This window comes from Elgaria multicarinata, chromosome 10 (assembly GCF_023053635.1).
Source record: "Elgaria multicarinata webbii isolate HBS135686 ecotype San Diego chromosome 10, rElgMul1.1.pri, whole genome shotgun sequence".
Lineage (NCBI taxonomy): Eukaryota > Metazoa > Chordata > Lepidosauria > Squamata > Anguidae > Elgaria > Elgaria multicarinata.
This window is the reverse complement of record NC_086180.1, coordinates 60,811,947-61,034,300: the sequence shown is the minus strand read 5'-3', so window position 1 is coordinate 61,034,300 and position 222,354 is coordinate 60,811,947. Positions and strand designations below refer to the sequence as shown.

At 40.6% G+C, this 222,354-nt stretch overlaps 5 protein-coding genes and 1 non-coding gene across 14 annotated transcripts; 2 read left to right on the top strand and 4 right to left on the bottom strand.

Moving 5' to 3' along the window:
* Positions 1 to 5,541: 5,541 nt before the first annotated feature.
* On the top strand, positions 5,542 to 48,814 carry MTMR7 (myotubularin related protein 7). The gene is made up of 14 exons (XM_063135409.1): positions 5,542 to 5,666; positions 21,170 to 21,292; positions 22,632 to 22,794; positions 24,375 to 24,532; positions 27,667 to 27,795; positions 28,826 to 28,960; positions 32,076 to 32,208; positions 35,758 to 35,867; positions 36,524 to 36,649; positions 37,897 to 37,946; positions 39,821 to 40,021; positions 42,434 to 42,565; positions 47,119 to 47,245; positions 48,124 to 48,814. Exons 1-14 carry the CDS (start codon positions 5,643 to 5,645, stop codon positions 48,490 to 48,492), a joined length of 1,980 nt encoding a protein of 659 aa, XP_062991479.1. The 5' UTR covers positions 5,542 to 5,642; the 3' UTR covers positions 48,493 to 48,814.
* Positions 48,815 to 55,584: 6,770 nt separating this feature from the next.
* On the bottom strand, positions 55,585 to 70,167 carry VPS37A (VPS37A subunit of ESCRT-I). Its single transcript, XM_063135324.1, has 12 exons — positions 69,893 to 70,167; positions 68,854 to 68,928; positions 66,761 to 66,875; positions 65,651 to 65,751; positions 64,808 to 65,021; positions 63,926 to 63,996; positions 61,667 to 61,794; positions 61,521 to 61,579; positions 61,368 to 61,436; positions 60,891 to 61,034; positions 58,851 to 58,931; positions 55,585 to 56,728 (listed from the first exon to the last, which is right to left on the bottom strand). Exons 1-11 carry the CDS (start codon positions 70,054 to 70,056, stop codon positions 58,851 to 58,853), a joined length of 1,221 nt encoding a protein of 406 aa, XP_062991394.1. The 5' UTR covers positions 70,057 to 70,167; the 3' UTR covers positions 55,585 to 56,728.
* Positions 70,168 to 70,422: 255 nt separating this feature from the next.
* On the top strand, positions 70,423 to 92,143 carry CNOT7 (CCR4-NOT transcription complex subunit 7). 5 transcript variants are annotated; one of them, XM_063136003.1, is made up of 7 exons: positions 70,423 to 70,443; positions 72,678 to 72,877; positions 76,586 to 76,779; positions 78,317 to 78,478; positions 84,494 to 84,638; positions 89,274 to 89,384; positions 90,726 to 92,143. In XM_063136003.1, exons 2-7 carry the CDS (start codon positions 72,761 to 72,763, stop codon positions 90,852 to 90,854), a joined length of 858 nt encoding a protein of 285 aa, XP_062992073.1. In that variant the 5' UTR covers positions 70,423 to 70,443; positions 72,678 to 72,760; the 3' UTR covers positions 90,855 to 92,143. The 5 variants fall into 5 exon arrangements, with proteins under 5 accessions (XP_062992073.1, XP_062992071.1, XP_062992070.1 ...); XM_063136001.1 differs by lacking the exon at positions 70,423 to 70,443 and adding an exon at positions 70,465 to 70,617; XM_063136000.1 differs by lacking the exon at positions 70,423 to 70,443 and adding an exon at positions 70,465 to 70,640.
* ZDHHC2 (zinc finger DHHC-type palmitoyltransferase 2) lies at positions 91,746 to 134,374 on the bottom strand. 3 transcript variants are annotated; one of them, XM_063135999.1, is made up of 13 exons: positions 134,105 to 134,374; positions 125,836 to 125,862; positions 119,731 to 119,825; positions 114,410 to 114,530; positions 112,209 to 112,278; positions 110,180 to 110,212; positions 109,295 to 109,415; positions 106,882 to 107,014; positions 106,641 to 106,767; positions 106,448 to 106,540; positions 104,199 to 104,311; positions 102,294 to 102,371; positions 91,746 to 91,832 (listed from the first exon to the last, which is right to left on the bottom strand). In XM_063135999.1, the coding sequence occupies exons 1-12, from the start codon at positions 134,301 to 134,303 to the stop codon at positions 102,319 to 102,321; spliced, it is 1,185 nt and encodes a 394-aa protein (XP_062992069.1). In that variant the 5' UTR covers positions 134,304 to 134,374; the 3' UTR covers positions 91,746 to 91,832; positions 102,294 to 102,318. The 3 variants fall into 3 exon arrangements, with proteins under 3 accessions (XP_062992069.1, XP_062992068.1, XP_062992067.1); XM_063135998.1 differs by lacking the exon at positions 91,746 to 91,832 and adding an exon at positions 101,755 to 102,124; XM_063135997.1 differs by lacking the exon at positions 91,746 to 91,832 and having other exon boundaries at positions 102,165 to 102,371.
* Positions 134,375 to 149,090: 14,716 nt separating this feature from the next.
* Positions 149,091 to 207,856, bottom strand: MICU3 (mitochondrial calcium uptake family member 3). 3 transcript variants are annotated; one of them, XM_063135078.1, is made up of 15 exons: positions 207,468 to 207,856; positions 197,356 to 197,509; positions 191,508 to 191,539; positions 190,667 to 190,745; positions 187,638 to 187,685; positions 186,335 to 186,417; positions 182,685 to 182,756; positions 175,588 to 175,626; positions 169,944 to 170,039; positions 162,204 to 162,304; positions 160,156 to 160,327; positions 156,655 to 156,763; positions 153,137 to 153,294; positions 151,319 to 151,393; positions 149,091 to 150,836 (listed from the first exon to the last, which is right to left on the bottom strand). In XM_063135078.1, exons 1-14 carry the CDS (start codon positions 207,837 to 207,839, stop codon positions 151,325 to 151,327), a joined length of 1,584 nt encoding a protein of 527 aa, XP_062991148.1. In that variant the 5' UTR covers positions 207,840 to 207,856; the 3' UTR covers positions 149,091 to 150,836; positions 151,319 to 151,324. The 3 variants fall into 3 exon arrangements, with proteins under 3 accessions (XP_062991148.1, XP_062991150.1, XP_062991149.1); XM_063135080.1 differs by lacking the exon at positions 169,944 to 170,039; XM_063135079.1 differs by lacking the exon at positions 187,638 to 187,685.
* Positions 207,857 to 220,948: 13,092 nt separating this feature from the next.
* On the bottom strand, positions 220,949 to 221,067 carry LOC134405224 (5S ribosomal RNA). Its single transcript, XR_010025950.1, has one exon. It is a non-coding gene; the product is annotated as a 5S ribosomal RNA (ribosomal RNA).
* Positions 221,068 to 222,354: the final 1,287 nt, after the last annotated feature.

The following is a 222,354-nucleotide window of genomic DNA, read 5'->3' as shown; positions in this document are numbered from 1 at the left end:
CTCTATCAGGATCACTGGTGGGGAGGGGGATTTCAACTTGCTCCGCTCTCAACGATCCTGATGAGGCAGAGATTACTATTTTCCCTCAATAAGGGCTCCATCACACCTGGTTTGCCTCCACATTTTTTACCTCTGTTTCATAAGCACACCAAGGTAATGGTCCCTTTCACATGGGTTTGTGGTATTGCGCTGCACCATGAAACTTCCCTTTCACTTATTTGCTTTTCCACTCCAGCCCACCCCTTCTCCTTCGGCCTCCAGTTCATTGGTTGTGGTACTCTGATGGGCATGGGCTCGTCCCTCCCACTTTGGCTTCATTGTCTAGCGATTTACTGATTTAAGGTTTCATCAGCTGGGCTCCGTTTCCATGGGCAATGAGGGTGGGTTGGAGCAGTAAAAAGTCCATTCAACCAACTAAGCACAAGTCCATTTGTTTGACACAGCGTGCTGGAGGAGGAGAACCGCCCCACCCTCTCCTTTCATCAGCAAGACACCATTCAAAGCACACCCACCCAACAAAGGAAAAAGTAAGAGGACAGCAATACATGGAGGCTTAAGGGTGCATTAAATCCACTTGGGGAAAATAATCCAGACTTTCCCTGCACCAAATTAATATGCAAAATGGAGGAAAAGAGGTGAGACGGGTGTAGTACAGGGATGATGTTGCGTGAGTCCCATGCTGCAAAACCAGATCCCAGGCATGGCGAGTGTGCATTAAACCACTGGGTGTGATGGAGCTCTAAGAGCCTTTCCAGAAATACTTGTTTGGCACCTATATAGTGCTCTTTTGAGTGCCAGGAAAAGTCCTTCTTATTTTCTCAGGCATCTTAGTCTTCTAGTTTCTGGTTTTTTTTAAAAAATCTATTACTTAATTTTATTTTATTTTCACTGCTGCTAGGTTTCATTTTGGGTTTTTTTTTAATTTTATACTGAAGTTTTACACTTTCAGACTTTTTACGTCATGTTGTATTATGGTTTTAATTGTTAGGAACCACCCAGATTGCTACAGCTATTGGGCAGTATAGCAATGTAATAAATAAATAAAATAGTAGCCGTGAGGAAGCAGTGACCTAGATTGTGATTGTTGGGGGCCAAAAACGTTGGCCACCTCTGCTCTAGATTAGATACACTAACCTGGAAGCACAAGTAATGTTTCATGTAAATGCAAGTCATCTCATTCCTCCACCTTTATTCCCATTATACAGAATCTGAATCTAGTCACTATAACTCTCTGTAAATAATTACTCTTACTATGCCATGCCAAGTCTGATGTCCAGTTCTACTTATGCATGTTCTGTCCCAACTGATATACCCTTAATTGTATTATCTAATTTTGGACCAACATAGACTGGGCCCTAGTAACTAGAAATAATATGGAGATCATATTCACATTCATAAGTGTCCCATCTGTACTGAACCTGACTCTTGTCTCCTCCACTTTTCTGCAGTGACTTTCTTTTTTCTTCTTCTTTTGCAGTGTGTGTGGGGTGTAGAATTCATCAGGACATGGAATGGGGTATAGGGGCAACAACTTCCCTCAACTCAGCAGCCCTGATACAGTTTAAGGGTGCCCACACTTGCTTTGGAGCAAAGAAACAGACGTCAGGAGAGCCACACATTGTGTTTACTTTGGCTTTAAATGTGCATAGAATATAGCCATAAAATGTCAACACTAGCTTAAGGAGCAGATACTCAAAATGTAAATACCGTAAGTATGGTGAAATTAGTCCAAATGATACCGCTCAAAACAAATGTCAGGGGGAAAGAGAAATACATAAATCTGGCAGGGTATTAGTGTTGTTAGTTTTTTGGATTAACACATTAAAAAAATTCTGTTTAAATGTAAGCTATTTAGTGTTTAGAAAAATCCCCTTTTGCAACATTTAAATGATACAAGTCTGCTCTAAGAATTCTTAAGAACTTGATAAGTAGATTAAATCCAGTAAAAATACCTAATATCTGAAGCCCCATTTCTCAGTAGCTCCGACCCATGGCATATCTGTCATATATGACCTTCTACCAGTCACTACCTTTCAGCCTAACCTACCTCACAGGGTTATTGTGAGGACAAAACAAATGGGGGAGGTCCATGCATGCCCTCAGTATCTTGGAGGAAGGGCAGGATAAAAATGTAATGAAATCTTAACTTTACCTTGTGGTTGACATCTCAAAGACTATATTCCATGGGCATGCTTACACTAAAAACATATCAATTTTGTGTCAGTTTAACTGTGGTAGCTTTTCCAAAGGAATTCTGAAAATGTTTAGTTTGGTAGGAGTGCCTACAGTGCTATTAGAAATCCTTGGAACCCCCTCACTGACAGAACTAATTCCCAGGGTTTCCTGGAAGGAAAGAATGATCTTCCAAAGAGATTATTTATTAAAATATTTTGACCCTGTTCCTCAAGGTCAAACTAAACACTACTTTTTAGAAGTAGCACATAGCTACATCTGTTCTTTTTCCAAACTCGGAGGAAAGTGTGGGGGACCCAAACAACACCACAGGGAGGGGCTTTTACTCTTTGCCCCCCTCATGACTGCAAATGAATGGGGGCTTTTTCCTATGCAAATTGCAGTGCCCCCTAGTGGACAGGAAACCACAGTGTGGGGCAAATGTAGTATGTCTGTGGGATGAGGTCTCCCCCCCCCCCCCGCATCCCACACACATACTACAGTCCCAATCAGATCCAGTCTCTTGTGGATCTATTTGAGTAAAGAACAGGTGTAGCTGAATGGTACATATTAAAAGTATAGTTTGCTCTCACTCAAAGACTATTAAGGCTTTAAAACACAAATGAAGTTTTAAATATTTTAAAACACTTTACAATAGTTTAAAAAATAATAAATCCTATACATGTTAACTCAGAAATAAACTGGTTTGAATTCAATGGGACTTATTCCCAGGTCTTTAGTCAAGAGCACCAGTAAAATTAGATTCTATTACATACTAGAGGGAATTTTTTAGAAAATGTCTTCAGCTGTCACCTAAAAGCTGGGCCAGATCAAGCTCAAGATGGGTTTTGAGTCTAGCTGGCTGTAGTGGGCCCTGTATTCGGCCCCCAATACTGAACTCATACATAACATTTATACATGCATTCACACAGAGTCAAAGTTATTTTATGTATAGGGTGACCATATGGAAAGGAGCGCAGGGCTCCTATAACAATTGTATAGAAAAGGGAATTTCAGCAGGTGTCATTTGCATGGATGAAGCACCTGGTAAAATTCCCCCTTCATCACAACAGTTAAAGCTGCAGGAGCCCTGTCCACTTTTGTAACTAGTCAAGAGGATAGGGCTCCTGCAGCTTTAACTGTTGTGATGAAGAGGGAATTTCATCAGGTGCTGCATGCATACAAATGACACCTGCTGAAATTCCCTTTTCTATACAAGTGTTAAAGATACAGGAGCCCTGTCCTCCTTTCCATATGGTCACCCTAAATAATACAAAAACATATTTTACTATATATTTTAGTGGAAATCATCTTCCATACCTTCCTGGAAGCAAAAGTTTAATATCTCATCAATAATAATAATAATAATAATAATAATACTACATTTATGTATTTATTACCTGCCTCTTCCTCTGGATTGAGGTGGGGAACAACACTACATAAAATATAATAAATAAAATTACTTAAAATTAGTTATAGAGGACTCAAATACAAACACAAGCTCCCCTTTTACAGGATATAGCACACAAGACACATAGAAACTCTCTCTGTGCCTCTGTCTCTCTCTCACATACACACTCAAAGAGACAGTGGCCGAGTTCAGATGACATGATAATCAATGGGTGAGTGGGTAATAGCAGGGACATTGAAATCAACCGTTGCTTATACTGTCGTCCAAACCAGACCACAGACTTATTCACTGCCTCATTCAGACACAACAATTAAACAGGTCAGGATATACCACACACAGAGACTAAGAGCTGGCCCAGAACTAGGGCTGGGTATGGTTGGGCTGTTGTCCACAGCCCACACCCAAGAGAGGTCCACCCTGGACTTGCTCCTCCTCCACCATTGCAACCTGTCTCTTGCTCTGGCCAAGATAACAGTGGTGGTGAGAGGAAGAGCAGTAGATATCACTGCTTGTCTGATGCCTGTCAAGCAAGGAATTTCTAGCAATGATGAGAAAGAGGATCCTGACAATGGCACAGAGAACTACCTGAGGAAGGTGGACTACTGAAGGTGTTATCCAAAAGGCCTCCAAAATGTGGAGCCAGCACTGACTAGGGCATTTCGCTGCCTGAGGAGAACTAGCAAATGCCTCTCATTTCACTACTTCTTAGCCAAACCTTAGGGTGACCATATGAAAAGGAGGACAGGGCTCCTGTATCTTTAACAGTTGTATTGAAAAGGGAATTTCAGAAGGTGTCATTTGTATATATGGGGAACCTGATGAAATTCCCTCTTCATCACCACAGTTAAAGCTGCAGGAGCTATACTAGAGTGACCGGATTTAAAAGAGGGCAGGGCACCTGTATCTTTAACAGTTGTATTGAAAAGGGAATTTCAGCAGGTGTCATTTGTATATATGGGGAACCTAATGAAATTCCCTCTTCATCACAACAGTTAAAGCTGCAGGTGCCCTGCCCTCTTTTAAATCCGGTCACTCTAGTATAGCTCCTGCAGCTTTAACTGTGGTGATGAAGAGGGAATTTTGCCACGTTCTCCATATATACAAATGACACCTGCTGAAATTCCCTTTTCTATGCAACTGTTAAAGATACAGCAGCCCTGTCCTCCTTTTCATATGGCCACCCTACCTAACCTACTCACATAGGATTATTATTATTATTATTATTATTTATTTATTTATTTATTTATATAGCACCATCAATGTACATGGTGCTGTACAGAGTAAAACAGTAAATAGCAAGACCCTGCCGCATAGGCTTACAATCTAATAAAATCATAGTAAAACAACAAGGAGGGGAAGAGAATGCAAACAGGCACAGGGTAGGGTAAGCAGGCACAGGGTAGGGTAAAACTGTGAGGGTAAAAATGGGGAGGCTTTTAGCTCCTGCACTGTTCATAATTGTGTTTTACACTGCTCCCTGTGATTTAGTAATATAAGATTTTAAATAACTGAAGGCATAAAATAAATGTTGATGAACTATTATTCCCACTGTCCCTCATCATTGGCCAGTCCCCCGGCCTTGCTCTTCTTGCGTTTCTGCTGTCAGGCGGCGGTAAAAGCACTGCGGCGGAGTAATGAGCAGCCTTAATGCAGCGCTTACTGGACCGGTCTTAGCAAAGTGAGAGAAAAGGACTGGGCCGCCTCATCGGAGGCCCCTTTCCTTGAGCTAAGGGCAAGGTGGAACACGTCAGTCTCTAGGGCCTTGCGGTTTGCCAAGCCTGGCAGCCTCGGGCTCCCGTCTGCATCCGAAGCTGAAAGGAGCAGCATGGCAGCCGCTGCAGGAGGCGGAGCCAGCCATTGACCTGCGAGCATCAAAACAGAGGCACATTATCTGAAAGCCTGCTCCGGCTTTCCCAGCTTCTAAAAAATCTATTCCACCCCCCTCTCCATTTCTCTCCCTGTATCATCTGATCATCTCAGGTGTTACAGCGTTCTATGCACCTATCTGTTTTGATTGTGCGAGGTGCATGAGAAGCCCAGGCGGAGCCATCTGGTCGCCATGGAGTACATCAGAATGCCCAAGGTTAGTACCGGAAAGAACGGCGAGAGGAAAGGAGATGGATGCTTGCAGTGCCTGATAATTGGAGTTGGCAGGAGAAATAATGGCCTCAGACATTCCTTGAATGTGTTAGCTACGTGTAAGGTCCCCTCGGGATAGGGTGGGGTTGAGACTGGAATGAATTGATCCATATTTAAAAAAATAACGGAAGATGGAAAGATGACTCTTTATGAATCCCTGTCTTTCTTTCGCTGCTTTTAATAATGTGAATGCGACTTGCTATTAACATAGGCTTTGCATCCGAAATAAACTGGGCCATGCTTCAGATGGTCAGGAGTAACTCTACCTCATCCATGACCTGGTAATGATGCAGCATCCATCCTTGAAAGCAGGGGAAAGGCGTGTCGCTTCCCCACTCCACCCACAAGCCTTAATTTCATTTTGGCCTTTTGCTTTTTTTGAAATTGAGATGGACCCTCCCCTCCTTATATTTGCTAGGAACACCCCCTCCCCGCCCCCATAATTCTCCCTCTAGCCAGATGGGAAGAGGATTACAGCATAACAAGATTCAGAATATGTTGTTTCTTTGCAGAAAAAAATATCGCCAGTTGTACATGGAAAGGTAGCAATGAATCATAATGCTAGACTTAATTTAAATTACTTTTGCCTAAATAGTGTTGTGCATAAATGATAGGATCCCCCCCCCCCATACCAGGTTTTGAAGCTCTGATCTGCAAACACTGATGGTATATTATTAGCCATTATGGCTTCTTTTTCTTTGGTTTTTATATCACTAGGTTTCTGGCTCCTGGACAGGACATGTGATATAAGCAATAAGCATCCAAAACACTGTTTCCTTCATTTACACAAATCTTATTCCCTGGTCATATATGTTTACCTCCCATTTTTGTAGATTAAGCAAAAACGTTTCATCTTTGACATTTAATCTGATATATCTAGGTAACAATATTAATTGTGTGCCTGTTCCTTGGAATGACAATTTTAAGATTACTCAAACTGAAGGAACAAGACAGTGCTTTTAAGGGGGTAATTATTAAGGGGGGATTTATATTGTTTTTAGTAAAAGTTATGAGTGCAGGCATATGTGGACAAATACTAACTGCTAATTTGTTTTGATTTTGTCAGCCACAGTCTCATAATTTAAGAAAACAAGTTTCTAACCCTGATGTTTAGGAAAGCCTGGAAATATTCCTGTGCATGTCTTCTCTCACACTATTCCTCCTTTCCTGCCATCCCCCAATCCAGTTAGTTGATAATCTGAATCATAATGGCAGAATGGAAGTATAAATCTATCTGCAGTTCATAATTTATCCCTGTTGCAGATGTTTTTATCCTGCCTGCCAAATTTGAATGCGTATGTGTGTTTACATGTTTGCAAAGAAAAGATGTGCATTTAAATCAACCAGTGATCCAATCTTTGGGGAGTGTTGCAGAAGTTGTTTTCTAGGCTGATACGTGCAAACTATGACTGCAGCAGCAGAAGGAGGAGCCTTTCTCTTTTCAGCACCACCATGTTTCAAATGTGTCTGCTCCTCAGAGGTATAGGAAGGAATATTGTATGTATTTATAAGGTATGTAGCACAAGATGTTCTAGCCACTATGGGTACACTCCAAATAAGCTATATGAGTGCACAGGTGTGATAGAACTAGTTGGCACAGCTAGAGTTCTGTTTTCTGTTTTTGCCACAGTTACTGCTGCCAAAGAGATACGCCACTCTTAAACAGAAGGATGGCGTGTCCCTTTGGCATTAGGAACTGCTGCAACAGAGCTCAACTCTGCTGCTATTCCACCATTTAGGGGAACAGTGAAGAAGGAAACAGAGTTATAACTGCACCAAGCGACACAATTACAAACCCCTCCCTGCCCCCTCACTCTTCATTTTCCTCCAGGGCTTGGATAGTAGAGAGGAGGAGAGACTGAGGCACTCCAGGAAGCATCATACTAGATGAGCTGAGGCCCAGAAGGCCCGGTAGCTGCCCCTAAAAGGGCGTCAGACCTTTCCCCCTTCTTTTAGGTCTGTGTGAATGGCTTCCCTGGCTGATGCGATTTCTGAGCTGCCTTCCCTCTGGTGCTCAGGAAAGCAGTGCTGGGAAGGCATGCAGGGAATGCTCCATCATAGGAGGAAGGCCTGGCTGCTTAAAACACATTTTGCCCAGGTAACTGGGCTGCCGACTGGGGCTTCCCTCTTCATTCAAATCGCAGCTGCGGGGCTCCCGATCTCAAACAGGATTATGGTGGGGCAAAGGATTAAAAATCCCTCTCCCGCCCCATGGTCCCAGTCCAGATCAGGTTCTCCTGCAGCTGCTGTTTACTTAAACACAAATTCACAAATTATTAATTACATGAATACTGTCATTTTTGTTTTGGCTCTGGCTGATCTCACTGGCTGCACTCCCCCCCCCACACCTTCTGCTCCTTCATGGGGTTGAAGATAGCCCTTCCCCTCAGGGCATAAGAACACAGGAAGATTCCTTGTATTGAGTCAGATCTTTGTCAATCCAGCTCACTATTGTCTCATCCGATTGGCAGCAGCTCTCCAGAGTTTCAGACAGGGGTCTTCCCCAGCTCTACCTGGTGATGCCAAGGACCCAACCTGTGACCCTCTGGAAGCAGAGCATCTGCTGTGTCATTGAACTACAGTCCATCCCTTACCTATGGCCTTCCCTGCCTTGGTGCCGATGCCAAAGGCTGCCCGTAGTTTGTTCATGAACTGCAACTTTGCTGGTGAGAAAAAAGTATTGATTGTAAATTATTATTAATCATTAATGTGATTTAGAAAGTAAAGTCCATGAGAAAGCTTCTAAAAACTGAAACATCTATGGAGTAAACCTCTAACAGGTTTTTACAATAAATGACTGAAAAAGTGGAAGGGAAGGTGGAACAGAAGAAAAGCCCTCTATATCCCTGTCTGTTTTGAAAATGCTTTGTGCTAACTTAATGAATGGCTAAAAAGCAGACTGATAGCAAAGACACAGATGAGACATTTCATATAGTTCACAGTTTAAACCATGTGATGGATTATTTTTTCCATTTATATCAGTGAAGCTATATATTGGCAGCAGAGCTATTTAACGTCATTTCCAGTGAGCAGGCCAAATGAGTCCCTAGAGTCTACAGTAATAATAGTATAATAGGAGTTCATTTGATGTTGCATCTGTTTGTTTAATGCAGCATTCTGGGTGGTCAAAGTTTGCTCTAATGTTCCTGTTTTTCCTTGTGATTGAAATTTTGCTTGTGTTATTTGTTTGTTTTACAAGTATTTAGGTGATCTTTGGAAAAATTACTTTTGTGTCTCAAATATTCAGCCATGGTGTTCAAAGATGGTGATGCTAAAAAATGGACATTTTTCATTTGTCACAAAACCAGGCTGAGATGGCTGTCAGGTGTTAGGAAGGTGAACTCCACTCCATTTTTTAGAAATCAAATTTCACCATCTGACCAAACCAACATTTTTTTCAACTAATTTGTTGACTCGTGTCAGGAAACTGGATCAGAATGTTCTTCTGTTGTGCCAATTCCAAACCAGTTTTGTGATGTGTGAAAATATAGTCAGATGATCTGGAACCTTAATCTGATGCTGATGAAATCTGGGCATCGGATGCTTCACATAAAAGCTAGGCATGACACAAATATTTGATTGTTCTCTGCTGTTCTATACCAAGGGATGTCAGTGTCATTTCTTGGCAAATACATTAATATGTATGCTGTTTTCGTGTTTTTAAGCAATCAATTGTCTGTTCGCCTTTTAAGGCTTTGGGAATCTATGAAACCTCATTGCTGTTTGACAAAAGAAAATTATGCTTGAACAGAATGGAAAATCAGGAGAGCTGTTTGAAACATACTCCAGACTTTGGCGGAATAAGGACTAGCTTCTGCTGAGCAGTAAAAATCCCCCTAGTCTACTTGCCTACCCATCCAGTGAGATTTCCAACCAGCGTGCCAGCTCTTGTGCCTCTTAACAGCAACTTGATCTTCAGAAATTGGTTCCAGAAGGTCACAGATTCAGTACCCAGCATCTCCAGATAGGGCTGGGAAAGAGCCCTGTGTGAAACCCAGGAGAGCTGCTGATGGTCAGCGTAGACTCCATCCTGATGCCTGCCAGATGTTTTGGACTTCAGCTCCCATCAGCCCCCCGCCAGCATGTTCAAATAGTCAGGAATGCTGGGAATTGCAGTCAAAAACACCCAGAGGGCACTAGGTTGGGGAAAGCTGGTGTACAGATCTTTAGAACATCTGCTGGAAGTACTAAAGGTCTGACTCAATCTAAAGCAGTTTTCTGTATTCCTTAGCTGTTTGTTAAAAGCACATGAATAGGAGCATGTAAAATGTTGGCAGCCCTATATAACTCAGTGGTATACAATTCTTTTGTAAGTGTAGGTTGTCAGGTTAAATCTTTGGCAGCTCCATTAAAAAGATCCTGGGAAAGGAATCTAGCAAATGTGTCTGCTTGTGAACCTGAAGAGTTGTCACATAGTGCACACACACACATGTAGTCTGATGCTGAGTCAGTTTCTTCTGCCCTAAATATAGCTTCTCTCATCCTCCATTTTGTGCAGCATCTGCCTTTCAGTAACAGACACATCCCTTACTGAGTCAAGGACCATGTATTCAAACTGAAACCCACTAGCCCAGCAAATGGAAAATTTCCCTAATTGTAGCATTACCTGACAAACTGCTGGCCTCATGCTGCCCTAAATTTTGATCATGTAGCATAAGGCATTAGCAAGATGGACAACTATACAGATGTACCAATTTTCTGTGATGTTTTTCATGTTTTACTACCATCCAGGGAAAGCTTATATTCACAGCTGATGTTATTACTTGGTTCCTAGCTTAGTAGATATATCTTCCTTTCATTAGTAGCTTTACTGCCATTCTGCACATTCATTAGAAAAAAATTGGGTTTGATTTAGATATGTGCAACTGGGATGGCTGAAGTGGACTTCTCCAGCCCCTACAGTCCCACTAAGTTATTACAGAGTGTAAGAGTTCTGCTTACAGAAGGTGCCTGAGCCTAATTTTTGCACCCCCCTAACCATCACACCACAGCCCAGTGCGAGCGCCAGGTTTTTGAGGGCCCTTGGGCTCCCTCTCTCATTGAGTCTACTTTCTCAATGCCATTGTCATTGTCTGCTATTGCTCCTGATTGTCGTTTTTGTCCTTGCTACCAGTTGTGTGCTCAACAGGCAGAGAACCCATGAACAAGTAGGCAATAATACCTACTGCTCCTCCTCCTCACTACTGTTCTCTGGGCCAGAGCAAGAGACAGGTAAACAAGCAGGCTGCAATGATAAAGAGGAGGAGCAAGTCTAGGGGGCTCTTGTCAGTAGGCCTCTGCTGGGATGTGACCTGAGATGTTTTACTATTTTTTGCTAGTGTAAGTTCTGTTTGGACTTAGGATGGTAAGTGGTTAATTCTGTTGGAAGGGAGAGTGAGTGAATGGATTGTTGGAGTGAATGCTGATTGGCTGTTGGATTCAAGTGTTTGAATGACTGTTAGCAGTTAGGAGCAGTTAGGAGTTGTGTGTGGAGAGTTGACAGAGTGAGAGAGTCTGGGTTTGTGTGCTGAAGGAGTTTAGATCAGTGAAGGATCAACAATTTATTGTTTTGGGAAAAGAGGGAATAGGAAGAGATAGATTTGACTAGTGGGTAGAGGAGGCAAGGATACATGATATATTGTATTGTAACAAACAAGTATTGTAACAAACAAAGTATTGCAAACCACAAGATTGGTAAACTGCATGAACTTATTCTTAAATACAAATTATTTTGTTTCATAAGTTGGACTGGATTCTTAAAGTACCTGAGGTAAGGTACTGGGATATATGGTGGCAGTGGTGAAGTAAAAGGGTGAATAGAGTGGAGCACAGAGTGCTGGGCTGGTTGCTGTGGGGCCAAGAAGAGTCAGTGAAACACAGAACCAGTGACCAGCAGTATGCTGACTGGGTCCATGGTTGGGATCCTTTTATAGGGAGAAGTAAAAAGGAGACCCAAAGGGAGCGGTCGTGATATGGCCCTCAGCAGGTGCCCAACCATGCCTACCCTTAATGCCAGACCTGCCACAGCTCATCCCATTCTGCAGGTTCCCCCAAACCCTCTGTGTGGCATTTTCAGAGGACTGGAAGGGTACAGTGGGCAGGGACGTCTGCTTCAGTCACTCCATTGTGGTTTTTTTGGAGTTGAAAAATGCAATCTTCCTATAGTTCCAATGCTTTATTATGGAACCAACAGCAGATTTCAGTCGCCTTTTGTCAGATGCTTTAGCATCAGTCCTAGAGACAGTTCTGCATCAGCAGTGGTTTTCACAGCCTCACTCTATGCAGAATGGTGGGGTGTATGGCTCCCTGGACATTCACACATATGTGCACACGGCAACACTGCCCCCATGGGATCTACTTTGCTGGTGACTATGGTTTACCAAGTCAGGGAGGAAGCCCAGTGTTTCTGAGGAGAAAGAACTGGGGGACAGTAACCCTCCCCTCCCCATTCTAAAACCAATGGGGCCTGAGGCTCATTCCACCCCCTTTCCTTAGAAGCTGCCATAAAGCTGGAAATTTGGGCCTTTTCTTTGATATTAATGATATATCACTGTACATATTTAGCTGTACAATGTTCTCCAACCTGGTGCCCTCCAGATGTGGCTGACTGGGAATAATGGGAGTTGCAGTCCAACACAACTGGAGAGCACTCGGTTAAGAGAGGCTGTTCGAGGACCATAGTTTGAATCCTGCCTTTTCTTTGACATTGTTATTCAAGTTATACATGCATTCAGTACAAGTTACAGGAAGCCTGTTACAAGAAGCCAGATTCCAGATGGACATCAAGAAAAACTTCCTGACTGTTAGAGCAGTACAACTGTGGAACCAATTACCTAAGGAGGTCATGGGCTCTCCCACACCAGAGGCCTTCAAGACGCAGCTGGACAACCATCTGTCAGGGATGCTTTAAGGTGGATTCCTGCATTGAGCAGAGGGTTGGACTCAATGGCCTTATTGGCCCCTTCCAACTCTACTATTCTATGATTCTAAGTACTGCAAATGCTTTACAAAAGCGTTCTGTTAAGAAGATGCCAGATAGAGCCAAGTTAAGATTAATCTACAGTTAACACCGTGTTTCTTCTCCTGAAACCCTGTTAAATAGCTTCCAATTGCCTGTGTTTCACTCTGGAAAGGTGGAGAAGGATCATATATAGTGTGTTCTGAACTGATAGTGTTTTATAGAGTGCTCATTATCCTACTACTGGCACTTGGGGCTAGAAAATTCGCATAATTCATCTATTCAGTCTCCTAACTTACTGCTGCCAGTAGGTTTGAGGTCAACTAAGGAAAAAGACAGCATGCATATTTCTCTTGGACTCTGTCTCTTGCTTGTCCTCCCTTTTTTCACTGCTCATTGCATTGGCTCTGTGCAAATGCTTTCTTTCTAGCTGCCTCCTAGAGCGTGATCTACTGAGGAATTTCCACCAGTTTCACTTGGAGAAGACACAAGTCCCAAATATTCCATTTTGTGCTTGTTTAAACTCAGATGTGTAAATACTACTTATTAATTGTATAACCCTATTTTCCAAACAAGGATGGCTGGGTGTAGCTTGTTAGCCACAAGATGTCCATGGTACTGCCTTGTGACCTCCACTTATTTTTAAAGTAGATTTTGTTTTCAGTACCATTCCTTTTCCCAAGACAGACTTTTGATTTGCAAAAATCCATGACTTCATTAAGGACCAAATTCATGCAAACACGTGGTAGTGGTGATGGTGTTTTAAGCCCAGTGACTGCTGATTGCTTATGTTATGCATTTCTATTAAGAATGCCAGCTGCAAGCATATTTTCCTTAGTTGTGTTTCTAATTTTCACCTAATTAAGGGTGCAATTGTGATGCCCTGCCCACTCACCCTGCATCATTTCAACTTCACCTGAGACACCTACAAGCACTTGTCAGGACTGTCCACACCACTAGCACTCAGGACTACTTCAATCCCCCCTGTGCTAATGATGTGTTGGAGGGTTTAGGTCTACTGCTGCTACTCCTGTCTCGCCTCTTTTTCAGGCCCCACAGCTCCACAACCCAGGAACCTAGCCCTCAGTTTCCCATTCCACTGCCACCATTTGTTGTTTTCACCTCACACTCCTCCACAGACTACACCAGTTGTTTGTAAATATAATTGGAAACAAGTAAATGTGTGTATAAGCGTAATGGTTTCCTCAGTTTAAATGTATATGGTTACAAGTTTCAGATCATATTGGTTTCAGTCACTTCTTTATTACAAAGTTCCACTAATAGTCTTAAAATCATCTACTTCTCTCTACCTCACAGAGTTCTAACCCACACTGTATAGGGTGACCATATGAAAAGGAAGAGAGGGCTCCTGTACCTTTAACAGTTGTATTGAAAAGGAAATGTCAGCAGGTGTCATTAGTATATATGGGGAACCTGGTGAAATTCCCTCTTCATCACCACAGTTAAAGCTGCAGGTGCCCTGCCCTCTTTTAAATCTGGTCATTCTAGTATAGCTCCTGCAGCTTTAACTGTGGTGATGAAGAGGGAATTTCACCAGGTTCTCCATATATACAAATGATACCTGCTGAAACTCCCTTTTCTATGCAACTGTTAAAGATACAGCAGCCCTCTCCTCCTTTTCATATGGTCACCCTATCAGTGACACTATCTCTCACAGACTCATCTCCCCCCCCCTGACACTTCTACAGACACATCTCATACCATCTCCTCTCTCCTCCCTCTCACTCACTTAACTATATATAGATACATTTCTCCAGCTCCTCCCACTCTTTCAAAGGCAATCTGCACTCCCCCCTCAACCATCCAATCCACACTCAGGTATTCAACTCCCCTCTACAACTTGTAAGTACCTTGAGGCCTACTTATTCCCTGAACCTTATACATATAAACAATAACTCTCTCTCTCTCTCTCTCTCTCACTCTCTCTCTCTCTCTGTGTGTGTGTAATACATAAGGCAGCAAACATCACAGCAATCCTATGCATGTTTGGACAGAAAAAAAGTCCTACAACTCTCAGCATTCCCTAGCTGGTTGCAGGTCTTTTCTTTCTGTCTAAGCATGCATAGGATTGCATCCTAACTTGGTTTATGCTATAATTTGACATGTGTGTATAATACACCTACACACTCATCATATGTGTGGGATATTTTCAGGCTGCATCATGCATAGGCTGTAGCTTCTACAGCTCCTTCACATCTACCTTGGTTAGGCTCTCTATAATCTCCATTACACCAGATTTGCAAGGAAGCCACACTTCTTTTTGTTTTTGCTTTGATGTTGAATTCTGCTGGTAATACAAGTTCATTGAGAGTAACAAAACTTCTATCCTAGTTTGTTTTTCAGAGCATTTCCTTTTGTAAGTAGTATACCTCGAAAATTCCAGCCGGGGTGGGAGGGGTGGGAGAATAAACACTCACATTTTAACCTGGAAATCCTTCATTGTACAATGTATGAACTGTATGATGGACAGAGCTAAATTACAGATGGAAGTCAATCTCTTGTCACAGTAACAAAACAAGTTATTAATGTTCAACATGTGTTCTATTTTATAAACTTGACCCACAGTCATTGTTCATTAAAATCTACAATAACAAGCAAGAAATACGTTTAGAGACAAATGATGTCTTGGAACACCAAATGCAATACAAATGTAGTCACATACTTACGTAGCACTTATCTACCTATGTAAGGGTTTTTCTGTGCTGAAGTCAGTCTGAATAAGGATTTGCCTATTTTGTTCCCAAATATGACATCCTTCCTCTTGAATGGCCTCCCAGTAACCTTGTTCAGAAGGTCAGTTTTTAAGTTTATTCTCTGGAAGTGCCTAACATATGTTTGCAATTTGGATTCCTGTTAACTTCTATTTTTGCCTCTCCTCCACCCTCGTCTGTAAGGAAGATTATGTTGAAAATAGCATTTATGTCCACTTTATTTATACAATGTAAGGGGTTGCAATAGTCACCATAAATCCCTTGCCTCTCTTCTGTTTCATGCTCCTTCTGCTCTTTTTATCCTACAACAACAAAGGTCACGAGAGAAATAATAAATTGTGTTGGACAGATATGCTTTTAAATAAATACTTCAGTCACTTATAATTTATGTGGGCAGGGGACTTCTCCAGTGGACTTGGCACTCATCACTGTGATCTCTTATATGGCTCATAAAAGTGTTTTAAAAGGTGCTGTGGTCCAGCTTTTGCAGATGGGAACTAGGTCACAGAACACTCTAACGTATTTTCATATCTCTCAGAATCAGTCTAAGGTTCTCATGGTTTTTTTTTTTTTTTACTGATGGCTGAAAGGCACTTACTTGGCTTGGGATGAACATGGACTTGTTCTTCAGACAGCCAGAAGCAATCACATTTCATATTATTTTTCTTTCTTGGATTTTGTGATATTTAAACATATCCTTAATGTTAGGATTGTTGTTTAATCAAGACTGTCTATCAGTGTATCCAGAATAAAGAATCTCTATCCATGGATACTCTGGAGGCTTCTCTACATTAAGGAAAAATACCCCAGCCTTAATGGAGTTTTGTCTTCTGGAGTCTTTGCAGGTTTACAATGGGCACACACTTCTCCCTGCTTTTGGTTCCTTTGCAGGCACATTCCATATGTTTCATTTATACAGCCAGTAGATGGCACTGCAAGATTTCTACAATATCATGCAATTCTTGAATTACACCAACTCTTTGATGGCAATTGTTGGTTTTGGGGTGGGGTTTTTTTTACTGCATTTTTGGCAATTTATAAAATGGTGGAATAAACCTAAAAAAGTTGAAAGAAGCACCAGAGGTTGACAATGTTGGGAAAAGGACCCGTGAACTTCCGTGAGTGAACAATCATGAATGCACAATAATTGCCTCATGTAAAAATGCCCTGGGAGTGCCAGTGGCTGGTCATGGGCAAAACGCTTCCCACACTCTGCTTGGCAGTGCTATTTGGAATTGGGTTGGGCAACCCAAGTGGGGAAAAGGAAAAACTTCTTGGTTAATTTTGAGTCTGTGTTGGACTTTGTTTGGAGCATAACAAGAGCCCTCTTCATGCATTACTCACATGAAGGGGGATTGCTATGTTGAAAGGGGAGCAGGGCCCCATTTTTAGTGCCACTTCAACAGCATGTGTCCATATGTGCACTGAGCGCAGTTGTTTGCAAAGAAGCCTCAATGCAAGCAGCTGCTCATGTATCTGGGCTCTGTGTGATTGAGATGCTCCAATCAGGTTGAAACTCTCCTCCCCGGCCTAATCCTGCTGGGAGTCCCCAAATGCCTTATGTGGCTTTGGCTGCTTGTTTCTCAGGTCTCTCTCTCCCCGTTCCCATCCTCCTCTTTCTCGTGCTGAGGAGAAGGGGAAGAAAACCTTCCTTCCTGCAACTGCAGCTATGTCAGAGAAAATGGGTAAATAGATGATAGAGAAAAACCTCTTTAGCCATTGTCTGGATCCGATTACAGTACAAGCTGCAGAAGAGCCACGGGGGTAGAAATGGTGCAGTTCGGAATACTGGTTTCAGGGCTGGTGTGTCGGGGCTAGGCATGGTCAGGTGTTATGTTCCCCAGGCTTGACTTCTCTGGCTCCAAAGAGAACTCAGAGGCAGAGGAGACTCCCTCCGTTAATCCTTCCCCCCGCTAGGCCAGGGCCTTCTAGAGCAGAGGATGTGCCTCTACCTGTCGACGGCTAACTTGGAGCTGGCCAAGGTCCTGGAAGACCCTGCCTGGTCTAACTTGGCTGGCTATTCTGCCGATTTGTCCTGGCCTGGCCTGACCTCACCTGGCAAGTCCTTGCCTGCACAAGCCTTGCTGGTTTTAGTGCCTCTGGGAGCCTTGAACCAAGTTGGACAGGACAGTCGGGCACCTACCAAGGGCCTAAACCCCAGCAGGAGCCCACTAACAAAAGCCTCCTGGAGTTGTTCTTCCTCTTCGCCATTACAACCTGCTTGTTCACTTACTCTTGCAGACAACAGTGGTGGCGAGAAGGAGGAGCAGGAGATGCCACTGCTTGCTTGCTCACTGGATTTCTGCCTGTCAAGCAAGAAAATGGAACCAATGATGAAAATGAAGATGAGGAGCAATAGCAACTAGTGATACTAGTGCTGACATGGTAGACTCACCAAGAGAGAAGGCACATTGAATGTGTCTTGCCTGAGGGCCCTCAGAATTCTGGAGCCAGCACTGACTGGCATGCTGAATGAGCATTAAATCAATATTCTAAACCAGGTTGATATAAAATTCAGTTGCATCTAGAGATATAATGGAACAGAAATGTGGGTGGTGGTGGTGGTGGTGGTGGTGGTGGTGGTGGTGTATTATGGGTATAATATAATAAGACCTACTTTTATTGTCTAGAAATCCTGGATACATATTTGTTCCATGAATTTTTCCTTTACTTGAAGGAAATCATCTACTTAATGAATAAATTTCACAGTACACAGCAATCAATTGGTTTCAAATCCACCAAATCAAAGCACGTGTCCCCAACCTTTTTGGATCAGTGGGCACATCTGGAATTTTGAGAGAATGTTGTGGGTACTCTCACAGAAGGGCTACCGGGGGGGGGGGCTTGCCCATTCATAAAATGGCTGCCATGGTAGGCATGGATAGTCACAAAATGCTAATTTCCCAGAAGGTGAACTGTTGAAACTAAAAAATAAGTTACTCGCTCAAGAACCTAAGTGAAAGACAGAGGTAGGCGCTGAACAAACACAAAACCACTCCTTTGAACCCAAATAAAGGTGGCTCAGGAGGGCAGAACTTCACTTTGCAGTATGCCAGCCTTATCATCATCATCATCATCATCATCATCATTATCATCATCATCATCTTAAGAAATAAAATGAAATCAGGTGCTGCAGTGAACCTGCTGGGTGCCAAGACAGCTGCCTGTGGGCACTAGTTTGGAGACCTCAGAAATAGGCAGCTCTTTATGGATCAGCTGTACAATGTCCTCAGTCATCTAACTGAGGAAAATTAATACTTCAGGGTTCATATACGTCTAAATGGCTCATATCCATTATCGATAACATCCTGATCATTACACACTTGGCTTACAAATCCCATAGGAGGTGGATCTTCTAGGGCAGACAGTGCAATCCAAACTTTGGCCTCCTGTCTGGTATAATGACCTTCTTAAAATAAGTTCTAGGAAAACCAAAGATAAAACGTTTAAAACTTACTCTTAACTAGTATCTTACCCCCCTTCAGCTCTATGATGTATATTAAAATCCCCCCTCATTACGTTGTTGGTGAGGCTGTGAAACACAAAGTTCATTCTACCACAAGTGGTTGAACATTTGTTCATGGGTACATTACTTGATTAGCAAAACAACAGGACAAATATTTAACCCTGATCTAAGGGTGTCTTTACTCAGCTTGTGCGTCGAAGAGAGAACTGATAATACCTGTCATTACTGCTGCCCAGATGGAATTTGTTTTGCAATGGGAAGTGGCTGGGGCACTTACCCTAGGTTCTTGTTACCAATGTGTTTGGCGAAGTTGCTCTTATGGAAAAATTAATGCACTAGATAACCTTATGTAGAGTGTTTGCCAATCCTGATACTTTTCAAGCAAAATGGTACATATTCATTACTTTTTGTATAAAGAGCTTCTATCATGAGACTTCATTCTTAATATAAATAATTTTGGATTGATCTAATTTATTACATAGACCAGATATAGGTGTGATTTGTTATAAATGCTACACATCTGAACCCTCAAATTTATTTAAGCATTTAAAAAAATTATTTCTTTTCCCCATTTGTTTTTTCTTCTGGTTAATTGTAAACTTTAGCACTGTATGTGTGTATCAGTAATTACAACAGAATTGATTATATAAAATCCAATGTGTTTTAGCTTCCAGTTTGTGACCAGATGGTGATGTGTATCTGCTGCTACATGTAGGTTTTAAAGCTCTGAAGTGCCTTTGCAAATGTTGGGTTAGAGTTAGTAATTCCCACTGAAATCAATGGGACAACTTAGCCACGACTTAATTTCAACCAGCTTGAACTGGATTTACCCCATTCTGAGCATTTGCCAATATATGTTGAAAGCTGAGTTCTGCACATGGCGGCTTGTGCACACAACTGGCTGGTTATGGGGAAGGGACTTGCATGTCTAGGACTTTTCAGCTAGTTTCAAGGCTATAATGCACAGTGGGAATTGGCCTTTATTCTCTGCCAAAGTCTGTCCCGAAGGCTGAGAAAGTAGCAGGAGTATACACACACAGACAGAGAAAGGTACTATTCCATTCATGCATTGGTCCCTAAAGTGCATCAGAATGAGTTCAGCAAATAAATCTCTGTTTCTCTGTTTTTAGCTGACAACTTTAACATGTGTTGCCATTATGGCTGCAATATTTAATCAGTAGATTTACATTGCAATCTTATACCGTCAACTCAGAAATAAGTCCTATTGATTTCAATGGGGCTTTCCCCACCAAGTGGGATTGCAGTCTTAAACAAATAAAGCTTTAGTTAATTAGTAAGATACATTTTAATTACCATGGGTACCTTTTACTTGGTTCAGTTGCAAGAGAGACTTCTGATTATGAGTGGTAGAATTCCTTTGCTAAACTGCAAGTTGTCTTTCACTTCCTTCTTTTTCTCAAAGAGATATCTTTAAACAAAGTTTTGGTAAAATGGAAAATATATTTAAATTTAATCAACTTGAATATAATATTTCAAGCCCGGGCTTTGCAGTTTGTGTCTTCAGCTAGGCCACTTTTGAACGTGTTCTTCAGTGCAAACCTTGTTCCATAAAGCTCCTATTGGCCTAAGTACTTTGACCTGGCAGTAAGCCGTCTTTTAGGGTGATTTTGGAGCTGACATAGCAGAGCTCATTTCTCCACTGGGAATGATATGAGATGCACAAAAATAGTTCCCAGAGGCCAAGCTTGCTAGAAAATCTGTCATGAAAGTGGTTTAGCTTTTTGCTATGTGGCCAGCTCTTGACATAGGTCATGTAAGAACTAGCCAAGAAAACTGGTGAATCAGGATCATGGAAGGGGGCAGATTTTAAGCTACAGGGTCAAGTCCTAGAGTTCCAGTCTTAACTCATTTGTTACCAAAGTAAGCTGCAATTTGGAGATAATGTCAGCTTGGATGAAACTGAATATAGCCAGGCATGAGAATTCTGGCTTAGCAGAAACTGCAGATCTCACACAAATGCTTCACATATCTTTTTTGTTGGGTTGGTGAAAGGTAATTTTAGCTTGTTCAAATCCCCAGCTAATGGGCAGGTTAGAAAAAAATCCTATTTAACCTTGATTATCCTTTGGACGCAGAATACAAGTAAATTGCAACTTCCCAGCTGGGTTGTCTCTTGTGATGTACTGATGGAAAGAAGCGGAGAATGATTGAATTGATATGAGTATTGTATCTTTTAACCCAAGTCTGTTTCAAGATAGTTTCTAGAAAATTATATTAAAAGTCTTGTCTACTTTTTAAAAAAGAAATCTTAAATATCATGGTTATGTCCTCTTCCTCCCTCCCTCTTTCAGGTGGAAAATGTTCGCTTAATTGATGGAATGTCTTCCAAAAGAGCTGCATTAGGAACTCTGTATCTAACAGCTACTCATGTCATCTTTGTAGAAAATGAGTCGGATGCTCGTAAAGAAACATGGGTATGACAATTTACTTGATTTATTTTTTATAACAGTAAAATGCTCTGCAAACATACACTGAACATACTCAAAAGAAGTTGGCATCTTAATGAATGCATCCATTAAATTCTGCTCGTGAATCCTTTTGCTCATGCATACACTCCATTGATCTGACGTGGTGGTGAAAGCTCTCCATATGTTGGACTTTAGCTCCTACCAGCCCTGGTCAGTATGGTCACTGGTCATGGATGATGGGAGTTGGAGTCCAACAATATCAGGCAGGCCACAACCTCCCCATTCCTGATTAATAAGTTTCCAGACTTAAAATTATAGATTTGAAGTGAGTTTCTGTGTCTGTATAAGAGTTCACCACAAATAGCTCCACCCCTAACTATTAGCATCTTACTAGCCATTCAGCTGCTTTTTCACCTTGGAAAAGCCTCCAGGTTCCTCCAAATAGATACACTTAGAATTTGCATATGAATATAAAAGCAACAACCCTGAAATCAGAGTACTGGGCCTTCTAAGTTTTCTGTTCAAGTGTCCTCACATGAAAATTCATAACCCATGTCAAGGTCACTACCTCAAACAACACTTGAACTTCGATGTGCTCTGAATAAATGGAATGCACAGTATAAGTTGTAGAGATATTTCTCTTTTTAATGTATTTTTTCAAACAATATACTTACACCAAACAAAATGAAAGCATAAATCCAAAGAATACCAGAAAATACAATATGCATATGGCCAAAACGGAACGTTGTTGTTAATTAAGGTATATCTTAATTAATTAATTACAGCTCTCTGATAATTATGAGCAATTTGCCACAATTTTGGCTGAGAGCTTACCAGTTCAAGACAGTGGGCCTGCTCAGACAACACACTAAGCCATGGTTAGGCTGCTAACCCTTTTGCAGCAAATGGTTAGCGACCATGTTTAAAACCATGGTTATATAGCCACCATGGTTAGGAACGGTTCACATGACACACCAAGCTGTAAAGTTTAGTTCAAAATGCTTAACTATAATGGCTTAGTGTGTTGTATGAACATTTCTCTTCTTCTTTGTAATTGTAATGCACTAATGAGCCTTCCCTAACTTGCTGTCCTCAAGATGTTTTGAACTACAACTCCCAGGATTCCTGACCATTGGTCATTCTTGCTGGGATTGATGAGAGTTAAAGTCCAAAACATCTGAAGGGCATTAGTTTGAGAAAGACTGGACTAATGCCTTGCTTTATATGTCTTATTGAACATTACACATTAATGAACACACAAGGAACAAGTGGATTGAACTGTATCCTTTTGTTGTGGCATATCCTTTGCTGCTGTTCAGGTTGGCCGTTTGGTTCTCTTTTTCAGATTCTTCACAGTCAGATCTCTTCTATTGAGAAACAGGCTACAGCTGCTACTGGTTGCCCTTTGCTGATTCGCTGCAAGAACTTCCAGAACATTCAGTTCATCATGCCTCAGGAAAGAGATTGCCATGATGTTTACATATCTTTAATACGTCTGGCACGCCCAGGTATGGGATGAAAGCTCAGGAGGTACACATAAATTCAAGCTGGCAATTGACTAAATTGAATGCTTTGTTGTAGACACTGATATTGTTTGGTTGGCTGCTGTCTTGCAGTTTGTAAAACTGAGTAGGGGCTTTTCTTGATGAGGCTTTTAAACACCCCTCCCTGCTTCTTTATGAGATTAAGAGTGGATCTGTACACACACTTTTTTCCTGTCCCCCCCCCCCATTCTTTGCCTTTCTGTATGTTTTGCTACATAACCTCTAGGTGGCACTGTGGTGTAATGGAATTGTGCAACTACACTAGCACTTCATTTTGCCATTTCCCCAAATGCCAGATTGTTCCTATTTAAAAAAATAAACCAAACCCCTCCTGTGAAAATGTTTGGAAAGCATGGGAGAGGCCCTGGAGGGTGACACTGTTGTCTAAAGCACCCACAAATTACCATAAAAGAGGAATGGCGAGCGCACAATAAAGCCTTGTCTAGAAAAGGCCTAGAAGGAAGCTGAGTAATTAGGACACAATTTCACCAGACATAGAAATCATGCAGTTCTCTTTCAAAAGGGCTCTGTCCCATCTGATTGTACACCTGTGGAAAAGGGTGTGGATCCTCAGCAGGTGCCCAACCACCCCTACCTTTGATGCAAGTCCTGCATTAATTTATTAACTTCTACTTGGGTTTCCCCCATTGCCTTATCTTTGAACTGGGACATTCCAGTCAAATACTGGAGTGAGTGATTTACCACAGTTGTGTAGGCCAACTAGGAATCAGTATCCAATAACAGTGTTACCCAGCTTGGTGCCTTCCAGTTATTTTGGACCTAAACACCCATCAGCCCCAGCCAGCATTCCCAATAGTCAGGAATGCCGGGAGCTGTAGCCCCAAACATCTGGAAGATGCCACGTTGGAGAAGCCTGGCCTATAATATATATACAGAGAGACATGGTGACCACATTCTCAGATCAGTAGATGGCTCACCAAGTTCGTGAAATTATGAACAGATTTGATAGGGGATATTTGCTCATTCTTTCTCTGGAGATTGTGAAAGAAGGTTATGATAACTCCCTGCTATGCTTCATGCAGCCTAACTGTCAAGCACTTTTAACAACCTGTGAATATGAACGATCATTACACCTTCCACTTTGTAACTTAAATGTTGGTTAAAAACTTAAGTTTAAACCAGGACATGTTGGCTCTAATCTAATCTAGCTGTGAGAGCTTCCAGCCGGTGATGTTAGCAGGTGTAATGGATGATTATTAGTTCGTGTTTTGGATACTGGTGTGCAAATGCATGCCAGAATCCCAGTCAGGACTTTCTACTTTAGGTTAACAATGTCAGTTGTTCATAAGCAAACAAAACAGTGTATGTACAGTCACGCCATGACAATAAGCAGAGAAAGAGAGTGAAAGATGACTGAGTTCCTGGAATTGTATTCGAGCTGTATTCTAAAAGCTTACGAATTCATTTCCTCTCCACTTTTAGTGACAGCTGGCACAACTCAGCAAATAAACATTGTGTAGTAATAATAGTAATAATTCAAATGAATAAATAGTGTCTGTGCTTGACTTTTTCCTTCTCTACAGTGAAATATGAAGAGTTGTACTGCTTTTCTTTCAACCCAAAACTAAACAAAGAAGAGCGAGAACAAGGCTGGAATCTAACGAATATGAAGGAGGAGTATAACCGAATGGGAGTTCCGAATAATTACTGGCAGATCAGTGATGTCAACAGAGATTATCGAGTGAGTCACTGTGATTGAAGCTGTGGTCTGTGCAGGGCCTCTGGGAGGAATTTTATCAGGGGGTACAAAGTTTCTTTTGGGCCCCTTCCCTTCTCCACCTGTTTTTATCCACTACAGTTTCATGCCATGAGCTGTAGCCTGTAAGGTCAAAAAGGGTATGGAAGACGAGAGGGGGTGAAGTGGAGCACTCTGTTAATTTTCTGCATTTAAGGTCTTATGCTCTTATACTCCCTCCACAATAAATATAAATAAAAATAAAATAAAAGAGGATCAGAGATAAGAAAGCACATTTGATTTGAACATCGTTGTTTATGCTACAATACAGATAAGGAGAAAGAATTCACATTGAAACATCCTTTTATGTTGCAATGCAGATCAGATCATCAGAAGACATATGTATTAGTAAAAAAGGTAGATAAACTTACTATTTACTCTAAAGAGCTGGGGGCAATACATAAGCATTTGTAAAGCGATGCACACTGGAGGAAAGCATCCCAACGTCACATATACACTGATGGGATCTGAGCCTGCAGTGACTTCTCTATGAGGAAAGGTTATCAAATCTGGGACTAGTCACTGCTGCATATCATATTCTCCATCCTATCCTCATAGTTTATCTGCTTTGGGAGAATGAGAATTTCACTTGCAATTTCTGTGTCCTTAGGGAGGATGTGGGGTTAAGGCTTGTGAACTTTAACTCCCAATTTCCCTGCTTTTTGGTGCTTGTTTGGAAACTGTAGAGCCTTAACGTTGTTTTTGTAAACCATAGGTTTTTTTTTGTCTAATGAATAATATGGATCATAATTTCTATGAATTACGATATATAAAACTATGTAGGCTTACACAAAATGTGAATGCTAGTCTTCACACAATATATGCAAACATTTTCTGAGATCCCAGGAAATTTCAGGCTCCCCTCCTTTGGGGGCCCCTTTTTGACCCTGGGCCCAGGTACGATGTACCCCCTGCACCCCCCTCTCATGGGCCCTGGGTCTGTGGCTAGGGATATATGAGAAATCAGCTTCAATTCATTTTGGTAAGTCTATATGTAGTTCACAGCTTTCAGACTGAACACAGACTTGAACACAATCTGCAATCAAAGTTCGTACATTTCTGACCTTGCAATGTGATGAACAGACCCAAAAAGTATGTTCAACAGTGTTCATACTTTTGAAAAAGGCACATGAAAATAAATGTATACTTTTGAAAAATCTGCACAAATTTTTCTTCAATGGAAGAACGCCTACGTTTCACAGATGTGCACAATTAATTCGTACATTCAAAAAAATATGCATGAAAATACACACAGATTTTCATGCATAAAGAAATAAACAAAGCTCGCAATCTGATACAGACATAAGTCGGGATGAGCTTCGAGATGGAATTTGGAGAACTTCAGTGAGCTTGGGTTTTGCTGATTTGCATATCTCTATCTGTGGAATAAACCACATATTGTGCAGAATGTGAAGGACAGCAGCAACCACTTCTCCTTACCCCATCTCCCTGGCAACTTAATGGCCCAGTTTAATTATAACAATCTTGGGTCAATAATGGTTCATTGCAGGCATGGAGAACCTCCAGTCCATGAACAGTTATGGCCTGCACAGAGTTCCCCTCCAGCCTGCCAGATTGTTTCCCAGGCTCTGCTCCTTCCTCCAGCAGGGAAAAGCTCTTATCTCCAATTAGCAACGGATCAGAGATAAGAGTTCTTTCCTGCTGAACACTAAAAATGGCTCTTTTCAGTGCTCAGCAAGGAAAAGTTCTTATTTCTGATCAGCTGCTGCTGGGGATGGGGTATAAGAATGTTTTCTCTGCTAGGGAGAGGAAGTGGGGCCTGGGAAGGAAGCTGCTGAGTGATTCAGTCCTGCTTGCTTCTTAAGCTTGTCCTGCTTACTTGTGAGTAGGCATGCAAAGGCCTGCTCTGCACACTTGTGAGTAGACATGATGCTCATGCTTTCTTATAAGTTGACATGCAGCAGTTTGGTATTTGGGATGCTATTTGAAAACGCTGCTGAGTGATTCAGCCCTCCGTGCTACTGCATACACATGCAGAGATTTAGTACTGCTTACTTCTGAGTATGCTTAAAATCAGTAAAATCAACATTTTAGCTCAACCCACTCTGCCTTTAGCCTCACTCACAGATGGAATGTGGCCCCTGAGACCTTTCCCAGATTGCAAATTGCTTCTTGGACTGAGAAAGGTTTACTGAGTCATCTTCCCTCTTGTTCTTCCCTCAAGTGTTAGTGCTTATTTTCTGGCTTGTTAAACCACACTTTCCCATGACACCCAAAACTGAGAAACTGCAGTTTAAGCACTGCTAGTATCTGATCTTGTTTCAAATTCTGGTTTGTAAACAGTGCTTAAATTAGTTTCCCAGTTTGGATGTCATGAAAAATTGGTTTAACAAGCTGGGATACAAGTATCAAAGCTGGAGAGGATAAGGGCAAGGAAGGTAGTGCATGGGTGCATATTCTTGGGCCAATAAACCATAATTTATTGGACCAACATTGGCCCTGTTCAGACAACACATTAAACCATGATGGTTAAGTGTTTTGAGCTAAACGTTACGGCTTAGTGTGTCGTGTGAACAATTCCTAGTCATGGTGGCTACATTACACAGTTTAAAAACACTCAATAACCATTTGCTGCAAAAAGGTCAGCAGCCTAACCATGGTTTAACATATTGTCTGAACAGGCCCATTGTTACATCTGAACAGAGCCATAGTTTAAAGAAGGTGTGCAATATGATCTTAGCATGCTCTGAGTTTTGTTGGCTGCTGCTTCTGTGTGGCAGGGAAAATCTTGAGTGCAATGATGTTAATCATTTTTACTGCATCTTTAACAGAAAATACTTGGGGTGTGTTGAGAAGCAGTGCAAGGAGATGCATCAGATCAAGGCAAAATGTTCCGTTCTGAAATAAAGCTGAATTGTTGATCTTGGGAAATATGAAGCTTTCAAACTCCACTCAGCTATTTTTTTCTTCAGCCTTGTAAAGTGTAGAGAATGTGAATAATTATTTGTGAAGTGCCTTGAAACAGTACATTGGAAAGGGCTCTATCACTGTCAGTCTATGTTCTGCTTCAATAAACCAATCAAGAAAACTCAGTTTTGTTTCCTTCTACTTTTGGACAGGTGTGCAGCTCGTATCCCACTGAAGTTTATGTTCCCAAATCAGCCACTGCCCATATCATTGTGGGGAGCTCTAAATTCCGTAGTAGGAGGCGATTCCCAGCACTTTCCTACTACTACAAGCAGAATAATGTAAGTGCGGGATTGAAATTTGGGCTGATTTAATTCACTTGCTTTTGTTTTAAATTTTAAAATAATTTTTAAATGATTATGAACAAATGATAATGCAGAATACATCTATAGTGCAAAATTTGGATTTCATTAGCCATGAAATACAGTTATTAAATACCTGCATAGATAGAGCATGCTTTAGTTCCTGCTTGTGTGTGGGAGAGATGGGATGCTCTTCTAAGGAAATCCCTGCCACCAATCATTTTTGTAAGTATTTGCATTTAAAAAAATAGTTTTTAACTTCTGCTGTCCAATTAATGAGGGGGAGGCGCCATCTTTTAAACTGATTAATCTAAGTGATATATTATTGAATTTTAACTCTGCAAACCCTGTGCTAGCAAAAAGGCAGGTGGTAAAGAACATGATTCAGAAAGCTGTTGGGGTGTCTACAATTAATTATGTTGCGGAATCAAAACAAAAGGCATTAAAACTGCCGGAAGGTTACCAGTTCCAGCTGTTCGGATTGTGAGGTATACCAGAGGACTGCCTGAAAATCACATTTGTGGCTGACAGATTTGGTTTGGAAGCCCCCCAAATTTAAAGTTATAAAATTTTAGATTTTTTTAAAAATTTTAAATCTATAAAAAATAATAAACTGGATGCGCTATTTGTGGTAGTTTGTTTTGTTTTTGGAGTGCTGTATCATGTGCATCACATCGCCTGCATATTGGTTGTATGTATTTATTTAATTTCTATCCTGCCTTTCCACCAGATCTTAAAATATGGGCGGGCTCGGATGGGAAAAGGTGATCTGTCATGTAGCCTGTTCCTGAGTAATGGGTGCTTCCTTGAAACTGGAGGATATTTTGAGGGCCAAATAAGAACCTCCTGACAGTCTTACTGAGTTTCTGGGCTGCCCATTTCCCTAATCTAGAGTGCATTCTTAATTCTCAAGTAGAAGTACTTACTTTCTCATCTCCCCATAAACTCCATTTGGCCATGCCAAGTATATTAATCTAAATATTCATGTCTGTGTTTTGTTTTCATACAGGCTTCCATATGCAGGAGTAGCCAGCCTCTGTCTGGCTTCAGCGCTCGATGTCTCGAAGATGAGCAGATGCTACAGTCGATCAGGAAGGCCAATCCGGGAAGTGATTTCATCTATGTTGTTGATACACGGCCTAAAGTAAGAGGTTTCATACTCTGTTGTGTGAATGCTGAGTGTGGACTGACATGTCCCAGAAGATCTACAATTGGGTGTTTGTTTATTAGAGTGAATTGGACAGCATTCAATTGCACTGAAGTGACTACTATAAATTTCAGCAAGTGGAAATATTGTTTTCTTTGGTCTTTTTGTAGCAAGTGCTCTGGCTAGAGGAGGAGTCAACAAATGGGAACTCTGATTACTACCTCAAGATTATGTTTATATTTTATACTAAATGTACTACTGAAGCCTGGGAGGCATTGAAATCAGGAGTTGCAAAATATCTGGTTGGGTAATTCCTGTGATCGTACCTTAACCATTCTTGTTGTGGCATCACCTGAAAGTGTGGAGAGAAGCTGCTTCTCTCTGCATCCTTTGGAAGAGGTTTATAAGGAGGTGCATCTTTTAAGTACAACTGCAGAGCGCTTCTCCATGTTTAGGGTGTAAGCCCTTTGAGACATGAATGATCGGAGAAGTTTACCTATATGGTGTGTTAGGGGAACCATTTCCCAATGCAAACTTGGCTTTATTCTGCTGGAGGACAGGCTGCTGTCTGTCTGATAAGGCTAGTCAGAGCTACCATTTTTTAATCAAAACAGGCGGAGCCAAGTATGCATAAATGGGATGGTTTAGTCCAGGGAGTGGAGTGCTTATATTGCAAAATAAAGTAGTTGTTGTGAAGTAGATTGTTGTATCTCTCATTTCTGGCCATCACCATATTGTTAAGGTGTTTCCCTGAGCAATAGGAAATTTCAGGGACAATGCTACCAAGTTTACTTTCTATTGTAAGAGCATTAGATACTTGGTAATAACTTCTTCTTCTTCTTCTTCTTCTTCTTCTTCTTCTTCACAAATAAGCAACCAGAGTCAAATGGGCACCCCTCTCGCAGGCAGCAGATTCACAGAGAGTAACTTGCACAGCCCTTCCCTCAAGACTGCATCCCTAGTTCCCACTAACCCCAGCTAGAATTAGCACCTAGTGCTTTCTATCACACTCACACATGCTCACACTTGTCTCAAACCCCGGCCCTGGATTCAAGCCAGCCAAAGTTGCAATACCACGAAAGGCTTAAAATTAATTGCCTGTTGCTATGGGCTTTTTAGTGCTAGTGATTGCTTGATTGGTAGTTATTTATTTATTACATTTATAGCCAAAGCTCTCTGGGCAGTGTGCAAAGGTTAAAAACAGTGAACATTAAAAACAAATATACAAAAATTTAAAAGCATAAAAGATGTAAAAACATCACATTACTCTGTGATGTCACAGAACGCTCACAAACATTCCAGTTCAATTATGGAAAATGGACAATTGCTGTAACGGCAACACTATAATCACAATGACAGCTCTTGAATTGCACTTAACAAGTGGCTCCAGAGGCTTCTCCAACTGTAGGCATGTACGGTACAGCCTACAAAGGCTTCCTGATGTGTTGTGCAATAAAGGAGTCAACATTTCCCGTTGGTGTGGGTGGCCATTGTGAAGCACAGCATTGTTGTATGTCATCAGGGAAGCCTTCTAGCCCTCAGTGCAGGTTTCATTCCTGATTATTTGTGCTGTGGGCAGAATTGCCACTGATTTCCCCTTTGCTTGGAATTCAGCAGCATCCATGCCTGTGACTGATAGCAGAGTCCCCAGAAAGAAAGGGTCTCTTCTCTCCAACATATGACAGAGTTGATTACTTTGCTAGAAGATCCATTTAGTGTTCTGATGCTAAATCATCATACAATGTCCTTAGTTCTCCTATTTTTTTTAAAAAAATTAATTACTAATTAACTCAACTGGTACCTCTGGCAAACCAACGCAAGACATCAAAAATTCAACATCTGAAAGCAGGTCAGCATATTTAGATCTACTGCAGTACTGAAGAGAAGAGAGATTGCCATCTTCTGGATGAACTGTGCAGTCAAAAGCAGTACTTCATTTAAGAGTTCCAAGCATTCTTATTTTTATTTTAGCGCTCTCCCAATCCAATGGAGTGCCCATCTCTCCCTGGTTTTGCTTTAAAGTGGCAAACAGGAATTGCAGCTACTTCTGCCCTTCCTTTATGGTGGGAGAGGTCATCCTGACACAAGTGCAGGACGGGCACTAGCCTGATCATAGTGTTAAAAGAAAAATACAGTGGTCTTTTTGGCCAGGAAGGACCTTTTGATATTTCTACTGCAGCAACTCCTGCTAACACAGAAGCAGCTGTTCTTTTAGTTTCAACACATTTGTATAAAAATAATCAGCATCAATATATATTAAATAATATTAATATATTTATTTCTTACCTGCCTCTTCCTTTGGATCGATTAAAGCCAGTTCCTAGTTTTCCATCACTCTCTAGTGTGAAAGAGCCCAGTTTGAAGCTAGGGAAAGAGCAACAGTTTAGTCTGCAGCCCAATTATGTACCTGTGTATGCTCTTTTTACTTTCTCCAATATCATTAAGTGGCTGCCATTGACTCCTATGAAAAGAAGTACAAATTGAGGTACACTGTTTGTGGGGGATGAAGTGGTTTTGTCCCAGTGGTCTGGCTGACAAGGATCCTGTCTCTGTCAGAGGGTCCTAGGAATCCTTGTAATATACGAGCCTTCCAGACACACAGTATCTGTTATAATGACAGCGGAAAGCAGGAATGGCATAGTAGTTAAGTGTTGGATTTAGACCAGGGAGACTTGAGTTTGAATCTCTACTCAGCTACAAAGCTTACTGAGTGGTCTTGATTCAGTCACTATAACTCAGCCTAATCTACCTCACAGGGTTTTTGTGAGGAAAAAATATATTTTGTGAGTTCCTGGATCCAAATCTAATAGATAGTATCTCCCCCGCCCCCTGCACCTCCCCAAAAGGATTTATTACCCAGAGCTGCTGCAGCACCAACTTCAAAGAAAGCTCTAGTTTCAACTTCAAAGGAAGCACTGGTTTTGCTCAATATCCCCCCTGTGTGCAGATATAGGTTTAAATGGTAGATTTCACCGTTTAGATATGCAATGAAGTTAATACTCCGGTGTACATTTTTTTTTGCTTTTTGTAAATATTGTGCTTCATTCATTTATCTTTGGGTAACGGCACAAGTATTGTCGGTTCTGGGTTTTGTTGTTGTTCTACGTTGCAGCTCAACGCAATGGCAAACAGAGCCGCTGGCAAGGGCTATGAGAATGAGGACAATTACTCCAACATCAAGTTTCAGTTCATAGGTATTGAGAACATCCACGTCATGAGGAGCAGTCTCCAAAAAATGCTCGAAGGTAAATCATTCCCTGTGCAGATGGTGAGGGCAGCTTTGCACCACTTGTGTTTCATCAGGGTTTTTTGGGTGGTTAAGCATTTTGAGCTAAACATTATGGCTTAGCGTGTCATGTGAACCATTCCTAACCATGGTGGCTACATAACCATGGCTTAAACACGCTCACAAACCATTTGCTGCAAAAGGGTTAGTGGCCTAACCACGGCTTAGTGTGTTTTCTGAACAGGCCCAACAACAAATATTATAAATGTAGGCTCTTCCACATCAATACTCTACAAAGATATGTTAAGGCTCTGGTGCCAAAGTCTTAAGGCAGCATTCCCCAGCCTGGTCCCCTTCAGATGGGTTAGACTACAACTCCCACAATCCTCAGCCAGAATGACGATTGTAGGAGTTATAACCCAACCCATCCAGAGCATGCTAGGTTAAGGAAGGCTGTATTGAGACTTTGGTTCGAAAGCACTTTGATATGCAACATAAGTTCCATTAAGGATATCAGGAGCTGCCTGTGAACTGTCTGTAAGCTCTCAAGGTCTCACATATAGATCATTTGCTTCCTGAGATTGTTTAATTAGAGAGTTCAGCCTGCACTCTGCCACTGAGTTATGGCAATTAAGTCCCTGACAATTAAGTGGGACTTAATTTCTTTGTATATGTACATATGTACCATGGTCATATTTACAGTTTGGGTGACCTCACGTTATATTTTTAAGACATGGGACTATTCTGACAAGTCACTCCCATATCTGTGGGCATTTATTTGGTCTATTTAATAGTCCACAATATCAAAAAAGGGTTGAAGTGGTCATTGTGGAATTGTCTTGTTGACATGAGTAATACATTTGTCTGGCTCAACAATGGACTCATGAGCCATAGATGCTCTTCTGTCAGGTCACAGCTCTAGCAATTACATGCCAGACATATTTGGGATGGGGGTAGGGAGAGAATTTTGCCTTGTTTAAGCAATGTAATATGTAAAAATGCCTTTGGGCTGATTCATATGCGCATGCACATCACTTGGTTGATGTCTTTCTACTTGGGCTCATTCATGCATGTTACACTTGATGAGTTAGCATGTGAATTGACTCTACTGAAAGCATTGCATTTTGAGATAACTGACAATGTAAATGTATTTTTTGTCTTATATCTGTGTTAAATCAGTGGTTGCCTGTTCACACATACAAGTCTTCACTTGAGGTTACAATCACAAACTGATGAACATGCAAGCCCTTTGATGACTGGCAGGAGAAGCTGTGAATTCGCTCTGCATTATGTCTTAAGGAAAGTGAGGAGACAAAAATGCCGCAGAGAGAATGGTTTCATATCTGTGGTAGCCCATTCACACATGCACTCCATCACCCAATGTGGCAGTCATCAAGTGGTGAGGACGTCTGGGTGAACCCACCCATTGACATTCAGTTTTCTGGGAAGAAGCAGGGACACCAGTGTCACCTTTTTCAGGATCAAGACCCTGGGTGCTGTGGATCTTATCTGCTTTATGGCAAAAGCCTTTGACCTGCATATGCTGTCCCATTTTCAAATGATAACAGACTTTATATGATATCAGAAAAGAACAGGTTGGGGGAAGAGTGCTAGTCTGGTTAGAATGTGGGATTTGGATATAAGAATTTGCAACTCAGCTCTGAAGCGTTAGTGCTTATAGTTAAACAGGGCTGGATCTCCACCACTGCATCTTCCACCCCCCTCTGTTAGAAAAAGGAAATAAGGTTATCTTGTGAGATGCTGAGCTTGCGGGAGATATGAGTTATTCCCTCCACCCCCATGGCAGGCTGTTTCCTGTGCTTAAGGCCAGATCTGTCCCACATTCTCCTCCCTGCAGATCCTTTCCACAGATAAAAGTTTTCTAGTGCTGATGTGCAGATCTGAAGGTGCACCAGTGAGATCTGATGGAGCACTGGCTTAGTGATTTAATTCCTCATCCTGTTGAACTCCAGGTCAGCGGCTAGCATCCCTTGCTGCGCAGGTGACGTAGGCCTGCAATTTAGGACCTGACGGACTTTGTTCAGTAGAGTGGAGAGCAAATATTGATCTTTGATATGGGAGCAAAAGCTCTCCTTTGGCTTCGTCGGCGCTTTGCAAACAAGAGGCAGCCCGTCTCGGATCTAACCCAGCCGCTAATGGCTCGTGCTCCCATCTGCGTGGATACATTAATCACTTGATGAGTCCCTTGCTGTCAGCCATGCACTATCATGAGGACAGTTTTGTGAGATGCTGTTTTGGAGACGGCCTTTTGTAATAAGCGGGGATAAGAATCACTAGGTGAAAAGTTTGATAAACGTGCCTTGGGCTAAGCAAGGGCCTACAAGCCAGAGAATCAAACTTGAAGAAAGCTGCCTTTTACCAGGTCAGGCTATTTGCCCATCCGGTCTGGTACTGCCTGCTCTGACAAATAATGGCTCTCCCAGGTCTCAGGCAGACGTCTTTCCCATCTTCATCTGCCTGATCCCTTTACCTGGATATCATAGAATAGTAGAGTTGGAAGGGGCCTATAAGGCCATTGAGTCCAACCCCCTGCTCAATGCAGGAATCCACCTTAAAGCATCCCTGACAGATGGTTGTTCAGCTGCTTCTTGAAGGCCTCTAGTGTGGGAGAGACCACAACCTCCCTAGGTAACTGGTTCCATTGTCATACTGCTCTAACAGTCAGGAAGTTTTTCCTGATGTCCAGCCGGAATCTGGCTTCCTGTAACTTGAGCCCATTATTCCGTGTCCTGCACTCTGGGAGGATCGAGAAGAGATCCCGGCCCTTGTCTAAGGCCTCTTGCATGCAGCAAGTGGGTAAAGGGGTGAATAGGTCTCCCCACTCACATGCTGATCTGTCACTCAAAATTGTATCCTACTTAGGTTTCTTTTCCTTTCTTTCTTTTCAACGCCTTTTCAATAAAGGTCTGTCTAACTCACACAATTGTTAGAGATGTAATACATCTAATGCTTCCTTAACTCATATGTTTTGGCAATGTCCCATAGTCGCCCCTTTCTGAGAGGAGGTTATATTAAGGATAAACTTTGTATTGAAACAATCTATAATATGGAACAATGTGCAGGTCCTCGTAAATTACCTACCGGTTTCTTGGAAATTAACACATGGTCAATGCAGAGGGATCTTCAGGGCCCTTACGACAGCCAATAGACTTATACTATCACATTAGAAGGACAAATGCTCACCATCCATAATGCAATGGACTGAAGACCTTATAACACTATAAACTTTTGAACAGGTGTTATATAGGCGCAATTTGCAAGTGGATAAATACCTGGCTATCTGGTCTGCTTTTCTTGAAACTTATGTATAACTCTCTCCATTTGAAACCATTGTGCTTTACAATGATGTGAGCAGAAGGGAAGGTTGTTTGATCTGTGATGGCCCATTGATACCTGCAGCAATCAAATGGAGAATATGCCTGAGTGAACCAGCAGCTTTGAAATATTTTTGTTGTTGCTGTCATGTTAAATAGTTTGGAATTGTCATATAGAACTGGCTTAAAAAAAGAAAGAAGCTTGTTTACTGAATCTGGCTTGTATTTTTTAGTTTGTGAGCTGAGATCTCCTTCGATGAGTGACTTCCTCTGGGGGCTAGAGAATTCAGGCTGGCTAAAACACATCAAAGCCATCATGGATGCAGGCATCTTTATTGCAAAGGTACAGCACGCAGTCTTTAGGGGAAAAACTAGGAATGTGCTGATTCAGGAAAAAGAAAGGCTGATTGTGCACTGCCAGCTCACTGCTGCTTTTAGTGATACATTATGTAAGAAATAAATGTGGCCCAAATATGTTGTGCTTTCCTAGGCAGACCCTTTGGAGGGGAAGAGCGCCACTCTTCTCATACTCTGCTGCCTGCTGCGTCTGCTTCCTACCGCTTCATGGTAGGGCCGGCCCTGCTGCCTTATACTGAGCCAGACCATTGGTTTATCTAGTTCAGTACTGCCTACACTGACTTGCACCAGATCCTCAGGGTCTCAGGCTGGGTTCCTTCCTAGCCCTACCTGGAGATGCCAGGGATTGAACTTGGGATGATTTGCATACAAAGCAGTCTTCTCCAACCTGCTGCCCTCCAGATGTGATTAGACTACAACTCCCACTATCTCCATCCATCAGGGTCAATGGCCATACTCATTGAGGATGGTGGGAGTTGTAGTATGCATTTTACATTGAGGTCAGAGCAAGCAATTCTTTGGAGTGGCTGCACTATTTTGGTATACTCCACTCTGCCGCTTTCCTTCTCTGAAAATCAAGGGAACATTACTATTTTGCTCCCCGTCAGGCACATCTCTACCTCCTCCTCCTCTGTGTTTTAGGCTGTTGCTGAAGAAGGACTGAGTGTCCTCGTCCACTGCTCCGATGGATGGGACCGGACAGCTCAGGTTTGCTCTGTAGCAAGCCTTCTCCTCGATCCATATTACAGAACGATGAAAGGGTTTATGGTAAGCGTGCTTGCTTTACAAATAAAAGCCTTGTAGGAAGTGGTGTGCTCTACAGTTCACTGAATGACTGTATTTCCTATGCTTAAAGTGGCATAACTAGTGGGTCATTCCTATGCTTTTCTGTGTCGGCAGATCCGCATGTAGCACTGCGTTATTGTAGCCCCACTCTTGACGGTAACGCTCTAAGCTTCCAAACCTTGGCCTACCACCAGTGCAGCAGCCCTGGTGTCCTGTTGTGCCTCTGATTCTATCACAGTATAAAAGCATTACAGGCCCCGGTGGGGAAAAGCATCGAGGTGGGGCCTTTAACAGCCCCAGAATACATAGGATTTTTACCTCCGTGGGAAACACAGACATCAGCACACCCAGCTTTTAGAATAATGGGGGTGGGAGGGAATTGTATTCCGAGGGGTTGGTCTGTTGTTATTATTTATTACATTTATATACCACCCCACAGCCGAAAGTCTCTGGGTGGTTTACAAAGATTAAAAACACTGAACATTTAAAAACTAATGTGCAAGTTCTGAAGACATTTAAATCACTCTGGGGTATGCAACATGGCATCCTCTGAATTTTTGAACTACAGCCCCAGCCAGCATCGCCAATGGTCAGGGATTATGAGAATTGTAGTCCAGAACATCTGGAGTTCACTGCACTGCCTACCTCTGCAGGCAGCTGCATAGGGTTAGGAGGCATTTTTCTTTTTCTTTACTCTCTCCATCTAAGGTGTAATTATCTTTCTGGCAATTTGAAAATGAGAGGTTATTTTTTTCTCCTTTGAGAGGACACAAGAGAAACCACCACATTGTCTGAGAAGTTATTTTGGAAATATTTGCTTACATTTAAGATTTATTCTGATGTGCAGAAGAACTTGTACACAGTTTGGTAAAGGGTGCAGGCTGGGAAGGGGGGCTAGAGAGTTTCTGTGCCATGTCGAATGTAGAAATTAGTGCAGTTCCAATTAATGAACTGAAGGCCAGGGAATTCCAGCCAAATATTTACCAAGTCAGTCCTGCAATCCTTCCATGATGTCTTCATAGGCTGGAAACAGATAGTGGCTTTTAAGGGAATGTAGCATGAGTTTGCGTCCCACAATGTAAAGACTGTTCCATGGTCACCTCTAAACAAATAGGTGTTGCAGGTTTTTGAAGGCTACTTTATGCCAACCCAAAAGATGATTTTCTTCTTGCTTAAAAATGCATGTGGGTTTTATTCAATGTTACTTATGCACACCTTTCTCATGTTAGGTATTGATTGATAAAGACTGGATTTCATTTGGTCATAAATTTAATCACAGGTAAGCATGGTTCAATATATGTATATCTTATGAGGCTATGTCCAGTTGGTTATGGCCACCTTTGTTGCCACTGGAAATCAGATGAATCATGCTTTCTAAAATAAATGTCCATAGCGCCTATGAACTATATCTTCCATCATGTCTGAGCTGCTGTATGTAGCAGTGTTGCAACTGTACTCTGTGCATAACTGTAGTGGCTGTGGCTTCCACACCAGCAAAAGCACCATCATCCACTATCACATGGTGCCATTGCACAATGTTGTGGAGAAAATGGGATGACATGACTACATAAAATTTTAAAACATTTGGGAGTGAGCTATGTTTGCACTAAGATGTTTCAGACTCTCAGTGGGGTTGCAGCTCTACAAGACAGCCTAATTGGTTTCAAGCGAAGGTCTAATTTGGTTATATTTCATACCTGCTAATTCAATTATTACATGTATTGGCTTGGATCCTGAGTTGCCTTTCTGTGACCAGAAGGAATTCCAGTCAAATAGAGGCTCCTGCTGGCGGAAACAGGGAGTGGGTGTTTGGCCAGTGTTTTGCTTCCTCCTGTAGCCTCTAGCTCTACCTCCCATACTGTTCTGGAGGGTCCCTCAAGGCTCCAAGACAGAGTTTTGGAGGGCAAATGACAGGGGGCTACAGGGGAAAAGGAGAATCATGCTAGGAAGCGTGGATGTTGCTGGATGCTTACAGCAATGTCTAGGCCTCAGCCTGGAAGCCTACAGTTGCCATGAGATCTATTCTACGCAGCACTCTCCTCACCATGGGAGCAGCCTCACATGTTTGAGAAAGATGGACCTGACAAGAAAGGCACAGGTCCCATAGTATAAGGGAGTCTAATTCAGAATTAAGATAGAGTTTCGTTTAAAAGAATTTTACTTTGAGCCAGCTTTGTAGGGTGCAATCCTATGCATGTATAGACAGAAGGGGGGGATATCCTACAACTCCCAGCATTCCCCAGCCATCATGGACTGCACCCCTTAATGACTTTTATTAAGTTTGTGCATTTCGCCTCAGTAATAAACCCACTAGACTTTCTGAAATAGACATGCCAGGCTTTTCCTGATTTTGTGTGAATAAAGTATCGGAGCTCCATCACACCTATTTCCCCCCCTCTGGTTTGTCTCCAAGCTTTTTTTTTTGCCTGCGTTTCATAATTGCTGCAAGGGCTCCCTCACACACGGTCCCTTTCATGTGGGTTTTCGCTTGTTTGCTCTTCCATTCCACCCCGCCCCTTCTCCTTCAGTTCATTGGTTGTGGTACTCTGATGGGCGTGGGCTCTACCCCCCCTTGCTTTGTTATCTAGCAATTAAAGGTTTCATCTGGGCTCCATTTCTGTGGGCAATGAGGGGGTGGTGGTTGGAGCACTAAAAAGTCCACACAGCCAACTAACAAGTCCCTACAAAAACCATTCTGGAGGAGAACCACCCCACCCACCCCTTTGGTCATCAAGACTCCATTAGCACACACCCCAACAAAGGAAAAAACACTTTCCCTGCACCAAAATAAAATGCAACAACGGGAGGAAGGGATGAGAGGAGTGCAGGACAAGGACGACGACATGTGAGTACCGCGCTGCAAATCCACACACCAGGAATGGCGAGTGTGGGATAAATCGTTGGTGTGATGGAGCTCTCAGTGTTACATTGGGGAATTAACTGTTCAGTGTCTGGCTGCCTGTCATGTATAGGGCAAGGCAAACCTTACCTTTGATCTTAACTCTAAGGCACTGGGAATGATGTCAAAGCGATCTTTAAAGAAAACACAAACATCTTAAACTGAAGTTTAGGTCTGGAGTGCTATGACGGAAACTCATTAATTTAAAACAATCCCATGTTACGTATTAACTTTTTCTTCTGGACTTGGTTTAGGTATGGCAACTTAGATGGGGACCCAAAGGAGATATCTCCAGTTATTGATCAGTTCATTGAGTGTGTTTGGCAACTTATGGAACAATTTCCTTGTGCCTTTGAATTCAACGAACGGTTCCTGATCCACATACAGCATCATATATATTCCTGCCAGTTCGGAAACTTCCTGTGCAACAATCAAAAAGAGAGGCGAGAGCTTAAGTAAGGCATGCTTACCTCTTTAAAATTCATACACCATATGCCATTCAGCACATTAGTTTGTATTGATAAGCAAATATACAGTCCAGAAAATACACAGTTTCTCTACAGCCCTATGCCTGTTTAACAGTCAGGTTTACCTATGAGAAATCCTGGGAGCTCTAAGTTTGGTGAAGGCATTCAGAAAGTTTTCGAGCAGGCCTGACCAGACTACAATTCCCAAGTTGCCTATGTGTGTGCGAGCGCCATGACAACTGAAATGACATAAAGCCAATGGAACTATGGATCCTCTACAACAGCCTTTCTCAACCTGGGGCGCTCCAGATGTGTTGGACTGCATCTCCCAGAATGCCCCAGCCAGGCTGGGGCATTCTGGGAGTTGTAGTCCAACACATCTGGAGCGCCTCAGGTTGAGAAAGGCTGCTCTACAAGCCCTTGCCCTTAGAAGTCACCGGGTAGGTCACTCAGCTACAATCCCCCAACTGCCTACTGATTTACAGAGGGCAGTACTACTCTCTTTGGCTGTTTCATTCAAAGTCAGTTTGTGGGGCGAGATATACTAACCTCAGAATTCACCCAGACCAGATCACAAGGGGTTAAAACAGTAGACGTATATTTATTTATGGAACATTTAGAACAAGTAGACATTTAATACGGAGTAATAAATAGTGGTTCTATCTAATTACCAAACATCATCATTGATTCCCCTCTTTAATAGCTTATTACGCTTATTGTTTCTCTCCCTCGCAATCTCTGATCCCATTTGCTTCTCTAACTTCCTGACTAACTCAGTTCTAACTCTGGCCCCTAATCCTGTCAATTCTGCCTGTCATTCCAGTAATTTGCTCTCACTGATGTTTAACGAATCAAGTCAACAAACAACCATCTCTGTCAACTCCCAGATCTAACTTTCTCAACTGATTCTTAACTCCACCCATCATTCCTCCACTCATTCTTCTGTTACAGCTAGTGTTATGCTTAAATATGTGTAAATCTGATGAGATGGTTGTTGTTGTTGTTGTTGTAAAGCCCATGCTGCCATGGGCACTAGTAGCCTTGTTCCGTTCCTGCTTTTTTGCCCTCAGTCCCCTTACCACAGAGGGGTTCACGAATAATGCAATTGTGGCTCATGCATAGTGAATCTCCCCCTCTGAAATTTGCATGCAGTGCGGCCCTGGTCCCTCCCTCACTGCCCCTATTGGTTACCTCTGTCCCCTTTCCCTTCTGAGGTAGCGGTAGCTGTGCCTGGGGCCTGCATTTGTGCTGCACTGATTGGCCGAGCAGGGGTGTCCATCATCCTGCTGGCAGAGGGGCTGTTCTACCTGTTTGGAGCAGAGGAACTTAATTGCAATTGCTGTTAAATCTTGAGCTTTGAACTTTTTCAAACTTTCAAAGTTTTCTGTACATCTACACTGCTCAAGCTTCAATTTAAAAAAAAAAGGAGCAAAATTCCGTCTGATAGATCTTGATTAATAAGCTTTACATTACTGTGTTTTTATATAGATGATGATGATGGTGATGACATTTCTATACCACCCCATAGCCAAAGTTCTCTGAATGGTTTAAGAAGATTATAACCCACTAAAAATGCAGTATACAAAGTTTAAAACATTTACATAAAAACACACAAACAGACAGTACACACAGATACAACATAAATCTAAAAATAACTTTAACCATAGAAAAAATCCAGGACATTTAAAACTCAGCATATGCTGCCAAATGCCTGAATTAAGGGAAAGGTCTTAACCCGGTGACAAAAAGATAACAGTGCTGGCACCAGGCAGGCCTATTCAGGGAGATCATAATGGGGTGGGGTGGGGGACACCAAAGAGAAGGTCCTCTCCCTTTTTGCCACCTCCCTCAAAGAAGGCTCCCAGAGGAGGGCCTTAGGTGCTGAACGTTGTGTACGGATAAGTTCATGTTATCATTGCCATGTAAAGGCAGCAGTTTATGTGGCCATGCCTTAGGGGGGCATGGCAAGTGTCAGTGTGGCCATGTCTTGGCAAGAGTGGGCATGAGTGGATGGAAGAATACAAGGAGAAGGAAAGAGGATTCCGGCCAGTGTAAAGATCTGGTGGTCCGACTTGTCCCTATCTCTCACGCTGCCCCGGTATCCATAAGAACAGAGCAAGTGTGCAACAGCTGATGAAGAGGGAGTGTGCCTACCGTTCTAAACTATATCAGTTCTGTTTATTGACTTTTATTTGAAGTTGAATTTACCACTAGCCCCCTCCGTTCAGAATGGGGGAAGTTCATTCACCTTTTATAGCAAAGAGTATCCAATTCAGAGCATTTGAATTCTAGCCTTCCAAAATATAGATCTGCTCTGTTAAGTTACTTGCACCTAAGGGGTTTGGGGATGAAGGGGCAAGCAGAGCAGTTCACGGAATTGTCTTTTAACTCATCTCTTAGGATTCAAGAACGGACATATTCACTTTGGGCTCACTTGTGGAAGAATCGTGCTGATTACGTGAATCCTCTGTATAGGGAAGACCATAATAGGACCCTGCATCCACAGTCAGCTCCCCGCCATTTTATCTACAAGTAAGTGACAGGCTCAACTTTGGGTGTTCCCTAGTGGAAAACATTGGGACGAAATACCATTGCTCATTTTCTCTGTTTCATTCCAGTATATGAACAAATTAGTTTAGGAGACATACAGCCACGCAGAGTTACTTAATAAAGTGAATCTAACCTTGCGACATGCCACTGGATTATTCCTAAAAGCAACGCTGAGGCCCAATTCTCAAAATAAAAAAAAATATTTAGAAGCTTACAATCAATCAGCAGATAGAACAGTCCCTGCCCGTAGACTTATGACCTAAAAAGTCATGACACTCAAGGAAAAGGGGATGAAGAAGGAAGGGGGGGGGGATTAAGTAGACTGTTAGCAGTGCTGGTAGAATGGCTTTGCTTCTCCTCTTATCTCCCAGGGTTTAGGGGGTTGGGATGGAGTCCAACTAGAGAAGGTCCTGATGTTCCTTTTGGTTCCTTTTGTCTCCCTCACTCCTTTCTCAAAGGGCAGTTGATATCAGTTAGCCCTGTGGTGGTTCTGGGGAAAGCGCGCAGTAGTCCAACTGGAGCAGGCCCTGATGTTCCCTTTGTTTAAGCCCAATTAAATTTGCCATTTTTCTGTCCTTTCTCCTAGCTTGGAAATATTCCAGTATCCTCTAGCTTTTGCAAATATTCACAATCATTTTTTGTTTTTATCACCCTGAAAATTTGTTGTCAGCAAACATGGCCACCTCACTGCTCACCTCTAACTCTAGGTGATTTATTAATGAGTTAAAGGTGCTAGTCCCAATACATATCCTTGTTACATCCCTCCCTTGTGAGAGGTGACCATTTATTCCTACTGTCTGCTACCTGTCCTTTAATCAGTTTAATCTAAAGTGGAGCTCTCTCCTTATCCCATGGCTGGTAAATTTACTCAGGAGCCTTTAGTGAAGGACTTTGTTTCTTGAAAGTCCAAGTATACAATGACTGGGTTTGGATGACATGTCATGACTCACTGTGGGTTATTTAACCCATGATGAGCTGCAATGGCCGCAGGCTCTATGTTACATATCCAACCCCTGCTCAGGGGTTGTCTTGTCTTGCAAACCCGGCAAGCGTGGCTTATGTGAAGGTTGATCAACGCTCACATAACCCTAAAACAAACCATGAGTTGTTTAACCCTCGCGTAACCCACACTCGCCAGGTTCTCATGACACAACAACCCCAGAGTGGGATTGCATATTCAAAATGCCAGCGGCACGTGCCCTGCATGCACCGCAGGTGGGCTGTCATGTTGTATGAAGAGCCCCGATGTCAGTCATGTGACGCCTGTCCACACGCTTGTCGATACTCTCAAAGAACTCTGAAAAGTTAGTGAGTCAGGACTTACCTTTGCAAAAATCATGTTGATTCTTGTCCCGTAAGACTTAGCTCATTACCCTCCTGATGGCCCCAACCGGCATTGCTGCTTCTGTGCTGCCATTAGCAAGATCAGCTGCTTCTGGGGTTTCGGGAGGTGGAGGAGGCTTTAGCTTCCTCCCCCTTCCAGTGACCCTAGTCACGTTTTAATGGAAGCCAAGATTCTAAGGAGCTCAGACCCACATTTTTTGCTTTTTCTGTGGTCTTGTGCAACATCCACAAGCCCTCTTCACTCATTCTCCTGAACGTGTGATGACTTAAACTAGGGATGGGATGCACAGGTTGGCCCTGCCCCCATCATCCCCAGGTGCTCCATCCCTGCTGTCTCAGTTCCCCAACCGTACCGCGTTGAATGGCTGGGGAGTTTGATTCATATTCACTCAAATGCGAGTAGAGCTCTCAGCGCAATCAGGAATCCTGATAAAACAGGCTTCTCTGTCGCGCTGAGTCTTCTGCTCGTGTTCAAGCCAACGCAAGCCGAAATCCCTTGCAGAGTTTTCCATTCAACATGGCGAGGTCAGGGAGCTGCGGGAAAAGGGCCAGCGCACACCTGGATGTCGGGGGCAGGCACGGCCCCAATTGAAGCCATCTCATGTACAGGAGAAGACATGAATAGGACTTACATCTTAACTATAACTGTAATATGCTTTGGGGATTAGATATAGATGCCAGCCTGACAAATACCAGGGACAGGTATTTTTTCATGGTGACCCCATTTGTGCAATTCCCAATAAATACATGTGGCCTCCATCATTTATTTTTTTAAAGAGAACTCTTAAGACATTTAAAAAAAATGTTTCAGTCCACATTTTAAGAATTAGTGTGACTTGGATTAGTTGCTACTGCTCATTTAAAGGGATGGTTTTAGTTTGATGGTTTATATAGTATTATGTTTTTGTAAGGAATTTTGTACATGGCTTTGTGAGGGCAATGTGCCCTGAAGGGTGGTTTAAAAATATTTTAATTGAGGAATACACGAGAATAAGTACATAGAGTCCCCTAAATTTATTAGAAGTATATTAATGGCCATTTACTCCTTCCTACCCCATATTCAAATAACACATATTGTTGCTGAAATTTGAAAATGAAAGTTTGCTAAGAACAAATAGAGGCAATGGTGAAAATTAGAAAATGTCTCTTAGTAGTTCTTCCACAGGGTGTGGAATTTTATTTTATTTCATTTTTGTTACCCGGGTAAGGAAATTTACTTTTAAAAATCGATTTCAGGCTTGCAGTACCTTTTGAAAATGAAGTGTGATAGATTTGGGAACGTGGGGTGTGGAAAAAGCCATCGAGTACTATCATTAGAACTTATAATGTTACAAGAGGCTCTTAAAATAGCTTCTCAAGTCCTTTCAAGAGAACACCAATCAGAATCCACGTCTGACTGTTACTTAACCCAGCCACTGATCGGCTTTTGTGTATGTAGAATTGACCTCTGACCAGATGTAACCAGAGACATTCAGCAACAAGGCAGATCAGTCTCACCCAGGTTGTCTGGAATATGCCTTATTATTTACCCCATTTTGCTGAGATTTATTTGCAGGCTAAATGGGGAACTGCTATGTAGCTATGATCTGTGACAAAAGAGAAAAACAGTGGAGGCAAACCAGTCGCTCAGGATGACATAAGATATATATTTTGGCATCTGTAGCATCAGGTGCTCCTTCCTCTTGGGTTATTGCTTATGGTGGATGGCTCATGCTGTGCTCACATGCCAGCTTGCTGAAACTTGTGAAATGTCTGTCATGAGACTTCCAGGCAAAGGCTGCTTCATACGATGGATTCCTCTCTTGCCTGTGTACTTTTAGTAGAACTGAAACAAAGCATTGAGTAACTACTGCCTTTACATGGGGTCAGTGTTGTGGTTTCAAATTCTGAAGAGCTGAATGAGAACTTTCTTCCTACAGGTATAACAAATGGAATATTATTTAGCAGGCTGGATTACTTTGGAAGTTCCGCTGAACATTCAAAAACAAGACAACAAAAAGGGCTCCAAATATTACAATATTTCTTGACAATGTTTGCACTTCAGATCAGACTCTCAAGTGGGCCCTGATCCTGCATGAAACTCTGCCATGCACTCTCATTAATTTCAATGGGGGACCCATACTGAATCCACTAATGTGCTTGTGGTTTGGCTTCCTCCTTTTAAATAAATGGGGCAACTCTTGCAATCAGAGGGGATTGATGTGAACATCGGATTTCCCATGCTCACAAGACTGGAGCAGAACATTATGTTTAAGAATGTTCTGCAAACAGGATGATCAGATGTCTGGAAACAAAGTCCTATGAAGAGAGACTGAAAGAACTGGGCATGTATAGCCTGGAGAAGAGAAGATTGAGGGGAGACATGATAGCACTCTTCAAATACTTAAAAGGTTGTCACACAGAGGAGGACCAGGATCTCTTCTCGATCCTCCCAGAGTACAGGACACGGAATAAAGGGCTCAAGTTAAAGGAAGCCAGATTCCAGCTGGACATCAGGAAAAACTTCCTGACTGTTAGAGCAGTATGACAATGGATTCAGTTACCTAGGGAGGTTGTGGGCTCTCCCACACTAGAGGCCTTCAAGAGGCAGCTGGACAAGCATCTGTCAGGGATGCTTTAGGGTGGATTCCTGCATTGAGCAGGGAGTTGGACTCTATGGCCTTGTAGGCCCCTTCCGGCTCTGCTATTCTATGATTCTAAGAACAAAATTTGAACACACATGCTCATCATAGGTGAAAATAACTTTCCCCAAAAGATGTTGGGATCTGTGGTTTTTCACATTTCCATGTAAAAATATTCATTCAAAATATTCAAATCTGAGCAAAAATGTTCACATGCCAGTTTAAAATTCAAGATAAATATTTTCTGTTAAATTTGTGCCTAGCTTTCCACAGAGTTCTATGCTAGACTTTATTTAACAGTTTAGGCTGCAATTCTCTTCCCACTTGCCTATTAAACTCAGTGGGACTTACTTCTGAGTTGATGTGTATAGGATGGTACCATGGGTCCCTTGGTCCATCTAGCTCAGTATTGTCCACACTGATTGGCAGTGGCTCTCCAGGGTTTCAGGCAGGATTCCTTCCTAGCCTATCTGGAGATTGAGCCTGGGACCTTCTGCATGCAAAGCAGAAGCCCTACTACAGTGCCCTACCACTGTGCTACAGCCTTTTATACACTATTTTATTTTCCAGGTTCTGGAGTGGAATGTACAACCGCTTTGAGAAAGGGTTGCATCCTCGGCAGTCTGTTATTGAATACCTGATGGCGGTGAAAGAAGAAACGCAACAATTAGAGGAAGAGCTGGTGGTCCTAGAGGAGGTATAGGCACATGGTTTCATGCAGTTATTCTGTTGCCCAGCCTTGATCTAGCTCTAGTGTTGTATGCGTTGCATGTAATAGGTGTCCCTGTGTAGGGATGGCCATTGCCTGTTGCATCAATAGATGCATCCATCAGGTTCAGTGAAGCCCTTATGAGCATCACTCATATCTAGATGCAGATTTGCATCTGTGTCATGCTGATCTCCCTTTCTAGACCGGGGCACTTGTGTTTATTCACCAGTTCAAGTTAATCAGTGTGTTAACTGTTGGTGGAGTGTTATTTCTCTGCTTTGAGAAACACAAGGGCAGTCTTTGCTACTGTTGGCAGTAGTAGAGAATAATGCCTCTACCATGGCATGCTGCTGGTAAGAGTTCCAAATACAAGAGATGCTATGGATTGTATCCATATACTTTGGACCGTTCGGCTATTTATTTCAGCTTAATAGCAATTAAAATAGAATAAAATAAACAAGAGTTTTTCTCAGATTGAATTGTACCACTTGAAGAGGGAGGCCCATTATAGACAGCTCCCAATTACTTACTTGAAGTGTTTCACAAGGTTGCCGTATTTTTCAATGGTTTAGTGAGGCATCTTTATTTGCTCGTTAGTTGCATATGCCGTTTTCAGTGCAATAATCTCTTATTTTGTTATCTTACTGGTGGTCTGGAGCAGAAGGTTGATCATAGTCCACTGTTGGACTACTGGCCATTTTCTGGCAGACCACTTAACACTTGCTGGGATCTTTGCAAAGAATTCTGGGGGCTTGTGCCACTCCGATAACCCCATCAGAGATTCTGAACCACTAAGTGATACTCAGATATGAATATGTTTATGTATATGCGAACAGTGGGGTGAATTTTTGCTTCTTGTCTTCCAGAGATTGGCAAAGCTTACAAAAGTGCAATTAAATTATGGCAAGGAGGCGAAGACAAAACGACAAAATGGAAGCATTGGTTTAGGACATTCTACCTCTAATGACAGCATAGCCAACACTCCCCAGGATTACACTGGCAATCTGGAATCATTCCCTTCCCGGAGCCCTTCTCAGGGAGATGAAGAAGATTCAGCCCTGATTCTGACGCAAGATAACCTGAAAAGCTCAGATCCGGATCTTTCGGCCAACAGTGATCAGGAATCAGGCGTGGAAGATATGAGCTGTCGGTCCCCAAGTGGAGGGGGATGTTTGCCCAGTGAGGATAGCACCAAAGATCGCGATTCAGATGAAGCTGTTTGTCTCACTGTCTGAAATGGCATCTGCCCAGGAGGAGATCAGACTGTATATGGAAAAGTCCAAAGAAAGGGATGGTGCACTTCAAAAGTCCAGCTGGAACAAAGCTGTAAGCTTGAATGGTGAATGGGAGAGAACCTCTCAAATTTAGAACATTTGTGCGTTTATTGAATTGCTTCCTCTATCGTTCGTGTTTCAGAGCCATACAGAATGAGCATTTTATATTTAACTTAGAATTATTTATTAGTGTTTAGTTTGTCAGCCATAGTACACTTCCGAAGAAGCCTCAAGAAAAGATGTTTATATAAACCATGCCAAAAAAGTAAAAACAAAACACAAACTTCACCCCTCCCCAACACCAAAAATATTGGATACAAGCAAATGATTAGAAAAAGGATTTCCCCTTTATTGGGTATTTTTTTTTCCATAATTCTGAAGAAAATTCTCAGGAGATTGAACAGCTTGCCCTTTATGTATTTAAAATATTGTTGGACAGAGGAGAAGATCAAGATTACAGACATTCAGAAAAATCAAAACAAAATTAACTTACAAGTTCATGGATTTATTCTATGAGCTGAGGGGGTAGTAATATTGGGCATTTTTGCACTATAAGCATGTCTCCGTTTTCTACCAGTTTAACTTTCAGTACTTCCCCCAAGGCATCTTTGAAACTGTACTTTCATGAGGATGCCGGGATCCCTGGTGCCTTCACAAAGTTACAGATCCTGGGGAACCTGTGTGCTGCAGGGCCTCCAATAGATAAATTCTGAGAAACTTAGTGGATAAGCAAACCTTAAGTTACTTGTAATGGGCAGGATGTATGAAAAACAACAACAGAGATTAGCCCTGTTTACTCTGTGTTCTAGGGATTGTGCTCCCATTGTTTGAAATCAAGAATCTCAAGAAATAAAGTTGTTTTTTTAAGAACAACTTTCCTTTAAAACAGAGTATCTAAAAATACATATCGTGAAAAGTACCATCACAAAACAGTAATTTCCTAAAGAGCAGTTTCTCCAAAACCAATTTCCCCAAGAGGCAGTGCAAAACACACAGTAAATCAACACCCTGTTTGGGAGTTCTGATCCCCCGTGTGATTAGAATCGCATGAGGGAGGGTGGAGACAACCATGCTAGCACCCCCCCCCCTTTGGCACCATTCCCCCTTCACATGTCAAGGCTGAATGTCTTCATCGGGGAGCCTGCACTGCTCTGTCAACTCCCAATACACTTTAGAACTCTTAGGGTTCTAGAGAGGTAAGAGCACATTCTCTGCTGGAAATGTTTTCCCTTCGATCTCGTGGAGGACAACGGGGATGGAGACAAAGGGAGTGGAGCTAGCACACCTGAGCCCACTCTCCTTCATTCGAATCTAGTTGTATGCAGCACCACCATACCTGAATAGCGCTCCAATAAGCTTACAGTGCAATCACATACATGTCAACTCAGAAGTCCCATTGAGTTCAAAGGGGCATACTCCCAGGGGTAGGTATAGGATTGCAGCCTAAGAAAAGCAGTTGGAGGAGTTTGCTTTGATCTTTTCCAATGCTGTTCCAGAAGAACCAAGAGTCCCCGGTGAAAGGGAATCCAAATTCCTATTTTATGTTCTTTTCCCTATGAGCTTGCAATAAATCAATAACTTGAGCAGTATCTTCCACTCAGCACTTTTATTCCATTTCCTTTGAAACTCCAAATGTCTTACCTTGGTTATATACTTTGGTTAACCTTTTTGAACTTTAGAAGTGCTCCTTTTTCTTGAAATTACCGGTGGCTAACTAGCATCCTCCATGACTTCCTTTTTATCTGAGCCATTGTTACTTTTCCTGAATTCAGATGGGCAAAAAAAATTCTAATCTTGTTTGTTATGCGCTTGCAAAGACTGAGTTGACAAAAACTAGCTAGCTCAAAAGGGCAGGGCGAAAAAGGCAGAGACAAAAGGTCAAGCTGGATGAAAATATGTGCTTGAATGTTGGTGAATCTGACTCACATTTTTTTCTTAATCGGTGGTTTCCAATTGGGGATGGAAGGTGACTTTCAGAGATTTCCCCCACTCTCTTGTGTCTCTCCAAAACCTGCTTCAGAAGTTTGGTGGACTGTTCAGGACAGCAGGAAAGGTTGTGGAGGAGGCTGCTAGGAGATGAACAAAAATTGTTCCCTCCCAATACCGCTGCTGCATACCTTCTGTTAGTGGAGAGACACCAATTGGATACCTCCTATTCTCTATGAGGTATATTCAGTGTTAGTTTCATTGATTTCAATAGGTCTGCTCTAAGTAGGACAAAACTGGGCACAACCCAAAGTCACATGGGATGATGAATGACTTTTTAGACCAATTTAAGTCTATGGCATAGACAGATATTGTGCCTCCATGTGTGGTGTACTGCTCCCTAGGCCTCCAGACAGCAAGATTCTTTACCATCTTTTGTGGTGAGCGATGGGCCTCTTTTTGTCTGTAGGAGTTGTGAAGGCCATCAAAAATAGCAGGACTGGGGCTGAAGAAAGCCCTCTTTCCTCCAGTGATCCTTTACTTTTGTAAATAGACTTGAGCATTAAAGAAACACTCCCTGCCCACCCACCCACACCCCACCAATATCCGTTAAGTATTTTATAGCACTGGTTGATCAGATGTCAAACAGTTTAGCGGGTTTAGTTTTTGCCAGCATTAGTATTTCTAGTTGCATTTCCTTCTCAAATAAAGTAACTGGTGCTTTTAGAAGGATACTTCATAGTGCAGCTAAAGGGTTATCTGTGATGGCTATGCTCATAGTATGGGATTGCCTAAGATATATTGACTAAGGATACTTCCCTTTAACCAAATTAATATGTTCCGTGAATTTTCATAGCTAGAAGTTCATGTTACTATAAACTTTTAATAAATCACAGGTCTATTAGATTACCTTGTTAATAGTTCTTCTTTCATATATCTTGTAGCCCAATCAGAGACTCTTCATTGCAGCAGATGACCATTTAAGATGGGGCATACCAACCATGGGGTCGGTGCTCTATCACAATCTGCAGTGCTGCATTGGTGTCCTAAGCTAACTCAGTATATGAAGCTGGAGGAAAGGTCTTGATCAGCTTTCCTAGGCTAGCAGTCTCCATGACTTAGAAAATGGCAAAGAGGGAGAAAATAGGCCATAAGCTCTACTGTAGCATACTCCTGTATGAAGCAGCCTGGGGCCATTCTACACCAGAAGAGCCATTTTATATTTAAGGAATGACTATACTACATCAAGAAATTAGAATGGAATTAGTACTAATGCATAAGGAAAATATTTATGGATTTAGGGCTTGACAGTAGGAGAGAGATTTGTGATTTAATAAAGATCATGCACTACTTTTTCTTCTTTCTTTTTTACAAAGGAAAGAGTTAAAGCAGCTTATATTCAAATTGGCACAACTCCACCCTCCTGAGGCCTGGAGTCCCTACAGGTGGGGTTGCCAGTTCTTAAAATTAAAAAAAAAATCTACCACTGGGGCAATCGGGCAGAGGCTTGTGGGCCAGGGACTTAAACCAGCTGGAAATGCATTGTTCATCTATTATACCGTTATCACATGTTTTTTGAGTTCCCTGCCATTAAGCAATTCTAACCCCCTATAATTCATTATCAGGCTGCTACATATTAAAAGTACAGAATGCAATCCAGGAAGAACTAAAATTTATTAGCCCAGTCACAGATGACAAGAAGTTTCCTGTATAACACATACACTACGTACAATTAAAGATTTGGGATATTCAGAAACCATTTACCCATCTTTCAGACGTTGAATGCTGAGGCTAGGCCCAAAGACAGTCGGTTTGCCCAAGGCAAATGCGTGAGGACGGGGGGGGGGGGGGCAATGCTAGAGTGCTCCCCCGTCTCCTCACACATTTACTGTATTTGCCCAAGTGAGCCTGTGAATCTGTATCAGAGGACTAAAATACAGCCAACCCAAAATATCTACATGCTGAACTGATTTTCTGTACAAGAGAAAATAGTATGAAATGTTAGAAGCATGAGAGCACAATGTAATGGAAATGAATTCTACAGAAAGTATGAATGGATGATCCGAGGGTAAAATCTGACCATCCCGTTTATGCAAATAGAAGATTGTATACTATATTATTATACTGTGTCTGTACTTCTAGAAATATAGGAATTTGAAATCTAGAAAATACTTAGTAAAATTCATACAGCCTGTTTTAGACTTCCACTGTTACTGATCAACTCCTGTTGGTTTTGCTGGGAGCTCCGAGCTTTTGATTTAGATGTTACAGTTGATATTATATTGTATTAATGCTGCATTACATTAAATATGATTATTTAAATAATAAATATATGGGACGCACAAGTATTTGTTGTTCATATTTGTAATAATTGTGGAAAATTTAAGTACATTAGTAAAATGTTCAGTTTTCTAATCCATTTCTTTCTCAAACCCTTTTAAAAAGTTGTGTTCCAGCATCACAATCCAAATCTGTGTACAAAGAGCTGCAACCTGTGATGCTGAACAGGTGACTTCCTTGCATACCACAGAAATCAGTGTTCTTAACTATACTATCTCAACGAACTAGAAACAGCTTGATATGAACTTCTGCCCCCAATAAAGAGGAGTGGACAGCATCTCTTTGTGCATCAAGAAAATAATGTGCAGAATCTTGTTATACACAAAGCTCCCATGTGTACCAGTTTCCAATCAGTCAGAAAATAATTAATTGACCAGAGTTTAATCAGTTTAACAAATACAGTATAAGGGAAGGTTTAAAAGATTAAGCAGATGTTCAACAGCAGCAGATATTGATTTTAATATAGCAAGTGTCCACCTTCCAGGAGGCAAGGAAGACTTCTTCCAAGATATAAATAGTTGAAGTTTAAAAATAGCATATTACAAGTGGGAACTGCAACAAAATGTTAACAGTGTGCTCTTCCTCCTAACCAGACTGCTCCTGTTCAGCTTCTGCCAGCCGTTCCCTTCCAAGCTATGCTTTCCGCTCTTCCCCCAACCTGGTTAAGCAGTCTTTACGGGGCTGTTTCTTGGGCATTGCCATCCTAGATCTTTTTTAAAAAGCTTTTTTTTTACTTCTGCAAAGCTGAGCTCCCCATGTTGATCCCTTGTCTTTCTCAATCACTTCATTTCTGTTATTTATCACTGCAGTTCACTGTTAAGAGTAATTTCTCAGGAATGAGAATGCAGTTCCTCTGCTAATGGGGAATGGACTCTTTTTGCTCTATGGGGTCTTGAGATCAGATTATGGGAGCACTGGGTCCCCCTCACCCTACAAGAGCCCACATCCACAAAAGGTACCTTCCAGCAATAGCTTAGCAAAACCTGCTATACGTTACTTAAGTGTAGGTACGTTTCAACTTCTGAGCAAGATCCAATTGGCTCAGAAACTCTATTCTGGTGCTCAAATTTAGAATGGGTTCAACACATTGGTCCTGATCCCTCCCAACCTGCACACACTGAAGCTGAAGTTCGAAAAATGGGGTGACCTAGTGTTTGCACATTAAGACTCTCAGCAGAATTTAGGACCCCAATTGTGGAGAGTACTAAATCACACAGAGCCTACACTTGAACAGCAAACTCCCTGCTTCAGCCCTAATGCACAGGAGATGGTGGGGCTGGGCCAGAAAGTGCAACTGTTCCCCCACGCGTACCCCTCAAGCAATGTTAACTATCTGTGGTTTGAACACCCACAAAAAGGGATTTTGTCTAATTCACCCAAGGCATTTAAGGAGAAAAAGAGCAAACATGCATCTGTACACAGCAGCTACTACATGGAAAGGTATGTGAGAAGAACAAAATAGCAGGACTAGGCCAAAGCTGCTTTCATACTTTTCCATGCTACTCATCCCACCCAGCCCCATCCAACTATCAGCAGCCTTCTGTGGCCACTAAGCTTGCTCAGGTATCCATGGGTTGCTTTTGGGTTCCCCCCACCCTCCCAGGGTATTTTTAAATACTTCTGCAACCTTACAGCTCCTCCAAGCCTGCAAGTACCTACTTCATGTACAAAGATGTCATTTTGCTCATGTTAAGGAGCCACATTCACAGAATGATTTTGGCATCTGTATCTAGGATGCAAGTATTTATAATAAAAAGCAATGGAAAGGATGTTTTCGAGAATGAGGGGAAGGAGTCTTAATTTTGATACTCTGCCTTTCTGTAATGCTCAATGTTCAGTAGTAGCTTCTAAGAGCACTTCTGGGCTTGAAAATTATGAACAGAAAATCTGCAAAGCTTTGAATTGGACTATGGTACTTTGTTTATGCATGGAAAACTAGAATCACAGAGTGATGGGGATGTATGGTTAGATATAAGTTAAAAAGTACCACCAAGAAATAAAGTTGATGTATTTCCAGATCCTCTTAGAAACTGTTGCTAGGGAAGAGGCAGGTTGAGGAAAAGACAAAAGATTCCTGAAGACAACCATAAGCAATAGAGTTAGTAACGCAGTCTAAATGACACATGTAGAAACAGTTTTTGTTCCACCAAACTTATTTATTTCCAGTTCAAGACTCATTATGAAGAGGAGTCTCCAAAGTATTGTAAAGCTGAACTCTACAGCTATTTTTTCCACTTGTGGAATCTGAAGTTCTGCTTTGCAAATGCAAATATCAATACAGAAACTTTTTTAAAAAGCCCATACAGCCATCCAGAAAAAGGAAGTTTAGTCCATAACAAAGGGAGTAACAGAAGTTGGGGGTGGGTGGGAGACAAAAGTATGCACTTGCAATTGGTTATCTGCTGAATTGCCATTTACAGATTTCTTTGTCTAGTTATGTAGAGGAAAAAGGGGGTTCAAGAATAATGTCAATGAAATAGTTCTGAGTTCCTTGCAAAAGTAATGACATCATTCCACAGTACCATGAGCCATAAAAGTAACCTAAAATGTTTTATATGACAACGAAATACTTTAGTTTTATTTTTAGTGAACTATATCCTAAATTTCCACTCTGAAAGAGACTGAGTTAGAATTTCTCTGGGGGTTTTTCAAGATTCTACCAATGTATTACAGAACAAATGTCTGGATCGCCTTGCGCGGCATATTGATTTCTGACTCATGTTGAGCCAGAGCTGAAGGAAAAGCTCTATGCTTCCCAACCTTTCCCTGCATGTATTTATGTTACACCTGGAGGATGAAACCCTTCCATTCCTTTGTGATTTCAAAAGGTGCTTATACACAAACCCAAGTGCAAAACTGAGCAGAGGTGACGAAGTGGGACAAGTATAAGACCAGTGGAATCCTTGAAAGATTTGCCTACACTCTCGTATCTCCTAAATCTTTTACCTTCTTGCCCTTCTCGTGTGGAACTGCAAGTTGAGAAGGAATGAAGCAAGAATTGAGTGATAGAAATGACTTTTACTGTTTCAGATATACCTTAACATTCTTCTGTACACGGGCCGTGTATTTCCTAATGTAGTGAATAGAGGGATCGTGAATACAGAAGACAATGTAAGGTATAACATCAGACTCTTCACATAGACCAGGGATAGGCAACTTGTGGCCCTCCAGATGTTTTGGCCTAAAACTCCCATCATCACTTTCCAATGGCTATACTGGCTAGGGATGATGGGAGTTGCAGGCCAAAACATCTGGAGAGCCAAAAATTGCCCAATCCCTGCCCTAGAAGGAAGACCTAATCCCAGATGTAGGCAACGGACTGCCTTCTCCCCAATGGGTTATAAGATAGTGCTGCTTAAGCCTTTTAAGCTTTCCAGCCATCAGTACTGGATTCCAATATGTAGTGTACCATTTCTCAACATAAAATAAGAATGGTTGAAAACCTGATGTCAAGAAATGGAATTCTGATACTTTCTTGTGAAGAGGGCTTAACTGATGCAACTTGCCTCACAACATTTTGCAGCTTACTTGTAAGTAACCAACTTTTCTACACCCCCCCTCCAAACCAAACCAGCGTTTAATACAAAAGTTATGAATTATGTTGTATAAAATTTAAAAATCTAGTGAAAACTACATGTTAATAGATATTTAATCTATAAAGTAGGTGGAGATAGCAGCAGGAACTTAAATATAAGAATTATCAATAAAGAGAAGAAACATTAGTGCAAAAATTGCAGCAGAAGGATGATTTTTTTGGCGGTAGAATGAGAATAGAAAGATTCTAATTTGTACCAAAAATATCATCCTAGCTCTGTATAGTTTTTCTATAAATACAACAATGAAATGCTCAATTGCAAAATCATAGATCTATGAAAATGTGCTTTGCTGGATTCGTTCACTCGCTTTAGAAATTCTAGTCAGCTGGAAAAATCTGTGAACACAAAATGTAATTGCAGTTAATCAAATTTCTCACTTTACACAAATCTAGTTTTACAAACACAACAGTTTCAAACTAACCCAGGGAAGAAAGTGGATGTACTTCATTTTACCTTCTGGTTGCCTTTAGCAGGTGGCTACCAGGAGAAGGGCCTTCTCTGCTGTGGCACCCCGGCTGTGGAATGAGCTCCCTAGAGAGGTTTGCCTGGCACCTACATTATACTCCTTTAGACGCCAGGTAAAGACCTTTTTATTTTCTCTGCATTTTAACCGTGTAGTAACTTAATTTTAACTTTGCTGTTTTAAGTTTGTATTTTAAATCTGTATTGATTTCTGCATTGCTGCTTGATTTTATCCTGGTTGCGTTTTTATATTGTGATTTATATTATGCCGTTTTGAATGGTTTTTGTGGTTTTAACTTTTGTAAACCACCCAGAGAGCTTCGGCTATTGGGGGATATAAAAATGCAATAAATAAATAAATTTATACAAGAAGAAAAGCTGGACTCAAATATCCCTATAAAGAAAAACTCGCTCAGGGTGCTGCTGGAGAAAGAAGGAGCAGGGGAAAGTCCCCTTCCGCTGGTACTTTGCTATTAATAGTTTACATTCTTTTGGCTTCCTATGTTCCCTACCCCAAGAAAGCTTACAAGTAACAGTTTTACCTAAACTGGACTGTGTTGTGATCTGTAGGAACCTGATATCAAGGGTTGATGGGGCCACTCCCAGCTTCCGGCATCGGAGCAGCAGCGTCTCCAAGAACTCAGAGCATTCTAAGTGTTTTTTCAAATATTTTAATCATTTTTAACCAATGACTTTGTCCTTGAGGTGAAAGAGCTCTTCAACCGCAGTCATCTGCCAGTCGGACTTTTGTTATTATTTTATCCCCTCCAACAAACTCCCAAGGTCTTTTGGTGACTGGCTGAATTTTTGGTTTTATCGACCATTAATTGAGCTATTTTGTCATTGGATTCTTATCGTAAACCGACGGTGAAGTCGAAACGAATAGCTGCCTCCAAACGGGAGCCTTCTCTCCGACCTAAGGAGCCGTTTGGATTTTGTTACCTCTACTGCTATTTACTACCCGAGGAGTTTATCAGGGTCTCGGCCTGTTGGTGACTGTTGGTTGTTTTACCTCTGCCAAGCCAAGCTGCCTGACACCATTTATTTTAACTACGGCAGGACGCCGAGTAGAGGGGGTGAATTGACAAGACTCTTGGCTGTTTTCTGCCAACGCCTCCCTCCTTTTGAACCCTCATGCAGTTTACTCCTCGGAGATTAAGTTACAAAGTTATCCATCTGGAAGCTGAGAAAATTCGTTCCTGAATTTGCATCGCTGGTTTCGCATGGGTCAGTTTTGACTCCACACTTGTAAGTTAATAGTAGCCCTTGGGATAGGACAGGCCTGGCGGAATTTCTGAATTTCACTCCTGCTGGACCTTTCCTCAAGAAAAAACTCAACCATTAAAGAGGGAAGTGAGCCAATCTAAGAACCTAAACTGCACACTTATCACAACTGATTCATATGCAGTGGCTCAAACAAAAGCATCTGAGTTTGCCAGAAGAACTGTGCCCAAGTAAGGGCCCCATTTGTTCTTTTAACGTTACATGTAGGCTAAATCAATCTAAGCAGTACGTGTTTCGAATTCAGTGGATGGTACAACCAATGCTTTCAAAGTGGTTTAGGGCATCTTAAGTGTTCCCCAAGATTTTAGCTTGATAAAAGACTAGACACCGCTTTCACATGGAGCAATGTAAACACATTTAAGGACCTGTTCACAAAATCATTACCTTAATATTTTGCATATATGGTTGTGCTTTGGGACCATGTGTTATGTCCCCCTCACTGCAGAATTATGCCATGCATGACCCAGGATGTATGCACGCACATTTGTTTATCAGCTCATGTTGTCCCAGCAAACACAGAGAATTTGTGGACATTGTGATGTGTAAGCCTATGCGGCAGGGTCTTGCTATTTACTGTGTAATCTGTACAGCACCATGTACATTGATGGTGCTATATAAATAATAATAATAATAATAATAATAATAATAATAATAATAATAATAATGGCATTGCAGGGCAGCTCTGGTGTTTGCCCAGTGAACAGAACATACCTATAATGGAGCATGAAATTGGCTGCGCATTGCTATTGCCTGCTGAAGCTTTTCCTCTTTGGCTCTTCTACAATGACAAACCTAAAAGAAAGCAACCAGTTAACATAGCTGTTTATCCACATATTCTATATAGTACATGGATTAGGCCTGCAGGACAGAGATTCCCCATCCCTGCTACGGACTATATGTTTAAGGTTGTAGGCCACATATCACATGAATGAACTTGCATTTCATGTGGTTAACCAAGTCTCACTGCATTTGATCACTTTAATGTGAAAATAAACAGGAAAACAAAACCACACAAGAACTTTAAAATGCACTGATTTCTATGGGAGAGTTTGCACATTTGAAATTCTTATCCAGTGAAATCAATGTCATTAAATCAATAACTGAAAGTGCTGAACTCTGTCTTCATAACAGCTTTACTCTCCCTACGTATTTTAGCACAGGTTTTAACTACAAAAATAATATTACAAGGTCACTCAACTGCAATCCACACTTAGCTGGAGAAACCCTATTAAACGTTGGGAGGACTTAATTCGGAATAAACAAGGTAATTAGTTAAAAACATACACCATAAACCATTTCAATAAACCCTCAGCTATCAGCTTTAGTCTATAAGGTGCACAATGTATCTCGGTAGACAGTGATGTCTCCCCTATTAAAGATTAGGAAAAAGCACACAAATTCAGGAAGTTTGTATTTGTATCTGAGGTTGTATTTGCCTAATTTTTAGACCTGCTAAGGAACAGATGATTGTTATTATGTCCTGATATGTAAAATCATACAATTCCAAGAGGGTGTACTTTCTTTTTCACACGACTGTATACTACAAGTAAAGTGATTCATTGAACCAACTTCTCTTTTTGTTACTTCATTAACATTGTCTTCTGTTCCTGTTAGTTAAGAGCTAGCACCTGTGCATGTATGGATTCAGTACTGTAGTCCAGCACAGTAGGGTATGACTCAACGGAGAGATCAGCAAAATTTGTCCCCTCTTCGCCTTGAAAAGTTTTCAATTCCAGGTGGTCATTATAAGAACTTTGTTACTAAGAACTAGTGCAGGAGTGTGCTTTTATCCCCTTCTCATTCCCAATGCACTGTTCTTTAGTGTGTTGTCTTTTAGACTATAAGTCTGAAGGCAAGGACTGACTTACTATTAATCTTTAGAAGCTGCTCTAGGAGCATTTTTCTGGCTGAAGAGTGGAGCAAACAAACAAAACAACCTTCAAATAAGCAAACTGTGCTTAAACAGGGGCGTTTTTTTTCATATGCTATGAAAAGTTTGTTTTTCCCTTTATGCATGTCACTTTATACATTTAACACTAATGTATAGTGTTTCATTTTCATTTTTTAAATATTTTGACTTATATGCAACTTGGGGCACAATCCTACACATGTTTGGACAAAACATTCTTACAACTCCCAGCATTCCCCAGCCAGCATAGCTGCAGAATGATGGGAGTTGGAGTTCTCTCTGTCTAAGCATTGAAAGATTTACACCCTTAAGAGATTTCCCCGAGCTCACAAAGAGGAGCAGACGCTATAGATTTCTTCTGCCTCCAGCTGTTCCTGCTTCTTCTGGATTCTAGAATGATCCAGATTATTCCCTGTGGTCAAACACATAACAGGAATCTGAAATGATTTATGTATAACCTGCTTTGCTCATAAAACTATCATTACTGGTAATAACGTTCACATTTAAAAGTATAGTTTATTTAGACAATAATTACAAATATACCGAGTTCACTTTTAAAAGTTAATTTTATTGAAAATCTTACGAGCAAGCCATGTTATACATAATACGTTTTATGTTCTTGAAGTAAAGTGACTTTAGAGGCGTAAATAGCGCAGTATTGCATATTTCCCAACTCCCCTATCCCACACTCATGCTACCCTATCCCTTCCAGCTGAAAAAATCTGTTATTTTCCTGGGCTTTAAAATTTCCAGAAATTTTACAGCCCTACATATGTTCATGGTAAAGTTTAAGATGTTTTAAAACAGGTATTTCTTTAAAAGGTGAAGAGAATTTTACATACTGTTCTTTTCTCCATGAAGCTACTAAGGAAGTCGTCTATTTCGGTTTTCCCTTCCAGAAAGTCTTCTGCAATCGTGTCAGACTCTTCTTCAGCTTCGTGAGCAGCTACTTTCAGTCTTGCCTGAAGAGCGCTTGCGCTACAACTCTAAGAAAACAGAGTGTTGTGTAACTGAGAAACGTTTAGTGACAATAATTTTCTAATAGCAAAAACAGAGAGACAGAGCAAGTTATTCTGAATTTATTTTAATTGATTGCATTCTAATATAATATTGTAAAGCCACCCTGGGATTTTTTTTTTATAATGGTGGGTTATAGAACAAATAATAAGTAATTACTGCAGTGTTGCTATATTTAAGCCCCATGTAGATATGCTAAGGAAAAATAGAGCTATTATTTACAGCAGAATGTGGGACTAAAGAAGCAGAGTCCTGAAACGCAGAACCGGTTTCTTTTGCTGGGCAAGAGAGGCAAAGCTTACCTCACTAAGTTCATGCTGCCTTTGCATCTTCTTTTCAAATGTTGCCTTCAACTGGGTAAGCTGTTCATACTAAAGGGATGGAAAAGGTTTTAGGAAGCAAACTCAAGTACCTTCTCCCAAGCCCCAGAAAATAATTCCCCCTCACACACTTACTTTATCCAACACTGCTTGTCTTTTTGTCTCCAAGCTCGGTTCCAATAATAGATTTTTTTCTGCAAAGTAAACCCACTGTTCAATTTTAGAAGGTTATTGTTCACTCTTGCACCATTATTCCAAGGACAAATATTTTAAAGTCTTACTTGCTAGCGCTTCAATACTTTTCACTAAATCATCCTTATCATTAATGACTTGCTTCAACTGGGGTAGATTAACGAACTGTTCCAGCAGTATGTCTTCTTGTTCATTCATGTCTGTCAGCTGTGATATGCTGAATTTCAAAAGGAAAAAAGAAAATATTTTTGTAACAGAGAACCCACTATATAAGATTAGCTCCACAGTTGTAAATATTAATTTTGACTCAATTTGTGGATACTTACTTATCCACTGTATTTACTGCTAGTCCTTGCCTTAAGAAACCTTGCATACATTTTATGATGCAATGTCATTTCAGAAGCTTGAGTCTAATCACTGCCTCATTTTTGGTGAATGCCAATTGGTTTTGGAACAATCCAAGAAATGGTGAAGGATTTTTTCATTTGAAATTTCACTGAATATGGGCAAGAGTAGGGTTATAAGGGTTTGTTGTCATAGCATATAGAAAGAAGCTTCTGGGGGCATAGGATGGGTTTAAATGGGTGTACAAGTGATGAGGTAATGCTTTAATATTAAGGGGGCAAATAGGAGTACAAACACTGTATCAAGGGTTAGATGCTTTGGTTTAGATAAGGCCTGATGAAATATGATTTGATATTGCTCAAAGACATTACTCATAAGAACTTTTGACTTGTACCAGCTGTATGTATTCCTGTTAAAGGAACAAGGTGAAAGGTCCAGGGTGATGGAAAGGTAGAGTTGTGGTTTAGAAGATCCCTGTGTCCTTAAGAACAGAGAAGTAAACCAGACAGTTGACCAAATGAAAAGCAGAAGTAATGTCCAGTTGAGAGACAAACAAGTTCATCAGGAGGGATGGAACATTCTGGGAAGAGGACAATCTAAACTGATGGTGTGGACCAATAGACTCAGATATTTTAGAATAAATTAATATGTATTAGGAGGGATGTTTTTGAGAAGGTTATTTAAAGTCTGAACACAGAGGAGAAAGATGTCTTTCCTCTGTTGCTCTGAGCTTAACGTGTAGGCCTTAGTGACTCCTTGGTTTTGCCTGGGAGAAACAGAGGTCCCTCTGGGAAGAAGAGCTCATTTGCAGTCAATATGAGAGATGTAGAATTTTTGAATATACAGATACTCTTCTTTCTTCTCTCAAACCATCAAGACCTAAGCTGACTTTTCAGCACTGGCTTGACCCTAGCTACTAGGGCTAAGACCATGGTCTGTTTTGAAAAGGGGGAAGGGTGTTGTCATTGGGGATGTGTTTGTCTGTGCTTGTCTTAGCAAAGATCTTGTTCTCCAGAAATCTGCCAGACTTGTGAGGTTTTTTTTAAATTCGCTTTGCTGAATGGAGGCTTGTGTGTCTGTTTAACTTCTTAAATTATTTTAATAAATCTTTTAAAGCTATAACAGTTTCATTGAGTTTATGACTGAGTGAAATCAATCATTCTGGTACTTTTGACTACAGGTTTCATCTACTAGGTGGGGAGCAATGCTGAGGGGTACTGATGATAGGTATTGCAGGAACCTTGCAGGAATTTCTACTTCTAGGCAGCCTATGTTCAGTATCTCTCAAGTAAGGTTATCAATAATTTCCCCCTACAATGGTACACTCAGACAAAAACAGAGTTCACGGCAATTTACAGGACCACAAAAACAACAGTGAAAGAATATGTGCACAAGGACATGTAACCATCAATTGCAATGCCCCCAGTATTGACTTTTTCACCTTAACACCCAGGCCTAGGATAGTGGACTATTTATTTTCCTCTACAATAAGAAAGTTTTCCAGGTCCTTGAGCTAACTGACAATCCTATTCTTTCCAATCTGCATAAATGTCTACAATTTACTTGTAGCCCTGCTACCCTAAAGATGTACACATTTTCCTCCAGAACACAAGACATCTGGGTCATTTTCATCTGCCAACATTTTGCAAATACAAGTACCTATTTAAGAACACGAGGAACCTGCTTCAGTTATCCATTTCTCCAAAATCAGTTCCCTGGATGCATATCTCAGTACCACTCAGTTTTAAAATCTGTGTTTTAACTCTGCGCTTGTTGTGAATTTTGTTTTCTGTTGTATTTATGCTGTTTTCAATGTTATTATCTTATGTTTTATTTTGGATATACATAGTTTTTATACCTATTAATTGTAAGCCACCCAGGGAACTGTGTAATCGACATCATACGAATATCTTAAATAATAAAGTAAAAATCTAGCAATGTGTAGAACAAGTTTACAGTCAAAAATATACCCTTTAATGATACAAATACTTTTAATATTTTACCTAAGTTCTGATAGTTCTGTAAATGCATCAGGAACATCAGGCATTTTGTAACTGAATCCATTTTGACTCCCCTGAAAATTTTAAGAAGGTGTTAAGACAATGAATAGTATTTCTTTTCTAGGACAGATCACGACTATGAGATTTGTACAAGCGACAGAATACTCTTTCCTGTGTGACTATAACATCAAAAGATAAAGCAATCACCCATATAATATCTCTTGGGCAGAAATATTACCAGTGCAATTCTGTATCTGTGTACTCAGAAGTAAGGTTCATTGGCTTCAATAGTGCCTACTCCCAGGTGAATGGATATAGCATTGTACTGTAAAAATTAAACAATTTTTTTTTAATTCCCAAGTATCAGTGTAGAAGAAGGGTGTCATCCCTCCCCTTGAGGGGCACCCCCACCCCATGGCATCAGTTTCTGCATTGCCATTAGCAATGGGAAAGCAGCAGTGCCTATCAGTTGGAGTGGGGACAGGAGGGGCCATGCACCCATTGTAAAATGACACAAGTTCAGTACTTTGGGGAAAGTATACAATATTTAAGTTATATGGAGTAAAAATGCCTTGAGGACATCGCAGAAACCTGCAGCATTAGGACCTAGTGCTTTGCAGTATCTTGTTTGTATTATTATCATGTGACAAATACAATTGGAGTTGGTGGCCATTGCATGCATGGCGCTAATCTAGACATAAGGGAAACTTTTCTGCCCTTGAATTCTCTGAAATCTATACAGAGTGAGTAGCTCAACCACTTTATCATCTCTACAAAATGTTCTAACTTGTATTCATGTCCATACTTCAGGCTTCTCCAGAATATCTGATATTTAGATGGGAAGTGTGAACAGCTTGAACCATAACACTCAGTACAGATGCATACCTGTGGTAACGTTTCTGCTGTTGGAACAGGTAATGGCAGATCTGTTATCATGCCAAAGGAAGGAGCAGCAGGTCGGTCTATACTATAACTTGAAGAAGCAGATTCTGCAAGTGGCACAGATGCTACAGACCTATTTGTTTCTTGTGGCAGATATGGAGAAAGAAATGGAAAGTTCTGAGCGTAGGAAGGAATTCCAGCCGGTTTGCTGTAAAGGCTAAGAAAAGAAGGGGAAATAATTTATCATCAGCAACATTTTGTAGTGTTTTCATCACTTTTCTCAGAAGAAATATTTGCTTATGTATGCAGAAGGTATTACTGAACAGTTTCTTGAAAAACACAGTAACTTATCCTGAAAAGACCTCACAATTATTCACTCTAGTAAACCTAATTGCCAGTACTTAGGTATCTATCAACAATGCCAGTGTAACATCATTTGCCTTTTTTCAAAAAATTTTTTTGTCAAAGAGCAGACTTCCATGTTAATAAGAGACCTAACGTGCTAGCAAGCGGTATTGACATTGTGTAAATGTTGGTTTCTGCTAGTGCAAAGTAAATAGCACTACCCACCCAACATAGTTTGATCCCTCCCATTATGAACCAAGAAGTGAAGGACAGGCTGTAAATATGCAAGACAAGAGAGAGAAAAGGAGGAAGCTGTGACCTGAACCGGGCCAGTATTTGTCAATTCAAGTGTGGGGAATTTTTTTTAATTACATTATTTTGAGGCAGCCTTTAAGGGTAGAACTCTCTCAAGGCATCAAACTTTAAAACATACACGTGTAACTAAATTATTTACCCATTTTCTTTCGAATTGTTGATCCTATTTCCTGTATGGTTACTTACTATGGAAATGATGTTGATCTGGGAGCCAAAACTGGAGGATTCTTCCAAAACTCATCAAGTATACTTTGAACAATTTTCCCAAGGTCTGAGTGCATTGTGAACTATTAGGAGATTAAAAACCTGCATTAAGTTTAGCATTCTATGCTATGCAACAGACCATTTTACATTCAAGATATCTGTGGGGCTGCCTCTAGGTTAGGAGTACGCAAGCATTTTAGGGCAGTGGGCATACTTGGCAATTTGAGAAATTGTCCTGGGCGTTACCCCAAACTGGCTGCCATGGGAGGTGTGGCTAGTCCCTGTGTAGGGCAGAGGTATTCATGGGAAATGACAATGAAAGCAGGAGCCCCTCACTTGGCTTTGAAGTGACCCCAGATGATGATTAGAAAATATGGTTCTTTTGCATGTTTTTAAGTGGGAGGGGTAGGGCCCCATGGCAGGCATCAAGAAATATGTCTGGGGTGCAATGGGGGCCATGGGCATCACACACTGCCTACCCTTGCTCTAGTTGATGGATGGAGGAGTCAATGAGATATACACTTGGGCCCCATGTGCTATTTGTACACAAGAATGCCTCTGTTTTCATGTTCTATGTGCAAAAAATGGGACTAGATTGTGCCCATAAACCAATGTAAACTGGGATTCTCAGGATTATTGCCATGTCCATAAGCTTACATGAGCTCTGAAAAATGTAGTTATAAACTGTCTCAATTAAAAAAAACACCTAAATCAGCATTCCCTAACCCAGTACCCTCCAGATATTTGGACAACAATTCCAATCATCCACCATCATGGCACTGTTGCCAGGGGTTGATAAGAACTGTAGCCTAAAACATCTGGAGGGCACCAGGTTGGAGAAGGCTAAATTAACTCCTGAAAACTCCTCTAAAATGCTATGGCTTCTAATTCAAATAAATTGCGAGAAAGATTTTCTTCTCAGAACACATATTCTAATATTCTAGCAAGCGCTGAAAATTTAAGTAATTTGCAAAACAATGTAAGTGCTACTACCTAAAATAATTGCTGTTATCTATGTATCCTGAAAGACACATGCGCAGTTATACGATGAGTTCACTTCTTAATTATTCTAGAAAATTATATGATACATACACTGCTTATTAATGGGCAGGTCACATACATTCCATGGTTGTCCATTAAATGATGTCTTATTGGAGGGAAAACACTGATGATTGGTTTTTCCTGAGGAAACTGAGGAGGAAGCAAGCTGTAAACACCAAGATACTTGATTATTACCATTGCTTTTATGTAAATAAAGTAGCTTTTTAGCTCTCATAAGTCTCTTCAAAACATAAGGTTTGCCTTCCTAGAAAATGTGGACAGCTGTCAAAGAGGTGTAACTTCCTTTCTGTATGCTCAATCACAAAACATGGTTTAGGGCGCAATCCTATGCATGTTTAGGCAGGAAAAATTCCTACAACTCTCAGCATGCCTCAGCCAGCCAGCCATGTGGGACTATTTTGTCTAAACATGCATAGGATTGAGTCCTTATCCATTTAAATTCTACTGTTTACAACAGGGTAGATAGTTTTCTATTTAAGATACATTATAGTCCAAAGGTTATTCATCATGAAATAAGGATTAGTTTTTAATTATGTAGCATGAGGCTGTTTAAATTTTTGGGTAAATGAATTCCATTAATCCATTCACAATGTCATGTTCTTCCAGAGGTTTCTGTAAGATTATTTTTCTCCTTCTAATAAAGTACAACAGAAAACTTGTCCAAATATGAATGATTAACCTATTAAACTGGAGATAGTTCACCTCACAATAATTTCATAATTATCTATCTATGATGTGTTCCTAATAGTATAACCAAATCAGTATTATTTTGATATATCTGTAAAACTAATCTGAAAAGTTGCTATTCTAAAAAATGAAACCTTCATCTGGTTGTAAATATTAAGATTATACCAGGAAGGCAACTCTGAGTTGTGTAAAATATAGTGAGGAAGAGTGCACTTTGGGGAGGAGGCACATGATTAAATTGAGTCTGAGTAGTGATTTAAATCGTGATTTAAATCAAATCCACCCTGGCAATACAAACTCTGCACAGCCCATGGACAGACTCAAACTATTCTCATCCACAATCGATCCAATCAGCAAACAATTGGAAAGGTACATTTTGGCCCAGATTAGATGATCATGAACAAGTCATAGCAAGCCTTGAGCTCTTGTCCTCTTCTCGTGCACACATGAAAAGAGAACGGTGTATTATTATATAAGATCAGGAAATTGTGATTTGTTCTAACCAAACTTAGCAACCCAGGATCTGAAAGCATGGTTTGATCTTGGTTTGTGTTAGCTAACATTACTCTTGTTGTGGAACTGCAATTAGTTCTAAAATGGACAATCTCACTCTCCTCTTCTTAGTCATTAAGGAGATGAAAGGAAGCATGCAAACTCAAAGCCTGCCATGGCTCATTTATGATCACCTAAACCAGTCTTCCATGGTTTAGGTCATCTGAACCAGGTCTTTGAAAGTAGGTCACCAGGTTGTTGTTGCTGCTAGATTTGAAACAACGACATGTTCTAACATAGTTTTGCTGCTGGCAGATTATCAGTTTAGGAAGCATTTACTCCTATGAATGGATGCTCTTATAAAAGGAAGGTAATCAAGCAAAAGTCCCTCACAAAATTGAGTGATGATCACTTCTATAAATGTCTGTAAACATGAATATTGACAATTTTGCCACTAAGGTGCAATCAATGAACTCCTGGTAAGACACACAATTTACTTGGATGTGTATGAAGAACAGACTAGGTTCGCACTTAACAACAACCTAGAGTTACATGCAAATCTGGAACTATGGGTTAAGTATGGGTTGTTAACTATGAACAACCCAGGAAGAGAACCTATGGTTTGTTGTTGGTTTGTAAATGCCAGTTTTAATTCTGGGTTGTTGTTATATGTCAGTTTAGATACAGTTGTTTCACCAGGCTCCAGGGGTGATGGGCAAGAGTGGTAAAAAAAACCCTTGCCTGCTTGGCATGGCAGTATTGCACTGCTGCAAAAGCATTTGGGATACAGGGATGGAGCAGCTGAAGAAGTGGGGAATCAGCGAAAGAGAAGGCAGGGAAGTCCACTTCCCTCAGCACAATTGATTCTGCTTAAATCTGGGCCCAGCCCATAAAGTACAGAGAGGTATTTGAACTGGCATATAATTAGATTACATGGTACTCACATATTAATATTAATTGTCAGATTGTTTACAGTGAATGGCAATCGATATTCCACGTCTTTTTGTATTTCAGCGATACTGTTAAGAGAAATGTAAATATTTAGCAACAGTTGCTGACACACTGAAATCAACAAGCTTAAACAATGTAGTTAAGCCCTTCAATATCCCAATGATTTCAATGGGAGAGTTAAATTTAAATCTCTGATTGAAATCTATTAAATTGTTTAGCTTCAACTAAATCCAGGTTCCACTTCCTCCTAGTTTTGTCACACTCACTTGTAACGCAACCTATAATTAACTTTCAACCTATGTGAAGTCGCCTCCGAAGACAATATGCTGCTTGCAGCTGATACAGAATGTAGCAGCTTGATTTTTGCCAAAAGAAAGCTGACAGAGACACTTTAAACTCCTGGACAGGAGTTTGTTGGCCTGATGGAGGCACAGTGAGATAAAAATGACTGTTGGTGAGTGAGCATTAATCTCTTCCCATCTTCTAATGTGGCCTGCCAATAAATTCTGTTGCCACAGATGTGCAGCAATGACTAATCCATTTATTTTTAGTTTTGGTACTTCAGCAAGTGTTATCTTGCGTCTTAACCTTCACCACCACGCCCACTTTGGTGTCCCCATATTCTTTCACTTTTAGTTCTGCAGGATTCCGCTTTATCTGGTTCTGCACACAGACACCACCCTCTTAGTTGTTGTTGTTGTTATTATTATTATCATCCAACTAAGACATGCTGTTTTGGTTCATTTAGGGTTCAGTTCCGGGGCTTCAATTGGATGGGCAGATGTGAGCTCCAATACGCTATTCAACTGGCCAAGCACACGTTTGTCAGCAAGAATTCAGAAGAGTCTTCTGAAGCAGCAGTTTCCATTAAACATGAGCAGGCGGAAGGGCGCGTCAGCATCCTGACGGGCCGCCAGACCCAGCGCTGTCGCGGTCGGATCCCGAGAGCAGCGTCTGGCGCGGGGAAAAGAAGCCCCCGGCCGAGCCCCCGCCCCGCATCTCCCCCCGGCCGCCGGCGCGGGCGTCACTCACGCGGCATGGGCGCTGCGCAGGGACTCGATCTGTCGCTGCTTCTGCTGCTGGAGGCTGTTGAGGGCGGCAGGCAGCGCAGCTCCGCCGCCCGAAGACGACGAGGAGGAGGAGGCGGCGGCCCCGCCACCGCTGCCCCCTTTGGAGAGCGGGAAGAGCCAGTTCATCCTCTCGCGTCGCCTCCCCTCCCTTCACGAACGGCAAGAGAAGGACGAAGAGCCTCAGGACTTCCCTGCCGCCGCCAGCGCTGCCCTCGTCCTTCTAGTCTCGCGTCCCCGCTGCTCGACAGCCCCCCTCCGACTGTCCTCCTTCCGCTCACACAGGAAGTTGAGACTGGGGGAACCGGGACACAGAGACGGAAGCCACGTCATGTGCCCTCCCCACCTCATTTACCTCGTCACCGAACGCTTCACCCGAGCAGCTCCCTCTATTGGTGAGAAGCGCCGCTAGAGGCAATCCCGGAATCTGATTGGCTGAAAGCCGGCTCTCCAATCCGGAGAGGAGAAGGCGAGGAAGAGGAGGGGGGCAAGCCGGAGAGCCGAGCGGGTTGAAAGGTTATAGGGGCGCAGCGCGCGGTGATGACGTAATGGCTTTGTGCGCTGGGCGGCCGGGGGGCAGCAGGAGCAGCAGCTGCAGCTTGCCGCGCTTTCTCGCTGCCATTCGCCACGCTGGGGCTGCCTCCGCCGCCTCTGGGTGCCGGCTAGACCCGCCCTCTTCTTCCTTCCCGCGTGAGTAGCGGTCCCCTCTTCCGGTAGGCGATGGCGGTGGGGCGCGAGGCGGCGGCGGCGTTTCCGGGCGGTGGGGGGCAGGTGGGAGGGGAAAGGGCCGGGAGGGAGGCAGGGAGGGAGGCGCGGTTGGGAGCTCGGCGGCGGCTCCTGGCCTGAACGTCACTTACCGATGAATGAAGGGCGCTGGAGGGCAGGAAGCGCGCGAACCCGGGCTGATGCCCAGCATGTAGTTGGAGGAGGGCTTCACCGCCCTCACCTGTTGCCCTGGTACTTGCACCCGAACTCGCGCCGTTTGCTTTTTCCTTTTTACAGTCGCTTCAGGGTAAAACAAAAGAAGCTGCGAAGTGCTGGGTTCGGTTTCTGCATGCCTCTGCAAATACTCCAGAAATGACGCTTGCAGTGGTGTGATAGGTGCTGAATTCGTATGGCAGCAGTTGCACGTGGCCGAATTTTTAGGGGCTGTGAGGGCAACTCTTCCACGATGGGTTTTGGCTTCTGTGTCCTTTTCCGTGTTGCGTTTTATTTAGTTTGCTGTATGGCTTATAACAAGGATGTTGAGCCTCCCTCAGCCCAAGGACTGAATTCCATTTTGGAGAAGCTCTGAGGAGCTGGATTCCACCGGTTGATTGGGCCAAAAGGCAAATGAGGGCAGGGGCAGGAATAAAGGCATATTTTAGCTTAAAGTTCTTAGTGCCTTCGGAGAGGCATTTCAACCTTTTAGAATGGGAGAGAAAAACATGCACAAACAGGAAAGGCACCAAACCATCGGTAGTCAGAGAAAAGGCATGGGGGCAGTAGTACACCCTTCTTATTCTCCTTTGGGTTGGAGAAATTTGTGGAAGGTACTGCCAGTTATACAGCTGTTGCTCCTGTCATTTTACTTCTGCACGTCCAGGAAGTCAGCATGCCCTTTGGCAGCGGAACATTAAGCTTTTATTTTTGTATTAATTGCCTACGTATCTCTGGACCTATTGACACAATTTCATTTTAGTTTGTGTTAGTGTCTCGTATGAGCAGTGGCCTTCATTGTTGTTATCCATGTCAATCCGTTACATGAACTTGTTTGAACTAATACATTTTAAGTGGAGTAAAATAAATGAATATTGTTTTACTAAATTAAATTGCAATTGCTTATGGTTAGCCTCGTAAGCATGCATACTTGGAAGCAAGTCCCATTGAAATAAATAATCAATCAAAGGCTGCAATCCTGTGTATGCGTATCTGGGCATACGTGCTGTTGATCACAGTGGGATTTACTTCAGAATCAGTCAAAATTTATGAGACTAGGCAGTACATATCCTTTGCTTTATACTGGAAGAATGATAAATGACCTTTAAATAAAGGTCCTCTGCTTCACAGGAAAACAGTTTAGTAAAAGCCACCAGTAAAACTTAGATTTTATTTTTATTAAAGTTACAATAATTTCAAATCTATTGGTATCACATGCATTCCCACTGTTGCTGGTTTGTCTGCCATGTATAGACAAACAGAGTTTATAACTTTGAATTGGGTCTAACGTTACCAACATTCACTCCATCATGCAGTTCAATGGCAAATATACTGTAGTCTTGTACTTATCTGTTAGGTCCAGTTGAGTTCAATGAAACTTATTCCCTCTAAGTGTATAGAGTTTTAGCCTTAGGTAGACAATTATCTAAGCTATCTTATTATGTTTATATATTCACACAACTAAAGGAGTCACAACTGAAGAAACTTAAAAGGAAAACAAATAAAAAAACCCTCAGCAAATACAATAACATATTCATTACAATCGGATGAGTTTATAAAAGTATCCATCTAGCAACTAAACAAACAATTGATGGCTTAGCCAGAGACCTTCCTTTGCATTCTGTTGATTCCTTTGCATTCTGAATCAGCACACCTATTTTGGAAGAGTTAATGTGTAAACTAACTTATTTGGGGGTTTTTTTGTCTCTAAACAAGATGAACAAATCCAGCATATTAAAAAACCCTCAGTGATTGTTGGTTTCATTTTTTATAGTATTCAAATAGTTTTATGAATTTGTAGTAACGTCTCCTTTTTTGGTTTGTCTCTTTAGGTATATAACTTAAACCTATTTTATGAAACTGACCCTTTCCCAAGTATACCTCTTTGATGTCTGGTATCTGAAACCTCCTAACTATGCCAGCAGCTACAGTAGATCACAGCCAAAGAATTTGTGAAGTTTGGGCTTGCAACCTGGATGAAGAGATGAAGAAAATTCGTCAAGTTATACGAAAGTTTAACTATGTTGCCATGGTATGATGTAATGATATTTATGATCTTCTTTGTTTAAGCTTGAGATAGTCTTTAAAACCTATATTGAAGGGAAAGATGTAGAGTAGATGTTAAGGAATAACAGAAGATTACAATCTCAGATACAGCATTGGAAACAAGCCCCAAATAATCAATGACCCTTGCTCCTGGGTAAGGACTGATCTTACATTACCTTTACAATAGATGTGCAGCACCTCTTTCAGCCCACTTTGGAGTGCCTCTTAGTGCCATGGGGCAGAGCCAAATACCAGCATATTTAACCTTGGCTCTTGCTGTCAGTAAGTAGGCATTTCCTGAGACATTTCAGCCTTGTAGACTGGGGAGGGGAAGCACAAAAACAGGAAAATACCAAACAGTATTTGGGGGGGAGGGGTAGAGCCATGGAAGGGGCGTGGCCTTCTGAGGAATCCTGCAGGGCTGGATTTGGATTCCGGGACCTGAGGGTCTTCATCCCTGCATTACAGCACAGTTGCTGCTTGTGTTTAGTTGGGTCTTGTGCTGGGAAGACCATGTAGGACAGGGAATGATGTAGTTTACACCCCGTACCAGTATCACATCTGGAGGCTGGTGTAGGAAATAACCCATCCCACATATTCTCCCCAAAATTTTCATCTTCTCATGACACTTGAAATTGGGCTCTCCAAGGGAAATAGATTGGCAGTAGATCCATGACAGATAAAAGATAATACTACTTCACATGGTGCTTAATTAACATGTGCAATTCACTGTTGCAGGGTGTGGTGATGGGCACTGGCTTATATAGTTTTAAAAGTGGATAAGACGGATTTATGGGAGATTGGTCTACCAAAGGCTATTATGCACCTACCTTTCCCCCCAATCTTCAGAGGCACCAGGCCTATGAATACCAGATTCTGGGGGCAAACAGAGGATGATAGGACTGTTGCTTTCGTGCTCTGTTCGTGGACTTCCTACATAATCTGGCTTGACACTGTTGGGAGAGGTTATCCGGAGTTGTGGGGTGCGGTTCCACCAGTATGCTGATGACACCCAACTCTACTACTCCTTTCCACCCAATTCCAAGGAAGTGGTTTCTGTGCTAAACCGGTGTTTGTTGGCAGTAATGGATTGGATGAGGGCGAACAAATTGAAGCTTAATCCAGATAAGACAGAGGTGATCCTGGTCAGTCGAAAGGCAGATCAGGGAATAGGGATTCAGCTTGTGTTGGATGGGGTTACATTCTCCCTGAAGACACAGGTCCACAGCTTGGGTGTACTTCTGGATTCAGCCCTGAGCCGGGAGTGCATTTGCACAGTTAAAGCTAGTGCGCCCGTTCCTAGAGATGTCGGACCTGGGCACAGTGACACATGCCCTTAGTTATATCTTGATTGGATTACTGTAACGCGCTCTACGTGGGGCTGCCTTTGAAGAGTGTTCGGAAACTCCAGCTGGTTCAAAGAGCTGCAGCCAGATTGTTGACCGGGGCTGGTTACAGGGAGCACACAACTCCCCTGTTAAAACCGCTCCACTGGCTTCCAGTCTGTTTCCAGGTACAATTCAAAGTGCTGGTTACGATCTATAAAGCCCTATATGGCTCGGGTCCAGGTTATTTGAAAGAACGTATTCTCCCTTATGAGCCTGCCCGTGCTTTGAGTTATTCTGGAGAAGCCCTTCTTTTAGTCCAACCATCTTCACAGGCGTGCTTGGTGGGAACATGGGAGAGGGTCTTCTCGGTGGCTGCTCCAGTGCTTTGGAACTCTCTTCCCAGGGAAGCTAGGCTGGCTCCCTCCTTGATGGGCTTTCGGAAGCAGGCTAAAACGTTTTTGTTCCAGCAGGCCTTTGGAGAATAATTTGGCCCTCCATCTATGTTAATGTCTTATAATTTTGTTGTGTATTTTAAACATTTATGGGTTTTTTTGGTTTTGTTTTCCCCAGTGTATGTTTTAAACTTTGTAAGGCCGCCTTGAGGCCCAGCATTGGGCAAAAGGCGGGATACAAACGATGTCACGCTTACTCAGGTCAAGGAAGCTCGTAGTCTTGGCTTTATATTTGATTCCTCGCTCTCCTTTACTCCTCATATCGAGGCAGTAGCTAAATCCTGTCGCTTCTTCCTGTATAATATTGCCAGGATTCGACCATTTTTGTCTGTCTCTTCTGCCAAGACTCTTGTTCACGCACTGGTTATCTCTCGGTTGGACTACTGCAACCTTCTTCTCTCTGGCCTTCCTTCGTCTCACATCAGTCCGCTGGTCTCTGTCCACCACTCTGCCGCTAAGATCATCTTCTTGGCCCGCCGCTCTGACCATGTCACTCCACTTCTGAAATCTCTTCATTGGCTTCCAATTCACTCCAGAATCCAATATAAACTTCTCCTGCTGACCTTCAAAGCTCTTCACAGTCTAGCTCCTGCCTCTCTCTCCTCTCTCATCTCACACTATTGCCCCGCTTGTGCTCTCCGCTCCTCTGATGCCATGCTTCTCGCCTGCCCCAGGACCTCCACTTCCCTTACTCGGCTTCGTCCTTTTTCTTCTGCTGCCCCTTACGCCTGGAACGCTCTTCCAGAACACTTGAGAACTACAAACTCAATCACAGCTTTTAAAACTCAGCTAAAAACTTTTCTTTTCCCTATAGCTTTTAAATATTGAGTTTGTTCTAACTCCATACTGTTAGCTTCACCCTACCCGGTGCCTGTTTACACTTCCCTGTGCCTGTTTGCATTCTCCTTTCCTCTTTATTGTTTACTACAACTTTATTAGATTGTAAGCCTATGCGGCAGGGTCTTGCTATTTACTGTGTTATCTGTACAGCACCATGTACATTGATGGTGCTATATAAATAAATAATAATAATAATAATAATAATAATATAATATAATTACCCCATAACAGAAGCTTCCTGTGCAGCTCACAAACAGATGCAACATTAAAATACAATATAAAACAATAAAAACTGGTAAAATTTAAAATGCAGAATTTTAAACAGAGAGATCCAGGCATAATTTATTTAAAAGGCCTGTATGAATACTGGACAAAGTGGACCTTTGGTCTGAACTAGCAGAGTTGTTCTTAGGACGTGTGATTTGAAATCCAGTCATCTCTTTTAAGTTTAGAAACATCCAAATACAGCTCACTGTCCCCTCACAAGACATTGGGATGGATCCAGATTTAGGGACATGCAACTGGGCTGACACAAGCAGACTTCTTCACTCCCTCCAGCCTCCTGAAAATGCTACACAGAGAGGGTTGGGGGTGTCTGTTGAGTGGGGTATGCTGTGGTACAGAGGGAAGACTGTATAGCATTTTCAGGGGGCCAAAGCGTCTCTACTCTTGTACATTAGCACCACATTGTAAAGCCTTGGATGAGTCCGATGTGAGAGGAAAACAGATGTGACGGGGACATGGGAGGGAAGGACAAGGTTCTACCTGTGTTAACAAGATAACCATTTTCCACCCTGTGCCACCGCCAACTTACACATTGTTGCAACCACAAGATGCTAATTACAAATCATGCAAACCAAATACTTCCGTTTATAATCGAAATAGATAGCTTTGCACTGTTTTTGAAGGGCAGCCACAAGGACTGGGGTTGACTATAAAACTGTGTTTGCACTAACACCTGACCCTTAATGTCAGGAAGCCATTCAAGGCTCTGTGAAGCATCTAACCCTAAAAGATTCTTTTCCTTAATAGTAATTTATATTTTGCCTTGGCTATTTGTGCTTCATTTTTCAGGACACAGAGTTTCCAGGTGTAGTTGCACGGCCTATTGGAGAGTTCAGAAGCAACGCAGACTATCAGTACCAATTACTCCGCTGTAATGTAGACTTACTAAAGATAATTCAATTAGGGCTGACATTTATGAACGAGCAAGGCGAATACCCTCCGGGAACTTCAACATGGCAATTTAATTTTAAATTTAATTTAACGTAAGTTCTAGCATTTGACTACATCTATGTTTTTACCTTTTAGAATAATGAAGGTTCATTTTAAAATCCTGGAAGGAATAATATCAATAGTTTAATTGTGTTTTTCTCTACTTTTGCAACAGCTGTAGAAAGAGTATTAAATGTTGCGTTTATAAATTTAATTTGCTTTATTCAGGCTTTCTTAATTGCATTTAACTGTTTAATTACTACTATTTAAAAACCTGCTGAAAGCAGAGATGAAACTGTCATAAGTTAATATATATGCAAGTACCTACTCAGTCTTTTTCATTTTTTAAAGGTACAGTAATTTAAAAACCTATATTTGGTATTTCTTTCTGTATAAAATTATGTGCTACATAGAATTTAAGTGAAATAAAGAATTGTAACAGATGTTGTAATCTGAGCATTGTTATGAAAACGATTATAGTAGAAACTTCAGGGTCAGCATGCTTAGGATGATAGCCTTACATACCCCAGTCTCAAGCATGTTTAAGCATGCAGCTAGATAGCCCAATAGAGATGGAAAAGGTGCAGGAAAAGACAACCAAAATGATAAATGGGCTTCAGCGATTTTCCTATGAGGTAAAGTCAGAGATTCAGGACAGAAAAAAGGAAGTAGTTCGCCACACAACGCAAAGTTAAGCTATGGCAATTCGCTACAACATGACGCAGTGGTGGCTATCAACTTGAAGAGCTTTAAAAGTGGCGTTAGACAACTTCACGAAGGATAAGGCCACTATTTGCCACTAGTCATGATGGCTATATATCATGTCCGTTATTGGGCTGTTTGCCACTTGCTGGGAACATGAGTGAGAGGGTGCTGTTGCACTTGTTCTGCTTATGAGTTTCTTATAGGCATCTGTTTGGCCACTGTGCAAACAGAATACTAGACTAGGCAGGCCTTTAGTCTGATCCAGCATGACTCTTCTTATGATTACTCAGAATTAAGCTCCACTGAGTTCATTGTGTACATAGAATTGCAGCCTTGGTCTTGAAGAAAACATGTAATTAGCTAGCCTTCTTCCAGATTGTGACTGAAGAGTTGGGTGGAATACTCAGGTATGACTTGATCTTGCAAACTGAATAATAATAATAATAATAATAATAATAATAATAATAAGAAGAAGAAGAAGAAGAAGAAGAAGAATGTGTGTGTCAGTGATGCAAGTTATTGAGCCAAGAGAGATAAAGTTTAGTCTAGAGCTGGGTAACACTGAAATGTTGCAGATTTCAGTGGTACATAGCCCCTACAAAGCAAACAGAGTGTTGTGGTCATGTTAATAGGGATTGTGCAAGAGGATTTTCCATAATAGCATGTTTTGAGAAACTTTTCCAGAGATGTGTCTTAATGATGTTTACCAGTTAATTTAAGTGCTATGGAAGTGCCAAACAGCATGCTGTAAATTAAGAATTTGCACAATTGTTTCTGCATTGATGAACTTTTTTAAATGTGCAGTTTGTAGTGATTTTGGTTTGAAACACAACCTCAAAAATTCTGCATTTTAAGTTGGAATGTTTTTCATATTGTTTCTTCTAGAGAGGACATGTATGCCCAGGATTCTATAGAGCTACTAACAACATCTGGAATCCAGTTCAAAAAACATGAGGAAGAAGGAATTGAGACTCAGTACTTTGCTGAACTTCTTATGACGTCGGGCGTAGTGCTATGTGAAGGAGTCAAGTGGCTTTCATTCCATAGGTAAATGCAGCATATAGCATATCACTTAATATTCCCTGAAACTGTAAGACAGAACAATGGCCCCTGCTAATTAAGCTGGAATATCAGGGCTGGATGAGTTCTGGATGTAGCAACGTGATTTTGTTTTAAAAGCTTTCCTGCTTTTAAGTTATCTCAAGTTTACACTTTGGCTGCAGTTAGAAACAAGTAAATTGTATCTTAAAATGAGGCACTAAGTGTCGGCCTTGTAGAGAGGGAGCACTGTATTTTTCTATTTTGCTTTGACAGTTTCCCAGGTCAGAGGAAGGAACAGCCACATATCTCTGCCCTTTGTGTACGCTTAGCAGGTAAATGGAAACTGGAATTAGTTGATTAACATCGTTGGAAAATCCAAATTCATTACAGCTCTGAAGACTCTTTGATAATCCTGGTAGGGAAAACACGAACCTTCTATCTTAATTGTAATGCCAAATATTGGAAAAATTAAACTTTTAATTTGGTTGCTGCATGGATTATTTTCTTTTCTGGTTCCAATATACTAGTCCTTTGGCTTCCCTCACTCCCCACAGGAGAAGGTGGTTGAAAACAACTTTCGAAGAGTGGATTTTGATCTAGATATTTGTGTAGGCACTCTCTAATGATTTGAGTCCGTTGCATCAATTGGAAAACGTTTTTTGCTTAGCATTCTGTGGCACACTGGACATACTGCAACCGTGGATTACTCCATTAAATGTGTTAACTGTTCTGAAAGACCACCTCCCTCTTCTGTCGGGTTGTTGTGTGGAAAGTTTCCTACTGAAGCTTAGTTTTGGCATGTGTACATACCGGAGAATTTTCTGAGGAACCTGCCTTAAATTCAGCCATCTTGTTCAAGATTACCCAGTGCTGATGAGCATGACCTATCAGTGTTTATGCATATGCGTTTCATCAGGCTTGAGTGGTCCAGTCACCCAGTCTTTTGAAATGTCAAAGGCTGCACCAGCTGTTCTAGGTAAGTTGCTCCCTTGGCGTTTAAGAACATGTTCTTAATATTTTCAGCGAGGGAAAATAATATGTTCATTTAGGTAGGGGCCATTAGTAGAGCTTAAATTCTGCTTTGGCTGCATTCGGACAACACAATTTGTCAATGGTGGGTTAATAGTCAACTCCATGGTTGATTATCAAGGGGGTACTCCCCACACAACATGTTTATAATCAACCGTGGTGTGGATTGAAGGCAGCATCGAGTTGACTGTTAGCCAATGGTGTGTTTGACTGACACATCGCCCTCTCTCACTTCTCCACTCAGTCTTCCCGCTTGTATCCCATCAGCCATTGCGAGTTCTGCCTGCTAGACTAGAGCTGCAGACACCGCTTTGGTCGCTCTTGCCAGGGGACCTCCTTATATATGCCTGCCCGAGACTTGAGATCTGTTGGAGGAGCCCTTCTCTGCATCCCACCAGCACAACACATACACTGTGATGGGATAAGGGAGAGGGCTTTCTTTGTCGTGGCACCCCGACTGTGGAATGCCCTCGCCTTGGAGGCCCGACTGGCGCCAACGCTGATTTTATTCCGGTGCCAAGTGAAAACATGGCTTTTTAACAAAGCCTTTAATGGTTAAATTCACTAAGGTGGCACATTGTTTTAACTGTTTTAATTGTTTTACTGCTTTTAAATTATATATTGTTTTAAGTTGGTTCATGGTTTAATTTGTTTTTAGCTGTGTATATTATTTTATACTGTATGCTTTTATCTGTACGCTGCCCTGAGATCTTAATGATATAGGGCGGGATATAAATGTTTTAAATAAATAAATAATCACCGAAAATAACCAACTGTGTGGGAGGAAATAGACAACGGCACCTGACCCATGGACACCATAATCAGCGGTTGTTGAAATAATCAACTCCGCACACCGTTGGTTATTTGTGTTGGTTGTTTCTGCCAAATAACCAACCTTGGTGTGAAAATGTCCTGGCAAACAACACAATAACCCACCATTGACTATTTAACCCACCATTGGTTATGTTGTCATCCAAACCCAGTCTTTGTGTAATTAAAATTGTGACTATTTAACTTAGCAGCTAGTGGAGAAAAGTTATTGTTTGGAGTTTAGATACTGCTGTAGTAATATTAGAAATCTTCAAATAATTTAAAAACCTTTAAAATTACAGGATCCTTTTTCTCCCCCATTGAAAGACTGGTCTGTTTTTGTTGCTGTCATACCAAATTTTATGATAAGGAAGGAATTGGGCCAGTTTATGCTTTGTTGCTGGTGTTGGCAATGTTATATGAAAAAAATCTTTCAATAGATGGTTTTCTGTGAATGGGGATTAATTTATAGAGATGATGAAAGGCAGCATTGCTTGTAAAACATCGACAGGGGAGAAGAAAGCCCTCAGATGGGATGGCTGTCTTAAATGTAGCAAGCAGGCTTTGGATATAGCAAGTAGCTTAGAGAATTTTTACTAATTGAATATTTACTAATCCTGTACTTGTTGAATTGATTGTTATTGCACTCTCATATTTAGAATAATGTTAGCAATCCATATCGTAAGCAGTCAGTAATGTTATTGTTTGGGGAAATGTAGATTATAAAATCTAATCAGACTTGCATCATCCTTCCCCAGCATGGTGCCCTCCAGATGTTTTAGAGTTCAAGTCCAGTTATCCATAATCATTTGCCATGCTTGCTGTGGCTGATGGGAATTGTAGTCCAAAACATCTGACGTCAACCAGATGGGGAAAGTTGATTTACATGTTGGAAATAAAATATGGGCATACAGTGAAATAAGCAATAAGATACAGGATTATTGCCTGTACAAATAAGGTCCATAGAGTGCTTTTGCAAAGTAATTAGGTGACTTGAAACAGGATTGGCTTTGTACAACTTTTTTTATTGAATATAAAAACTCAGAATTCCTTTGGAATTTATTATACTTTGATGCCAGTAGAAAGCATCAGAGTGATACAGGTATAGAACAGTGGAAACATATATGTGCAACAGAGCCTGCCATATTTAATATTGCAGTTAAGGACAACTTTACAAAAGCTTTGAGAATGTATAGTTACACTGTCAAGCCGTAGATGATATATTTATGCATATATAGTAATGTAACATTGTAGATGTTTGGAAGGGTATAGTAAATGCCAACAGAGAAATAATAGGACATGTTCTTATGTTAGCTTTGCAGGTAGTTCTAACAGCATAATCTTATGAAAGTTTATTCAGATGTAATTCCCACTGAATTCAGTGGACATTACGCCTACATTCATGCATACATTTGCAGGCTTTAGCTGCTGCAATTCTCTATACCTACTTCGGGCTAAGTCCCGTTTAAACTATTTATTTATTTATTTAGTAAATAAATATAGTAAATAAATTATTTAGTAAATAAATAATAAACTAGTTGTGTGTATATATATGATTTATGAAATTGTGTACAAAGTAAACCTAGGAATGATGGGATCTGTTAATAGTTATTGAAATGATTTGGAAATTGAAAGGGTAACAGGAAACTGGTTAAGAGTTTCTGAAGGGATAGAGGAATGACTTAAGAAAACGTGGAATGTAACGATGAGCAAATTAACGGCGGTTATTATAAGGGGAGACAGACAGTTATATCAGAATTTTTAGAGAAAGAGCTCTCAGGTACTGTAATGCAGTTAAGCCTCAAGAAAATAAATGCTTAATGCTGCTCTTAAGCTGTAATAGAGAACAAATTGACAGTTGTATAGAATATAAACACAGAGGCTTCATCCTCTAAAATGTAATTTATTGGCTCTTACTGTGAGCATAACATTGTTTACTGTATAATTTTAAATATCTAAAAAATTAAAAAAAGGTACTGGTAAAATATTGCAATGGAATTTGGTTTAAAATGTCATTTTAATAGAAATTAATATATTTGTGGGTTTAATATTTCCTGTACATCAAAATTATTAAACTTTCCACTTAAAATATATGTTTTTACAACAAACCCCCAAACAGTGTGTATGTTATAAATGTGGCAAGATTTTTTTTTAAAAAAAATCTAGTAGCAAAACTTCCTTAATTGAATTTCTGCAAGTAATAAATATAGTTGTGAATTCTAGATACCTTTTTGCTTTCTGTTGGTTTGGGCCATTATCAGTGCTCAGAATGTTGCTGCAGTTTGCAGAACATAACTTCAGAGCTCTGTAAAACAACAACACACATAGCGGAGCTTTAAAAGACTAGGTTTTTTTTTAGATTCAGATTCTCCTTAAGCTATTCTTTCATGCCAAAGATCTTTAGAGTGAGTAGAGTTAATAAAATTGCTTGTAATTTCTGCATGCGTATAGTGCTTATCCATTCTTTAAGAATAGCTAAAGTTAACTCCTATTTCTTCGATTCTAAGACACACTTTTTTCCTCATATAAACCTCTCTAAAAATGGGGTGCGTCTTAGGATCGCAGGTGTGTCTTAGGTTTTTTTTTCCTGTTGGTGTTACTGAAATTAGTGTGCGTCTTACAATCGATGGCTTGCAATCGAAGAAATACGGTAATATATTATCATGTTCACAATCATTTTATCACCATTAAATGCACATTTGGTATATTTTCTTTTAAAAGGAGAATTATAATGAATCCCTTAAGCAAGACATGTTAGCTCAAACTCATGTCATAAGCTATCTATGTCAGATGGTTACATTTTTAAAAAAAGTCTTGCCTAAGCAGCTGTTTGCAACCAGTGGAAATGGAGGGACTTGTAAGTAAAATTGCAATGTTTGAAAAGGAATGACTAAAATTGATCTCATGTCCTCACTTCTCAGTAATTGCATGCTCATAAAACTGAGTATTCTGTTCCTTGAAAAATGTTCAACAATGCCTGTATATTAATTTTAGGGGTGTGGTTTTAAAAATGCAGATTCACACATTATGAATCCGTAAATAGAACTTGCCCAGGATTGCAAGAGCCATGTATGTGTGCATGCCCAAATGTTTCAGTATATATTGGAGGTCTTAGAATTTTCCATTCATACTGCAGCTTTTTGTGCAACATTGGAGGTGTGGACTTTGGAGGAGTTGTTTTTGGGATACAGAGGGAACTGCAGAGGGAAGGAGTGACATGGAAACTCTATAATATGGGTAGTTTTTTGTCTGCAGTTCATTGGATTCACCCTTTGCTGTGGGCAACTACTTCCTTCCTTTACTTAATGGGAAATACATTGTATACAAAGATACATATAGCTGGTTTAGCCAGTTTTAGACTCTGTTTAAAGCAAAACACCTGCAGATGTGTATTTTGGCATGGCGTGTCTTTGTTTGTGTATATACAACTTTCTCCAGCAAACTTTGCTGTGAATCACCAAGCATTGTTTATGATTATTGAAAATATATGCTGTGCATTGACTTAAAATTGACTTTTGACAATTGTTTTGAATGTGGGTGTCTACTCTAAACCTATATTATATGGGGAAATGTGCCTTAGATGTGTTGTTTGATAAACCAGCTTGTAATTTGAAAGGTTGGTTTGGAGGGCAAGCACAAACTATAGTTTGCCAGTTTACATGCCCTAAAGCAGAAACCAATTAAGCACAGAAGCTTCAGATTCCTTCAAATACTGTTCCTTTATCAAATCAGTTTTTTTGCATTGCACCTGAGTTACAGTGATTGGACATGGGAAGAGAGGTTTCTAGATCTTTAAAGATATATCTAGATCAGCATATGGAGCACATTGGTTTCCATTTATTTATTTATATCACAAATGTATATACTGCTTTCCAACAAAATTATCAATACTGCAAACATAATAACAACCTCAACACTATATTAAATACAACAATAAAATTACATTTTACAAATCAGCAATAAAACTATAACTATAACCATATGAGCAAGAGGCTCATCATATAAGTGATTTTGCTAGAATTGTAATGCATCTACTATGGTGGAAGAAATGCTTAAGGAAAGAGAAGGGATTTGGAAATGCTTCTTGGTCTTGCAGCCTCTTGAAAAAGAAGACTTTCTGGAATTATTACCTACCTAATTTTAGGTGTTTTTGTTTTTTCCCCATTTATGGTTACTTTGCAGTGGCTATGACTTTGGATATCTGATCAAGATCTTGACGAATTCCAATTTACCCGAAGAAGAACTGGACTTCTTTGAGATACTGAGATTGTTTTTCCCAGTCATTTATGATGTGAAGTACCTTATGAAGAGTTGCAAAAATCTCAAGGTAAATGGCTTAATGCTCTCTGCAACGATTAATCAGCATTTTCTGGAGTAGTGTTTCTTTTCTGGGTGAAAAACATACAAATGAGTTTTGTCTTGTCTTCTGCCTTTATGGCATCAACTATAAACCATTGCAACTAAACTTAGCTCTCAGAGAAATTTGTGCAGTGAGTCTAATGGAAAACTAGATGTCCAGGAGAAGAGCCTTCAGTGTGGTGGCCCCCTTCCTATGGTCAGGCAGGAGCCAACACTTGTTTTTAGCACCTCCTGAAAACAGGTCTTTTCCAGCAAGCCTTCCTTGATTGAAGAGCCATGGTTTAATTGGTACTGTTTTTAAAAAGAATAATCATAATACCGTGGTTTTTTACTTTTGGTATTGTTTCATCTCTTTTTCACTGCTCCAGAATCTGTTTAGATGTGGAGTGGCATACAAATGTTGTAAATAAATAATTTTAGTGTAGCTTTAGGCAATCCAGTCTATTTTGCATTGGAAAAAGAATTAGTTTAAATTTAAAACAGAGGCAGGACCATGTAATTAGACAAAATGGAATCCCATTGGAGTGTTTTCTCTGAAAAATAGGGAACTTACAATTCACGGTGCTGAATGACAAGCTGCTTCTGAAACCTGGGGTTGAATCCTATGTTAGTCCTACTTAGAGTAGGCCAGTCCCATTCATTTCAACGGCTTAGTTCTAAGTGGAACTAACATTGGATACAAACCTAAGTTTCAAAAGCAATTTGCTTTACCCTGCGTGGACCTTAGGTGGCAAATGTCTGGCCATGTGCACATGCCCTTTGTCTCCTTTGATTGTAGTCAAAATGCTCAGTCAACTGAGAGGTTCCTGTTTTCCAAACCTGAGCTAGGGAAGATGCAGTCTGAGACTAGTTCATGCAGGAGCTCTAAAGAGAGTGATGAGAAGCCTTTGACTGTAGCAGCTGTTCTGAGGTTCTGTTCTGCAGTATGCTCTTTCCCAGCTGTCCCCAACCTGGTGCCATTGAGATGTTTTAGATTTCAATTCTCATCAGCCCCAGCAAGCATGGCCAATGGTCAGGGATGTTGGAAGTTGTAGTACAAAACGCCTGTAGGGCACCAGGTTGAGGAATGCTGCTCTTAACATTTGCTGCCTTGTCAATGGGTAGCAGTGGAGAGGAATAAATAACTTGCAGTGAACTGTAGCAGCTTTTTTGTTCAACTGTTGCAGGAAGAAGCTGGGTGTGTCTGGAAGGCGAGCAGTTGGCAGCGCTGAGGGAGCCCTGGGAAGGGACTCTCCATGTGTGGCTGTAGCAGCTGTTAGCATCGATAGGTACTACAGTCACTTGGAAGCTTCTCACCATGTGGCATTACTGTTTATTGCTCCTGTGTGAACTGGGCTCCCATTTCTTACAGCAACCTAGTGAGGTTAAGTAGGTATATAGGTCATGAAACAGCAAATTAACTGCATACAATTAAAGGCAGCTGAGCATGTCAAGAAATATAGGATGTTTTTTTCTCTCTGCTCAGAAGCCAGTTCGGCTACTAACTGGCTTGTTCTGTTAGGCATAACATTTGGAGACACATGTTGAACTGAAGCACAAATGTACACTGAAAATGGAGGCGTGAAAGGAAGAACAGCAAAGTGGATTATTACCACTCCTGTGGTGTTAACAGACATAAGGAAAGCCTCCTTCAAAACAGACTGGTACTGAAAATGACTGTCCTGAGGCAAGGGATAGCTTAGCATTATGAAGAAAAGCGCATGGGCTTTTATAAGCAAAGAAGCCAAGGACAAACTGGATGCTGATCTGCAGTGCGGCTAAATGCGTGTTTAAGGGTAACTGGTGACCCCTGGTAATCTTGCTTAGTTAGTGATGAAAAATGGTGGTTAAAGCTATTTGCCCTGTAGTCAAACTTAGGAATTGCTTGCATGCAATTATTTTCTTTTAAAGAAAAGGATGCAGATGCTGAAAGTTCTGGTAATAACACTGAAGGCTTTGAGGGGTGGAGTGAGATTTCCTGCCCTTCTGTTGAATTAATCTCGTAAAGAAATTATGCTCATGGAATGGAGTTGTCTCTGAGGAAAAAGCTGACTGGACAGATAATAGTAGCAACATTTCCAATTTTGCATTACTGGAATGTTACCCCACTGTTTGAACTACAAGCCATGCAATTTAATTTCCACGCTCATCCTTTCTAAATTAATGGTTCGAATACAGTTTTCATAATGGGAGCTGGAATTCTTCCTGGCTGCACATGTATAAACCTCTATAACTGATCAAATACTGTGTGTTCTGGTAACTTGCTGGAAAATAAATCGATACTTGATTGTTGGAATAAATTGTATTATCTCCTGTCATTCTTTAAGTTTCTGGTGGAAAAGACAACTTGAGGGCAATTTTGTTTCAGGGGAGGGTGTGCACATTAGTAGCATATTTCGACAAAGGCCAACACTCACATTGTTTGGTTTTTAAAATTTCCGAGGTTTTTGCAGCTTCTTTTGAATGTTCCTGAAAGGCCACTGGTAGGACAAATAGGGTGACATCTTTGTGCATCTTGTTTTGATGTCTTCTTGCCCCCCCCCCCAAAATATGGTGCTTACCTTCCTCTACCAACTAGTGTCTGTGTTTTGCTTCATCCTCAACCCTTCTGGTGGAGCTAAGTGGAAGGTGTATTTGGTGAGTGAAGATGTGTTTAAAAGCAAGGGAAAGATTACATAGAACCAAAGATTGTTTCTTTCCAGGGTTCCAAAGTGCCCTGCCTGGGCTGGTCCATGATCCTGTCCATGGAGTGCAAAAGTAACTGATGTGCTTATTATCTTATGGTGACTTTGCTTGCCTTATTCATGTTTCAGACATCCTTTTTGTCATCCATATTTTACTTCAGTGAGATTTTATACACCACACTTCCCCAACCTGGTGCCCTCCATATGGCCAATGCTGTAGTCCAACACATCTGGAGGGCACCAGGTTGGGGAAGGCTGCTTTACATCATGTCCTTATTTTTATCCCTATATCGCTTGTTGTAAATGCCAACTTGATTTTCGTTTTTAAAAAATATACTGATAGTTTTTCTTAACACAAATTTGAGGGAGTTCTTATAAACACTTTTAGTGAACTGCTAGCCTTGCAATTCCTTATGCTACAGTTGTCCATAGTAAGAGAAACCTACATGAATTGGGCTACATGCTAGACACAGGTGGAAATGGGAGCTCTTCAAATTCACCAGGGAGATGGTTAGGCTGAATGTAATCTCATAAGCATGAGATCAAAAGTTTCTACCAATCACACCCAAGAGTGAATTATCTTCATGTACAAATCTGTTAATGGATACGAGGTTATCTGATCTCTGATGTGACAACTCCAGTCATAAATAGAAAAGGTATTCAGGAAAGTAAGTGCATATGTGTGTTAACCTTCACTATACTCCAATAATTTTCTAGTCGTTTTCTGTGTGCAATCAGGTTTCAATATAGTTCAGGGCATAACTCATTTTGACAGTGGGGTTTGACTCCATTGGCTCATATATTTTAAATGGATACTGTTGTTTTTATACTGTTTCTGTGTGTGTGTGTGTGTGTGTGTGTGTGTGTGTGTTTAAATTGTATACTTTTAATGTTTACTATTTTTAAATGTTGTAAACCGCCCAGAGAGTTTCGGCTGTGGGGCGGTATATAAATGTAATTAAATAAATAAATAAATAAATATATTCTGCATATGCTGAGAAGTGCTTAAGCCGGTGTGGCTTGAATGCACTGCATATTCTAATTTAGTGTGATATCCTTTAGAAAAACTAAAAATGAGTGGTTTCTAACTTCTTTGGACTCCCTGATGCATTTGATTTATTAAATATACTTCAGTTTCATGGGTCCTATATTGATGGAATGATAGTGCAGAAATATTTCCTAAATTCTTAAAACATTGGTGTCTTTAATATGAAAAACCCAAATCTGGAGCTTAAGTGGTGGTGGTGGGAAAGCAGTAGCTTCTATTTCAGACAACATTTTAAGGGCAACACATGCCTCCCACTAAAGCTTTTGCAATTGTGTAGGTTTCTATTTTGTTGTTTAGATTTCCCAGCCCTGAAGTGTGGCTCTCATGCTGCCCCTGTGTGAATGTGTGCTGCATATCCGGGCCTGAAATTACTGGCAGGCCACTTAAAGGCCTCTGCAAAGGCACAGTGCCTGCATTATATAAACAGGGTCTTCTTGAACTGGCTCTTGTTCAGTAGTTGCAGCTGGTAAGCTGGTGGCATTTCAGTTGGGCTGGGGGACTTGATTATGCAGCATTGCAGCTCCCCCTACCCTGCCAAAGCCCACAATGGGAAATTTTAAGGTATGTTTGAAATGCCTGGCTGTCCTCAATGCTGGTGTGGGCCATGTAACAAGATTTGTCATGTTCAATTTGATTTCTGTGGCTTGAAATATAAAAACAAAAACACACACGCAAACAGGTATCCTGAAAAAACCATTACTTTTACCATTTGCTAAGACTTTAATGAACTTCAGCTAAGATTATGGTTGAGAAAAAGCATGTATTTGCAATTGCATATTCGTTGTACATTTCCCTTCTCAGGAACTGGAGAGGTGGAAACCAATTCTTTAGCTGTTGTTCCATTACCTGATGTCATAAAGTCTTCTGATTGTGCTGCGATGTTCTCTTTCAGGGTGGCTTGCAAGAAGTTGCCGAGCAATTAGAGTTAGAGAGGATAGGTCCACAGCATCAGGCAGGATCTGATTCTCTACTAACTGGCATGGCCTTCTTCAAAATGAGAGAGGTAGGTGTGAATTATTTTTGTTCTGTCTGAAACCTTTGGAGGAAAGTAATCTGTCATTTAAATGGTCACGGATTGTGCCCAGTGAACCTGACCCTGGAATTAGATTTCTCAAAGTGTAAGGTGGACTCCCTGTGGAGGCAGGATCAGTGCCAACTGTGCAAGTTACCCTCTGGAACCTGTCCTCAATGTGTTTGTGAATGTTTTTGACCAGAAGACAGATTACAGTCTCCACACACACACACACATGCCATGTACCAATAAATGTAATAGGGGGAGTAGCATACTGTTTCATGGGTAGAGTGAATGTATGGAAATGTAAGAAAAAGTATGTGGTCCAACATTTGTTTTTAATGGAGTTGAGTCAGTAATGTCTTTACATGACAAAACATACTCTACTAGTCAGCTTTCTGTTATTTGTTCCTCTAGTGTGCAGTGTTCACCCACAGAAAATATTTCTACACTTTCGTTATTAATTAAAATGTAGTAGCCAGCTTTCTAGCACTTTTCTTTCCCTTCATTCCTTTGGTGCTGCATAATCTTTTCTCAGGTAGTGGGTGAGGGGAGAAGCATCGTTTTCTGCAGGTCACCATCTTCTGCTGAGACATGATGGTTCCTTTCCCTTGGAGAAGAAGTGGGGCTTTTCAGTAGAGAGGTCTGAGTAGGCTCAGTTGCTTTCCAAACCATCTGGCTTCTCCTGAGGAACTGAATGAAGTGTTTTGCTTGGAGAACCAGCTCACGTGGAATTTTCTCTCTGGTGAAGGAATGAAGGAAAAGTGGGTCCTTAGGGACCATTTGCACCCCTATAGGCTTGCCTGGGAATTACACTCAGTATCAGAGGCCTTGCTCTTGGAGCTATCTTGGGAGATTTGGCAAATGAGCTCAAGTGTGGCAATACTGCAACTATGAAGTACTCTCCCAGTTAAAATTAGTCAGGTTCCCTCTTTGTTTCTTTCACTAGAAGTTGAAGACACCTATTTTGATGGGATGTGCAACACCTAGTTTTATTGTCATCAGCTTTAATCTCTTAATAACGCTTACCCTTGTTGCTGCTGGGTTGTTTTATGTTTTAAATATTGGTGCTATTAATTATTGCTTTTAAAAATTAGTTATTGTGTTTGTAAATTTTACTGATTTATTTTATGGTTTATGTTTATGCTGTATGCCACTCTGATGCTTTTATTACAAGAGTGGGATTTAAATCATTATTTTTCTTACTGTGCCAGTAGGTATTTTATTTGGGATTTATTTTTCATCTATGAAATAGGTCACATAAGGTTGCTTTCTTTACTGCTTGCCTTCAAAGAAAGGCCAATAATGACTTCTGTTTTAAATTTTCTTCAGATGTTCTTTGAAGATCACATTGACGATGCCAAGTACTGTGGTCACTTGTATGGTCTTGGTTCTGGTTCATCTTATGTACAGAATGGAACAGGAAATGCATATGAAGAAGAAGCCAACAAGCAATCATGACAGGAAATAGGAAGCCACTTTTTCTGAGCTCCACATGCTTGTACATAGGTTTTATCTCTGGTTGAATCCCTTGGACAATAAGGCGTTCTTTTCCTCTCTTTATCAGACATGTTTTTTCCTTCCTTTGTATGTACTAAACTTGACTGTTCCTATCCTGGTTCTTTGACCTTGATGTTTAGGCATTTCTGGGTTAAATGTGGCCTTGTACCTTGCCCATCTGTAAGCACATGTAGGGAGCAGTGTGGCAGATAGAAGAGGAAAGCTAAAATGATAATGAAATTTCTGGTAAACTTTAATTGGTCTTAGTATTGGTTTATTATCTTTCCCACTCTCTTTCCCAAAACTGAACTAGGCACTGATTGTAACCAATTTCCCCGTTTGATGTTTATCCCTTCCAGCGTACAGGAGTTTTAGCTATTCAAGATTGTGGACCATCACATTTGCACTTTAGAAGAGAGACTCGGAGTCAGATCCTCTGTTTTATCTGAAGTTCTGGTTCATCTTCCCTGACCTAGAGGGAATATTCATCCACCAACAGAGCAACCTTGGGGTTGTCATGTTGTGTGTGTGTGTGTGTGTCCATGTGTGTCCCCACTCCCGCCGCCCTGTTTCAGATCCATTGAACCAAATCATACTCACTGCATAATTTGTGTTCAAAATTACTGAAATCTTAGCAGCTGCTCTTATCTCTAAACTGGTGTTCAGTCTTCCAAATGTGTCTTGTAGACACTAGCTTGTAATTAACGTGCCAGTTTAACACTGCTCTGTGATGGAAATAACTCCTGGGTACACTCCACTAAATTGAGAGGCTCTAGCATGGCATCTAATCTGTGCTCCTCTTCAGTTCTCAGTGTGTAGGGGTATATTTAGGAGAAATTCCTTATGAATTGCCCTGGGTCTGAAAACAAGCGTTACAGCCTTTAGGAAAGTTTCTGTGTCCTTTTTTCTTTCTTTTTCTTTTTTCTTTTGCTTTCATGTCTGTGAGTGGAATTGAAAGGATGAAAACTGCAATTAGATTAGCAACACTAATTGTGGATCCATTTTCTTATTCCTATTTCAGCAAGCTATGCCCTAAAATACTTTCTATTTTAAAACCTTATTTATTGAATACTTGAATAGATGAACACAACTCAACTTAAGGATGAGATCCAAAGATTTGAAGCCAATTTGATATTGAGCTAAATGGAAAAAGGAAGATAGATGTGTCCTTTTTTGGAGCTGCTACAAAAGATGTTTGTTGTAAAACAACAAATCCATTTGTACCTAATAAAGTTACCTGAAGCTTGTAAGGCTAGCTTATTTTTGAGTCTATCTTAGCAAATATTTTATAAAGGCATTGTTTTATTAAAGGACCATAAAGTACTTTCCTAACCATGCAGAGCGTGCTTATACAAAGCAGTTGTGCAGAAAGACTTTAATTGGTATTGAATAGCTAAGCCCTAACCTGAAATGATGGAGTGCCTGTGGCAGCATTTTGTGTGTGCCATCTACACTGAAAAGCGATTGGAGTAAACCTTAACAATGTTAAACAAGTTGACCTGTTTACCATGTACTTTAACCTGTTTTCCTTTTTTTTCCTAATTAAGTTACAATAATGTAACTGGGTGGTCCTTTTTAAAGAAAAATAACAAAAGACATTTGCAAAAGAGGGTATTTGTTTTTAAAGCTTTTGTAAATAAAGGCTTAAAAATGTTTTCTTACATATCTACAGACTTGTGGTTTTGTTTTGAAACCTCTACTGGCATGTCTGTGTACCCAGCTAATCCCTTGTATATTTCTTACCTACAAAGATATATTTTATTCCACTGCTTTTGTTTTGTTCTCGAGTGCAGTCTGTTGTTCATAGAAAGACTGTTAGAAACACCTTCACCATCGTAGCTTTACATTTTCAAACTGCAGCTGAGTGTGTTAAGCAAATCCACAAGCTTTCTCCTGAAATCAGTCTCTTGACTAGGTAGCTACCCGTAGTTAAGAACCAATTTTGCTGCATGTGTAGCTCAGCAATAAACATGGGAGTGGAAAGGCCCATGAAGTCCATTACCTCTGCAATGGCAAGAATACCCTAGTTTTATGCTATGTTTTGACAAGCTTACTTTTTTTTTTGTAGCAGTGATTATCCCTAATACAGTGGCTCTCAGCTGAGACTGAACAGAGCGGAGTTTGAGTATAACAGATTGTACTTAATTTGCAAGCAGAGCTGTTTGGGGACCAACTTCTTTTTTGTGAGCGCTGATACCTTTTTTAGAGGTATATTCCAGTTATAAGAACAAGGATCAGACCAAGGGTCCATCTAGTCCAGCACTCTGTTCACACAGTGGCTGGCCAGCCAGCCATCGGCCAGGGATGAATAAGCAGGACATGTGCAACAGCACCCTCCCAGTCAACTGGTGTCTTGCTACTGGTGGTTTGTGAAGTGGTGGACAAGAAATCCGACCAGCAGTAGGTCTATATTACAAACGTATTAGTTTTGTTGTCAGGGGTCTTGTCAAAGGGAATGTTTTTGGACTAGAAGTCTCATAATTCCTGACCACTGGCCATGTTGATGGGAGAGATGTAGCCTAAAACATCTGGGAAGCTAGACTTCCTACCCCTGACCTAGACATAGGCTTGTAATTTCAGTTGCTGTTCATGCCTTTGAGGTGGTTGCTCAAAACAATCTGAGGTTTGGTGGAATATCACCTAGATGCTGCTCAACTAGAAACCCTAGTCTTACCCAGCCTATACTAATTAGAGACCAGTACTGGTACGTGTTTTCTCGAGGTGCCCAAACCAGTTAGTTGGTGTAACTTTATAGTGTCAATGTGTCCTAATACCAATTTAGGGAATGCATCAACTGTATGACTTAATGGTTGGCTCTTCTGCCCCTATCACGCACGGGTAACTAGGAGAACTACCGTGCCATAAGATGGCTGCATTGTAAAAAAAAACTTCAGTCGGCAGCAGAACTGGTACCATAAATCTAGATGTTAGTCTTCCCCAGAGAAATCTGAATATGCTGGCCCTGGAATTGTTTGTGCCAAGTGAGTTTAGACACATATCTCTGAGGGGGTAGCCTGCTCAGGTTTGTCTGGGTTGAACTGACTTCCTTAGTTTCTGATGTAGCCATTCAGCTTTCCATTACAGGTAATGTTGAATATGTAAAGGTCATAGCTGTTAGCCAAAGCCTCTGCACAACTATGCTGGAAGTAGACTGCTTTACATCAAGTGTTGAAGTACCATTGCTTCTTTTATACACAGGAAATGGTGTTGAGCCAGTAAGGGTGCAATCCAGGTACCAATGCATGTTTAGATAGAAAAAAAGTCCTACAACTCCCAGCGTTCCCCAGCCAGTTTCTGTAAATGGTTGATAGTGTGTAGGGCATGGTTCTGGGTTTCTGGTCTCCAATTAGTTTTACTGGAGAGCCACTCTTTAGGTGGACCAGAGCCATATCACCACTGTGGACTGCCAAGTAAAACTAGTTGTCACAACCACTTGCCTCTCTGCATATTTGTGGCTCTGGATTGGAAGGGGGGCAGCTGCTATTCCTAACAGGCTGATTTGGCCTTAGGGCTTCCTGTTGATGATCCCCGTTTTACATTCTGTGAACTAAGAAAGCAGACAAATTCTGTACAAGTGCACATGTATAATGTGTATTCTGTATGTCAGCCATGTTAGTAAAACATTTTCAATGCCATACTTCGTTGCACACACATTCCAGTTCTCAAATCCAAAGCCTGACTGCTTTAGGTCATTTGTCTTTTAATTTGTTTTCCAGCAGCGAGTTAATATGATACAAAAATACGTAATACTGCTTTACAGAGTACAAAAGAAAGCGAAGCAAGAAGCTCTTCCACTCTGTGCAAGACCTGTAGCTATGTACAATATTGCTTCTTAGCAACATGCACCCAGGCAAGCGTTGGGAATGTTTTTCATGGAAGAATTGATACTTCAAAGTCATTCTGAAGCAGAACAGTTGGAGGCTAGGATTCTTCGTCCTGCTTCAAAAATCTTGCCAACATTATTGAAACAATGAAGCATGAAGAGGAGCAAACAAAATGATGAGTAGAGCATATGTATGGAGTAACGTCATCTAGATCCTCAACCAATTCCTTGTAGGTGAAGTAACATTTGTCCACTCACAGTACCCTGAGTCCCAAAAGGCTAATTTGCAACAGTCATTCTGTACAATTGTCTTCACCTAGCTTTCTATATGTAAACATGCCCCTAGAATCCATGTAAAACAATGTAATAACAATAGAGTAATCAGTTGAATCACTGGAGCTAACTGCTGTGGAGAAAAATACAATTCATTTTCCGGCGCTCCTCACTTCCCCCATCGCCCTGCATTAGATTTGGTATCAAAGTTAGCCTAAATGCTATTTCTTGAGCATAAAAGAACCTAGGCTGAGCCGGTTTATAGTGCTGATAAAGAGTTTTCACTCAAATGGTTTGCCTACAGTTTGTATTTTGTTTAGTGTTCAATGGCGGGATTTGCTCCTTAAGTTGTACCTTGCTATTATGGTTTGTTCTGGACTTTGTGAGAAAGAATTTTCCTTTTATGAGATTGCAGCTATTTATTTGTTTAGCAGCAGAATAAATCTTTTTACAGTGCAATCCTATAGATGTCTAAGTACAAGTAAATTCCATTGAGTTCAACAGGACTTACTCCCTAGGAAGTAAATATAGGATTGTAGCCTCAGACTAGTTTTCATGTATGCAAATTATATGAGTTCCAATCATTATTGTTAGTGCATTAATGTAGTTCTCAACTACCAGAATGGTATGTATCTTGGCACTGGTGCCAAAGTTGAGAAGGGATAAAAACAAATCTTACTCCACAAACTTCCTTAGTAGTTAAAACTGCAACTAATTCAAATTGGACTTTATTCTATGAAAACAGCAATTTATATTAGGAGTGGTACCCATAAAGATGAATCTTAAAAGGTTGTATGTACATGCCTAAAACAGGAAAAAGATTTCTGCCCTAAGTCTTAGTTTTGCATTCTAGCCTTCAATATAGAGGATGTATAAAAGTCGAGTTCTCAAAATTAATATCTTTTTACCAGTTTTGAATAGGATAGTCATTCACACCATTATTAAACACTGTACGTCACCTTGGATCACCTGTTGATAGATTTGAGGCTGTTTTAATTTGAACCTTCAGTTCTGTCACGTTTTAGGCACACATGATCTCTTAAATTGAAGTCGAATGGCTTACACTACAGGAATGTGGTGGCCCTAGAAGTGTTTTTCCTCCTTGGTGTGTGTGTGTTCTTGACAATGAAACATACAGATAGGAATATTTTACTATTAAATTAGTGCTCAAGGTTAAAAGATGGAAGGTGATAAAAAAAAGTCAGCTTAGCAAAGCAATACTCTCCAACTAGTTACTTTAAGAAGAAATCTAAGATCCTGTTATCATAAAACAACCACTTCTTGACTGCAGGAGATATCTCCAATAATAGTGGTCAGTTAATTTTTATTACTGAAATATAGTTATTATGTAAGAAAGTTGTCAGTTAAGCAAGGTACTGAGAACTGAGCTTGATAATATCCTTCACGATTTTGCATTTTTTAATGTAAAAACTGTACTATTTACAAGGGTGTGTGACAGATCAGCTAGCAGCAATCTTCTCATGTTCTTGGGTGCTGGAAAATAGGCCATTAGAAGATTACAGTAGTTTTTGGGTCTAGTAGCTGTGATCTCCAGCATATACAATGAGTTTACTTGCTTGCAAATATGTAGCTGAGGAATCTACAGTAAAGAATCTGTGAATAATAAAATTAGTCGGCATTACCCCTGCAAATATGAAAAGTGTGTTTGAGGAAATATTTTGCACAAGGAGTACTAATTAGCCTAAGTGTGGAGGTGCCATTGTTGCTAGTTTTTGAACCATCTGCAATCTGCTAAATTTATCCCTCAAGTAGTAGTAATTGCAATAGGAATCAACACAGTCCCCATGTGAATTATGGGGCAGCTGTTACTTACAAAATATGGGAATAGCCAACTGGAAAGGCCCTAAGGATTTCAATGGTGACAGATAGTGGCAATAATTTCACAAATGTGTTGCCTGTGGCTGGCCCATAGCTCAGATCAGTGGAACCCTGTTAAACACCTGGAGTGTGTGTGTGTGTGTGTCTGTCTGTCTGAGAGAGATGTTCAGATATCCCATTGGATATATCAAGGTGTGAACTGATATATTTCCAGACAGATGTAAGCAATATGTTTGATGTGTATATAATATGGTTTGCAGCAGTCCATATTCTAGCGCCATAACATACTAACTATATTGATTGATCAAATCCATTCACTTAATAAAAAATATTGTATTGATGTCCATAAGTATGATCACGTATCAAATGGCATGGGCCAATGAAGTTCTAGCAGCAGCCTGCACTTTTGTAGATGGAGAAAATCCATCCTGCTGTACTGTTGTTTCATTGTAATACCTATCCTCCCACCCCAAAAAGTCTTCGTTTGGACTGCATGCATGTTGCATATGGGAGTTCCACTATTGTTCTTTTCTGTTTCCCATACGTGCTGTACAATAAGTCCTATTTGAAATCAGTGAACATTACAATAAAATTATCTCTAATAGAGACTGGAGCTTTTTGAAGCTTTTTTGTAGGAAAATTTATTTTCAACTTCTGTTAATAAAAGAGTTTAATTAAAAAAATACTGTTCAGCTAATATTTAATACTCTTCAAGATTAGTCAAATTCCTATGAAAGGGGTTGTGTTGGAGATGATGTAATTATCTAGGTGATCTTTCCCATGCGTGGTAGAAACATCCAAAAATAACTTCTAGAAAGTTAGACAAACAGTAAAAAAAATGCATCAGTACTACCTGTGAACTCTCTCATACTGTTAGTCTTTTTGAAAACACTGTTCTAACTAAAGCTTTGGAGAGAGCTTACTGGAACACTTCTGGTACAGCTAGGGCATTTGGGACGCTTGGCTTCTGATCACTATGATTTAGTGGCCTGAGTAGTAACATAATGCAAAATATGTCCAGTTATATCAAAGTGTGTCTAACTGTGCAACAAATCTTTAGAAATGTCTATAATTTAAACTATTAACACTGAAATTAAATTATTCTGATGTTGCAATTTAATGTTTAGCTTGTTACATTAAAAAAAAGTCTTCACATGAAAAAGAACATGTCAGAGAATGGTACAATTGTGAAATGCAATGATGTTAGAGTAACATTGCAGCAGGTTTGCTAGATTTAGCACCACACTCTCTCTGTACTCCACACAGTGGTAATAGTTGCATGTTGTAGATGCTAAATAAATATTTGTTTACACTTAAATTGAATGTTCAATAAGAATTATAATTCTGAAGGAAATAGTTCTCCAACAAGTGATCTGACCATTAGTTTCTAAACTGTGTCTTAATTTACGCAGTTTAATATACTGAAGTATACTGAATGTACCAGAACGATAGACTGTCAGAACTGTAGGACTATTTAAAAAATATCTTCATGTCCCAGGCACATATTACCACAGGGACAGAACCAGATATAGATGTGTGTGATGGGACTGGTGGAAGCAGGCTGCTCTGCCCCACTGTGGCAGCCCCTCAAATACTCTGCTGAATGGGGTATGCTATAGAGTGGATCGTGGAAAACCTGGTGGAGGCACCTTCTGGAAGCTTCTCTTGACTCTATGTAGCAGTTTTAAGGGGCTGCCTCAGGGAGGAAGGGGTAGAGATTACCACTTCCACACATCTAAACCTGCATCCAACCCAAAACGTTTCAACTTAGCTTTGATGTTTAATAGATAAAGCCAATCCTAGCCTAGCCACCAAGAATGCCTCAGACCCAAGTTGGGGTATAAATGATATAAAAATTAACTTTTACAGTGCAAGCGTATGCATGTCTACTCAGGCATAAGCCCCATGGGATTCAACAGGGTTTAGTCCCAGGTATGTGTGTACTTCCCCCAGTGTGAGTAAAGCCCAGTGCGCGCGCGCGCACGCACGCACGCACACCCCCCCCCATCCTCCTGATGTTATCTCTGATCTGAGATCAGAGATAACAGTATTGGTTGCACTGCTGGGGGTTTCCCATTCCCTTGTAGAAACCCCAGAAGCTGTGCCGGCTGGATTGGGGTGCCCCAAGGGGCTAAAGGTTCTGCACTCCTGGTGTATAGGCCTGTACTATAAACCACTTGAAAACAAATAGCCCCAGCTGATTAGCAGATTGTGTTTCTTTACATTTTTTAAACACAAGTACTTTAAATACAGTAGAAGACAAGCAGTATCTCAATAGGTATTTCTGTTTTCGCTTGCCTAGGAGGAAATACTGCTAATACAATGCCTTGAGTCATTTAAAAACAGAGTATGTTTCTTCCTTCAAAACAATTGCTTTTATCCATATACAAATTTATACAAATTCAATAAATAAGACTGAATCGATCTACAATCTCATACAATTAATTGACTAAGATTTCTTTAATCAAGTGATACTCCTAGTTTTCTATTAGTCCAAGTTCTAATCTCCCAAGTATAGGTATATTGTAGGGGCTGATGGAGTAAGAGAACAAATTTCTTTCTCCTGTATTGTTACAGAGGGGGCTTGATGATATTAGCTTTCCCACAAGCAAGAAATCACAGAGATTGTCTAGAGTGTTGTCCCACACAGGGAGACTCCACAACTACATCCCTGCTTCCTATCAGTACCATTCCACAGTTACTACTCCTTCACTCCTGAGTACCCAACACTTTTATTGGAAGTCCCACTGCTCACAAAACCAATGGAATTTATTTCTAGGTTAATATCGTCACGGTTGAAGTGCGGAAGAGTTATTCCTAGGTTACACATATGGCCTCTTCTGCCTGACACCTGGATAGCTAGAAACAAGTACAGTCAGAGGGCTCGCTGTAAATTTTGCCTGAATCCCACCTTTCCAGAAAATATTGGTGTCAGACAGCAGCGCTGAGAGCCATATTTAAAATTTCTTTTGCTATTCTGAATCTTACTGAAAAATACTATAAGGTATATTCGATCTCTAATAAATTCCAGCTTTTCCCTTCAGTCTGTACACATTTTGATGAATGCTGGTATGTATTAAAGAGTCCTGCAGGTAAAGAAAACACATCGCAATGGGAAGGGCCCACATGATCACAGCAAGGGCTGGGTTCCCTAATTGCCCTCACCAGTGCAGCCTGCTGTGTCACCTGGATCTGATTGCCTAGGCTTTGTTGGGGGTGGGGGTAGGGGCAACCCAACAACTGATAGGTTATTTGAGGGTTACTGACACTTCAACAAGCCATCCCACCCTGGTTTGAACAACATAGCAAACTACACCAGTAAGGGTAATTAGGGAAATCTGGCTGAAATGCACTTGGCATGATGCGCAGCAAGGTTAACAAGCCACCGTACATTATTTATTATGATTGAGCAATGGAAGTACCAGTCTTTGCCATTCTGTCCTTCTGATTTTGTCTGAATAGAAATACAAAGTAATTAGAACACTATGCTATGGAAACTAGGGACTGCAAAATGCCTACATATACTGTGTAAAACCATGTGCTACAGCACATAAAATTCTCAAATATCCCAACTTGTAGGGGTTCTGTTCTGGCACTTTTGGTGATTAAGCCTGCAGAGATTCTTCATATGGATTAAAACATGAGGGGGGAAAGTCCCTTCAAATTCACACTCTTACAACTGCAATGATATCGTCACAGAGACATCATAACCATCTGACTTTAACAGACTCTTCCCACCCAGAAGAATCATTCTGAAATAACCAAAGTCTATTTGCTTGGCTACAGGCAGAGGAAATAATGGTTTTCTGAAACACTTAGTGCTACTGCAGCTGTGAAGTAAGTCATGGAGCCAGATCTATATTGTACTGTGTCTATATAAAAATCTAAACTGACTGCCAAACTGACTTTAGAAGCTGCAATTTCTGATTCTCAGCTATGCCCTTAAGTGAGATGTACAATTTCCTCACTTTAATTTCTTACCTAATAATATAATATTTTATGAATCATTTTGATATTACATATATGACAACCTACATTATGTAAACAGCATAATGTATTTTATGTGATACATTAAACGCATATAACTTTATCTGACATATCGTGCATGCAAAGGCACTGATAAAAGCTTATCTGTCAAACTGCTATTTCCTTGGCATCAGAAACTTCTGATAAAGGTCTTAACCTTTGTTGTTAGACTGATCCTATGAAAACTATCCTGAAAGTCTTGATGACTTAGTTTCATTTAAATTGTCTCTGCAAGGCCTAGTTGGCTTAAGAGAGTGTAGTCAGAATCCTAGTAATTAGTGTGAACATGAGTGCTACATGATAGTACACATTTCCTTGTATGTACATCAGGGTAATGATGAGGAATGCAGCAATTCAAGGATGGTAAATCAAATTGAGAAAAGAGTACTGTAATTAAAACAGAGCCTCTTACAGACGCAAACTTTGTCAAGCATTCTCAAGAAATATTAACATCAAACATTTCTAATAAGGCTGATTAACCAAATGGTAAGCTACCACACACTTACAGTTTCACAAAATGTTGCTCTGAGCATGTTTAACTACATGCTCCTGACTTACACATACGTAAATTAAATGTGGAGTTTTGTTCTGTTTCTCCAATAATAATTAAGAGAAATTATATCCTAGCTACAAGTAGGTGACCTGAAAGGTGTGGCAGGAGTGATTATGTTAGTATCAATGAAGCTTTTTCCCAGCTTATTCATAGTTATTTTATAATTAAAATTGTTTTGCTATCTCATCTGAAGGTAGGAATCAAAATATGTTCCAATCTTTATACCCAATCAACGAGCAAGCCATCTAATCAATTGATCAAATTTGATAGTATATTCCTCTGGATAAATATAGCCTCCAGGTGGAAATTGGAGGCAAGACTTAAAGATTCAAGAATTGCTGCAAGAGCATGTTCAGGTTATATTTGAATAGCTTACATTCAACTGAGCTATCAGTGCCAATGCAAAAACTGCCCTTTTAATCTGAAAAGGACTAAGTTTGTCCTGAATGTCTTGACTTCTTGTTTTCCCAACCTGTAATTTTGAAGACTTCCCCTTTGTATTTTAACAATATTTTGTGTTAACCGGACTATTCTTTATACACATATGAGAAGACAACAGGCGTTGTATTTCAAGCGATGGTAGGGAGACAGCTAAAGTAGATCTTGACATATCTTCTGGGCATATCCACACAGCAGTGGACTGGAACACCTGGTTGATGGATGCTGATGTTGTGGAGGAATCCCTCATCCTCTCATCCACTCACCAACAATTCTGAACTACAACAAAGCATTAAAGCATACCATTTTGAAAAACAAAGACAACGTAGCTCATTTAATTGTTTCATGTCTCCACACCTTAATGACATGCATATCATGACCTATAGAAGGTTACAAAAGAATGGATTCAGAGAGGAGCCAGCAAAGCTGTTTTTTGTTTTAAACTTACTTTGAAGATCCAGGATTTCTCTCTTTTACTTGAATGACAAGGTTTCATTTTCCATAGTAAGTGCAGGATTGCTCAGACCTTTAGGAAACACAATGTTTTTAAACAGTGGTTCTTAACTTCTTCTTTTTTACTAAATAGGCTCATAAACAGAATTCCATATCTCTTCAGTGCACAGCTGTTACCATTACCCTTGATTTTACACAATGGGCTGGTTCAAATGATCACACAGCTTAAACAAGCCATGATGGTGTCTATAAGCCATGGGGCGTGCCAGGCACCATTCACCTCATCACTTGCCCGGGTGTGGCTTGTTGTGTCATCGAAACCCTGGCAAGGAAGCTTGTTGGAGGAGGAAACAATCCTCAAATAACCAATCAATAGCCCATGAGTTATTTGAGGGTTGTTTTCCCCTTCAACAAACAATGTTGCCCAGGTTTGGATGTCATGACAAGCTATGCTCAGGTGGGTGATTATGCAAATTGCACCTGTCATATGCTACAGTCATATGTGTGATGCAAATAGCAATGGATATTGTCTGAAACAGAACAGAGGTTGTGGTAAGGATTTGACATATCTTGTAATATCTTTGGTCAACTGGTTTGTAAATTTCACCCTATATTAACTTAACTGAAAACTAATTATGAAGTTTTGCACATTGGCATTTAATCCCACTGAGGTAAGAATTTATCCCAATGCCACTACAATTTGTTGGTAATGTAATAATGATAAAGCAGATCTGATGCATATATAGCGCCTCAGTCCATTCAGAGCTGCTTCTCACCCAACATTAAATGAACGGTTTAGCGTTATGAGGACAAGCCACAGCAAGCATTGTACTTATATTTAAGGGAATAGTACTGGTGATCATTTTTATTTATTGATCATGTATGCTTCAAAAGCAGTAAACAAGGGTAGATAAACCACTATGCGATAGATACTAGTAGTGCTAGTTTACTGCTATAGTATTGGCCATAATGAATCAAGCACTAACTTGGACTCTTATCTTCTGGCGTTCAACCTGATCAGATATGGATCTACAACTTGCTCATGTCCTTGCTGCAGGTTTTCTACAATCTCCCTTCACTGCCTCCCCCCTGCATTTTGTGCAATTTACCATATATGTGTGTGTGTGTGTGTGTGTGTGTGTGTGTATTGGGGGGGTGGGCCAGGGTGGGGAAAAAGTGCAGAAATTCTACAGCAACAACAGAAGCCCCGGATGCTGGGAACCATGGGATCTATACTTTCACTGCTTCTCATAGTCACTGGGCAGTACACCAAACAAGCATGCATTACAGGATTCAGACGCTCAAACCTTCCACACTGTTTCAAAAAGACTTCCCTTCTGCATTTGTAATGGGGAGATGGTGGGGAGTGCTCAGAGGAAGGCTGTAACAGGGACTGATGCTCCTAGGCCTAGGTACATTGCGGTGACATCATCACTGTGAAACAGGGCCAATTTCCTTTGGTACAACCAAGCCTTTAACTTAATTTTCCTTTCATAGTGTTATATCCTGCTTGGTGTAGATATGTCATGGACCCTAACAGTTGTCAGTGCATTTCAGTACCACTATAAAGCAGTAGTGTGGTTCCTGCCTTTTATATATCGCTTTCATAGTGGAATATCCTGCTTTGTGTAGATGAGCCCCATGTCAAAAGACTTCATTATCCTTTTTGTTATGAGCCTTCCCCTCCTTTTGGTTCACTATTTGTTTCCCCAAAAATCTGCAGTTTTAAAATTTGAGTTCCTTTAGCTGTAAATTATGTGAATGTTCCTCATGTAAGATTCAATCTGACAAGTACAGAAATTTCCTTTTTACACCTGATTGAAATTAGGTTTGATGCCTTAGTCCTACAAGCCATCCTTTAAAAAAATCTCAGCATAGAAAAATCATAATAATCTCTTACCCAGTTTGTTCTTTTCAATACTTGCACTGGTTTCTATCCAAGACTGAGGGTCAGTAAGAAGGTGGCTTTGGGAATCTCGTAATGGCTTAGCAGGAAAATGATGATTATTCTCACTATTAGAAAATAACAAGTGTTGAAAGGAAAGCAAGTATATAAATTGCACTACAGGTTGTTTAGAAGGAATTTCATTACAGATATATCACTCTTTATCCTATAAGTATTCCAGCTCAGTAATACTTTACTTACCATACTTATGTTATACATTTATAGCTTTGTCAATATATACTCATATGTATATTTAACCAGGCTTTTACAGTGTGCTAGTGCATTGCACATAAGGAACAGACTTGTCTTTTTTGTTGTTGAAACAAGAGATAAACTCTCAGCCTTGTATTATTAGTGTTAATCTCTTGCAAACATTTAAGCACCTTGGGAAACTTTTTCTGAGGCCATTTTTCAGTTAATCTAGCATAAACCGCTGAAAAAAAGTTGCCTCACATAACATGAATCAAGCCATAATTATTCGTCCCTACCAACAGAACTCAGAGGCTTCCATGTTCTATATTGTTTGCTGAAGGCCAGTGAATATAATATAATATAATATTGAGGAAAAAATATCTGACTGCAAATAAATGCAAGGTAGAGAATCTTCTTTATGTGGTTTTTGCAAAAGTTAAGTCCTGTGTTACTAACCTTTTGGAATTCTTTGAGAGTGTAAACAAGCATGTGGATGGGGTGATCTAGTAGACATTGTTTACTTGGGCTTTCAACAGGCTGGTGACAAAGTCCCTCACCAAAAATTCCTGCACAAACTCAATAGGCAGGGGAGTCTTGACTTTTCCCAACCATCAACTAGTCTAAATATTGTTGTGTTATTATAATGATGCATTGTTTTATAATTTGCTTAAACTAATTTGGGGTTTTTAAAATGAGAAGTATATAAAGATTCTAAAACAAATAAATAATTAATAAATAAAACGAGAAGTCCTCTTATGGATCAGTAAATGATGCAGGGATGTAAACAGTGGGATCTCCCAAGGATCTTTATTGGGACTGGTGCTTTTTAACTTGTTCACAAATGATCTTGAATTAGGGGTTACCAGTGAGGTGGCTGAAAACACCAAATTATTTGGGGTGTTCAGAACAAAAAGGGACAGGGAAGAGCTCCAAAAGGATCTCCCCAAATGGGAAAATGGGCATTAAAATGGTAAATGTGGTTCAATGCAAGTGTGTGTAAAGTTATGCACATTGGTTATTTGCATTGGTTATTTTGGCTGAACAACCAACCATAGCTGAGGGGACAGGAGCAGGCAGAAGTAACATCGGGGCCTGCTCCTGCTGGACTCTTCCCCCCCCCCCCACAGGGCAAACTGCCATCTTGGCCCTGTGGGGAAGAAGAAGGACCGAGGGGACAGGAGCAGGCAGAAGTAACATCGGGGCCTGCTCCTGCTGGACTCTCTCTCTCTCTCTCTCTCTCTCTTTCTTTCTCTCTCCTCCCTCCCTCCCTCCTTGACTCCTTTTCCTTGTGTGTCATGTCTTTATTAGATTGTAAGCCTGAGGGCAGGGACTGTCTTTTTTGCTAAGTGTAAGCCGCTCTGAGAGCCTTTTTTGGCTGAGGAGCGGGGTATAAGTATGATAAATAAATAAATAAAATAAATAAATAGTGTGAAAAACTCCCAACAGACAACACAATAACTCACCATTGACTATTTAACCCACTGTTGGTTATTGTGTTGTTTGAACCCAGTCTTGGAAAATGGCACAATCATGATGATTGATGAAAAGCGGTGCCTTAAGAGGCTAGTTGAGGCTATTGATGCACATGTAGGACATGAAGCATCAGGGACATGTATGTTGCAGATTTGCAACTACTCATTAAGATAGAAGTGAACAGGGCAGAGTGGAATGAGAGTCAGTTCGTACGGTATGCCATTTTTTGTCATGCTGTAGCATTCTTTATGTGCTGCATGCAGGTAGACATGTGTAATTGCATAACCAACGTTGTTCTCCCTGCAAAAACATGGATTTTGTGTTTTATAAAACTATCATGCTGAAGAATGCACTCTATAGTAATTTCTACATGTATATATGGATTGTAGACATCCATTCTTAACTTGCCCTAAATCCTACTTATGATATTGTTCTATATCAATGGAATTTAAATTGTATACAACTACTACTCAAGCAACATGTAAAATACAATGAACAAGGTAAGCAGCAAATTTAACAATAAATAAATGTAGGTTTACTTTTTGTTTGAAGCACTGTGTCCTGTGGGAGTACAAGCTTGTTCAAGATCTTGGTTAACAAGGCAGGTAGGGAAGGAGCATCCATCTCCTAAACTGAAAATAAAAATAACATTTTATGTAGACAAATTTCAATGTTTTAAACATGATTTGGTTCATACTATTTAGTATTGATAACACTTCTTTTTTCAAATACCTGTTAAAAATTGGCAACAACCAATATTTTTTCTCATCTCCAAAGACTTGTCTGAGATTTTTGCTGAACCCCAAGCTAAACCCATTCTTATCTGTTCCATGACGAAAAATAGGTGATCGAAATGCCTCTGAAAAAGAAAGATGTTTACATTTCTTATCATATTTATTTATTTATTTAGCCAAAGCAGCATCCACACCACGCAGAACAGGCATATTAACAAAATAACATTGTAATTCCTTACCTAATGTTGATTTATTTTTGCTGACTAACCAACAGTGATATCCAAAGAGAGAGGATAAACTGACAGAAAACATGGCTGCAGCAAAGAATAAAAACATAATATGGAACTTGGCTTGGGTATCAGGAAGGCCATTCTATAAAGGAAGGAAGGAAAACAATTGTTGGGATATTTTAGACATATAAATATATTTACTTTTTAATAAAACATTGGGTCGACAATGATGTGATAATATATCAAACTAATAAAACTATCAGACATTTAAAAGAGACAGGAGCATTTTATCTATATTAAGTCCAGTTGCCAAGCAATGATTTGATACCAGCAGAAGATTTGTAAATTTGGAATGTCTGATATTTCCAATGACATATAAAGACCATAGATAGGAGTTACTAAAACTCCTGATATGATTACAACAGCACGGAACCTTGTACCAAATACTAGAAGATAAGATTCCCAAATTAAAATATGGGAAAATAAGGTATGAATATGCCATCCAACCCAATTCATGCATTTTAATTGAATCACTTTTTGGTTTTAATTAAAATTTTGTGGTTTTTTTATCTTTCATTTTACTGGGTTAGCCACTTAGAGTAAATTTTTTCATGAAAAGGTGAGATATGTATTTAATAAATAAATAAATGCATATATAATTTTCTACTGACTATATCAGAAGTAATGAAAATAGACTAATATGTAAACAATTTAACAAAAACTGACAGTTGTCTATCACCTTGTATAGCCTTCCCCAGCCAGGTACCCTCCAGATGTTTAGGACTGGAAGTCCCATCATCCATGACCACAGGCCCCACTGGCTGGAGCTGGTGGGGATTTTGTGCAAAATTTCTAGACGGCACCAGGTTGGAGAATACTGATCTAGTGGAATAAGCAAGCACACTCCACTACAAACACTTAACCAGCTATTCAATTGTACAGCAGCTGATCAATATCTCTGATAAAAATGTGTATTAAAAATTAATCCCATAGAATTTACATATACTCACTCTAGCCCAGCTCTCTGTTTTAGTCATGGTAGTTCTGTTATGTGTGCCTCCACACGGAACCACGTCTCTATTCATTTCAATGAGGGAGGTGACCCTATGTGCATTCCTTTCTGTGCACAACATATACACTCTTTTAATTGAAATGAATAGAGAGTCCCTAGGCCCTAGCAGTCAACACTGGAGTAATTAGCTCAGGTGACTGGGCACTCAGCCATGAAGCTCACTGGGTAATCCTGGGTCACTCACTTTCAGTCTAACCTATTTTAGGGTACAGGATGAGTGTGTGGATAAAATGAGAGAAAAACCACCTGAGTACCTTGAAGGAATGGTGGAATATGCAGTATATATGGTAGATATTCTACTGGCACAGCCTCAAGGAAAAAAAGTTTCATATTATCCACCAACACTGTCTGATTTTTGTATCACAGAATCAGAAAGGTTGCATGATACACTATGCTTCAATAATGATGCATTCTTTACATGGATACTTGTGTAATTTTTGGATTTCAGCCTATTTCAGATATTTCTGAAGTTCTTAATTGGCATCTACATATTTGCCATATCTCCAGTTCAAGTACAGCCTGAATATAAATTGGAGACTATAGATTGAATTCCGACAAAGCCTGTTGCACTTAAGTGCTACTAAAATCAACTGATTTTTCACATTGAAATAAACAAGATGCAAGTGCAGTCGACTTAAGTTTGGATCCAACTCATTTTTTTCTGATGTCCTTACAATACTGAAGGAACACATTTATTTTTAGATGCTTAAATAACATCCACAAAAGGTAAAATAAATGCAGTGTATGCAACAAGGACATACATTCCTCATGCTAGTTTGAAATCTTGTTATTTAGACTGCAAGACAGCCCTACATGCGATATTATTTGAAGAACGCAGAACTACATGGACAGGCTTGAAGAGTGAGTGGCCTGGTTCAGACAACACACTAAACCATGCTGCTTAACCACAAAATGTTAACCATTTTGTGGTTAAGCAGCATGGTTTAGCGTGTTGTCTGAACCAGGCCAATGTAGGTCATATGGTGCACTCCAAACAATTTTAATGATCAGCAAGTGCAACAAAATCCAAAAACCCAGGGGCAATTTCTCAAAATTAATCTTGTTATTCTTCCCATTCCCAAAATCATAACAACACACCAAGACTGTACATAAACACAAGAGGCAAAACCAAACAACTTCATTTGTAGCTTTGTAAATACAGTCTAGAAACAGCTAATTTTATTAAGTAACAGTGCAATCCTATACATGTTTACTAGGAAGTAAGTCCCACTGTGTTCAATAGAGTTTACACCCAGAGAATTTTGTTTAGGATTGCAGCCTAACTCTAGCAGTTAACACATTTATGTTTACATATACACATTTTAAACTAGGGAATTATTTATGACTTACTGTCCAGAATCTAATAAAATACTGTAAATCAGTTGCAACTATGAAAAGGCAGTATAACAGAGAATATGCCAAGAAAAGAAGGAAAAATTTGTAATTGGAGAATCCAACACAGTTGTTCACCCTAGGAGAAAATAAAAAGCATAAATCACTGAAAACACACATATACACACACTTATTGTAATCTTTAATATTCCTTAATCAGCTTCAATCAGTAAACCAAAGACTTTTATCTTCCAACTTTCTCTAAGCTATAATAACTGATGAAATTCTTCTATTTTAAGTATTAGCTACTTGGTGTAAAGGAATATTGGGACCATATTACACCTGTCTGGAAAGACCTGCACTGGTTGCCAATTGTTTTCCAGGTTTAACTCAAGATTTTGTTTTTAACCTTTAAAGCCCTAAACAGTTTAAGACTGGGCTGATTATGGACTTTCTTTAAGATCTGCAGGAGAAGCCCATTTGAGTTCACAATTATCTGCAGAAGCCCATTTGTCAAGCATACATGGAAGGGCTTTCTCTTGTGTTGTTCCCAAACTGTGGAATGTTCTCCCTCAAGAACTACAATTGGTCCCCACTTTCATGATTTATTGAAAGGATGTAAAGGCACTTTTTTTTTAATTTAGCCTTTAAAATGATGTAGTTGCTTTAGGGTTTAATCCTATGGCCTTTAGAGGAGTGCTCCAATGATGGAATGCTACAAATTCTATGCTTTACAGGCAGATGCCAGGCAGAGCAGAAGAAGCAATAGAGATGATTTTCGCCCACCCTCCACCCATCTAGAGAGGCCACCCTGACAAGGGCAGGACAGGAGAGGCTGGACAGGATACTGCAGTTCCCCAAAATATTATCTAGTCCAAACTGATGAAGTAATATATTACTTACCAAGGGCAATGATGATCCATTTTCAAAATACATCTTAAAAAGACAAACAATAATAGTATGATTTATTCTACAGAACTTGCAGTGAAAAGTAAAGCTTTTTAATGTTAAAAAGTATTAATACTAAACATAGGTGTACCAATAAGCTAATAATTGGTTAGATTTAGACCACGTTAATCATACTTAGATCTCACTGAAATCAATGTAGAAGTCAAGTTAAATACAACTTACTTGGTCTAAATTCAGCCCAATGGGCCTGTTTGCATGTCATGACAGCTCATTATGGCTTAATTTTCCCATGGGGCTGTTGCCTCCTGCTGGGCAACTATGGGCACCCGTCTTGCCATGGCTTGTCGTTTTGTGTGACCCAAATGACAGGGGTCCTTTTGAGGGTTAGACAACCTTCAAGTAACCCTAAAACAAACCAAGGATTATTTTAGGGTTGTCTGCTGCTTGGATTCACATGACATGACAAGCCATGGCAAGCTGGGTGCTCTTGGGCACCCGGCACAACACAGCAGCTTCTGTGGCTAAATTAAGCTACAGTGGGCTGCCATGTCGTCTGGACCAGGTCATTGTATTGGGAGCAGCATGTTTAAGCTGGCAACTTAATTCTTGTTTGGGCTGACTTAGATGTTACCCATATTACAGTTTCTTTACTTCAAAGTGGGATTTCTACTTCTCCCCTTGCAGTGAGAACTTTGCATTCATGAGATCATCTGAATCTTGCTACAGGTGAGATCTGTAAGCCCCCACTTCAAAAACTACCGCCATGGTAGGGAACCAAATGTATGATCCACTAAAGCTTCTGAAATCTTGTAAGTAACCAATGTCTGTATCAATCTTTAGAATAATACCATTTGTGGTAAAAATGGGATAAAAATTCCTTTAATTTTGAAAGTTGCAACTCTGAATAATTGGGGGAATAGAATTACATGAATGCTAGTAGTTAGGTTTCAGTTTCTTCCTTCATGTTAAATGAATCATGTGATATAACACTGAAATTCCATATAGTTGTTCTTTCTTGTCAAGAAAAACCTTTATAAGGCATAGGTAAGTGCACACATTCTTTAAGATGTGTGAAAATGTGAAGAATACATGGCTGCGTTTAGACAACATGATAGTCAATAGTAATTGATAGTTGATAGTAATCAACTTGACAGTTGTTTATCTATCGGGTACTCACACAAAATGATAATAATCAACTGTGGCGTGAATCAGGATCAGGGCTGATTATTTGTCCACGCTGAGTTGACTCACTCATCCCCGCCCTCTCAGTCCTCCTGCTAGCATCCTATCAGCCATTGCTGCTGAAAATGTATCCTGCCAGCTGGATTATAGCGGCAGCAACCGTTTTGAACGCTCTTGCTTTGTGACTCTGTGGCTGACAAAATAACCAACGGTGCCCTCCACACATCACAATAACCAAGGTGGTTATTTGTGTTGGTTATTTTGGCTGAACAACCAACTGTTGGTTAAAAACCTCCCTCCATACAACATGATAACTCATGGTGGGTTAAATAACCACCATCAACTATTTAAACCACCATTGGTTATCATGTTGTCTGAACCAAGCCCATGTGTCTGTTTCAAAGAGAAAATCTGATTAGAACTAAGAACTGGGTACAAACATTGTATGCATTCACTCCAGGACAGAAGAATTGTCCTTCCCTCAATATAGTTATAGGACAAGTGTGTATATCAGTCTCCTCTAAAAATATAGTGTATAAGTTGATTATGAATAGCCTATGCCAAATGCAATATTCCAAAATATTGAGGATATTTCTAAAGAGTGTAAGTCCTGATGAGCTCAGTGGGTCATTCACACATGTAAATAATAGCAGGATTGCATCCTGAGAGAATAAATCACTGTTTTAGACTGAAACTATAATTATTAATAAAATAAACACGATATATATTGTGTATATAGTGTATTCAGTATTCCATGCAGGTACTTTCATTACTTAATTTCTTTAGCAAAAACAGAATGAATGAATGAATTCTACTGAGCCTTGCAATATTTGCTCCTTACTTATCACAGACAGAGCAGTGATGGCAACGGTCTGGTTTTACAAGTTGGCATCTATCACAGTATCTGATTGCTGTAAAGACAGAAAAAGACTTCTGTTTAACATTAGTGCTGACTTGTACACACTTTAAATATTACTGCTCTGCTGGCCCAAGAAACTGAAGCAAAAATTAGGTAGCAACACTATCCCCTTCACCCACCACACCAATTGTTCAGACAAGATGCTCACGTTTCCTTTTCAGGCAGGGTGGGGTGGGGGGGTATCTTATAGTGCAATCCTGTAAATGTTACTCAAAAGTAAGGCCCACAATTCAATGGGACTTACTGCCAGGTAACTGGGTCTAGTATTGCTGTTTTAACTTGCTGAGAATGTAGTATTTTTAACCATATCTTGACAGATACAAAATATATTCTGATTCTAGTCACTAACCAGAAGATCACTATGTATTCATGCAGCTTTGACAGGTAGTTGGCAACTGTGTCTATCAACTCTTTGACAAAAAAACAGCTGGTCAGAGCTTCTGTCAATTATCTGATGGAACTGTGCTCAGACAGCCCCAGTTCCTTCATCAGACTACACGCAGCACCAATTTGTGGCCCTGATTCCCACCTAGCTAGGGATATATACATGAAAGCTTTCTTCGGTGTGTATATGACCCCTAGTTAGCGTGAAGTGAGTAAGACTTGCCTCGACTGAGTTTCAATTTATGCACCCTCAAACAGCCCATTACCAGCCTCAAAAACAGAGTTGCCACACTTGGTTCAGATGGCAAAGAGAAACAGAGCTGGATGTTAACATACTGTTGACAACCTATCTCAAAACTCTGGACAGCCTAGTGATTTTACAGATGATGCGAAGTATGGGATTTAGAATGAATCCTCACAGAACTCTAAGAGCTCCCATGGGGAGAACAATTTCCCAGCAAGGTAAAAGTGAAACCACCACAGAACTGTGCCCTCTGTTAAAAAAAAACCTGCATAGTCGATTCAGAAGGCTACCATGATCAATGGTACTTAAAACCTGCTGATAGGTCCAGAAAAATCAATAGGGTCATACTTTACCATCTTTCTTGATGAAGGTTTTTACACAAAACAATCAAGTCCAAAGCCCCATTTTGAACCTGGATTGAACTTGGTCTAGATAATTTGTATCCTTCCAGAAGTTATGATTTTAATGAAACAGAAATGTTTTCTAACCGACACCAATATTTTCAGCAGAGAAGCATGTAAAATAACTTACAAAAGTGTACTATTCTTTGGTTAGTAAGTATAGAAAACCGGGGAATTCAATCATTTTAATAAATTCTCTATTAACATTGATTTGATTTTAATAATTTTTTAAAGGCCCACTCCAGTATAAACTTGTTTGTATAGAATATTGTGCCCCGTGCTGACCAAATAATTTGGTCAGCACGGAGCAATCACAATTGTGCACTGGAATTGTGCACACAATTCCAGTGCAACCTGTGGCACTGTGACATCATTGGAAACTGGTTTAAGGTGTTGTTACTGTGCAATGGGATGAATGGTGCTCATCTTCTAGTGGCAGTAACCACCAAATTACATCTTTATCCATGCCCAACTCCACATGCCTTATACAGGATCGCAAAGATGGACTTGCCCAAGGTTCCCTATGCAGAATGATACCACTCTGTGTACTAACGCAGCCATACGTGTTTTTAGAATGCTAAATATAAAATAAATATAAAAGGTCACCAATTTTAAAAGTGGTCTCAGAAGGTGTTAATTGACTTAGATATTAGATAACTGTAACGTAAGTAGGGTTGCATTCCAATATACACTGACTTCCCAGACTAATGTGCAGATCAAAATTTAGTAATCCACTGGCTTTTATTCTTCCCAATTGTTCTGATGCTCAAAAATGTACCAACACACTTTAAAATGAACATTTCAATCCGTAAAAATATTTTATACATTTATATTTTGAGAAAAAGGACACTAAAAATATGTGTTTAAATGCAATTTTTGAGTGAATTAATACAGAAATGGGATGCAACTGACTTAAGAGTGAACCCATGCAGGTTATTCGCAATGTATTAATTTAATTTATTTATTTATTACATTTATATACCGCCCCACAGTCGAAGTCTCTGGGCGGTATACAAGTATAGTATACAAGTATTTATTGAGTCTTCTGACAAATGGTAAGACAAGGTAGAATGTCACTCTTGACAAATGTTTACCTCCAGACATTGTTCTTGTATAGATCGGGAGGTCCCTGGCTACTCTCTTCAGCACTTCTTGATGGGTTTCATTTCTTGGTTCTCTCTCCATCAATTCCTTATCTGCATAGGACAGGTGGAACTGGGAAATAAATTAGCAGTATAACAGGTTACTTTTCTGACTCACCCTAAAAATCATTGTTATGATGTGCCCAATATTCATGCATGTGAAAGAATGTGTATAATCTGTAAAAGATCACAAATGATTCATGCATTTTTCTAGTTTGGTGTTATAGTATTCATTTTTTAAATTCATTTATGAAAGGCATGAAAGAAGAATTATACATTTTGCAAAAGCAAATAGAAAATCAATTGGAATGCAGTCCATAGTTCAGGAAATGTTTGATAGTAGAATGGAATGGTGAAAGAATTGTTACCTAACAATGAGCTTGTGGATACAACATGAAATCAAAGAAAATACAAACTGTGAGTCCATAAGCAAGATTATTACCTCTACAATTCGATGCCCATTTAAAAAGCAGAGTGCATCATAAAGAACAGCTTTATTTTTGAAGCTTCGTAAAGCAAGCGTTGGTCCATTTAGCCTCTTCACACCAGCACCAATGGTTACAGAAATGTGCATGGCTGGTGTGGAGAAGCTGCATGCATTACGCTGTCCACATAGAGCAAATCCACGGAGAACTGCTTTTCAGAGGCCTTCCACAAAATGCTAACATTTTGATATACCCCTAACAAAGATACACATTTATGTTATGAAATTACATTGCAGTCTCAGCCTTCCCCAAGTTAGGGATGAGGAACATTTTCTGGACAGAGAGGCCAAATGATTGCCCACGTGGCCTTCCAGGGGAAGGATGGTATCAGGGGCCTGAGCTATGTCCCTGATGTCAACCAGTCCCCAGTCAAAGCTCCAGTTGGAGCTCTTTAGCCAGGGACATCATGGTTTCGCTGCACATAGGCTTTCCCAGCCACTTCAGCCAGGGCTGTTTCACTCACCCCACGTCCTCCCCAACGGGGGAAGGCACAGGGCAAACAAAGGGGCTTGGACCTGGTTAGTACATGCAGGCTTTCCCTAGCTAGGGGCAAACTGTGTGCCCGAAGTCACCCCAAATAAGCCACAGGGTGAAGTTGTGATACTTCACCGTCTGCATTAGTTCGAGCAGCTTGGCCAGTCCCGCTCGTTCACCCATTAGGGAAGATGCAGGGAAGGTGAAACACTTAGCATATCACTTTCACTCCCAATTGGGAGGGCAAACAGTGTGCTAAGTAAGGGTAATCCCCCACTGATCAGAGATAACAAGGGAATTCCCCTCCCCATGCCCATTGTATCCTCCAGGGAACAGGGCACACAGGGGAATTCAATAGGCCAGATATGCCCTAAGTATTGATTGACCTGCTTTACATAACATGGGGCGTTGCTAGACCTACCGGGTGTTCCGTCGTTGAGGAGCGGTGAAAGCGGCTTTTCCCGTTCAGCCGTGACGCCTCATGATCCACACCTGCCTTCGATTTATGGCGGAAGTTTGCGCCGGTTGTGCTGCTGCCGCCGCGAGCACGGTTGCGCAGCCACACCGGCCTGATTGCCGCGGCTTTTTTTTTCGCTCGCTGCACGGTTTGCGCACGTCCGAAAGACCGCAAACTTGCGCAGCCGTCAGCGATGCCGCCGCCGGCCCTGGCGGCGGCGGCGGCGGCAGTGCCAGTGCCAGCTGAAGTGCTGCTGGTGCTGTTGAGGGTCAACATTGATGCGCTCACTTCCTGATGGGGGTCGTGGCGGGTGTCATATGACCCGAGGTCAATCGTCTGCATGGCCACTCTGTGCCTACATCTCCCATCATGCCTCTGAGGTGTCGGCGGCGATGACCGCCTCTGTGCCCTGTGCCCCATCCCAAGGAGCCAACCCACATCTGGCCGTAGCCATGGCAGCAGCCCACAAACAGCTCTGCCCTCTGCCAGCCTGGTACCCACACTAACAGGCAGCGTACAGCACCGCCATTATGCGGCCACGGTAGCTGCCCACCGCAAGGAGTCACCAGCCACTTTTGCGGTCCTCCGTTCCTGCGCAAACTGTCACTGGGGAAATAAAAAAAAAAAGCCGCTCCGCCGCGCTGCCCCAGCTGGCGGACTGCGCGCAAATGGCGGAGGCGGCTTGACCGAAGCCGCTGACCACTCCCCCTTAGCACGCCTTTTCCTGACCAGTGCCGACCGCAGTGACCTCACATCCTCCCACACGTACTCCGAATTACCGCGGGACAGCAGGAAAAGGCGCACTACAACTCACTTTTTTAAAGTCGGGAGAAAGAGGCTTCACCGCGGGATAACGGCGGATCCTCGTGAACGTCATCTGGAAGCCTCGACGTGGCTGCGGAAGGTAACGCGCGCTACAGCCTCGTCTAGTAACGCCCATGGTGTAGCTTGTTGAGGGTTATTTAATTTACAATGAGCCTTGGTGCCCATGGATGCCACTTTGCATCTCCAACTCCTGCTTGGAGGTCATTGTGTTGTGCAAACTTGGTGACTGTGGGTTATGTGAGGGTTAAACATTCCTTACACAACCCATGGTCTGTTCTAAGTTATGTGAGGATTGTTTAACTCTTGCATAACCCAAGCTCACCAAGTTCATATGACACAACAACCTGAACAAGGGTTGGATAAGTAAAACGGCAGCTACACGCACTACAGCCTCACCATGTGTTGAATAAGTCACAGTGACCTGTCATATTATGCCAATTGATTCACTGAGGCAACAAGGGGACTAAATGATTAACTCTCCCAATGCTCACTATTGTTCAAACTTCCATTTGTGGATTAGCATTTTATGGTGGAAGCCACACAACACTTATTTCATACAAATGATACATTTTACAAGATAGCCTCATTGACAAGCTTTCAGCCTTTAAACAGTCTGCATTCAGATAACACAATAGTCAATAGTGGATTAATAGTCAACTGCATGGATGATTGAGGGGTACTCCCCCCATGACATGCTGGTATCCCATTAGCCATTGCGAGTTCTGATGTCTGGACTAGAGCGGCAGCTACTGCTTGGGTCACTCTTGACAGGGAACTCTGTAGTTGCTGAAAATAATCAACTGTGAGAGACAGAATAGTCAACAATGCCCGACACATGACACGATAATCAGCAAAATAATCAACTCTGCACAGCGTTGGTTATTTCAGCTGAATAATGAACTATGGTTTGAAAAAGACTCGACAGATGACACAATAACCAACCATTGACTATTTAACCCACTGTTGACTATGTAATGACTCAGCGCTTGCACGAGAGGTTCCTTTCCTTTTTCCTAACTATGTAACCTACTGTTGGTTATCGTGTCATCCGATCCCAGTCAAATTTTCTCTACTCAGAAATTAACTAGAAGACAGCCTGTAATTGAGCTGAAGACGACACTACTGCTAAGTGTATAGGGCAAAAGTACTTGGATAAACTACAGTATTTTGTAATGATGCATTACTTTGTTGACTACAGAAATACCAGTTTGCAAGTGATTATAGAAAAATGCTGCTGTATACATATTTAAGCCTGACATTTAGGAATGTTTTATCATGATATTGCTTTTTAATACTTAAAGTCATAGAATCATAGAATAGCAGAGTTGGAAGGGGCCTACAAGGCCATCGAGTCCAACCCCCTGCTCAATGCAGGAATCCACCCTAAAGCATCCCTGACAGATGGTTGTCCAGCTGCCTCTTGAATGCCTCTAGTGTGGGAGAGCCCACAACCTCCCTAGGTAGCTGATTCCACTGTCGCACTGCTCTAACAGTCAGGAAGTTTTTCCTGATGTCCAGCCGGAATCTGGCTTCCTTTAACTTGAGCCCGTTATTCCGTGTCCTGCACTCTGGGAGAATCGAGAAGAGATCCTGGCCCTCCTCTGTGTGACAACCTTTTAAGTATTTGAAGAGTGCTATCATGTCTCCCCTCAATCTTCTCTTCTCCAGGCTAAACATGCCCAGTTCTTTCAGTCTCTCTTCATAGGGCTTTGTTTCTAGACCTCTGATCATCCTCGTGCAATTCTATGTATGATTAGACTGAAAAAAAGTCATACTATTTCCAACCATAACGGTTGGGGAATGATTGGAGTTATAGGACTTTTTTCTGTCTAAACACACATAGGATTGTGGCTTAACTTGCTAAATCCAAACTCTTAAAATTAACTGGAGGTTTATTGTCTATGAGTTTATCTTTTATTTTTTAAACTGTGATATTAATCCCATTTAAATCTGTAGATGACATGTATATAATGTTAGATTCCAGATAGTGACAGGGTTCAGATGATCAGTGGAGGAAAAGAAGCCACTGTAACTTCTTTGCCTGCCCTGCACATGTCGCTCACATACCTGCCATTTCCCTAACTACAGCGCGGATTGCTGTGTTGTCCAAACCCAGTGAGCTGCAAAGTGAGGGTGGCTTCCAAATGGTGAGAGGCACAATTTTCAGTCCCCCCAATCTGCTCTGGAGGGCCTCCATTTTACAGGCAGAAACTTTCTGTAAAGGCAGGGAAACTAGATGGATTCTGCCATCTATATGTTTAAATTTGGAGTGCCAAGAAGAAATGGCTGAATAGCAGAAACACAAATGTAGGTGAAATATGGCAATACTTTTGGAAACAAAAAAGTACTTCCACCACCAATGGTTTGTCAAATGTCTCTTACTCCCTGCAAAATATGAAGAATATAGTGAATGTAACCTAAGTAACTAAGCCCAAATATAATGATCAGTTCACATCCACAAGCTAGTGCACTGTGATCTGATATATTTCTTCCAGTATACTTAACATTGAAATGATGCTATTTTAAAAAAACTTTGTATATTTCCTCCATGATCAATCTCAGCTCTTAGCTTTTGTATCTTAAGGTGTCAGGGGTGGAAAAGTGATTTCAATGAACTGAATATACTCATTCAAGGGAAAAATCAAATAACTACAGAGGTTACTCAGAAGTACAACTCAAATATTTGATCGGTTTTTAATACTTTTTATATATCATTTTCTCATTGCATAGTAGCAAAGCAGGAAATATAAAAGAGAAAAGAATGGGCTTTGTGAAATAATTATTCATTTTAATGTATATATGAAAGAACACTGTAGCTTCAGCTATGATTTCATTCACCCAGATGTAAAACATTTGCCACTATCAATAAAAACCATATGTTGCTAACTAGTGGCCTTTGGAAGAAATGGATGTGGAGTTAGAGATGACAAATTTATACAAGATGTTATTTGCTCCTAACACACATGGGAACTTTATGCACCACAAACAAAATTAACAAACAAGTTTTTTTCTTACACCAAATTTTAACTTACTTCTTTGGAAGGATTCATTGGTAACGTAAAGATTGTTTTCCAGTAAGACCACAAAAACATCATGAAAAATAGATGATAGGCAATCAGGCACACCACTAAAACAAAATCATAAAATTAAGGCATTAAACAAATGACAGAATTTGTATAGTAGCGTTAGATATACAGACAACCAAGAAAAAGCCAAACATTCCCAAATGCTTACAAGTACAGAACAATGTTATTAAGACATCAACATAATTACGAAATAAAGCAAATACAATTAAAGCTTTGCAGAACTACCGGAAAATGACTAGAATGGGACTTTGAAAGCTTTCGAAGGAATAGAATTATGTAAATTCTGTGCCATCCACCCATGGCTATGCCCCTTGTTGTATGGATTTGATGTAGGTAAGAGCATCTCTTATTACTTATGCAGCACTATCACTGTGCATAGTGCTTTACAGAGCAACAACAGAACATAAAAGCAGCCTTGCTGGATCAGACTATAGGACATGTAGTCCAGCATCTTGTTTTCAACAATGACCAACCAGATGCCAATAGGATGCCCACAAATGGGATATGGGACTAATAGTCCTTTTTTGCTGTTGTTCTCCACTGACTGGTATTTAGAGGCATGGTGCCTCAGAATATTAGATGTCAGTTAAAGTCTTAGAGCTCTATCACACTATTTTTTTGTATCTGGTTTTCATCTATGGTTTCCCGCTCCATTTCCTTACAGAGTCAAGCGCTGGGCACTTTCATGTCTGTGCATTGTTGCACTCTTTCAGCTCATGTATCTTTTCACCTGGAGCCCTACTATGCTGGCAAAATTTCCCACTTCACCCCCTACGTTCTCCTTTCCTCTGCAGTTAATTGTTTATTTTTTTAAAAAAAATATTTCTATATTTCTGCCAAATACAATAGTACAGCAGCCTGAAACTGCGCAATTAAGGTAAAATGCTATATTTCCCCCTAAGATCATATTAAAGGAACTCCAAGGAAGGGAGGCCATTTGTAGGAAGCAGGAAGGGGCACATGGGCTGAGACTGTTGCTGCCCCTTGGCTTGGAAAAAATTTACATGGGAGGAGGAGCGAAGGTTTGTTTTGCCCCTTTCAAAGGGTGGGCAGATGAACAATCATTTTAAGTAATATATTTTTTAAAGGTGGTCAGGTCCCCTCCTTTGCTCCAAGGTAACCACATATAGAACTGAATTTTAATAGTGTGGTCACTCAGAAGCTTTTTTTAAAAGTCTAAAACAGCAAACTGGAAAGAAGAGCTCTGCAAACCTATGCTTACTTCTGAGGTCTTAATTCTGTTTACTCAGAAGTAACTCTCTCTCTGTTCAATGGGGTTTACGCCAAGGTAAGCATGCATGGGATTTTAGTATGACTTGGATGTAAATGCAGTTAAACTCAATGGGATTGACTCTTGAGTAAGGGAAACAGAGGATTACTATTTTATGAACTTGGAGATGCACAGCTTCATATGATCAAAGGAAAGGAAAGGAAACTCCATCCTTTGCACTAGTAGACTATCAGGAAAAGAGTTTAAGGGGAGAAATTTTTTAAAACCCTAAAAAAATCAAGGGATGAACCAATCTAATTCAAACTTGGCTTGCTGAAAGCTCTACTTAAGCACTATCACTATGCCAATTTTGATATCTTTATCTTTAAAAATGAGGGAGCTGCAGGCAAGGAGGGTACATTTTCCACATTTCTTTTAAGGTGAAAATGTACCCCTAGTGATGCCTACTCAGGAGTAAGAACTCAGAGTTAAATGGGACCTCTATCCCTCCCCCTTCATGGTTGAGTGGAGAACCGCCCCACCCTCCTCTTTGTTAGCAAGACCGCCCTTAGACACACATGCCCCCAACCAAGAACGGGATGGTCAGATAGAACACAATGACAGCAATACACAGGAGAGAGGAGCGCATTTATTTCGCATGGAGGGGAAAAAACGCAGATTTTCCCCACTCCCAAAAGAAACGAAATATGGAGGGAAAGAGGCGAAATGAGTCCAGGACATGGACTACATTGTGTGAGTACTGTGCTGCAAAACCACATACCAGGCATGGCGAGCGTGCGATAAATCATTGGTGTGATAGAGCTCTTAGCCTCCATGAATCTGTCTAATTTTGTAAAGATGGCAACATAGTCAGTTGTGTTTTGGCTTGCTCCTGCATCTTTTTTCATTATCCTGGTAACTGTGTAATTTTCTAACTCTCACTGGTGCGATATTATTTTCTTCTACTTCGTCAACTATGTTTTGTTGTTTTATTTTCTTTGGCATCAAGGAAAGCTACAAAGGAGAAAGTAGTGCCAACTTCCCCACCACCACCACTGTGGCAACAAAGGCTCTGCCTAAAGAAGAAGCCAAGGGAGATGTTACAGAGTTACAGCTGGATATTTAAAGATGACTAAAGCCTCTGTAGTAATGTTTCAGGAGTCTATTGATGGAATAACAGGGAGACTGGATCTATTGGAAGTTAGAGTTCCACAGCTGAAAGATAAATCTGGGTCTTGTGAAGCTGTGTTGTCTGCTTTGCAGAGATCTAATCTTATTGTGAAGTTCAAGGTAAATGAGCTGGAAAGGCAATTTGGAGTTTTTGTGTGTGAGTTACTGGATCTGCCCAAGGGCTATCAATTACATTCAAGTGGGCACACTGGATCCATGTTGTAGAAAGACTCGTCTGTTCATCGTGAAGTTTAAGGTTTTCTGTCAAGAAGTTTATATTAAGAGCTGCAAGAAACAAGGGAGAGGAGCTGATATGGGGAGCTGATAAGAGGCAACCCTGCCCTTACCAATATTTCCAGATTATACAAAAGAGACATTAGAAAAATGGGGCATTTTCACTAAATCTCAAGCATTGGCCCATGATAAAAAACTGCAGTGTTTTATTTGTTTCCCTGCTGTCTTGTTTAAGAATGGAATCTAATCTGTGTACATTCAACACACCAGCACTAGCAGAAGGTGATCTCCATGGCATAAATCCAACTGCTAGGGCGGAGGAAGAGGGCTGAAGTTGTCCAAGGTTTTAAAGCTTCAATGTATGTCCTACAGCGGTATGGATGCTTATATTGATATATAGACTGCTTATATTAATGTATATATCTGAAATGGAAGTATTAGTCCTTCCCCCCCTTTATACCAACAGAGGCATTAATGATTACTGTGTATTGATGTTTTATGATATGAACCTCCCCTTTTTTCTTGTTATGTTGTTGGTATCGTTGTGTTGCAGATAAAAGGATTTTAAAAACGAATCTGTCTAATCACCTTTTAAAGCTGTCTAAATTGGTGGCTGTCACCACATTTTTTGTTAGAAAATTCCATAGTTTAACTCTGTGCTGCATGAAGAAATAGATAGGTCTCTGCCCTCTTGAGCTTACAATTTAACAATCGACATAGGGGGAGGAAGGTAGGGGCAAGGGAAGACAGAAAAATAATGTGTTTAGCTCAGTTACATACACTTAGACTTTGTTTTAGTAGGGGATAATGACACAAAGATATACACTAGACAACATTGTAGGAGGAGAAACAGAGTGGATTCTCCACATTTACAATAGCCTTTTGGTCAGGAGACACTGCAATTGGCATTAGTAATGGGGAGAGATACAAGTGACAACAGGATTCAGCATAGTTAGGGGGCATTTAAACATGTTCCTAAGCCTTCTTTGTAGCTCTTCTGGGTTCTGTACTTATTTCCTAAGCAAAGAGGCAGCAGGTTCAATACTACAAGTTTGGTAGCTACAGCAGCAGCAGAAGGGCGGGAGGAAATGGATGAACAAGTTTGGAAGCAGTAGCTAAAGCTCCCCAATTTCATCAGTTAACCCATGGATAATCTCGTTGGTTGTTTTTGAAGACTGCAGTATGTAGGTGAGGAATTAGCCTACTGGATATTTCATGTAGTTATTATATTTCTAACTCCGTTCACCATAAAGCTCCTAGGGTGGTATATGCTTAGAATAATAAACACAAAACTAGTAATATTCAAACATAAAATCAGCAACATTACCAGTTGATAAAATCCAATAGATGCTGTAAAAGCACACAACTAAAACAGCCACCATTTATCAGACAGACTACAGAGCTATGAATGACTTTCTTTTGTTCTGAATCTGAAAAACACACTAACCACATTCTTTTCCCCTGATGAAACCAATGAAAATCACTTCTAGTCATTGACTATCATTCATGGCACAGTGACAGATCCAGTGAAGGACTCCAAGGCTGATCTTCAGCAATGTACCTCTTTGCAGTAAAGACAGATGTAATATTTGAAAACAGACCTCACAGTCAATTTTCAAGCAGTGTTGTGAACTCTGTTTTGCAAATAAAATGACATGCATACCAATAAACTGAAATTTGGCTTAGACTTTAGCTTTGCCCCATCCCCTTGCTTCAGACTGGTTGTCCACATGTTTTGGGTTTTTAAAAGAGATTTATTTATTAATTCATCACCTTATTAATTTACTTTTTGAAAAGGAAACATCTTTAAGGGCACAATGCTATGCATCCTATGCACTTCCTAAAACATATTTTATTTTAAAAAGCCTTCCTTGATTGAGCGGCCACAGTTTTATCAGAATTCTGTTGCTTTTTAAAGATAGCAATCATTTTAACATGTTTTATTCTTTTATCCTTCTTTGTATTTTTATTGTTCACTGCTCTGGAATCTGCAGAGAAGTATACATATGTTATAAAGATTTTTATCTAAACATGCATAGGGTTGTGCCCCAAAACACAAAGCTACTCCAGGGATTGGAGGGGTAAGATTTCTTGGCAACATTATGCAAGACCGGAAAGTCAAGCATAACCATGTGTCAGAGTTCATGAAAGGAAAGGCATATTAGCATTGAACACACACAAAACTTTTACTGCTACCAGTATCAGAGGCAGTAAGTCTATATACACCAGTTGCTGGAGAATATGGGTAGGAGGGTGCTGTTGCACCTGTGAGTCCCTGGTCGACAGCTGGTTGGCCACTGTGATGGACTATGGATCTGATCCAGCATGGCTCTTACGTTCTTAACCAACACTCAGGACATGTTCAGACAATCAGGAGGGGAAACAACGCAGCATTGGTGGTTTCCCTCGTCCCTGCCCAACCAAGTACCCATCACGGGCAGCCATGTCATCCAAATCCTGCAGAAGGCACAAGCATCGTGCATTTTCACCCACCCTACAATTGTTCTGCAAGGGTGGGTGAAAATGCACTACGCTTGCATTGGGTTCGATTGACATGGCAACCCACAACATGGCACAGGTAATTAGGGTAATGCTGGTTGTGTGACCAGCATGCACTGGGGTGGGAGAAACAACTGACTCTGCATGGTTTCTCCTGCCGATCATCCGAACCCAGACTCAGTGATTGAGCGTGGATTGTTGTTGAACTGTGGGTTATTGTGTTGTCTGAACACAGTACATTTTCCACAGGTGGCTTGTGTGGCTTGTCAACCACCCTGAATAACCCAACAACCAACCATGGGTTCTCAAGGAGGCTTGTTTGAGAAAAATAACCCACACCTCATGGTAAACAAGCCATTCTGCTGTGTTCAGATAACACAATTACTGACATTTGAGAACACTCCACACTTAACTACTGAGTATGAATTATATGACACGTAAACCCAGTCATAGAGTTCGCAGGTGGTTGTCATTGGGTACTGGCTGGGCTCATACAACACAGTAACCCACACTCAGTGGTTGATTGTGCTTTGTTTTTTAACTGTAGGCTATCATGTTGTCAGAATGCAGTGCATTATTTGCAGGGTGTGTTATTGTATTGTCAGAATGCAGTGTGTTATCCACTTGGGGGCTTGTTAACCACACAGTGTGGCTTGTTAAACCACCTGAACAGCCCAACAACTAACCATGGATTCTCAAGGTGGCTTGTTCAAGAAAAATAACCACAATGCATGACTAATAAGCCACACTGCAGAGAACACGCTGAGTTCAGACAACACAATAACCCATGGTATAACAACAACCCACAGCTCAACAAAAACCCACACTCAAACACTGAGTGTGGGTTATCGTGTTGTGTGAACCCAGCCTATGTACGCCACCTTGAGTTCCATGAAAGAAAAGCAAAACATAGATGAAATAAATACATAATTACATACCTTTTTCTCCAATATTTGTTATAGTTACTGCAAGAGAAAGAGAAGGGAGAAAACAAGATGAAAAATACTAGTTGCCAAAAACAGACAAGGCATTCCAATTTTCTTGAGTTAGTGTGCATTTCTTTGGTTGGTAGTTTAAACAGTTTAGATTTGGCTCCCTAAACAGGATATGGGTTAATATAATGACATTTGCATGATTTGTAAGCAACTACCTGCCACAGCAGAAAAAGATAGCTATAATCAGCCAGCTGTCCCTTATGTTTCTCATAAAGGGAGACAGTTTAGGGGGTAAATACTCTTTTGAAAGGATGATTAGATCCCTGAAACACCAGACCATTAGACAGCTCCAGCACACAAGAAGGAAGAGGAGGAAACCTTCACAATACATTCAAGTCTGGCAGGCCACACAACAGCTTTGACTGGAGACAGATGGGTTTTTAAGATTGCTGAATATGGTGTGATAGACAATACTATTTGAAAGTGATAGTATGTGGAAATATTCTTCCAAAGGGGTTGGGAATACTGTTGCTGGGGGAAATCCTCCTGGTTTTGAAGCCTTTTCTTCATAAGTGAGAGGTAGAAAAAGGAGAAATTCAATCAACAAGGGCAGGACTTTCAAGTTGCCCTAGATTTGCATCTATCTATTTATCTATTTATTTATTCATTACAATTATATACTGCCCCATAGCCGAAGCTTTCTGGACGGTTTACAAAGATTTTAAAGAATGGATTTAAAAGACTAAACATTAAAAATCAATATACAAAAATTAAAAAACATAAAAACATAAAAAATGAATGTGGAATTGTTAAAATACTGAAACTGAAGCATACACAATCATGATTCATGGGCAGTCCCTCCTCCTATGCTTTTCATGTTTTCTAGATAAGTTATTAATACTAACCTTTTATGATCTAAACTGTACTGATGGTAAAAAAAAAACCTGGACAAATGACATTCAATTTTACTACTTATATATTTTGACAGGCAAATCATTCCACTTAGCTGCACCAGAGGGAGAGACGGAAAGCTGGGCCTGCTTCATCAGCTCTGCTGAGACACCAGCTCCATTTGGATTATTCTCTTCTCCCTGAACCATTTTATTCAAGCTGGTCATTCTAAGACATTTGTAACTTTAACTGGTGCCCAAGTTTGATTGCTCCTCTTACCCTTTCATCCCTTTTTCATGTTAAGCCATGACCAAAAGATTATAAACTGTGGGCATGGACTCTTTTGTTTGTTACTGATTCTTTGGGGTGAAAAGTGAGGTAAAATGCTTTAAATAAATTAATAAATAAATCTCTAGGTCAAACCTTGAGGACCTTTGTCCAATATCCTTTACTTAGTGATCTTAATATGTGTTGTGTATGCATGTGCATACATATGCATGTACAAGCAGGATTCAGCCAAAGAAAAACATCTAAGGTTTAATTAATTTCAATTGGAGATATTTAAGTATGTGATTAATTCTCCTAATCAAAGTGCTTAGGTTTTGTGTCTATCTATAATTGTTATGGCAGCTATTAAGTACTAGATGTTACAATTAACATATACCTGTCACATCAATATTATATGTGACAGGTGTAAGTACAACAATATTAAAATATTCTAATTTAAATATCTGACTCATAATAAGCAACTCTGAATGATATTAATTTTTGAAGTTTATTCAGAAGTTTGCTACTAAACTTGTCATTAACAGAGCAATCTTAGGCAGTCCTTATTTCTAACTCATCAATAAATCCCACTGAGTTCACCAGAAGTATTCCGATATAAGCATGCATAGGATTCCAGCCTAAGATAATTTAGTAATGATTGCAAAAGGTATTTTGACTAACTCATTAACTGATTTACTCTTAAATTTCTGCAGTTAATCAGATAAAATTACATTATCAACTTTAATCAATATTGTTCGTATAAAGATTCAGATTTATCTGCAGAAAAATAAATTATTTTAATATGAGTAGGAAAGAAAAGAAGCTAGAAAAACAGTAGGACTGCAGATGAAATAAGAGCAATGGGTTGGATCTTGATTTAACTGCATGTAACTTGCCCCTCATCCCCACAGCAGTCCCTACTCTACTTTTAATAATCCCCAAATCCTGCTGAATAAAATAGGCCTTGGTGCAGGGAGAAGAGCACTCTCTGAAAATTGGGAAGCACCTTCTGTGAGCAAAGCTCCATTTGCAGGCACTTCCATTTGTTTTTCAGGGATTACTCCCTCCTCCCCAATCTCAGTTTCAGAAATCTGGGCTTCTGCCAGCCCAGTTACATGCACCTAAAGCTGGATCCAACCCAATATTTACAAATGAATTGAAGAGCCTTGAGAAGAGATTACAATAATAACAGCACCAGCAAAACCTTAGAAAAACTAACAGAAACAAAATTGAAGCAAGGAGAAGAAAAACTTGAAAAATATCAGAAAGTCATAATAGAAGAACAGAAGTAGTAAAAGGATATTGATCAAAGTTAAATGAGTTACAGGGAAAGCTACAGAATGTTGAGAAAGATGAAAAATCACTCAGAGGCCCTTTCTACACCTAAGGATTATCCCAGGCAAATGGATGGATCGTCACTGCCTGCTCCCAGGATCCCCTGTGTGTCATTTGGATGCACAGGGATGATCCTGGGATGATCCCTGGGAAAAAGGCAGGTGTAGAAACGGCCCAAAATAGTGGGAAAAAATGTAAGATGGCTTGGGAGGAAATTAAAATGGAGAAATACATCTAAAATGATAATAGGGGATTATTAAAAGTAGAGTAGAGAAGTTAGAGTATAAAGTAAGAAAAACAAAGAGGAATTCCAGAGGAGATGGAAAGACAATACTTGGTTGGATATTTGGAAAATATTTTTTTAAAATTTTCTGGGTTTAGATCATGAATGTTCTACTGGCACTGCAATGACATTCAGAATACACTCACAATATGCACGTGGAAAGAAAATACTGTGAAAGATTATTGTGAATGTATTAGAATTTGTCTTAAAACTGAAACTGTTTTTAAAAAGGGATGATAATTCATTAACAATAAATAGTGAGGTATCACTATTCAGCCACTGGCTGCCTGTTAGCTACAGAGCCACATACAAAAAAAAATATTAAAGGATTTAATATTGAATGCAAGTTTACAGCTGAAAATAACAGCAGAGAAATCAAAATATCGTTAAAATAAATAAAGCAATTAAATCTTCTGGATACATTTTTCCTAATAGACAAATATATTGGAAATAGGGGAAAAATAAAAATAAAATTAATTAAACATGTAGAAGCCAAGGAGAACTAATGTGTCTTCAAATGCTTTTTAAAAATTAGACCTGATGGAGATGGTCTAGTATTAGGAGGCAGTATATTCCAGAGAGAAGGAATAAGAGGCAAATGACAAGAAAACACACAAGATTTAAGGTCTGACAGGAAGTACAATATCACTAGCATATAAAGAACAAGAGGGAGAATAAAATCCTTTCTTAGCATTAATAAAAAATATTAAAGGAATTAATGGGGAATGACAGCAGATAGAATTAATGATAAAGAATTTAAATTAACGAGATCATTGACTAATCCTGTTAGATAATATTGAATTAAAAATATTTAATAATACAAATACAGGGTATAAATTAAATGAACTGAAAACCAAAATGCTGACCTGCACTGAAACCAACACAAACCACAGACGTTCTTGGATTATTTTCTAAATCGAATGCAAAGTGACGAGAGGACAGGAAGCAACACATTTGCTCCCACACAGCCCTAACCAACCATGTTATCTGAGCCCAGCGTGGTGCACAGCAGGGGTGGCTTCTAACCCATCCCACAACCTGAACTACAACCCATGGGTTGTAGAGTGTGTCAAAAGCCATCCCCGCTGCACACCACACCAGGGTGAAATGACACACCACAGGTAATTAAGCAAATAGTGCGCAAGCAGCATGGGCAAGGGAAAAAAGCTACAGTGCGAGGTTTCCCCCGCTGATCATGCGAATCTGGCCACTGCTCCTGAACCCAGCCACCGTGGATTATGTGAGGGTTAAACGACTCCTGCATAACTCTACAACAGATCATGGGTGATGTGAAAGTTGGTTAATCCTTGCATAACCCACAATGGTTGGGTTTGGATTCAATGACAAACCCCAAGCGGGGATTAAATATACGAAATGCTGGCCAGCACACACTAGGACTTATCAGGGCTGATAAAACTATGTTAAGCTGTTTTGATCATGTGAACCAGATCAATATTTTTACCATTCCCATACTGTATTGCTGGCTGCCGCCTGACTCAGTTGAGAGAAAGCCATCCTAAAACAGGGAGAGCTGCATATTATTATTTATTTATTTATTTATTTATTTATTTATTTATATAGCACCATCAATGTACATGGTGCTGTACAGAGTAAAACAGTAAATAGCAAGACTCTGCCGCATAGGCTTACAATCTAATAAAATCATAGTAAAACAATAAGGAGGGGAAGAGAATGCAAACAGGCACAGGGTAGGGTAAGCAGGCACAGGGTAGGGTAAAACTAACAGTATAAAGTCTGCACAACATCAAGTGTACTTTAGTGCACTGGATCGTGACATGGTAAGTGGTAATCCAAAACAAGGTCGCACCCCTGACTTAAAGGTGGGTTGCACCAGAAGTAATCCATTGTTGTTGTTTCTTCACATTTTTAAAAGAAAGGGAAAGATGGGATGGCGTAGGTGTAAAGAATAGAAAATAGATGAAAGACAAAAAGAAGAGTAAAAAATGGGTAATATTCAACAGGACTACTGTGCTTACGCAATTGACGTAGTGCTAGTGTAAGTGACGTATAGCGCTACACTAATAGAATAAGCTGGCATGACAGAATTGTTAAGTTTAAGAAAGTAAAAGGCTTGCATAGTCATTAAAATTGTGTGTGTGGCTATCTCAAGGCTAAACAGAGGAAGACTATCTGTGAGCAATTACATAGAGATAGAAGCTGTACTGGGAACCTTGCCAGGATTCTCAAAGATATCATGGTGTTAATGATATGAATATACCAAAGATCCTTGAGGCTGGGTTAGCCTAATCACAGCTGTATGAAATATAGATAAAAACTGTGTATATATGTATATGTGTATAGCTTTTGTCACTCTGCGCAATGACACGGAACTTTAAAGAAGTCTGAAGCTAATAAACTTACTCTGCTAAGTAAGACCTGCATTGTGAGCTGTGTTTCTGCGCACAAACAGAATTCCCAAGGAAAAGTTCTAGCCCCAACAAGAATTTCCAGGGAAACTCATTGCACCAGCTTATGCTATTGGCATTGTGCTATTGAATGCTTATGGTACTGCTACATCAATTGTGTAAGTGCAGTGGCCCTTTTGGATATTGCTCCAAATTACAAGTGGATTCCACTGTGGCAGGTTGGGGCTACAGTGGGCTATCTATTTATTTATTTTTATTTATTTCATTTATATCCCGCCTTTTTTCCTCCAAGGAACCCAAGGCGGTGTACATAATCCTCCTCCTCTCCATTTTATCCTCACAAAAACAACCCTGTGAGGTAGGCTGGGCTGAGAGTCTGTGACTGGACCAAAGTCACCCAGTGGGTTTCCATGGCCGAGTGGGGACTAGAACCTGGATCTCCCGACTCCCAGTCCAACACCTTAGCCACTACTACATTGGCCTTGATTTGTAGCTGTTATGAAATGGGACTGGTAATACCTTTTCCTATTGGTGGACCCCCTTTTTTTTTGCAAAGGTTCCCCCAAAGAAATGATTAATAAACTGCAACCAGTCAGGATGAACTTCCTGATACTCCCTAATCTGTCCAGCTGCTCAGGGAACTTCTGAGCTCTATTGCCAAGGACCCCTCCCTTCACCCCAGTCCTAAGAAAATAATAAAAAGAACGGTGATTTGGATTTTCTTGCCCAAAGCCCAGACCATGGGGCTCTACAAAAACTTGTGAAAATCTTAAAAACACCAATGGTAGTTTGGTAACTATGTGGTCCTTCACGTAGGAAAGAGTTTAGTGAGAATAAAATAATGCAGACAACTGTCCAAACAGGGGTTTGTTACAGTAGCATACGTTCTTTAAAGTTGGCCAGCACTTGCATAGGCAATCTGCAACATTAGCTGACAACCTTTTAAGCATTTGCTATATAACAGGGTTTTTAAAAAAACCACCAGCAACAACAACCCAAACAAAATCCCACTAGAGCCACTGAAAGTGAGACACTACATTCAAATGAGGTCACTTTAGATCAATGTGAATTATATTAGAATGTTATTACTAGGACAGTAGTCATCCTTCAGTAAACTTACATTATTCCACAGCTCTGTAATTAAAACAAGCAATGTATTTATTCTTTATTATATATGTATAACTACAGCCTACAATGAAGTATAAAGATTATTTTTATTTCTTGCACACTATTTATATACAACAGCAAATCCAAAAGAAAACTAATGTTTTTTTTATTATTATCAAAAACCTGACAACATATTGTACTTTATATATGGTAAAAGACATAGTAGAGGTGGCAATGATGTACATTTATTTTAAAAATGAAAATTTAGTTTAGATTTAATTCCTAGATATTCAAAGCATAGTTTCAGACGGATTGTGTGTATGTGAGTGCATACCACTCAGTTGTTTACTGTCTTACAGCACCACCACAATACTAAACCAGCATGTACAAGGAGATTTTTTTTAGCACCATGATTAGGACCTAGATTAACACCTGCTAGCACCTAATTAATTCAGGAGACAGTATTTACCTTACAAAAGGCAGAGCAACTCTCACGAGAGCTTTTCCTCAGTGGATTAAGAGAAATGCTAAAACTCTACTAAAATCATGCTCCATTTAGAACATTCCTAATTCCTCTTTCAACGTCAGGGCAATGCAGAACAATATTAGAGTGAGAGATGGGAGAGGATTTGCTATTCTCTACACAATGCCAACTGGGTTGGATGTTGGTTTTGCCTGTGCAACGTGCACTCAGCTGGAGTAAACATAGTCATTAAACAGAAACACCCACAATAAAATCAGACACAGAAGAGTCCCAGCAATTTGCTCCTTAAACATCACTACAGTAAAAGTATGCCTATCCTTTGAGAAATCAAAATGTGTGTAACTATTTTACATCTACCCTTCTTGGATTTAAATAGTATTTATGCTGTTCTGTATGGATAGGAGAAAGAATGGGATTGTGGGGAGAGATTGAGAGTCTATTTGACTCAGTCCAGGAAATACTAAACATGTAAACAACAACCTGCAGCAGCAGTAGTAGCAGCAGCAGCCAACTCCCAAGCAAAGGCAAAGCGGCAGTGTTGCTTTTTACACAAGAAAACCTAAATTCCCAACCTCCCATACCTAAAAATCACACCCATTATTCTGCATTAAATAATATAGAACACTACATACTCAGGTCTGCAATTACACTTATTTACATGGATTAGGACTACCAATTCCACTATAAATATACATAGGAAGTATACTAGTAACCCCCATCTTTCTATCACTGTTTTTCCATCTTTGTTAAAATGCTTCAGAGTATCAAGTGTCTAAAGTCTAAATAATCTTGATATCAAGACATAAAAAATAAGAAAAAAAAGTTTGTCAGATATGCAGTCCAAGTCAACCATTCCCCTATCTGCAATGCCCACTTCCTTCTTCTGTGAAAGGCAATGCTTGTCAGTTGAGTGTCAGAGGTGAGCTGCCTAAGGGGAACCCACTCTTGGGCAACAAACTGTATGTTGAGCATGTGCAAGTGTGTGTGAGAGAGCGCGCGCTTCTCTGTCTCTTTTCTCCAGAATAAGCTAGGGTGTGTGTGTGCGAGTTAAAGATATTTAAACCAAAATAGCATTTGTTCATATACTTAAAAGTGCCTGGTTCAAAACCTGATATCTAAGGAGCGTGAGTGTGTGAATGAGTGAGCATGTGACACACACAGAGAGAGACGCACACACATACATGCAGAATAAGGAGCGAGTAAAATTGTATCAATTTGGAAGCATTAGAGCTAGAATAAGATATCCTCAAACGCTGCCTCTGCTTCTCCCCTGTACAAAGATTACGATACAGGGCTAGGGGGAGAACAGGTACGCTTGCTGAAAAAGTAGTTGAGGGTCAATTCTCCGTCCCGAGGGACAACGCCCCCCCCCCACCTCCATCATTACGTTTATCAGCCAAGCTTTGTCCGGAGGGGCCACCGGAGCGCTCCCTTCTCCCACCTGGCCCCTATTCTCCATATATAGCATGGGCACGCACCCACCCACCCACCCTCTCCTCGCCCCCGTGTGGGACTCACGCAAGCAGAGCTGGGCGACATAGGCGTAGTAGGACCAGGAGAGGATGCTGCAGATGAAGACAACCGGCACCCAATAAATCAGCCACTGGCAGCGTTGCCTCACGCCTCCCACTCGAGTGCGGCTCCGGGACCCCGCCGGGACGCTGGAGGAAACTGCAGTGCTCGCCGGCGCCGGCGCCGCCATCTTCCCACACCCCATTCTCCCCTCCCTGATTGTTCAGCTCCTCAGTCGGTCGGGGGGCCCAGGGCCTTCGCTACACATCCCCGGCGGCGGCGATGCCTGTGCGGCCCCAGTGCTTCTCCCTCCCCTTCAGCCCCCCTCTTCCCTTCTCTCGGCCGCTCCTCCCCTCAGCCGCCTCCAACCACCGACTTCCCCTCCCGCCGCCCTTCCCGCCAGTGACAGGCTAACAAGGAAGCAGCCTCAGCCCGCAATCCCTTGTCCTCGGCTGGGGGAGCATGAGGCGGCGGCTGTTATTGGCCCCCCCCTAAGTCTATTGCTGCCACCGCAGAAAAGCGACCTATGCTTACAGACCCACATCCTGAGGGGCTACCAAGTAAAGAGCGAGTCTTTCCCGTCGGGGCTATTTTTATTTTTCTAATCCTGCTTCCAGCCCAACGAATCCCCTCAAAAACAAGCCCAGGCCCACAGGCAGTCTTTATTTAGCATTTCACCCAAATGCGAGCAGTCCTGCTAATGAAAAAGCATGGCGGTCTGCCAAGACCGCCCTAAGTCCCCCTTCCCCCTCCCAGGACTTTGGTTGTAGGACGGACCAACCGACAGGAAGCAAGAACAGCTGCTCTTAGGTTTAGAGATGTGCGAGGAAAGCTATGTAGCTATTCTCAGGCCCCACGGACAGTCCGAGCCACGGGGGTAGGCTGTGTGCCAATAGCAATCACTGCCTCAGACAGATTGTCCTGACAATTAATTGATTTATATCTCGCCAAGGTGGCTAACAATAAAATACAGATTAAAAACAAACACTTTATTAAAGCATAACATAAAAAAACAAATCCATTAAAAGCACAACAAAGAAATAAACAGCTCCCAACCATTTAAAAAAAACAAAAATCCTTCAGGAACCATTAAAAAAAAAAACCTTCCAGAGGCTGGGAGTTGTCACTGAGAAGGCCCTTCGAAAATATAGGGCTGTGCATCGCTTCTATTTTGATTCTGAATTCTGAACTGAAGCGGGCTGATTCGGTCTGGAACCAGAGTGGATTGGCTCTGGGCTGAATCAGGTCCAAAGTGCTTTAGACTGATCTGGACCTCCTGCTGCATGAGCCCCTTACGTGGACCTGTTGTGAATACTGGCAGCTGTCCACGCCTCTTCAAGGGAGTTGCTATTTTAAAAATGGCGACTCTCTTGAAGAGGCCTGGGCCAGATCTACACTATTGCTTTAAAGCGCTTTATAACAGTTTTATAGCGCTTTAAAGCAGTTAAAGCGCTTTATAACTGTTATAAAGTGCTTTAAAGCAGTAGTGTAGATCTGGCCCAGGATGGCTGCAGGCGCTCATGCTGGGTCCAGGGAGTTGTGGAGCTTGGCACCACCCCTCCACAAGCCCCCTAGCCCTTACCTGGCCACACTATGAGCACCCCAAAATGGTGATTCCCTTGAAGAAACCCATGTGGCTGCAGGCGCTCATGGCGGGTTTGGGTTAGGGGATGTCTGAATAATTTGGACATCCAAATCTTGCTCTGGAGTAGGCTGAGGCAGATCCTCTGATATCTGTAGAAGCTAGAGAAGGGTCTCCCCCAAAGGTCTAAAAACACTGGCAGGGTTGTATGGGAGAATGTGGTCTTTCGGGTAGCCTGTACCAAGTTGTATAGGTTGTCATGGGGGGGGATCTACACTATTACTTTTAAAGTACTTTAAAACACAAACGTTTTGAAAACTGTATATGCAGTGTGTCCTGGGCCCCAACAGTTGTCAAAACTGTTATAAAGCGCTTTAAAGCAGTAGTGTAGATCCCCCCAGAGACAGTAACCAGCGCTTTTAATTGTGCCCAGAACTAGTCCAGTAGCCAGTGAAGCTGATGTAACAAGTGAGGCATGTGTTCCTGTAATTGGCCTTAGGTTGGCCACAGCACTCTGTACCAGATTCAGTAATAACCAGCTTGAGCTGGGAAGTTGTGTGTTGTGTGAAGGAAATGCTGGACATATTGTGCCTGCTGGCATCAACCACCTAATCAAAGAGAAGGCAAGGATAAAACTTTTGATAAGCAATGTTTGAAGGAAGTGTGATGTAATAGGAATGGTGGACTTCAATTACCCTGATATTTGTCGGGAGACAAATTCTGCCAAAAGTGGCCCCTCTGAGAAATCCCTGACATGTGTGGCTGATAACTTTTTCCTACAGAAAGTGGAGGAAGGAACTAGAGGATTGGCTATCCTTAACTTGATACTGACTATCTTTGACTTGATACTGACCAATATGGATACCTTAGTGGATAAAGTGGCAGTTATGGGAACTCTGGGGGAAAGTGACCAGGTCATACTTGAGTTCTTGATTTTAAAGGAAGCAAAACCTGAGTGTAGTTATACGCGTCCTCTGGATTTTAGGAAAGCCAACCTTAATAAACTCAGAACTATAATAAGCAAGGTCCCATGGCAAGTGACCCTAGTGAGAAAGGGAGTCCAAGATGGGTGGGAGTTTTTTAAAAAGGATATTTTAAAGGCACAATTACAAACAATTCCAACAACAAAAAAAGATAGAAGACAACAAGGCAATATTTATTTATTTATTTATTACATTTTTATACCACCCAATAACCGAAGCTCTCTGGGCAGTTCACAAAAATTAAAACCATAATAAAACAACCAACAGGTTAAAAGCACAAATACAAAATACAGTATGAAAAGCACAACCAGGATAAAAACTATGCAGCAAAATTGATATAAAATTAAAATACAGAGTTAAAACAGTAAAATTTAAATTTAAGTTAAAATTAAATGTTAAAATACTGAGAGAATAAAAAGGTCTTCAGCTGGCAATGAAAGGAGTACAGTATAGGCGCCAGGCGGACCTCTCTGGGGCTACAAAAGAAGGCTACAAAAGAAGAGTACAGACAGGTAGCACAGAAGTGCAGGAATGGCATTAGGAAGGCTAAAGCTGAGAATGAGCTGAAGCTAGGGAGGGTTGCTAAAAGCAACAAAAAAGCTTTCTGCAGGTACATGCATAGTAAAAGACAGAGGATACAAATGGTGGTTCAACTACTCAATGAGGATGGCAAATTGATAACAGGTGACAAAGAAAATGCCGAAGTGCTCAATTCCCACTTTGGCTCAGTCTTCTTCCAAACGTGGGTCTATGACCCCCCTGGAAAAAGTGAAGTACAAGCTGAAGGAGCAGGATCGCAGCTTCAGATTGATAAACAAATGGTCAACACCTAATTTCTTTGAACGAGTTCAAATGTCCAGGGCCCAATGAATTGCATCCTAGAGTAACAAAGGAGCTGGCAGAAGAACTCTCTGAACCACTGTGAATTATCTTTGCAAAATCATGGAAGATGAGCAAAGTGCCAGATGACTGGAGAAGGGCTAATGTTTTCCCTATCTTCAAAAAGGAGGAACCTGGGAAGTACAGTCCATCAATCCATGGGAAAATTTTGGAGCAGATTATAAAGAAGTCATTCTGATTAGCAAACTAGCTAAAAGTGGGCTTGATGGAAAACTATTAGGTGGATCCACAGTTGGCTACAAAATCGGACTCCAAGAGTGCTTATCAATGGCACCTTAAATGAGAGGTTATGAGTGGTTTACCACAGAGCTCAGTCCTGGGCCCAGTGCTCTTCAACATTTTTATTAATGATTTAGATGAGGAAGTGCAGGGAACGCTTATCAAATTTGCAGATGACACAAAATTGGGTGGGATAGCTAATACCCTGGAAGTTCTTGATAGGCTAGAGCACTGGGCTGAAAACAACAATGAAATTTAATTGGGATAAATGCCAAATTCTACCCCTAGGAAAAAGAAACCAAATGCACAGTTACAAGATGGGGGATACTACAGCAATACTACAAGTGAGAAAGATCTTGGAATTGTTGTAGATCAGAAGCTGAATGTGAGCTGACAGTGTGATGTGGCTGTAAAAAAAAGAAAGAAAAGCAAATGCTATTTTGGGCTGCATTAACTGAAGTATAGTTTCCAAATTGCGCAAGGTACTGTTCCCCTCTGTTCAGCACTGGTTAGGCCCCATCTTGAGTACTGCATCCAGTTCTAGGCACCACACTTCAAGAAAGATGCAGACAAGCTGGAGGGGGTTCAGAAGAGGGCAACGAGGATGATTAGGGGTCTGGAAACAAAGCCCTATGGACATGTTTAGCCTGGAGAAGAGAAGACTGACGGGAGACATGATAATACTCTTCAAATACTTGCAAGATTGTCACACAGAGGACAGCCAGGATCTCTTCTCAATCATCCCAGAGTGCAAGACACAGAATAATGGGCTCAAGTTAAGGAAAACAGATTCTAGCTGGATATCAGGAAAAGCTTCCTGACTGTTAGAGCAGTACGACAATGGAACCAATTACCTAGGGAGGTAATGGACTCTCCCACACTAGAAGCTTTCAAGATGCAGCTGTATAGCCATCTGTCAGGTATGCTTTAAGGTGGATTCCTGAATTGAGTAGGGGGTTGGACTCAATGGTCTTATTGCCCCCTTCCAACTCTATTATGCTATGATTCCTCCAACCATTCATTTTAGCAGACAATTCTTTAAGGTAATGCTGGAGCTGCTTTTACTATTCTATGTTTTATGTCTCTTAGCCTTCAAATTCTCCTTCTCTTGAGAAGAAATTTTCAAGGACTGATACTTGGAGGAAGAAGGAGTCCTAGATGCAGGCAAGCAAGCTTAACCAAGAAGCCTTCTTGACACTGTCATTTCAGGTAGGCATAGTTTGAGAGGAGGAATGTCCTTGGGATCTTTCTTTGGATTACAATGGGTGGACATTACTTTAAGCCATGGTGGTTTAATAAGCTATGAACAGTAGCTTATTTTTTAAATAGTCTAAGTTGTCCTTCCACATGAGCAGGCTAATAAGCTACTGTTTGTAGTCGCTGGCTTTCTGGTGGCCATTTGGCTTACCGGATCCACTCCCGACTCTTGTCCAGCTTCCAGCAACCAATCAGAGGTTGCCTTCCACCCAGGAATGCACAGCAATATGGCAGAAGACGCTGCAGCAATATGGCAGAAGAGCTGTAGTGACCTTGCTCTGGCAGGAAAAGTCAGGGTAAGTCCCCAACTTTTCCAGTGTGCAGCTTCACAGGAAAGTCCCATGGTGGCTGCTGCATCGTCTAACTCAGTGGTTCCCAAACTTTTTCAGGTCACCGCCCCCTTGGTTCCACAAACTCATGCCCAGCGCCCCCTAACCTACACTATAAAAATCATTGTTCAGAATAGCGGTTTTCAACGACCCACTAAGGAAGATAATAATAAATTTCAAAACAGTAACAATTAATTGAATACTTTATTCAAAATCCAATTGGTGTGCCCCGCCACGCTGGCTGCAAACAGAGGCGTTCGCTCTCTTTTCCCTCCCTCCCTCGGCAAGCCTGGGGTGGGTGCTTCCCATTTAGAGGGGATTCTAGGAGTTGAAGGACTTTTTTCTGTCTAAACATGCATAAAATTGTGCCCTTAACTTATCATGTCACACTAGCATGAATACAGGAATCAAATAGGATTTCCTTCTTCAGTGGAACACACTTACTTAGGAGTAAGCACCATTTTGTTATAGGAAAGGATAATGTATTTTAATTAAAATTAAAAAATAATTATCTGCCACCTGGTACAGAGTTTTCCTATGGAAAACCTGGCTGGGACTGAAGTAGAGGGGCACTAATTTTACTGTACTTATTGTCTTTAAATATGGTTAAATATCCCACAGTTACCTTGCTATTCTATTTCTACAATTCATTTTCTCCTGTCTTTACTTCACCCTCTCTTCGTTTTCAGGCTGAATCCTATGCACATTTACCTCAGAGTAAGTTCTATTGATCTCAGTGGGGCTTACTTCTGAGTAGACATACTTAGGATTGTGCTGCAGCTCTGTTTTTATGGTGACACAAGATACACACATACCATGTTTACCAAAAGAACGCTTGAAAAAAGGGGGTTGGACACCCTGAAATAAGCAAGGGCAGATAGGAATGGTTTCAGCAAGCATTCTGGGAAAAGCTGCTGCTGAATCTTCTTTAGCCAGGAAGGACCTGGGGAATTGCAATTCTTTCTTCCTCCCACTTTTCTTTTCTCTCCCAATCCTGATGTAGTCCAGATTTTTTTGGGGGTGGGAGCACACACAGAGACACACAACATCTCTCTCTCTCTCTCTCTCTCTCCAACCCCGCCTCCCCACAAGCCTCACAATAGCTGCCGGGCTGATAACGACAGGAGGGCAGCAGCTCAGAGGGGAGATGGCCCCAATCTGCAACTCCTGACTGGGGAAGGGAGCCTGGTGATACCTTGCAGCAGCACAAGCAGTCCTGCTCCCCACCCAGCCGGCCAACCGCTGTCCTTGGCTGCTGCTCCGCTGCCCGCCGTCCTCCACGTGCTCCTTCCTCTCCGCCTCACGGCTGCTGCTCCCGCCTGGTGCAGCGGGACCTCGTGAGAGGTCTGCCGGGGCAGCTTATAGGAGGGAGCAGCTCTGGCCAAGGGAGGGAGCAAGTGAGCGGGTGGTGGTGGCTCCAGCAGGAAAGAAGCCCTGGGCCCTCCTAGGCAGGCGAAGACTGGGCAGAGCAGCTGAATTTGCTGCTGTTTCCTGCTCTGCTGCCTCTTGTGGGTGCTTCCCCCACCCCCTACTTCTGGTGGGGCCGCTGTGGGCTTGAGATAGGAGGAGAGAGTGGCTGCGTGAGTGAGAAAGTCCTTCCTGAGCAGGAGCGGTGTGGGGAGAGCAGCTGAATTTGCCGCTCTTTCCTGCTTGGTCCCTGAGTTTTAGGACCTTCTGGAGAGACCACCGCGAGCGCCCTCTGCCGCCCCTTTGCCGGTTAGCGCCCCCGTTAGCGCCCCCCCTGCCGGCCCTTTGCCTCTTAATGCCCCCTATGCAATCCCACCGCCCCCAAGGGGGCAGTACCGCCCACTTTGGGAACCACTGGTCTAACTGATGCAGTGCCACTGTGGGGCTTTCTAAACATATAGACAGCCCCTCAGTTTGTTCCCAATACTACTGTTTCCCTCATTCGCTAAAGTGCCAAAGCTCACCCCCCCCCCCGTCCACACGATAGACACTGTTGGCATAGACACTTCAACTTGTTCCCAATACCGCTCATTCGCTAAAGCACAATTATGCATTCCTCCCCATAGACATTGCTGGCATAGATGCTTTAGCAGTGGGCTGCTAGGGAAGGGACAGATTGCTCTTGCCAGAGGTCGGAACGGTTTGTATGCAGAGGGTTTTTGAAATTAGGTTAAGGGCTGCATGAAGCTAGGTCACTAGGTCACTATGGATTTGTGATACTTTAAAGCTACTGCTAGCCTGGCTTGTTTGAACATCAGCACCAGGAAATGGAGTTTAGGCTGAGCCTGCACCTCCCTCTGATACTGCTTGAATGGACAGGAAGAAGCAGTAAAGGCACTGCAAGGCTGGTGTGAGTGGACCCTGAGCTGATTTGGCTCACAGTATTTGCAAGTTCCGAGTGCTTTTGCTTACCACTGTTGCAGACCTGCTGGCTTGTCTTCGGAGCTGCAATGGAGTGTGGCTCCTGCAGGAAATTTGGTGTCTACACAACATGCTCTAGTCAAAACTGATATATAAATACTGTGTGTGAAGGCACTGGTTTCGACAAGCCCTCCAATTCCAAATAACCCATTGAAATTATTAGCTGCATCATTTGTAACAATTCTTGTAAATTGAACTTGATTAAGACTACATTTGGCATGTTCACTTCTCTCATACTATCTATCTATCTATCTATCTATCTATCTATCTATCTATCTATCTCTATCTATCTATCTATCTATTCTAGAGCATGAGTGTGCATCCATCCACTCTCAAACCATGATTTTTGACAAAACAGTCTGAAGATAATGATTTTTTTCAAGGACCTTCCTCTTGTCAGCTTTTGTATGTCAAAATCTGGCACTTTAGAGGCACATTTTGTTCTAAAAATATTCTTACTGATGAGATTTAAAGTCACAGGTAAATAAATTAGGTGTTGAATTTCAATCCAGCGAACTTTTAACACATAAAAACTGGGCTTGCATTTTTTTTGGGGAAAAAAATTCACTTAAAATGGGCGTGTGATTTACACAACAGTGGGGATCATCAAACAAGCGTTTTATAGCACGCTCGTTACTGGGCACTCATGGATTTTCATGACTCCTATTCATGACGTCGTCTGCATCCCGCCCCTTCTAGCCTTCTTTGCACAACAAAGAAGACCCCAGTAAATCCGAATTATTTTTGAGACGGGACTGTGTGCAGGAGAAGCAGCATGATCAAAATGGCCACGTGCACGTTGTTTACTTCCTCTTTCTTCTTAGTTGAGAAAAAGGAAGTATTTCACAACAGAAGCAGGGGCGGAGAAGTGACGGTAGGGAACCGTGATCCCCCCCATCTGATGAAGCTCAGTATAGCACAGAATGCAAGTGAACTGGTGGAGGAGGGAGGAGAGATGGAGCAGTCCATCTGTCCTTCATTGGTTTGCTCACTCACCTAACTGGAAATCCTGGTTGCCTATGCCTGCATTTTAAGTAGCTGCTTCTGAATTGCCGATTCTTCTGGAAATGCATCCAATTATTTATAGCTTCTTAAGTCTGACCTGAAGCTCTTTGAGAAGTCTGATACACATCTGAAGCTCTGGTTGAGAATATATGCATATAGCAAATTTAATTTGGGGTTTTATGTTTCATGACTGTTCTTAAAGTTTCTCTATATATTTTGATATGACCAAAAGTAAAAAACATGGTAATTGATCTTTGGGGAAATCTGGGAGGTGTAAGGCACAGTGTTCGAATTGTGGAGGAAGAGGTAGTGATGGTGCTATTAGGCAGAGTGGGTTAGCTGCCTCAGGTGGCAGATGCTGGTAAATGGGGAATAATGGCAAGATATTGGAAGACAGAGTAGTATGTATGCAGACTGCCTTGCATCCCTAGGCTAGCCTGCTGTCCTCAGTTGCAGTAGATGCAGCCAGCATTGAAGTAAGGGGCCAGTCTGGCTGGCTTCTATGTATGGAATGGGGGGTGGTGGTGGCACCATCTTGACTTTTACCACAGAGAACAAAACATCTTGGGCCAGTCTTGCAGCCCAAAATGAAATCCACAGCCTCCCTCATTTTAGCCAAACCAGGTTGTTTGTAGCCTTCTAAAAACAATATAAGTGGACAGCAACAAAAAGTAAGGGAGGCTCCCTTGTAATGTTACCACTGGTACGTCACCAGTTACCTAAGGCTAAGCTTCCATTACCTTGATAACACATAATGGGGTCTCTGCTTAGTCACTCCACTTCAGCTAGGGAAACTATGTTCCCCCTTCCCTGTCAAACAGGTTATTGGCAGGATTTTAATCTTTTAAAACTGCCCTTACCCACAACCCCTACCCCATTCCTTTAGATTTAGACAGCAATCATTTCTTGAAACGTAAAAGGCACTGGTGGACTCAATAAAATAAAGAAACAAATGAATGTAACTTGGAACCATCTGAAGCCATCTGAAGTTGTTGAAGGGGTTGGAGTAGAATATGTAATAATATAGAACCTATCCAATGAGTTTGAATATTGTTATTGTAATTCTTTGGATGGGTAGTATCAAATGGAAATATCGGCAGTTGTGGCTGAGGAGAAAACAGGAGGAAAGTATGGTCAGTGGGCCAACTGGAGTGACTTGATGGGCCTGGATGACCTGCCTCTTGAGAAAAAAGGATTTATAACTTGCCTAGGTAACACTTTCCACTGACACTCGGTTAAGTGTTATTAAATATTTTCTGTGAGTTCAAAACATTGCCTTGTGTTTTACCTTTAGTACACTAAATGAGAAACAAATGACTACTACTAATTTTTGTTACGGTAAAAATAATTGTTTTTAAGGGAGATGATGCTTACTCCTAGTTGTAGCTGGATACTAACCTCTATGCTTTTATTACCCTGCAAAATCATTTCTATTGGTCCTAAAACATTTATGATTTAATCATTCATGAGTTATGATTAATAGAGACATATACAGGAATCACTTTCCTAGCATTTGGCTGAATCATTCCTATGAAAATAACTGGATTCACTTTGAACTGTTTGGGTTATGAGCTTCCCTATGCACAATGTTCCTTAATGAAAATAATAAAGGTTAAGTTTGAACCCTTCTATGATATTTGCTAGTTTTTCTGTGCAGGCATTATTATGTGTGGGGGCATTCAAACTTGTGCCCTCGACCTGTATTCTGCAGTTGTACAGTCCAAGAAAGAATGTGCAAAGTGATATTTCCTAATGTATCTTTTGGCTTTGATGTGGGTGCTTCAGCAGAGCAAAGAAGGGCACAAGCTCTCTTCACTCTCTATGACCAGCTGTTTTTCTGCTTAATGGTCAATTCCCTGTCTTACAATAAAAGGCTTGCAGAGCAGTGTGTATACCAAATGTCTGCTTACTAAAAACAAAAATGTGTTTCTGGATAAATACCTACTTGTGCGTCTGCTATTTTGTTCTTAAAAAAATATTAAGAAGCTGTGGGGATGCACTGGCAGGGTATGGTTGAGTAAACAGCAGTACAGTATCTACCCAAAGGTGTCATCCATCCTGTAAGAGGTAGAAACAGAAGCAAAAGCAAACTCTCTCGCCAGAACATCGGGTAATTCAAAACCACAATAATAGAATCTCAGCTAGAATATATATTGCAGATCAGGAATGGTAGTACAAAGTTCAAGAGTTCACCAACAGAGTTAATAAGCAGCATCAAGGAAGCTATTAGAAAAAGACAGCTTCTTTCAGAAAATAAGTCTTGCCCAAACAAGGAGAACAAAATGAAACTTGAACTTGCAGAAAGAAAATGCAAACAGACAATAAAGGATGCAAAAAAAAAAAAAAAAGATTTTGGGGAGCCTATTGCTAATAACATTAAACTAACAATAACACATTATTTAAATACAGCAGAAGAGGAAACTAGTTAGGAAAGCAGTTGGATTGTGGAATGACATTGGAGTTAAAGGAGTACTAAAGGATAAGGAGATTGCAAGGAAGCTGAAGGAATTATTAGCATCTGTCTTCATTGTAGAAGATTTAGGGCAGATACCTTTGTCTGAACTGATATTTTCAGGAAGGGAATCTGGGTAACAAGGCAACTAGTGGTGACAAGAGATGCAGTTCTAGACTTTATTCATAAACTGAAAAGAAACCAATCACTGCATCCAGATAGCTCCCATTTGAGAGTTATTAAAGTTTTCAGATGTGAAATTGCTGATCTTTTAAAAAAAGAATGCTAAGATACAGGGCCTTAAGACTGGCCTTTGTACCAGAGGAGAGTGGCCAATGTAATATCCTTTTTTATAAAGTTATCCAGGTAAGCTTCATGTCTGTTCTGGATAAATTCGTGGAAAGCATTATTAGAGGTAAAATTATCAAACATATAGAGGGACATATAATCCAAAAAAGGCATTTATATATCTCTATCGTGTTCATTCTTACCTCCCCCCACTCTAAACTAAGGAGTCCAAACATTGTAACCTTTCCTCAAAGAGGAATTACTCCAGCCCCTTGATAATTTTGATTGTCCTTTTCTGGACCTTTTCCAGATCTATAATATTCCTTTTGAGGGGGCTGATTAGACAGTCTGAAAGCCACGTGGTGGCTGTGAGGTGATACTGCATCTATTATACGATGCAGCAGCCACCTCGCAACTATTATGGGCCTTTTTGCAAAGTGATATTTACCTGCATCTTTTACTGGATGCATTTTTATAGCTCCCTTTCTAGGTATTTATTTCCCTGCTGAACAATATTTAATTCTTGCTACTGACTCTAAAATACTGATGGTTCAAATTAGTGATGAATCAGTAGAGGCATATACAGGAATTGCTTTATTACTAGAGATTTTCTCTAAATTAAGCAGCTGGAAGAATGCAGCAAAGTCAGAGTTTATTGGGCAGTGATGTGCTGGTAGAGATGGGAACACAAAAGTGACATTGAAAAAAGTAATTTAGATCAGCTTTTAGGGGATGACTGTCAACTTAGGGTCACTATTGGTTTTATGTGATCATAGAGAATTTGGAACCAGTTTCAGAGTGAAAACAAAAAATAGGCTATTTCAATGATGGGAAAAGCCATTCCTAAAGGCCTCCTTATCTACACCCATATCTATTCAAATGTACAGTGGATACAACTACAATTGATTATATTATATGCTACTCTGTTGCTTTTGTTGTCGACCGAATCAGCTCCCTGTGAGTAGCCACGCGTACAGACAATAGAAACACTCCAGGTGGATTGAAAGAAAACTTTACTTAGCAACATTTGACATATTCTACAATGGGATGGCTTGGTTCCCCCATCGTGGTCAGCACACCATGCAGGTGGGTAAAACAGCAGAATGAGAAGAAGGAAGAAGGAGGGAGGAGACAGGAAGTAGCAAGGCAAGCATTGTAGCAATCCCCTCCCACCCTGTAGGTGTTTGTTAACCCTTTAGCCTCTGGCGCAGTGCCCTGTGGCCTTCGAGAAGGGGTGTTAGCAGAACTCAGGCTACAGGTCACTGACCTGAGGCAAAAGGGTTAACAAACACCTACAGGGTGGGAGGGGATTGCTACAATGCTTGCCTTGCTACTTCCTGTCTCCTCCCTCCTTCCTTCTTCTTATTCTGCTGTTTTACCCACCTGCATGGTGTGCTGACCACGATGGGGGAACCAAGCCATCCCATCGTAGAATATGTCAAATGTTGCTAAGTAAAGTTTTCTTTCAAACCACCTGGAGTGTTTCTATTGTTTGTACGCGTGGCTACTCACAGGGAGCTGATTCGGTCGACAACAGTTTTCTCTCACCAATGTGCATTGACTATATAGTTACATGCATTAAATGACATTCAGGGTAATCAATACAGAGATGGGTCCATCAATGCTGCTGCATTTCTAGTCATACCTGCTGCTGTTAGTAGGCACCATAGAGAATGTTCTTACAGTTTGCACTTTGCAAAATGGGCAAGCGCTGGAGGAGTTGGATAAGGGCAGCCACAGAAGATATGGTGTTTGGCTAGGCCTGTTGCAAGGCAAGTACTGAAAATAACAAAATAAGTAATTGCCTTGGTGCAATAAAGTAAGCTTATTTGTTTAGAACATTTATTGAGATTAGACTACAAAGAAAATAACTTATTGTGGCAGTTTGTTACATATTTTTTTTTAAAAAAGGAATAGAGAGAATGATTCTAATGGAAACGATATATGAATTAATATTGTACTCCGTTGTTTAATCTCACTAGCAGTCATGTAAAATAGTATAAAATAGTGGGGGGCGTAACCAGATTTTACAGACTGTGGACTTATTCCTAAAACATGTAGATAGCATAAATATCTATATGAGACGGATTCTGCAATTCAAGGAGACAATCAATGTGATAATCACGCATTCGTCTAGTGTCTGGTATATCTTAACATTTTACTCAATGTTCTTAGTCCTGCAAATGTCTGATTAATAGCTGTCAATGCTGACTTCATTGATCTGTTTTCAGTTTAATTTATGGATTTTGTAAAAATCGTGCAAAGCTGTTGAAAATTATGGATGACATTCTGCACACAAGTATCTACCCATAATCATGAATAGGATTCAAGAGATCCTGCTCTGCAAGCAGAAGGCACTTTTGCTCATATGGGAGAGTGTCACCCCTTTCTCCTCTTCTGCAGACTTCTATGCCCACTGAAAAGCTGCACAGGAGATCCTTCCAACTCTTAGGAACCAGGTTTCAGGTGATACAGGGGGATAGTTGAAAGAGTGGCATGAGGAGGAAGTATTTTCTACTGACACAGTGGAATCTTTGGATCAAAGCCAATGCAAAACCTTATTCCATTTTACTGAAATTATGAGCTAACTTTCATTGCTTTTAATTAAGTCAGAAGTACAGTCACACAAGAATTTAAAAAAACCCACAGCACTGTGTTCCACATTTACCTGGTTAAGGATTATCTATCATGACATAATAGCTTCACTCCCAACAATAATTTGTGATCTGGACACTACCATAATAGATCTGTAGATACATTCATAAAATTCCCCCAAAATGGGAAAACATGAGAGAGGAGAATGTGATTCAAGCCTTGTATGCAAGCCTACTAACTGAGCGGTTGGATTAAATGTTCCATGGATAAAGGGGTTGTATTCACTCCTCCAGCAGGTGGAGGGATTCTACCAGATGAATGTGTGAACTGGCTCTTAAAGCACATATGAACAAATACTCTATTTATCCATTCAGGAGCTAACACATCTATTAAAAAAAAATCCAAGTACTAGACAACATTTATTTTAAAAAGCATCCACAAAAGCTGTAGCTTATTGCTGGCAAATTTTACAGGTTTTTTACACTTGATTTCTCACTAGTGACCTCTTAAGTGATGAATTGACGGCACTGACTTTTATATTCATAACCTTTTGTGACTGGCTATGGCTAAATACTACCTGCAAGCATTGCATTCCTTTTGCAAGTATAAAAACTGAAAATAAACTAGCAAACAATGTTAGACGTGTTTAGTGTTGCATGCTAGTTACCTGAATAGTATATGATGTCATGCACTACATGACCAAAGTATATCCAGATTTATTAATCTATCTAAATAAAGTACAAAGAAACCCCTCAGTCTTGGATCCAACAGGGCCCTAGTGCAAGCAGAAAGAATGTTTGCTCATGCAAGGATAGATTTCTGATTTCTGCTGTTTTCCCTTCTTTAGCTGGTTTCAGAGGGTCCCTAATCCCCAGGACTTGTTTTGGAGGAGCACAAGGGCTGCAGCAGGGAAAAGACAGGAAAACCGCCCAGAGAGCTCTGGCTATTGGGCAGTATAGAAATGTAATAAATAAATAAACAAACAAACAAACCCTGTTCTGCGAACAGAACTCTGCTTACACTTGTTGGAATCCAATCTATTATACATGTAGACAACATGGAATGACTAAATATGCTAGGAAGCATTCACATTTCCTTTTGCAATATTATTCATAGTTAGATAATTTAAAGTCAGTGTACTTTGATTAACCTATTGAGTATACATATAAAAATAATGCTATCTTCCAACCAGTTAAACCAAAATAATTTTATTTAGTCTAATAGATTGTAATGAGAAACACCAGGATTAAATCTAAATACTCATGTTTAAGTGGTCTGTAGATAAAGCTTTTTAACAATGATAGATATATCCATAGCATGTTTCCATGTTTAAACTCTTTTAACTTTCATATTAATGTGTACTATGTGCTCCTTTAGTTATAATATTTGATAGTGATTTAACTGCAGCTTAATAGCTTTTAAAGACAAAATTATTGGGTTGGATCCAGAAATACAACCAATCTAATCAATGGTACAAATTACTAATTGAAATCAGTGGGTCTACTAAGTATGACTGAGTCTGAATTCAACTCAACTCTTCTGCTTCAAAATGAACCTCATTTCATATTTTCTATTTGTACACATATTTATATTATAGCATCAGATAGAATTTTTTTCCTTCATAGATGTTATTGAAAGTACATTTTACCAGCATAACAAACATATCAAGAAAATGGAATGGCATGTGAAGATAAAAATAAATAAATACAACATACTTTAAAAAATACATTCCTAAAATAAATTCACATTTTATAGACTTTGTGTCCATTATATTTAAAGTGAATCAGCCCCGTGCAGCTCAGGGGACTACATGTTTAATCTTCAGCTGGAAAGGAAAAAGTGTGTGCAAATGGTGCTATGTGTGCAGCGTCTCCTTAGTGTTCCAACATCTGGGGCTCTGCATGTGTAGCTTTGTCAAAAAGGTTACAATTTTATCATTCAGTTATTTGTGGGACTAGATTAGCCCTTCCACACAAAAAAGCTGATGAGCAGGATTTTCATATTTTTGAAAGGGCTCGACATACAGTATGCAGCAAGGTTGCTCCAGCCTCATTTTTATTATTTATTTTAATGACTTGTTTCCTACTTTTCTCCACCAGCATGGATCCAAAGCAACTCACAAAGAAAGCCATATAAAAATATTAAATCATAATGCTGTTGCTTTGGAAGGGGACAAAAGGTTTCTTTAAGTATAACCCATATTAAGGAGGCAATTCTATGCACAGTTACCTTGGTGTAAGTCCCACTGAACACAGTTTGATGTATTTCTAAATAAACATGCATAGGAATGCTCTGCAAATGACTGATTAGAAAATCAATTCTAATAGTTAAAGAAAACCTTTGCAAGGATTCACATCAATCTCATGAAGAAGTTAAATAAATAAATATTAATAAATCTCACTCCACTGGCAATCATCCTAATCAAACGAATAAAGCTTATACTAACTACTTTACGGATCATAATCCAAGATGATAAGATATTTCTACATATGTAAGATGTTTAGATTAATTATCTATTTTCTGGTTGTTGCTTTTGTTGTTGCATTCAGTTTGCTGTAGGAAAAAAAGGGGGGAAAAGAAGCAAACGTGCAAGCATTAATGGTGATCAAATGTTGAAATGTCTTGTCGTTCATCTCAACATATCTCTACTCCGAAATTGTTTCCAAAGCTCTCTGAAGTGTTTGCTTGTTACGGTCTTCACACAAACATAGTAGTTCTTCAACCCATATTTGGGGTTTCCCTGTTAATGAGTGAATATATAATAAAGTTGTATTAAAGAAAAGCTGTATAAAATACTAACTAAAGTAAGACATTCTCAACAGTTTACAAGAAGCTAGAGACAGCAGTTTGTGTTGAGTGGGAAGCATTTTCTTGAACCGAACTCAAATTCAGATAGGCCAATATAGAAAGGTAACTTAAGAATCTTTGATTTGAAAGTCGGGTATTTTTTAATGCTTTTGTAGCCCTAAGAAGCAGAGAACAAGAATTCCCTGCAAAGTACTTGGATTATTCCACTTATATTTCCATAGAAGTCAACAAGTTTATGGGCAACTTTCTTGAGGAAAATAAATTATAGATTGAAGCCTCAGTTCTAAGTGAATACAACTAAAGATTATAAAGCTCACATTCTAATGATCCCCAATTGTCAATTGAAAAGCCAACTGTGGACAGTGAGGTCTTCTTACCAGCAATCTTAGAAACACTGCAGAAAAAAAAACATACCATAGTTTATCTGCTATTGAGTTCCTTCTTCACGCAGGATTTGAAAGTGGTGAATTTCTGAAAGCTTTTGTAGCCCTAAGAAGCAGAAGACAAAGAAGTGTGCATATGCAGGCAACATGTGAAGGCAGCCAGAGGTGAGGATTAGGAGAGGAGTGGCATGAAAATACAAAAGAATGCTACTTGTTAGTCATAGACAGCTCCAGCAAAAAATAATTTTAGGATCCAATTCTCATGCACTTGTGATGCAACTGTGTATGATGCCCCTATATCCAGAGTAATGATTAGTTTATCTACAGTAGAGGAATGTTGATTGTTTTATAAACAAAGATATGGTATCTTAATTTTAAACATTATAAAATAGCTTCCATTGTTGATTTTCATGCAACTTAATATTTATAACAAACATCCATATTAAACTCTCTGGCAATACAATGACTATCCACAAGGTGGCAACTAAACATACTAATCACATATAGGAAAGATACTTTAAATCTAGCCCTCAAAACAATTTTAAAAGTAAGTAATACATTTGCAAGGGAGAAATGTATCTTCAGGATTATCAACAGGGTCTATAAGTTTTTTAGAGCAGCTATAAGCAGGTTGACTAAAATACAAATCCACTGCTACCAGGGCAATTAACAACTCCACAGCATAATGGCATTTAAAACAAAATAATATTAGGAATACACGCAATGAAATAAATTTTGTCACCACATTAGACGGCAATGGGGGCATAAATATAGTTGGCTTACCAATTCAAAATACTAAAGCAAGTGCCACATACACGGATCTCTTCTTTCTTTAAAGAACCTTATAAATCAGGGATGGGGAAAATAATAAAAAAGGTGCAAATTGAACATTTTAGGTCTCCTGCTCAAACAGTTCACCCTGATTTTTGAGTTTAGGCTCGGCATCATCTAAGCTAGGCCAAACTCAAAATAGGAAGCCTGTGTGTGTGTATGTGGTGGGGGGTGCGGGGGGAGAATTGGGCTGCTTAATTTTTCAATCAAAACACCCAACAGTCCAACCTATAATCATTAATTTAAAATCTATGTATTTCAAGCTTTAAAAGAAATGTCACCAGAATTATTGCATATTTTTATAAGTCTTAGAAGACTGAACATAAGTTCAAACTGTAAATTAAATGCAAAATTATACAATGGTATCTTTAGAATTACTTTAAAATACTTTGTGACAAAATTAATTTCCACAGATTACTATTTAGGATTTAGCCAATTTCTTGTCTCTAGAGGGCAGTCAAGACTACCGATCAATCTCTAAAACTACTTTATAGGATATGACATTCAAAAGCTTTTAGACAGCTATTTCCCATTCAATAAACTGTAATGATGAGATTAAACCTGCTAGATAATGAACTGAGGACCTACTTGATCAACAGCAAGTTGAATCAGATTGTGTCTGTAGACATGGCTATAGGGGGGAAAAAACCCAATCCAATAAATTAAGGATTGATGCAACTAAAGCATATTGGACATAGTTTAATTTCAAGACCAACTATAGATTCAGAATTAGTGACATTTCACAGGCTGATGTTAATGTTTATTGTTATAGACAATAATCTTTAAACAACAAAATTACTACGAAATATTTCTAGGTGACACAATTCTTTGAACACTTTGGGGTTGAAAAGCAGAATAGAAATGAATTAATTCAACATAATTTTGAAATGGTTACAGTAGCAGCAATGCTTAAGTAGTTTATAGGCTGCTTACATATCTGGCATAATTGTAGCACAGTGGTTTTATAATTAAAATATCACCTATATTCTTATAATTAAGATATCATCTATATTCTTACCCTGAATCCTCGATGCAATCTGTCTTTCATAATACCAATAAATTCTTTGTAGCTCAGCTGATCATCTTTATCTACATCAAATATCTTGAAGACTGTGTTCACTAAATGTGCAGAAAGCTTCAAGCCCGTAGCTACATACACGGCACGTTTGAATTCATCTAAGGAAACAAAGTTTTAGCACACTGCACAAAATAATCACATAACATGGTAAAGGCACTACTTGACAACCATACAAAAAATTCAGCCTCCATCATATATATTATTCAAGCACATTGTCTTCTAAGTGAATTCTTATTATAATGTTGTTGTATGGCTGATCTCTTCAAAGAAGCAACTGTTAATGCAAAGTATGAATATGCAGTGTAGCACTGAGTTCCAGAGACAGGGCCGCATATAATGGAATGAAACAGAAGAAATCTTTGGTTTAGAACAATACCTGCTCTAATTCCTGCGTGCAAAACTCATTTTTCCTTATGTTTTAATACAGTTTATGTAATACTTTTTACTTTCCAAGTAGAGTTCAGCAGATGGTAGTTGGCTCCATCTTGTGGTCTAATATTGCATGTTCTCATCTTTATTCTTGTAATCACTGAATGCTTTTATTTTTATGTGTTCATCTTTTTGCAAACTGAAAGGCATGCAATTTTAAAAGGTGATTTACTTTAAAGCCACCTCTGGTCTTTCGTGGTATCACCACCATTCGCTTTTCTACACAAGGCTGTTAATCCTCTGTATCTACTTTCAGTTTTGTGGCAGAATTGAGCTCTGAGCTATACACAGAGCTTTTCGGTTACATAACCTCAGGTGGCACTCTGCTATAGTGGAATATCACAATTACAAAAGTAGGAAAATACATTTCTTTTGCTTTCACAATGAGCTTTTCTACAAAAGTCATTTAATGTGCACTTGTTATTCCTTACTCATGGTTGTTCATGGGTTCTTTTAGACAACATCATGGTCCTCCAGTTTCACTTCCATTTTTAACAGCACTTTCCTGGTTTATTTTTAGAGTGGGGAAAATTGATTATTACTTGTGAAAACGAAAGAAAAGTAGTTCCCTACTTGGGTAGTTGTAATATTATGCTATAGCACAGCATCACCTAGAGCAGTGGTTCCCAAACTTTTTCAGGTAACCACCCCCTTGGTTCCACAAACTCATGCCCAGTGCCCCCTACCCTACCCTATAAAAATCATTATTCAGAATAGCGGTTTTCAACGACCCACTAAGGAAGATAATAACAATAAAATTCAAAACAGTAACAATTAATTGAATATTTATTGAAAATCCAATTACATTTTTTTTTAGTTTATTCAATTAAACATTTCAATTCACCGTTAAAAGGACTCTTCTTAAACGGTATTAATACATGTGTGGATTCTTCCCCTATATGGCTTGGGACCAAACTATCTTCTCCCATTAAAATGTCCCTGGGTTTTAAGACCTTCTGGAGAGGCGCTTCTCGGAAAAGACCACCTCGAGCGCCCCCCTGCCACCCCTTTGCCTCTTAGCGCCCCCTGCCACACTCTTGCCTCTTAACGCCCCCCTGTGCAATCCCACTGCCCCCTAGGGGGCAGTACTGCCCACTTTGGGAACCACTGACCTAGAGGTTATGAAATGGAAAAGCAGGAAAGGCTCTTTGGGTAAAGCTCAGATCTCAATTCTGTGATGAAACTGAAAGTAGATACAGTGGATTAACAAACTTGTGTCGAAAAGCTCAATACTCTATGTGGATGTGTACTAATATAGGCTACTAAATGACCATTAGAAAAAAAGTAAGGTCACTAGGTTTGTGAACTGTTTATTTTCCATTTGGATAAATTTTATATAGTTTGTTATATAATTACATTTTTACAACTACTTTTTATATTTTGTAGTATGGATTAGTTATTTTATCAAATTTTATTAAAGTTTATTTAATAGTAGCTCCATTTGAATTTTGTACTCTACAAGTTTTCTTAAACCCATTTGGCTTGTGTGTTGACTTTGGTTTAAGATTCGAAGTTTATTAAGACCTGATGCAGCTCAATGTTGTCAAAAGCCTTTTCACTGACTAAAAATCACATTAAGGTTTCCTTACCAGAATTTAAAATATATACAGTTTTACTCACATCTGAATTTTAAATGTCATTATTAAACATAAAAAGGCACGAGTTCTCACATAGGCGTCAGATCTTGTAAGCATAAGTTGTACACCCTCATTTAGGTGGAAGAAACACTTAGATTTTCATTTAAATTTTAGATCCCAGAAAATTATATTGTCAAATAGATTCTTAACAGGTGACAGCAATGCAAGAGATTATGAGCTAGACACACGTTTGTCTCCCAAGACGAAATTAACATTAGGGCAAACTGGAGGAAAAAAACAGTTAATAGAACTTTTTAACTAGATAGGATAGTGCAGTGTGGTCGACACTGGAGATAATGGACAACTTTGGATGCAATGCTAAGCCCTGTTTTAGGGTTACAAGAATGGGCCTTAGTGAGCTTTGGATGTGTGCACTCTGCTCCCCTCTCTTACTCTGGGACCGGTGCAAGGAGATTGGAAGCTAATGTGGATACAGTTTAGCACATTGTCTGAATCTGAAATTGTGGTTAATCTTAACTATAGTTAATTGAAAAAGCCATCTTCATAAAGTACAGGTTGAAGCTAGCTTGTTTCAACAAGCTATTTAGTTAAGATTAATCAAGTTTATATGGGTTCAGACAACATGGCAAACAGCAGGTAATCAGAAAGCTTCATCACAGCTAGTCAAATGCGCGGCTCCCATCGCTTCTTCTGTTGCCGCTCCCAAGTTGCTTCCAGAAAACAGGAAGTAATTATCCCCATTCAGTCCAGTAGGAAAGAGCAGCACCCAGACTTAATGAGGGGTTTCTGCGGCGCAATAATGGCCAGAAGGGGCGGAAGATGGGCGAGAGGCAGACGACGTCATGTGAGTAATTTGTGAGTGTCCAGTAATGAGCGTGCAGTAAAACGCTCGTCTCATGGAGCTTTTAAGCAGAAGCAAAACTCCTCCAAACATCTCTTTGCAACCACACTGGAGGAAGAGAGGAGAAGGTGTGAACCCAAGGCTTTGCTTTGGCTTGTTCTCATAGTGCTAAATCATGATTTAGTATTACATCCAACACAGCCATGCGGGTTTAAAAGAATAAGGATCCTTTATAAGGATCCTTTTATAGGATTCTATAAAAAGGAACATATAAATGCAGCAAAAGCAATAAAGAAATGGAAAGTAGGGCTGCCCAGCCTATATTAACTTATGAGAAAGGTCTTGAATATAGATAGACATATGCCTCATAGGTAGCAAATGAGTACATATTTGTGGGATTTTGGAAAGGTAAGCCTGCCAGAAGGGTGCAACTATCTCTAATATAACAAGACAGAACTTCAATTCCATTGGAAAAATCTTAGCTGAAACAACATTTGATGCTCACATAAATATGGAAGGCCTGTTGAAAACAAAGAAAGTGGGTTTCTCTGTTAATAATAATATTAAATGTTGACTTTAGGCACTCTCACCTTGTCCTATTGAACGGTTTGCAAAATTATACATTTGCATTGCAATTGCAAAGTCTTCTAGATTGTTCAAAAACTGGAAAAATGATCTGAATTCATCAAATGTAATGCCCTGTTAAATAAAAGATTGCTGATATTAGTACCATAAAATGAACAACACAAGAACTGTTTGCTTGCCTGGCACCCATGTAGCAGCAGATATGGAGCCATCACACAACGGAGACAACTCTATCCTCATCATAGAGCGCCAAGCTGTGGCACTGCTGCATCAAGCCAAGCTATACCAGAGAGAAAGGCTGCCTCCTTCAATAGCCCACCCAGACCTCTCCTGATAGGAACTACGCTGGTTATAATTTACTATTACATTACTCAGTAGTTTGCGTCATTTGAGACCAGAATTACTATAGTAGTCTCAAATCTTAAACGGAATGTCAAATAAGGAATTGGAAATAATTAACAGTGCAATCCTATACATATCTACTCAGAAGTAAGCCTCATCAAGTTCAATAAGACTTATTCCAGATAAGGGGTAATAGGATTGTAGCATAGATCTCTCAGAGCTATCTTTTGTCTGCATTTTGACATTTATAGTGCAGTTAATACATTTAAAATGTCCAAGCAGTAACTGTTTAATCTATAGCAAGACTTCTCAGCTAAAGCTTCTAATTCTGAAGGTAAGAAAGATACATCAAGGTGCAAAGGACTTCTAGTACCCTTTCCTTTCATTTTGAGAAGCAGATTCAAGCTAGACGAGAGAGAGGTTTATTGCAGTCAAATGATTCAATGACTGTGATCAAAGCACACAGAATATTATCTGCAAATGCTGTGGGTTTTTTTTACTGCAGTAACTATGAGACTTTATGAACAACTCCACTTTGGGAACATTCATCTCAAAAGTTAATAGCACTAGTGTAAAGGAATGGAATAAACGTAGGATGAAGGAGACTGTTCTGTGTCACATAAGCTACCCAGACTCTCATCCCTGATTTACACTACAATTCATTACAAAGTCATTTTAATATCCCAAGAGATGGCTCAACTACCATAACAACTGGGCCACCACTGATGCAGAGAAGACAGAGATCTTTCAGAACATTTCCCCTGCAGTATGGCTCAATTCATCTCTGAGGAAAGGGATTGTGTCTCGGGAATTGGATCTTAGTGGGGAATATGCCTGTTTATAAAATTGTACTTGGTTGGTAGAATTAGGAAATGAGACTCTGGAATTTAGGCTGTTGTCCCCTACTGTCTACTCCCATAGCATGCATTTCAATATCCTCTAAGACAAGAGCAGGTGGTTAATAGAAATAACTACATGGAGCGGATGGCAAGGAGGTGACTTATGTAGCTGCATTACTTCCAGATCAGACCAAATAATTATAAGCAAATTGTGGCAAGCACCAGTTCTCAAATCCTTTGCCAGTAAAAATCCCATTCACTTCATAGCGCTTTCTTGCCTTTAGTGTCACTTATATCAGTCTACAATATCTGAAGAATTCAAAACACATTGGTTTCTTCTGCTCGTTAATGGAGCAATCCTGAGTGGTGCCAGTAGGAAGCAATGAGGCAGATCTACCACCTCATCCCCAGTGCTTCTGGCTTGTGCCAGCCAGAGCAAAAGGCATGTTTGGGAGTCAATTTTGCTGGGTTATTCTGCCTGGTGCATCTGTGTATTTAGAATTTCCTCCCCACTGACAACAATTGTGGGGATGGGGGTGGGATTTGGCCATGACAGTTCCAGAGCTAGCATAGTCAGTGGGCCAGGATCAAGCCCATCTAGGGCAATGAAGAGACTTTGGATCCAGTGTTTCCTCCTCATCCTGCTCATAGATCATTACATTTCAAGGCTTACTGCTGGTGGCAGATTTCCACCTGCCCAGGCACAGTAGGGCCCTCTACTGGTGATGGGATTGGGGTGGCGGACCATCTTAACCCCCTCCAGCCATCAACATTGTAGGATGGGGGGGATAGGCTTGCACTCCAGTTCTCTATCTCTTTCTTTCTACCTATTTCTTGGAAGTGTCATGTCTTCTTTATTCCTTTTCGTATTTATTTTTATTTTCAGTGCTAGTTTATACTATAATTAATGTTTCTTCTTAGAACTGTTCTTTAACCTAAATTTGCTGAGAACCCTATATGTGTCAAACACGCTGGCTGTTTATTTCCCAGTGCAAGCCCGTAACTACCACTAACTGCTCAATCATCTTTACTGGTTCTTTCTTTCTTTTAGTTCCCTAAGCTAAAATGTCAAGACCTGAAAGTGTAGCCATTTGAAAAGTCAAACTGTTTACAAATAGGTCTAAAACAGTTAAACCTGATCCTTTTGCAAACAAATAGAGTGAATTATATCCCAAGCATCCCATGCTTGAAGGGGTGTCTGTAACATCAACCCTATTGGTTTGCATTGATGCATTCAGTTTCCACTAGATCTTTATTGCTTAAATGTACCGCTGACAACACATTTGTTTCCTAACAAATAGATTAGCTACCAACCTTATTTACTTCCCAAGTTCTTTGAAAATCTCTGTTTAGACTCTGAAGAACAACTCAGCCAACAGTGGCCTGCTACAAATGATCTGCTGTTAAGAATGTTAGAGAAGTAGATAAAAGAGGTAACTGATATTTCTCTCCCTTTTTTAACCATTTTATTCAGGCAAGAATAGCACCAACAGTACAGTGGTGTTCTTCTCAAGAAGAACGGTTAAAACCATTTTGTTTTCATTTTGCAGGTTTGTAAAATAGGAAGAAAAATACCAGTCATATGGGAGAACCAGGCACAATCTGAAAGAATGTATTTTAACAAGCAGGACCTGCAACAAAACACAGCAATGTAGAGTGCTGCTGTTCCAGGATTTTAGCTCTGCCTCCTTCCAGGATAGTCTATTCTCTCTCACTCCCACTCCTCACTATCATGCAGAATTTTATGCACATTGACTATGCTCAGCCACATTGGGCTGGGCATAGCCCAATGTTTTTTTTCCATAAAGTTTTTTGTACTACTGCAACACTTGGGTTTCCCCCAGGCCTATTGATATCACTCCCTTGAGGCGTGAATGGTGCAATTTTTGCTATGTAGGGATTTACATTTGTAGAATTGTGTTCACTATTTGTATGATTCTGTTCTAGTAGACCATGTTGGAGAACCCAGTGAAGTACCACTGCTCCCTGCCTACTTTCCTGGCAATCTTTCAGTCTGCACATGCATAACCACTCCATAATGTCTTTTGCATAAACTCAATAATGAATTAGACTCAAATGGGAAGCAGAATCTGTCCAGATATCTCCCTTCTTCTTTTCCACAATCATGTAGGTTAAAAACCTTGTTTTGTTTTGTTTTTGGTCTTTTTCTAAAGTCTAACTGCTTGATAATAGCTACATTTAGGCACATCTGCTCGGTAGTAGCATACATGGGAAAATGGGCATTTCCAGGTAGCAGTGCTTATGATTAGGCTGTTAAAAAGATAGCAATATTCTCTGCAAATGTTTAGGTCCTTGTTTACTTACTTGCTCTTCTGGGATACTGTACCGCACATTTTCCAGATAGCTTGATGTATTTTCCACATTTGTGTATCTTAAAAGTATGTGAGCAAAGTCTTCCTCACTGATGGTAGTCATCCCATTAGAGTAGGACAGGAATTCTATTTCCAGAACTTCAGTTTGGAGGTTATCCATAAACCTAAATTATAGCAATATTGATATGACAGTCTTAGAAGTCCATTTGTGCACGGACTTGCACACTCGAGTACACTTCCACCATCGTACTTTTTTACCCTACTTTCCTGGCAATCTTTCAGTCTGCACATGCATAACTACTCCATAATGTCTTTTGCATAAACTCAATAATGAATCAGACTCAAATGATTTAGACTCAAATTAGACTACAGCTGGATTGGTCCCAGGGGCTGGATAGCCTCCCAAGACTAATTGAGGAGTACGGCCAGATGACATCAGGGGATAGGCTTTTCCCCTGAAGCCCCTCTCCCAAAGTGCAGCCCACTGTGTCAACCATCTTCATTCTTCATGCAGAGAGGGGATAGAGTGGGTTACTCTGTGCTTCTCTCTGCATGGATGAAGGAGACAGCAATCAGCTTCTCCTGTCTCTCACCACCCCTGGATGGCAAGAGCCAGGCGAAGCAGCTGCACACTCAGGCAGCACCTGGGTGGGTACCTAAGATCCATCTTGGTTCCCAGGCTACAATGTCAGTCTTAAGGAACTGAGGGAATGAACAGGAATCTGCTAGGGATGTGTGCACTGGGATGGTGGCGGAGAGTTTCCACCAAAATTTCTTAGCTATTGAACTTTCCCCGAAATGGAGCTCCATGCAGGCGCAGAGCTCATTTGTGTCAACGTACAGATGACCGCTTGAAGAACTACATTGACAGGTAAGCAACCTGTCTTTTTCAGCTTGGGAAACTAGTTTTTCAATTTTAAAAAAGATCTGAAAAAGTAATAATGCTGTCATAGTGCTAGTGCCTAGCGATGCTAACATAATATCATTAGCACCTGCTAGACAAAGGGAATAGGTGCGAATTTGCTGCTGAATTTCAGTGACAAATTGCACCACTGAAACTCAGCAGCAATCACCACTTTCCCTCTTTGTAGGGGGAAATGGGCATGTATTATTTCTAGTACAACAGATTTATTTTATTTATTTATTTATTTAGAATATTTATATACCGCTCCCATTGAAAAATTTCGGAGCGGTGTACAAGGTAAAATGAAAATATAAACAGAATAAAACAGTATAAACAAAATTTAAAAAGAAGCAAAAACAGAAATCCAAGGCTGCATGTTAAAGAAAGGCTTCTTGGAATAAAGATGTTTTCAGGAGACGCCGAAAGGAGTACAAAGTTGGCGCCTGCCTGACCTCCAGAGGCAGGGAATTCCACAGGAGGGGCGCCACCACGCTGAAGGCTCTTCCCCTGGTGGATTCCAATCGGAGGATGGATCTATGTGGATACACCAGGAGCAGGCCCTCGGATGACCTCAGTGACTGGGCAGGTTGGTAAGGGAGAAGGCGCTCTCTCAGGTATCCTGGTCCCAAGTTGTTTAGGGCTTTGTACACAAGTACAAGAACCTTAAACCAGGCCCGGTAGCGAATAGGCAGCCAGTGCAGTTCCCTCAGCAGAGGAGTTACATGCTGGAAAGGGGCAGCTCCAGACAACAGCTGAGCTGCAGCATTCTGCACTAGCTCCAGCTTCCGGAGCAGCTTCAAGGGCAGCCCCACATAGAGCGCATTGCAGTAATCCAATCTTGAGGTTACCAATGCCTGTTCCACCGTGGCCAAGCTATCCCTGTCCAAGAGAGGCCGTAGTTGGCGAACCAACCGAAGATGGTAAAAGGCACTCCGAGCTGTGGCAGCTACTTGAGCCTCCAACAACAGAAATGGGTCTAAGAGTACCCCCAAACTACGAACCTGTTCTTTCAGAGGCAGTGCAACCCATCCAGAACAGGCAATGAGCCTGTCTCCCGGACTCGGGAACCACTCACCCATAGGGCTTCAACAGATGAAATCATTTGTATATATTGAAAGTATACAAGTATTTCTTACCTATAAAAATCTTCAAAGTTAAGCTCAGCCTTTCCTTTCTTGCCAAAAAAGTGTATCAGCAGTGTAGTATCGGACAGTATATTGGTGATGTCATCTGCACGCTTAAAATATATATGTTACCAGTAAACTCCTTAAGTTGTAATGGTTTTAGTGACAAAAAGTCCACAAAATATTCTATCAATGCATTTTACTTTAAAAAAAGATAGCTTTTAGACTAAATGCAATCATGCATCTAACTTCTACATATTAAATCTACTATTTGCAAAATCAGTTAGTAATATATTCGTTTTACATGTTCAGATTATTTTAATTGCAAAATCAGTTAGCAATATATTAGTCATATCATACTCTTCCACATAATGCACAACAACTATTAATTGCATTTAACTTTAAAAAGTTTTAAAAATGTGATATGATGACATGGTAAGAAAACAATCATGAAACAAAACAGAGACTATGGGATCAGGTGAAAAGAATTAGAAAAGTGGAATAAAATAATGAAAATAATTTTATTATTGCAGAAAGTCAAAACATCATTGCAGCTGTATTTTTCTCTCCCATCACTTCTTTAATGTCAAAAAGCTGAAGGAAATAATTTGTTGGGGAAAATAAAATTATAGAAGTCTACGGTACTGTACAAAAGTCTTAGGCCACCCAAGAAAATTATGTTTAAAGTTATTTATCTAGGCATTAAGTGTTTATTTGCTCAGAGAAACACTATATAACATTAGAATAAATAAAAATAAAAATGAATACAATTAAAAAGTAGCAAGAATTCCTTGTGTTTTCCAAAAAAATATTTTGGAAAACTAACATCTTGTGAGATGGCTAGAAGAACATAGGTTTGTTTCCTCAAATGCTCCTCAAGGCACCCCAGCCATTCCATGGTCAGTTTCATTTCATGTACTGTATTTCTTAAATTCCACCACCAGCACATTGGATTCCATTTACTGAGGTATTGATTAGTTGAACCAGGTGGGAATCTACACTGATGTTATTCTAACGTTTTGAATGGGTTACTGTGACGCACAGCATCACGTTACCCTGGGTCTCCAACGTTGCAAATGAGTTGTACTTACAGGTTCTATTTCTTAGTTCCATCGTGGCTACAGATTCATGTGCCTCGTCCTACTGGTAATTTTCCTCTCCCTTTCTCAGAGCTGCTGGGTTTGCTCCGCCCACTTCCTGTTCTCCTTCCTTTGCCCCGTTTGCTATCTTATCTGCTACAGCAGATAAATCACACCAGCATTATACTGTGCAATCACTAACAATTGCATGCAAAGGACTCAGAAGTTTTCCACCTTAGAATCTGCTTTTATTGTGAAGTACTCCCATGCATCCTGCCTTAAAATTTGAATCAAATTGGGTCATTGTTTGATTTTTTATGTTTTTTTAAAAAACATTTCCCCCCTCTTTGCAAAGGAACTGAGGAGCGCCCAAAGGATCGCTGTAGCTCTGTGCAGGAAAATTAACAAGGGTCCAAAGTCCAAAACTCATGACCAGTGGGGCTTAAATGTAGGGTGACCATATGAAAAGGAGGACAGGGCTCCTGTATCTTTAACAGTAATGTAGAACAGGGAATTGCAGCAGGTGTCAATTGAAGTGGGTGAAATTCCCTCTTCATCCCAACAGTTAAAGCTACACTATCTATAGTAGAGTGGCCAGATACAAAAGAGGGCAGGGCTTCTGCAGCTTTAACTGTTATGATGAAGAGAGAATTCAACCCTCTTCAATTGACACCTGCTGAAATTCCCTTTTCTACATTACAGTTAAAGATACAGGAGCCCTGTCCTCCTTTTCATATAGTCACCCTATCTGCTGCTAAAACTTTTCAATTTGGTCTCCCATCCATGACCAGACCCACCCTGCTTAGCTTCAGCAAAGTGGCTGGCTCCTATGCATTCAGGCAATTCCCTGGGACTTGTGTTAAGATGTTTTGGGAGGAGGTTTGTGTGTGCTTATGACTATTGCCCTGCCCTGCTCTGCTGGCTAGGAATGAGGCAGGCAGTGGGCGGAGAAAACCCAGCAGCTCTCACAGAAGAGGGAGAACAACGGAAGGATTGAACAATGTGGCCTGAAGTTCCGTTGCAGCGAAACGTAAGTCACGCTAGTGTGTCCCGTGATACAGAGAACCAATACAGAGAACCATGTTAGAAAGGGACACTAGCAATGGTATAAGACTAGTGTAGATCCGGCCCAGGTGTGCTGGTGGTGGAATTTAACAAATACAGTACATGGAATGGATGGGGTGCCTCGAGGAGAGGTTTGGAAATCACTAAGCTAACAGTTTGACAGACATAAAATCATAGTTTTGCATGAAGAAGGCAATTCTCAGCGAGCAATAGCCTGCCTAACCAGATTTTCAAGATGTGGTGTTCAAGCTGTCATAAAGAAATTTGAAGGAACTGGACAAGTTGAAGACAACAGTAGAAGACCCAAAAAGCTGCCTGTATCTGATGAATCTGATCTTAAAGGTTACTACCTTGAGGGACAGAAGGAAATTCAGTGAAGTGCTTGCTCAACATCTGGCACCAAAGTAAACACTTTGACCATGAGAAGAAGTCTTACAAGAAATGGTCTTGTAGGGCGTACTGCAGCTAAGAAACCATTCTTGCAAAAGCGTAGCAAGCACATGGAATGTCAACCTGTGGCAGACAGTCTTTTGCAGCGATAAGTCCAAATTTGAAATCTTTGGTTCACAAAGACACCAATATGTCAGAAGAAGAGTTGGTGAGAAGTACATGGCTGTTTGCAGCCTGCTGTGAAACACAATGGCAACGCTGTCATGGTCTGGGGGTGCATTTCAGCCGACGGTATAGGGGATCTGAATGAGATCTACACTACTGCTTTATAGCGGTGTTGAAGTGCACTAACTGTTGGGACACATTACACATTCAATATACCACTTCCAAAATATTGCAACAAATGTCACTGTGTGTCTTACAAGATATAAATGCATAAGAGGGTTATACCGTTACCATGATGGGATTGTAATGATTTGACACAAGGTGTAGATCTGGCCCTGGTCAAAACTGAAGGAATTATAAATGCTGAGTAATATAAACAGATCTTGATTCATCATGCTGTACCTTCAGGAAAATGACTGATTGGAAAAAAAATCTTTATCTTTCAGCACAATAACGACCCAAAACACTCAGCAAACTCAATTAAGATCTTAAAGCAGAAGTTTGGAGATGGAACACACACAGTATTAGATTAACCACTGCAGAGCCCCGACCTCAACTTAATTGAAGCTGCATGGGATCACTTCGACAGGGAAAAAGAACAAAAAGCAGCCAAAGTTAAGAGTTATGCAAATCCTGCAAGAAGCTTGGAAAATTTACCACAGGACTACTTGAAAAAATTACACAACAGTCTACCAAAGTGAATTGCTTCAGTTCTGCATTCTAAGGGAGGTCACACAAAATACTGATTTGTTTTAAAAACACAAGAATGTTTTGTTACTTTTCATTGTATTAATGTTTGTGTTTACTTCAATGTTATAGAGTGTTTCTTTTCCTAACAAATAAATAGTTACTGCTTAGAAAAACCATTTGCATTTTTCAGAGTGGCCTAAGATTTTTGCACAGTACTGTACCTCAGCTGTTCAAGGAATTTCCAAAGACGGTTCGGAAACTTCAGCTGGTGTAGAATGCGGCTGAGTATTAGTGGGGTGAGGCGATTTGTTCACAATGCCTATACTGCGCCAACTGCACTGGTTACCAGTATGTTTCTGAGCTCAATTCAAAGTGCTGGTCTTGACCTTTAAAGCTCTAAACAGTTTGGGACCAAGTTACTTGATGGACTACCTTCACCCATATCAGCCTGCTTGGACTTTAAGATCAGAAAGAGACTTTAAGATCATTTGCCCGCCCATGAAAGCAATTAGGTGGAAGGGCCCTCTCTGCAGTGGCCCCACAGCTTTGAAACAAACTCCCATCAGAGGTCCACCATGCACCATCCTTTGAAAACATTTTATTTTCCATGGCCTTCTCATGATGAGTAGTGTTATTGCCATTGTCGTTCTTGCTGATTTTATTGTTGGCTTTTATTGTTTTTAATTGCTATTTTATTGCGTTTATGTTTTTATTGCCTCTCATATTTTAACTGTTTTTATGTATTTTATTGTAAGCAGCCTTGTGAGGGTTTTTGCCCTGAAAGGCAGCCATGAAATGTTTTAAATGAATTTTTAAAAAATGCCGTTTTTGGTTTCAATAACTTTGGCGTAGTCTTTGCAAAAATCTGCCCATGCAAAATTGTCAAACATTCCACTTCCTAAAAACCTCAAGTGTGAAGAGAGGAAGGATGAAATGATAAGAACCCACTATATGGGTAAGAATATAAATGTATTTTATATTTAACTTTTATAGCTTCTGAAGCAATAGGTGATCTAAATAGTTTACTTTCAATTTCACATACCACACAAACCAGTTATACATATTTGCTTCAAAACACTACACTGGTGGGTTTTTACAGTTATATGATCATGGATTATTTCTATTTTTAAACAGAATAAGCAATCATTTCAACGCTTTCTATGTACATTTCTAAAATTTATCAAACTATTATCCTCCTGGAAATGCAAACGTGCCCTACAGAACACAACTTTAATAATCAGGGGCAGAAAAACCTTGCAGCAAGGCTGCATTTGATTCAGACAAATAAAAGTGACAGATTACCATTACAGCAATAGCCTCCAAAACCTTTGAGTGCAGTTGGGCACATTCCTGGAGTGGTGCGAATTCAATTTACAAGGCAGATGTCTGGTGCAGCTAAGATTTCTATTCTCCAGGTCATCCCAGGTGAATGTGGGAATTTCTTTGATCTTAAAATGTTGTGAATCATTGGGAAGCCTTTCAAGATAAATTGATTTTGTTTCTAAAAAATACCAATATCCAATCCTCAAAAATACCAGTTTTCCAATACTAGCAAGCAATACTAATTTGTCACAGATAGGTTGTTTAGGTGGTTATATTACAAAGATTTTCCAGTTAAGCATTTTGGGACACAAATAGGAAGAATGGAGAGCATTTTGCAAAAGTAAACATAACTATCTAGTCTACCTCAAAGCTAGAAAGTGAAAATTATTATTTTACATAGCACCATCAGTCTACAGTGGTTATGGACCAAACTTGAACTATTAACAAAGCAAGAGAAACACCCTTACTAGTCCAAATAGAACTGGATATGGGACTGTAATTAGCTGTGGGCAATGTACTCTTATGGGGTTGAGTGAGAGAGAATCCATGGTGGAGCTACCATCACTTCCTTTGTTCTGACAGAGATGTGAACAGTGGCTCCACCCCCAACATTTCCTTTTCTTCCCCATTTGTCCTTTTAAAAAAACACACACCTCCCATTGCTTCCAATATTTGTTTGGCCAACATTAAAATTAAGAATCGAAAGCAGCAGCAATACAAAGTAATTCTCAAGTAGTGAGATATTCTGCTCTATTTCATCTAATTAAGATTTCAGGATAGCATCATCTGTCTTTGTTAGGTTTATGAGATTTCTAAATTATGCTGTGCAAAAATAAGCATAATGACAGACGTATTTGTTTATTTACAAGTAAAAAGAAGAATTAGATCACACCACAGCTAAAGTGACATCATATTCAGCTCTAGTACTTTGGAAACATGATAAAAATGTAAATTTTGTTAATGCAAGCAAAGAAACATTCTGGCTATGATTAGGATGTGATGGAGGGCAATAATAACCATGCCACTATCACCATGTTCATACTGCCTTGATCCCAAGTGACATTTAAATGGTGTGAAACAGCTTCTGTCTAGTTGCAATGTCACTGATAGCTCTTGCCTGTTCTTATCATCTCTCAACACGGATATAAAATAGAAGCGCAGTTCTGCAACATGTTGCTGTTGTAGTTCAATATTACTACAGTGGACAGGAACAGTTTAATTAAATACTTAGAAAGAAGAAATTCTAAATGTATTTCTAAGTATATGGCCTCCATATCTTCATTTCTCCACCATTAATGTAACATGGAAGAGAGTTTTATTTAGCCCCCATTTGAAAAGAATGATTGAATCCTTGTAATAAAAGCACTAATATAGGTATCTGAAGAACTTGCAATCAGCCTGCATGAGAAATATCTTATGCTTCCTTCTTTTGCTTGATCCTCTGGGGAAATAACCCAGTTAAGGCAGATCAATGACAATTTGTCTATTTAGCATGGCTCTCTTGTTCTGTGCTAGCTAGCTTGGACGTTAAGAACCTGCACTGCCTTGGCCTCCATTTCCTCCTCTCTCACTCCAAAAGCGCACAGGAAGCGAGTTTTTTTTTAATATAATAATGTAAACATGCATGAGTTGGGCACATTGACATGACTTTTAGAAGTTTTGTGGTTTCAGGATGGCCTGGAAATTGAGTACATGGTGAAACAATTACACAACCTCTATTGTACAGCACTTGCATAGTAATGCACCTGTCTCACACAAAATACTTGTGTGAATCAACTATACCAGTGAGTAAGTGAGTGAGTGAGAGAGAAATGTAGGGCAGTCAAAAGTAAGCTTTTATGTGAAAATTAATTAAAACAGAGTGTATGAACTACTTTACATATCTTATAATAGATATATATAGAGAGAGGTCAGTAAAGACTTTATATTCTGGGTAGTAGGTATCCTATAAGATCCTGCGCACAAAACTATATAAAACGTTTTAATCCTGACTTGCCAGATATGATGTTGTATTCTTCAGATCCCATGGCCTCAAGACATTGTTTATTAACACATTCATTCCTTTCATTAACAAACAAACAAACCTCCTCTTCCTCAAATGTCTTCAACTGCAATTATTATTATTATTTATTTATATAGCACCATCAATGTACATGGTGCTGTACAGAGTAGAACAGTAAATAGCAAGACCCTGCCGCATAGGCTTACATTCTAATAAAATCATAATGAAACAATAAGGAGGGGAAGAGAATGCAAACAGGCACAGGGTAGGGTAAACAGGCACTGGGTAGGGTAAAACTAATCTCAAATAAAGAATTACCTTTCTTCTAGGTGGGAGGTCTGTAGATCACCAAACAGGGCTTCAATCCATCAGCAAGTAAGACACAGAGCTAATGTCAAATATTTTTTCATCCCGCCGGAGTAGTTAGACAGAAGAGGGGATTTTGGTAGGTACAACTCCATTCAGCAGTAAGGAGAACGTCTCTGTCCAAAATCCCTTTTTTTACATGACTACTACAGTAGCTGTCCCCTGATAATCCTAGCCATGAGCTATTCCAATATAAAATGTGTGGTACTAGGCAGAGGTGTTCCTTTAATCAGACAGAATTGCTTTATGTTCAGGTGTTTCATTAAACGGAATGCACTAAATCAATTTTTAGGCCTGTCAAATATTCTAATTCTAGTTATGTGGGAAGGCTACTTATAACTGTGAAGGGGTACTTTTTTTAAAAAAGTAAGATATCCAATATTTCCCCCAAAAATTGAAATATAATATTATTTTTTCTGTTCTAGTAAACAAAACATCTGGCAGCTTAAGGTATGTTAAAAAATTATGACAAATAGTTAACAAATGCAGGTATGAAATGAAAAACAAGGAGCAAAAAACCAAAAAACAAAACACCAATCCCAAAGCAAGACAAATATATATATATATATATATTAAAGGACACAGTATCTGCAATGGACAAAAACAACATAATGATACATGGAACAGGCAAATGAAATGCAGTTTATGGACTGCATAGAGGTTTTATTATACCTCTGCAAGGTCTGAAAAGAGTGCCTGGCTCGTGCTACGTCTCAGAGTATCCCAATAGCTTCTTGGAACAAGCTCCTCTCCTTCTGTTTTTAGCACCTGTAGGATTTTCAAGATGCATAGTTGTTGGGGTAGTGGAAATTAAACAATTACCAAGAGCGGCTTATAGACTTTCACATCTTTGTGGGGGGCGGTGGGGAAAGGAAAAAGCTGTATGACATTATGTTTTTGTTTTTTCCTGCACAAATAAAAACAGTGTATAACACAGTGCCTACAACACATCCCCATTTTTAATGTAGCTGCACCCCTCGAGAATTTCTTCCTTGTTCATGGCAATGTAAGAAATATAATTTCAACTTTTTTAAAACTACAGTTTTGCACATCATATTGTTTTGAATTTAATACTGAAGTAAAAACAGATATTAAAGTGGATTTGTAAACATTTTAAGGAGACCGATTCTTAAGCGAGAATGTCATTTTCTTACAACACAGAACAATACAATGCTTAGGAAAAATATGCATTTAAAAATAAATAATGTGAATCCATTCTAGAGAAAGTTAGGGTGTCATCAGATGAACGTTTTATCGCACGCTCACTACTGCCCATTTACAGATGTGCACGCATCCTTAAGATGACGATGTCTACCTCCTTCTGCTCGTTTTTCTGTGGCAAAATAGACCCCCTTTAATCCAACTTTTTTTTTTAAAAAAAACAGAACGTGCTGCAATTGCCTGCTGTGTGCAGGAAAAGCAGCGCAATAAAAATGCCCCCTGAATGGGCCACATGGTCTTTGTTTACTTCCTCTTTCCTCTCCAGGAAGAAAGAGGAAGTTATGAAGGACAAAAGTGGGAGCAGAGAAGCAACAATAAGGAAACACGATTTCCCCCCATGTGATGAGACTCTAAGGGCATGCCTACACCATCCATTTATCCCGGGGTTGTCTCTAGGTTGTCCCTGTGTGTCCAAATGATGCATAAGGGATCCCAGGGTCAACCGGGGACAACCACTCACTTTCCCTGGGATAACTGCAACTGCGGTTTTCCCATTTTTTTCCCTGCGGTCCCGAAACAACACTGAGGACCGCGCGTGGTGTGGCGCAGGCTCCTGGTTCCTCAAATGGGCATGGAGCCGCGCGGGGCGGCTCCGCGCCTACGGGGGGGGGGGAGCATTTTCGCCATCCCTTGGATGACGGCACTGAGTTCCCTGTTTTCCCCCTTTTTTTACTTAATGTTGTGTAGGATTACAGCGGCTGTCCTTTAAAAAAAAAAGCCATGCTGTGCTGTAACATCCCTGTTGGCTTCTGGGATGACGGCTGGCATATGGACCCAAGGGGAGGATCCTGGATGTGAAAAAGCCCAAGATCCCCCTCTTCGAGTCCCAGAAGGCTCATAGGTATAGATGAGCCTTTAGTCTCACTTAGGTTCTGATTAAATAAGTGGGACTTTAGTCCCATTTATTTCTGTGCAACTTGTAATTATTATTTTTTTGAATTGGGACAGTGTGGAATGTTACTCTTGCTAGATAAAAAGTACTATGGGAATAATCCAATCAAAGTTAAGAACTTTAACTTCTATTTATTTAATTGGGGAGACGTAAGCATATATTTTATTCTCTATTGAAAACAGTAGAATTGAGAGAGTATTTAAGTCTGGCTGGATTATGCTGAGAGTTTTGATCAGAAGCCAACATATTGTCTCAAAAATAGATAAAACGAATGTATATATATTTCTTGCTAATGTAGATATTTTTCTTCAGGCAAGAAAGCTATCCTTAATTATATGCTAAGAAATTATGTTCTTATTTTAGTTTTTCTGTAGTGACATGTTAGATGACAGAGTGAAGCTTACAATGCATATTATGTCAGTCTTCTGAAAAATACCAAAATTATATTAACTGATATTCTGATTCCTAAATACTCAGAAAGAAGCGCCATCAATTTAAATTGAAATTCCATGCAATTGTGCTTAGCAATGTAGTGGAAGCTCCAAACAGGAAACCAATTTTGCATGAAACTTCATGCTGAAATTTTGTGTCAAAATATATACAAAGGACATGTATGTTTGGAGAGGTCACTGCAATTAAAGAAAGTGGTGGTGGGTTGAACAAAGACAATAACCCTGACATAAACTATTAGAAGCATACCAGGTTGCTGCAGATTTGCTAAGTTCATGCATTTTCTCTGATGAGAATAGATAGTAGAAAAGGGGAGCTATTTCTTCATACAAAATTACTTTGTGCTTGCGATTAGGGAAATCCTTATGAAATGATTTCCATTAGATTTTTGTGATAAGATTGGTATGGTACTACTAAAAGCATCTTTTTAAAACAACAACAACCCATACTTGGCATCATTTGCATAGATTACAATTACAATTCACATCTCTTTAAAGTTTTACTAATATGAATGAATATTGCTTATACTCATAAATATACTCTACTTAAATGTTATATTGTCAAGATACGGTTAGCATACTCTAGAGAGGTGAGAAACAACATATTACAAGTTGGGACATGCACTAATTAACAGTGGATGGAGCAAGCAGGACAGAGGGAAGGAGATACTTCATTTAGCACTTTGCCATTAGCCACACTGCTTACAGGGTTTTGCTGGTGGATCCCTCTGGCAACTATCTCCATGATGGCCTCAGGTTCAAGGAATGAACAACATCTGAGCAGGCTGTCAAACCACCCAATGCCTAAGAAATGTCCCTTTCATGCCTCGCTGCCCCCATACTGATTGATGTCATGGTACTGGGCAGAAAATAGTGCTAATTACTGCTGTCCCACTGTCCAAAGGGCAGTCAAGACAGAAGAAGCCAGTTGTCAATGGACTCTGATACAAATTTTGGGTTACTTCCAAAAAGTGGCCAAGGAAAGTGTGAGTAATTTTCACACAGGCATCTTTTCTCCCATACTCTTTCAGATATTACAGAAGAAATGACAGAACCAACATTCTTGGGGGAAGAGGAATAAGGCTTAAAGGCGAGGATTCTTCGTCCCCATCAGTGGCAGCCCCGGTCTATATTGCCATGTGCTGCCAGCTGGGTCTAGGTTTTAGTTGCTTTGAAATCTAGATTTGAGGGAAGGAGTAAGCGTGAAAAAGACTTGATAAATTGTAAGGTTACTCAATTTTTATTTACTGTCTTACCATGTTTAACTTCATTGTGGTGATTGCCAATCTTGATTTATGCATGCAATCCTGCTCCGTTAAAATATTTGAGGGTAAGTTTCAATGGTATGTGTATTGTTCCCTAAGCATGAACATACTTAACTTTTACACCTAAAAGTGCACAAATTAGAACCTTGACAATAGATATTTGATAGGTTCATGATATATAGTTGTATAGTTGTGACCTTTCCTCCTGACGAATTTATTTTTTCACATAAAGTCCTCTTAGAAGAATCAAAGATGATTTCATAGTACCTTTCAATTTCAACTCACAAAAAATCCCACATGTTGTCTGGAGTAATATTTGATTCTGTAAGATTCTGTTTTTCTGATCTCTTGGGAACATTTTAGATAAATTTCAGGTTAATGTAATGTGTCTCTAAGGACCATTCACAATGCATGTTCTTGACAAGGAACATTGAAAATCTTCATCATGGGATTTTCAGGCAAATGTATTGTGTGAATGGTGAAACAAGGAAACAAGTGTCTAGTTCTTTTGTCTGCACCACCCACAGAATGTATTTGCATAGAAATTCTAGCATGGGAATTATTCTGACAGAGGAAAACTTTACATTGAAAATACTAACAAATTAACCCTTTCACGATGCTCAGTTTTAACTGCTCAATTCAATACTAATTATGTTAGTGTTTCTCAATTATACATGTTTCATCTGCATACAATTATATATTACATTACAGTAATTAGCTGTGATATAGTTCAGCAAGTCATAAGCCACATGCAATGCATGCTAACTGCATGCACCAGGCAAAATTCCATAGATGGAATCCACAATACAAAAAGAGTAGAAATTCTTCTATTCTACTTGTAGCTCAGCTGTATCTGTGATATGTGCTAAAAGGTTCTATATTAACTTGCACTGTTTGAAAATGGAATTGATACTAAAAAGTACTGTATCACCAATGGCAGAAATGTAACTGCTCTACAATCATAAGTTATTTCATGAATACATCTGTAGTTAAATTGTCTCTCTTGTCTGTCCCATCTTTCTCCTCCTACTCCAATTGTCGAAAACTGGAGCAAGGCTTGGTATGAAGCCTGACTTCTATAGTCTAGGACAGTGGTCTTCAACTGGTCCAGACTTGAGACTCACCTCAGACCCCCAACCTGCAACATGAGACCCACTTTCACAATTGCCCAACATGGCAGCAACAACTTTGCCACAACTCATCTGGACTGATCTCTTGACCCACTTTTGGGTGGCAACCAACTGGTTGAAGACCACTGTCCTAGACTATAGTAGTCAGGTTTCATACGAAGGCTTGCTCCTGTTTTCCACAGCCCTTTCACTCTTACCCAATTAATTTTCAAATACAGGGTCTGGCTGTACCCTCTTGAAGTCAATTTGAAGGGCCTACCAGACCTTTTCTCTCCTCAAGTCCCAACAATTGGCTATGACTTTGCCAAATGTTGACTCTAATATACTAGTACTCAACATTAAAGTTTATGATCTCACCATGAGTATTAAAACTCAAACTCAATGAGGAGTCAGGAAAGTGATGCGGTCTCTGTATATGAGATTTTAAAAAAATGAAGATCCATTGAGACAGCGCTTTCTTGTGCTCCCACAAAATGCTAATTTTTGAGAAAATAGAAATGGACCAAGTATTTCCACCCATAAAACAGGCTAGGTTTATCAGATTGCAAACCAGCAGTCCTGCACACCTCTCTGAACATTCTGCATCTGTGTAAGAACAAATTGCTGGCAGCTCCTTTCAGGTTCCTTCACCAGTCCTTTTACCCACACTGCTGTCATATCAACTGTAGGGTAAAACTGGAGTCCTGTTTGGAGAAAGAACAGGGCAGAAGACAGGGCATATCTACACCTAGGGAGGGAGGGGGGAGGATCTTGCAATATGCTGATTGCGAGATCCTCCCCCTGGATTCACAAGCAGCGCGCAATGTCCAGGGAGGAAGCCGGACGTCGCAGCCACTTTTTTTTAAAAAAAAAGCAGCGGGGGCAGTTGCGCAACAACAAGACCCCACTCCTTTGAGAAGTAAGATGGACATGGAGAGATGTAAGTGTGGCTCCATGCCCGTTTCTGGCGCCACACTTACTTGCAAGTAAGCAGGCCCCAGGCGGGACAGGCACCCACATCTCCAGCAGTCTTGGGACAGTCCCAGGACTGCGGAAAAATCAGGATAACTGGGGAAAATGGAGGGGTTGTCCCTGGTTGCCTCCAGGATCCTCTGTGTGTCCACCTAGGGACAACCCCAGGATAAAAGTCCCATGTAGACATGCCCACAGTGGTTGCATCCTTTCTTGCTGCCTCAGCACTTTACACATAAGAAGAAGCTCCAGGTTCCCATCTGGAAGTCTTAAAACCAGCTGTTTCTTCTTATCTACACTGAACAATATGGTTTCAATTTAATTTTGTGTGCTGTTTCTTGTACAGAATGCTTACATTATATAGATCAATACTTCATACAGTAAAAACTTTTAGATCAGAGTACATACAGCACTAGTAGGACTGTGGTATCCATAAAGCTGTAGACGCTGACATATAGCAGTAAGAGTGAAGAGTTGCATTTCAAAATGAAGCCAAGATAAAAAGAGAAAGGAGAAACAATAGGTTAACACATACAAGGCCTCTATTTTACATTGTAAGAAAGACAGTTTCCACATAAATATATAGTTACTTAGTTTTTAATAAAGGCTTAACATTATTTTAATATTAACAGGTTCTTGCTTTCTAAAAGAAGGCAATCAAATCATATTATTGTCTCTATAACAATAAAATTATGCAAGACTAAGAACAGTGTGGAGTTCTATCCACACTGAAAGCCACACAGGAACCAGGCTTCCATTAGGGCATAAGCATTTCTCTAGCAGATCCAGGACCTTTTCTTTTCTGGCTGGTTTTGGACTTGTGGAAATACAAGGAGGCCTTTCAAGCAGGGGAAGAGAGGTGTTTTTGCCTCTCGCAGCATGCCTCAAAGCCCTTATGGTATATGAGGGTCTAGTACAGGCTCTACTGTGCTCTGATCCCTACCACAACTGAAGGACAATCCAGTAAGAGAGATGTGTTGTTTACCTCCCTCTCACTGGCTCTGAAGGGCTCCCCACATCCTAGGATAGAAGCCAACAGATCTAGAGAAGGTACAAACACACTGCTTGCAGGATCAGTATCCTGTGCATTCATAAGTCTCTGATACAGTTGTGAATGTGTTTTATTACGTTTGTCTTGCTGGATCAAAGTCTAGGGAGCCATAATGTCTTTTGCAATCCATTCCAAAATGCTAGTGAAATAAATAAAACCATTCTGCTCTGTCATAACTAGTGGGGTGGAATTCAAATGGTTCTTCCCATCCTTATGTACTACATTAGGGCTACTTTTAAAAATGATGGGAAAAATTCTTTCCATTCACTACCACTTTGGCAAAGGGGTTAATGGTTGTGACCAAAGGTGTTTTTTGTTTTTTAAAATTAGAATCTTAAAGCTACAGAGCTATAGCCCTATAATACTAATTGCAATTCTGCTTTTGCTTACTACAGAACAGTAATGATTTATTCGTGTTAGAAGCTGTGTGTACAGAAACACCCTAATTTTTTTGATCAGCACATCCTTGCTTCTTCTCTAAAATTTCCTTTTCAGTTAAAGTTTTTGAAAGCAGTTTTACATTCATCAAAATAGAGGAATGCGTGTGATTATTACAATGAGCTAAGCAAAATTTTCTCATGTCAAATAATTGAGAATAGAAAAATGCAGGTTGCTTACCTGTAACTGTAGTTCTTCGAGTGGTCATCTATGCATTCACACATATGGGCTTTGCGCCTGCGCAGAGACCAGACCGGAACCTACTATAGCTGAGTGGAACGTTTTTGGCGGGAACCCCTCCCCCCACGCTACCGCGCATGTCCATGGGGTTCCCGCCCTTACCTCAGTTTACAGGAGTCCGACGTTGTGCCCCCATAAACATGAGTGTAAATAAGTAAAGTACATTCCACAATAAAACAGTGTCATTTATAAGTCTCACACCACCAAGTGGGGATGGTGGGTGGGTTGTGTGAATGCATAGATGACCACTCGAAGAACTACAGTTACAGGTAAGCAACCTGCATTTCTTCTTCGTGGTCTCTATGCATCACACATATGGGCGAGTAGCAAGCTGACATACCTTTGGAGGTGGGTTGGTGCATCATCTGAAGATCTCTGAAAGCACTGTCCTCCCAAATGAGCAGTCCTGCCTCGCACGGGTGTCCAAACTGTAGTGCTTGACAAACGTGGATGGAGTGGACCACGTTGCGGCTCTACAGACGTCTGCCAAGGGAACACCTCTGGTGAAGGCCACCGATGTTGAAACAGCTCTGGTGGAATGAGCCGTCACAGGTTTCACTAACTCTAATTTAGAAATAGAGTAGGCCAATTCTATTGTCTCCACTATCCAGCGTGATAGTCGTTGGCAGGAGACAGGGAGTCCCTTAGAAGGCTCACCATAACAAATAAACAGTTGCTTTGTTTTTCTAAATGTCTCTGTCCTGTCTGTATAAAAAGCAAGAGCCCTTCTCACATCGAGAGTATGCAAGGAAGACTCAAGAGGTGAAGTTGGATTAGGAAAGAAAGCAGGCAAAGTAATATGCTGAGACAGATGAAAAGTTGACACTACCTTAGGTAGGAAGGCTGGGTCTGTGCGTAGCACAACCTTGTCCTTATGAAAGATAGTGTATGGAACATCTATCCTAAGAGCTTTAAGCTCACTTGCCCGTCTTGCCGATGTAATGGCTACTAGAAAGACAGTCTTTAAAGTAAGTAGCCTAAGGTCTGTCGACGCCATGGGCTCAAAGGGCTTGCGTGTCAGTGCTTGCAGCACAACTGACAGGCTCCATGGCGGCACGATACTTTTCACAGTCGGTATCGTGTTCTTCAGACCTCTTAGAAATTTCTTCGTTGTTGGATGGGTAAAAGGTGTAAAACCATCCACACCCCGGTGAAAAGATGTAATCGCAGCAAGGTGAACCCTGATGGATGCGAGCTTAAGTCCCTGCTGGAAAAGTGTCAATAAATAATTAAGGATGAAGGGTAAGTGGCAAGATTCTGGTGTTTGATCTTGTACTGAAGCAAAGTTCCGAAATCTTTGCCACTTTGCTGCATAAGTTTTCCTAGTGGAAGGCTTTAGTGCTGCCAATATAATGTGATCCACAGTCAAAGTTCTAGTTGCAGAGGAGGAGTTGTTGTTATCCTCCATGCAGTCATCTTGAGGGTCGACAGATCTGCGTGTCGAACCCTGCCCTGGTGTCGAGACAGTAGCTTCGGTGTCGACGGGAGCCTGATGTAATCCCCTCTCGATAACCGAAGAGCGTGTGAGAACCACGTCTGTCGAGGCCACCACGGCGTGATCAGGATGCAATCGGAGTTGTCCATCTGGATCTTGGCTATCACTCTTGTCAACAGTGGAAAGGGAGGAAACATGTACAGGAGATTTCCTCTCCAAGTCCTGGTGAAAGCGTCTCCTAGAGAGCGCTTTCCTTTTCCTGCCCTGCTGCAAAACTTGGCGCAGGCTGCGTTGTCCTCGGTAGCGAAGACATCGACAACAGGGCGGCCCCAGTACCGAAAAAGGCTTTCCCGCACTTCGACGTCGAGCTCCCACTCGTGGTCGACATGGAAGGATCTGCTGAGAGAGTCCGCAAAGACGTTCTCCTTGCCGGCTACATGGATCGCCGTCAGGTAAGTCCTTCTCTTTATGCACCAGTTCCATATCCTGAGTGCAGACCGGTTCAGAGGGTGTGATCTTGTTCCACCCTGCCTGTTGATGTATGCCACCACGGTAGTATTGTCCGTCGCGATCAAGACATTCTTGCCCTCGATCAACTGTGCAAATGCTCTTATTGCATTTTCTACAGCCATGAGTTCGAGATGATTGATGTGCTGTTCTCTCTGGGCTCGAGGCCAACGACCTTGAGCAGTAAGGGAGTTGCAATGAGCTCCCCATCCTTCTAAAGATGCATCCGTCGTGATCGTTACCGAAGGCGCCTGTTGTTGGAATGGAACGCCTTCGAGAAGAGTCGACATCGAGAACCACCATTTCAGCGATGCCCTGACTTGCTTCGGTAACGAAAGGTAAGTTCGTCGAGCATTGAGCCTGAGATCGAAAGTCCTTAAGAACCAGGCCTGCAATACCCTCATTCTGAGTCTTGCAAACCTGATGACTGCCGTAGTGGCTGCCATCAGGCCTAATAGTCTCTGGACTGTCCAAGCCGATACCTTCCGGCGGCTCTCGGTGTCGATGGCTAACTGCTGCAAAGTGTTCGCCCTGGTTGAAGGTAAGTATGCTCTTCCGTCTCGAGAGGATAGGGTTACTCCTATGAAGTCCAACCTCTGCTGTGGGGTCAAAATGGACTTTTCGTGATTCACCCAAAGCCCCAACGAGTCCAATAGGTTGAGGGTGGTTAGTATGTCCGTTTGAAGCGTCTCGCTGTTGTCTGCTACTAGGAGCCAATCGTCCAGGTATGGATAAACGTAAATGCCTTTCTGCCTTAGGTGGGCGCACACCACCGCCATGACTTTGGTGAAGACCCTCGGCGCCGTGGCCAACCCGAACGGAAGAACGGTGAATTGGTACTGGGATGTACCGATCGAAAACCGAAGGTAAGCTTGATGCGACTTCCTGATGGAGATATGGAAGTACGCATCCTTCAGATCCACCACTGCGAACCAAACTCCTTTTTGTAGAAGCTGTAGAATTGAAGCAACCGTTGTCATACGGAACTTCCTCGGGGTGATGAACTTGTTCAGTTGTCTTAAGTCCATGATCGGTCGAAGACCTCCATCTTTCTTCGGGACCGTGAAGTAACGAGAGAAAAATCCCTGATTGAGTTCCTCTGCGGGTACGGGAGAGATGGCTCCCTTCGATAGCAAGGTCTGTACCTCGAGCAGCAGAGGAGGGGATGGAGCCGTTACTTCCACGCCGGAAAAAGGAGGAAGGGCATCGAACTCGATGGCATAGCCCGAGTTGATGATAGTGAGCACCCAGGAGTCTGTTGTTATTGACTCCCATAGATGGTAATGGGGTGCTAGGCGGTTCGCAAAAGGGGGTGGATCTGGGGCCGAAGAGTCAAACACGCTGCTTTTTAGAAAAGTCAGGTTGCCTCTTATCTTGTTGATATCGGCCCTGGTATGGCCTCTTCCTTTGCAACTGCTGCTGTTGCTGCCGAAGTTGAGGCTGGTACTGAGGCCGGTATTGCTGGTGCTGTTGCATTGGCGGTCTCATCCATCTCTTTGGCCTGTACTGCGGTGGAGGAGCAGTGAATCCCATCTTTTTAGCCGTTGTTCTGGCTTTGTAGATGGAATCCAGTGTTTCATCGGTGTTAGAGTGAAAAAGTCCCTCGCCATCGAATGGCATACTTTCTATCCTCCACTTGGTCTCATGGCTCAAATTAGCCGATCTGAGCCACGCGTGTCTCCTTAAAGATATTGCGCCCATCATGGACTTCGAGTGGCAGTCCACTTGGTGTCGAGCCGTGGATAACTGCTGCCTGGCGATGGCTGAAGCCTCATTTTGAAATACCCTCGCCAGTTCCTTCTTGTCCTCCGGGAGGTGTTCGCATAATGAACCCATCTTTTCCCATAGGAAAAGCTGGTACCTCGCCATCGTCGCTTCGTATGATGACGCTCTAATGCCTAAGGAAGAAGAGGAGTAAATCCTTCTGCCAGTCTGGTCTAATTTCCTCCCTTCCCTATCCACCGGTGCCGAATGTGCCTTTTGAGATTGTCCTTGGGCTGACTCAACCACTATGGAGTTAGGCTTTGGATGTTGAACCAAAAATTTTGCGCCTTCCTCCTGGACTCGATAAAGAGTCTCTAATCTTTTAGATGTAGCCTGAGTCACAGCAGGTGTCTTCCAAGACTCTTGAGCAGTTTGCTTCAATGCATGTGGAATGGGGATAGCCAGTCTTTGATTGGTAGTAGTTTGGAACACATCATAAATGGGATCCACAACCGATTCATCCGTTTGTTGGATATCTAGTCCCAATGCCTGTGACATCCTAAGCATATGGTCAGAGAACCTGACCATATCATCCGACGGAGAGGAAGGGTCGTTATCGTGGACCTCATCCTCCGGCGAGGGCATCGTTGGAGTTGCAGACACCCTCGATTCCGAGTCTGACGGGTAGTCTTGCTCAGGAGAAGACATCGTAACCACTTGCAACTGAAGTTGGTCTGTTGGTACCGTGGGAACTGCCTCGGTCGATGCCGAAGGTTGCATACGGTGTCGAGGAGTAGACACCCTCGATGCCTGATGGTCAGGCGATGCAGGTGGTAATCGGCACATCCTTGTTACAGGTGGCGGTTGGGCGTAGTAGCCTTCCCGGGGACTCTCTCGATCCGGAAGGTAGTGTTGGGGACGGTATCGCTCCCATTCGTAGTCTTCGTATCCCAAGTGAGGATCGGAGTATCTGGAAGCTCCATCCCATTCACGGCGAGATGTAAGTCTTGGCGACGGTTGTATTGGGATTAATCCCTGCAACGTCTGAGGTCTTGTAGGCTGTTGGAAAGAGGCCGCTGACGCAGAATCTCTTATTTCGCCCTCCGAAAGGCTGAGCGAGCGCGTCGGTACCGTGGCCATCGGCACCGACTGAGATCTCGATGCCGAGGGAGGCCTCGACATCGAAGCGATCGGAGCAATGGGAGGAGTAGAATGACTCCTAACCGCCTCAGGCGCTCGAGGAGACGCTAGGGTGGATCTCTCAGCGTCCCTCTTTTTCTTCTTCTTCTTCTTCTTCTCCAGCTCAGAAGAAGGCTTAGGAGTTCTGGCTTTCTTTGAAATCTTCTTTGCCATAGAACTCGTCAAAGACCGGCCAGGTGTGAGGGGTATCTGTGCCCTATGAACTCTGGCTTGCACCTCAGTGCTGCGGTCTGCTGGTTTGTCGGTAACGGACTTACGAATTGCCGTTTTTTCAGTAACGGACTTACCAACTGCCGTTTTTTCCATACTGGGAGCCTCAGTAGCCTTGAGAGCTTTTTCCCACAATATAGAGCGAAGTCTGTCGGCTCTATGCTTCCTAGTTTGTTTTGTAAACGACATACAGTGGTGGCAGGCTTCCACCACGTGTCCTTCTCCCAAACAAACGAGACAAAGGGAGTGCCCGTCCGTCGGAGGAAGTTTCGCTCCACACCGTACACACTTCCTAAACGGGGCTTTCGCTGCCATACGGGCCTCAGGCGACCGAAGTCGCTGAGAGAAAACTATCTACAATTAAATTTTTTTTTTTTTTTTTTATAGATAAGAAAGAAGTAAGAAGAATTAGGAAAGATTGAAGAATGAACAGGTTTAAAGAAAGATTAAGTAAGTTAACTAGAAGAACGCTAGAGGTTCGGTTAGCTGGTCTATGCACAACGGCGGACGACGAAGAACTGAGGTAAGGGCGGGAACCCCATGGACATGCGCGGTAGCGTGGGGGGAGGGGTTCCCGCCAAAAACGTTCCACTCAGCTATAGTAGGTTCCGGTCTGGTCTCTGCGCAGGCGCAAAGCCCATATGTGTGATGCATAGAGACCACGAAGAAGAACCAAAAACTACAAACATTTTCACTCAAGTTTCTTTCATTGATATCTACCAGCATAGAACGTTTCTCTTCATCTCCTCTTCTTTCTTTCTTTTCATTTTTCTTTCTAAAGATATCTTGCAGCTGCAAAAAAATAAAAAATAAAAATAAAATCCAATGGTTTCATCTGTAGTTGTTCCTCTTTATTAGGTTGTTTAAAGACAAAGACTTTAAGACTACCATATACTAGTGTGTGAAAGCACTATCTAACAAAGTTGTAAGCAATGAGGCTTAGCTACAACTAATGTTTGTTGGATTGTATCTTTAATATTTAACATATTTTTAACACAGTGGAGTTTTATACACATTTTCTTTGTTCTAAGCTCTCCTGTGGATAAAAGCACATGCATTGTTATAATGTATGCAGCAAGTATAGGACAGGCAGACATTCTTTCCAAGAAGCGCTCTTTCCCTTACACTCACCACAGAAACCAAACCATGAAGACTAGATCAGCTGTATAAAGCAGCAGGGAATTAGACTAATTTGATCTATAGCTCCCCACACAACTTGACTGATAAGCACCAGTTCTCCAATAGTAAAGATTTCTGGATGTGCCATAGCCTTGTTGATCCAGCAAATCTATTTCACATTGTGCTTCTATGAACAGATATCGAGCTACAGGGCCAATTCAAGTAGACAGAAAAAAATATTGGTCCTCTTGGGAGCTGTACCACTTCAGAATGGAGAATGAGGTTTCATGTTTGTTCCCCTCATAAAAATTTCACACATATAGAAAGATATTGCCGCAGGGAGAAGGATTGAAGCCTAGACTTCTTGGCATCTTAGCTTTCCAACTGCAGATAATTCTTGATGAGGAAGCCTTCAATCATGCAAGCCTTCCTCCCTCCATTCTGAAGCTGCATAGTCTCAGGGGACTGTACCATATATTCTTTCTGAAGATTTGAAGTAGCTCAAATTTGAGTAAAACTAAAAAGGTTAAGCCAGTCCATCAAGGAATGGTAAGGAGAGGGTGGGTAATTGAAAAAGCAAAAAAGATTTTTTTAAAAAAACAACAACCCTCCATGCTTTGATTTCCCTTACACCAGGTACAGGGAGGAAGATCTTGTTGCACTCATCAATAAAGCTCATTTGATCTTCTGGAAATGAATCTTTTGTGTAGAACTAGTGCTACAGGATACCAAAGAGTACATGAATTAATCTGAGAGCACTTTTCATAGGAACATTGTCTGAAACAAAATAATGGGATTGACTGTTGAAAGCAGAAAGGACAAAACAACATCTCTTGTGTCAAGGGAACAAAATCCCTCTGTTCTCTGACCTCAAACCTATGACATAAGCAAACAGGCTTTTTTAAAAAAGTCTGTAAAGCATTTGATGACTTAATTTGGATAATTTTTGATGTTGTGTTGTATACAGGAAAAACTGGGTATTATAAGCTCTTCCTTGTCACGTTTCACATTCTCGGTGCAATGAGACATAGTGAGAATCAACATAAAAGGCAGTACCATTGTCTTGATTATACTGGTGTTATTTATATGAGGGCTCACTTTGAATTAAATTTATAGTCCTTAAACTCATATTCCAAGTTAAGATTCCAGATTTAAAACGGATTTTGACCATTTGTATTAAAAAATATTTTATACTGGCATTTTCTGGAGACAGATAGCATTGCATTGAATATCCGCCTGGATCTGTGTGGGCAGCAGACACCCCATATTTGGCCATCATGGGCCCAGGTGGACCTGACCGGCACTAGGAGGGGCCCATGTCGGTGTGTTCTCAAGCCTTTGAGAGCACTCGGACGCGGGTCTGCCCTGTCTTCCAGGTTGCAGTGCACCCTTTGTGTTAATGGCGGCCATTAATGCCATTAGAGTGGTGGGAGAAAATATGCAATTTCCCCAGCCTTGGGGAAATCACGTGTTTCTCTCTTCTCCTACTGCACCAATCAGGGCCTTAAAGGCCCTCTTAACACAAGGCAGACCTGCATTAAGACGACCTTTAAGGCCTCGATTGGCATGGACAGCGGGGACAGGATGGGAAAGAGTACTTTCCAGGGCCCTCTGAAAGTGCACAAATCCCATGGTTATGAAGTGCAGCCTCCCGAGCGCTCGGCAAAGGCTTGCACAGCCCAGTTCCTTGAAGCAGGGCTGTACCAGCAGGGCTCAGTGAGCTTGCGGGATGGGCTCTGCCTGAGCTCTCCAAACGCTAGAGACAGATGGGGTGCTTTCAGACAGAAGGCTCATAGTAATACCAATGAGAAACTTTGTGCAGCTATTCTGCCTTTTTTCTCTTTAACAGATGCTGTGGTAAGGAAAAGATGGAAGAAGCAGTGGGAAAACAGAGATAGTTTGCAAGTGGAAGCCAATATCATCTGGACACTCCTGTAAAATCATATTAATGAAGCAGAGTAATGGCCCAAGAAAAGCATTGTTCGGAAGAAACCATAGTACTGTGGTCCTTGATCTATAAGGTTAGCCACAACTCACATGTCTAATACAAAATTTCTTAAAATATCAGTTAAAATAAATTGTGCAGCTATTATTTCTTCTCCCCGTTAACAGATTTTTTGTGGAGAGGAAAAAAAGATGGAAGAAGTGGTAGAAAAACACAGGAGGGTTGCAAGGTGAAGACCACATTCGGAGCTCCCATAAAGTTCTGTGAATGAGGTAGGGCAATTGCATGGAAGCACCCAGTCACCATAAAGGTGAAAAAGGTGTTTCATTTGAGGTCATTATTATCATACTATCCTTCGAGTAGCCTAGTCTTATGAAGCAGCAGCACAACCTTACTTCTCCATTACTGATTTTCAAATAGCCACACAGCTGGTCCATGATCAACAAGACTGGGGTGACCATATGAAAAGGAGGACAGGGCTCCTGTATCTTTAATAGTTGTATAAAAAAGGGAATTTCAGCAGATGGCATTTATATGCATGCAGCACCTGGTGAAATTGCCTCTTCATTACAACAGTTAAAGTTGCAGGAGACTTGCCCTCTTGACCAGATACAAAAGAGGGGAGCGCAACTGCAGCTTTAACTGTTGTGATGAAGAAGCTATTTCACCAGGTGCTGCATGCATACAAATGACACTTGCTGAAATTCCCTTTTCTGTACAATTGAGAAAGATACAAGAGCCATGTCCTCCTTTTCATTTGGTCACCCTAACAAAGACCCCCTGCTTCATGTCATCGAACAGTGAGACAACTATCAGTGATTGAAGCTTCATCGTCAGTGTCATGTCAGTATGAAGCTTATTCTAGTTACCCAGTGAACCATGGGATAAATCTTTCATTCTCATTTCTCTCTTGCTACCTTCTCACTTGACTTTCTCTCCCTTGGTGTCTCTTTTTTCACTTACTTTTTCATCTCTCTCTCTGTGCACTTCACCATTTCCCTAATGCATGTGTTGTTTGCTTTACCAACATGACCACAAGAGGGTACATGCATGTGGTTGCTAGGTAACCAGCTCTATGGTTCCTTATTTCCCCCCTTTCATAGGATGGAGCCATTGTAGCTAGGGTAGCCAGCTAGAAAATAATACAGTTATACATGATTTGGTGGTGGGATACAGAGGCCTGTTTAGACAGTCTAGTCCACTTTAGAATTTCACAGCTTTTTCTTGAATGGTTCTGTGTTAAGGAAGAAAGGGGAACAACACACTGAACAGAAACTGGTAAAAGGATAATATATAATATACCTACCACCAAGAATTCTTTTTTATCCACCATCTCATTTCCATCTGTATCAAACATGTTGAAAGCTATTCTAAAACCAGCATGTGGTTCTGCCAAGAAATAAAAGGATATATATATATATATATATATATAGAGAGAGAGAGAGAGAGAGAGAGAGAGAGAGAAAGGCAAATACAAGTTTAAAGGTTACATACCAACACCAAGGGCCGAATTAGCAATGGTAGTGGCAGTTCTGTGTGTTTAAACACAACACTACCCAACTCACAGAGAGTGTGGTGACTGGACTGATTTTTTAAAACATTTTTTTTAGCAGCAACAACACTTCCTATACCAACTGCTTATCTCCCTGCAGTCTCTCTCTCCAACCAATTTTCTCCTCAGCAAACTTTAGTTACCAGCTGAGACTTCAACTGGATCAAAAGTACTTGTAGTGAGAGGCTGCAGTGAGGCCTTATTTCACCTTACTTGTATAGCGCTTTTGCTGTTAAAATCAGTGTGTCATTCCACCCCCCACCCCCCTGCCTTCAAGATTGGGACAGTGTTTAAACATACAGAACTGCGGCTATCATATCTAATTTGATCCTGATTGGCATAATACATTATAAAGGACCAGATCCAAGAAGCAGGGCAAGAGGACCCCAACATTAGTCTGTAGTTGGGACCTGGATCCCCACATCTAAAACCAACACTCTAATCACTATACTGCACACCAACTCAGTGGTTTTCATAAGTTCCTACAATACTATTTCATGACAGGTCTCCTGGCTGGGGAACAGAAGACGTGGGATTTTTGAGTCTCCAGAGCAGATGTGCCAGGAACATCTGCAATAACAGGCAGCTTCAGAAAGCAGTCCTACATCTTTGCAATTGGGAAGAAAGAGGGGTATAACCAGGGCAGTTTTATTCACATTTACACTCACAGTGCAATTTATCCTCAAATCAGCAACAAGGGGGGAGGGGAGGGGGCAGATGGCTTTCTCTCTCAGAACCTGTATTTGCCCAAGGAACTGACCTGGCTGTCTGAGCTGCTTTTACCGCTCAGGCAGCCTGGAATTCCTGTCTATGGTGAAGCCCTGTGGCTGATCATACATTTGGGATAAGCATAACTCTCATTTCCAGAAGTTGCTCAAAATCTACCAGGTGGTCCCAACTCTGCCTACCATGCCTCAAAATATAGGTGCCTCCCCAGACCTGGGAAAAGGCTGAGCCATGTGTTGTCTTCCACAAGATGACTGATACAAGTCTTCATGAAAAGCAAGTGGTAGGATATATCTAAATATGTGAAATTAATTTTTCTCGGAGAACTTACTTGTTAAGATACATAATAGGAACAGATATTCTGTGTAAGAAATCACACCTGAAAAAAGCAGGTCAACAAATCAGCAATCTGTGCTCCAGTCAAACATTAATAAACAATAATTGAATCAATACTATAATTACTTTTTATTTGTTTTAATTACATTGTTTTATCCAGCCTTTCCTCTGAGAAGCCGAGCATTGCTTACAACATTCTCCCCACAGTCATTTTGTCCTCACAATAACCCTATGAGGTAGAATAGGCTGAGTGTGTGTGACTAACCTGTGGTCAGCCAGTGATCTCTATAGTCTATACTACACTCATACAGGTCATTTATTTACCTATTATAAAAAGGGATACAAGCTGAGCATCAGACCATTGATCAATAGCCTCAGAGTGCATAACTGTCCCCTTCCATGTGCATGGCAGGTCTACTGACATACTGGAACACCTATGTTCACCTTTCTATCAAGGTGAACGGGTCATGGTAGAGATAAAATTATTTAGTTAATAAACTGCAGGTTTGAATGGCTAATAGTGTGATCTTATTTACATTGGGGAAATCTTGTCATTGGATTTTTTTCTTGATTAAGGGTGCAATCCTATGCATGTTTAGACAGAAAGAAGTCCTACAACTTTCCGTATTTCCTAGCCAGCCATGGTGCAGGGGGCAACTAAGATTGTAGTGCCTGAATTTGCTTTCCTTTCCCCCCTCCTCCTCCCTCCCAATCCCCTTTCCTTTTGTGTCATATCTTTTAGATTGTAAGCCTGTGGGCAGGGACTGTCAAGAAATACTTTTGTAAGCCGCCGTGAGAGCCTTCTTTGGCTGAATGGTGGCATAAAAATGCTTTAATAAATAAATACTCCAGGCCCCTACAAGTGAACTGCAGAAGCCTACAACTGTATTAGAAATCTATCTTCCTTTGCCTTCCCCATATGATAACCTCCACAAATATGAGGAAATTAAACTTGCACAGCTAATCCTATTTGCCCACTAAAGACATCTCAGTTCCAGGATTTTAATTTTTCATTCAATATCTCAGCCATTTAACATTAATCTTCTTCCCACACGATTGAATCTTATCGGATCTTATTGTTCCTTGTGCCACAACCAGTAATATTAATTCTCCTTTAAACCATATATCTCCAAACGGTGGGGTTTCCTTTGGCTAGAGAGGACTGCCAAGATACAAGGACGAAAGATTTTTTTGTGCCGACCATGAGTTAAACCCATATACTTTTATTTTAAAATTTGTCCTTTAATGCTACTTTCTTTATTGTAGAACAAAGGAAGGACAAGTAACTCTCATGAATTATGCCAAGGATGCAAGAAAACAGCTATCTAGAAAATCTTGAGCACATTCCCGCCTTTTGATCTGTACTAGGATACTGCATCCTAGCAACAGATAGTTCTGGATGACTGATCTCAGTATTCTGGGAGATAGACTGTGGAAGGGCTGCAACAAAGCAAGTCCAGCATTAAAATCTGTGTAGATTTTACAGGTGAATCAGCTGAAGGCAGAGCTATCAGTTTAGGGGCAAGTTCTTGTGGTGACAGTATATTTTGCACAAAAGACTAAGCAATTTAACCTTTAAGGGAAATATTATGCTTGGTTTTCCAAAATCAAAATATTAACTTAAAGTAACTGTATCAGTCGGGATCCCTTTTGTTTATGAGAACCAGAATACATGTCTAATCATATTCCTAAGCTTTACTCTAACAGTGTGAGTGTTGAATAAGAACGTATTGCAGGGCATCCTTTGGTTTTTATGCTAAAGGGTCTTCAAAGCCTAGTGGAGCTTTGCTGCATAATTTCCCAGATCTAACCATGATTAAGAGATTAGGAGCAACTTACAGCTTTGTGGGCTCCCCTCTTGCATGTGTTTTCTCCTTTGATTTCCCATAGTTAACTTTGGTGCAGAATCATGTGAGCAGTGATATTGATGCTTAATTAGCTTGAAGTAGAAGCTTTTAATAATGGATGCAAACTCTGGTTTGAAACTAACCATGGTTAGCATTAGCAACCAGCACAGACATAACACTGCACCATAATTAACTCTAAGAAGGGAAGGGAGAGGGAATTCACACACAATATGGCCTGTAGTATGCTCCAAATATTCCATAGTGAGGTCATTGGGAATATTATATCTGAACTAGGCCTAAAACAGACTAAAAAGTAGGAAATACTTATGTATAAAGAATGTGATTTCAATCTACACTCCAACTTTGTGGGCACTCCATCACAGGAGGGCTGCTTTGAGGGCTCTCTCAAAGGGCCAAAAGGAGAGATAAAATGTAATACATGCATACACCTATATGCACAGAGTCCTCCCAATGATGGAAGTCTGAGGGAATATAGTTAATCAAATTAGAATGAGATCATATTTTGAGGAAAATAGTTATAAACATCATTGTAGAGGCGTTTCTTGGCATTATGACCATCATGCAAACTCAAATCCCATTACTGTCTCATACCATACATGAATGGCAGTTTTACCAAATAGTGATAAAGCACTTTTGCCCTGTTTTGACAGGGGAAGAAACTGGAGGTGCAGAATACTGTACATCATAAGGAATGATGTTGGGCTGATCACCTTCTGTAGTGGTGGCTGTTTGGGACATGTGGAGGATCACTATTGTACCATTTTAAATCTCTGTGCAGGTGTGCCTTTCAAGACATTGATCAGAAAAAGGATCTTTGGTTGTATCAATCCCAAATTAACATACTCAGTCACTTTTAAATTGCAGACATGTTATTAAGCTCTCTTTTGCAAGCAACTGTCAATTACAAAGACTGTAAATGAGCAGTATATATACTCTAAGAACTTTTATGAACGAATTTTACTTTAAATTATTACTTCAGCCATGATTATGATCAAATAACAAAGACACTAAAGGAAAATTGGATGTTTCCTATTACATATTCCTTCAGAAGAGAATTAGCTAAACTTAGCATTCAGTGAAAAGTAAGAGCAATACTAGCTCAAAATCAAAAGAATTTATAGTGAAGACATTCTGAAAAGCAAATATCTTTCAATACCTTTCTCTTGGAGATTACGAAATAGTTTTGATGACCCTTTCCAAACTGGTGGAGTTTCTACCAGTATCTGATTCAAATCCTAAAAACAATACATTGAAAATAAATAGAATACATTGATAATAATAATAATAATAATAATAATAATAATAATAATAATAATAATTTTATTTATTTATTACCCGCCTCTCCCTCTGGATCGAGGCAGGGTACAACAGAAATACGAAATACCATAAAATACATATAATTATTTAAAAACATATAAGAGACTCAATGAAGCTGCAATCCTATACCCTCTTAACTGGAAGTAAGTACCATTAAATTCAAGGTGACTTATTTCTGAGTACATATGTATAGGATTTCACTGTAAGGGAGATAAGCGTAGGGCACCTGTGACAAGAGCCTGATTAAGGTCCACAGTACAAGATACTGGAAGGTCTAAGTTACAGTAACCTGCAAACACCTCGCAAAACCAAATGATCAAATCCATGACAAATAGTAAAATATACAAGGTAAGACCTCACTCATTCACAGCAACCCTTTAAGATAGGGCAATATTAATATCTCCATAAGCTGAAACAGAAAGGGTGCAGCTTATTTAAGGGATCTGAGCTATCCTCTAGCTTATAACCCATGACTCTTAACCATTACACCAGTTCACCCAGTACTAAATATCCTACTGTTGATCTTTTTACACATATCAATTATGTATAGAGTTCAAGCAAGAGGAAGCATTTCAGATGCTTTAAAAAAAATCATACAATCCTTTTCAGATGTAAAGGATTTGCAAGTGCAGAGTCCACAAATCATATAACATTGAGCCTGGAAGGGAACTGAATCTCACCTGTTTTGAAAGGGATTTCCATTGTTTTTTCCCTAAAATGAATAAAAATATAATTACTTAAACAAATATTTAATCACATGCTCCTATAGGCTGCTAGCATGATCAATATCCATTTTATCCCTATAATCTCAATACACAAGCCAACTAGGCTTAATAAGATGTTTTCACTAACGTAATTTAAATCTTGGAAATTGAATGCTCCTCATGTAGATCTTACCTAGATGTGGTGGGGATGTCAGATAATCTATTATTGGACATACATTGTAACTATTAAATCAGACATAGTTTAAGCCCAATGTTAATCTTATTTAACAGAAGCCATTTCAAATTGTTGTGAAATCATTCATAATGAACTTTTTTTTTTTTTTTGGCAAAGATTGTACATGCCCAGAATATGAAAAAAAAAATGCAACCCCCATTAAAATGGAATGGTTACTTTAAAAAGGGAGTGGTTATTGAAATTTATTAAATTAGCTAAGGTGGATAAGTTAATTAATGCAATACATAGAGGGAATGGTACTCAATTAAAAATATTGCTGAAAAGCCAGCATGTTTATATAATATTGGAATATATAAGGTGGACATATAAAGCTTCATGGGAATTTACTTTTAAAGGTGAATTAATCGTATTTTTCTTTTCTTTTGTATAGTTCTGCTTTTGTCCTATAAAAGTTAACTTTTGAATATTGGGAAAAAATACACAAGCCAAGTAGATAATTTTCGATGTAAACAAATTTAGGCTTTAATCCCATGTTCGTTTATGCGGGTAGTCAGTGGGATTGCCTTCCAAGTAAACATGCATAATGTAGGGCACAATTGACACCTAATGGGTCAAGCAACTTGATCTTAAACGCACACATATGTCTCTGCAAGCAGCAAGCAGGCTAATCTGCATAACTCTCTATTCAAGGAGAGGGGCCAAGAAGGGGCAATGATTGAAGTGACAGCTGAAGAGTTCTTCTGAGAGCTCAGATTATGAGCTTTATCACACCAGTGTTATACTGTGCAATCACTGTGAATTGCGTGCAAAGGACTCCAATGTTTTCCATTTTATAATCTGGTTTAATTGTAACGTACTCCCATTCATCCTGCTTTAACTGCGCTTCTTAACCAAAAGAAGTGCAATATTTTGCTTCTAGTTTTCGAGCGTATCATTTGTTGTTTTCCGAGCGGCCACTGGGGCGCAGGAGCAGGATTTGAAGAAAAATTAAACAAATGCTTACATCTGCGTAAGCTTTAAAGATAAAGACATCAAAATTGGCACAGTAATAGATATTAAGGAGAGCTTTAAGCATACCAAATTTGAATCAGATTGGGTAATCCATTGATTTTTTTACATTTCTCCCCTTAAACCCATTTCCTGGTATGGAAAGGATCTCGCCGCCTGGTAGCAACAATAACAACAATGGTGACAGCTTAGTGCTGTAGGGGAGAATTCGAGGGAAACAGGTATGTGGGATGAAGCTCTATGTGAGGGAGTTTGTTTGAGTCTCTTGAGATTGAGTAAGACCCTCAGCCTATCTGGTGTGGAAAGAGATACCTGGTGTGGAAAGGGTAGTCGATACCACTATCTCTGGAGCATTGAGGTCATCCAATAATTCTCAGGAGAGAGCAGAAGACCAACTGGGAAGAGTTTGGATGCTTGGATAAGACTTGGAATTAAAAAAATCTCATTGTTTCCTACTTCCTGTTGGTGGTGATGGTTGAAATGATCTCTTACAGCTATTTTTAATCATAGATTCACTGGGTACCTAATGTGGATTACCTCTTATTTATTTTTTTATTTTGGGACTGGCTATGAAGACTTAACAGTATGAGTATATGTTGATATGCTAATGTTATTAGCTATAATAGTAAGAAAATAACTTCTTTAGTCAATGCTAAGTTAATTAGAGCTAACATAACTTTATAACATTATTCTAAACTAAGTGAAATCCACTTTTTTTGTCTAAAATGTATAAAGAATACACAAAGCACTTTAGATTGGTGATTTCGGACACATGTAATCACTACTGGGACCAATGAAAGATTTCTTCTCAATGCAAATTCCAGCTTCAGAGGAGGTATTTTCCTCAGGACTGAAGCAGGGGAGAAAAGAGTTACATTCTCCCTCCACACCTGCTGTGATCCTGATAATTATTAGCATCAACTGAAGCTATTTGCATTTTTAAAAAACTTGCATATTAAATGCAAAGACACATTTAACATCATATCAAATTTGCCCTTCAGACACCCCGTATTCACATATGAGGTTTGTCCATGTGGGCACATTTCTGACTCGTATGGAGAAGCTGGGAAAAGGTATTCCCATCTGATAGGAACTGGGATTTTCAACTAGCAATCTGAAGAAAGCACAAGGCTTTTGATATGATTGTGCAATCTCTCTGAAACATGCCTCTGTTATAAATTCTCCTTTCCTAAGCTCAGAAGACAGAGTAGAATAACATGAGGGCAGAAGATGTGTGAGAGGTAGACCAAGGCCGTAGCTAGGCCTAAGGCTTATCCCAGGATCATCCTGGGTTCGTCCCTGCCTGAGCGTTGGATGCCCTGTGTGGCACTTAGATGAACAGGTTTGACCCCAGGACAATCCTGGGATAAACCTTAAGTCTAGCTACGGCCCAAGTTATTTCTCTACTCTGATCCTGCCAATGTTATAGTTGGGCATTGAAACTTTGCTCCAGTTTTGAAATAGGATGTTGTTGTAGGTTTTTGAGCTTCTCAGAAGCAGTGATAAACTTTTATAGAGATCTACAGTAATTATAACTGGTTAGGCCTCATCTTGAGTATTGTGTCCAGTTCTGGGCACCACACTTCAAGAAGGATGCAGCAAGCTGGAGGAGGTTCAGAGGAGGGCAGTGAGGGTGATCAGGGGTCTGGAAACAAAGCCCTATGAGGAGAGACTGAAAGAACTGGGCATGTTTAGCCTTGAGAAGAGAAGTCTGAGGGGAGACATGATAGCACTCTTCAAATACCTGAAAGATAGTCACACAGAGGACGGCCAGGATCTCTTCTCGATCATCCCAGTGAGCAGGACATGGAATAATGGGCTCAAGTTACAGGAAGCCAGATTCCAGCTGGACATCATGAAAAACTTCCTGAGCGTTTGAGCAGTACGACACTGGAACCAATTATTAATGAGATTGTGGGCTCTCCCACACTAGAGTCCTTCAAGATGCAGCTGGACAGCCATCTTTTAGGTATGCTTGAAGGTGGATTTCTGCATTGAGCAGGGGTTAGACCCAATGGTCTTATAGACCCCTTCCAACTCTACTATTCTATGATTCTATGAAAACAAAAAAGTGATTAAAAAAAACAGTTTTGTGCAAGGAGATAGCTGGTTAAAACATAAGAGCTGTACTGAATCAAAGACTTAAGACCTATCTAGTCCAGCATTCTGTTCACACAATGGCCGATCAGCTACCTGTGGAAAGTCCCCAAGTAGGACATGAGTAGCATAGCACCTCCCTGTTCATATTCCACAGCAACTGGCATACTGCCTCTGATACTGAAGGTAATATATGGAATGGCTGCTTTAAAAATAAGATAGAATTATTTATAATAATATTTATTAGTGCTGGACATTATCTGACTTGATCTTTTATTGTGGATTTATTTCTTCTCTCCTGTTTGCAACTAGCTTTGGTTTTAAGCAGATCAAGACTGATGACGGATTGACTGAAAATATAGTCATCATGACTAGTAGCCATTGATATCCTCAACCTCCATGAAATCCCTTGCTTTTTCAAGACTAATAATCAACTCAATTTAACAGAAAATTAAAAGGAATGCAATTTTAATTTCTGTATGTTGCTTTATATTACAATAATTTTAATCAAAAATTTAAAATTGTGAAAATATACTTCACTTTTTAAAATCAATATATTCTAGTGCAATGTTCAGTAAAGGAATACATTCAACATTGATAAAGATTATAAGATTTCAAGGACAAATGAATTAAAACAGATACATTCATACCACCCCAAATCCCATCCAGTGCTATTATTTTTTATTTATATAATACAGCCATAGACTGCTTTTTCCAACAGAGTGAACTGGTTAACAATTAATTTTAATAATCCATTGAAACAAAACAATTAATACAATTAAACAACTAGTACAGTTAAACTAAACTACATTACTAAATACCTACCAGAATCTAAATTCATCAGTGAAGTATTAAGGAACAAATGTATCTAACATAACCTGCCCAAGCACTAAAAATCTTCCTTAGGAACCCTTCTTTGGGCTTCCATGCTTTCAGAGGTGAGGCATCCTGTTACATGAGATGAGGCCTTCTCAGCTGTGGCACCCCAATTTGGAATACTCTCCTGAGGAAGGCTTACCTGGAACCTAATTTGTCTTTTTGGCATTAGATAAAGAGCTTTCTAATTTGCTCAGGCCTTTTGGATCTTGCTCTTTTAGTTTGATACTTTAACCTGACTTCTTGGTTCTGTTGTTTTTATTATGTTTTATTATGTTTTAAATTGTTGTTTTATTATATTTTTGTTCATTATTCACAGAGAGACTTCAGACCAAACAGCACCATAAAAATTGCCTAGAAGCACAAATAACTAACTATTGGAAAAGATGCATTTCCCATCTTTTCCAGAACCCCCAAAAATTGTGGATTTCCAAATCTGCTCAGGCAGGAGGTTCCAATGATCCGAAGTTTATGAAGTATCAGTGCACAGGCCTGTCCTTTCTCTTTCACACTGATGGAAATGCAAGCTGTGTTTGCTAACTGAAAATTAATTGGTGAATGAGCTCATATAGAGAAAGGCATTCTTTTCAGGTAATTAATTAAAACCAGCACATTGAATTGAGTATGAAAGCATATTGGTAAACAGTGTATTGTCTTGTGTTTTTAGTTTTCTATATAGAACAACTATTGAGTTACTACCTTTTTCCTTCTTCTTTCAAATCACTTCTCAAACCACACCTTTCCCATGTAGCCTTGGAGTTATCCCCTTAGGGCTCAATCCTATGCATGTTTAGACAGGAAGAAAGTTCTACAACTCCCTGTATTCCCCAGCCAGCACAAAGAGTTGTAAGACTTTTTCCTGTCTAAACATACATAGGATTACACCTTAGTCCTCATTCCCAATTCTAGCCAAAATAGATATGTATGACTGCATTTGCCCACATTCATCCTTCCCTACCTTTGTCTCTCCCACATCCCTTACTGTTGATTCCTCTGTTGCCTATTATAAAGCTCCATCCAACGAGTGTTTTATTGCACGCTCGTTACTGGGCACTCATGGAGTTTGCTCAGGTCCATCACATGACATTGTCTGCCTCCTGTGCCCCTTCCGCCCCTTCTGGCCTTCATTGCGCGGCAAAAAAACCCCACATTAAGTCCGATTTTTTTTTAAACTCGGAATTGCTGCTCTCTCCTGCTGTGTGCAGGAGAAGCAGCACCATTAGAACAGCAGACTCAATGGGCCTCATGCTCATTGGGTACTTCCTCTTTTGAAGGAGGAAGTAACTGAGGAATGAAAACATGGGCGGAGAAGCGAAGGTAGGGAGCGTATTAACCTCTGGTGTGATGGAGCTTTTAGATTGCAAGCTTCTTTGGGGCAGGGACCTGTTTATTTTTGCCTAGCAAAATGCACCAGACAAGTAACAACAACGTAAGATTCAAATGGCTTTTTGTGCCTTATAGGAACCATGAAGCCAATCCTATTTCTACTTTACATTTCTCTACCTTGATTTCATGAAGCTCACTGGCTTCAAATCTGAGAATGGTATCCCATGGAGGATACCTACAATGAGCCCACCCAAAAGCTAAAGCTATAATTTATTAACATTAATTGTAACAGTGACTTTTGGTCGGTGGAAGCATACTTACATTTAGGTTCATCATTTGAAACAGACTGAATGAAATCATATGGTGTCATAAATAGTTGCCCTTCAAATTCTATACTGGCAAACATACGAAATCGCTGCTCCCGGGAAGTTGCATAAAGATCCAAATCTTCATAATCTGGTCTACTTTCTGTGACCTTTTTAAAAGACAAAAGAAGCAAAGTGCATTAGCTGTTTCAATTATTGTGATTCTTTTAGCTCCCCACCTCCCACAATTTTCTTCTGTCTCACAAACTGACTGCTTCACGTTCTCTTCACCTCCAATCCCACAACATGCTTCCTTGATCATAGAATTATTTTTTCTTTTCTTTCCTTCCTCTCATATTTTAACCTATTTAGCTGTATGAAAACGTGAAAGTCAACTGTGTATATTTAGTTTCATAAAAACAGCAGCTATTACAGAGGATATTAGAACTATTATTAACTATCATTATGGGTGTATAGTTTGGTTACATTGTAAGGATCAGTCAGGAAACCTGCTGACAAAGCATGCTCTCATGGTGCTACAAAATGGCTCAAACAGAATTCATTTCCTTTTTTCCATAAGGCAGCTTGTAAAACAGGGCATATATCAGATTTAAGGCTGCTGCAAATGTGTGTTGCTCTGGCAGAAGTGTGCCCAAGTCATGCAGACTCAACCATTTTTGTGAAACATAATGGAAATCACACCTGACAGACCATGCAATGAGATCCAGGAAAGGACAAAAGCACTGGTGAGGTAATGGGTTAGAGTCAATAAGGGTCCAGTTTCTATTCTTACTTTTGGAGATTATCTGATCCAAATCTCTTAGTAATTAGCGGCAAACCTCAAAAAACTTTCATGAAAGCATATCCCTATCAAAAGATGTTAAGACTTGTATTTACTAATCTTCTTGGCACTCTTACAACGATGTTGTATCATGTTATAGCTCAGCTCCTTTACAAAACTGGACACAGTCTTTTTTTCTCAAGCAATCTGTCACGAATCTCTGACTAAAACCATTATCTTACTGTTATGAAGAAATTTTAGTTTAGTCTTCAGATTTAGGATATTCCCAAAATCACCGACTCTCTCCCTACCCATCTCTCTCACATACATGCACCAAATAAAAAGCATGGAAACTGAAAGTGTTTTTAATGCATCCATGTTAAAGCCTTCCAAAAAAAGTATTGCCCTTTGTATTCAACATTATTATGATAGCAAGAAAACAGTTAACGTATTTAGAGACCAAGTCAAGCCACTTTTCCCAGAACAATTGTACTTCTATGGAAACATTAACACTGCAATTATTTCATGCTTAAGGAAGTCCTACTGAATTCAGTGTGATTTATTCCCAGGTAAGTGTATAGGACTTCTACCTATTATAATGCAAATAAACTAACCTCAACCGTCTTTATCATCAATTGACTTACTTTACCAACTCTGTAAGCTGTAACTTTGATATTTTAATTTTAAGACAGATAACTTCAAATAGTAATATGATTTTCAGGTACTTAATAGAACTTGGTTAAAAAGGCTTTCATATTCAATATCCATTTACAAAAAAAGTAACTATTCAAATGCACCTTTTCAATATCCCGCAGTGGTTCTACCACACTGGTAGCAGCTCCATCAGCTACCCCCCACAATGGTCAGTGCCCTACCAATCATGGAACAGCATGTGGAAAGCACCATTCCCTCCTGCATCAGTCAGGCATTAAAGGAGCCAATAGATGCATAGTGATGGGATCCTTTTTGCTAGGGGGATCTTGGTTAATGATGGAAGCCACAATTGCACTCTTACAGGAATGTGTGCTGTTAGCTCACTGGATAGAGCACTGGGATGGGACCCAGGCAGCCGGTTTAAGCCCCACCAAGGGGAATGGTAGAATTAAGGCCCAACTCACGTTTTGCATGCCTCGCCAGCAATATCTGTGCTAGAGGTCAAAGTGGTGGAGCAGGTCGAAGTAGAACCCACAGTGTGCACACTCCACACAGGTCTCTAACTACTTTCAACAGCAAGAAACAAGGGAAGGACACATCACTAGGCATTTGTCATATTGGGAACATTACCTTGTCTGCAAGAGGGCAGTGTTGCAGTTAGTTAGTTAACGCATGGGAATTTGGGGCATAGCTAGCCTTAGGATAGCAATAGCCTATAGTGGTTTTCTGCTCCTCCTCTTCCTTCCCCACCCCCCTCTGACCTTCCTCCATTGCTAGGAGCAAATAGCTTGCTCTCTCACTCCTGCCTGTGAACCACAAAATGGACTGATCAATCTCTCTTGAAACCCTATGGTGTGCCCAACAAGAAGCCAAAGACATGTAGCACCTTATCATCGGAGAGACTATCTCCCTATCAGGGGTTTACACACTGGGGCTGGTGTTCTGTATTTGGGTGCATAGTTCAAATCCTATACTCTACCACAATGGTTGGGAACAGACAAAGACTGTCAGCATATTTTGGCTCCTCACTGAATTCAATGAGAGGTTTAAAAACAACATATACCACAATTTTCACCAGTATGAATTATGCTGGTAAAGGAACTTAAACCTGTTCCTCTCCCCATTGCTGCCCATTTTTGGCCACTCTGCAAGCAGAGCTGTGCTGCTGGTGAGGTTACCCTGTTATGATGTGATTCACCAGGTCAATCACAGACTACACAGCTGTCTGATGTGGAATAATTCAAGGAGTTTTATCATGCTGAATTGAAGGAATGAGTCCTGGCACTTGCTTTCTTGATAATTTAAACCCTTTAAAAACGTTTTGATCAATTAAAACAGTGTTTTCATTCAATCACTCAGCAGATTTTTAAATTTTTAAAATGATTTTAAATTAATGTATTTTCAAAAACGGTGGGTGGCAAGAACCATTTTAGGAGAAGTGTTTCCTTTCTATGCCTTTTCTTAAATTGTGCCTGCTGTGACATATATATGTATCACCTGAATGTGTAAAGAAAGCATTCTTTTCTTTCAGAATCATTGTTTTATTCAGGTGCAAATTTATTAAAATTATATGATTTATTAAAATTTGTTTAATCAGCCAACAATCTTATTAAGAATGTATTTTAAAAAATCACAATTCCGTTTGCATAAAAAGCAGTCTGCATATTGCTGGAGAATCTGTTTAATATATTTAAAGTAGCACTTAAACTACAGTGATGCATTAGATTGAGTTAAATTGTGGTAAAGCATGACATCATTTTTCTTCCTAGATTAAAAAAGAAGAAACAAATGGTTCATTGCCAAGAATAGGTCTCATGTTTCTTAAGGTCAGCGATTCTAAAGCTTCACTCTAAAGCCAAAAGAAAAAAAAGAAAAAGTGATTTTTCCCACGGAAAAAAGGCTGAACATCAGATAAAAGATCTACTGCATGGAAACTGATGCCAACGGATGTAACTCAACAATTATATCCATTTTCAATTGTCTACACCATGCATTCTATTTAACGCCCCTACCAACACCTAAACATGATCATGTCAAAATATTTACGAGTCTGAATTAATTATTTTATCATACATTAATTCCAATGGTAAAATATGAGAATTCAACTGAGATTTTGATCGCTGTACTATGAAATAAAAATTATGATAAATGGTACTAGATACAACTAATCCAAAATGACGGGGACACAGGGTTACATTTAAATGGAGATGATGATGATGATTCAGCTAAATTTTACGCTTAAATAAAAATGTAAACACTTTGTGACTAAAAAACACATTTTCCCCAAATTCCATATGATTTTATCATATTCAACCTTCAAGCCAAGTTCTTAAAACTTTTATTTAAGTTAATTATAAATGTTTTTTTATTATTTTAAATGAGCAATTTTCACATTCTTTGATACAAAGTACGTTTATTTGACATTAGTGTGACTCTGTACAAATAAAGGAAATGAAGGAAAAGAAAACAATTTTGAAAGTTGTGCTTTACTCAGCCCCAGGCTAACATAATGTGCTTCCAACTAGATAAAAGTGGTATAATTTTGTTTGCATGCTGGGTGGCCAAGAGGTTAAACATCAAATTCTTGGTGTGGGAAAATCCCAAAGTAGACAAAACTGTTTAGGTACTTAGCAAACCGTGGAGTACACAATACTAGTAGTCCTGCTATTTGATATTCCTTAACTATTAGATTTTATATAAATATTCTAAAACAGGAGGTTTTATATAAGGGGGAACGATTTGGGTCAATTTTATCACATTTCTGGTAATTTAGAATCCTCCTCCAAAATCTCTTGATCTGCCACACTTTGATCTGCCACACTTTCCTTAAATGTGCTACACATTCATCGTGCACTAGAAAATTCTTATTGTTGTCACACTTCTATTAAGCACTGTTATGTGAGCTTGAAATAGCTACATTGTCACAACATTTTCATGAAGGAGTGGACAATTTGCACCCCTTCAGATGCTGTTGGACTACAACTCCCATTAGCCCAAGCCAGCATAACTAATGGCGAAGGATGATGGAAGTTACAGCCCAACAACATCTGGAGGACCACAAGTGCCTACCCCTGTTTTAACCCTTTGCTGCCAAGCTATTTCCTATAGTGCGTCCTATATCATGACCACTACAAATTCTATTCTGTAGTGCTCCTTGACAACATATTCACATATACATTGAAAATTCCACAGAAAAAAATCCCTGCTGACATTTCCAGGTCAACAGATCTCAGCAGGATTTCTCCAAGGTACTTATCTATTATAAATAAATTATGCATGAAACATTACCTAGGAGAGACAAAAATAATTCTGGAACAGGACAGGTCAGTGGAGCTTCCTTCTGTGAGCCCCGCTGACCTGCCCCATTCCAAAAATGAGTGTTTTTGCTCTTTCCAGTTGTCTAATGAAGCACTAGCTTCCTGTTGCACTACTGGCGGGTCCCACAAATGCGCAGACAGCATTGGATACTGTCCACTCTCTTTGTTTATGATTTTTGTTTCTGAATTTTTGTAACCCACCTTGGATGGTTCCAGAAAGGCGGTATACAAATACAATAGATGATGATGGTGAAGATGAAGGAGAAGCTGACATATTCCCACTAACCATAGTTAAGATTAAGCACAGTTTAGGGTTCAGATGACACACAAATTATGGTCAATCTAACATAGAAGGAGAAGCTTCCAGTCTTCTTGTGGCCATGCTAAGGAAAGGGAAGTGTGTGCAAGCCCAAGGGGAGGCTAGGCATGTTCTCATATGATTTAGCATTACATTCAAATGCAGCCATCAAATGCATCTACTTGCATCTGCTGTATGTATATATAATTTCCCTTAATTTTCTGAATATTTGCTTTGTTTTTCAAGAAATCCATTTTTCCTGTACAATAACCAAATCTCATTCTAGTATTTGTAGTGTACAAGTACAATGGCCCAACAGTCCCTTCAAGCAGAAAGTTTTCAGAATGTTTCTAGTTCTTTATAATCCGTTTCTCCAAACAATGAATACACTTGTTCACAAAGCATCCAAGACCAATGCCTGAAACAATTAACCAGTTGGAAGTAGTAGTGTTTTTTTAAAAAAATTCTCAATTCATTCACTAGTAAGTTAGTATTCTAAAGAGATTAGGATTGCTTCCAGCATCTTCTCTGAAAACAAAAATACAAAAGTAACAAAATTATATATTAATTAAAAAAAATCTGTTTAGCAATGTAAGCTATTCTGTCCGTATACAAATGAAATTACCACTATTACTATGTATCACAGAGTAGCCATCCAAGCTCCTGTCTTCATTTGCTCTAAAATTTTAATAGACTGCTTCCATGAAAACACCCCGAAACTGTTTGTTTCATTATCTGTAAGGGTTAAAAACCACCTAGTAAGGGGTCTGGTGTTTCTATAAAAATAAATGCATAAATAGTGCAAAGACCTTATCCAAGATCTGTTAGTACCTTTGGGCCTGGCAATGTGAAATCTAGAGGTCTTCCTGCCATGCTAGTATAGTAGAACTCCTGAAAATCTTTCATAGCATTCCTGACATGACCAGAGTCATGCACTCTCATTCCTTCCAGCATTTCTGTTCCCACGGCTTCACTGAAATCTGTGTGTGTGTGTGGACCAAACAGAAACAGTAAAAGGGTAGAATGACTGTCTCCTTGCTGTACACTCTTAAGCTTGTATACTCATGAGACATGGAAGGAGAGCCATGTCAGTCTGTTACAGGTATATGTCGATTTCAGCTTAAATCCAGAGACACAATAGCAGAAGGGGGGTGGGTGGAAGGTAACATTCCTGGCCCTTTCTCGCCCGACAGCCCCACCAAAGCCTCTCCTGAGGGTCAGTGGACTTTACTGAATGGGCTGGGCTGGTGGGAGATTGCCAAAAATTAGGCAGAGGCACCTTCTGAGAGTACCTATTACCTACTGGGTATGTATCAGCTACCTCCTATGACATCTCTGATCCAAGTAACACAATCCCAGACCTCTCTCCTACCTTCAGTCCCTGAAACCAGGGTGACCATATGGAAAGGAGGACAGGGCTCCTGTATAGAAAGAGCCCTGCCCTCTTTTGCACTAGTATAGTTAGAGTGACCAGGTACAAAAGAGGACAGAACTCCTGCAGCTTTAACTGTTGTGATGAAGAGGGAATTTCACCAGGTGCTGCATGCATACAAATGACACCTGCTGAAATTCCCTTTTCTATACAATTGTTAAAGATATAGGAGCCCTGTCCTCCCTTCCATATGGTCATCCTACTGAAACAGTTTTACAAGCAGTTTTTCCTCTTAACCAGCACTCTCTCATAAAGCTACCGCCTCCCCTTCTTTAGGTTTGTTTCTGGCTACCAGAGCAGAACTGGGGCTTAAAGTTGTCAAAGTAATAAGGAGGAAATTACTTTGAAGAGTACTCACTTGAAAGAAAGATGGAAAACCTAATGCTATAGTAAGTCAAGCAAGCACTACTAGGAAATAGACATGGATTTCCATAGCAGTCTGAGGGTAAAATCTAATTTAAGTCTTACATAAAATAGACCCACTGAAATGAATGACACTTTCGTAAGTTCCATTCATTTTAATGGGTCGACTCTATGGTGGGCTTACCCTCAGGGAATAAGGAGAAATGTAAGTAAACTGGAGATAGCTGAGACCACTGGGAAGACGTATAGCAACTGCTCATTTAATATTGTGTCTACACCATGACTGGAAGGATCACAGTAGAACAACTGTGAAACTACTATATTCTACTGAAGACATGATGTATTCGGGTTATCTGGATTGCACCTTATTTAACATGCACATTACTGTTAGAAATACTTATAACAGCTGAACAGGTATGCCAACCTATGGGATATATATCACATACCCATAGTCAGGGGTAAGACAAGTCTTAGACAGGAATGGAATAGAGGATTGGAGTGTCCTATTTTACCTAATCAATGGATTGTTGTCTTAAGGTCAGTATCTGAAGCTTCTACTGATCTTAGGCTATGCCTTTTTCAGCAAAATAAAATAAATGTTTCGGGTTTATTGGACCCCACAATGCCTCTTTAATAAAGGTTTGTCTAACTTGCATAATTGCTGGAGATGCAATATATCTAATGGTTCTTTTATTCATATGTTTGGCAATGCCCAATAGTTGCTGCCTTTTGGGAGGAGGTTATAATAAGGATAAACTTGAACTGAAACATTCTTTAATTTGGAAATATGTGCATGTCCTCCTAAACTTCCTACCAGTTTCTTGGAAGTTAATGCATGGTAAGCACAAATGGATTTTCAGAGCCCTTATGACAGCTAAAAGACTAAATGTTTACCTCCCATAATGCAATGGACTGAGGAAACACTATCAACATTTGAACGAGTGCCTACTCTGAGGGAAGCTCGGAGGATGGCAACAAGGGAGAGGGCCTTTTCAGTGGTGGCCCCCCAATTATGGAACGATCTCCCCGATGAGGCTCGCCTGGTGCCAACATTGTTATCTTTTCGGCGCCAGGTCAAGAACTTTCTCTTCTCCCAGGCATTTAACAGCATTTAACAACATATGCTAAGTTTGTTTGTTTTTTAATGGACCCCAGAACTGTTGTGTTTAAAATAGATACTGTTTTATACTGTTGTTTTTATATTTTTTGATGGTTTTAAATTCTGTATACCTTTTAATGTCCACTCTTTTTAACTTTTGTAAACCGCCCAGAGAGCTTTGGCTATGGGGCGGTATATAAATTTAACAAATACATAAATTTTAATAACTAAAATAAATATAGACTCTGCTTGTGAGTGGATAAATACATGGAGTTTTGGTCTGCTTTTCTTGAAAACTGTGCATAATTCCCCCCTCCCCCCTTTTTTGGTTAGTTTGTTAAGAATGGTGTATCTGATTTTAAAAAATGATGACATTCCTATATATGTAATGTTTGTTCTTTTTTCTTTCTTTTCCATGATTTAGTTTCTGTTCTGTTTTGTTAATTTCACAATAAAAGCAAAAAAAAATGCACATTCCTGTAAAAAAATTGTGAGTGTATCTCTTTTGACAAGCAAAACCCTGTTTATATTTGCGCAATAGCCGCTGTTATATATGTAATGTCAAAATTTTAATATTTCAGCTACTTGTTGCAAGAATTGTAAGGTACATTCCAATCTACCAAGTGATTATCTCCTCAACTGCCCTAGATATTTATAGTCATCTTTATTACATAAACAAAAATCTGGATCCGTTGTCAAAAGCTGCTCAGGTTTTTAAATGATTAACACAAATTAACTAACAAGTTGATACACTTATTTCCTAAAGGCCAGTTTAAAAAAAAGTTAACAAAAATAGCCTGTCTATCATTTCAAAACCTATTTTTAAGTTGGAAATTCCTTCTTAAAAATATTTTAGTTTTTTTTAAAAACCCACTAGTGTGGCAGAGAGTATGGCCAGCAGCCATGTCCACAAGCAGTTAAAAGAATTATTGCAACTGGGCACACGCTACCATCCACTGAGGACCCCTTCAAAACACAAAGCATCTCCTATATCAAAAGCATTTCACATAATGAAAAGCACATAATAACACATGTGATGTACATGTGTCTATGTTGCTGTACACACAAATACAGTAAGAAGTCCTGAGCAATCTCAACTTCCCATCATGTGCAGGTATAATGGAACAGATCTTCATGAGTATCAAAAGATAGAATAAAAAAGAGCTGTCTTATTTTTATTGATCGTATGCCAGTGGCTTTGGGAAACTTTTCAGCTGCTGAGCCAAGTAAAAATGCTTCCAATAAATAAATAAATAAATAAATAAGCCATACACAGCCTCACTTGCATGCATTTCCCTATATGGAACTTTCCCACCCATGCAGGGAAATGATCTGCTTTGAAGCGAATTGTGACAAATGGTGACAAGAAAGCAAGCAAGGGCCTTGCCCAGAACAGCAAGAGCTGGGAGAACTACATCAAGGCCAGCACATCCTTGAAAGGGAATTTGCTCTGCTCATCATATTTTCCCTTCTCAAACCTCAGATGTGATGAGATGCTCCAAGCAATGTCCCCGCTGCCAGGTGCAGGAAGAGGCCAAGACGACACTGCAGAGCTAGAGAGGTGCTCGCCACCAAAATAATTACGTATTTGCTGTCAAAAATGCTCGCTGCCTTTCTTTTCGGATATGCTTGTGCCTTTAGCAGTTGCAAGGGAGGCGGATGCTCAACAGGTAAAGCATCTGCCATCTGCGCAGCATCTTCATCCTAGGAAACACGCCTTGAACTTCTGCCTAACCCGCCACCTTTCTGGGCACGGGAGTCCTGCCCAAGGGCGGCAGAAGAAGGGGCTGTTAAGAAGGGTCGGTTCGGTGGCGGTAGCTCCAGCGCAAGCAGTGGTGGCCAGTGGCTCTGGTTCCCTGAATCCATTCTGGGTTTCAGTCAGAACCAGCCAGATCTCCAAAGGAGCTATCCAAGGTGCTGAATCTAACTATTTGGCGACAGGGTCCAGCACCTAGGATAGCTCTTTTAGAGACCTGGCTCGGACCGGAACCCAGAACGGGTTCACAGCGCCACCGAAGTCGGAGGCACCAGCCTCCACTGTGCGCCCCCTCCTCCTCCTCCTCCTCCTCCTCCTCCTCCATCACCTGCTTCTCCCAGAGCATCGACCGAGGCAGCCATCGTCTTGGGCCCCGCCCCCGGGAAGGCAGAGGCAGCCCAGTTGTCCTCCTCACTCAACACACCTACCGTCGCCTCCTTGGCAGCAGCCGCTACGGGGATGGGCAGCAGTCCCCGGCCAGGTTCGCCGGCTCCTCCTCCTGCTCGCCCCCGGCTGCCTCCGAGCATCGGCGGCCGCCGCCGCTCGGCCAGTTCCCGCTCTTCGGGCCGCTCGTAAAAGCGCTGACAGAAAAACCAAGCGAGCGCCCCGCCGGCAGCCCCCGCGGCTGCCACGCTCAGCCCGCTCGGCGCACCGTGGCTGCGGGGCTCAGCGGCCCTGACACCACCCCACAGCCGCCTGCGGTGAGCCAGCTCCGGGCGGTTGCCGCTGCCGCCGCCGCCGCCGCCGCCGCCGGGAAGGCGACAACGGCGCCACCTCAGGAGACCCCTCAGCGCTGCCATAGCGCCGGCTCAGCCGAGTGACAGGCAGAGCGAAGCCGCCCAGGCGGCAGCGGCAGCGGCGTCGAAACCTCGCGAGAACCCAGCTGCCCGGAGCGGGATGAGCGACTGCCTCCTTTCCAAATCACCGTTACTCCGCCTCCCTTCCCCTCCCCTCCCCTCGGCTCAGGCTTCCCCTCAGCGCGCCTTCCTACAAGCGTGTCCCATTGTTTTTGTAGTCAGCAGCAGTGAGGAGGCCTTGTGCATGCTCTTGCAAGGGTGCGGGTTTTCTGACCCTTTGCTTGAGGAACCTCAGCCTCTAGCCTGAAAGGCTGTCAGGCGTCAAGTTCTCTTCCTAAGGACAGTCTGCCTAGTGCTTTTCCTCAGACGTGGAGTGTCATCAGACGAACGTACTGGGCACTCACGGATTTTCATCTGTCCTTTTCGTGACACGATCTGCCTTGCCCGTATCTTTTGCTTGTTTTTCCGTTACAAAAATAGACCTGGAAAATCTGATTTTCTCTCTACAGAAACTTGTCGCCATTTCCTGCTGTGTGCAGGAGAAGAAGCATGATAAAAGAATGGGCCACGTGGTCATTGCTTGCTTCTTCTTTCTTCCCTGTGTGAAGAAAGAGGGAATTGTTAGTCACAATTGTGGGACAGCAGCAGGAGGCAAAGCGATGGTAGGGAGAAGTCGCTTGCCTCTGATGATGCTCTTGGTCTTGGACAGGCTTAGGAAGTGTGACATCCCTCAAACAGACTCCTGCTGACCTGCATCGATATTGAACCGCTCTATAGCAGTCATGATCCAAAGCGCCTAAGGATTGGTACAGATCAACAAGCCCTTCCTTTCTTTCTCTCTCTCCCTCTCTCTCTGGGTGCGTTCAGACAACACTTTACTCCAAGTAGTACTCCGTGGAGTAAAGTAGTCACACTCTGTTGATTAGTTGTCTCCCTCCCCACCGAATGGCAGCACTCGTTCCTGCTTACCTTATCGAGGCACCACCATTCTGTGGGGAGGGGCTTAGGAGGGAGGAGAGACGAAGCGCATGGAAATGCAGCATGCGGAGACATACTACAGACATTGCCAGAGTGATGGCAGGGGCAGCATGTGGATCCTTACTCCTGCAGTGGCTGACGCCAGAGAAAGAAACAGCGGTGAAGGAATCCCACCTCCTGATAGTACAATGTACAGTACAGTACAATGTACTGTTGCTCCGGCAGGTGCATCACCTCCCATCATTGGAGGCAATACGCCTGCTGGCTCTTGCTGTGGTAACCATGCAGGAACAGGTGACGGGGCTGTTGCTCTGTGCTGATACATCCTTCACCAGCGGATTGATCTCGTACCTTGACATGCGAGGAAACCATTCCGCAGCTTCATGTTTCTGTGGTTGTGCACAGAAAAACACACGCTGCTCCCGCTGCAGAAGCAAGAGGCTGCAGAATGGTCTCCTTGCCTGTCAAGGCACGAGATTGATCCACCAATGAAGGACGCATCAGCGCTGAGCAACGTCATTCCTGTCAGGCTATCACATGGCTCAGTGCTGATGCATCCTTCCCCGTTGGGACCATAGCAACAGAGAAGTGGGTGGCTATAGCATTGCTGCCCTCTTCCCTGTTGCCATGGCCCTGACAGGGAAGGAGGGGTGCTGCACCAATATAAAGCTCTGTCTTGCAGCTGTCATGAGCAGTGGCAGAAGAGATGCTTGTGTGTCCAATTCCCCTTCTCTTCTGGCGAATGAGGATGGGATGCACAAGAATCTGTCCTACTCATGACAGCTGCAGGACAGAGCCTTTGCCCCCTGCACCAATATCATCAGAGGGATTTCTCCCACAGTTTGATGTTACACATCCAGCTACGGAAAACATCCTTCACCCCCAGCCTTGTGATCCATTTTGGCATCAGCTTGAGGGGATGGAATTAGCTCCTTCCATCCCCTCAAGTCAAACTTCAGATGGTGCAAGGGACATGCATGTCCCAGGGAACATGCAGGGCCCATGATCGGTGGCACCCCACCCAGGGATGGCATGTCCCCATTCTGGGAAGCATGTGGGGAGCCCATGATCACTCTGCCCCACCAAGGGATGGTATGATCGGTGGCTGCCCAAGCACTTCCCGGGACCACATTATTTCCCATGCTGATGGAGCACGCTGGGCAAGAGTGGCAGGGATTTCTGCTGCTCTTAGCTCGCAACTTTGTAAACACGGGAAATAATCAATGGAGCCCGCCACATGACACGATAAGCAATGGTTGTACAGATAAACAACTCTGCACACTATTGGTATCTCCGTTGGTTATTTCTGGAAAATGACAGATGATATGTTAGTCCACAGGGGACAATTTAAGCAATGTTTGCTTAAATAGACCACCGTTGACTAATGTGTTGTCCAAAGTGACCCTCTCTCTCCCCTAACTCAAAATTGAACCAACTTTTTGTTCTAAGTACAACTACATGATTTGATTTAGAACTGTACATTTCATATAAATTTGCACAGTTGGAAATCTGCATGGCTGCCATCTTCAGCCATACCGGAGCTTCAGCTCTGTTGGGTAGCCATGCATCAGTATTCAAATCTATGATCAATGGTGATCTAAAAGTATGTTTCTATCGGCGTATTTACACAGCCATTTTGGACAGGTTAAAGCTAAGTGTTTAAGATGTGAAACAGAATAAAAGTCAGACGAAAGTTTGAAGGTGGACATTGGTCTTTTGAGACAACCACAACTTTGGTGTATGAAATTACCACCTACCTTGAGGTATTAAGGGTTTCTTAAGGGTTGTTTTTTTTTACTCACATGTTACTTTTTATCTTCCCCATTGTCAAATTTTAGCATCTCAAATTGACTTTGGGCATGAGATTTGCATTTATCACTTCCAAATGTGTATGAATCAACAGTTATCTGTGCTATGTATTTCCTTGAAGTTGGAGTCTTCAACCCTGAATTTAATGACTTTTCAGTAGCACCTGCAGGCTAATCTTTTGTTCAGTTAAAAAGGAAAGAAAAAAAGAAGCACATCTGTAACTACTTGTGTCTGGATGTGTTCCTAAGACCCTCCCATTGAGATGTTTGCTTAAGAACAGAAGTTCATTTTTTAATCGCATAGTAAGTATAAGATTCCACCTTGATTAAAGATATTATGTGCCAACACTTAAAGCTCATAACTGAAATAAAGCAAAGCAAATGTTCAAATGTCATAGTTAGAAACTTGATTAAAGAACTACTGAACAAGCCAACTAATGTATCTAATATTCACATAATTTCAACATGCACATTGAGATAAAAAGTAAATGTAACAATAAATACATATTTGTAGGAACAGAACGAGATGTTGTTAAAAGGGAAACATGGGGACAGCCAGGGAGTGGAAAACAGGGGTGATATATATATATATATATATATATATATATATATATATATATGTGTGTGTGTGTGTGTGTGTGCGCGCGCGCGCGCACGCGCGTGCGTGTGTGCGTGCGCGCGTGCGCCTTGGTTACTCTGCATAGATGGGGGACTGCATTTGGTTTGGTGGATCACAAGTTGAGTTGGCTTTGCTTTAATGAAGGGGTGTTCAAATCTCTTTCAGTTTCAGGGCCAAATTCCATTTCAGAGAAGCTCTCTAGGGCTGCATTCCAATGATGGGAGGAGCTAAAGGCAAATGGGGCGGGCCCAAAATGCCAGCATACTTTAGCTTAAAGCTTTTGCTGTGATCAGCGAAGCCTTAGGAGAGGCATTTCAACCTTTTTAGAATGGAGAAAATTATTTTATTTTATTTTATTTAAAACATTTATTGACTGCCTTCCAGGGCAGATGCCCTCCCAAGGCAGCTTTCAGCAATAAAAATACATAAAAACAGTTATAATTTTAAAAGCAATGAAAACATAAACACAATAAAATAGCAATAAAACACCAATAAAAACCAACAGAACCAGCAACGACAACAGAATAGTACCAACAACAGTTGTCATATCATGAGAAGGCCACAGTAAAATGACGTTTTCAAGGCCTTCTTAAGAGCCCGCAATGACTGAGCATTGTGGACCTCCAATGGCAGCTTGTTCCACTGTGGGGGGCCACTGCACAGAAGGCCCTTTCACTTGTGATCATCCACATAATTGACCTCATGGTGGGCAAATGAGAAGGGCCTCTCTTTCTGAACTTAAAGTGTGGGCAGGCTGATATGGGTCAAGCTGGATCAAGCTTAGGGGGCTGGGAGAGGGGTTGGCAGAAGCTAAATTTCCACAATGCTGCATGGTTGGCTCTTGTGTCAGTCACAAGGCTAACTCCCTATGAACAGTTTCTAAAGTGGTAAAACCAATTTGGATCCCACCCCCCAAAATGTCTCCCTATCCACATTCTCCACACCATGCAGAATTTTGTACACCTCTACCATGTCTCCCTTTGGCCTCCTTTCTTCCAAGCTAAACAATCCCAGTTGATGTAACCTTCCCTCATAGGAGGGATGCTCCAGCCCCTTAACCATTTTAGTTGCCCTTTTCTGCACTTATAGACATGTCTGTGCACACTGCATATGGTTCTTGCTATTTTGGATGCAGAAAAAGAATGATCTTTTTGAATATCTGTTGGTACATATTGTTGAAGAAACAAAGACCACAAGTGATTTGAACTGAAGGCAAAAATAAACTAGATATCGTAACTTATTATTATTTATTTATTTATTTATATAGCACCATCAATGTACAATTCTTGCTAAGAAATGGCTAGGAAAACATGGGCTCAAATTTGAGTTCATCCTCATTGTCACCAGAAAAGACAAGTCGATTTCCTTTCTACAAAATGATTGAAGCAATGCTTTGCTACACGGTATGATAATAATGAAACAAAAGATAAAATTGTTTTATTTTCTAAATGTGCTGAATAATCAATATGATTGTCTTTCAGCATTTTAGAGAAGTAATGAGGGTTTGTTTGTAGTCCATCCTCTTCCTAGATCTTCTGGACTTTGTAACCCTTTACTAAACCATTCTGTTTGGTTTTGTGGTTAGCAAAATCTTAACGGAGCCCTCTTTATCCATCTCCCTCCATCTCAATTGATACATTAATGAGTTGCCTATTGCTAGAATCTTCAGCTCACCAACAATTCTCCTAACCATATAAGGACTCTTAACCCTGGATCAGAATGTTCTGATGATGCTTGCTCATCCATCCATGCTCACTTGCTCTTCCTGGTGTTGCTGTGATCTCTTGCTGCATCATCATCATCATCATCATCATCATCATCATCATCATCATCATCTCCCTATACTATTGAGTATTCCGTTCTTCTTCCCCTCCCCTATCTGTTTCTGTTCACCTGCATATGTATAGTCTTCAGCCACTGGGGTGTGTGGAGAATTACTTGGCACATTTTCCTTGGGAACCTGAGTAAAGCCTTTCTACACATGTGTGAATGACACATCAAAACCAGAGAAACATTTCATGAGGACAAGGACTCTGCAACAGTACATGCATTTCCATGAAAAAAATATACAAAACAGGTTAGATAATATAGTTTAAGTCAAGAGACTGTTTGTTCATGTTTATATTTCTACCCTCTTTGGCATCTTGAAGCTGAAGGGCTTTGAACCTGACATATGTTCATGTAGATTTTCATCTCTGTTACCCAGATATAGTCACATCCCCTTTCTTCCATTGAAATCATTGCCATTATCAAAGGCACCATCTTGATGTGATGTGACAATATTACATCCATAGGTATTTCAGCTGTCGCTCCACAAATAAGGAATTCCTTTCCCAAAGAAAGCCATCAAAGTTATTATCTTCTTTCTTTGCTGAAGAAAGCCATTGAATTATCTTTGAAACAATATACTATTCTGAAACAATATACAAGTCCAGCTATTATATTGCTTATGCAGACCATATTACTTGCTCTGGGAGTTTTTAAACAACAAGCAAACCTGGATCACCTATATATTTGTTCAACATCATTGAAAGTTCTGTTCTAGGAAGTAAAGGGAAAATGATTAGATTGCAGTGTATACTTAAAGTAGAATAATGTACTCTTGCAAAAACGCTCTTCAAATGTATTTAACTTTCCATGATAGCAACACAGAAGGAGCAAAAGACTCTTTGGCGTTATCTTTTCCTGTCACATGACTAGTGCAAACAGCAAGGTGAAAAAAGACCCTTATCGTGTCTTTCCCGGTACTTGATAAAACGGCATAAAACTGCTTCCGAGCCCAGACATGAAAGGCTGTGCTTTAAAGAGGTCAGTTTGTTTTGTATTTCACTTTCGCTCCTATTCTAAGCATCTTGATATTTGTTTTAAGGACATTATGTTGTACTTGCAATAAAGCTGAGTGCCAGTGATGCTTTTTTTTGAAAACTTCATTGGTGCTGGTTAATTAAAGCACTGTGATCTTCCACTGTTTATTCTCCACTGGGAAGACTGAATGCCTAAGCATTTCCCAAGCCTGTCATTTAGGTTCAGGAAAGGTTTCTTATTAGGGTATGTACCATATAGATAGGATTCAGAACAGCCCCGATGATATCCACATAGGGATGATCTTGAAGACTGTTGAGGCCTGATGCTATGTCAACAGAAGCCCATTATGCTAGTGGTCAGGGCTGGTGCCAAGGGTACATATAGCTGGGCACCTGCTGAGGGCCCAACTCAGTAGAAAAGAGATGGCAATGAGCCCCCTGGACCTACTCCTGATCATCCTTGTAATCTATGTGTTGATGTGCCCCTTGTTCTGGTCCAGACAATGGGGGTGGTAAGAGGCAGTAGATACCATGGCCTACTTACTCACTGGTTCTCTGCCAAATAAGCAAGCAAGTGGTAGCCATGGTGAGAAAGAGGATGAAGAGCAATAACAACTGGTAATAATGGCGGTGAAAAGGTAGGTTCACAGAGGGAGTGGGCCCACTGAGGGTGTCTTGGCTAGACCCCTCAAAAACTTGGAGTTGGCACTGTTAATGATCCTATGTTCAAGGATCACGGTTTTGAGTTTTGACCTAATGCTCTAGATGGTGCTACATTTTATTTAATTAATTTATTTATTTATAAGGGGCTACCTCCCCACCCATGTCCCATCACAATCTCTTAGATCTTCCAAACATGCCCTCTTGGTAATTCCATTAATTTTGACATCAAAGACATCCTCAGTGGCTGCTTCTCACCATTATGATCCACACAACCTCAAGGCTTAGCAAGGCTATAGCCTGAGCCTTTTCTGGGAAGTATTTAAGACCCTCCTCTTTCAGGTGGCTGGCGTAAAATTTTCATGGAGTGTAAAGTTCCAAGATACATTTTATTAAATTTTATTTCTAGTTGGATATTTCATATGTCCATGAATTTTAAATTGTCCTCCACCTAGATCTCTAAGAATGGGTTGGGCAGCTAGAAGAATGTATGAATGAATTAAATGTTTAGATCAAATCCTAAACTGATGGCCATCACAATGTCATTCATGTACACGGTACTGGTTTTATTCTGTTGTTTTATACTTTGAATATTTTTAATTTTTGTGAACCGCCCAGAGAGCTCCGGCTATTGGGCGGTATAGAAATGCAATAAATAAACAAACAAACAAACAAACAAACAAGACATGACCCTATGCGATGGAGCTTCCAGTCTAAAAGTACATGATGCAGTTACCTTGCCGAAGCTAAGTAGATATGGGTCTCATTAGTGCATGCATGGGAGATTTCCTGGGTAACCCGTGATCCACAGAAGAAAGGGAAGATACAAATTAAATTAAGGAATTAAAGTAGCAAACCTAGGGTGACCATATGAAAAGGAGGACAGGGCTCCTGCATCTTTAACAGTTGTATTGAAAAGGGAATTTTAGCAGGAGTCATTTGTATATATGGGGAACCTGGAGAAATTTCCTCTTCATCACAACAGTTAAAGCTGCAGGTCCTCTGCCCTCTTTTAAATCTGGTCACACTAGCATAGCTCCTGTAGCTTTAACTGTTGTGATGAAGAGGAAATTTCACCAGGTTCCCCATATATACAAATAACACCTGCTGAAATTCCCTTTTCTATGCAACTGTTAAAGATACAGGAGCCCTGTCCTCCTTTTCATATGGTCACTCTAAGCAAACCTTTCAGTTGCTCTAGGCTTCACTTCTGTGAATCTAACAACTTGCTATCTTAACTCACAGATACAATAGGTTGAATAGATCATATTGGATTTTGCCTTTCCTTGGTACCAGTGCTGCAACCATTGCTATGACTTAGGAGTAATATATGTAAGCACAGGGTTTAATAAACTTTCTTAAGTGTAGCTATTTTTGTCTGGCTTATTTTCCTAATATTTTGTGCTGAGCTGCTGCATGAATTATATTTTGATTTCCCTTTCTGTCATTACTTGAGGTGTATTTCAAATGTTGGACTTTTTGGGGGTAAAGCTATCTTTAAGACGTAAGTGTGTGGGCTACCTGCACAATTGGTTCTTCTGCAGATTCTGCAACTTTGATCTAGTTCTTTGATTTAGCCCTGCAATTAAGAAGATTTGGTTCAAAGCAAAAGCCCATTGGTTGATGTTTTACACTGATGTGATAATGTTTACACAGATGTGCTTTGAAAGCTCGATTATGGAGGGATATTTGGGTCCAGCCACATGACAGGCTCCTGTTATTTGAAAGGTAAACTTATATAACATCTATCTGCAACAGCTTTTCCAAAAAGTCTGCCAGTTTACTCTCTCCTTTCGAAGTGATTTATCTGATCATTGTATTTAACATTATTTTCATTTTGAGGTTTTAAATCCCTCCACAATAAATCACTTGCTTTCAACAGTCCTCTTCTATCTCTATTTTTTTTATCACTCAGGTGCACACAGGGCAGTACTTAGGACTGCTGTGATGAAAAGGTGTTGCGTTACCTGCTTTAAGCCACCTGCCAATTAATTAGCCCCAAACTCTCTCCAGCAAATAAAGCAAAGCAGCCAAATCCATTTGATCTCCCAGATTTACGTGGTGAATGAAAAGACACATGGAAAGAGGCTAAACACACACACGTACACCAGGAAAACACTACCCTCTTATTTCCTATTGTTTTACAACTTTTTTGTTAGTTAAACAAAAGTATAAACCCACTGAGCAATTCCACCCTGCAACCTTCTCAAGATTTCATTTTTAAAAGGTCTCTGATAGGGAAATAACATTTATTTAAATGAGAATGTGCAGTGCATTAAGGCTGGTGAGAATACATGGTACAATATTTGTGTTACATCAATCATATGTGAGTACAGTCCAATGGGCATCACTGGACCGAACCCTAGCAGGACTGGATTCAGGTCCCATAGATTCATAAAGTCACTTTCTCACCCCCTTGCTTTTCGTTTCTGTAAAATGGGAACAATAATGAGCTATCTAATAGGGATGTAAAGAAAAATCTGTTAAGAAGAGTACCATTTTGCATATAAAAGTGAAATTAACCATGACATGCTTTATTTATTTATATTCTGCCACTTCTTCCAAATTGCTCAGAGGGGGCTGTATGGTTCCCCTTCTATTATCCTCATTGGAACCCTGCGAGGTATAGATCACACAGAGCCAAGGTCACCCAGTAAGCTTGTGGCTGAGTATGGATTTGAACCCAGGTCTCACTTGTTCAAGTACAACCCTCTAATAGCTACTCCACACTGGATAAATTCATGGTTTAGTATATGAGCATGTTTTTCATTGAGATCAATCATATCTGAAATTATATTCAAAGAAACTGGCTCTGAAGTAACATGAAACTGGTGTTGACAACCATCTATCATGGTCAGTTGAGCATTGCTGGAAGAGAGATAGCTCTCAGCACATTACATGTTCTTGGGACTCTGGTGCTAAACAATTCCTTGTTGATCTCTACTGAAAGTACGCTCTTTATATAAGTTTTTACATAGCTATATAGAAAAGGCTTGGGTTTCACTTTCAAATAGACTCACTCATTCACGATAGTAGTATCACCAAGGTTATAGTTCTTCCACAACTGACAGAAAGCTGAAATCAGATACATACATAGTCCAACATACGCTGGTTACTAGAAACATCTGAAAATGGGACACTTTTACATCTGCCCCTTGAAATTTGGGACGTGAATCTGAGCCAGGGATGGGGCGCTTCGAGCCTGTGGTCCTGGTAAGTCCAATGGCCTGGCAGCTCCTTCCCCTGGCCCCACCCCCTTGGCCATGGAAGGAAATGCTCTGATCAGCTGCTGCTCAGAGATAACTACTTTCCCCTACTTAGTACCAAAAAAAGAGGCTTCCATGACTTAGGCTGTGATATACATTTACTACTGAATTTACTGGGTCTTAATTCTGAGTAGACATGCATAGAATTCCACCCCCACCAACCAGCACAAAGCAACCCAATACAAATGGGTCAGAATATTGAGCTATGGGAGTTTCCCTATTGCACATTTTAACCAACATTATATTGGGGAAAAGGATTTATAGGGGCTGTTAGCACTTAACAACAACCGATCACTTGAAATACCAGTGGGTTGTCAGGGAAACATGGGCCTGCTACCTGCCATGTGCCTGCTTTAGTGCACAACGCAGGATTAGCTGCTTTGTAGGTTGTGCAGTGTGACATGCAAACCTGGACCATTGGGTTGTTTAGGGGCTAAGCAACCCTTTGACCCTGTTCAGATGACATGCTAAACCATGGTGGTTAAGCATTTTGAGCTGAACATTATGGCTTCACGTGTTGCGTGAACCATGACTTACCATGTCATGAAAACCATTCCTAACCATGGTGGCCACACAACCACAGTTTAAACATGCTCACTAACCATTTGCTTGAAAAAAAGGTTAGCGGCCTAACCACGGCTTAGTGTGCTGTCTGAACAGGCCCAGTGATTAATCCAACAACTAAACATTGTTTTTAACTCAATGGGTTATTCTTACGTGCAAACCAGCTTACAGTGTCAGTCAGGAATGTATCCTGTGATAGGGGGAGGGATTTCCATTGCAAGCTCTGTTTTATTATATACTAGCTGATATATCTGGTGTTGCTTAGGCCCCTAAGGTATATGTCTGCGAGGTAATCATATTAAAGTAGTAGGCTGGTGCTAGGCCAGTGAGTTCAGCCTCTCAAAGTCACACTGTAGTATCTAGTTATGATTTTAAAACCACACATGGTGGGTGGGAGGAGGCACCACAAATGGATGCAGCCCATTTATGTGGGTTGTTTCCTTTTATGTGGAATTGGGTTAACTGCTTGAGACTGAACTTAGGGGTATAGGTTGTGAAAGGCATGCAGTGTTCACCTGCTGGTGCACTCACAATGGCTGCCAAAGGCCGGTAAGTATGGTCTTCCACCCATGGCATGCTGGGAGTTCCACCGAAGGCATGCTGGGAGTTGTAGGTTTAAGTGTAGTTTTAAAAAAAATTAAATTCTTTAAAAATACTTAAAACCTGAAATTGCGTGTTTTTAGAATTTTTTGGTAGATTGTACAGCAAGATCTACCAGCATGCCAAATTTCAAGTTTCTAACTCATCTGGAAGTGGGTAAACATTTCCGGATATACATCCTACACACATACTTTCAGCTTTATAGGCAGAGATTGCAACATTTTTATATAAAAAAACTTAATCTTGCATAACATTTGTTTTGATCTTTTAAAAACTGCCATACTATTAGGTGGTATAAAAATGCAATATACAAATAAATAAATAGCACTTAATCTAATGTAGTCCTGTGGCTGTCCTTTAGCGTCTAGTGTACTAAATTGTACCAGCAAGTCCACAAAATGGTAAATATATCCTTTCCCACTTAGCATAATATGGTTCAGCCATAAACGGTTCTGATAACTTCTGTCTCAATATTTAAAGATAATTAAACAAACTCAAGGCACTTTAACATCCCAAATAAAGATATGTAGGCGATAAAAGAGATTAGCTGGAGAATGTTATGACAGACATGTAAACATAAAACCATTTACTACTTCCCTAATTGTTTCATTACAAATCATGGACTTTTCAGTAGCTTGTTAGACTTTATATAAATCTAGATGCATATCTAATATAGTACTCTATCTATGTTTTCAATATAAACATTATAGTTCTGATTGACATGTGTTGGGAATGATGTAGGAATATTAATACCTTGCCATGCTCTTAAATAACCTAAGGAATCAGAGAATGCTGACCTAAACAGATTGTTGTGTCACCCTATATGATGATTCTTACATAACTTATAATAGTCTGTCTAATCTTTCTGCTATCCCTTGAAAGTGACAGGGAAAAGTAAGTACTTATATTAGACAGAAGTGGTAAACCTCTGACCTGCATGTGGAATTCAGCCTACGGAGGTTCCCAATCCAGCCCTTGGAAGAACCTCCATAGTGGAGCCAGTTCTTGGAGCTCCTCCAAGTACTATCTGAGTCCCGTTGTGCATGGTGTGCTCATTAGAACAATGAGCGATGTGCAAACCTGGCACATGACTTGGCTGGTGCTTGGAGGAGCTTCTCCTCCAAGCGCCTCCCAATTCCCTTTCTCTGTGCAGAGAGAGGCATGGTCAAAAGTAAAATGGGGCAATGATGTCAGAGGAGGGGAGGGTCTTCGGGGTGCCCCTTGGCCCCTGATGTCATCCTGTGTGCCAGAATGGTTCTGGGGATGAATCCACCCTGCCTGCCCGAGACTTGAGATCTGTTGGAGGAGCCCTTCTCCACATCCCACCAGTGCAACACATACGCTGTGATGGGACAAGGGAGAGGGCTTTCTCTGTGGTGGCACCCCGACTGTGGAATGCCCTCCTCTTGGAGGGCTGACCGGCATCAACGCTGATTTTATTCCGGCGCCAAGTGAAAACATGGCTTTTTAACAAAGCCTTTAACGGTTAAATTCACTAAGATGGCACATTGTTTTAACTGTTTTAATTGTTTTCCTGCTTTTAAATTATATATTGCTTTAACTTGGTTCATGGTTTAATTTGTTTTTAGCTGTGTGTATGTATTGTTTCCTACTGTATGCTTTTAATTGTATGCCGCCCTGAGATCTTAATGATATAGGGCAGGATACAAATGTTTTTAAATAATAAAATATAAGAGAAGCATTTCCCCAGTCCCATTCTCCAGGTTGTTTTCTCACTCTTGTCACTTGGAAATCTTCTCCACTTCAGCTAATGAACACTACTCCTGTCCATGACTTATTTTTTTATTATTATTTTTTACAGCACCCGGTATTCCCAGGCGGTCTCCCATCCAGGTACTAACCAGGTCTGACCCTGCTTAGCTTCCGAGATCAGACGAGATCGGGCGTGTTCAAGGTAGTATGGCCGTAGGCCTGTCCATGACTTATGCATTTGCCATTTTCCAAGTTTACCACCACCCACCAATCCAACTAGTGTGTGGGGAAAAACAATTCTGGTAAGTCTAGTCCCAAACCGCCCCCCCCTTTTGACTAAACTTAGATGCAATCCCATAACGTAAGTCTACCTTTCCATACTAAGTGCATGCTTGATCCTTAGCCCCTTGCTGTGCCAAGCAAGAGCCCCAAATACAAGGTTAGCATTTTTGTCAATTTCATCTTTATCCATTTCTATTTAAGATTAAGGGCTTTTCTACATGAGCCATTTATCATGAGCTTGTCAAGGTTGTTTATGGGTTCACAGCATCGTTTATTAGACGATGCTGTGAGCCTCCAGTTTCGCTTCTGTGTCTAACCAACATTTTCAATGAGTTTTTTTAGAGCAGAGAAAATACAGCATTTCATTGTAAAAGCGAAAGAAACTGCAATTTCCTCTTGTTTATTTGCACTATTCTACTATACCACAGTACCAGCTAGAGGTTCTGTAGCAAAAAAGCAGGAAAAGAAACACTACTTGTGTAGTGCTTGAATCACAATTCTGTGACGAAACTGAAAGTAGATACAGCCAATTAAAAGCCTTGTGTAGAAAAGCTCTAAACCATTTTATTTCTTCTTTCTATAACTCTTCAACCAAAAAGACCAGCTTATGACACAGTTAAAGCCACAAAAATAATGAAACTAACAAGCCATTTAACAATAAAAATGAAATTAAGCAACATGGCATTAACGTATACTAGGCCAGGACAAAAATCAAATCAAAAGGACTGAGAAAAATAAGTAAAGTTTTCACTTGATGCAAAAAATAAAATAAAAATAATATGCCAAAGGCTACAATCCTATACACCAGACACCGGCTAGTGTCCTCTGGACATTTTGGACTACAATTCCCATAATTCCCAACATTGCTCAAGTTGGCTGGGACTGATGGGAGTTAATCCAAAACATCTGGAGGACACGGTTGAGGAAGGCTGCTGTGCTATACAATCTTATTTACCTGGGAATTCATCCCATTGAACTCAATGGGGCTTACTTCTATGTATGTGTGTATATATATATATATATATATATATATATATATATATGATTGCACTGAAACACAGCACTAGGTGAGCCTCCCTGGGAAGAATGTTCCAGACTTGGGATGCCAGCACTGAAAAGGCCATCTCTCTGGCCATCCCCCATTTAAATGTTGGGGTTCCCAAAGAACGGCCTCTAACGAAGTTTTGAATACACAGGCAGGTGCATGTGACAGGAGGCCTATTA

Excerpts from the sequence above, each read along its gene's own strand:
- MTMR7 (XM_063135409.1), top strand. The coding sequence starts at position 5,643 with ATGGAGTACATCAGAATGCCCAAG. Across the intron at positions 21,293-22,631 it reads ATGCTCGTAAAGAAACATGG|ATTCTTCACAGTCAGATCTC; the intron begins GTATGACAATTT and ends TCTCTTTTTCAG. Across the intron at positions 35,868-36,523 it reads CAGGCATCTTTATTGCAAAG|GCTGTTGCTGAAGAAGGACT; the intron begins GTACAGCACGCA and ends TCTGTGTTTTAG.
- VPS37A (XM_063135324.1), bottom strand. The coding sequence starts at position 70,056 with ATGAACTGGCTCTTCCCGCTCTCCAAAGGGGGCAGCGGTGGCGGGGCC. Across the intron at positions 63,997-64,807 it reads CAGCAGAAACGTTACCACAG|GGGAGTCAAAATGGATTCAG; the intron begins GTATGCATCTGT and ends TAAAATTTTCAG. Across the intron at positions 61,437-61,520 it reads GACAAGCAGTGTTGGATAAA|TATGAACAGCTTACCCAGTT; the intron begins GTAAGTGTGTGA and ends CCATCCCTTTAG.
- CNOT7 (XM_063136003.1), top strand. The coding sequence starts at position 72,761 with ATGCCAGCAGCTACAGTAGATCACAGCCAAAGAATTTGTGAAGTTTGG. Across the intron at positions 72,878-76,585 it reads AGTTTAACTATGTTGCCATG|GACACAGAGTTTCCAGGTGT; the intron begins GTATGATGTAAT and ends TTCATTTTTCAG. Across the intron at positions 78,479-84,493 it reads AAGTGGCTTTCATTCCATAG|TGGCTATGACTTTGGATATC; the intron begins GTAAATGCAGCA and ends GTTACTTTGCAG.
- ZDHHC2 (XM_063135999.1), bottom strand. The coding sequence starts at position 134,303 with ATGGGGTGTGGGAAGATGGCGGCGCCGGCGCCGGCGAGCACTGCAGTT. Across the intron at positions 107,015-109,294 it reads ATTTTATTAGATTCTGGACA|AATGGCCTTCCTGATACCCA; the intron begins GTAAGTCATAAA and ends CTTCCTTTATAG. Across the intron at positions 102,372-104,198 it reads TATTGAAAAGAACAAACTGG|GTCTGAGCAATCCTGCACTT; the intron begins GTAAGAGATTAT and ends TGTTTCCTAAAG.
- MICU3 (XM_063135078.1), bottom strand. The coding sequence starts at position 207,839 with ATGGCAGCGCTGAGGGGTCTCCTGAGGTGGCGCCGTTGTCGCCTTCCC. Across the intron at positions 160,328-162,203 it reads AACTTTGAAGATTTTTATAG|GTTTATGGATAACCTCCAAA; the intron begins GTAAGAAATACT and ends GCTATAATTTAG. Across the intron at positions 151,394-153,136 it reads GATTGCATCGAGGATTCAGG|GGCTACAAAAGCTTTCAGAA; the intron begins GTAAGAATATAG and ends TCTGCTTCTTAG.